This window comes from Lissotriton helveticus, chromosome 1_1 (assembly GCF_964261635.1).
Source record: "Lissotriton helveticus chromosome 1_1, aLisHel1.1, whole genome shotgun sequence".
Taxonomy (NCBI): domain Eukaryota; kingdom Metazoa; phylum Chordata; class Amphibia; order Caudata; family Salamandridae; genus Lissotriton; species Lissotriton helveticus.
The window spans coordinates 1,298,846,254-1,299,049,013 of NC_136057.1; the positions used below are offsets into that span (position 1 = coordinate 1,298,846,254).

Sequence of the window (202,760 nt, forward strand, 5' to 3'; positions counted from 1 at the left end):
TGCGAATACAGCCGGATCCGTCTTTATGTTCTTAAGGGGCTCCAGGGTGTCTTTGCCAGTCAACGCGTGGCCTCGAGAGGTCCGATGCTCCAGGAACCCAAAACAGGAAAGAAAAGAACAGACAGACCAGGGTTACTGGTACGTTCCAGTACGTCTCGCAAGGACCGGGAGTGAGGGAAACCTTGTGCTCAGGTGGCCCCTATAGCTACTAGAAGTGCTCAAGTGCTCGTGAAGGGGGGGGGGTCAGTGAGAACATACGGCTGTACAATATTTACACTAGCGGGCAGGTTTCTAGGCGGCAGGCTAAAAACGCCGTCCCACCCAACCCGCTACTTTGCCCAGTACCTCTGAGAGCCACGCCCCTCCCGTGGGTGCGTGGCTGGGCGGCACGTGGGGTCGATGGCCTCCTGGCTTGCTGGAAACGCCTGGGCTCGCCTCGTCCTCGTCAACGCTGCCCTCCGTAATCCGCTCTCGTACTCTCCTTCTCTGCTCCCACCGTCCTTCTTCCTCCAGGGAAATGCCGTCCGCCGTCTTCCTGGTTCGTCCTTCTTTTGGCTCGGTTGCCCTGATGACGTCGGCGTCGGAGGGCGGAGTCTCGTCAATCCGGAAGGCGCTGTTAACGGCGCCCTGTCCCTGGTCTTCTCCGTACTCCCAGGGGTGTCCGCTGTCCCTCGTGAGCCAATCTTCCTCCAGATAGGTGGGCTCGTGCTGCGAAGAGGTAATAGAAAGGGGAGATAAGGGGACCCCCGACCACCAATCACTTTGTAGGGTGCTTTGTTCATTAGGGGGACGTCCTGCCCCGTCACAGTAATGTATCTACTATTGGAGCAATGTATTGATAATTTTATTTTACCTTTTAGGTTTAGCTGATTAAGCATCGGGTTATTTTTAATTAAATAAATTCTGGATTCTAAAACAAATTCTGTTTGAATTTCAGAAGTCTTTGGGAAGACAGTTAATATATTCCTGATGAAGGCGGCTAAACTTTTACTGTCCGTCGAAACGCGTTGAAACAAGGGAGAAGTACACTATATACTAATCAAGGATTAATCTGACTGTTGCAGAAGGTTAACCTTTATTGTGTACCTTCCCTTTTTGTAGTAATAGGAAGTATTGATGAATATTTGTGTATCATTTGTTCCTTCATTATATTGTCTGTGTTCCCAATTTTAACTATATTTTAACTAGGTTTTCATTTTATTGTTTTTTAATGTAAATGAATAAACTGTGCTAGCTGAAGTTATTGGTTTTTATTATTATTCTTATGCATTGCTTCAATTGATAGATTTTTGTGTGGTCTAATATATGTTTATGTGTTAGATAGAATTATTGTCTCGGAACTAAGGTGCCCAAAGGGAATCTTCTATGACAGAAAGTCAGTTTGGTACCCTATCCCTTTGGTGTTGGGGTCCCTCTCTCTTTTATTAAAGAGCTTGAGATATGAGTACACCTGATAACGGCGTGAAGGGGTGTGTATCCCTCTGACATTCCAGGTGCAAAATTTAGTCATAGACATTTCGTTCAATCTTCCCCACCCTCGATCTCCACCCCCCGCGCCCCACATCACTATCAGTAGCTCTACAAAGCATAAGAACATCATGCGGCACATATTCGGATCCCATCATCACTCCTCCCCACCAGCACACATCGGAGTTAAGAATAGGAGGCACCAGTCCCGTAACTAAAGAAAACAAAAGTACAATGCCAAAAGGTCGACTGCGGAACATGCTGTCGTCCAAACGCTCTAATGAGCTCTAACTATTCCAAAATTCAAGGGGGTTCACTGAGGTATGCGGTTATGTAAACAAAAGGGTCATGCAGTTAGGGTGTGGGCGTGCTCCCTCAACCACAGGTTGTAAGCGTCTCTTAGTCCACTGCTAGCAAAAGTTCCCAACGATGAAGGCAGAGCACCGGAAGGGGTTGAGAGGCAGGGGGCCATCGATCATACTGAACGAGCCATAATCTGGAACTTACCACAGTCCGGGCTCACCTCCGGCAGGTCTGGTCACTGCAGCGTTGGGGAACCCGGCAAACAGACACTCAATGTCCGGGTCATCCCCACAACAAAGTGTCCGCCCATCACTGGCGGAAATTCGCGTTGCACAGCGCTGGTAGTCAACAACTCCGTGGCAACTTCAGTGAATTAGATCAGCCGTCTGTGGCGTAACCTCTGGGAGATCCGCCAATCTCTTGGAATCTGGCAGTCCATATATGTATTCGTCGTCGCTCACTTGACCCTCGGGGCTTGCTCCAGGGGCGGGGAGTTCCGTCAGTGAGCCACTGATCTCCGCCACTTTGCGAATAGCTTCCTGCTGCTCTTCTTGTCGGTGTTGAGGTGGGGGCCCCGCAGTTGTCTCCTGTCGCATCGAGCCGGCCGCCGAGATTTGTCTTCGTCTTCGCGGTCGAGCACCTCCGCCGCGACGCGTCCTTGGGGGCACTCCACCGGTCTCCGTGTCAATTCCCGAGTCGAGCCAGGTCTCCACAGCCTCTGGGGTATTGAAAAAGTGAGTCTTATCCTGAGCCACAACCCGCAGTCGTGCAGGGAACAGCAACGAATATTTGAGAGCTAGGCGGCGGAGCCGCTGTTTCACCTCCAAGAAGGAGTGACGCTGACGCTGTACTTGTATTGTATAGTCTGGAAAGAACATTATGGTGGCATTATCAACCCTGACTTCAGGTAGTTTGCGAACTTCGCGTAGGATAGTGTCACGATCGCGGTAGTTCAGTACGCGAATGAGCATGGGTCTCGGATTTGCACCCTCAAGGGGGGGTCGGGTGGGCACGCGGTGGGCAAGCTCCACCACAAAGTGCTGTGAAAGGGCGCAATCCGGTAGGATGTCTTAGCCAGCGCTCCATATGTTCCGGCGCCTCCCTCGGTTCCCATCTCTCCGGTAGGCCCACTATGCGGATGTTGTTGCGTCTCGCTCTCCCTTCCGCGTCCTCCGCACGATCTTCCAAAAATTCCACCCTATTAAGGAGACTCTGTACGTGTTTGTCCATCTGGGTGATCTTGGGGGACAGCTCAGTTACCGTGGTCTCTAGCGTGGTCGTTCTCTCTGCCAACTTTTTGTGATCCGTTCGGAGATGCGTCATATCTATGGCTACTCTATCAATTTTGATCTCTAAGGAGGTGCGGGTCAGTTGCAGCGACTCCTCCAGCCTTTCCATGGCCGCTAACATCGTGTCTAGTTTAGATGTTGTGTGGTCCACCTCTGGTTGCATCGCCATTTTACCTTTCACTTGGGTGCCCCTAGTCACAGCCCTCGTTTTAGGTCCCACGTACATGGGAGGCGCCGTAGTATCCAGGGATAGGTGTATCTCAGGAGATCTCCCTATGACGTCCGCAGGGCAGGGTTTCTCAGTGGGGCGCTGCAGGGACTACTCCAGGTGTCTAGAGCTACAGGACTTCGGCGATCCTCGCCGTGTTCAGAGTGATGACGAGTGATCCGTATAGGGACAATAAGCACAGTGCTGCAGGCTGCCAGCGCAAGGAGGGGGCAGTAGGTGCAGTGAAACCACAGGCAAGAACAGCTGATGGACAGACGTGGCGTTGTGGGAAGCGCAAGTCAAGCAGGACTGACGCACTTGGCGGTCGTTTACCTCTGGGTCATCATCAGAGGCACCTGGCAATATCCGATGGCCCCCGGTCGTGATCTCTCTTTCCTCAGTCAGGCTGCCTCTCAGTTCGAAGCCGGGTCCTGGATCGAGTACCCAGGTTGCAGCTGTCGTGGCAGCAGGAACGGGCAGGCATTCGAGTGTACTGCGTGGGGGGTCCCCGCCTCACTCCCTCGGTGGCAACCTGGTGAGCCGCGCTGTGAGGCTATGGATTGCAGAGCCCACACTTTATAACTGGCATGCAGCGGGGGGGAAGCCTGTTGCAGAATTCCTCCAGCTCTAGGCACAGGTATTCTAAGGCCGCGTCCCACCAGTGAACAGCATGGGCATCCACCTCTAGGCGCCGGGGGCAGCAGGGTCTCAAGCACGCTCCTCGTGTGGTCTCAATGTCCCACGCGCCCCCCTGCCGCAGCAGGCCTCGTCCCTGGCCTCAGGTGACAGGCTCTGCCTGCCGGAAGCCGCCCCAGCTCAGGGCAGCTCAAGCATAGCTCCGCGGGACCGGGAGGGGGCGAGCCGTCGAGTGTCACTCTCGGCGAAACTGGGGGGGTAGCTCACCTCCGCACCAGCCGCCGTATGCAATTTTGGAGTTACAGCGGTCTCCACAGCCCAACGAGGCGCCGCTCGGGGTCCACGGACCGTTTTCCGCCCTCGTGGCAGGTATCAGAGGGGGGAGGGGGCACCGTCACCCCGGCCCCCACAGGTCCACCACCGGTCTCCGGTCCCAGCAGCAGGGGCAGGCGGGGCTCGTTGGTGTCACAAGGTCCACGCTCACCTCCGCAGGGCCCGTCTGGCTGGCGAAGACCCCGGCCTCAAGTGCCTCTCCTCGCACTCGCACTCGCCGGTCGGGCTCACAGGACCAAACAGCGCCGGGGCGGCGCGCTTGGGGCGATAGTCTCCCAAATTCAGCAGCAAGGTGGCCGGTGTGGCGGGCGCCCTCGGTGGCGATTTCGGGCTGATTCGGGCAACTGTGTCGGAGAAATCTCCTGTGGTTGGGGAGCTTCTCACAGAGCTCTACCCAAGCACGTCCGCCATAGTTGCGTGCTCAGCCACGCCCCTATATCTGTGTTATGTTTGGCCGCAGATCTGCAGTTATGTAGAATATATTTTATGTTGTGTTTTGATGATATGGTAATAAAATCTCAGACAATAGGTACTTTGATTTTGTATTTTAGAGGTCTACTCTCATAAAGTCATTGCCTACCATTATTGTGTTCCACGATCACCAGAATATTATGTGAGTTCAGGTGAGATACTTTAGTGCAGGAGAGCTCATATGAATTGAGGTGGGAATTTATGTCCTCCATGAGATTATTGGCAGCTCTTCTGGGTCTGGTACGTAGGTTGCATATAAGTGTGGTGTGCCTGGGGAGTCAGGTGTGTTCACCTTTCCACTTGAGTTGATAGAGTTTCCAGTTGTTTACTGAGGTTGTATGTTGTGTGATTGAGTCCAAGTTTGTGGCTATTGATTTCACGTCTTTACCTAAATAGTCTAGTTGCCCATTGTGGGGGCAATTGGACTGTATGGGTCTGTGGAGAGGATGGGATGAGTACAGTCCACTGTGTACATTGTGGGTGCATGTAAGTAGTGTGACATGATGTCAGGTCAGAGCTTGTCAGAAGAGAACCTATTCTGAGTTGTAGGACAGCTAGGTGGGGTCTAGGACAGGAGGTGTTGTTGCTGTGGACTCGGGACAAGGGATGGGGATTTGGATTACTGTAGGTCTGTAGCAGACATTAGGAACAGAGGGATGAGAGCATGCGGAGGTTTCTGGAGGGGATAGTACACAGGGTGCTGTCAGGGGGAGACCGTTATAAGAGGTCGATCATGAGGGATACTGAATGAGGATAAGGCCAGGTTACGGCTTTGGCTGGTGGTTAAGTGATTCAACAGAGTACAGTTGTGAAGATTGAAGACTGTGAAGTTGTGGTCCAAGATGTTACCATTTTTATAGATGGAGGCCATGACTTCCACACTGAAACTGAGCAAGGGTGAGATAGGGAGTTTGCGACCGGAGGGAATTTAAGTTGATTGAGGTAGTTACATTGTGGTGATTATTGAGTAGTTCTTTCCAATTCACACTGCTGTGTATGTAGAAAAAGAGATCAATTTTATGGAATCCCTTTTAACGGCTTGGCTGCGGCGCAAATTCACCCGCTGTGCGGGAGTATTCCATGCGTGTGGAAAACGGATGGCCCCAGCCGTCTTCCGCACATGCCCAACGTGACGTCAGATGGCAGGGGGCCGGCCGACGCACCGAAGAGATTATGGGCTGCATTGTGTAGTCCACTGGGTGGGTATTATTTACCATAAAGGGCTTGAAGCCCACCCTTTGCTTACCATTCGTCCTACTTTTATGTCTGGCCTGTCTTGGTTTTTGCTTCTCCATTACTGGTCACTCTTTCATTACAGCGTAAGCTTTTCACAACCAAACTTTATATTTTATGATGGACACTAGATGGAGCTCCAAGACTATTTTTGTGGTAACCCAGTCTTTAGAAAGTTGCATTTTACTTCTTCAGTGACTGTTGTTAAAATTTTTATCCTTTTTAGGTATGACTTGATAGGGGAGCTGTAGCCAGACATAATGTGATCAACCTAAAAAAGGGCCTTAAGAAGCACTACCAGCAGAGGGGCTATGGCTCTACCCACATGTTGGTAACATGGAGTACAAGTTTTGACTGGGCAGAAGTTATGTGCTTCCACAAAAAAGTAGTTGCCCTCCAAGTAGCTGTGATTGCCTGGTCTTTAATTTTCAGGGTCACACATGACATTGTAATACTATTAATGTCTTAGTTAACTTAGATAATTTACATTATTTGTTTTTTCTTTGGTAGCAGCACAGATGGGAGGTGGTCAGTCTTTAGACTTCAGAGTGCAGCTTTGTGCTTGAGAGCCCTGGGCTACATTAATTTACATGTTTATTTAGGTCTGGTTAGGCAGAGCAACTGTTGCTTAACTTTTTGTGATCAACAAGAAGAGCATTCAGGGTCCTACTGAGAGAGTTTATTAGGCTCCACCATGTTGGTTCTCCAGACTACAGGATTTGATTAAGCCGAATTTGTGTGCTTCCACTAAAAAGACTACTTGTGTTATATGTATGTAAGATGAGAATGTTTTATTCTATATTAAAGCCTACAGATAGCCACTTTGTTACATTGAATCACACAAACGACCGTAGTGTGCAATGGTTTTGGTATTAGTCACTCACCGTGCCAATCCGTGGACATAGAAGATTTGCTCTGTGAGATGCTTTGTTAAGAGGTCATAGGAGAGATGGTATTTTGCTTAACCAACTATAATTTTATCAACATTTCTATTTTCATGACTATGTGCCTGGTGGTTAGCTTGTGCTCAAAACTGTAGGCCTAGGTTAGTTATGGTGACAAGCTATAGGCCTGATTGGTACTAGGGAATGTTACGTCTAAGGCCATATTTCTGGTCTGCTTATTATGAAATGTTATGATAAAGGCAGTCATCTAGCTTAGTTGTGAAAAGGATTTACTGGTTTACTGGCTTAAATAAATGTTTTTACAATTATTAAGCTAGACTACTGCCGTTCTCATAATGTTTTATAATAAGAATACCAGATCTATGGCATCGGACATAATGTTTCCTAGTGCTCCAATCAGGCCTTTAGCTTGTCCCCATAACCAACTCAGGCCTACAAAATATTGAGCCTAAGCTTCCCCACAAGGCAACCATCAAATACAAAGTAATAAGTGAGAAAGTTGTACAAAACTACAGCTGGTTAACCAAAATATTATCTCTCCTAAGAGGGTCTGACAATGATTCTCACAGAGCAAACCTTCTATATCCACAGTTTGTCACATGGACCAAACAACACCAACATCATTGCCTGCTCCGGAAATCTGAGTTCTATGTAACAAAACATATGTCTGTAGGCTTTAATATAGAGTAATAACAACACATGAATATGCCGATTGACTAAAATAGGCTTTCACAATAAATACATCAGGCCTAGTGCCTTTATTGTAACATTTCATATTATACAGATCAGGCCTATGGTCATGATCATTGGTTTGCCGCCATCACAAATACAGTCAGGCTGTATCATGTATAACCTTTGTCACAAGCCAGAAAATGTAATACAATTTTAGTGGATGTACGCAAATTCAGCCAAATTATATGCTGTTCTCAGGGGAACTTTGACTGTTTTTAAACAGTGCCACAAACTGACCATTGAGTGATATTATTGTGGATACTGTTTGGTATAGCTTGCTTTACTATATATCAAGTGCAAGCCTCCGTGGCTCCAAAGTTATTGCCTGCCTATTTTGTATGTTTTTGCACTATTTTTTTGTTGTCTTTTTCCCTCACTTCCTTCCTTATGTTGGGTACAGGATCGTGCCCACTTATATTTGTCTGTGCTTCTATTCATTTCATTTTATACCCAAAGATTGACTGAAATAAAATTCCTTGTCCGGCTGGGCATTGGAAATATATATATAGAACTCATTGTAGTCTATATTTAATCGTTGTTTACAAAATCCTTGTTAGCACAGGACTATTGTTTCTTGTAATAGTTCTCAGGGGAACCAACATATATGTGGGGCCTATTCCCCTCTCTCAGGGGTACTCTGAAACCTTGTTTTTCTTTGATCACATAAGGTAAAGAAATAGATGCACTGTGAAGCCAGGCTTAAAAATCCACGTAGATTAGTGTAGCGCTGGGCATCTTATACTGCTCTGAAAAACAAAGCTGCACTCTGAAGTCTTAAGTCATGACGGAAAGCAAGGGTACTGGGACTGCAATACATTATAAACCCACAAAGAGGTCTAGTAGGGCTTTCCCCACCCAAAAAAGGAAGTACTGCTCCAATATCAATTCTGACACATACTAAGGGGGTCATTAGGATGGCGGATTTCCCGCATACTCCGGGCCAGCGGAAGCCACCGCCGGCCCGGAGTATGCGGGAAATCCGCCGAGGAGGCCTGAAAGACCCACCGCCAAATCAGGATGGCTGGTGGGTCTCCCAATCCGTCCGCCGCTTTTCCGCCGCGGTCGGAAGGCGACCACGGCGGAAAAGCAATAACATGGCTGGCGGTGTCTATCAGACACCGCCAGCCATATTAGGATGCAGGGTGAGTCATGCTTTTCCGCGGCGGCTTTTCCGCCGTGGAAAAGCATACGGACAGTCACTTTGGGGGCCCGTTGCGGGCCCCCTGGGTGAAGGTTGCGTGGGGGGTGCACATGGGGGGTACCTATGGTACCCCCCTGCCCTTGCGTGCACGAAGCGGCAGGCACCGTGCGGTGCCTGCTGCTTTGTGCATGCAAATGCACACCTTTCGTTTTTTGCATTGCGGCGGATGCTGCTTCAAGCAGCATCCGCCGCAATGTAAAACATACAGGATGTGACCGCCAGGGTGGCGGTCACATCCTAATTGCTATGGAGGGACCGCCGCTGCCCATGCGGACGGTCCCTCCAACTCAGGGGTGGCGGACGGACGCAAGTCCGTCCGCCATCCTAATCGGCCCCTATGTACGTAGGTGGATGTGGAAAAAAGGATCAGACAAAACAAACAGAGAGCACTGCGCTGTTAGGACGAGAACCCTCACTCACCCGAAGGTGGCATGCTACAACATTGGGTTCCCTCCTCACACTGGGACGGCAAGGGATCCCAGTGTGGGCTACAACTCTCCAAAGAAAGCAAAGGGGAGGAGCAGAGGTGTTTTGTTGTAAGGATGAGCAATGTCGATGTATAGGAGTGAGGGGCAGAGTGCACGGCTAGTGCAAAAAGCGTGAATAAAATATCGCATGGTGGGCAAAAATTGGCCTTTATTCTGTTGCACCCATTGGATAAAGTTAAAAACTGAGTGGATTGGGGTTACTTTAATTGCCCTATGTTATGTCTTACGTGGTCAACATGTTTCTGCCAAGGAAGCCTAAAAAAAGTTCAAAGGCATTCATCAGGACCAGAAGATGTATGTTACTCTGCTATTGTTTTAAAAAAAGAAATACTAGCCATACATTCAACTTGGTGGCTATTCTTGTGACCACGTCAAAGCAATCAGAGAGGAAGAGAAGAGAGCGGAGAGGAGAGGAGAGGAGAGGGAGAATAGGTGGATGGAAAAAAGAGATTATGTGAGGAGACTACTGAGCTGATTTGAGCATTTTTGCAATGCCTGCTTTGATTCCCCAGTGTGGCCCTGAATGTGATTGTAAAGTGTCACCGACTGAAACCCACATGGAGAACTAAACTCATGCCCAACTTTTGCCTGGAGCACTAGAGGCAGGCACCAATTCTTTGAACTTGTTTCTTCTGCGATTCTTCATGAACTCTATGATGAATTTAAAAGTGTCTGGATTTTTAAACAGGTCATTAAGTATATGCATTGGGACTGGGGCCAAAGGGTGTGAGTTCCCACTATGCCCCAGTGAGTGTGTGATCAAACCAAGGGATGGTGGCCCAATTCTGTATGTTCCATGGCACCTTTACTATGCCACTGTCACCAATGCATGCTGGACAAGTTAAATTAAAATGTCAACTGTGAGGCCCCAACCACAATGCCCTCTTTTATTTGCCATGCCGGAGTCTGATTAAGGTCTCGCAGCCAGAGCTCATGGCAGAGGACTTGGCCATACCACAAAACGATGATACAGGGTCCTGTGCTACCCATGACTCCTGCTGGCCCTGCAATTCCACTCAAGCACATCCCCTGGCCAATGAGTAATCCAATCTCGGCTGAAACTCTGCAAATTTGGTGACAGTCAGTATTGCGTTCGCTAACCATAATGTGAGACAAAAAAGCACTGGTGGAGGTGCCACTGAGTCATTTAGGTTTTCAAAGCTCAGCTTGCAGGACGCAGACTGTCAATCTGCAGCTGGGATCAGCCTACGTCCAGCACTTAAAACAGCAGCAAGGAGCTCTCTGGCCACAGACTGGGCCACTGGATGATAAGGAAACACTCCCCATTGAACTGTAGTCACTCACCTGCACTGGGTAGCTTAAATTGTTGTTTTAACTTCCAACATGAGAAAGTAGTATTACTGCCAGCATCTCTCCGAGTGTCTTAACTTTGTTGACAAAACACAGACCTTAACCGTGTTATGTCTTCAAAGCCAATGTCACCTTGAGTGTTTGTCCACAAAAGACAGAGAGCAACTTCAGGGCAGGTCTCAGCTGTTCAGAAGTGTAGAACCCTCTCCCTACTGAAGCTAAGTTCACTCAAAACAGTAAATGCACTAACAAAAACATAATATATGTAATTATGTTTTAAGAGAGCACCATGATCTAATACGGCTCGTCACATTACAAAGTAAGTCACTTACAAAACAACCCTGTAACTAATAAGCCAGCTTTTTTATTGTAGCTCTGCTATATTCATGTTCCCCTGGTGCTGGCATAAGCAGCTCATCAAGTTTGATTTTTTATTTTGCAATATCTGATTTGTAGCTCTGTTGATCAAACTGTAAAATCAGGCGTTCAAATACATGAATGCAGAGAAAAAGCTAGATTGGATGAACTATTTAAGCATGGAACTGGGGGAAACCTGAAACACTTGTAAAAAAAATGTTTATAATATTAATATTAACCTATTTAGTTAGCTTTTCCTTCATGCCATAGTTTTTAGGTCTCACCTGAGACAGAGCATGCGCTGTCGCTTGCAAGACATTTTGTTTACACAGGGGGCTTAGGGGCTGCCCATTGCTTGCCATTGGTTGGCTTCAATGTCACTCTCATTTGCTTGCTTTTCATAATTTGGCACTTGCAGAATTCACTTCCACTTCTCGTGTTTGTCCGTCCCTTGGAGCATGGCCCAAGAACTTTGTTGTTCCACTGCTCCCTTAATTGGGAGCCACTTCTTTTCTTTTTGTTTAAGCACTCGACCAGAGTGTGCATCTTCTCCAGCATTCTCTCTTGTGTACTCATCCTCCATTTGCTTTGGGCCCCCACACCCCTGTCCTGCATGTTGATTCGCCTCTGTGTTAGCGCTCTCCCTCCCACCTCACCCACTGTCCATGTTGTTGCGTGCCCTCTCCTGCTATCCACGCTGATGCTTGCCCTCACTCGCTATGCGTGTTGTTACTCTTCCGCCTACCTCCTCCTGCTGTTGTGTTGTTGCTCCCCCTCCTGCTACCCGTGTTAGTGGTCTGCCACCCCATTTCACCTACCGTCCCTCCTTATTTTTTCCTGTCCCTACCCTGAAATAAACCAGATATGACTTGGCCAGCGCTGGCTGTGTCATAGCACTTCATTCCCGATGCCCTCCAAACCGGTTGCCCCTATACGTCCTCCCTCCTTGTTGCACCAACTCCCCCATGCAGTAAGAAAAAAAGCATTAAGATGTGGCCAGAGATGCCCATATCATATGCAGTGTTTTTTGTTTTACTTAGTGTTTTTAGCCATGCTCTAAAGCAGAAAGGCTGCTGTGCAGCATGGCTGAAAGCAAAAAACGCTATGACACAGCCAGATCTGGGTGCCATTTAGTGTGTTTTTTTTACTTTCGTGGACAAGAAATATTGGCTTTTTTAAGCCATGCTGCACTGCAGCGGTGCACAGTACAACATGGCTGAACATTTACAAAGCCACTACCTCTTGCCTCGTCGGTGAACTATTGACTTTGTCAGAGCACTGTTAAACAGGTGCTACCTGTTACCACGTGAATAGTACTCATGTTATATATCTGCCTTCTATGGATAAAAGGCCCTCCTGTGTACAGGGCAGTTTTTAGAACTCTGTGTAGGTTAGTCAGTATTATTAGGTCTCATCTAGGGTGTGCTTGCACTGTCTCTTCAAGACTTGTTGTATTCAGCATGTGGGCTTTAAGCTCCACCCATGTTTTTTAATTGACCCAGTTGACGGCCTTTCCAAATGGTTTTGTTTCTTTGGTTAATAACTTTACTAGTCCCTCTTTAGTGCCACCTTTTCACCTGTTGTATCCTCCCATGAGGACTGCCCCTCTTACATGTGTTATTACTCAGAATCTGCTATTTACAGTTTGTGAGTTATGTAACAATGGGGTAACCTGAAATACCACTGGACTTGGGTAAAGTACAGTACAGTAGAAAATGGTCACAGTGGAGTTAAATTATACATGATACGAAATTAAATCATTTAAACATCACCATGACAAATCAGATAAATGCAATTTTATTCTCTAATCCTTGCATGTTTATAGAGGACAGCATGATTGTCTGTACATTTGGTAAAAATGGTGCTCGAAGAAGGGGGGATCGAGTACTCAGGACGGATTGGGTGCTTGTGAGGGTTGTAGAAAAGGAAAGGCAATGTGGAATACATAAATCAAAATTAGCTGACTTTTCAGTTTCAACAGGAAAAAAGCAGGAGCAGATTTGTTTGCATTACTTTTGAAAAGGGTTCCAACTGAATCAATTACTCACAAGGAGATTAGTGACAACCCTTTTCGGGCTTGTGGGAATCTAGACCCACCAATCCCCGTGGAGTTTTGAGGCTTCAACGCCCATTCACTGCTGAAGATTATTCATGACCAATCCTCACACCTTTGAGAGCCTACGGGCCTATTGTCTCATAATCACTAGCCTGATTGTGCACACTATCAATCTGTGTTTTCCCCCTTCTCTTGTCCTGATGAAGACCCCTGGCTAACCAATTCCCTTTTCTGCACATAGGGGTCGAAACGTCGGCAGTCCTTCTCTGTTTCTCAAGCACAGACGACAGAGATTAAGTATCTGTGCCTACATTTATGCTATGTTTATTTTGTATTAATTTGCCTTAACTAGGCTGGATGGGTTTCAGTTAATTTTAATGTATATATTGCACTTTGCCTTTCCTTTCCTACAACCCTCACAAGCACACATTCCGTCCTGAGCACTCTATCACCCCCCTTTGAGCACCATTTTTACCAAATGTACAGACAAGCATGCTGTCCTCTATAATCATGCGACAATTAGAGAATAAAATTGCATTTATTTGATTTGTCATGGTGATGTTTAAATGATTTAATTTCGTATCACGTTAGATTTACAGTTTGTGAGCACTATTTTTCTAATTACTTTATTGGCGCAAAGGAGTGCATCATGCTGCGCTTCACCTTGAACAATGGTGGCCGAGCATTCTTAGTTTTCTTATGCGCGGCTCACCAAACTTTTGTAAGCAGACTGGCATGCGTGTTTGATCTTGAACAATGGCGGCCGCGCACATTTCTTATAGCGCGGTTCACCAAAATCCTTTTTCATTTAATTATAATATTTAATGGAGTGCGGCCACTTGATCTTTATGGTGGCTATGCATCTTTCTTTTATTTTGCCCGCCTTGCCGAACTGTTTTTTTATTATTCATTTTGCGAAGCAAGGGCGGCACGGATCCAGTAACAGCAACATGCTCACTTCAGGGACGCCGTGCTTGATACTTCACACATAAATGCACACCAAAGCTGCGTGAGCACTCGCCATCGCTTGAAAACAAGCCACTAAAACATTCAATTAAGAAATGTCCCTGTGCTACCCCTCAGCATGCCACTGCCTGTTATTTTCAGTTATTTCATATCCTGTGCCGTGAGCTCTCCACTCATTAATGTCTCTTCCACAATTCCCTCTTGCAGCGCCTACACAGCTTCTCTCTTCCCCATGACTCCTTTAAGGGACCCAACGAAAAAATAAACATGCACATACGTTTTCCAAACCAACATTATTCTCTTTATTTCAGTCTCTCCCGCTGTAACCCCCCTCCACTCCCACGGATCAGCTTGGGTGTCACTGCCAGAGATGTCTTACTGCAGCTCCCGACATGTGCAAAGTTGAAAGACCCCGAGGAACATGAACAGCTAAGGGCCCTAAAGACCCTTGGACCACACGAACCCACAGAACCCCTTACGCAGCAAGCATCCACCTGAGGTTCTGGTTTCCACTGCTCCTCCCAGGCCTTTTCCATGCATCTCTTTGAGAATCTGCTCCTGCTCTAGAAGGAAGGCTTGCAGTCTCTCGCTTGCACCATCTGTGTTTCCCTCCCGGGATCTGGTTGGCTTTACAGCCCTCTCCCTGCCTCATCCTTGCCAGCCCTCTAGCCTGTCTCTCATCCCCACCCTCTCTGCTGACGCCTCTCATTGTGCTGATGTCTCTATCTTCTGTAGGAGGGCTCTGTCTTAGTCTGTGACCCTGTCATCTCTCCCTCCCTATTTACTGGGCTCTTTCTATGTATCTACCCTAGCTCCGTATCTTCTCCTGCGCTCACCCTATACCCGATTCCGTCTCTCTTGCCATAAACAGGTTTGTATTCCTTAGTCTTACTTCCTCACTTTCTCTTCTCACCCATCAAGCCTCTTCCTGTTCCTCCCAATTTGTCCTCTCCCTCTCTCTGCTGGTACTGCCTGCTGTCTTATCCCCCCTCTCTCTGCTTCTGCTGGCTGCGGGATGAGAGTCACTGCAAGAGAAGTCTTACTGCAGCTTCAGACATGCACCGACTGCCTACCCAAGCTCTTCCAGCTCTCGACTCTCACACCCTCCCCCACTCATTCCTCCGCTGCCCCCTCGATCTGTCTGTAGTCGCCACTCCCCCCCCCAAACACCAGAGATCAGCTTGCTGTAGGAGTGTGTGTCACTTACAGATATCTCACTACAGCTCCTTGCATGGCCTTGATGTCTCCCTATCCTGTCCCTGTTGTCTCTTCTCCAGCCCTCTCTATCTCTCTCTCTCTCTCTGTTCGGCTGTCTCACCTATCCCTGCAGTCACCAAGACGTGGTTTGTGGCGGGGCACTTTCACATTTGTGCTATCTCTCCTTTTTAGGTCACGCGCCTAACGTTGCAGTGTGCAGCACTGTCCATGCAGCGCGAGACCTCATGTAGGGGGTTTTGAAAGCTGACCACACGCTTGTGCGTATGGTTTTGCTTTCGCCAGCAGGCATTGGCTTTAGCGTGTTGTTTTGTTTTTTAAAAAGGCACGCAATTGGGCTAAGGCGGGCGCAATTCCCGCTTTTGCAATTCCCATTCCCATCCGTGTCTAGCACACGCAGCAGCACGCGTTTGCCTCGCTGCCACGCTCCCTCGCCCCACTCCTCTGTGGTGCGCAAGCACCACTAGTTTCGATTCCCAGCCCTGCTCCTCTGTGGTGCGCGCGCACCACTGGTTTGTTTGGTTATTTTTTTTTTATGTACGCTTTATAGAATTTGCGAACACACGCATAACTTCTCTCAGGCGCCGTGCTCCATGTTTCAGCACAGTGCCTGCTTTTATTGTATATGTGCGCCTGCTTGTCTATAATGCTTGCATTTGATTTTGGGCATGCATAACTTTTCTTGTGAGCCGCGCTCCATGTTTCAACACAGAGCCCGCTCCGTCGTCAGCTTTATGTGACTCCATCAATTAACTGCTGATAAGAAGGCTTGTCGTTTCTTTAGCTTCCGTTCCCCACCCTCTCATTCTCTATGTTGCTTTCAATGCCGCTTCCTCCTCAGGTCACATTTTTGCTTGCAGGGTGGCAAAGAACTGGCCAGCCGATCTCACGAAATCCACTCTTTCAGGCCAGCGCACCTTCCGACCTCCTAGCAGCATGCTTCATACAAGCCATACCACCCCCTACTGCCTGCGTCTCACTAGCTGAGCCACTCTTTATTATATCTCTTTCGCCGTGCACAAGTCAGACCTGTCACTACTGGAGCATGAATCTCTTCATCGCTGAGCAAGAATCAAAGCTCTGCCTGAAAAATATGTTCTTTATAAAAAAGCCCACTGGTCTGTAGAGCTGTCCAAAGTATGTCGGAGAACCCACGTCTGGTTTCTTCTTTCAGCGCTATGCTATTTTATACAGCCTCATCCGAGTAACAATAAAAATGTGAGTGATTTTGTAATCCTGGTTTAGTAATATTAAATTATATGCATCCCAATCTTTAATACCTGCATTATAGGATTTCAACTGTATGTGCCATTGAGTATGGGTAGCAACTCTTTCCATTACTAACGATATTGCCACACCTCCCTCTTTCCAACAGTCTCGCCACATGATGTCTCCCTGCCCTCCGACTCCCAATCATCATCTCTCCACGCCTGAAGCTCTCTCAACATCTACCCCCTCCTTTCCCTCTGTGCACGGGTTTGTTCCCCTCTCTTCCTGCCCATTCTGCCTCCTCACTAGGATTTGTTTTCCTCTCGTTTAGGTTGCCCATTTGCTCGAGCAAAAAGGCCGGCAAGGGCAAAAAACCTCAGTAAACGTACACCATTTATTTCTTGCATATTCTCTAATATAATTACCAGACACTTAAAATATCATCTTAACTCCGTTGCTGCACATTGTATTTATGCATAAAATACTCTCCAAGTTCTGCATTAAATCTCTCCTTTGCAATGCTACAAAGAGCACATGATTACTTATTCCACCAGCAGTGACCACTGTTGTAGGAAGCAACAGGGAGAAGCTCAGTCCTACTACTTCCAGCATTCACACTGCATTCGGCCATTGCTTAACTCCTTCACCCCTGCACACAAACTAATACAATAGGAAACAAGCACAAAGTGAAGTTAAATACAACATATTTTGTTGTGAATTCACCAATTTGTTCATTCCTTTTTTACAAAAAATACTGAACGGTCGACAGTGCTAAATAAGCATTTGCAATGCTAAAGGTCTCGCATTTGTGAGAGTTTAAGCTATTCGCATATAAATGACAATGCCAGGTATTTATGTTTTAAAAACCAACACGTACATAAAAGGCATTGTCATTTATAATGTCAATAGCTAAAACTCTCGCAAATGCTAGACCTATTGCATTGCAAATGCTTGTTATTTCAATATCTCCCTTCCTCTCATCTCATGCTGTAACCCCACCCTACTGCCAGGGATCAGCTTGGGTGTCACTGCCAGAGATGTGTTACTGCAGCCCCAGACATATGCATAGTGTCTCCTGCACTGCTCCTCCTCTTTGCTATGTCTCTCCTTGGTTTTCTGTCGCCTTTCTCCCTCTCTGATCCCCCAACTTCTTGCAGGGGATCAGCTCGCCCTTGTAATGGTTGTCATTTGCAGAGATGTCTTACTGCATCTGCTGACATTTGCAGTGTGTCTCACCTCCTCCTGGCTCGGTCTCTCCCTGATTTTCTGTTGCCTCTCTCTCTCCCCCGCTTTCTCTCTTCTCTCCCCCACTGCATTACACAAGGTCAGATCCTGTGCATCTTTTATATGTATTTATTGATTTATTTACGCTGGAAAGGGATCATTAAACACTTTTACGGTGCCCAACTCCACTTCACTGCATAAAACACATTGTCATTTACAAAGCCAATACCTCTATCTGTCGTAAATGCGAGACCTATTCCATTGCAAATGCTTGTTTTTATTAGGTAGAGCCAGGGCAGCGCATGTGCTGTTCTGCGAGGCATGCTGTATTCGAGCTTGAACATGAAGTCCCGCTCACTCTCCTCCTATATTTGCCATTGGCTTGTGTCATTGTCTTTCGTAAATGCTGGCTTCTGATTTGATAATAGGCTTGTTAGTCCCTCCTTATTACCACCTTGTCTTCATTTGTTAACACAAGGAGATGATGGATGGAGCACTGAAACTTTTCAGACACTTACCCCCAGTCACAGATCTGGGTTGAATCCATCATCGTTCTTTAGCTCACTTCACCACCCCAGGTCAGACCCAGCTATGTGCAAATCAGTCTTGACCCTGTTCCTTATGGGAATAGTCCAGCCAAACTGCCAAGCCAGGTCTTCCCTGGACCGGAAACGAGCACCCGGGGACCGGTTTTGTGGTAACACCCTTCATCAGCCAGGCTAACTGGAATCCAGTGTCAAAGTGAGCAAGGGACCCACGTCTGGGCATACCCTGCCAACTTAGGGTGAACAAAGCAACCACAAGGAGATGATGGATGAAGCGCTGAAACTTTTCAGACTCCCACCCCCAGTCACAGATCTGGGTTGAATCCATAATCTTTCTTTAGCTCACCCCATATCTGTGACTGGGGGTGAGTGTGTGAAATATTTCAGTGCTCCGTCCCTCATCTACTTGTGGTTGCTTTGTCTTCATTTGTAACAATCCATGAAGACTGGCCCTTTTTAGGTTTTGCCTAGCAAAATGCGTACGAAGTACGCATGCGCTAGGAAAACCTTATGTCTTACAGTGGGGAACAGGGACTCGCCCCCTGCTCCCATTGGCTAGCTCCATAAATGGAGGCTAGCCATTGGCAGACATTGCTGTCCGTCACTCTTTGCCCGTCTGGGCGCGAATCGGGGGCGTTCCCGTGCCTTTTTTAAAGTCCCGCCCCCTTCTTTCGTCAGCCGCCCCTTTTTTCGTCACGGCTTTTGTCGCCCGCCCTCCGCCCCTTTTTTCGTCACTGCATTTGTTTGTCGCCCCTCTGCTTTTTGATTACCCTTTCCCGCCCCCCGCTCCCGCTGTTCGTTCCTTTCCCGCCCCCCCCCCTCCCGCTGTTCGTTCCTTTCCCGCCCCCCCCTCCCGCTCTCGTGTGCTCGTAGGTGCTTGTTCTCATTTGCTTGCAGGAGTATCGCTCGCAGATGGGAGGGAGCGCGTGGAGTGAGCGCTGCAGCAGTGCGAGGGAGGCTTCGAGGCGGCGCTTGTGTCTTCATAGCGTCTGCGCTCCCAGGGCTCCTGCCCACAGCTCATCCGGAGGGTCCTCTCCCTGTGAGGTGCCACCGCCTCTACCCTCGCAGATCTGCCCGCAGGAGGGTCACCGGCGTCGCTGCGTCTCCTGCCCGCCGGAGGACTTGAACCCGCGCCTCGGATCCGGGCCGCTCTCTGGTAGCTGCTGCCGGCTCAGGGATCACCATGGGGGACGTAATTTCCACTCACCTGGACGAGGGCAGGCGGCAGTACATCTCCGGTAAGAACCAGTGCCACGTGCCGCTGCCCCCACTGGGAGGGGGCTGTGAGGAATGGGGGTGAACGCACTACAGACCATGCACGCATGTTCATTAATGTATCCGCTGTGCTGGGCCCGCCCAAGGAACGTGGCCGGTTTCTACTCCAGACATACGGGCAGGGCACCTTCAGTTCTCCAGGCTGTGCAGGGAGTCCGGTCGCTGAGAGACGGCCACTCTGAGTGCAGCATTGTAAGATTGCATAGTCTCCGAAACGTACTCAGACCGGCCCCTGAGATGTAATCACTGTGATCATGTTTAAAGGTACTCTGTGTGCAGTGAGCGTTATTCACACTGTACAGTGGGGGGAGTAACACCGCTGTTGCTCACTATGAGAGGTGTCGGGGTGCGCCAAGAGTAAGTGGCCACGGAGGGTTACTCGCAGTGAGACTGTTCATAGGCATGAAGGGTGCGCTCTGACAGCGTCATTGAGGATTACTAGGATGCGCAATCGTACTGAGAATTTCCCTGGCTGGTCACTTCGAGTTCTTTAGACTAGTCACTGGGGGTTATTTATTCAGAATAGCCGCTGACATGTCCCCAGGATGGGATCTCCAGACAAATTGAAACTGGTCACCGAATGTTGCCCAGAATTCTCACAGGGATTTATGCAGCATGGCCAGTAAACAGCTCGCAGTGGTCACTGAGAGCTGCAGAGTGGTCACTGAGCTGAGGCTCCCTCCCACTATTTTACTGCTGCTGCTGGGCTTGGAAGGTAGGACACAACCCGAGTAATATTTGCTGTGCTTTTATAGTGCCCAGTATGAGCTGAATTGTATCTTTGCGCTAGTTGGAGAGCTTAGTGGGTTAATGGATATTTCAACTTGCTACCTGGTGGGTCCCTCAGATTTGCTTACAGCAGTTTAGTTAATTTTTTCTGTTGACTTCTGCACTCAAAGTGCCTGTAAAAGCGCCTTGAACCCTCAGCGACCGAGTTGCGCTATCTCAACGATAGACTACTGTTTTAAATATGTGCGTCCTCGTTTATAGATACTACATAAGGTGAAATGTGTGCTTAGCGTTATTAACCCTGCTTTAGCCTTCTCCCACGTGACTGGTGAATGAAAAGCAGGAATCATAAACAATGCAAGTTTCCGCATTTATGCGTGGAGTATTTCATTTTACCGCCACTTTCTGTTGCTGGTAACGCTGACATTTTTGCGACGTGATGAGGTAATTGATAACGTGCGTTACCACCACGATTACCGCATGTTTAGCGCATTTTCGTGCTAATCTACAGTGAGAAGATTGTTGTAACAAGCGAGGTGACATGTCTCGGTCTCATGTTGTGTGAGTTGGGGGTGGGGGGTGCACATGTCCTGCTTCACATCCAGCATGGACCACTGGAAAACAGTAGGCACTAGTGATACATTCACAAATTCGACGTTTTTACTTCACAAAGCGTGTATTTGTAGAGCGCTAAGTTGACCCCAATGTATCCCCCTAGCGCTATTGACACATTATAGATGTTTAGTGTTTCCTACCTCAAGGGTAGGCATGTTATCGACCTGTTAAGGATAAAATCCTGAGTGGGCTCTTTGAATTCGAAACTGTGGCCATGCATTTGGCCTCATTTCCAGCCAGCACTGAACACTGGACAGCAAAAGGGTCAGTTTCTAATTGTGAATTCACACATTTTGAAATGTATTTGCTTCGCATAATGTGTATTTGTAGAGCGCTGTATTGACCCCAGTTAGGCCTCTTAGCGCTATTGACACCTGGAAGCTGTTTGTTGTTTCCTAACTTAAAGCTGTGCGGTTTATCAACTTCGTAAGGATGAAAGGCTGAGTATCTGTGTATGTGGGAAGCTTTGTGTGGCTGTGTGTGTGGGTGTGTGTGGGGGGGCTCTGTGTGGGTGTGTGTGTGGGGGGGGCTCTGCGTGTGTCATTTGCGAGAGATAAAGCTAGTGGCATTGTAAATGACAATGCCATTTATTTATGTTAAAAAAACATAAATAAAAATGTCAAGAGCAATGCCAATAGCTCTAACTTTAACAAAGGCAAAACCATTGCATTGTAAATGCTTGTTCTTTGGTTGTTACACGTCTTATTTAGTCTGTAAACACTATTTTTTTTAATGAGTTTCACCTAATGCAGAAACGCCATGCTTTCCTGCAAAGCGCTTTCATTTTCCAAGCAGCCCAGGACAATGGCAGCCACTTCCTTGAAATGAAATAGGTCTCGCATTTACAAGAGTTTGAGCTATTGGAATCGTAAATGGCAATACCTTTATTTATGTGTTAATTATCAAAACAGATAAATAAAAGGCATTGTCATTTACAGGGCTCGAGTCGGGGGACCACGCAGGTGGACGGCGTCCCCCCACTTATTTCACCGGGTGGATGCTGTCCCCCCTGCCAAACAATATTTACAAAGATAATAGTGTAAAGACGTGCAAGTGTTTATACGTTCGCAATAGCATCACTGAAAGGCTCATATAAAAGATCATAGATAAACAACGCATAAACACAGTAAAAAAAACAAACACAGTGCTGACATGTTAAAGTCACACATATAGCGTCCATAGCACCTCTTGTTTTGCTGTCTCTTGCTGGTCTGTCTTCATGGGCTAGCTAGTTTCTCCTTTATGTTCTTTGGACCATTTGTTCATCTCTCCTACTTCTTGGGGACACAGGCCTGTCAAGTATCACGCAACGGACGTGACTCTAACGCATTTCAGTGTGGTGTTCCGCATCACCGCATTGAAATGCATTGTCACGCATTTTTAAAAGGCACTGTCTCTCTGCTGTACCAGTCGCGCTACCCAGACTGCTAGCGCAGCACCGGTGTGCCGTCATTTTCCACTTCCCATCTGTATGCCCTCCCCCCTCGCTTTTGCGCATGTGTGTCATCATACGCACGCCTATGGAATTTAAGCTCCCCTTGTATTTTCCGTTTTAGTGCGAATGCGCGTACGCATGCGTACTAAGCAATTAATCATGATTACCGAGGCGAGATCACGTCAAGGAGTCGTCGATGACCACCTCAACCTAGCCTGGGCAAATAAAGGCGGGCCGGGTTGGCGGTAACTATGTGCCGTTTGAGATTGCCGCAAGTGATGGAGCCCAGAGCTAAGTTCACATGACCAGCCGCCAGAATCAATGACCGGGCATTTCCATTCAGTGTCATCGGCCGGCCGGCGGGTCTAGAGGGCCTCACCGAATTGCTCTTCTCGTCTCACCCGGCGGTGCTGAGAAGTAAGTGCCTCCGGTGTGAGAATGAATGACTTTATTTTAATAACACTAAGTTGCTGCTTGTGCTATAAATAAATTTGCCCCCATTACTAGAGTTGAGCAGAGATGCCCCAGCCAACAGCTCTGTGAGCGAGTGGCAGGCAGCTGGAGGCACCGTGCGCGCGGCTTGTGTTATCATCTGGTGCTTGCGGCCAGGTCTGTGTGACTGGCTGGCTGCCTGAGCAGTGCAGCCGTGAGCTGTAAACATTAAACAACTTTGGTGTTTTTTAAATGCAGCCAGCCTGAGGTTGCCTGTCTGTGACCTTTAATGTGACTGATGAGTAGATCAGCCTTTCTTATAATCGTCAACACTGACTCTCCGATACTTAATGTCCGGTGTCGTCTGTGGCACCAGGCAACTCGAGTGCGTCCGCTGATTTAGTGTGACTCTCTAGGCAGCAGCTGATGATGAGATCCGACCATGTTTGGGGCATTTCACATCCTCTTGGAAACTCAAGTGGCAGCCTGCCCCCCTTGCCCGGGCCCTACGTGAGTGTAATGTGTGCCACAACTCTCTGGAGCACTGAGCAGATGACAGTATGATCATCTTAGAAAGGGGAGGAGGTTAGTCAACTTCTTTTTCAGGTATTTTGTAGCAGTTTCAGTATCTTTTTAGAGCGTCTCATTGTTCGTAAGTGTGTAATTTCTGATATTTATTTCACTGAATGCACTCATTGCTTGGTTTGACTTGCGAAAAAGTGGCAATCTAAGTGTCACACTTGTCATTGAATTCCAGTTCTAAGCACACAGAAATCATAAAATGTGATACATAAGAAGTCTGAAAACTTGCAGTTATGTGTAAGTACCTGCGTGATGGTATAATCTCCTAGTTGTTCTTACTATGTACTTGCTATGCTATAAAATTTGCTTTTTTAGGCTAGCGCACAGTCATGAATCATCAGATTATTTAGTTCATCTTCAGACCAGCTGCAGTGCCTGCCTACCCTCTTTAAGTGGAGTCCTGGTTAGTACCCTTCCATTTCTTGTGCATTTCAGTGGTGTCAAGATCTTAGAGTTTTTTGTTGCTGAAATGGGTGTAATTTCTGCTACTTATATGTTACCCTCGTCTTCATTGCTTGATATTGCTCGCGAGAAAGTGTCACTCATAGTCGGTGAAATGTCACTCATATTTACTCTGAAATTATGAAAATGTCACACATGGCAATTTGGAACCTTGGCAGCTATGGGGACATTTGCTTCGTTTTATATCCAATACTTGCCCTCGTTTCTACTTTCTAGTTTTCATTCTGCCTTGCATGTTTCACTATACTAATTCAACACTAATCCTCTATGGGTCCTGGAGAAGCGTGCTACCCGCCGAAAAAGCGCTTCGACGGCTCGTCAGGGGTAGTAGGCACTATATATATACAATTACAATACCTTTCCCCTGCTTCGTTTACTCTCCCGGTGCCCCACTTCCGTGTTGGTCTACGCCACACTTCCCGTGCGATCCTTGCCCCACTTCCGGCCTCTCCGCGTGCCACACTTCCTGTCCTTTTCTTGTCCTTACCTCATCCTCTCGTCCTACTTCCGGCCACGCCTGCACCCGACTTCCGGACCCGCCCCTGCTCCCGCCCCGCTGCTGCCCGCCGCATCCCAGCCAGGAGTCCAGCCATGCCGGGCTCGGGGCGCGCGCAGGTGTCGGTCTACCCGTCGGGCCCGGAGCTGGGCGCCTCGCTGGCGGCGCTGGTGTGGCAGGAGGCGGGCCGGGGCTCGGGGCCAGGCGGGCGCTTCTCGCTCGGCCTCTCGGGGGGCAGCCTGGTGCAGATGCTGAGCCGCGAGCTGCCGCGGACCCCCCAGCCCTGCTCCCACTGGCTGCTGGCTTACTGCGACGAGCGACGGGTGCCCTTCGAGGACCCCGAGAGCACGCACGGGCAGTACCGGGTGAGCGGGCACTGCCAGGGCAGGGGTAGGGGTGAGGGAACAAAGCACCTGGTGGGCGAGGGATGCAGGGGGCATGCTAGGATGAAAACAGGGCACACACACTGAGGATGCAGTACAAGAACAGGGTGGAACGGGTAAGGGGTGTGTTTAGGTCATAAAAAATCAAGTTTGCAGTCGGCTGTCACCAACTCTTTTTTAGCATAAATGCAGGCGCCGTTTACTTGCGGATGTGGGTGCATTTCGTTTGCGAGGAACCTTTAGGTGCACCGTATGGACTGCATATATAATTCTGCACATAAACTGTTCCAGTATGAGGGCAACCCATGTCAAAACCTGGTTATATAATAACAATATCAGCTGCAAGAGTGAACAATACATCAGCAGTCATTTGTTGCGAAGAAGTCTCCAAGACATTATTGAGGCTCGCTCGCGACACTGCGTTATGACATTGTTGGTTATTAGGAGATTATGGTCCTGTAATGTCCTCCTATTTGACCTGTGGCTGTGAAGTCTCTTCCCTTGCGAGCTCGTGCTAACCACAAACCCACTCGAGTGGGAGGGTAGAATGGGTTACGCACCGTCCTTTCATGTATGTCGGCTCAGTTTGCACTTTTCACTGCTATTCAAAATTTCGTTTCTGGCGAAATGCAGTTGTGCCGAGTTATAGCTATGGTGATGTCTGGTGGCTTAGTGGTCTAATGCGTCCACTGTGTGGTCCTGTGTTCGACCTGATTGTCACAGGTTCAAATCCTAGCGAGTCCACTCAGCCTTTTATCCTTCTGAGGTAGATAGAATGAGTACCATTGAGATGGGCAACAACAAACATATATTATTATTCGGCGCCAAGATACCCTTGGGTGAGCCTGCGCTTTATAAATACACGTTATTATTATGTATGACTTGGACAGAGCCTGCTGTCGTCGACCTGTCTCAGGATGTTATTTTGTGCCCCGCAGGATGATAGTGCCCTGTTTCTAGTACAGCAGATCCTATTAGTGATGTTTGGTTGCTCCAGCAGAAAGGATTCTATTTCAGGTTATTCTCCTGGGTCACTCCTCGCAGCAGATGATGTTTTGGGTTCTTTAGAGAGTAGTTTATTTTTGTACGTGCGTTTGTGTCGATCTCAGGTGGGGTGTTCTGCTGCTGCCGCAAAACTGGCTCCCTGGTGGTACTTTCTTGTGTGCTGATGGAACAGGTGTACGCTAGGATGCTGTTGAGCTAGGCCTGCGGCGTGCTCTGGCTTCTCAGATACTTTTCCCTATGAACTAATGTTCAGTATTGGCTGCATAACGTCATCCATCGTTAATATTTAATTTCAGCGCTGCACTATTTCCGTACCGCTGTGGTTCCTTTTGATGCTGTTTCCGCACATATTGTAGTGGCTGCAAACCGTGATCTCACGTTGGCCATGCTACGATTTAACTGATGGAATGAGCTCACATTGGACCATTGCTGTACATTCAGACCTCACGTTAAACGCTCTCGTCAGGCCAAGTCTCTAGATATAAGCGGTTTTACTGACAAGAGAGCGCCTTTATGCTCAAAGTACAATTTATACTGGTTTTGTGAAAAATAGTTTTCATTTCAGAAGGAAGTAATTGCAGGGGAGGAAGCTTTTTACTTTAAATTAAGTGTGGTTGTAATTTAAGTGGCATGTTACCTTAAAAGACGCAAAGATCAGGTTGCAGCCCTCATTGCTTGTATTTTTCTAGCATGAAAATGCTGCGGTATATGATGTGAACATTTACATGACCATGCATGTTAGTGCAGTAGAACTTTCCCAGTGTATCTATTGTGCTCTGTGTTTTTAGGTCTGGCTTAAGCTTTTCTCTTGCCTCATGTAATTAAAACAAAATCATCATAAGTAACAGACTCACATAGGTGGTGCTGTAGGTCAGATCTCTTCGTCCATGGGCCAGTTCGTGTCATCCACATTTTACTTCCTCCCACCACACTAAACAGCATGACGAAACAGGGTTAAGTCACTTAAGCAATTGCACAATGATTAACAGCTTTTTGCCCATATCATGTGTATCCGTCTGCCTTAAAAAGAGGCATTTTAGTGCCACAATAGGTAGGACAATACTTAGCCAGTTAGTCGATTCTTTGTATTTAACGTCACCCATGTGTGTTAAACCTATGCTTTCAGGTTACTGTAACTCGGAACCAGTATTAGTTTTTTTGTTATCAAGAATCACATTTGTCCATGAGTTGCATTAAAATGGTTTTGACGCCTTTTGTAAGCTCAAAACCTGTTAGGTAGCACCGGTACTGTTCTGTAAAACTTACATGCAATGTTTGCATTTTTAATTTAAACTTTTATTGCAGGCATGTGGCTGCCACGTTTACATAGCTCTGTTGTTTCTTTTAATTTTTTATGTGACATATGCTTATCTCCAACTTGTCGTGGCTAGATTTATACACGTGGTCAATGCTTGCTTACATTTTTTTGTGTCAGTTTGGTTTTGGGTCGGTCACACACCTTACCCTAGACTTCTGAGATTATCTAGTTGTGCTTACCCATCCGTGTTCTATTGTCACTGCATCTTCTGTTACGGCGACACCCTCATGCGTTTTGTCCTAGCCTCACTTGTGGCTGTTTCCAATCATGCCATGTGATTCCTGATTTGGTCACGTGACAGTAGTTTGGACTTTTTTTCTTACCTGTGTTGCATGTTGACTTAAATTCAATTATTTTAGTCAATGTATAGTTTTTGATTGTTGTCCATTTTTTCAGACTCATCTCCTGCCCAAAATCTCCATCCCTGAAAAGCAGGTGCTAACGATTAACCCCTCGCTGCCAGTAGAAGAGGCTGCCTCTGATTACAGCAAGAAGCTAAAAGAGGTAATAACAATCAGGTTACTGGGTGGTTGGGCTATCTCCTGCCCTTTCTTACAACTAATCTCTAAGTTTTTTTCCATTTGTACTGCTTCTCTCATTGCACTTTCATTGAACAAGCAAGGTTTGGCCTGTGCCTTGAAAACCAGAGCGTGGCTCCCACTCCCATCTAAGTTTCTCTCTTTGTGCTCTTGTTTTGTAGGAGTTCCCTGGCCAAGACATTCCTGTCTTTGATCTCCTAATTTTGGGTATGGGACCAGATGGACATACTGCCTCCCTTTTTCCAGATCACCCACTTTTGCAGGTAGGAAGTACTGCCACTGTGATTTACCTAAATGCGTCTTGTGGGCCTTTAAAATGTAATAATAGTTTTTCATCGAGGAGTATGTTTCAAGTTCATCAAATTACCCAGTAGGTCAACAGAATGTATCCTCTCAGTTCGGTGCAATCCGAAATCTTGACTGGCAGATACAGGAGTGGCCTATATGAACCTATAAAGGTAACTGCTACAGGTCTGAGCTGAGTGAGCCATCTCAACCGCCATAGGCAATCACAGGCCCTGACAATGTGAGTTGTAGTTCACCTCAGATCCTCACTGTGATAGCGTCCAGGTTTCTGCAGATACTCGCACATCCTTTCCGCCTCTGCAGGTGGACAGAGACCTTGAGGCAGAACCCTGGATCTTCCACAGTGGGGTGTCCGTGTGTCTGCAAATAGACAAAGGTCCTCGTCGAGTGAGCAGCTAGTGTGGCTAGCCGCATATCCCTGTTAGCTACCAGTTCCTTTAGTGGTTACAAGTTCTCATGGGGTGATCTGGGGGTGCCTCCTAAGATTACTGGTTCTTTTTGATCCTTTTAGAATAAACAAACAGCATCTATAAGTCTTCATACTCTCTATATACGGTGTATACTCTCAGACTTTGCATGTCTTGGTGTAACACTATAGATGGCAAATTGTCTCCCCTTCCCTCGTGCTCCCCAGACATGAACAGAATGCAGCCTTTCATTCTGTTTGTCTTCCGTCCCCACAGGCCCAACTTTTTGACATTTGAAAGTTTCCATTAGTGATCTTCACTAACCGCTTGGCATGTGTGAACTTTAAGACCCGCAAGTATTCTTCTGTAACAAGTGTTTGACAATCCGCAACATTTGTTGCTTTTTTGACTTGCCCAAATTAAATTGTAAAGAGTATTGCATGTAGATTGGGGCGTCCATGAGGACCGCATCAATTCAGGGTTTCTCTGTAACCATTACGTAAGTGACTTCCATAACTTCATAGTAGGTACATTTCTCTTGTATGCCCATCCTGTAAATGAAACATAGACCGCCCTTCCTTAGCATATAAGGAACACCTGCTGTGGAAACTTTACACACTTTTTAAAGGTGAACAGAATATGACCACAAAATCGGCAGCCTGTCTTGCCAACTTTTAAAGAACCAGTATTCCTCAGTTGGCCTGTCAACCCGTAGAATCATTGGTGTGCTGATATTGAACAGGCACTCAACCCTAATTTTGCAATTCCACAGGAGACACAGAAAATAGTTGCTGCTATCAGTGATTCACCAAAGCCACCGCCGGAGCGGATAACAATGACTTTACCAGTTCTCAATGCAGCACACACTGTGGTATTTGTGGCAGTCGGCGAGAGCAAAGCCTCCATTGTCAAGGTAGTGTTTCTTGTTAATGCTTTTGATAAGAGCGTTTACACTTGTTTACCTTTGATAAACATAAATATTGCCCCTTGAGAGCTACCTGTAAATGTTCCACCTCCCCATCACTGTCTGTACCCTTTGGCTGCCAAGTTATCTCTGAATTCTAGCGCCAGGACACCTACAGGTAACAGTGCGCTCTATAAATGCTATAACATAACAATTCGCAAGCCCCCCCCTCCTCCTGCCATCTTTGTTGTTCTCCCTCCTGTTCACTTTGTTTCACCTCATGTCCCCTTTCTTCTTCCCCTCTCCGCACCCCTTTGTTGCCATCTCGCCTACCCGTTTGCATCCCCCACTGCGCCTGCTCTTTGGTGGCACTTCCTGTACACTTTGTGCCCCTGCCTCCTTTGTCGACCCCTCCCCTTCAGCTCCTTCCCCATGGATGGCACCCCCCCCACCCACATGTCTAGACCCTCTACCCCCCCCACCTGTCCCCTGTGTCGCCACCACACACATTCCCCCGTCCTCCCCAGCCCCTCCATTTGCCCTCTGCTGCTGCCCCTTTTGTTAAACAGTATTGTTTTTACTCCTCCTACTTTTCATTATTTGCCCCTTGGTTCTTTCCCGCCTCTCTATTCTTTCCCTCCTATGTTTATCTTCTTCCCGCTCCTGTATCATCTTGTTCTTTCCCGCTCTTCTGCCCCTTTTTTCTCTCACGCTCTTCTTCGCCCTTGTTCTTTTACGATTCTATCCCTTTTTGCTCCCTCTTGTACCTTCTTTTCCTTCCCCCTCCAGTCTCAGAAGTTTTTTCCCACTCACTTGTTCCCCGCATTATTGCATTGTTCCTCCTCCTCCCCATTGTTCTTTCTTCCTTCTTTACCCTCATTCTTTCCTTTTCAGCTGATATTTCATGCTAACAGCCACGTTCAGCTGCTGGTGTTAATGTTTCCTATACTAGTTCTGGCTTTTATATTTTTCTCCGATTCGGCCTTATGCCCCTCCATCCTCTAGTCTGTTCTCCCCACTTCCTGCTTGTCGCCATACCTTGGATGTCCTCTTTTGTTGTCTTACCACCACTGCATTGTTTTCCTTCTTTGCGCTCATTGTCTGTACCTATCTGCCTCATTGGACCTTACTACACCCCGTCCCCCATCTCCTATGGCGTTGCTGCAAATCTAACCCCATCCACCTCCACCACCATTTCCCCCGGCGCTGTCTCCCTTGAATCCTGTTGGTCTCACGTTTCTACTCCGGCCCTGCTCGCTTTCTTCTCCTTTCTTGCTCCTCTTTCTGCTGTGCTATTCCCTGAGTCCCTGACTCCCTTTGCTCTTTTCCACTAAAGTCCTACCTCTGTGTCTTGTACCTGCTCATACGTTTGATCCGTATGCAATCCACCACGTCCTAACATAACTGTATTTTGTTGGGTAGCGAATCCTAGAGACAGAGGAAGAGAACCCTTTGCCAGCGGCACGAGTCCAGCCAGTGCATGGGAAGCTGTTCTGGTTCCTGGACGAAGCTGCTGCTAAGGAGCTGACTGGGCCAGTGGAGAAGCACTCAGTCCTGTAGAACCAGTGACTGCATCCAGCAGGGGACGGGCAAACCAGAAGCACTTCCCGCCGAACCGGCGCACCACTTGCTGCGGAACGTATCGGATCCAGGGGACCAGAGCAGAAGGCCCACAAGAGGCACTAACCTAGCACTTGTCATTCCGATGTTTGTATGTGTGTATTTTTTACGGATCAGAGGGTAGCACTTTGTGGGGGTCACTTTCTGTGTGTGATGCGTAGGATCAGGTGGAGGGAGGGTGGTTGTGTGATTAGGCGCATAGTCCGTCTCCGGCTCAGTAGTAACGAGGGAGGCTGCTGTGAAGGTCTGCAGCCATTATGTGTGTAACTGTTACCGTGATGTAAAGTGAACGCCAAAAATAAAGTGCACATAGAACGTCTGAGTTTTCTTTAAGGGTGGTTTTTGCTCTTTCTATCACTGAGCTTAATGAGTCGCTTGTATGCACTACCACACATCATCTGACATGTTGTCCTCCTCCACATCTCTGAATATTAGTTGCTTCTGTTGCTCTTATTCCTCTTAGACTCGAGAAGAATCTTAGTGCCTCTGCAGCTGGGGAGTCCAATGTTTGCTTTACTGTTTTTTTTTCCTACATCACAGGGTTATTTTCACTGGTTTTTGCCCAAAGCTTACTGGAAAATGCAGGCAGAATTTCTCTTTGCTAGGTATCCTTTGTGCAATAATCACACGCCATACCACCATTTAGCGTAAAAGGCCATTTATTTGGACAGCATTGCAAAAGCAGGTAATAAACCATAACACAACATTAGCAAACATCAAAACCTCTTTAATACTTTATTCCCTTCTTCTCCAAACACTTCTAACATCTCACCAAACTTTCACCCCAATGCCCCATACCTTGCTTCATTCTTTCACTCTCTGAACTCCTTCCATTCCCCAGTCACCTTCACTTTCACTCCTCCAATGAAAGCTCTATGACTTGTAAGAAGAATCCTGTGCACCGTCTTCCATCGCCTGTGCTCCCTTGACCACCCCCCCGGGTGATATTCACGCAGGTGACTCTCCACCCCACAAAATACCCCCTACACACCAGTGCAACCTGTCCTATTCTGGCAAACGCTGTGCCAAGGAATCCTCTCCCCACTCTCTAACATGTGTAGGGTGGGTGGTCCTTTAAAAATATTCCCCCACCCCTGTGGTACTTAGGAGTCAGGAAGGGCCGGCTCTCCTAACTCCTTTATACCTACTCTTCCATTCACCCCTTCACCCTAAATCTACTGGTCCCCCTGCTGGCCCTGTTCTCGAACAAATTACCCTGGAGGAAGACTAGTCTGTGACTCACTTCCCCCAGGGCCCTTCATCATGCAATAATCACACACAATAACACCACTTTGCATAAAAAGCTATTTATTAGGACAGGGTTGTAAAAACAGTTAAAACTTAATACATTTAACAAACTTCAAAACATCTTTAATGCATCATATTCTTGTCACATCTTACCAAACATTCACCCTAATGCCCCATACCGTGCTTCACTTTTTCCCCTTTCACTCATTAACCTCCTTCCATTCCCCAATCTCTCATTCGCTTCCACTACCAAACAAACTCCAGTGAAAGCTCGTTGACCTGGATGGAGAATCCTGCACACCGTCTTCCTTCGCCAGGGCTCCCTTCACACCCCACCCCCAAACAGGGTGTATACGTCGGCTTGTGACTCTCTCTCCCCCCCCACCCCCAAAAGACCGTAGTCAAGGAAAACCCTGTAGGGCGTTTCACTGCCCCCGCCCTGTTAAAAAGAGACACCACTATTCCACTTTTATGCCCACATGGGCTATCACCTTGATGTCTCTAGCCATGCGCAACACTGCAAATGCACTATTGAGCTCCCTCCGTGCCTTGTCAGTTGCTCCCTCCATTGTAGATGTGGCACAAACTCTGTCCATACCAAACATGACCCAGACAAGCTTTTTGATCGCCTCCAAGTCCTGCTTTATGTGCAGCAGCAGTGTCAACCCTGACAGCTGGACGAAATCCTTCTCCCCCAGGTTCACCAGGAACATATCTGGGCAACCAATTTGGAGGACCAGCTTCACCAACCCTAGCAAAAATTGCCCAAGCTCACGTTGCGCCCCCCCCCCCGTCCAATACTCCGACCATATGGACTGCCCTTGCTTGCAGCTGGGCAGTCCATAAATCTGCTCCTCTATATACTCTGCTTCCCAGTGCATTAAAGTGTCCAACTATCCAGGTCCCCAGCGTGTTCCCGGGACCCCTCATGCATCCTGCTGCAAAAAAGGAGTTAGCGTTGACCACACTCCAAGCCGACCCCCCTCCCTTCATTTACGCACATAGCGCTCACAACATCGCTACCGTCACCAGCCTATTTGTCTTATCGGTCTCCAGTCCCACCCCAAACATGGCGGTGCAGTCTGCCCCATCCTAATGGGCTTGTGTCCCGAAACTGGCCAGATTCCTCCCTAGCTTCCGCTACACAATGCGCAACACTGCCAGTAACTGAAAAGCAGTAATCCTTTCTCCTCTTGCATGGCAAAGTATAGCCTGCACCCATGCCAAGGCAGAAACCAGCACCTCACATTCACCAGGTACGCCTCAAGACTGCCTCCTCCATGCAACCAGACCCACTTGCCCCTCCCTGCCTGATCCATCTTGGTTTGTCTCAGCCAAATTCCCATCTGTCCCCACTTCAACGTAGCACCTCTGCGTCCCAGGCTGACCCCAGCAATTCAAACAATTGAAAAACATTAAAAAATCATACATAACCGGAACACAGCCACTTCAAAAACATCATAACAATTTGGCACCGCCATAAGAACACCCTGTAACAAACCAAACGTAATAGCATTCCGTAACGCACCCCCGTGCCCCACTTCTTGCCCCACCCCTTCCTCCAAAATCCACCCCTTTAATCTCAATGTGATCCTGTAACATTGCATTTTGAGGCCCTCCCTCAAACTCGTTCAATGCCAAACGCAGCTCCTTCTGGTAGAGATAGCCAAAGACCTCTCTCACTCCCCCCCCCCCCCCCCCCCCTTCAAATGTTGGCAGACAATAGTGTCTTGTGCTCCTGGTGCCAATCCATGGAAATGGTGCCACTGCAAAGAAGATCATGATTTCGCTATAGCATTGTTTACACCCAGCACATGTTTAGCCCTGAAAACAATGTTCCTGCGCAAATAAATTAGTATTAACTAACTTGGCAGTCCGAGAACTCAAACCTCCCTGTGTCTGTCCACCAAGTCAACTACCGTCCTGTTTGCCAATTCCCTCCCCACACTGTCAGGGCCACCAGTAACGGAAAAAAATCCAGAAAGGCGTCACCATCCTGTTCATCAATTCCCTATGCCACACTGTCAGAGCCACCAGTAACAGGAAATATTCCAGAGAGGCGATGCTCCACCCCTGCTGCAGCCAGTGTGGCAGCAACTTCTCCACACACAACCGTGCATCCTAAAACTGTCCAAAACCATGTGCCCCTGCCAAATCCGAAAAAAATCTGTGCCTGACAAACTGAGATCCCCTCCAGAAACATCATAGACACTCCATTGAAATCATCCAAAATGGTCTCCACCCTCACTGCCAAAGAAATCTGTGGTGTGGCAACACAGCGCCTGACCTCGCCAACTCAATCCTCTGTTCACTGATCACCTCAGTCAAAAATGGTTGAATCTCCTGCGCCTTTGCCTGAGGGAACCGTGCCACCAACAGGTCTGTGTCCAGCTCAGTACCCAAAAATGTCAAAACTTCACTGGAACCTTCTGTTTCTCTGGAGGCTGCGGAACTCACAGGTTCCCCTCCAATGTCTCAAATTGTCTCTGAGCCCTGACGCAATAACCCTACCCACAAACGAAAAGACACTCAAATAAAGGGGACACCTTCCAATGTCCACTCTTCTTAGTGAAAACCCACTGCAAAAATGTGCTTAAAGCCTCAAACAGTGCACACGGAATGGCACACCCCATGGGCAATACCCTGTCCACGTAAATGGACACACTGCCTCACCAAACAAATTGCGTCCGCAACTGGCGCATATACCATTTTAGCATCTTACCCTGCGATTAAATCAGTGACTGAAACTCCTTCCAGCTAAGACTAGTGGTGTATCATTCTGAACTCCCCATCTCCCTTCTTCGGTACCCCCCCAAGCAGAGATATAATCAAATCTGCCAGCTGCCGATCAAAAACTGGCCTGCAATCCTCCCTTCCACTTCTTTCTTTAATTTTCCTGCCACCTCTTCAGGGGCTTTTATTTGCTGTTCGTACATTGTCCGCCCACCTACGTACTCTAGGGCCCTGGTAACCCACACGAAAACCCTCCTTTAAGCCCCATTCCAACTTCAAAGCCGCCTTCCTGTCTGGGTAGACAGCGAGCCTTGGGATTAGTACCTCCACCTTAATGGGCGCAGGAGCCCTTTGGCACAGCTGGGCCCTGTTATCCTTTCCCTCTGGCCGCCATTGTTTGTTATCCTTGCGAAGTCTGCCTGAGCCATTTTTTCAGCAGTGTTTCCCTTGTCCACGCTTGTCCTCTGAAAGACACCAACTGCATTTTTTATTGCCTCACCTCTTCCTTTCATTTGCATCCCCGGCACCCCCACGTCGCATTTATCACTCGGCTCACCTTTCCACTCATCGCTGCCTTCTTCATAGTCCAACCTCAACACATCTTTCCTGCACCCTCCTCACAGATTGCTCGACACCCCTCCGCCACTCTTTCTCGCAAGCATGTCACTCCAACATAAGCTGACGCTCTTGTCTTGTATCACATGACTGAGCCCTCGGCGTAAAGAGCCTCGCCACAGACCCCCTACGTCTTCGGGCCAACGTCCAGGGGCTGCCATGCACCCCATTAGCATCGCCAACTGCTTGCCAGCCTCACATGCTGGTGATGTTGCTCCGTCACCTGTCAGGGTGTCACTCCACCACCAGGCCTTCGAGCCGCACCAGCTCCCACGTTCCTTGACCATCCTGCACCCATAGCCATCTCCCTCTCATGCTGTAGCCTGGCTCCATCGCCTTTGTGGCTTGAGCCTCACCCCAATGTTGGCTCTGGCCAAGTGCAGCCTCTCTGGCCCTACACTTGCGATCCCACCTGGCTTCCGTCTCTTGGATGAGGTGGCATTGTTCCTGTATGCTGACCTGCAAATCCACACCCTGCCACCTGGACACTGTCGCTGGGCCCAACCCACCTGGCCCCTGCCTCACCATATCATTATCTGCCTGGACCTGCACACTCCCAGACACCCCCACCCCCAATCCTATGTGTATCTACATCATCTACCTCCCCTTCTTAGTTTTCTTAAGGGCTGGGCCGAGTGCCGCATTGCTCCCTGCCCCAGGGGACATACTAGCTGCCAGGCCTAGAGGCATATCATACCCCTCCCTCCCCCAGGGTCCCAGCCCGCCTATTTTGAGGTCCTTGTGTGTGCTGGAGCTACACGGCCCCCGCTACTTCTGAAAGTACCTGTCCTGCCGCCGAGTCAAGTTGAGTGGGAAGGCTCGTCGCCTCACCGGGGGTCTTGCTCGTGGCGCGCCTCTCCGCTTCACCCTCCTCTGCTTGGCTTTTTCCTTCCCCCTGGGTAGAACACGGATAGCTGCTGTCCCACACACATCACGGCTCTAACCTACCCAGGTGTGGTCCAAGATACCAAGCCCGAGCAGGTCCGCCCGCCCTGCTGCGCCCAGGGTACTGTATCGTTTTGGGTCTCTGCTTCAGTCTCCTGGTCTGTTTCTTCCTTCCTTCCAAAATGTTCCCCCATCCCAGTGGTGCTTAGGGGTCAGAAAGAGGCTGGACCCAACTTTTCAGACTCCTTTATAACTACTCTTTCACCAGCCCCATCCCCCTAAATCTACCTATCCCCTGCCTGCCCCTGTTTTAGCACAAATTAACCTGGGAAGACTAGTCTGCGACTGTCACTTCCCCTGGGGCCCTTCATTGGAGAGCTTTACTGTGCAGAATGGCATTGAGTAGAAGAAAACTTTCCTGCGAAGTACATCTTATGTTGAGCGACTTTGTTTTTTTGTAAACATGGATACGTTGAAGACAAATTGTAAAAATAGTAATTTTTCACGTATACTTGGGAAAGTTCAATATTTTGCAGCCTTCACAATGCCCCAAAATTTACCATTGGGAGTTATGAGGGTCCTATAGATATTCGCATGGGCTTCATATCACAAACCTCCACAGTTTACCTTGGATATTCGTCAGGGTTTCAAGAATGCAGTCTTCATCAGCCCATGCAGCGGGACCTTTGTACGCTACTGGTATTTTTTTGTGCACATGTGCCATTGGCATGGCCTTTTGGCGCTGCTGATTATCATGAATGGTTCCACAGGACTGTGAATGTGGGTGCAGACCGGAGTCCGGTTTATGTAGGTTTGTTTCACCTGTTGTGTTCGGAGTTGTTTGTCGGTGAGTGTGCGCATACCGAGTCAAGAACTCTTCTCGTGTGTTTTGACGTTCGCAAGCCCGTTTTGCGGTGTGTATTGAGTGAAAGATTTATTTGGGGGGGCTGCAAAGGGGTCTTAACAGACAAACTTTGAATGTGCGTGTGTGTTATGTGAAAGGGTATTTGAGTGCGTGTAGAGCTGCAGAAATGGGTGTCTGGTGTTTGTGTACCTTTGGAGAAAGGCATTCATCCGTTACTAATCGGAGTGTGTATAGGGGGAAACATGGTTAACTGTTGCATACACCTGTGTAAAGTGGCAGATGGGGTGATTGATGGGAGTTCTTGTGGGGTGCTCTATATTACAGCAGTTAGTCTCTGAAGCTGCGCAGAAGTGATTGGTGCACATAGAGAGTCACAGGTTGTGTGTGAAGCTGCACATATGGGTGCCCGTGGTGGCACAGATGTTGGTAACTGTGTACAGCTTTAGATGTTGGTGACTGCGGATAGTCAAATATTGGGATTTAGTCCTGCATCTTTATTACTGGTGTCTAAATCGCTGGCTCTTGGGGGCTTGGATTGGTCTTGGGCCAAGGTGTCTCCATATGTTTGAGCTGCAGAGCATCCTACGGTTGTGTAGAAGGGGTTCAGCATCGTCTTCAGGTCTGTTGCTATTTTATGGTTTATTGATGCAGAATATGGTATTGGAACACTTTGAAGGCCAGTTTCCGAAGGCCGGATGTGTGTGCGGTTCGATGTTGCATAACATCCCACACAATGCAGCTGAAGCGTTGTTCTAAATGACAACAGGAAGATGAACCAAAGAGAGAGAATGCTCGGCGTTGGCTGCCCTTTCAACATGCTGGAATGGCTGGACACCCGCCAAGGTTTTACAGAAGGCCTCATCGTTTTGGTGTTTGGACTCCGGAACATGGAGACATGAATTCTAATCCGGCATTTATGCATGACCGAACTACGGAGGCCTGACTAGGCCAAAACCAGTCTGGGGTTGCCATCTGGAGGGAGGTTAGAGTGGCATGTGGGTGAAAAACGAAGCACCTGCATGAGTCCCTAAGCAATCAGCAGTGGCTGAGATTAATTCAGGCATTCCTTCCTTCACTTTGTTCGACCTTGGTTTAGTTATCGGGAAATGTAAAGAAGACCTCAGGATGTATTGGTTAGCTTGCCTCTTTGCTGTTCCAGTTCACTTATTTGCCTACTGTCTGAGTGGCACCTTTTTTTTAACTACAGCAGGTAACTTCGAGGCCACTGATTGGTCACCAGTATTAAACTAAATATAGCAAAAAAAAGGTTTGAGGTCTGTTTCAATGTGTAAAGGCGTTAAGAGGAACCGAGAGCAAGGCCAGGTGCAGAGCGGGGGGAACAGTGCCCTAAAGCTCGCATCTGATGGCTCTTTTCGCATGTTTGGTTTTGTCACAATCAGACCCGTCCATGTGGTGCCAATGCGCATCCTCCCATGGTGAGAGAGCTGGTATCCTGCGTCTAGCAGAAAGACTGCAGTGGGGGCAACCAGCATTGGTGACCAATAGCCCAATATCACCCGTACCCCACCACCGCCTCCCAATGTGCTAAGGGGCAAACATGTTGGGGGTTTTCAGGAACTTTAATGACCTTCTGAGGCGAGGGGCAAGGCAAACGAATCTGTTTACTAGGGGCGTCTAGCGAACGTCTTTTCCATCCATGGCGCCCCTTGGGTAACTGGTGCTGATCCGGGTGGGTATCCCCGGGAATGGGGAGATGCTGGGAGGGCTCACAGCGATGACCTTCAACTGTGGAGGTTTCTTCTAAGGCTGACAGAGACGGGGGGAGGGCGGCCGAAGGACAGGGCAGATCCAGATATGATTTAGTGCCGCACTTTGAGGCTAGGGGTCCTTGTCTGTGGGTGCGAGCACCGGCCGTGGGGTGGGACCCTGGCTGTGGGTCAGCGGGGTTCCTTCTCGTCGTGTTGTGCCAGCTGCCTCCAGCCTCCCTCTATTAGGAGTGGGCACGCTGGCACGCTAAGCTGGTGTTGTGCACACTGCAGCTGGCCCCTCCTTGGCTGTTTTCTGCTCCGCGTGGGGGCCAGAGAGTCTGTTTTGAATATTCATAGCTCCCCAGCAGGGAGGTGTCTGACGGAGGCACCCTGTCCACTCACTGCCCGGGACTGCCACAGCAGGACGGCTCTGCCCACCAAGGGAGCCTGCGAGCCCCGGGCCTCGGAGAGGGGCCCATGCAAGACCCCAGTATATGAAGCCGGACGATGGGGGGCGGACACTCCCAGCAGCCGGATGTGGCGCAGCGGCGCTACCTGCGAGGTACCTCTGTGCATGTATCACTGCGGGTGGCAGGGGCGTCTGGGCACCGGGCTCACCACGTGCACTCCGCGGGAGACACTTTGTCTGACAAGAGAACTTCGCTGATTGTTGGCTCTGCTCGGGAGCTAGAGGCGGGTGGCAGCATTGGCAGGTAGGCTTTGCCCAGGGCGGAGTACTGGCAATGTATTCGCATTGCAATGCAGGTGGCTGAGGAGGAACTTCAGAGCAGCCTCATAGGTGGGCATCGTTATGTGGTATAGGGACTCGAAGGGATACATTGCTGGACATAACACAGGTGAAGAGAGGCTGCAGCTGGGGTGGTAGAATACCACCGACATGCTGACACGGCTCGGTTAAATTCCTTCAGGCTTCACTCCAGGCGCTACAGAGGGGCTTTGCCGTGCTGGCTGCGGCTGTAGCCCATATAGCAATGCCTTGAGGCCAACTTTAGTGTCACAATTGGTACATGGGCATTGCTGGAATAGCGGCACTGCAGAGCAGGCGGGCATTGCCCGGTGAAGAGTGATGGGAGGAAGTTGCTGCTTCTGGTCGTAGTGCTAGCCTGGCAGCTCCATTGGCATTCTATAAAAGGCTGCAATTATTGAATTGGAGGCATTGCTTAAAGCTCCTGTTGTTTTTGGCTAAGCTGAGCAGGGCAGTAAGCGCTTTATTGAGGTGATTTATGTAGCACCTAGTCCTGCTTTCAGGCGCTGTCTGAACACCTCTAGTCACTGTAAAATGCAATCGAATGGAAATGGATATCGGAATATAATTGATGCACCTGTTTGCTATTCGTTTTGAAATAATATTCCACCCTGCCATCAGTACTTATCAACCTGGGCATTTAAATAGAGCGGTCAAGAAAATGAATTGCCTCTCGGCGCTTCAACCACGGGCGTGTTCCTGTTATTTAACCCCTTCGCTGCTAGGCCTTTTCCCCCTCCTGTGCTAAGGCTTTTTTTGGTGTTTTGGGGTAGTGCGCGCTTAGGCCCTTGTAACTTTTTGACCACATAAGGGATCCGCGCCAAATTTGCGTCCTTTTCTTCCAACATCATGGGGATTCTAAAGGCGCCCAGGGTTTGTGGATTCCCTTGGAGGGGTCCCAGAAATTAACCAAAATATAGTGTTTTTTTTGTTTTTTTCAGAAAAATGGGAAAAACGGGCTGCAAATGAAAGCCTCTGGCTTTTTCCCTGAATATGGTATCAAAAAAGGGTTTGTGGGGCTGAATTCTCCATTTTCTCAGCTTTTAGGGAATGACAGTGTTTTGTCAGAGAACCGAAATTTTTCACTCAGTTTTGGCATTTTTCTGGGACATAGCCTATTTTTGCTATTTTTAGAGCTTTCCACCTCCTTCCAGTTAATGGTAGAAATGAGTTTGAAAGCAATAATGGATCCTGGAAAGCTTTACATTTCCGAAAAATAGACAAAATTCTGAATTCAGAAAGGGGTCATTTGTCTAAATCCATGAAGGGTTCGTTATAGAAACTAACAGTTAGATATTGGAATATTTGAAAATTTGTTGAAAACAACGGCCTTTTGTCTCAACGTTTTCACCTATAACTTTCTCTAATTTTGACAGCTCTTGGAAAGCAATATACCGTTACATCCGTTAGACCTTCCTGGTTGTGGGGATATATGGGACTTGTAGTTTCACCAAGAACCCGACGAACCCAGATCCAAAAACTGAGCAGCAACTTGCAATGGTATTTTTTCATTTACTGGGTATAGTGCACTTTGTCTTGGAAAATGTACACATGGAATAATCTGCATGAAAGACACCTATGTATGTATGAATTGGGTACAAATTATAGAGTTCAGAAACAGTATATAATTGCACATTTTCAAAGTTGGGAATACTCATACTAGCATGAGAATTATTGGTCATTTTTCATAAAGTTTTTTTTTCTACACAATATCTTTCATTCAAAGGGAGAAATGCAAGAAAGCTCAATTGGTAATAACAGTTGATTTACAAATCTGAATTACCCCAAGTGTCCCGATAAAAACGGTACCTCACTTGTGTGGGTCGGCCTTGTGCCTGCGACAGGAAACGGCGCAAAATGCAACGTGGTCACACCTAAATTTTGCAGTTACAAATTGACCCTTTTTTGGCAAAGTGCCTACCTGTAGTTTTTGCACCCTAGTTCTTCCGGCACCTAGGGAAACCTAGCAAACCTATACATTTTTGAAAAGTAGACACCCAGGGGAATTCAGGATGGGATGACTCGACTGCCTACCACCAGGTTTTGTTACCCAGAATCCCTTGCAAAGCTCAGATTTTGAAAAAAAAAACACATTTTCCTCACATTTCTGTGGTGGAAAGTTCTGGAATCTGCGTGGATCAACAAATTTCCACCCACCCAGCGTGCCCCCAGGTCTCCCGAAAAAAATGGTACCTCACTTGTGTGGGTCGGCCTTGTGCCTACCACGGGAAACGGCACAAAATGCAACGTGGTCGCTCCTCAATTTCCCAGTGAAATCTTAAGCTCTTTGGACAAAGAGACTACCTTTTGTTTTTGAGCCGTAGCTCAACCAGCACCTAGGGAAACCTAGCAAACCTATACATTTTTGAAAACTAGACACCCAGGGCAATTCAGGATGGGGTGACTCGTCTGCCTACCCCCAGGTTTTGTTACCCAGAATCCCTTGCAAACATAAATATTTGACCAAAAAAACACATTTTCCTCACATTTCTGTGGTGGAAAGTTCTGGAATCTGCGTGGATCAACAAATTTGCACCCACCCAGCGTGCCCCTAGGTCTCCCGAAAAAAATGGTACCTCACTTGCGTGGGTAGGCATAGTGGCTGCGACATGAAACCGCGCAAAACGCAGCATGGTCGCATCTCAATTTCCCAGTGAAATTTAGCACGATTCGGACAAAAAGACTACCTTTTGTTTTTGCGCCGTAGCTCTGCCAGCACCTAGGGAAACCTAGCAACCCTATACATTTTTGAAAACTAGACAACCAGGGCAACTCAGGATGGGGTGACTCGTCTGCCTACCCCCAGGTTTTGTTACCCAGAATCCCTTTCAAACAAAAAAATTTGACCAAAAAAACACATTTTCCTCACATTTCTGTGGGGGAAAGTTCTGGAATCTGCGTGGATCAACAAATTTCTACCCACCCAGCGTGCCCCCAGGTCTCCCGAAAAAAATGGTACCCCACTTGCGTGGGTAGGCATAGTGGCTGCGACATGAAACAGCGCAAAACGCAGCATGGTCGCACCTCAATTTCCCAGTGAAATTTAGCACGATTCAGACAAAAAGACTACCTTTTGTTTTTGCGCCGTAGCTCTGCCAGCACCTAGGGAAACCTAGCAAACCTATACATTTCTGAAAACTAGACACCCAGGGCAATTCAGGATGGGGTGACTCGTCTGCCTACCCCCAGGTTTTGTTACCCAGAATCCCTTTCAAACAAAACAATTTAACCAAAAAAACACATTTTCCTCACATTTCTGTGGTGGAAAGTTCTGGAATCTGCGTGGATCAACAAATTTCCATCCACCCAGTGTGCCCCCAGGTCTCCCGAAAAAAATGGTACCTCACTTGCGTGGGTAGGCATAGTGGCTGCGACATGAAACAGCGCAAAACGCAGCATGGTCGCACCTCAATTTCCCAGTGAAATTTTGCACGATTCGGACAAAAAGACTACCTTTTGTTTTTGCGCCGTAGCTCTGCCAGCACCTAGGGAAACCTAGCAAACCTATACATTTCTGAAAACTAGACACCCAGGGCAATTCAGGATGGGGTGACTCGTCTGCCTACCCCCAGGTTTTGTTACCCAGAATCCCTTTCAAACAAAAAAATTTGACCAAAAAAACACATTTTCCTCACATTTCTGTGGGGGAAAGTTCTGGAATCTGCGTGGATCAACAAATTTCCATCCACCCAGTGTGCCCCCAGGTCTCCCGAAAAAAATGGTACCTCACTTGCGTGGGTAGGCATAGTGGCTGCGACATGAAACAGCGCAAAACGCAGCATGGTCGCACCTCAATTTCCCAGTGAAATTTTGCACGATTCGGACAAAAAGACTACCTTTTGTTTTTGCGCCGTAGCTCTGCCAGCACCTAGGGAAACCTAGCAAACCTATACATTTCTGAAAACTAGACACCCAGGGCAATTCAGGATGGGGTGACTCGTCTGCCTACCCCCAGGTTTTGTTACCCAGAATCCCTTTCAAACAAAAAAATTTGACCAAAAAAACACATTTTCCTCACATTTCTGTGGTGGAAAGTTCTGGAATCTGCGTGGATCATCAAATTTCCATGCACCCAGTGTGCCCCCAGGTCTCCCGAAAAAAATGGTACCTCACTTGCGTGGGTAGGCATAGTGGCTGCGACATGAAACAGCGCAAAACGCAGCATGGTCGCACCTCAATTTCCCAGTGAAATTTAGCACGATTCGGACAAAAAGACTACCTTTTGTTTTTACGCCGTAGCTCTGCCAGCACCTAGGGAAACCTAGCAAACCTATACATTTCTGAAAACTAGACACCCAGGGCAATTCAGGATGGGGTGACTCGTCTGCCTACCCCCAGGTTTTGTTACCCAGAATCCCTTTCAAACAAAAAAATTTGACCAAAAAAACACATTTTCCTCACATTTCTGTGGTGGAAAGTTCTGGAATCTGCGTGGATCAACAAATTTCCATCCACCCAGTGTGCCCCCAGGTCTCCCGAAAAAAATGGTACCTCACTTGCGTGGGTAGGCATAGTGGCTGCGACATGAAACCGCGCAAAACGCAGCATGGTCGCACCTCAATTTCCCAGTGAAATTTAGCACGATTCGGACAAAAAGACTACCTTTTGTTTTTACGCCATAGCTCTGCCAGCACCTAGGGAAAACTAGCAAACCTATACATTTCTGAAAACTAGACACCCAGGGCAATTCAGGATGGGGTGACTCGTCTGCCTACCCCCAGGTTTTGTTACCCAGAATCCCTTACAAACATAAAAATTTGACCAAAAAAACACATTTTCCTCACATTTCTGTGGTGGAAAGTTCTGGAATCTGCGTGGATCAACAAATTTCCACCCACCCAGCGTGCCCCCAGGTCTCCCGAAAAAAATGATACCTCACTTGCGTGGGTAGGCATAGTGGCTGCGACATGAAACAGCGCAAAACGCAGCATGGTCGCACCTCAATTTCCCAGTGAAATTTTGCACAATTCTGACAAAAAGACTACCTTTTGTTTTTGCGCCGTAGCTCTGCCAGCACCTAGGGAAAACTAGCAAACCTATACATTTCTGAAAACTAGACACCCAGGGCAATTCAGGATGGGGTGACTCGTCTGCCTACCCCCAGGTTTTGTTACCCAGAATCCCTTGAAAACATAAATATTTGTCCAAAAAAACACATTTTCCTCACATTTCTGTGGTGGAAAGTTCTGGAATCTGCGTGGATCAACAAATTTCCACTCACCCAGCGTGCCCCCAGGTCTCCCGAAAAAAATGGTACCTCACTTGCGTGGGTAGGCATAGTGGCTGCGACATAAAACAGCGCAAAACGCAGCATGGTCGCACCTCAATTTCCCAGTGAAATTTAGCACGATTCGGACAAAAAGACTACCTTTTGTTTTTGCGCCGTAGCTCTGCCAGCACCTAGGGAAAACTAGCAAACCTATACATTTCTGAAAACTAGACACCCAGGGCAATTTAGGATGGGGTGACTCGTCTGCCTACCCCCAGGTTTTGTTACCCAGAATCCCTTACAAACATAAAAATGTGACCAAAAAAACACATTTTCCTCACATTTCTGTGGTGGAAAGTTCTGGAATCTGCGTGGATCAACAAATTTCCACCCACCCAGCGTGCCCCCAGGTCTCCCGAAAAAAATGGTACCTCACTTGCGTGGGTAGGCATAGTGGCTGCGACATGAAACAGCGCAAAACGCAGCATGGTCGCACCTCAATTTCCCAGTGAAATTTTGCACGATTCGGACAAAAAGACTACCTTTTGTTTTTGCGCCGTAGCTCTGCCAGCACCTAAGGAAACCTAGCAAACCTATACATTTTTGAAAACTAGACACCCAGGGGAATTCAGGATGGGGTGACTCGTCTGCCTACCCCCAGGTTTTGTTACCCAGAATCCCTTGAAAACATAAATATTTGACCAAAAAAACACATTTTCCTCACATTTCTGTGGTGGAAAGTTCTGGAATCTGCGTGGATCAACAAATTTCCACTCACCCAGCGTGCCCCCAGGTCTCCCGAAAAAAACGGTACCTCACTTGCGTGGGTAGACATAGTGGCTGAAACAGGAAACGGTTCAAATCGTACGGTGGTGAATTTACATTACCTTATTGCAAAACTACCTTGATTTTGGGGGGGGGGATCTGAATTTGTGGCCCGGGGCTCGGTGGTATTCTTTGCAAAGTAGCAAACCTAAACAGTTCTGAAAACTAGACACCCGGGGGAGTCCAGGGAGGTATGGCATGCATGGGTCCCCCAATGTTTTCCTACCCAGAACTCTCTGCAAACCTTAAAATTAGGTAAAAATGGCACTTTTCCAAACTTTTTGGCGTGGGATCGCCGTGCCGGCAAAAAAGTCGTACCACCCTGTGTTCCCCTTGTTCTCCCGAGTAAAAGGATACCTCACTTGTGTGGGTGCCCCAAAGCAGAACACCCCAAAAATGAATTTTGAAAAAAGTAGTTTTTACTCATATTTACGTTTCACAAATTAAGCACCCCAGCCTAAGTCACTTGCCTTTGGCCCACCCACACAAGTGAGGTATCATTTTACTCGGGAGAACAAGGGAAACGCTGGGTGGTAGGACATTTGTTCCGGCAGCGAGATCCCACCCAAAAAAGTATGGAAAAGTTGGTTTTTGGACCAAAATTTCAGGTTTGCAGGGGTTTCTGGGTAGGAAAACATTGGGGGACCCACGCATGCCATACCACCCTGGACTCCCCCGGGTGTCTAGTTCTCAGAACTGTTTGGGTTTGGTAGTTTCCAAAGATGCCTGCCAAGCCCCGGGCCAAAAGCTCAGGTGACCCCCTCAAAAAATAAGATTATTTGGCTAAAGGTAATGTTTTCGTCTCCACAGTATGAATTGGGCCTTTTCCTAAAGCAGCCGCTATGCCTACCCACGCAAGTGAGGTACCATTTTTATCGGGAGACCTTGGGGAACGCTGGGTGGGAGGTAATTTGTGTGAGCCCAGTGATGCCACGCTTTCCCACACTAAAACGTGTGAAAAAAAAAGATTTTTTCCAAGCAAAAAATGAGGTTTGCAAGGGATTCTGGGTAAAGGAACGTTGGAGGATCCACGCAAGCCATACCTCCTTGGAAGCCCCCGGCTGTCTACTTTTCAGAAATGTGTGGGTTTGGTAGGTTTCCCTAGATGGCTGTCTCGCACGGGGCCAAAAACCCGGGTAACCCCTCTTGCAAAAGCTGGTGGACATGAATTCTCCAGCTTTTGCAAGAGGGGTTACCTGGGTTTCTGGCCCCGTGCGAGACAGCCATCTAGGGAAACCTACCAAACCCACACATTTCTGAAAAGTAGACACCCGGGGGAGTCCAGGGAGGTATGGCATGCGTGGGTCCCCCAATGTTTTCCTACCCAGAACTCCTTGAAAACATAAAAATGTGACCAAAAAAACACATTTTCCTCACATTTCTGTGGTGGAAAGTTCTGGAATCTGCGTGGATCAACAAATTTCCACCCACCCAGCTTGCCCCCAGCCCCCAGGTCTCCCGAAAAAAACGGTACCTCACTTGCGTGGGTAGACATAGTGGCTGCAACAGGAAACGGTTCAAATCGTACGGTGGTGAATTTACATTACCACCTTGCAAAACTACCTTGATTTTGGGGGGGGGGGGGATCTGAATTTGTGGCCCGGGGCTCGGTGGTATTCTTTGCAAAGTAGCAAACCCAAACAGTTCTGAAAACTAGACACCCGGGGGAGTCCAGGGAGGTATGGCATGCATGGGTCCCCCAATGTTTTCGTACCCAGAACTCTCTGCAAACCTTAAAATTAGGTAAAAATTGCACTTTTCCAAACTTTTTGGCGTGGGATCGCCGTGCCGGCAAAAAAGTCGTACCACCCTGCGTTCCCCTTGTTCTCCCGAGTAAAAGGATACCTCACTTGTGTGGGTGCCCCAAAGTAGAACACCCCAAAAATGAATTTTGAAAAAGGTAGTTTTTACTCATATTTACGTTTTACAAATTAAGCACCCCAGCCTAAGTCACTTGCCTTTGGCCCACCCACACAAGTGAGGTATCATTTTACTCGGGAGAACAAGGGAAACGCTGGGTGGTAGGACATTTGTTCCGGCAGCGAGATCCCACCCAAAAAAGTATGGAAAAGTTGGTTTTTGGACCAAAATTTCAGGTTTGCAGGGGTTTCTGGGTAGGAAAACATTGGGGGACCCACGCATGCCATACCACCCTGGACTCCCCCGGGTGTCTAGTTCTCAGAACTGTTTGGGTTTGGTAGTTTCCAAAGATGCCTGCCAAGCCCCGGGCCAAAAGCTCAGGTGACCCCCTCAAAAAATAAGATTATTTGGCTAAAGGTAATGTTTTTGTCTCCACAGTATGAATTGGGCCTTTTCCTAAAGCAGCCGCTATGCCTACCCACGCAAGTGAGGTACCATTTTTATCGGGAGACCTTGGGGAACGCTGGGTGGGAGGTAATTTGTGTGAGCCCAGTGATGCCACGCTTTCCCACACTAAAACGTGTGAAAAAAAATGATTATTTCCAAGCAAAAAATGAGGTTTGCAAGGGATTCTGGGTAAAGGAACGTTGGAGGATCCACGCAAGCCATACCTCCTTGGAAGCCCCCGGGTGTCTACTTTTCAGAAATGTGTGGGTTTGGTAGGTTTCCCTAGATGGCTGTCTCGCACGGGGCCAAAAACCCGGGTAACCCCTCTTGCAAAAGCTGGTGGACATGAATTCTCCAGCTTTTGCAAGAGGGGTTACCTGGGTTTCTGGCCCCGTGCGAGACAGCCATCTAGGGAAACCTACCAAACCCACACATTTCTGAAAAGTAGACACCCGGGGGAGTCCAGGGAGGTATGGCATGCGTGGGTCCCCCAATGTTTTCCTACCCAGAACTCCTTGCAAACCTTAATTAGGTAAAAATAGCACTTTTACAAAAATTTTGCCGTGGGATCGCCGTGCCGGCAAAAATGTCCTACCACCCAGCGTTCCCCTTGTTCTCCCGAGTAAAAGGGTACCTCACCTTAACAGAGTTACTCAAAAGACAAACATTCAAGCACGGCTATCTATTCCTCAAAGACACACACATACAGGTTGGATTTGGCACGAGGGCGAGTGATGGTTCAGTATATAAAATTTTATTAACAAGATATTTCAAAAAAATGAAATGCTCTGTCAATAAATAAATGCATAAAAACCGAACTAGTGACTCGCAACTCGTGAGCTGTAAAGCCACGACAAGGCACCAACCGTTTTACAGGCCATTCACGCACCTTTCATACCTGATACAAACAAGACCACTGACACCATCTGGAATAAAAGCAACACATTACAACAATCACAATAAGGGACAAGGTACACCCTAATGCAGAAAGAGAAAAAAAACAATTATTACTGCACACCCATCTAATCCGCAAGCACACACACATACTGGTTGGATTTGGCACGAGGGTGAGTGATGATTCAGTACATACAATTGTATACACAAGTAATTTCACAAAAATGAAATACACTGTGTATAATTGCAAGTATGATAAACTGAACCACTGACTCACAGCTCGTGAGCTGTAAAGCCACGTCAAGGCACCAACCTCTTTACAGGCCATTCATACACCTTTCGTACGTGTGACACATTCAAAACATTCACACCGCCAGCCGCGGACCCATCACATTTCAACACTCACACCAGCAAACAGCGCCATTCAAGGGCCCATCACTTTCACACGCCCACATTTCTGACACTGGAACTACACAAATTGATGGACTGCGTGGAGTGTCACTCAACAAGCAGTGTGTGCAGTGACCAACAGAAAGTAACTACTCACACACCGCCAGCCGAGCGCCAGTCCACCCACACCACCAGCCAAGCACCAGACCATGCACACCGCCAGCCAAACACTCAGCGCACACCACCAGCCAAGCGCCTCTCCACGCACACCGCCAGCCAAGCACCACTCCGTGCACAGACAGCTAAACACCGCTCCACGCACACCCTCCAGCCAAGTACCACTCCGCAAACACCACCAGCCAAGCGCCACTCCACACACACTGCCAGCCAAGCACCATTCCACACACACTGCCAGCCAAGCAGCACTCCACACACACCGCCAGCCAAGCACCACTCCACACACACCGCCAGCCAAGCACCACTCCACACACACCGCCAGCCAAGCACCACTCCACACACACCGCCAGCCAAGCACCACTCCACACACACCGCCAGCCAAGCACCAGTCCACACACACCGCCAGCCAAGCACCACTCCACACACACCATCAGCCAAACACCACTCCATGCACAGACAGCCAAGTACCACTCCACGAACACCACCAGCCAAGCGCCACTCCACACACACCGCCAGCAAAGCACCACTCCGTGCACAGACAGCCAAGCGCAACTCCACACACACCGCCAGCCAAGCACCAGCCGGCGCACACCACAAACACATTTAGAATTCTTTTTTTGAAAATGACACTAAACAAATGGAAATACCTACAAATCAGGTAACACAAATTCTTAAAATAAAAACTTTGCACTAATGCCAATCCTTGAAACAAACTAAAAATGTTTTACAGAATGCAGACCAAGCAATTCACTTTACAGCTCAATCAAACTCCCAATAGTTCTTTTGCGTGTGGTACGATTTAAAACAAGCTGACATACACAATGCAGGCTTAGAAGGACAGTCAGGACAGTATATACGAGACTCCTTCCGCACGCCTCTTCGCCAACAGACTCTGCATCTTCTAGTCGGAAAGTCTCTAGCAGTAGTGGAAGGAATAGATTCAGGAAAGTGGCGATCTTGCAATCTAGCCACTTCCTCCACCACTCCAAATCTAGGAACACTTGCCTGCTGCACAAGTACAAGGCTGCCTATTATAGACTCCTGAAACTTAAGAAAAGTCATCTTCGTCCCAGGACAAGACTTCTGGTACACAACGAAAGCATTAAATGATGCCAAGTGGAACAGATGGATAGCCAACTTCTTGTACCAAACGTAAGCCTTTCGAAGAGCAGCATAAGGTTCCAACCTCTGATCTACTCTGTCAACACCACCCATGAACTTATTGTAAGCTACAATGCACACAGGTTTGCGCACTTCAGCACCCTGACCCCAAACAGGCACAGGTACAGTACTTTCATCGTGGATAGTAGTCAGCATGTACACATCTCTCTTGTCTGAATACTTCACAGCTAAAAGCTCCCCACATCGCAATGCCGTAGACTGTCCCCGCACAAGCCTTTTGCAAACAAGTTCCTTTGGGAAACCTTTACGGTTACTGCGCATTGTGCCACAAGCAACAGTGCCCACTTTGGCCAACTCCTTGAACAACTGCACACCAGTGTAGAAGTTATCTACATATAAATGATGGCCTTTGTTAAATAATCCTCTACCTAGTTCCCACACAATTTTCTCAGTTACTCCAAAAGTAGAAGGACAACCGGGAGGGTTAATGCGGGACTCCTTACCAGTGTACACCCTGAAATTGTAGACATATCCAGTCTCACTGTCACACAGCATATACAGTTTGATTCCATAGCGTGACCTCTTACTAGGAATGTATTGCCTAAAAACCAAGCGGCCCTTGAACAACACCAAAGACTCATCCACTGCAATTTCTTTACCAGGGACAAAAATCTCAGAAAAACGATCAACAAAGTGATCAAGGACAGGCCGAATTTTAAACAAACGGTCACAATCAGGGTGATCGCGTGACAACGCTAAACTATTATCAGCAAAATGCATCATCCGAAGAAGAAGCGTATACCGATCACGACTTATGACTGCTGGAAATACAGCTGTTACCATCAAGGGACTAGTGGACCAATATGAAGTAATTGATGACTTCCTTATCAAGCCCATCAAAAAAGTTAATCCCAGAAACTTCTTCATCTCTTCAACATTGGTGGGAGTCCACCGGATTGCTCTACAATAGGGCTTAAGGCTGGCACTGTTGGCCCTCAAATATTGTTCTGCATATAAATTGGTTTGCTCAACAATCTTTTGCAAAAACACATCGTCAAAAAACAACTGAAAAAAATTAATTGGCAGAAAATTCTCTGTATTCACTCTACACCCAGGAACACCAGTGAACTCTGGCAATGCCGGCTGCACCAAGCCAGGGGGAACCCAGAGGCCATCCCTATCAACGGGGGGAGCAGCCACCCCAGCCTGCAGCACCGAAACATCTTGCTGCTGTTCTCCAACGGGAAGCCTAACAGCCACAGATACTTCTGGCTGCACAACACCAACAGAAGACGTAGCATCCCCAGAGGGCTCTTCCTGCACTACACCAACGGGAAGCCCAGCAGCCTGAGATGCTTCTTGCTGCACTACACCACCGGGAAACCCAGCAGGCCCAGATGCCTCTTGCCGCTCTACACCAATGGGAAGCCTAACAGCCCCAGATGCCTCTTGCTGCACTACACGAGCAGGAAGACGAAAAGCACCAGATGCCCCTTTGCGCACCACAGCAATGTGAAGCCTTTTGGGTGCAGGCTCCAGCCCACATGCCTCTTGCCGACGTAAAAAGAAAGGAAACCTTGCGGCCCTAGGCAGCAGCACAGGTGCCTCTTGGCCCACTACCGGCAACACAATGTCCTCCTGTACCATAGGCCCTTCATCAGCACTAGAAGAAGAGTCATCATCCGATTATGATGATTCCATGCGAAGAGAAAACTCACTGCCTGAATCTTCTGCCACTTCCTGGGAGTCCGAATCGGACTCAGACTCTGAACCATGGTCCGAGGAAGACTCAAAAAGCAAACCAAGAACCTGCTGAGCAGTAATCCTGCGACTAGCCATTATCCTTACAAAGCAAGAAGACTGCACACACAAGTGAACAACAACCTACACTGTGCAAAGTAAGAAGTAAACAAGGTAAGGCTTTCACTAAAAGATAAATACAATCCAAAACAATTTCACTCTTACAAAATATAGCTACACTCACCAGCACCTACTCTGTTGAGACACAGCGAAAAGAAATGAAATCCCACTAGAAAGAAAAAAAGAAATGACATTAGAAAACAAAGTGCACATCAAACACTAATCCTGAAAAAAAAAACACAGAGCCACACAAACTGCTAGAGGTACAACCTTTTTCAAAAAGACAAACATCAAGGAGAAGTAGTACAAAATACATTCACTTACCAAGCACAAGCAACTACACAAGCTGCAAACAGACACGCAACCTACAACAATCCAAACAGCAAAAGCCTGGAACAAGACAAAAATAGAGAAGAAAAAAAAATTACTACCACATTTCACAAACAATATAACAATTAAAAAAACAACACACAAATTTGCCCCCCAAATTAAAATTCGGCCAGATGGGCCATCAATTAGGGCTTAGACCAAATGAGATTAGATGAGTTTTAACATCAAGACACTGGATAATTTTTTGAATTTTTGTAAAGTGCCTGACCACTTTGGTGCCAGTCAGTCTTTTGCTACTACCAGTACCCATATCACACAGGGGCAGTAAGGACATTCATACACCTTTTGTACGTGTGACACATACAAAACATTCACACCGCCAGCCGCCCATCACTTTCACACGCCCACATATCTGACATAGCAACTACAGAAAATGATGGACTGCGTAGAGTGTCACTCAACTAGCAGTGTGTGTAGTGACCAACAGAAAGTAACTACTCACACACCGCCAGCAGAGTTCCAGTCCACCCACACCACCATCCAAGCACCAGACCATGCACACCGCCAGCCAAACCCCACTCAGCGCACACCGACAGCCAAGTACCACTCCACGCACACCATCCAGCCAAGTACCACTCCCCACACACCGCCAGCCAAACACCACTCCCCACACACCGCCAGCCAAACACCACTCCACACACACCGCCAGCCAAGCAGCACTCCGTGCACAGACAGCAAAGTAGCACTCCAGCACACCACCAGCCAAGCGCCACTCCACACACACCGCCAGCCAAGCAGCACTCCGTGCACAGACAGCAAAGTAGCACTCCACGCACACCACCAGCCAAGCGCCACTCCACACACACCGCCAGCCAAGCAGCACTCCGTGCACAGACAGCAAAGTAGCACTCCACGCACGCCACCAGCCAAGCGCCACTCAACACACACCTCCAGCCAAGCAGCACTCCACGCACACCACCAGCCAAGCGCCACTCAACACACACCTCCAGCCAAGCAGCACTCCGTGCACAGACAGCAAAGTAGCACTCCACGCACACCACCAGCCAAGCGCCACTCCACACACACCGCCAGCCAAGCAGCACTCCGTGCACAGACAGCAAAGTAGCACTCCACGCACACCACCAGCCAAGCGCCACTCCACACACACCGCCAGCCAAGCAGCACTCCACACACACCGCCAGCCAAGCAGCACTCCGTGCAGACAGCAAAGTAGCACTCCACGCACACCACCAGCCAAGCGCCACTCCACACACACCGCCAGCCAAGCAGCACTCCGTGCACAGACAGCAAAGTAGCACTCCACGCACACCACCAGCCAAGCGCCACTCCACACACACCGCCAGCCAAGCAGCACTCCGTGCACAGACAGCAAAGTAGCACTCCACGCACACCACCAGCCAAGCGCCACTCCACACACACCGCCAGCCAAGCAGCACTCCGTGCACAGACAGCAAAGTAGCACTCCACGCACACTAACAGCCAAGCGCCACTCCACACACACCGCCAGCCAAGCACCACTCCGTGCACAGACAGCAAAGTAGCACTCCACGCACACCACCTGCCAGGCGCCACTCCACAAGCACCACCAGCCAAGCACCACTCACCGCCAGCCAAGCACCATCCAGCCAAGCGCCACTCCACACACACCGCCAGCCAAGCAGCACTCCGTGCACAGACAGCAAAGTAGCACTCCACGCACACCACCAGCCAAGCGCCACTCCACACACACCGCCAGCCAAGCAGCACTCCGTGCACAGACAGCAAAGTAGCACTCCACGCACACCACCAGCCAAGCGCCACTCCACACACACCGCCAGCCAAGCAGCACTCCGTGCACAGACAGCAAAGTAGCACTCCACGCACACCACCTGCCAAGCGCCACTCCACAAGCACCACCAGCCAAGCACCACTCACCGCCAGCCAAGCACCATCCAGCCAAGCGCCACTCCACACACACCGCCAGCCAAGCGCCACTCCACACACACCGCCAGCCAAGCAGCACTCCGTGCACAGACAGCAAAGTAGCACTCCACGCACACCACCAGCCAAGCGCCACTCCACACACACCGCCAGCCAAGCAGCACTCCGTGCACAGACAGCAAAGTAGCACTCCACGCACACCACCAGCCAAGCGCCACTCCACACACACCGCCAGCCAAGCAGCACTCCGTGCACAGACAGCAAAGTAGCACTCCACGCACAACACCAGCCAAGCGCCACTCCACACACACCACCAGCCAAGCAGCACTCCGTGCACAGACAGCAAAGTAGCACTCCACGCACACCACCAGCCAAGCGCCACTCCACACACACCACCAGCCAAGCAGCACTCCGTGCACAGACAGCAAAGTAGCACTCCACGCACACCACCAGCCAAGCGCCACTCCACACACACCGCCAGCCAAGCACCACTCCGTGCACAGACAGCCAAGTACCACTCTACACACACCACCAGCCAAGCGCCACTCCACACACACCGCCAGCCAAGCACCACTCTGTGCATAGATAGCCAAGTACCCCTCCACGCACACCGCCAGCCAAACACCACTCAGCGCACACCGACAGCCAAGTACCACTCCACACACACCGCCAGCCAAGCACCGCTCCACGCACACCATCCAGCCAAGTACCACTCCCCACACACACCACCAGCAAACATGCCCAAGGGGTCGCTTCCTAAAAACTTTGTGTTAGTGGGCATTTTCCGCCCCCCCTGGGGGCAAAACGGCAAAAAAAACAGGCCGATTTGCCCCCAGGGTGGACAGAAAAACAAAAACACAATCATGTCCACCTGGAAGCGACCCTTACCCAAGGGGTCGCTTCCCAAAACAAACACATTGCCCCAACAAAAATCCCTGGTTCTAGTGGGTAATTTCTGCCCCCCCTGGGGGCAAAACGGCCGAAAAACAGGCCGATTTCCCCCCAGGGGGGGCAGAAAAACGAAAACATACTCAGACCCCACCTGGAAGCGACCCTTGCCCAAGGGGTCGCTTCCTAAAAACTAAAATTACATCCCTGGTGTCTAGTGGGCATTTTCTGTCCCCCCTGGGGGCAAAACGGCAAAAAAAAACGGGCCGATTTGCCCCCAGGGGGGACAGAAAAACGTAAACAAAATAAATGGCCGCCATCTTTGTACAAATCTATATCCCTGGTGCTAGTGGGGAATTTCTGCCCCCCCTGGGGGCAAAACGGCCGAAAAAACGGGCCGATTTCCCCCCAGGGGGGGCAGAAAAACGAAAACATATTGCCAGCCAGCCTGGAAGTGACCCTTGCCCAAGGGGTCACTTCCTAAAAACTAAAAGTATATCCCTGGTGTCTAGTGGGGGCATTTCCGCCGCACAATCGCGACGCTGTGCGCGATCGTGAGGCAGAAATGCCCTGCAAAGAGACATCAGGGGAAAGGAAAATCTCTTTCCTCTCCCCTGATGCCTCTTCGCTGCCCCAAACCCCCGCCGGAGTCCCAAAACCTACCTTCTTCTGAAGCGCGCAGGAAGCAAATGGCTTCCCGAGCGCTGGGAATCCCTGATGATGTCAGCGCGCGCTGTGCGCGCTGACGTCATCAGGGATTACCATGGGGGGGGGCGGGGGCGGCAGCGGAAGCTCTTCCACTGCCGCCCCCAGCAAAACAATGACGATCTGAGAGCCTCGGGGGGAACGCCAGCGCTTCCCCCGAGGGTGGGGCTGATGACGAGCTGGCCTTGTCATCCGCGCAGGACAGGTAAGCGCGATGACGAGCCCAGCTCGTCATTAGCCCCGAAGGGGTTAAGCCAATCGCGCACCTTTTGGGGTACGCTAATAAGAGAAGGGATGGACTGTCCTGACCAAGTTCTAATTTGTGATCTACATATAACACAAGGGCTCCTGAGCCCGACTGACTCCACGTTCTTATTCTGTCCCCGTGTCAGTGCTTAATTTGAACCAGTGGTTTCCGGTGCGCGGCACCGACATTTATGACAGGCAATCATATAGTGGTGCTGTTTGTGTGCTTTAGAGATAAGCACAGCAGTTGTTTACTAATTAACTATACATTACAAATGACTAATAACTTTCTCCCGAGCTATTCTTATGGCTTTGGGGACCTGAATAGTCTGAATTGTCACACTTATAGGAGAGTATCACTTAGTTGTTATGTTGGTACTACCATTTGGAGTACTTGCAGGGGCAATGGGTGGTGCAAGCTGTAGTGGACTCCAGGACTCCTGACGAGGGTCCTGGAACTTACATTTGTACAAATTAAGCTCTGCCCCTTTTGAGCGGCCTGGTTCGTCCACAATGGGTCCCTCTGCCTGTCTGTTTTATAACCCGCTGCTCTCTTCCCCAACCTCGGAGGGTTTATGCCAAAATATAATTCTTCATGATTTGCCCCTGACGTGGGCGTTGTTTTGTGTAAACTGCTGGTCTGATAGTAGTAATTAGTGTTGTGCTTCTTTTTAACCCTGGTGCCTCGTTTTTATAGAACGATGTATTAACTTATTAAATTATTTAATTTTATTATTAACTGTTCCGCGATTCATGAATGTTAATCTTACTATGAGGTACTGTTGCTGATAGCGATTCCTCCTTAACTATAATTTTCCTCGGGCGGTCAAATATTGTTAAATATTGTACTAGAGTATGTAAGAAATGTAATGTATTATTTTAAACTGTTTCTTTTAAGGTTGTTAACCGAAATAAAGAATAAATGAATGATAAACTGCTGGAGCCGGTGCGTCCCTTGGGGCTTTGAGGGGGTGGGCGGTGCCATGAAGCCCTTCTTTTGCATTCCCTCGGCACAGGTGCTGCAGACAAAATGAAACCAAGACACGGGCCTCGTGGGACCCCCGGGGACAACTGAACATAGCAAATGCTAGTTAAATTAACGAATTAGTGGCGCAGGTTCTCAGCGACAAGATGTGCGCCCTGGCAGAAGGCTGGACAGATAGAGCGGCCAAGTAACAATTGATGCTGCGGTGACCACGACTCCCTGGGGCTTGAGGCTCCAGAGGCCTGAAAACGGGGAGTACATTGTCTCATCAGGGGCCTCTTGTACAATGCAGTCCCGCACGGTTTGGGCTGCGAGTGGGGGGAATTGTGGGTCCAGCGCGGGCTATGCAGGCATAGCGTGCTGTGTAGTTTGTCTCATGGAACACCCCTGTGCCCTCCCCCCTTCTACCAGATGGTACTTCCTTCCAGGTGTCCCCTGGTGCCCCTCATTGATGAGCCCGAACTAACACAAACCCTGGTGTCTGCACAGAGACGTTTTAAGGCATGGGCAAAGTGGGCTGTGACCCAGGGCCCCAGCCTTTCAGGGGCCCCAGTGATACAGCAGAGCCTTGCCCTGATGAGCTTGAATAATTGTAACACAGAACGTTTTAAATAACGTTTTTCTTTAATTTATATTTAATTTATTTAGGTGATGCGTGGAAGTCTACAAGATACATCTTGCAGAGAAATTTGTATCTTTACAACGTTTCTTTTAGATAAAAACAATACCTCAGGTATGAAAAATGGGCCACATACATTATTTCAATAATATGAGTGAGCTGCTGTTGTATTATAATATTGAAAACACACGTCACTGCCCCTAAATATTAGATGTAAAGACCTTTAGAATGTGGACCAGTGTGTCAGTGCAGTGACAGTGACCTGGCCTAAGAGGGCATGAAAGAGATTAAATTGGATCATAAATTCAAACCTGCTCCGAACAGGGGGCCCCAAATTACTTTTGGCCCAGGGCCTCTGAAATCCTTAAGATGTCCCTCAGTCTGCAGAGTGCACACCCACAGTCCTTCAGTCTTGCAGTATGCCCAACCACATTCCAGAGGTCCCATTATCTTCCAATTTGTGTGGTGGGGCTGCACTGATGCTGCACACGGTAGGCTTTCATCATACGATGTGTATCACCCATGTGTACTGCCACAGCCCAAGGCAGCTGACGTAGGCCTCAGGCCTGTGGTCCGTTGCTGTCCCCCCTCTGCCGGAGCCTGTAGCTCTTGTCTGCAGCCCTCAGGCCTGAAATGTTCTCAAAGCCTCTCTCCACCTGACCCAATGGCTTTTGTTTCAAGCTCTTCTAAGGAGTCAGACTTTTCAAATTGTGGAACTAGCTCAATCTTTGTGGGTAAGGCCCGAGTAGGTCTCAGCCAGGCCTGTGTTGTCTCTTGGGCCTATGGCTCTGGTAGGGGTCGGTGATAAATTCTGTTCCGCTGGCAGAGTTTGCAGAGTTTTGCAACTCCACATTATGCTTGTAACATGGAGTTCCAGCCAAACTCCGCCAACTGCTGCGTAGTGGAGTTTTTCCTTGTGCGCAGCTCGCCAATGGTAAGTTGGCAAGTGAGAATTGGCGTCCCCTAGCTCAATTATCTGGCTCTAGGAGGACACCCAGTAAGATTTTCTAAACATGGGCGGTCACAACCATCGCAGTGGGAAAGCTGCTACTCGAGTAATAAGTCTACGCAAATGGCAGCAAAGAAGAGGTGCCCTCTGGCGCATTGCATAGTGCAGTTCACGCTGATTTTACAGCACAGAGCAAGCTCCCAGCACTAAAAATCAGCGTAAGCAACGCATTGTGCTGATTTCTGCCCTCTCACAGAATCTCATTGTTCTTTCATGTAACTACATGGAATTCAATGGAGTGAAACTCTGCTAGCTCCACCCACCCCTACTCTTGGGTAATGCAAACCCCACCAGTCTATGCCTTTCACTTGCTATGCCCTTTTTTGGGGAAGCTCAGCTATTCCCCCCTAGGGTTCCGTCTCCATATCTGTGAACATGGGCACTGGCTCATAGGACTCTTCAAGTTATCACTTTCAGGAAAACTGCACAGTACAGCCCGAGTCTCCCCTCTTGTTGATAGTAGCGGCTGCAAGCATTGTGAAGTGGTGAGGCAGAGAAGAGGGACTACAATCAAGAAGACATAAGTAAAAATAAAAACAATTGTTCTTACCTGCCACTGCGGTCGCTTTCGCCTCCTAATTCCTCTCTCCCGATCCTCAACTCCGGCAGCTGTTGCACACTGCGTGGCCTCTCAGATGCCAATCCCAGCTCTTCTCTCATGCTGGGAATGCTATTCTCAACACGAGAGAAGAGCTGGGATTGGTCTGAGCGCCCTGGTTTGGTGCTCAGACAGGGACTGGGAGCCTTTGTAAGTTCTCCACCTATCTGTACAACACAACCCGGTGGCGAATTGCTAAGCGTGTAACATGTTTGGCCGGCCCAAGACGGCGGGCCTAACCGTTATGCGCACTTATGGTGCCCACCAATACTTGTCCTCCCTGCTCCGACATCACATAGCCCAGCCCCGCCCTAACCTGGCTCCATAATAAAAATAAAATGACAATAATGGAATGTTTTTAACGTTGTGTTATCATTTCATTCTTCGTTTGTCCTGCTCAGAGAGCAGTGGGTCGATGCTCCTCCACCTTAGCGGAGGAGCTGTGGCTGCTCCCTACTCACCCGCCTCTGACGCTCACTGTAGCCCCGGCCCCTGCTCAGATCGCACCCTGGGCGTAAGTACATTTGCCTTCCTCACTGCTGCTGGTGACCAAAATGAGGCAGCAGGGAGTCCTTTCCACAGTCCCTGGCTGTGTCCCTCAATGATTTGCCTCAGAACACAAACATCTCCTCCCTCTCCCACTTTACCTGAATCACCCCCAGCCTAGCTCCATCATCCTAGTGCCAAGGTGTTTGTTGGGGTAGGGACGGAGTGTTACTGTGTGGTGGCAGAGGGAGAAGGGAGGGCAAAGAAAGGGGTTGATAAGGTATTTAAAGTAGTGGCTGTGGCACGTTGTAAATGATTACACGCGATTTAAACTGAATCACTGGAGCCACTCTCCACCCAATACCCTGCACCCCCTCCTTTTGTTCTTTCTGACTTCTCGATTCTCCCTGTCCTCTTCTCTCCTTTACCGTGGAGAAGTGTGGCTCAATGGTTAGAGCGGCAGACCCTGATGCAGAGGTCTAGCCCGGGACCAGGGTTCAATTCCCCGCCTTGGCAGGTCTTGGGCTCAAATATTCCACTGACCTGATAATTCTCGCCTCGGTGCCTATTCCAATCATGGAGTCCCACTCTGCAACTCTGGGCAATAGCTTGCTTAATCTCCACAACGGCCCCCACAACGCTAAGGATGCCTGGCCTCCACCTTGGGGGTGCCCAGGAGCGGACACCTCACAGGGAAAGCCAGGATGGGTTCCACAACGGTATTTGTACAAGCGCCTTGAGACCCTTGCGGGTGAGTAGTGCACTATACAAGTATCAATTTTTACCATCTCTCCCGCGCCCTCAGTGAAGGACTGTGTCCTCACGTGTGGCACCATTTTCAATCCCAAATCCCTTATTCTCTGATATCCCCATCTCCTCATGAGACTTGTAATTCTTACTGCCATTCTGGTTCTCTCCGTCCTTACGCCCTGCTTTGACGACCCTGCCACAGCGAAGGGCTGCCAGCTTACCAATGCTTCCATTTTCGGGCCTCTGTCACTTGTTCCTGGCTCTCCACGCGCCAGCATTCCAGACGTGTGCGCCCCCTGTCCACGCACAGAATGTCAGAGGGCGAACTGGGCCCTCACACTGGACGCATATTGTCCAACTGCACCGGGGGCCTGGACGTCTCCACAATCCCACAATTGTCCCAGCCGTCTATTTCTGTGCACAAGACTTTTCCGAGGCATGGAAGGAAAATGTGAGCACCAGGGAAAGGGGACCAAAAAGAGGGAGTGGGAGGCGCCCCGGGGGGACCCTGGGCCGAAGATTGACATTGAGTCTAGAGGCAACTTCCTGTTTATAGACGGACAGCAATGAATGTAACACTAGGCACCAAACATGTGTAGGCCCTCACCTCCACCTCGGCAGCTTAGACCACTCATGGTAATGCAGTCACCACCTCGATGGTATCCTCAGGTGGATGATGGACCCCCTTGCTCCCACAATCCTTTGCTTCTCTGTTCCCTCTGTTGGTGAACATAGCTGGCTTCCTGTGTCCCTAACGGCAACATTTGCTGAAGACCCATCATTTTTAGATATGTTTATTTATTATTGTGATATTTATATAGCGCAGGCCTCGCCGCGTTGTTAAAGGAGCCCTTCACATAAGACAACATGTTGCAAAGAACTCGCTCCTAATAGAAGTATTATCATTGTAGGTGTAACACAGCAACTGAAAGCAAGCTACGACAAGCATACGAGTTAACATATGCAACAACAGCAAAGAAAAGGGCCACTAATGCTCCGATGCATGCCCAGTGCTTACACTGTTAAAAGAAGCATTGGCAAAGCAAATAGGTCTCGTCTTTTGGACACATTGTCTTTGACAATGCTATGCAGCGTCAGTAAAAATACAAAAAACAAAGGCTCTGTACCTACCATTTCATTCTGTAGACACATGCATGCATCAACAGGCGCAAGTTTCATTCTTTCTTTTTTTAAATCTACAGTAGTACATGAGAGCAAGAGAACAACATTGAGTGCACAGGGGCAGGTGTTTGAGCGAGGGAAGCAGCATAAGCAGGAGAGAGACGGAAAAAAATACACTCTTATAACGGTGAAAGGAAAAGAGAAACATAGTTCCCTAAAAGTGAGGAGTTTCACAACCACACAACTTGCTTATAGAAAGTGAGAGAAAAAAAGTAATACATGCAGGTGGCTAAAGTTTACAAATACGGAGGTTGCAGATTAGCACGGCTGCCTAGTTTTAATTCCACATCATGACTCTTTGTTCCACCACTCTACATTTCAGTTTTATTTTATTTTTTGTTTGTGGGTCTTTTTTATCTCTGCTTCCTCCCTTTGTCACAGTGTTGCTCTCTTTATCCTACATTAGCTTTCTCCTACTTCAACCTTTCTCTCTCTTGCTCCGGGGCATAGTCTGATGATGAAAAGCAAGTCCAGTTCTGCAAAACTGAATGCCAGTGCCCACCACCTGCACGTTAAGCACTGTGCATGCACAAATAACCCTCCAAAACTTTACATGAGAGCCACCACTGATGGATGATGATAACCACCTTTTGCTTTTCCGTTCATGAAAATATTGTGTGCCAACAAATCCTGACCAACCTCATTTTCATCCTCCTAGCCTGGTCAGTTTCTCCAAAATCTTACCCTGCTGGTGATTGGCATCTCTATTGATAGCCTCCTGGACCTCTGATACAATTAGTCGAAGTTGGTATAATTTTGTAGATGCAAGGCTAATTCGCTGGACGTCTGAGTTACTTAGCCAACAAAATCAAGCAACTTAATAAGGGTATATCTTATCGGTGACAGAGTCCAGTCTTTCTCCCAATGCGTTTGTCATAGATCGAACGCTGACCATGCTAGTACTCCATTCATTTGGTCAAAGCATACCGCATTCCTCCCAATGTGTTCACCAGAGATCTTAAGGGGGCAATGCAGCTGTTCCATCAGGTTGGCACTAGCACCATTTGTTTTCCCCAAAGCACATGTATAGAGCCAATCATGACCAAGCTAGCATTTAACATGGGAGCCAAGGCCTTACGCTGCCTTTTGCCTGTATCTGCCTCCCACTCGCAGGTCGCACAGAGGCCGTGGTGAAAACCTTCATCCCCTACTATCATCGACAAGTGGCGGCGGCCATCCTAAGAAGGCTGTGGAGTGAGGGGGAGCCACAGGGCCGACACAGCCAGCAACTCATGCAGTGTCAGGTGAGTAGCATGCCCTGAATTCCCCCTCCACCAACAAGGCTGAGCGAGTTTATCCATAATCTGTATATACCATATATGATGGAAGGAAGGAGGGTCTTCCTGAGGGTTGAGCATGGGAAGTCTGGTCATTTAGTTCCATACTCTCCTATGCCAGTAGACATGAAGAGACTGGAACTATATTACACATGTACTGTGACTGTGATCTGTTGTAGAAGATGGAGAAGCACACACAAATACCAAGGGAGTATGGATTGTATGGCATGAAAACATGATCAGTATCACAGAAGAAAAGATTGTTGAAAAAGACAGTACAGAATTTTGTATGAAAGTGCTCTCCCAGTGTCACAAATGAATGACACACCTTCAGGGTAAAATTGGACACAATATACATTTTATGGAGCATGTTAGACACCTGTTATCAAAAACAAACAATTGCCAGTTAGCTTCTTGCCAAATTAGTTCCATTTGTGTTCTAAAGAAGGTTGTGTTTTCATGCAAAGCTCACTTTTTACTCTTTTTGGGCGCTATACCTGTAGCTTAGAGCTCCTCCGTAACTCCTTTCTTGAATTTCTTGTGCCAATATCTATGGGTGTAAAGCATCACACCAGCTTTTACTTTCTTAAATGGTAGATATAAGAGTGCTTTTCTATAAAATCTGTATGTAGACTCACAATCTTTAGTGGGGCACCTCAAAAATTCTGAGCTGAGAAAGAATAAGAATGCATCCAGCCTCAATTTTCACCCACTCAGCATGGCCAGTTTTATGCAGATGGTAGCCTGTATTAATGTATCAACATATTTGTCTCTCAATTTTGCTAAAGCTAAGTTGACATATATTTGGTTTCTTATCCTCAATATGTTAGCAGTAGACAAGTGGAGGATATATAACGGTTGCAGAGGGACCGTAGCCCTCTGTTGCAATGGTGCCATAAACCATGAGGCGGCACACTGAGTGGGTTGTAAATATCACCAGAAACCCCAAGATGGCAATATAGCGACATATTACCGGTTGTATATTTTTATGTATTAGATGCTAATTTATGTGCAGTTCCAAACAGGGAAATGTTTGTTGAAAACAGTATATGAAAAAAACATGAACTGGACAGGTTCATTGTCTGTTAAAAAGAGAAACGATTCCCATTATGTAGTTAGGAATGCACACTTTTATAGCTAACAGACTTTGCTAAAAAGCACATTATGTCTGTGAATTCAGAGATTTTTTGAAGTGGTTGCCAGCAAGGTAGAACTACCAATGAGCTCTGATTTTAAATAAACTTTTTAAGCATTTCATGAATAGACTTCTGATTAAAAAACAGAAAATGGATAAGCTCAAATCTTGTAAGCCTTTCCCAGCACTGTTGTGCTAACAGCAAAGGTCCCCGACGTAATAAGAATATTAGGGCTGCTTAGTATTCATGACGAGGTAGCCAATTGAACAATAGGCAATACTGAACCTTTATATTGTGCTTTGGGCTATCATCTAAATACATTGCCATGCTTAGAGGCCATTTACCTGGAGGGTATGAAATGAGATAGAAATTGACCTCCCATTGGATGGAATCCGCATTCACAGGGTTTTGTGAAATAACACCTTCTGCCTATAAAATATGACTTATAGCAGAACTGCATTTTATACAAAACAGCACCCAAACATAAACCAGAGAGTCAATAACAAAGATGTTGGGTAGATAGTTAAGATGCTTAGTCCACTTAAGGAATGTATTTAAATAAAAATACTGGTACAGTAACACCTGTATAGCTATGGTACAATGCATTGTCCATTAAGAAAAGAAAATGTGTTTAATGCGTAACTTTGGACTTTTTAAAAACAAAGTTCATCAAGTTTTGACTAGTTTCTTGGAAATGTGTGGCTCACACTTATCTAAAAAGTGAACATTGGTCAGGGTTGTAAGTTCTGAGGTCACGAAAATAGCACTTTGCATGGGTTCTTAGAGAACATAAACAATTAAGATGGCTCAAACGTGTTCACACCAAATTTCACCAAATTAATAGTGTTTAGAAGCAACTGGGCGCTACCAAAATTGTGGTAATTATTACGACGAGAAAAAAGAAGAGTAAGCAATATCTGGAATTATGGACAGTTTGGGCATGCGCAGAACAAACAAAGTCCCATTGGATGGATGTCTGGAAAGCATGTTAGGTACTCACAGAGCTATTGCAAATAGACATGCCTGTGTGGCCGGACAGAGCGTCATGTGCACTAGTTTAAAGTGCTATTATGAAGGACGCCTGTTTAGTAATTGTTTGAAACACTTGGAACTGAGCCCAAACCAATGTTCATTTGATCCAAGGAAAGCACAAGTAAGTGATATGTTGGCGTCATTAGCGTGTTTTTTTAAAATTCACTAGAATCCCTAAACTGTATTCTGATATTTCACCTGGCGCACCACACCTAGCAAGGCTTATATAACAAAGCTGCTTCTCTTAATAAACTGGAAGGGGCAGCAGCTGTTTTCCTTCCTTGTGTGTGTTTTATTTTTTAAGTTGAAGGTGACATTTAATGTTTGAAATGGAAATAGGGAGGGTGAGCCACTTTACATTTGAAAGCGTTTGTTGCCAGAAAATAATCTGGCTGTTGATGGCTAGAGATAAAAATCACTTCTACGTCAGTCAAAATATTTGCAGTGCTAGTTCCATTCCAGTGATATCACACACAAAACAAACTGCATTATATATCATTTTTGCATGTGCTCAGAGTAGTTTTATACCACGTTCTATGCGGTTAGTATGGCCTCGCAGCACTATATTCTAAATTTGTAAGAAAAAGAGTAATTTTTTCTCCCGAAATTATGCGTAAATTAAATGAAGCGCACTTTGTGGTAAATTGGAAAATTGAACCCAAGGTCATACCTCATATTCAATAGTGACTCAAAATACTGGCAAGGGAACTGGTTCACAGAGAAAATGTCTCCAATGTACCTGTTTTACCGCCACAGAATGCTGAGAGGAGAAACTTTTTGCCTGGTTGAGGAACTCCTTTGCGGAGGTTGGCTTGAAAAGTGAGTTGTGAGGCCTATGAATGGTGGTGGATGGGGCTTGGGAGTTGGGAGGGGACTGCAAGTAGATTTCCTAGGATTTTTTAGTTAATGTTCTTTGCTAAAACCAGTAAATCCTACCGAAACTGAAATCTTATGACTTTTGGGCAATATGTGGAAAAGGCTATTGAAAGCACGTGGCTTTGTTAACTGGTATATAAGGTTGGGTAAAATGGGGTACATCCTTTACGACGCGGATGTTACCCCGCACTACAGTTACGACGCGTCTTTTACAACGCAAGTCGTAACCACGACTTGCGCTGGAGGGCACTCAAGGACAAGGAATAGTAGATTTACTATTCCAACACCTTCCCTACTGTACGTAGGCTGGTGTTGGAACAGTAAATGTAACTATTCTTAGTCCAGCACCCCTACAGCGCAAGTCGTGGTAACGACTTGCGTTGTAAAAAACGCGTTGTAACGGTACGCGTGGTAATACCACGCATTGTACCATCGTACATCTGTCCAAAATGAGTGGAGTCACTGAGCCCCATCAACCCTTCCTCTTGGACAGGGCTCGAATCGGGGGTACATGCAGGTACACGGTGTTCCTCCACTCTTTTAACAGGGTGGACGCCGTTCCCCCTGACAAGAAGACACCGGGACATGTTCAGAATGTGACGTCATGAGGTAAAGTCCCCCCACTTCTTTTTATAGGACTTGTGCCCTGCTCTTAGAATGGAATATGTGGCATTCTGCGTGCTTCTGTCCCGCCCAAAAAACATGGCCTCCGTACTTCCAGGCTAATCCGATTGTCCGAAATACTGGTCAACTCCAGGGAACTTTGTTGCGTTCTGCACCCATTAAACCACAAGTTACTATGTAGCACACAGGTTACTCATGAGCTAGTGGTAGCTCTCGACCTACTTGTAAGTAGCTCTCCTGCGTACAGCCCAGCCTACTAAAATTAGGAGATTTTGCTTGGTTGAATTAATATACGTTGACCAAAAATCAATGGTGTGCATTGTAGTCAAAAATATTTATTTTCAGACCTCATAATTTCCAAAATATATTTAAAGCTGATATTTGAGTGGTAAATAAGATGGCGCTTGGGAGACATTACTAATAATATGAACTTAACTTGGTGTCAGTGGCATTGCTGCTATGGCAGTTATGTATTATCCAGAGTAGAGGCATTTCAAATTTATAACACCATTTTTATATCAGTACTGGCAACCCTGCCTGATGCTTTGAGGTGATCACTGCTAGTCGTCTTGCATATGGTGACCACTAATGTAATCTAGTCTGATATGGCCGCTATTACAACCCTAATGGTATTAGTAGCTCGGATGATTTTCATTGAACATAAGTAGCTCTTATTACTGAAAAGGTTGGAGAGCGCTGCTGTATCATATCATTTTTCTGCAACAGTGTTCAGGGGCCATCTTGGATCTGGAAACTTGACCAACCACGTACAGAGTATGACTTGTGTTTTCAAAGTTCAGACTCGGGAGAAGCCTCAATGGCAGTGATATAAGTGTACCAGTGCCTCACCCACCTGTAAACCCTCCCTCATTCACCCAACCTTCTTTTCATCCGCGCCTCGACTGAAACACACACCTTCAGCTATCCTGAGCTGGTCTTTGTTCAGCCTTAACCGCAGTGACTAATGAAAGGACAAACGGACACTCCTCGTTTAACCCAATCCCGGCTTGACATCTTTTGTGCGCGTGTTTTGTGCTTTGTAAGTTCTTGTTCCAACAGGTAAAAGTTGGCACTGCACCTTAATGTCTGTAGAAACCGATTGTGTTTTTTACGTGAACAAGATGTAATTAATGTGCTTTTTTTCATTAAATATAAGTGTATTTTGTTTATTACAACGACCTAAAAAGACAAATGAAGGATATATATTCACTTCCCATCTTATACATTCTTACAACATAAAGGAAACCCCATTGTTAATGTTAAAAAATTACAATTTTCATGAATGCATTACTTATATGTGCGTAAGAAATTCATTATTACATTCGGTGTATGCTTTTTACATGAATTCATTTGGTTCACAAGGAAAACCGCTGGAAAAACTGGAAGAGGGGCTCTTATCTGTTGCCTCTGTGGGTCTGCACAACTGGAATGTGTCACAGCAGCCAGGCCAGCCATTGAAGCAGACATACACATTTGTAGAGGGCCTTGTGGGTAATAGGATAATGAGCCCTAGTGCTTGACCTCCCAGAGAGTACATCAACCATTGGAAAGGCTCAACCTCCCACTCCTCCTACAGAGAGGTAACCAGAGTAGACAGGAAACTTCACCCCATTGTGTATGTTTGCACTTAATATGAGGGGCTCTGGTGCGCACGGGAAGAGACAGGGGTGACACCAAAGTTCATATCCGGGTCATCTGCTACTGCAGAAGAATCAGTGTGTGTGAAGAGGGGCATTGAAGGCGAAGGGTCTTTGTGATCACTACCATCATCGGCGTAAACACAGAGCATTCGAACTTGTGAATTCACGAGGTCTTCGGAAACCTGTGCAGGTTGCAATCTTCTCAGTAAGTTTCACACCTGGGTCTCATTTGAATTAATCTCTGCCTTTATATTGTCGAAATATGTGGCATAATTTGACGGCAATGCTAAATATGGGAAACATGTTCCTATCAATTGTGATGTTCGACAATTATAGTTGGATTCCTGTACACTTCACTCATATGATGCCATCTGCACCTCTCATCCATCTCTGGCACTTCATGCACATGAAGCCATGTCTGACTCTCATCCATCTCTGGTACTCCGTATACATGATGCCATGTCTAACCCTCATCCATCTCTGGCACTTCATGCACATGAAGCCATGTCTGACTCTCATCCATCTCTGGTACTCCGTATACATGATGCCATCTGCACCTCTCATCCATCTCTGGCACTTCATGCACATGAAGCCATGTCTGACTCTCATCCATCTCTGGTACTCCGTATACATGATGCCATCTGCACCTCTCATCCATCTCTGGCACTTCACTCACATGATGCCATCTGCACCTCTCATCCATCTCTGGCACTTCATGCACATGAAGCCATGTCTGACTCTCATCCATCTCTGGTACTCCGTATACATGATGCCATGTCTAACCCTCATCCATCTCTGGCACTTCATACACACAGTGTCTTTCCTGACTCTCATCCGTCTCTGGCACTTCATGCACACAGTGTCTTTCCAGACTCTCATCCATCTCTGGCACTTCATGCACATGAAGCCATGTCTGACTCTCATCCATCTCTGGTACTCCGTATACATGATGCCATCTGCACCTCTCATCCATCTCTGGCACTTCACTCACATGATGCCATCTGCACCTCTCATCCATCTCTGGCACTTCATGCACATGAAGCCATGTCTGACTCTCATCCATCTCTGGTACTCCGTATACATGATGCCATGTCTAACCCTCATCCATCTCTGGCACTTCATACACACAGTGTCTTTCCTGACTCTCATCCGTCTCTGGCACTTCATGCACACAGTGTCTTTCCAGACTCTCATCTATCTCTGGCACTTCATGCACACGGAGTCTTTCCTGACTCTCATCCATCTCTGGCACTTCATGCACATGGTGGCTTTCCTGACTCTCATCCATCTCTGGCACTCATGAAACCAATGCCATGTCTGACTCTCATCTATCTCTGGTACTTCATACACATGGTGTCTTTCCTGACTCTCATCTATCTCATGCACTTCATGCACACAGAGTCTTTCCTGACTCTCATCCATCCCTGGCACTTCATGCACATTGTGTCTTTCCTGACTCTCATCCATCTCTGGCACTTCATGAAACCAATGCCATGTCCGACTCTCATCGTCTCTGGTACTTCATACACACAGTGTCTTTCCTGACTCTCATCCGTCTCTGACACTTCATGCACACAGTGTCTTTCCTGACTCATCCCGCTCTTGCACTTCATACACACGGTGTCTTTCCTGCCTCTCATCCATCTCTGGCACTTCATACACACGGTGTCTTTCCCTACTCTCAGCCATCTCTGGCACTTTATGCATACAGTATCTTTCCTGCCTCTCATCCATCTCTGGCACTTCAGGCGCATTACTTTCCTGGCTCTCATTCATCTCTGGAACTTCATGCGCATGATGCCATGTCTGACTCTCATCCATCTCTGGCACTTCATGCATACAGTATCTTTCCTGGCTCTCATTCATCTCTGGAACTTCATGCACATGATGCCATGTCTGACTCTTATCCATCTCTGGCACTTTTCGCACATGATGCCATGTCTGACTCTCATCCATCTCTGGCACTTCATGCACATGATGCCATGTCTGACTCTCATCCATCTCTGGCACTTCATGCACATGATGCCATGTCTGACTCTCATCCATCTCTGGCACTTCATACACACATTGTCTTTCCTGACTCTCATCCGTCTCTGGCACTTCATAGACACGGTGTCTTTCCTGGCTCTAATCAGTTGCTGGCACTTCCTGCTCACAGTGTCTTTCCTGACTCTCATCCATCTCTGGCACTTCATACACACAGTGTCTTTCCTGCCTCTCATTTGTCTCTGGCACCCCATGCTCACAATGTCTTTCCTGCCTCTCATTCGTCTCTGGCACCCCATGCTCACAATGTCTTTCCTGCCTCTCATTCATCTCTGGCACTTCACACACATGATTCCATGTCTGACTCTCATCCATCTCTGTCACTGCATGCATACGGTATCTTTCCTGCCTCTAATTCATCTCTTGCACTTCAGGCGCATTACTTTCCTGACTCTCATCCACCTCTGGAACTTTCATGCATATGATGCCATGTCTGACTCTCATCCATCTCTGGCACTTCACTCACTAGGTGTCTTTCCTGACTCTCATCCATCTCTGGCACTTCATACACACAGTGTCTTTCATGACTCTCATCCATCTGTGGCACTTCACACACACAATGCCATGTCTGATTCTCATTCATCTCTGGCACTTCACGCACTAGGTGTCTTTCTTGACTCTCATCCGTCTCTGGCACTTCATACACACGGTGTCTTTCCTTGCCCTCATCAGTTGCTGGCACTACCTGCTCATGGTGTCTTTCCTGACTCTCATCCATCTCTGGCACTTCATACACACAGTGTCTTTCCTGACTCTCATCCATCTCTGGAACTTCATGCACATGATGCCATGTCTGACTCTCATCCATCTCTGGCACTTTTCCCACATGCTGCCATGTCTAACCCTCATCCATCTCTGGCACTTCATACACACAGTGTCTTTCCTGACTGTCATCCATGTCTGGCGCTTCACGCACATAATGCCATGTCTGACTCTCATCCATCTCTGGCACTGCATGCATACGGTATCTTTCCTGCCTCACATTCATCTCTGGCACTTCAGGCGCATTACTTTTCTCACTGTCATCCATCTCTGGAACTTTCATGCATAAGATGCCATGTCTGACTCTCATCCATCTCTGGCACTTTTCGCACATGATGCAATGTCTGACTCTCATCCATCTCTGGCACTTCGGCGCATTACTTTCCTGACTCTCATCCATCTCAGGAACTTCATGCACATGATGCCATGTCTGACTCTCATCCATCTCTGGCACTTCACGCACTAGTTGCCTTTCCTGACTCTCATCCATCTCTGGCACTTCATACACACATTGTGGAGAAGCGTGGCTCAGTGGTTAGAGTCGGCAGACCCGGAAGCTGAGATCAGCCGTGGACCAGGGTTCGATTCCCCGCCTTGGCGGGTCTCGGGCAAAAAAATTCCACGGACTCGACAATTCTCGCTCCGGTGCCTACTCGACTCACGGGGTCACACTCTGCGACTCTGGGCAATAGCTTGCTTAATCTCCACTACGGCCCCTCGCGGCGGGATGCCTGGCTTTCACCTTGTGGATACCCTGCCGGGGTATCTCACAGGGGAATACCAGGACGGGTTCCCTAAGCAAGCGCCTTGATACCTTCGGGTGATACGTGCGCTATATAAGTCGCAATACATACATACATTGTCTTTCCTAACTCTCAGCCATCTCTGGCACTTCATACACACATTGTCTTTCCTAACTCTCATCCATCTCTGGCACTTCACACACATGAGTCCATGTCTGACTCTCATCCATCTCTGGCACTGCATGCATACGGTATCTTTCCTGCCTCTCATTCATCTCTTCATGGTGCAATGAGCTAAAAAACGGTGTTGGATCTAGCCCAGATCTCTTGACTGGGTGAGAGTATTCTGCTTAATTCAGAGACTCTGTCCCTCACCACCCCTTGTTGTAAATATTTTTGTCCACCCTAAGCGTGGAAGGGTACACTCAGACATGAGTCCCTTGCTCATTGCACCATCAGGATTCAAGCAAGCCGGGCCGAAGACGGCTGTAATGCCAGAAACCGGTCCCCAGAAGCTTGTTTCCTTCCCAGTGTAAGAATTGGCTTTTGTAGTCTGGTCTGCCCTGTTCCCATGATGCACTGGGCCAGGGACAGACTAATTTGCATACAGCCAGGTTCTGAAACTGGGATGGTGCAATGAGCTAAAAAACGGTGTTGGATCTAGCCCAGATCTCTTGACTGGGTGAGAGTATTCTGCTTAATTCAGAGACTCTGTCCCTCACCACCCCTTGTTGTAAGTATTTTTGTCCACCCTAAGCGTGGAAGGGTATACTCAGACATGAGTCCCTTGCTCATTGCACCATCAGGATTCAAGCAAGCCGGGCCGAAGACGGCTGTAATGCCAGAAACCGGTCCCCGGAAGCTTGTTTCCATCCCAGTGTAAGAATTGGCTTTTGTGGTCTGGTCTGCCCTGTTCCCATGATGCACTGGGCCAGGGACAGACTAATTTGCATACAGCCAGGTTCTGAAACTGGGATGGTGCAATGAGCTAAAAAACGGTGTTGGATCTAGCCCAGATCTCTTGACTGGGTGAGAGTATTCTGCTTAATTCAGAGACTCTGTCCTTCACCACCCCTTGTTGTAAATATTTTTGTCCACCCTAAGCGTGGAAGGGTATACTCAGACATGAGTCCCTTGCTCATTGCACCATCAGGATTCAAGCAAGCCGGGCCGAAGACGGCTGTAATGCCAGAAACCGGTCCCCAGAAGCTTGTTTCCTTCCCAGTGTAAGAATTGGCTTTTGTAGTCTGGTCTGCCCTGTTCCCATGATGCACTGGGCCAGGGACAGACTAATTTGCATACAGCCAGGTTCTGAAACTGGGATGGTGCAATGAGCTAAAAAACGGTGTTGGATCTAGCCCAGATCTCTTGACTGGGTGAGAGTATTCTGCTTAATTCAGAGACTCTGTCCCTCACCACCCCTTGTTGTAAATATTTTTGTCCACCCTAAGCGTGGAAGGGTATACTCAGACATGAGTCCCTTGCTCATTGCACCATCAGGATTCAAGCAAGCCGGGCCGAAGACGGCTGTAATGCCAGAAACCGGTCCCCGGAAGCTTGTTTCCTTCCCAGTGTAAGAATTGGCTTTTGTAGTCTGGTCTGCCCTGTTCCCATGATGCACTGGGCCAGGGACAGACTAATTTGCATACAGCCAGGTTCTGAAACTGGGATGGTGCAATGAGCTAAAAAACGGTGTTGGATCTAGCCCAGATCTCTTGACTGGGTGAGAGTATTCTGCTTAATTCAGAGACTCTGTCCCTCACCACCCCTTGTTGTAAATATCTCATTCATCTCTGGCACTTCAGGCGTATTACTTTCTTGACTCTCATCCGTCTCTGGAACTTTCATGCACATGGTGCCATGTCTGACTCTCATCCATCTCTGGCACTTTTCGCACATGATGCCATGTCTGACTCTCATCCATCTCTGGCACTTTCCGCACAGGATGCCATGTCTGACTCTCATCCATATTTGGCGCGTAATGCACAGGATGCCATGTCTGGCTCTCATCCATCTCTGGCACTTCATGCACATGATGCCATGTCTGACTCTCATCCATCTCTGGCACGTAATGCACAGGATGCCATGTCTGACTCTCATCTGTCTCTGGCACTTCACACACAGGATTCCATGTCTGACTTTCATCCATCTCTGGCACTTCATGCATACAGTATCTTTCCTGCCTCTCATTCATCTCTGGCACTTCATGCACATGATGCCATGTCTGACTCTAATCCATCTCTGGCACTTCACGCACACGATTCCATGTCTGACTCTCATTCATTTCTGGCACTTCATGCATATGATGCCATGTCTGACTCTCATCCATCTTTGGCACTTCACACACATGCTGCCTTGTCTGATTCTCATCCATCTCTGGTACTTCATGCACATGATGCCATGTCTGACTCTCATCCATCTCTGGCACTTCATGCATATAGTATCTTTCCTGCCTCTCATTTATCTCTTTTTCTTAATGTAACAAGGGAACCCAAACAGTTGGCTGAGGACCGTGGGGAATTATGCTTTGAAAGACAAGGGTCCTAAGCTTATCATAATAAAGAAAGTAAATGAAATATAGGCCATAATAGGAAGCTATATTTGTCCTCTGTCCAGCCGGACAGGGTATTTATTTTAAACAGAATCAGAAACACTTATATGAATAATTAAAGGCACAGTCCTGTACCTTACTCAAGAAGGACAAACAACACATGGGAAAAGGTTTCCACAGGCAAAGAAGAGCAATACTGGCCACTTTTACATCAGTGTTAAATTAAAGTTTTTGCCAGTCAGTACTCAACACAACTAAGGTACAGCACAATGGCTAGGTTGCGGAAGTACTGCTTATAGTCGACGTTTCGAACCCTTTACGCTCTAATTAAATGGGATCATCATCAGGACAACATTTGAAAAACATTTGCCTGTTTGTATTTACAATGCGACCGCCTGTTGAGGAGGAAGAAGGGAAGAAAAGAGAAATAAAATCATAGCCGAGGGCTAAGTTAGATAATGTGCCTTCAACAAGTCAAACAGTCCATCTACTTTGTACATCTCACAATTATTCGGAATCGGCTTAACGTGTTTATAGTTGGTGTGTTTAAAAATAATGTGACGGTTTCAGGGGCTTCCATAACCGAGTGCGTCAGTGAATGGTGTCAATTGCATTCGATCTTCAACGGAAAACGTTACTCTATCTTTTTATTTCAGGTCCATGGAGTTAATACAACACTACCTGCGGTACAAATTCGCGAACAGGCACCCGTGTACAATCATATCGTGTCCGCGGGGGGGGGGGGTTATGGAAGCCCCTGAAACCGTCATATTATTTATACAAACAGGCAAATGTTTTTCAAATGTTGTCCTGACGATGATCCCATTTAATTAGAGCGTAAAGGGATCAAAACGTCGACTATAAGCAGTACTTCCGCAACCTAGCCATTGTGCTGTACCTTAGTTGTGTTGAGTACTGACTGGCAAAAACTTTAATTTAACACTGATGTAAAAGTGGCCAGTATTGCTCTTCTTTGCCTGTGGAAACCTTTTCCCATGTGTTGTTTGTCCTTCTTGAGTAAGGTACAGGACTGTGCCTTTAATTATTCATATAAGTGTTTCTGATTCTGTTTAAAATAAATACCCTGTCCGGCTGGACAGAGGACAAATATAGCTTCCTATTATGGCCTATATTTCATTTACTTTCTTTATTATGATAAGCTTAGGACCCTTGTCTTTCAAAGTCTCATTTATCTCTGGCACTTCAGGCACATTACTTTCCTGACTCTCATCCACCTCTGGAACTTTCATGCACATGAAGCCATGTCAGACTCTCATCCATCTCTGGCACTTCATGCACATGGTGTCTTTTTTGACTGTCACCCTCATGTGTGGCACTTCATACACATGGTGTCATATTTGTCTGTCATCTATATGTGACACGTCATACACATGGTGTGTTTCCTGGATCTCTTTAGTCAGTGACTCTTTGAATATATTATGTGTTCACTGCTGCTCCTTAACTTGTGTCACTTCATGCACATCATTCTAGGAGGTGCACTTTATGCACACAGTTTCTTTTCTCATTGCTCTTCATGTGAGGGACTTCAACCACATGTATCTTATATGACTCTCTTCCACCGATTACACTTTTCTCTTGTGTTGTCTTGTCACTTGTTCCCCTCAGTGCCTGGATGCCCTTACGAGGGTATCAGTGTGCCCTATCATTTTATACAGATTGTTGGGCATGTGTTAAAGGAGATAAAGCCACCAGAACATCACTTATTTTTACGTTCTAGTGGTGTTAACTCTTTCGCCTTATTTACAAGGCGCTGTTAAGTTACTTTTTGTGGCTTTGCGCCACCTTGTAAATAATGCTCCTATTCACGCAGCACTTAGCGTGAAAGGGGCATGCAATGGGTGTTGCAGGGGGCCGTTCCGCAGCAACACCCATTGCTTTTTGACGCTGCCCCTTATTTACAAAATAAGACCAGGCCAATCCTGGTCTTAAACAGGCAATACGAGGAGAAATGTTTTATTTCTCCCCGTATCTTGCTTTTTCCACGTGTGCTGCATTCTGCAGCACACATAGAATCAGCAAATCGTTTTTCAAGATTGTTTAAGTTCAAGATGGTGTCCCTTCCTGCACATAAACAATTGCCCTTGCAGCACAGGCACTCTAGCAAAAAGGCGCTAAGGGTGCCTGCGTTGGTGCTAGGCAGCTTTTTTAGCGCCAACTTACTGGGAAACACAGTGCTGCACTGTGTTTTTGTAAATACAGTTTATCCCTGCATTTTAAAACTCTCGGAGTGCAGCGTTACCAATTTTGGAGTAACACAGTGCTCTGCCAGGTTATTGTAAATATGCCCCTGTGTGTCTTACAACGCTCACACTTTATGCACATTATGCTCCCACCTCTGCTTCCTAATGCAGATGGCATTGGCCCCTGGCAGGAGGGCTTTAATTCTCACTACATTCCACCCTTTGAGGCCTGCATGTGCTAAATACAACTTGTTGAGACGGCGGAGGTGTGTTGCATTGTTAGAGTAGAGGGCACATAACAGAGATTAAACGCCTTTTGTCCATCCATGGGCTGTAACGGGGCTCCCAACACCCTCCGCGCGTGCTAGAAGTCTGTGCACAACAAACACATCATGGAGCAGTAATGTCCTGCTGACCAGCAGAGCAGAAGGGCTCCTGGGTGCTTTCGGTCGCATGGGCAGGTCACCCCTAAAAAAACTTCAGCGATTAAACAATAGCCTTTCTTGATAAAAAATAATATTATTAATAATTTCTGTATAATGCTTCATATGGCAGTTTTGTCGTCTCTGAGCTATGCACGTAACAGGCTTCCTAATCACCCAACTTGCCACGTTTTCCTGAGTGCCGAGGGTGAGCGAGTAAGCAGTGAGCAGCGAGACGCTTGAGGCCGCAGCAGCCGAGCTCACGGCCGGGCTTTGCTCTGCTCTGCTTCTGCCGGGGTCTCGAGGTCTCCCCAGCAGCGGCACAGTCTGCAGCTGCTCCCAACCACAAAGAGACCTCCGTAGCGGCGGGTAAAATTCGAGAATGGCCCGGTAGCGGCGGGAGCCGCGGGGACCATTGTGGTAACCCGGGAAAAGCCAGGTGGTGTCGGGGACCCAGCAGCGGCACCAACAGCTGGCAGAACCCACGGAAAGACTCCCCCAGAGGCGGCAGGAGCCACAAGACTAACACGGAGCCTGGGAGCTAGCGAGCAGCAGAGGGATCGTAACAAGGTTCACCAAAAACTATTGATCCTTAAACTTGATGTGTGTTGCTGCCAGAGGCCACTAGAGCGCAGCAGGGAGCAAAAAACTGTGAAAACAGTAGCAGAGTCTGCATCAGAGAAAAAAAAAAGCCATCAGTAACAAGCATTTACAATGCAACGGTTTCGCCTTACAGAAAGTTAGACACGCTTTCAGTTTTAGTAGAGGAGACCCCTTGCCTCCCACTGCAGCTGAAGCATTTCAGCGCTGTGAATTAACCCCCTCCTGGGAGAGTTAGCTCTACTTTTTCAGAGAACTTTTAAGGCATCTGCAAAGTGGACTCTGGCCCAGGGCCCCAGCCTTTCAAAGGGGGTGGGAGTGAAGGGGAGGTGTGGTGTGAAAGAGCCAGCTCTGTTCTACAGATTTTTGCGCTCATCACTTAGATTAATTTTTAAAGACAATCTTGGAAATAGTTTATTTTTTTATTTATTTTTAATGTATATTACAGACATTTTGCAGACAAAATGTGTTATACAAGGAAGCCATAGCTGGATGGATTAGTGAAAGTATGAATGGATGAGTGAAGGGGTGAATGGAATGATGAGGGAAAGGATGGATAGATGAGTGAATGCAATGGGGGGCTGAGCAGAGAGTGCATCAGTGAAGGGACGGTGCAAGGAGAGGCTGAGGAGAGTGCAGCAGTGAAGGGACAGTGCAGGGACAGTGCAGGGAGAGGCTGAGGAGAGAGTGCATCAGTAAAGGGACAGTGCAGGGAGAGGCTGAGCAGAGAGTGCAGCAGTGAAGGGACGGTGCAGGGAGAAGCTGAGGAGAGTGCAGCAGTAAAAGGACGGTGCAGTGGGGGGCTGAGCAGAGAGTGCAGCAGTAAAAGGACGGAGCAGTGGGGGGCTGAGCATAGAGTGCAGCAGTGAAGGGACGGTGCAGTGGGACTGAGGAGAGAGTGTAGCAGTGAAGGGATAATGCAGTGAGAGGCTGAGGAGAGTGCAGCAGTGAAGGGACGGTGCAGTGGGGAGGAGGAGTGAGTGCAGCAGTGAAGTGACGGTGCAGTGAGAGGCTGAGGAGAGTGCAGCAGCGAAGGGACGGTGCAAGGAGAGGCTAAGGAGAGAGTGCAGCAATAAAGGGACGGTGCAGGGAGAGGCTGAGGAGAGAGTGCATCAGTGAAGGGACGGTGCAGGGAGAGGCTGAGGAGAGAGTGCAGCAGTGAAGGGATGGTGCAGTGAGAGACTGAGGAGAGTGCACCAGTGAAGGGACGGTGCAGGGAGAGGCTGAAGAGAGTGCAGCAGTGAAGGGACGATGCAATTGGAGGCTGAGCAGAGAGTGCATCAGTTAATGGACGGTGCAGGGAGAGGCTGAGGAGAGAGTGCAGCAGTGAAGGGATGGTGCAGTGAGAGACTGAAGAGAGTGCAGCAGTGAAGGGATGGTGCAGTGAGAGGCTGAGGAGAGTGCAGCAGTGAAGGGACAGTACCGTGAGAGGCTGAGAGAGAGTGCAGCAGTGAGTGATGGTGCAGTGGAGGAGTGAGGGCTGCAGCCTGGATGGTGGGGCTGAGCAGAGAGTGAAGCGATGGCGCAGGGAGAGGCTGAGGAGAGAGTGCTGCAGTGAAGCGATGGTGCAGTGAGAGGCTGAGGAAAGTGCAGCAGTGAAGGGACGATGCAATGGGGGGTTGAACAGAGAGTGCATCAGTGAAGGGACGGTGCAGGGAGAGGCTGAGGAGAGTGAAGGGACGATGCAATGGGGAGCTGAGCAGAGAGTGCATCAGTGAAGGGACGGTGCAGGGAGAGGCTGAGGAGAGTGCATCAGTGAAGGGACAGTGCAGGGAGAGGCTGAGGAGAGAGTGCAGCAGTGAAAGGATGGTGCAGTGAGAGACTGAGGAGAGTGCAGCATTAAAAGGACGGTGCAGTGGGGGGCTGAGCAGAGAGTGCAGCAGTGAAGGGACTGTAACAGGGAAGAGACGGTATAGTGGAGCTGAGGAGAGAGTGAAGGGATGGTGCAGTAAGAGGCTGAGGAGAGTGCATCAGTGAAGCGATGGTACCGTGAGAGGCTGAGGAGAGAGTGCAGCAGTGAGTGATGTTGCAGTGGAGGAGTGAGGGCTGCAGCCTGGATGGGGGGGGGGCTGAGCAGAGAGTACAGCAGTGAAGCGATGGCGCAGGGAGAGGCTGAGGAGAGAGTGCAGCAGTAAAAGGACAGTGCAGTGTAAAAATAAAAATATGCCTTACCTCTAACATAAACTAAAATCAACATACATACCTGTCTGAACAACTCCGTGCACAGCGGTGCACATCGCTGAAGGGAATCGCCACGGGCCATGTTGAACCTAGAAAAGAGAGAATAAACATAAGATTAGCAAACAAAAAACAAAATGCTTACCTCTGAACGAAAACAGAGACAGAGAGTGAGGTAGTGAAAGAGAGTGAAAGTGACTTAGTGATATAGAAATAGAGAGAGTGAGGTAGTGAGACAGAGAGAGTGAGGTAGTGAAAGAGTGAGTTAGTGATGGAGAGTGATTTTGGTGGTAGTGAGATAGAAACAATGAGTGATGTTGTGACATAGTGAGATAGAGAAGGACTGAGGTAGTTTAAGAGAGAGTGAAAGTGACTTAGTGAGATAGAGAGAGAGTGAGTTAGTGAGATAGAGAGTGACGTAGTGAGTTGGAGAGAGAGAGTGAGCTAGTGAGATAGAGAGTGAGTCAGCGAGAGAGTGTTGTAGTTATTTTTTGAGTGAGTGACTTGTGTTATAGTTGAGAGTGATATGGAAAAAGATAGAGTGATGTTATGGAGAGAGTTAGTGAGAGAGAGAGTGAGATAGTGTTATAGATATAATTTGAGTAGTGATGTAGTTATTTTTGTTTTGTGGGAGAGTGAAGTAGATATAGAGTGAGGTAGTGAGAGAGAGTGAGGTAGTGAAAGAATGAGGTAGTGAGGGTGAGAGTTGTGCTGTATTGAGATAGAAACAGAGAGATGTTGTGAAGTAGTGAGCTAGAGAGAGAGTGAGGTAGTGTATGAGAGAGTGAAAGTGAGTTAGTGTATTTGAGAGAGAGAGAGAGAGAGAGAGAGAGAGAGAGAGAGAGAGAGAGAGAGAGAGAGCGGTAGTGAGATAGAGAGAGAGTGAAGTAGTGAGTGAGAGTGAAGTAGTGAGTTAGTCTCATGCGCTGTGGCTGTGTCTGATGGCACTCAAACACTCAACCCAACCCAACCCAACTTGGAACAGCCCACCTGGCAGTCAGGGTCCAGCAGCAGGTAGGCAAGTACCAGATCAGGTTTCTTAACGTATTTGTCACCCTAGAGAATCTGAAGTTTCCCTTAACCCTGGAGGCCACATTGTTCCAAAGGTTACCTAAATAACTTGGCCTGTGGCCATTTGAAGATACCTCGGTATTCCTAACACAATACACAAATTCCCCATAATCCCAACAGAGACAAAACATGTGGCTACGATTAGCCAGTCCTAAAATGCATGCAGAGCCACTAAATTATGTGATTCTATAGCGTGGACGCAGCGCTTTCAACATAATTATAGATTTGCCTCTTTTGCCACATATTCCATCATCTTCTGCATAATTTACAGATTTGCCAAAAGAAATAATTATTCTAGCTCAAACAGATCATAAATTAACAAAAATGTGGGGGCGCGAGTTGCCACGCAGAGGAAGGCCCTACCTGCGAAGTTCCACTGATCACATTTCGATTGCTTATTGCTGCATGTGAGTGATAAACTGTTACTAATAATTCGGAACCTTTGCCCATATAGTGTTAGCATGAAGCAAAAAGACAAAATAATGCAAGAATACTGTCACAAGATGCGCTTCATTACGCCAGATAATCTGTCTTTTCTTGCTATATAATTTAGTTAACACTGAGCATAATTTGACCCCCGCCACTAAATTGCTGGTGCCCATGATACAGGATGATGAAAAAAGTTGCTCACGTAACCCGGAGCCCTGAAAACAAACCTTAACAGAACTGGCCACTTGCGACCTATTGGTTTATTTATCCACTTGGTAATCCCAATCGGGAACTGCAAGCCTTGTAGGCCCCTCAGCACCGTCGAACAGTTACAAAATATGCACACAAAAAATCCAAAGCCCTTTTAAACAAACAAGCAACTTTCAAAATAGGTTTATTTGACTTTTACTAGACTTATGGCTCAAAACATCACAGAAACATCTGAACCAATTGAGGTGCCACGAATGCCTAGTTTTGATGCGCCTGTCTTGTGCACTGAGACACATTCTATTCTTTGACTGACTCTCAAAGTCATTCTCAGAGTGATTCTCAAACACCTGAGCGGTTCTCAGTGACCGGAGGAACCAATAGTTTAATGTTAGTATTGTTTTATAATAACTGCTCATCTATCAATAAATAATAATAAAGTACCACTGGACTGCACTAGTAACATATTAGGGTGCAATGGGCCTCAATTCAAGCAAGAGAAATTACTCCTCCAGCCTCCGCATGTGGAGTGAAAGAGAGACATGGTGGTGGTTCAGTGGACCCATCATACACCTGTGCGCAGGTGCCGCTGCACCTGTTGCACTAATAGCAACTGCTGGACTTAGGTAGCTGCGTCTCTGCACAGTGCCAAGGATGGACGTCCGACATTTTGTTGTATGCAACATGATTCGTCTAGTTTTCAGTTTTTCACTTTAACTAGTCTAGATTTTTTACTATATATAATCGACGCATTCTTTTGCTGGCGAATTCCCAAGGCTGTACTTTCGCCATTGCTGTGACAACGTATGTTTGAATATGTAGTGTAAAGTATATTCGTAACCAACGCTCACGCCATCGCCTCGCAGTAGGCCCTGGCTGCTCGGCTACTGCTAACCCCGGGGTGTGAGGGGGCTACCAATGGAAACTAATGGAGGTGTCGTGGATAACCTTCCCAAGTGGTAGTACCCGGTCACCGGGGCGAGCGGTGAGAAAGGACCGTTGTATTACAACCTGATAAGTGCTCCCCTTTAAACCCCCATGCTTATATATAAAACCTGACTCTTCTCCGCAACCCCCAACCCCGGTGTCATCAAATAACCGAATCACCGCCCTCCTCACCACCGCTCCCCTCACGCCACTACCTAAAAATCGCCCTCCTTTGCCCTAGCCACTTTCCATCTCTTTATCCTATCTCCAGCAAATCACCTCCCTGTTTTCACACAACCATCTCACTGCACCAAATCAGTCTCTCTCCTTCGCCCACCCCCTCATAGTACCGCACTTTCTCACTCCTAAACCACGTCCCTTCCTCTTCCCTACTCTCCCTGACCACCATGCACCCTACCACACCACCAAACCAGACCCATCGCCCAAAACTGACAAAACATCACTACTACGGCCTCAGTTCGCCCCCCCCTCCTCCACCTCCCCTGTATATCTGTCCCTTTTCCCTCAGTACTCCCTCAGTACTCCCAATAGCTCTTCTTCACCACTCCTTTCAACTGTCTCTTTCATCTCCCCAAACAAGTCTTCCTTTGCTCTCTCAAACCTATTCACCACTTCTCCCTTCATCCTTCCTTCTCCCCGCAGCCCCACACATCCCATTTCCTGCAACTTGCTCGAGACACCCACTACTCCTTCTACAACATCTTACATCACTTTCACGCCACCCCTCTCCTCCTCTACCACTCACCGCGCTGATTTACTACCACCAACATCCTTCCGCCATACTCCCATAAACTACCCCTCCATCCACCCCACTGCTCCAAGTCCAGGTGAGCCTGCCCTTCTGCCCCCACCCCGGATATATCAGGCATTCCCCATACTCACCGCTCCATGGGGGCGCCGCTGCCTTCACACGAGAAGAAGGGTGGAAACTGCCGCATGTAATCCACAGTGCGCCTAGAGACGCGCTTCTCTGCGCCCCAGTGTCTAAGCCGCCAGTGCCCGCCTCTCTAGCTTCGGTGGCTGGGGCGGGAATGTGCGCGCGCCCACCTGTGGACCGCAGCAAGGCCCCCCGGGGTACGTTCAGGTCCTCCGCACACCTGGCTCCCTCCTCTCCGGATCGCCTCGCGCTCACTCCACCGTTTCCCAGTCAACTGCTGCAGAGATAGCGGGGAGGCAGCCGCGCGCGAGGGTGGGGGCAGTGGGAGAAGACAGGAGCGCGAGAGGGTAGAAGGAGAGAGCAGCACGCGAGGGGGCGCCGCGCGCAGGAGGGGGCAACAGAAAAAGCTGCAAGGAAAGAGGCGGGAACGGCGGGGATTGTGAAGGAGAGGTCCTGAGAGGCGGGAAAGAAAGGGACAGATGGAGAGGTGACTGCACGAGAGAAAGAGAGAAATGTGAAGGCAACAGTATGGGAAAGAAGCGCACAACAGAGAGTGAGAAGAGACGGGCGGTAAATAAAAACAAGTCAGGTCCCGGGCCGCGCTGTGATTGGCTGACGTCACGGGGGTGTCCCGGCCGGCAGCCAATCACAGCGCAGCCCTGGAATGACGTCACGGGGGTGTCCCGGGCCGGCAGCCAATGGCAGCGCGGCCCGGGACAAAGGGGCGGGGCTTAAAAAAAGCACCAGAAACGCCCCCGAATCGCGTTTTCGAGAGAAAACGCGATTGACAGCCTCTGCATCCCAATGGCTAGCCTCCATTTATGGAGCTAGCCAATTGGAAACAGAGGCTGTCCTAACCTCACTATTAAAAACAACAGATTTCGATCTGGGAGGGGCTTCGCCCCTCGCCAGGTTACGAAACCTAAAAACGAAAAGTCTTGGCAGACCAGACCTGCCTCACTACCTCACAGCCTTGCTGCCTGACACGCTCTGCACGCCCTACTCTTCCTGCTCACCCGCCTGGTAGAAAAGGAGGCAAGGCGAGACCAAGACCAAGGCAAGGCAACTGACCGAGCAACACGCTCATACAGCATGCAGTAACCTGGAGGGGGGGAGAGACGCGAGCGCGGCAGCCGATAGAGGCGGTCGCGAAGCAAGAGCCCCGGGGCTGGGGCCCTCCCGGCGCGCTCCGCTCGCAAGCGAACCAGGAACCCCCCAGCGACATCTCCGCAATCTACAGCCCTTCAACTGATCCACCCGACCCCCCTTTGACCCCGTGGAAGACTCTCCCTTGCACAAACAACAGCTCGAGGGGGTGCAGATAACAGGGGCGCAGAAATAGGGGTAAGGCCCCCGTTCTCGAACTGTTCCATTATTGTCCAATCACCTAACCATCACCAATCGTCACCGATCATTCCATCACCTAAGCAAGTGCGGGGAGCCGCGGTGAGAGTCTAAGAGAGTAGAGCGGAATGAGGTCTGGAAAGATCAGGGGCTCACCGGAGTCAATTCCAAGCAAAAAAGCAAAGACGAAAAAGGGGGTCAAGAAAACAGACACCGACGGCGCAACATCCCCCAGAATGGAGCAGAATCTTCTCTCCTTAACCGAGCCACCATCGGGTCTGGCCAACACTACAGCAAAACAAGGGCACCCAACGGTCCTGCTCCAAGTGTCACCAGCTACTGAGCCACTTACAAGGAAAAAGCTTCACCAACCCAAAATTTACACAAAGTTTGAGTTCCTAAAGGATGCAGGCTCAGCCTTTTTCTCGAGCAACAAGCATCTCCCGGGATTGCAATCCCCGCTGTCACCTTTACCGCTGCTGGGAAAATGTGTACCACTGCGCGACACTATCACAAGCACCAAAAGCACCTTGGTCCAGGGAACATCCGCGGCCAGGGTAGATCCTCATCAAAGTGGCACCCCAAAGCACAGGTCCACAAGTGCAAGCGCATCACTCGAGCCCCTAGTGTACTCATCGGTACTAGGAAAGTCCCCTGACTCGATCTGCAAACAGCAGCCACCACCTGCTCACTTAGCCAGCTGCACTCCAAGACCGCTACCGGAAGAGATCACAATTAGCCCAAAACCCACTTCGGAGACGAAAGAAGTAGACAAACTCAACAACCCGGACCCCCAAGACAGTTGTTCAAGTACGGGGGAAGCAGGGGCTGGTCTACAGCCTCCACCAACGACTAAGATACAAACCTCGGCCACTCCCAAGGATATCCAACCAGACTAGGGTGGACACATTAGGAGCCCCAACCATAGCACTCCCATTAAAGCCCACACGGCTGGCACAGGTGCCTCATCACTCACAAGAACTGGGCAACCATGCCTCAGCACCAAGTTTCTTGCACAGCGCGGCATTTAGCGCGGCATTCTGCCAACACAATTCCAGTCAACACAATTCGAGCCGGGAAGCTGAATGTAGGGCTACACCGCTTCACCCGAATGCTCAAGGGCGAGAGGACAGGTTAACAACCAACAATCTAGACCACAAAGACCCGTTTTTCCTCAACTCCCCTTTGGCTGACAACAACATCACCAATACTGTCCCAACTGCAAATTCCCAATCTGCAAATGAGAGAGAGCAGGGAAAAGATCACAACACCGGAGCCTGGATCTCCCTTTTAAACACAATTCAGCTAGCCGTAGAAGCCCTACAATATCAATCGGACAAAATGGATCTTCAACTCAACCTCCTTAACACACTGGCAGTCTTCACTGCGGGGATTGACGACAAGCTAGGTAATTTGAACACTCTGATACAAAGAGCACAAACAAATACCTACTTAAGCTGCAATTGCAATCAGGCAGTAGACAAATTAGCTACACTGCCTTCAATGCTAACCGACTTAATAGGGGACATTAAGTCACTGCACAGAGGCAAAGCCCCCAAAGAAATGGGCCCTACTAACTTTGCAGAAGGTAAAATCAGCAGCAAACCGTCTGACACAAGCTCAATTGGCCAGGAATCCCCTGCAAATGAGGAAACCACCCGGAAGAGATCGGAGTCCCCAAAAAAACTTAATGCAAAACAACGACGACAACAAAAAAGAAAAGGGCGCAAGCAAAATCTGTCGACAACTACAACAAAACTCTTTCCTATCTTCTCTGGCACTATTGGAAAACGCATGCAGACCACAAACACGGCCAACCCCTCAGAAGGGGAAATCCCAGCAGTTACCAGCCCAACCCAGACGCAAAATACAATCAGCAGCCCGCTGCATCAGGAAGGTCAAGGGTCCCAAGTCCAACCGGCTGCTAACTCTTTTGCACTTTTAGACACACATACAACTATGGCGACAAGTACTAGCCAGCACACACAGTCCGCTGAGTCCTTCGCAAAGCAGGAGCTGGTTACTGAACGCGAAGTGGCAGCCCTGATATCGTCAAACAGGGAAGCCTCTTACCGAACGGCCACTCCCGCCGAGCGCACTAACCAGGCCCATCTAACCTCAGCAGCAATCAAAAAACCCATCCCACCGATCAGCAAGGAGGGGGCAAGGGAAACACCCACAGGTCACATGTCAAGTCAATCGCAAGACGACCAAACTAGGGCCACACTTATGACAACTGTAACTATTCCCTCTGCCCACAGCCAATCTGAGCACTCAAAGACAATCTGGCCACGAGAGACGCAAACAACATTTAAGCAACCAACGCCAACCAAAGCACCAACCCACAGTTCCAACACGCCAGGTGAAGGCAGAAATCCAGCAATGCACAAACCTCCGCCCGATCTTGGCGCAGCAGCCTACGTCCATGCTGCAAATGCAAAACGGAAGGCAGACGGTAGTAGAACACAACTAACTGAGACTCTTGTCTTCCACCCGGAATACACATCGAAAGGGCAGCAGGACGTGCTGAATAGAGGCAACATTCTCAAAGTGATGAAATGCGCCCCTACCTTAGGGGGCATAAACTCCAATGATCTACTTTCGGTTGAATTTCTGCCCGCTGCGAACTCAAACAGTCAGGAGGTGACTAGGACGATTTAGTCCTCCAGTGACGTTGTTGACCTAATTATGTCAGAAGCAGCTCAATTCAAGAACTGGGGTATTGAGCTCGTTCCTCTACAAAGACCAGCCTACCCCTCGCCACTCGGTTCTGAACCAGCGAGGCAACAGGCTAACCCCTGCAGTGTCCTAAGGGGTGCGTTGGGAAGATCACCGACAAAAAGGGAGAACAGCATCTGGCAGCAACCATTGGATAGGCTGTCAATGACAACTGGCTAGGAACCAGTGCTCACAACAGGGAGGCGCAACTCAGCCCCAAGGAACCAGCAGCCTCGCACACTTACCACTGCCAACTTCGAGCGAGACAGCCTGCTAAACAAGTACTTACGCACCACGGGAGAATGGGTAGAAGTAAGTATATCTCCCAATTCGATATTGTAATCCTGCAGGAAACCTGGCTCTCAAGCACAAAACACATCCCGGGTTTCACCTGCTTCTCAACAGCCAGAACCAATAAATGTAGTCATCAGTCAGGCGGTTTGGCGACATATGTTTCCACCACCTCAATATCCTCGGCGGCCCAACTGGTCCCACCAACATCCCCAACCCTATCCGTAAAGATTAAGCTATAGCTGGGCACCAAAGAGGAAGAAGTCTGCTTTGTAAACGCATATGTTCAACCCAAAAACAGAGCCAAAGACTCAAGGAACATCTTGAACCAACTGGCGGAGCACGTCACCCAACTGGAGAACCCACTCCTCTTCTTGTCGGGGGACTTCAACCAAAACTTATTTGGCTCGTCATTAGAAGACGAAGCTCTGGGTCTTAATAAAATCTACAGTATACCAGCACAAAGTACTCCTCCAAATTGGAGAAAGCGCCAAAATAACGCTTTTCTCCAAGACTTAGAACATCAAAATCTTTGGGCACTAAACGGCAGATTTCTGACTGACTCCCCTCCAGTAGCTTCTTTCTACTCTCATAGAGCCAGCTCCATCTTGGATTACACTTTCGCCAGCCTGGCATTATTTCCATACATCCGGGAATTTAGAATGGGGGACCAGGGGGAAAGTGACCACCGCCCTCAGGAAAGCCAGCTGACAGCAAAAACGCCAATGGTAATCAGGCCAGACAACACACTGGGGGAGATTTATACAATCAACCAAAGGAAAATCAAATGCTCGCCAACCAACACAACCACCTTGGCTGAAGCTGCCATCCAAATGTACAACATACACACATCAGATGCGGCTGGGCTCATTTCTCACTGGGAGCAATACACAGATTCACTGGTAAACAAACTGGCAAGAAAGACTGCTCCTAAAGGCAACCATAATAAAGAGCATAGCAGTATCAGCCTAAAGAAAGGACAAAGAACACAACTACGCTCACAAAAAAGAGCTGCAAACCTATCCCTACGGAGGCTAAGAGCAGCGTCCCAAAACGAACAATTACGAGCCACACTGAAAAAACAAAGGGCTGAGCTCAAACACACAAAATGAGTAATAAAAAAAGACGCAGAAAATGAAGGTTGGGCAAAACGTTTATACGACTCCAAAAGCAACAACAGTGCCCGTTTTTGGCAAACAGTAAACAAGATCCTACGCCCAGACCACAAGGACCTCGGTTCACACATTGGGGAAGATCAGTGGCTTAACTACCTCGGCAGTCATTTCAACGAACCCTTGGGACAGACAGGGGCACAAAGAAGTACCAACGCAGAGCAAGCACCCGCAACGACCATGTCAACGCCGACAATCCCGGGAGATCAATTTCAACCTAGCGTTACCCCGGCACCATCAGCAGCCCAGCAAATAGCCCTAATAAAAAAACAGATGTGTAAGGGCAGGAAAGAAGGCGCTCCAGGTCCTAATGGCAACCCGCCAGCCCTGTTCAAGGAGAAAGACACAGAATGGGCCACCATACTACAATCTTTATTCACAGAAGTCAGACTCCTAAATAGAATCCCAGATTCCTGGAGAGGGTCAACGATTGTCCCCATACACAAAAAGGGAGACAAAACGGTCCCCGACAACTACCGTCTAATAGCCCTCCTTGATAACGAGGCCAAATACTTCGCTGGAATAATCTTAGAGGAGACTGTGACATGGGCGGACTCAAAGCAGATTATACCATGGAACTAGATGGGTTTCCGGAAAAAAACCGGAACAACAACCAACATCCTGGCTATCTCGCTGCTAATTGACGGAGCTAAAACAAAAAAACTGCCGCTGTACTTGTGCTATATCGATTTCAGCGCGGCCTTCGATAACATCGAGAGAGGCATGCTGTGGCGGAAACTTGCACAATGGGGCATACCTCAACCGCTTTTAAATATGCTGAAGTTACTTCACTATGACACCTGGGTGCAGGTGAAGCTGGGAAGTGGGACCCATCTGTCTTCCAAAGTCTGCATGACAAAAGGGCTAAAACAAGGGTGCGTGCTGGCCCCGACTCTGTTTAACCTGTTTATGGCAGACTTATCAGGCCGACTCGACACATGCAACTCCCATTCTCCGAGGCTGGGAGGAAAAACCCTAAGTAATCTATTATACGCGGATGACGTGGTACTTCTTAGTCACACACATATTGGCCTTCTGAATTTGCTGATCGAAATGCACAGCTACGCAATGGAAAACAACTTAAAAATCAATCCAAGTAAAACGCGCACGATGTCGATCAATACCAGGAACAAACACCAGAAGTCCTGGACTCTGGGCGGCCAAAAAATAGAGTCTTCACGCGAATATAAATACTTGGGACTTATCTTTGACACCGACGGTTCATTTGTTAGGCAGATGCAGGAAACCAAAAGAAGAGGGGCCTTGATCGCCATCACACTGAAAAATCTAGCAAACCAACTATCGGGGCCAACCCTGACACCATACTTAAAAGTCATTCAGGCTAAACTGCTCCCCTCAATTTCCTACGGCAGCGAGGCACTACGAGGAAGAGACTCCAGGAACCTAGATACCATCCAGGTAAAAGCATATAGAACTCTGTTCTCACTCCCGTCTTACACGTCGCCTGCCCAAATACGGCTGGAGTTCGGCCTAAAAAAACAAGACCTTGCAAGACAAGGAGCCTACATTATCTGCTGCCACAAACTCCGCTCTGCCTCCAATGACACCTTAAACGCGGTGCTGTGGCAAGATATACAAAGCAGGGATGTATCTCAGGCACGCTCCTACTTGAAGGCAGCATTGGGGGCTGTCAAGGCATCCGCACTTTGGGACATGCAACTGGGGCACAACCTGTGATTTGGAAGAACGTAAAAACTCTTTCCCTAACAGAGGACAAGGCCGCTTTTGCTAAAAGAAACCATACGTGGATGACTTTAAATACGTATAAATCCCTGACACCACAACTTTAGTTCAGCCAGGGCAACCCAAAAATCACTAAACTGAAGTTTTTGAAATATAGATTAGGGCCAGCAGAGAGCACCAACCACCATGGCTCAGGAGCAATGGCCATGAAGCCTGTCATCTCTGCAACCTAGCAACAGGAGACATACTCCACCTGACCTGTCTCTGCGAAGAGCTCCGACAAGCCCGCCGACAGCTACTAAGGGACCAGCTCAAGTAGATAGGGACCAGCACGCGAAGGCAGGCTGTGCTTGCATGCTTGAACCCTGCGAACACAAAAGTGAATTGTAGATACGTCAAGTTTCTGACTACTATAGAGCAAAGACTACCAAATCTACAACTTGCAGCAACCACTGGTTCTGGAACCTAACGGACGAACTTTGGGCTACAAATGCCTAGCCCGCCCCGGCTCAGGGAACACTGCTAGATAACTACCCTCGGTCTCTCACCGTATGGTCTTCGGTAAGGACGATTACACAGACTACCTTTTTACCACATTTTAATTAATTGTTTTAAATGTAACGATTGTACTGGTTTTAATTAACTATACATATAAAACGTACTTACTTACTTACTAATCACCCAACTTAAAAGCGCACAGGTGATCGACCTCGGTATCATGATAGCCTGCGCCTTCCCTACAGGTATGAAAGCATGTGACATGCGGCTAAGGATCAGTTCTCGGCAGAGGGCTCTCCCCCACTTATGTTTCCGCACCCTCCCTGTGTATGTTTCTGTCTCGCTGAGCCTGTAGGCGTTTCTTGCTCTCGATCACATTGTCCTGTTTTACGATCTGTCACGGGTTGTCTGTCCCCTAGGTCTGGAGGTCACCGGAGGCGCGTCTCCACCAGGGTGCGCTGTTGTACTTTAAAGCGAAATCCCGCAAGTGGAAAGAGAGCTGCCTGGCCGTGCGGGGAGATTACACGCTGGAGTGGGACGAAGAGAAACCGGTAAGGAGGAGGCTAGGAGCTGCCCTCTGATGTTTGAAACCTCTGTGCTATTGGAAGCAAGCTCTGTCTCCAGCTCTCTAGTATTGAGATACTGCAACTGAATGCATGATTACGCCATGAATGTCAATTCACCGAAATGTCATGGGTAGGTAGCAGATGTCACATCACATGTCCTTTGACCCCAATGCCATCGCAGGATGTGACGTCATATGACCTTTGACCCGTTGTCTGTTTCTCAGTTGTCTGTATTTTTTTTACACCGTGCTCCACAGTCTTTGTCACTTCCTGCTTTCTCTTAATCACCCTCCCTGTCCCCTGTTCTATGTCATCGTTGACTTCCTCACTGTTTTACTTATATTCTAATGTTTCTCCTCTCTCACTTGCTTCTCTCACCTGATTTTCTCACCAGTTCTGTCTTATGTCACCTTTCTTTCCCTGTCGCACACTTCTTACTCCCTTGTCTGTCCCTTTCCTACCTGTCTCTGCCTCGATGTCCGCAACACTTCTATATCTCTCACCTTTCCTCCTCCCCACCTGCCTCTCAGCTGTTTTTCCAACCTGCCTCTGTGTCTCTCTCTAAATTCTATAACCACCCTGTCTCCCATTCAGCTGTATCCCTTCATCACTACTCTTTTAATTGTCTCCCTTTTTTCAGCTGTCACTTTCTCACTTCTCCAGCTCCCCCTTCTCTTGCTGTCCATCTAGCTGTGTCGTGACTCTCTCACACCCATCCCCCCATCTCTCTAAGCTGTCTCTCTTACCTTTGTCTTCATTACTTCTCTTTGCTGTCCCTGGCCTCTTCTTCTCTCTCAGCAGACTCTTTTTCGTAATCTCTCACCTGTCTCCCCCACTCTCTCAGCTGCATCTGCAATACTCACCTTACATGGGCATCTCTGACCAGTACCTTTCTTACAAGTCTCACCTCCCCCTCTGCCACTCAGTTATCTATCACCAGCTGCCCCTCTATTACTTTTCTCATACCTTTTTGTCTTTCATCTCTCTGTCTATACACGTCTCGTAATGTTACCCAGTTTCACCTGTCTTTGCCTCTCTCTGACTCTCAGCTGTCACTTTGTCTCCTATGTGTTTATCAGTTATCGTTTTCTCTTGCCTCACTCTTTTCACATCTGTCTGTATCTCCCACACCTGTCACCCCATGTCTTTAATTCCTCTGTCTCTCTCACATATACAACCTGCTCTTGTCTCTCGATCGATGACATGTCTCATTGCAGTGACCTCTTCCTTTTATTATTATCTCTTACTTCCCCTCAAAGTCTTCCCCCACCCCCCCACCCCCCCTCTCTCTCTCTCTCTCTCTCTCTCTCTCTCTCTTTCTCACTCTTTCTCACTCTCTCTCACTCTCTATCCTCTCCTCTCCTGCCCTTCATGCTGCCCTACGTGCTCTGGGGCAGCAGGGGACATAGAGATGGCCTTTGCGTCTGCTCCACTTGCAACAATAAATAATTGTTTTGCAAGTTTGTTACTTACCTCTGTGGGAGGGTTCACAAGCACAGTGCTAGGGATCTCAGGATACAAGACAGGGGTCGCCCTGGTGACTCCTAAATGGGGAACTAGGGCTACACTGTTGGGAACAGGATCTCAGTACAAGCTGTGAATTTACCTGCACACAGGCTCTAAATGCAGGCTCTGTACTATTGAAACAAATCCGCTCACAGGCTCTAAACGCAGGCTCTGTACTATTTAAACAGGGAAACATCACTTACAACGCAACTTTTACCACGCAGTGCCTTTACATCGCAACCATTACAACGCAAACCATTACAACGCATTTCGCTGGGGGGTGCTCTAGGATAGGGAATAGGTTAATTTACTATCCAATAACCTTCCCTAGTGTCCACGGGGACTGGAGTTGGAATAGTAAATTAAACTATTCACTATCCAGCGCCCAAAAGCACTATGCATTGTAATGGTATGCGTTGTAAAAACCGCGTTGTAAAAGCATGCGATGTAAAAGCATGCGTTGTAATGTCGTACATCCATTTAAACACATCCGCTCACAGGCTGTAAATGCAGGCTCTGTACTAGTGAAACGCATCCCCTCACAGGCTCTAAATGCAGGCTCTGTACTATTGAAACACATCCACTCACATGCTCTAAATGCAGGCTCTGTACTATTGAAAAGCAACCCTTCACAGGCTCTAAATGCAGGCTCTGTACTATTGAAACGCATCCCCTCACAGGCTCTAAATGCAGGCTCTGTACTATTGAAACACATCCCTTCACAGGCTTTAAATGCAGGCTCTGTACTACTGAAATGCATCCCTTCACAGGCTCTAAATGCAGGCTCTGTACTATTGAAACGCATCCCTTTACAGGCTCTAAATGCAGGCTCTGTACTACTGAAATGCATCCCTTCACAGGCTCTAAATGCAGGCTCAGTACTATTGAAACGCATCCCTTTACAGGCTCTAAATGCAGGCTCTGTACTACTGAAATGCATCCCTTCACAGGCTCTAAATGCAGGCTCTGTACTATTGAAACGCATCCCTTTACAGGCTCCAAATGCAGGCTCTGTACTGTTGCATCCTGCTCAACATCCGCTCCATCCACAGACACGCCATCGAACTCTGGAACCTGCTCGACACAACTTCACCAGACGTCGCCTTCCTCACGGAAACCTGGATGAACGCCTCCTCTGCACCCGACATCACCATCGCCATCCCAGACGCATACAAGATCACCCGGAGGGACCGCATCAACCAGACCGGAGGAGGCATCGCCATCATACACAAGAACACCATCCGCATCACGACCGACTCCAACGACACCTTCTCCGCCGCAGAGCACCTCCACCTCCAGATCCACGCTGACCCAAAGACGACGCTCAGAGGCACCCTCGTCTACAGACCCCCGGGACCACGCACACAATTCAGCGACGACATCACGGACTTCATCAGCACGCACGCCCTCCCCTCCACTGACTACATCCTCCTAGGGGACCTCAACTTCCACCTGGAGAACAACAAGGACCGCAACACCGCCGCCCTGCTGGACAACCTCGCCAACCTCGGACTCAAGCAACTGGTCAACACCCCCACCCACTACGCCGGCCACACGCTTGATCCCGTCTTCTCTTCCAGCAAGCACATCACCTTCAGCCACGCCACCGGACTCCACTGGACCGACCACAGCTGCGTCCACTTCAGCTTCAGAAGAACCACGACCCACCACCACCCGCAACAGGTTCCTCACAGGAGCTGGAGCAAGATCACTGCCGAGCAGCTCACCACCTCCCTCAGCCAGAACCCACCCGCCAGCACAACGGACCCCAACGAAGCAGTCCGCAACTTCACGCAGTGGCTGACCGGCTGCGCCGACGACCTCGCGCCACTAAAGAAACCTCCCAGCAGACCCAGAAGCAAGAAGGCCTCCTGGTTCACCGACGAACTCAAGGACTCCAAGAAGAACTGCCGCACCCTCGAGAAAGCCTGGCTCCGCGACCAGACCACAGACAACATGACCGCCCTCAAACACGCCACCCGCAAGCACCACCAGCTTATCCGCACCACCAAGAAGAAATCTCTGAAGGAACGACTGGACAACAACTCCCACGACAGCAAGGAACTCTTCAACATCGTCAAGGAGTTCTCCAACCCCAGCACCGGCAACAACGACATCACTCCTTCACAAGATCTCTGCGACTCTCTCGCCTCGTTCTTCCACCGCAAGATCGCCGACATCCACAACAGCTTCGACGCACCATCCACGCACCCTACCGTCGAACCAACGCCTCCCACCGCCACCCTCCGCACCTGGACCACGGTGACCACCGAAGACACAGCCCGCACGATGAGCGCCATCCACTCCGGATCTCCAACTGACCCCTGCCCCCACCACGTCTTCAACAAGGCCGAATCCACCATCGCACCCCAACTCCGGAACATCATCAACACCTCCTTCAACACCGCCACCTTCCCGGAGAGCTGGAAGCATGCCGAGCTCAGCACCCTACTGAAGAAACCAACAGTGGACCCCACCGACCTCAAGAACTTCAGCCCCATCTCGCTCCTCCCTTTTCCTGCCAAAGTCATCGAGAAGACCGTCAACAGACAGCTTGCCGCCTTTCTCGAGACGAACGGATCCCTCGACCCCTCGCAGTCCGGTTTCAGAGCCAACCACAGCACCGAGACCGCCCTCATCGCAGCCACCGACGACATCCGAGCCCTGCTCGACAACGGGGAAACAGCGGCACTCATCCTCCTGGACCTCTCTGCAGCGTTCGACACTGTCTGCCACCGCACCCTAGTTCAACGCCTAAGCAACATCGATATCCAAGAGAAGGCGCTGGAGTGGATCACCTCGTTCCTCGCCGGAAGAACACAGAGAGTCCGCCTCCCCCCGTTTTGATCCGAGGCCACCGAAGTCATCTGCGGCGTCCCGCAAGGATCATCACTCAGCCCCACCCTCTTCAACGTCTACATGAGACCTCTTGCAGCCATCGCACGCCAGCACAACCTCAACATCATCTCGTACGCCGACGACACACAGCTGCTCCTCTCCCTCACCAGAGACCCCGTCACCGCCAGAACTAGCCTACACGAAGGGATGAAAGACGTCGCCGAATGGATGAAGAAAAGCCGCCTCAAACTGAACTCAGACAAGACGGAAGTTCTCATCCTGGGACCATCGCCCTCCGCCTGGGACTGCTCCTGGTGGCCCCCCGCCCTGGGCACCACTCCCAAGCCAACAGACCACGCACGCAACCTGGGCTTCATCCTGGACTCCTCCCTCTCGATGACCTGACAAGTCAACGCCGTCTCCTCATCGTGCTTCAACACCCTACGCACGCTCCGCAAGATCTTCCGCTGGATCCCGACCGTAACCAGGAAGACGGTCTCCCAGGCACTCGTCACCAGCCGACTGGACTACGGAAACACCCTCTATGCCGGAACCACAGCCAAGCTACAGAAAAGACTCCAACGCATCCAGAACGCCTCCGCCCGACTCATCCTGGACATCCCCCGATGCAGCCACATCTCCGGCCACCTGAGGGACCTGCACTGGCTCCCCGTCAGCAAGAGGATCACGTTCAGGCTCCTCACCCACGCACACAAGTCTCTCCACGACCTGGGCCCCAAGTACCTCAACGACCGCCTGACTTTCTTCACGCCCACCCGTCAGCTACGTTCTACTAGACTCGCCCTCGCCGCCGTACCACACATCCGAAGAGCCAACGCCGGAGGCAGATCCTTCTCCTACCTGGCGGCCAAGACATGGAACTCCCTCCCCATCCACCTTCGGCTGACCCAGGACCATCTCGCCTTCAGGAGACAACTCAAGACCTGGCTGTTCGAGCAATAGCAGACCCCTTCCCCCAAGCGCCTTGAGACCCTTCCGGGTGAGTAGTGCGCTATACAAATGGTATGATTGATTGATTGATTGATTGATTGATTGATTGATTGTTGAAACACATCCGCTCACAGGCTCTATTGGGAAAAGGCTACACACCCTATCAGATTCCAAGCTCTGAAGTAAAGGGAAACAACTAAACACTGACCCCGAATCTGAGTTCTGTACCACAGGGATACATTTGCACACAGGCTCTCACTGCATGCACTACTCTAAAGCAAAGCAGCTACACTAGCTGGGACTGCAAGCTCTAAACTAAACGGAAACAGTTGCACACTGGCTCCTTCTGCGAGCTCTACACCAAAAGGAAACACCCACGCTTAGATGCGGACTGTGCGCTCTGTAGTAGAGGGATCCGGCTACCCGCTCGGTTGTGAAGCGAAACAGCTACTCACCACTTCTGTGAGCTCTTTAGTAAAGGAGAGAGCTACACCCTGGATCTGACTACAAGCTCTGCACTAAACTGAAGCAGCTACACATAGGCTCTGACGGTGAGCTCTATAGTAAAGGGAAGGAGCTGTACATTGCAGTAGCGGCTGCTCAGGATCTGCAGCCGTCGAGTAGTGAGGGGGGGAGGATACAAAAATAAGGATACTTACCTGCCCCTGCGGTCGCCACATGCTCCTCTCTCGCTCCTCAACTCCAGGGCTGGTCCACGCTGCGCAGGCTCCCAGATCGCAATCCTGACGCTGTTCTCATGCTGGGAATACTATTGGTCTGAGCAGCCAGGCTTGCCACTCAGACAGTGCCTGGAAGCCGGTGGCTTTTCTTCACCCAGCTGTACCACAGAGACGGGTGGAGAAATGCTAAGTGCACATGAAGGCTTGGCCGGCCAAACCATCCTGCATACTTAGTAGTGCCCATCACCACTCCTCCCCACTGTTGCACACAGGGTGCATGGCCCCACACTCGCTGGCAGGCTGCAGGTAAGAATAGAAATAAAATAATCATAAAATTGGTTTATTATCATTTTATTTTTCATCTGTTTAAATCTGCTGCCACCTAGTGGGCGACGCTCCTCCGCCATAGAAAGAGAACTTTTCCCTGAAGGGAGAGCGCTTCACAGTCACTCTGACCACGAGCTCTGTAGTAAATGGAGACAACATATCAGAAAAGGTACCCGCTAACAATGCTTTTAGGTCCAAGAGTGAGGGGGGAAACAACAGTAACTATAAGAGTACTCTTGCCAGACCTATATTGTTTTTCTAGTGGCCTAACGAGGCTCTTTACCTGGGCAATTCCACACCATAGAATCCTTCGCACAAGAATGAATGAATGCACTCTATAAATGGATAAATCAAATCAAATGATGCAAAATGTATTACTTTTTGTTCAAAGGTTTTTTTATGTGCAGCTACACACTGGATCTGACTCTAACCTATATACTATTTGGTAAAAGCTATATATTGGGTAAGACTGCGGCTCTACACTCACTGCAACAACTACACATTGACTCTGACTGCAAGCTCTGTACTAAAAGGAAAAAGTTAAATACAAGATGCTAACTTTGAGCGCTGTACTAAACGTAAAGAGCTAAAACACTGTATCTGACTGTAGCAGCTCTTAATTTGAGCCGCTGGTTTCCGGTGCTCAGCTCTAGCACTACATTGCTGACACCGGCGCTTGTGACAGACTGACATTAGGTGGCACTGTCTGGGTAATTTAGAGATGACCACAACAACAGTTAGTTATTAATTCAATGTACATTAAAAATGACTATTACCTGCCCTCCAAGCCATTGTTATAGCTTTAGGGGCCTGGAGTAGTCCAAACTGGCACACCTGTAAGAGTGTGATGGTTAGTAGGTATATTGTCACTTTCATTGGCAGTTTAGCGGGAGCAATGTGTGGTGCAAGCTGCAGTGGCCTCCTGACGAGAGCCCTGGCACTTATTTTTTTTTACATATTAAGCACCTGACTGTAGTGAAGGGAAACAGCTGGACATAGGCTCTAAATACAAGCTGTTTCTATTGATTACCAGTAAATTGTGTCCAAAGATGGCACTACTCTCAACTCCCCTTTATTCTCTCTTTCCTCTCCTACTTCAGTTTCAATATGACTTTTTTTCTCCTCTCTTCCAAATTCTCTTTTTGTTCATGTATACCTTGCTTGAAGGGCTTGGATCTGCTTATCTGCTGCTTCTTGAAATGCATCAAAGATTACTTCAAGGATTTTCTGTTTAATGGCAATCCCACAGCGATGCAGGGCTTTGATTGCGTGTTTTGTATCTACAGGTCCAGGCTAAATGCGGTCGATCTAAAGCATGTTCGAGTCTCTCCGGGTACAAGCTGGCCACCTCTCTCCAGGAGTATGCGCAGCTTGTGAGCGCCTTTTCTCGGGTCCTGACAGGTAAGACCAGCTCATCATGGGGCGCGTTGGGGCCAACAGCTGGGTCCTCTTCTGTGAGGTTTCCAGCATATGAGGGCACGAGAGTAGGTGGGCTGACTGAAAATAGTGACAGGTGAGGAAAGAAACCCCTTAGAGCAGGTCATCACATTTAGAGCCCAAGAGAAGGTTATACAACATACAGAGCCCAACAGAAGACCATAAAACACACAAAACACAAGAGAAAGCCCTAAAGAAATCAAAGTCCAAGAGCAAGCTGCATTAATGCTGCAAACCCAATACCAGTGGGAGACTTCCGATTTTGTTAGCCCAAAACAGCTTTGCTTCAGCTGTCTCCTGATTAAAATTGCCTCTGCTTCCATGTAAGTTAATGGAGAAAATAAATTCTCCCTCTTTGCAGTCTGAAAATGGTGGCATGTATGAAGCTGTGAAAAACACAGAGCAGGGGAGAAAACTGTAAAGCACACAGACCACGAGAGAAAGACATAAAACACACAGCACCTATGAGAGCACTGTTGAACACACAGCCAGTGAGAATTCATAAAACACACAGATCCCAACAGAAAGCCACAAAATGCATACAAGAGAAAGCAGCAAATCACACAGAGTACAACAGAAAGCTGTAAAACACACCATAAGGTCATTTTGGAGTGGTACACACAGGGCTGGACCCTGTGTTTTTCCTGAAAAAGAGCATTGGGGAAGCTCGAAACATGTTGACGTCTACTAGGGACCCCTAACTTATTATAGCTAGGCCCACTAGAGACCCACCTCCTTTTTAATATGCTAACTAGGAGCCAGAATAAAGGTTTTATCGCCGACTAGTTAGGTTCTTTTAAACTCACCCCACTCCACAACACCACTGCTCTTCACATAGCTCCTCACTATATAGTGCTCCTACGTCTCATTGCAAGTCGTAGCACGCCTCAACCCGCAGCAGGTTGAGATGGCCCCAATGATGAAGCATGTCACCGTGGGGAAACCCTGGTGAGTGAGGGGACTCAAGAAAGGAAATCTTTCCTTTCTGATCGATTTTCCAACTCAGAGTGAGTGATAATCCTTTTTACAACTGTGGAGAGGTGTGGCTCACTGGTTAGAGGCAGCAGACCTGTAAGCAGAGAACGGCCCGGGACCAGGGTTCAATTCCCGACGCGGCAGGGTCTTGTACCAGGGTCAACGGACTCGATAATTCTCGCCTCAGTGCCTACTCTAACCAGGGAACACACTCGGTAACTCTGGGCATTAAGCTTGCCTCATCTCTACAACGGCCCCCCACAGACGCCGGGGATGCCTGGTTTCACCCTGGAGATACCCAGAAAGGGAGCATCTCACAGGGAAAACCAGGACGGGTTCCCCAGCGGTCTACAGCGCCAGGACACTCGGGTAGAGTAACAGTGCGCTTTACAAGTATCCCACATTTACATTTACATTTATACAACTAGGTCCCTATCCGATATCTCGGATTTTGTAGGTCTCCAAAAATACCCATACATTCTATGTGTGGTGAATCGCATAGCACATATCCAGTACATGGGATCCTTGTTAGTTTGTCTAGGATTAAAAAGGTATTGATAGAGTATGCGTCCAGTAAAAATCCTATGGCTGACAGCGCTCATGCACCTCTGCACCATAGATCAAGGCTGTGCATTGCTCTGTGCATCCTGTTTGTGTCAGTGGCATAACAAACCTTGAGGGGGCCCCCCTGCAGGGTACGTGAAGGGGCCCCCTTTGGACTCAATCTAGAGCTCCCCAGCAGAAGTGTGGTGCTGACGGGGCCCCCTGGAGGGTGAGGGCCCCCCCTTGCACTGCGGGGGCTGCAGGGGCCTGTGTTACGCCCCTGGTTTGTGTGTTGTGGGGGGGGGGCAGAATCACACCAGCAGCAGGCTGATCTTGGTAGACACAGATCTGTGCTGTGCTCACCCCATTGTGAAATGTAGCAGAGCAAATTTGGTTGCTGCACTGCATTGTATGAAAACTTATGAAATCTTCCCATAGAGCTCAAGAGACAGCTGTTAAAAACACATAGTTAATGGGGAGGCTGTAAAATGCACAGACCACGAGGGAAGCATACAAAATGTAAACGGTAATATAATAATAATAAATAATTCCAGATTTATAAAGCGCAACTTATCACCCCTAAGGGTATCCAGGTGCTGGGGGCTGTTGGGGAGATTAAGCGAGCTATCGCCCAGAGTCACATGATGCTGAGCTGAGCTGCCGTTGGGGATCAAACTACAAGCCCCGCGCTCTGGAGTCAGCCACTCTGGCCGCTGCGCCACACCTCTCCCCAGTACAGTACAGTAGGTGGTCAACCCTTGAGCTGAAGGGCAAGTAAAGTTGCCTGATACACATTCCCTTGGGAGAGTGGTATATTGTATAAGTACAAAGAAAAGGCACTGGTGAAGCCTATCCGACTAGACACTAATAATGTTATTTAAACGTGCACACAACACATAGGTGCCTGGTACTGGACACAGGGAGGAGTGTTCTCTGCACAGGGTGCTCCCTCAGTGCACTCGAACCCCAGGATTGTGTTGCTGTATTCGCATTGTGTTTCTTTCAGTTGGGAGCTCTGCAGACCGGTGGCCTTTCCTCCCTACAGACTTTCCTCTCTTCCTCTACCACCCCTTCTGCCGGCACTACTTCTTCTGTTGCAGCTCGGCGGAGTCACACCACGCCTGGAAGTGCGCCCTTCGTGAAGGGATCCGTCATCACAACACAGGTATGTCAGCAGGGCTGGAACCAGGGCACCCTGACTGGAAGCAAGAATCCCCTTGTCTGAAGGGTGTCTGACAGGATCCACCTCCATAGAGGCCTCGGGTGGACGGGGCATAAATACACTGCCATGCAGATTCAGTCCTGTAATTCTCTAAGAAAGAACACCCATCCAGTTGCATTCCTCTTGCACTTACGGTGCACACCAAGAGGCGTGTTTACAAGCCCCTTGTGCCGCCAGTGCGTCACTTTTAATGTGGAAAAAAGTGGCATACAAGAGGCTTGTAAATAAGCCCCCAATTCTGTAGCTGGTTGTGCATTTCCAACCTCTTGCTTCATCATCTCCACCTGTTGATGTGTGTGTTTATCCCACCTGCTTCTATGCTGTGCATACCTTTTGTTGTTGGTGTCTAAACCCACCCAATCCTGTGGCTGTCTATGCGATCCCTTAGTGCTGTTCTCATACACATCGTGTGCCTCTCTATGTCAATGTTTTCCTCTTTATGCACAGCCCATTCTTTGGTCTCTGTGCTCTCTCCATGTCGCTCTCCATGCATACCCAGCCCCTGATATTCAGCAAGGTTCACTGTTCCTTGCAAGTGACCTTCCGCCTCTGTCTTCCATCAGTTCTGCAGAGAGGAGACTCGTCCCACGTGGAGGCCTTCTTGGAGTCAGTGCGCTTCTTCCGGCAGGAGAAGGGACGCTACGGTGCATGGGACCACCTGCTGGGCACCGAGCCAGAGGTTTGTGAGTCCCCCTTGTTTGTGCTTGGCTAGGCCGGAATCATTTGCCCCCCTTGACCAGAGCCCATTGACGCACATTCTTAACCTTTGGACTTCTGTGGACCCCTACTTAATTATTGCTGGAATCAGAGGTGATCATTATTGGATTCCGGGGACCCTGGCCTAAGCAGTTTTGATGAAATGAACTTCAGAGCAATACACACAATTTTGGAAACACACATTCGTCAAACAAATCTCAAATGATGAAATATTTTATTTAATTCATAAAGAAATATAAAAAATCATAATTTTAATTTAATGAGAAATTTGGAGCTTTTCTAAATTCAATTGAGGCCACTCATCATCCATACTACATGTCAGGGCTCAGTCCGGGACACTGGCAAGTGTCAGGGACTCTGGCAAGGACTAGTGGCAGGGAAGACAAAGTATGCCGAATACTGGGTATAGAGCTGCCCCAGGCCACACAATGAGACAACGGAGAAAGGGAATCCAAAGAGGAAGCTCTGTATAAGAGAATAAGATGGCTAAGGTTCAGAAAGGGCTGGCATTCAAAAGGCAATTTAGCATTTTGTATACCTAATACCCAGGATTGATGGGCAAGCCATATATAGAAAACAACATTAACAACAAAGGGAATGTGGGGTAAAGCACTTGGGAGCTCCACACGGTAAGACTGAAGCTCGGTAAGTTCCTCACCTACAATTGCTGTTACAGATACTGACTGCAAATACCCACATATAGGGATACATGCAAAGGCAAGGTCTGTGGAGTTGATACCTATAGTGATGTTATAAACGTAACTCAAAGACAATACTCACAGTGAACAAGAAACACCACTGAGGTTATCAGCTTTACCCATGGGTCCTGGCGATCAAACAGGAACCCGCAAGGCAGTAACAGCAAGGGTGTAGAACTAAACACAAGCATGATAGACAAGGAGCTAGCAAGGAGGAGTGCTTAACAGGAAAGGAAGAAAACCACCGGGCACACTTGGCAGAAAGCAAGTAACAGACACACAAGGAAACTAGAAGCAAGACAGTGGGAATAGAAAGCCCGCAAACTAGGAACTGGAACAAAGGAAATGGGAAGAAAGGCAAGGACTGCAAAAGGATAAACAGAAAGAGAGGCTGCTACAAAGATATTTTAGAATAGTGCTGGTTAGGGAATCAAGGGAACAAAGTTGCACTGAAGGCGGTGCTGGTTATGGAACACGAATTTAGCTAAAGCACAGGAGTCAAGGTAGCCCTGCAGGCAGTGCTAGTTCAGGAACAAGGAAAAACTATAGCTCAGAAACAGGAACAAGGAATGCCAGGGCTCGGGAGTCAAGGTAGCACTGCAGGCAGTCTAATTCAGGAACAAGGAAAATAGCTACAGCTCACGAACAAGTAATAGCTATAGTGCAGAATCTCTGGAAACAAGGATATCAAACGCTCAGGAAACAAGGGTCGGTATCACTGGTACACAGCTACAATGACCAACGCTGGACTTAAGGGAGCTGGGGCTTAAAAGAGCTCATAGTAATCATGTGCATCAGGTATAAGTAGGCTAGCAGCAGCCAGCCACAGGTGAACTGAATTCCTCCACCCATCCTTGGCCTGCAGGGGTTGAGATTAAGCAGTGAGCAGGGGATTATGCGAAATGGAGTTTCCAGCATGAGCAGACTGGCTTCCACAAAACCCGGCATGGATTGGGAATGGATGTCAATTCCCAAACAGTGTCCAAATGGCTGAAGGGCAGGATATGCATGCATGGGAGTGTCTTGAAGCTTACTAGAACACAGGAAAGTCACACTACGCAGCACCCTGGTTGTGGGCATGAGAGCGCAGGACGCGGATTGTTTCAGCACATTCTGTTTGATTCATTTGCACTGCTCCTACAAATAAATCTGAGGATACCAACCTATTTTTTAGCCTCCAATTTCAGATTCCTTCACATTTACAAGACAATTTAAGATTTTCAGTTTTACATTTTGCTTCTTTATCTATTAGTATTATTTTATTTTCTAAGTAGTTGCAGACTTCCAGAGTAGGTGTTGCAGACCCCCAGGGGTCTCTGACCAGAGGATAGGAAACATTGCCTTAGAACGCACTCCGTGGCTAATAGGCATGACCACTGGAATTATGCGGCAGGAGGGGGCCAATTTATGTGGTAGGATTGAGTAAATTATGCAGCATAAGGTGCTACACTTTGTAATAGTATTACTTAATTATTTTGTCATTTCTATACTTGGTAACACTGTCTGGACATTGGTTGCACCTCATCAGTACCAGTTTCATACCCAAATATAGAAATAAACATCGAAAAGGTGATCAGTCCAGCTTTGCAAAGGGCCTCCCACTGCGCAGCAGCACGTCGCTGTATGTTTATAATAATTTTACCCATTCCAGTTAGAAACAAAAATGTTTTTGTTAAAATCTGCAGATTATGCAGCAGTTGATGGATTATGTACAAATGTATAATTATGCAAAACTCGCCACTGTTGCAAAATCACATAATTCCATTGGCCCTGCTTATAGGCCATGTTTATTGGTAACAGAGTTCCACTGAAGGCAAGTTAAGGATCTGGCTTCATCTAGTGAGAATAATTAATGGACAGGATTCTGAACAATGTTAAGCACTCACTGCCAGTACAGAGATCTGGGCCTAAATCCATAGTTCTTTTGCTCACCACACCACCCTAGTTGGGACCTAGCCAAATGCAATTCAGTCTTCACCCTGCTCCCCATGGGAACAGTCCAGCCCTAACTGCCAGTCCAGGTCCTCTCTGGACCAGAAACAAGCATCTTAGGACCGGTTTCGTGGTATCACCACTTATCAGCCAGGATAGCCTGAATCCAGTGGCATGGCAAGCACGGAACCAACATCTGACCCTCCCTGTCCCACTTGGGGTGACAAATGCAAAAAGAACAATTGATGGACGAAATGCTGAACAAGGTCAAACAATCACCCCCAGCACAGAGATCTGGGCCTAAATCTATTGTTTTTTTGCTTACAACACCACCCCAGTTTTATTCTTTCTATGTGTGCTACATCCTGTAGCACACATGGAAGGAACACAACACTGGTAATGAGTGTTTTTGTGCAGGAAAGTGCCCCAACCTGCACAAACACAATCATGTAGGCAACGCAGGCACCCTTGCACCCTGGTGCAAGGGTGCCTGCATTGGCGCACAGCTGCTGTCTGTGCGTCGGCACAGGGGTGTGCCATATTCTTGTAAATATGGTGAAATCCCTGCATTTTAAAAATTAAGGAGCCTGGCGCAGCAAAATAGCTTGCAGCGCTGCGTTGCACAATTTCATTGCAAATATGCCCCCAGTGCCATAAATTAGGTGATAGTAAAGTCTGATATTTATAGCAAAAGTATACTACGTAGTGGTATATAAAATGTTGTTATTACTACATGCCCTTCTTCCCTGGTTCTACACTTTATTGAAATACTTCTATTTTTTTTTCTATTTTGCGCTCACAGATCCTTAGTAACCTTGTGATGGAAGATTTGCTCCCTGTCCTGGAGTCAAGCGCTGCACCACTCAGAAGAGGGGCTGAATTACGGCAACAGAGTGCCTGGTTCCAGGTGGGTCCCTCCAGCCTGAGCCTTCAACAACCCCTCGCTAAGACTCTCAACGATCACTCACCCAACGCCCTGACGTGCCTTAATACTTAAAGTACATGTTCCTCTGAGACCCCAGTGTTGGTTTTTACATTGCATTCCGGTACTTGTTCTGCATTCCTAACACTGACTACTGGCATCGAAAGAAGCAGTTTGTGTGACTGTGAAATCTGCATTTTCCAAATTAGCATGTTTATTTTGAGATAGCCACTAATGTTCTTGCATGAAGTGCGTTCATGCTGGTTCCGATAGGAAGCGAGCAGTGGTTAATTTGAGCTGGTGGTTTCCGGTGCTCAGCACCGGCACTTATGACAGTCTGCCAGATGGTGGTGCTGTTTGTCTAATTTAGAGAGAAGAGCAACAACAGTTTTTTATTAATTCAATATACATTAAAAACGACTAAAACATGCTGCCAAAGCCATTCTTATAGATTTGGGGGCCTGGAACAGTCGGAACTGGCCCACTTGTAGTAGTGTGATAGTCAGTAGTTAAAATCTTACTGTAATTGGCAGCGCTGACAGAGGCAATGGGTGGTGCAAATGGAAGTGGCCTCCTGACAAGGGCCCCGGCACTTATTGTTTTACAAATTGAGCACCTGAAGCGTGGTCCTGCGGAAGCGACCCTAAGCGACCCGAAGTTAAGGTTCCAAGTCTTTCTACGGCTCGCTTCATTCTTACGTTCCTTCAAGATATTAACTCCCTGCTGTTTTTCTCGGTTACTGCAGAACGGGTGTTGTGTACTCCATGTAGTTCCTGCATTAGGTGCACTAACTGCTGTTTCTCTGAATTCATGCAAGCGCTGCGCAAACCGCTGTTTCATTCAGTACCGGCATGACATGTAGGCCCTGCTGTTCCTCTCAGTTCCTGAAGGACTGGGGGCCTCTGCAGTTCCCGTCTGTTTCCATCACTTCCTGCAGGTGTTGTACTCTCTGCTGTTTCTCTCAGTTCCTGCAGTGGTGGTACTCTTTGCTGCCTCCATCACTTCCTGCAGGTGTTGTATTCTCTGCTGTTTCTTGCAGTTCCTGCAGGAAGTGTACTCTCTGTTGCTTCCATTACTTCCTACATCAGCAGTGCTATCCTATGTATCCATCACTTCCTGCATGTGTTGTACTCTCTGCTGTTTCCATCAGTTCTCACAGGTGTAGTACTCTCTTCTGCTCCAATCACTTCCTGCAAGTGTTGTAGTCTCTTCTGTTTCCATCACTTCCTGCAGGTGTTGAACTCTCTGCTGTTTCCATCAGTTCCTGCAGGCATTGAACTCTCTGCGGTTTCTCTCAGTTCCTGCACGTGTTGAACTCTCTGCTGTTTCTCTCAGTTCCTGCAGGTGTTGAACTCTCTGCTGATTCTCTCAGTTCCTGCAGGTGTTGAACTCTCTGCTGATTCTCTTAGTTCCTGCAGGTATTCTACTCTCTGCTGTTTCTCTCAGTTCCTGCAGGTGTTGAACTCTCTGCTGTTTCTCTCAGTTCCTGCAGATGTTAAACTCTCTGCTGGTTCTCTCAGTTCCTGTAGGTGTTGAACTCTCTGCTGTTTTTTCTCAGTACCTGCAGGTGTTGAACTCTCTGCTGTTTCTCTCAGTTCCAGAAGGTGTTGTGCTCTCTGCTGATTCTCTCAGTTCCTGCAGGTGTTGAACTCTCTGCTGTTTCTCTCAGTTCCTGCAGGTGGTATATTGTCCTCTGTTTCCATCAGTCTCTGCAGGTGTTGTACTCTCTGTTATTTCTCTCTGTCCCCTGAGGTGCTGTTTCTCTCAGTTCCTGCAGGTGTTGAACTCTCAGCTGATCCTCTCAGTTCCTGTAGGTGTTGAACTCTCTGCTGATCCTCTCAGTTCCTGTAGGCGTTGAACTCTCTGCTGTTTCTCTCAGTTCCTGTAGGTGTTGAACTCTCTGCTGTTTCTCTCAGTTCCTGCAGATGTTGAACTCTCTGCTGTTTCTCTTAGTTCCTGCAGGTGTTGTACTCTCTGCTGTTTCTCTCAGTTCCTGCAGGTGTGGTACTCTCTCCTGTTTCTCTTAGTTCCTGCAGGTGTTGAAGTCTCTGCTATTTCTCTCAGTTCCTACAGGTGTTAAACTCTCTGCTGGTTCTCTCAGTTCATGTAGGTTTTGAACTCTCTGATGTTTCTCTTAGTTCCTGCAGGTGTTGAACTCCCTGCTGATCCTCTCAGTTCCTGTAAGTGTTGAACTCTCTGCTGTTTCTCTCAGTTCCTGCAGGTGTTGTACTCTCTGCTGTTTCTCTCAGTTCCTGCAGGTGGTGTACGCCCAGCTGTTTCTATCAGTTCCTGTAAGTGTTGTACTATCTGCTGATTCTCTCAGTTCCTGCAGGTGTTGAACTCTCTGCTGTTGCTCTCAGTTCCTGCAGGTGGTGTACTCCCAGCTGTTTCTATCAGTCTCTGCAGGTGTTGTACTCTCTGTTATTTCTCTCTGTTCCCTGAGGTGCTGTTTCTCTCAGTCGCTGCAAGTGTTGAACTCTCTGCTGTTTCTCTTAGTTCCTGCAGGTGGTGTACTCTCTGCTGTTCCCATCAGTCCCTGCAGGTGTTGTACTCTCTGTTATTTTTCTCAGTTCCTACAGGAGGTATACTCTCTGCTGATTCTGTTAGTTCCTGCAGGTGTTGAACTCTCTGCTGGTTCTCTCGGTTCCTGCAGGTGGTGTACTCCTCTGTTTCCATCGGTCTCTGCAGGTGTTGTACTCTCTGTTATTTCTCTCTGTTCCCTGGGGTGCTGTTTCTCTCAGTTCCTGCAGGTGTTTAACTCTCTGCTGTTTCTCTCAGTTCCTGCAGGTGGTGTACTCTCCTCTGTGTCCATTAGTCTCTGCAGGTGTTGTACTCTCTGTTATTTCCCTCTGTTCCCTGGGGTGCTGTTTCTCTCAGTTCCTGCAGCTGTTGAACTCTCTGCTGTTTCTCTCAGTTCCTGCAGGTGTTGAACTCTCTGCTATTTCTCTCAGTTCCTGCAGGTGTGGAACTCTCTGCTGTTTCTCTCAGTTCCTGTAGGTGGTGTACTCTCTGCTGATTCTCTCAGTTCCTGCAGGTGTTGAACTCTCTGCTGTTTCTCTCAGTTCCTGTAGGTGTTGTACTCTCTGCTGATTCTCTCAGTTCCTGCAGGTGTTGAACTCTCTGCTGTTTCTCTCAGTTCCTGCAGGTGTTGAACTCTCTGCTGTTTCTCTCAGTTCCTGCAGGTGTTGAACTCTCTGCTGATTCTCTCAGTTCCTGCAGGTGTTGAACTCTCTGCTGTTTCTCTCAGTGCCTGCAGGTGTTGAACTCTCTGCTGTTTCTCTCAGTTCCTGCAGGTGTTGAACTCTCTACTGTTTCTCTCAGTTCCTGCAGGTGTTGAACTCTCTGCTGTTTCTCTCAGTTCCTGTAAGTGTTGTACTCTCTGCTGATTCTCTCAGTTCCCGCAGGTGTTGAACTCTCAGCTGTTTCTCTCAGTTCCTGCAGGTGTTGAACTCTCTGCTGTTTCACTCAGTTCCTGCAGGTGTTGAACTCTCTGCTGTTTCTCTCAGTTCCTGCAGGTGTTGAACTCTCTGCTGTTTCTCTCAGTTCCTGCAGGTGTTAAACTCTCTGCTGGTTCTCTCAGTTCCTGTAGGCGTTGAACTCTCTGCTGTTTCTCTCAGTTCCTGCAGGTGGTGTACTCTCCTCTGTGTCCATCAGTCTCTGCAGATGGTGTGCTCTCTGTTATTTCTCTCTGTTCCCTGAGGTGCTGTTTCTCTCAGTTCCTACAGGAGGTGTACTCCCTGATCCTCACCCAAGTCTCCAAAGAGCTCGAGGGTTTTAAGGAGGAGAAAGAGACCCTGCACAGAACATTGGAGAAGAAAATCCGCCCAGATTTGGATCAGCTGCGGGCCCTGAAAGACCAAATTTCAGAAAAACTGGAAGGTGATGTGAATTTTGGCTGATTTTGTTAGGGTTTCCTGTGACTGTCTACTGCTTTCATGTGACTAAAGCACCAGATTAAAAGATGGACCAGCCTCAACTGGGAATCTGGAAAGTTTTTCATGGGTTGGTACTTCTGGAGGTGATAGAGCTGGGGAGGAGTCAGTCATCTGCCAGGCTGATCCTTCCCACCCCTGCCAGCCTTAAATCGTTGTATGAAATATCTGAGTATTCCCGTAGCGCCCCCTGCCTTGTGTGAGGTCCTAACCACTGTCACATTACAGTCACTACATGCACATCTGTGATAAATATCACACTCAGCAGCAGATTCACTAAGATTTTACACCGTTTACATCGTATTTGGCGCAAAACTTTTGGTCCGATTTTCTTAAGTAACGTGAAGCAGCACATAGCGCTGCTTTGCATTAGTTAGCGCCAAGGGTGCGTACCAATAGTGGTGCATGAGCATTCTCATGCAACCACCCAAGCCATGCACCACCCAAGGTTTCTGACACTAAACCCAATTTACTAAATAAAGTAGATTGGGTTTAGTGTCAGAAAATAGTGCACCCTTCAATCAAGTGCTATTAACACCTTCCATGCGGGGCTAATTCCCCCGCGGCGTGGGGGGAGGGGAGCTGCGAACAGCGCCGCGGTGCTCGTGACGAGCCCAGCTCGTCATGCTGCACACTGGAGCTGTGCTCATGATGAGCTGAGCTCGTCACGACTCCGCCCACTCCCATGGAACGCCCGCACAGGAGGGGAATTAGCCCCACTGTGCCTTGTGACGAGCTGAGCTCGTCATAAGCGCCAAACGGGTTAAGGAGAAATGCATTTTTTCTCCTTTATTTTCTGACTACATATTTATGCTGAACTGTACAGCGCACACATGCAAACTGGGAATTTATAAAAAAATTAGTCTAAGCATAGTATTTTGTTCTGGAAGGGTATGCTTCCAGTACAAAACCTATGCTTGTCTCACGGAGACACCCTTGCACTATGGCGCATAGAGTCTCCTTTCAGCGCCCGCGCTAGGGAGAGGGGAGGAGAGTGCCATATTTCTTTAAATTTGGTGCTCTCCTGCACAGCCATACTGGGAACGCAACCCGGCCCCAGCAATTGAGTCTGATCGTCCCCCGGGGAGGGAGTGGGCATGTGGAAAACACTGCAGCAGCTTTTGTTAAAGGGGGCCGATAAAACTGCCCTCCGGAAATAAAAACAGCCACTCAGGGGTCCAAAACCAGCCCCCACCCTGGAAACGGCCAGTGCCCACTAAGGCCAGTCCGGCCCTGCTCTCCTGCTCTCTCCTTCTTACTCAGCGCAACGCAGAATTTGCTGCTGCACTACGCCATATGAGAAATTGGTAAATCTGTCCCTTAGTATGAAGGCCACAGACTTTCCTTCATCGGCGCTCCCAGCCATGAGCACCGAGAGTCTCTCAAAGAGCCTCTCTCATGCCTCCTTCACCACCTTTAGCCGCTGCTTGGGTCATCATCTAAGTAGCTCTCCTATCTCCGACCAGCAGGTGTCGCTCTACCACTTCCTCTTTAAGCACAAACCAGTAGGTGTCAGCATGAGACCCACAGTGCCAGCTCATGAAGACCTATTATCCCTGTCACAGCCACCAGGTGGTGAAATAACATTTACATCCAAAGCTTCAAACACGCTATTATTACACTGTAGGACAACCCTCAGTGTAAACCTACACTCTAGGTACTGGCTAGCAGCTCTACAACTACTGTCAGCGTAAGACATGCATCTTTTTAAATTACACACAGTTGGCTATTGGGTGTTTAGTGCATAATTTTGCTGCCTATGTGGTACTTCAGAGAGCCTATTGTACATCCCAAAAGTACTCTCAATCATCACACATTTTTTTTTTCTCATGGATGTAAACGCATACAGAAAGCAATCATTTTGTTTTATTATTCAATTATTCAATGTACAAGTTTTCTTTCAATCTGTTTTAGTCAGGACTTCAAATGCAAGCCAGGCTGATAGGCTTTGCCAATGTTTGTTTAATACAGTGTTTTGAGGTGCACTTCTACTATTTCCAAGTACTGTAAATTGCAGAAGATACTGTTACTCAATTTATGGTAGTCGGAAGGATAAGTCTGCTGTGCTGGAATACAAATGGACAATTGTCAGCGACAGCTGTTCCGCTCGCTGAGCCATACTCTGGGCTACATAACTCAGGAAAAATGATTGACTTTTATTTATTTTGGGATTTAGGATTTCTGTACAAATACCATCTTACACAAAGGTGCCAGAGTGATTTACACTTAACATGAACTTTTATATTAAAATACAAAATGTATATAATAATATATTCATATAGCAAAAGAGAGATGTGTATACCTTATACATTTTTATACACACTATTTACATAAATAATCAAATAATTTGATATAAATACACACATAAAAATGTAATTAAATATATATTAAACTTTGGAGACGTGAGACACTTGACATCTCAATCACACAAAACAAAAAAATGATCTGCAAATTCCTATATTCAAAATCTCAGAAATGCAGTATTTTTTTTAAAGTTTTATATAGCGCGAATTAGACAGACCCCCCCCCCCCCCAGGATATAGCGGCATGGATTAGCAAATTTAGCGGCACAAATATGGAAATTTAGCGGCATTTTTCCGACACTTTATTTAACTCATAATTAAGGCTCCCTGGTTTCCGTTTTTACTGATTTTTACAGATACAGACAGAAAACTATTTATTTTCCTGGATGTATTTATCTATAAATGTGGATAAAAACGGAAATTAGTCTATTTTTTTGAGTGATTTAAATACTGTCATTCATGACTGTCAGTCCAATAGTTGTGCAGATTTACAGGTAAGCGGTTAAATAAATTATTGTTAAGAGGCTTTAATTCCAGTATATATGCAAAAGGTTGAAACTGAAATGTTCATATTTCATATATGTGCATTGATTTATCATCTGTCGGACTTCATACTATTGAAATCGGTCATACATTCAGATAAGGAGTATACATTTATTGTTTAAATAAATGTGGAAATGTACTAATTTTGCCTCATTTGTCTTGCAAACCCCGAAATAAAAATGGATAAATACAGATAAAATTTGCAAAAAATAAATATGGATAAATACAGACGGAAAGGTCAAGAAAATAAACACCATAAAACCGGGAGCCCAACTCATAATCATTTATTTTCAGCTTTAAAACAATGGAAACTCTTTTAGCAGAGTATTCCACTTTGAAATAGGCCCTGATGTGATGTAATTTCCTTTGATGTCCCTTCCACTACCCCTAGCATTTTTGTGAATTGACGTCCATGCTCTAGTTGACCATGTTACCCCCTCACCTTTAATGTCCAATGTGCCTGTATTTAAAATATATCTTGATGCGTTGAGACAACCCATACTTTCATATATTAATGCAACTTCTGAATTAGAAAGGTTTATTCTGTCCTACACGGAGAAACAGGCGGCTAAGCTTAGGGTCGCCTTACTGGATGTGGCCGAAATAGGATTACTGAAATGACAGTAAAACCATGTATCTTGTTTTTAATTACACAACAAACAGCCGCCTTTTGACTCAGGTTGGCGGACTTACTCCCTCTGACAAGGCAGCTGTTGAAAATTCACCTTATGAAGGATTAACCAGCAGGGCACAGGAGGGTTGTCCACCAAAGTTGCAGGATCCACCATGGGAAGGAATACTTTGGTGGGTTTTGGCCTTAATGTTTTATCACCAAAGTGGCTCCTCCCATGGGGGGTGCAGATACTCTGTTGAGTAAGATCCTACGCTGAGAAGATTCCACCAGTAACATAGCATAAGTATTTGTAAAGCAAACGTTCACCCAAGGGCACCTTGACGCTGAATAACAGATGTTTGTTACCCAACTCCATGGTTTAATTTTATTGACCTCAGAAAGATGAAAGGCTGAGTGGACCCACCGGATTTGAACCTGTGACTATGAGGACCCGGCTTAACCATGGCCACTGGGAAGGTAACACAAAGTGGAAATAAAAGGTATGCACCAAATATCAGCCTGGATTTGGCACAGATTTGGGGTGCCATGACTACCTTTCCATGAAGGCCCACCACTTACTCCCTGCTGTTCTTGCACAGAACTAACTCCACTGGCCCAATACTGGACCAGCCACAGCAGACTGGTCAGGGGTTCTGCACCTATGTGGTTAGTGACAACTAGACATTAGTGGCCTCAAAGGCAGTGCGGGAGACGTCTACACCGGCTTAGTCCCCCCTTGAGTACACTACACAGGGTGCTATCATGGGTGAGCTATCCCTTGCCACCATCCTCATCATCCACCAACCAGAAAGATGTGGCCATCTAAGCATTATTTTATGCAGGCCAAATTTTTTTAAAGGTGACTTTGGCTTTCTGTTGGAACAATAATGTACTCTTAAAAATAATACACAGCTGTGTACCCCATATGTTAATCCATTCTGTCAAATATATCATTATTTTATTATGTTTAAGAACAGTCACATAGCTTGCTTTCTCATGGAAGCCATTAAACTTACACATTCACAGTGCGACATGCGGGAAGATGTAAAGAGCTTTATGTCCTGTGAGTATCCAGATCAGGGCCCTCCTGCTAGTAATGGTGTTAACTGAGGTGCTGTGTATACTTAACTTCTTTATGCAAACAAAAGTGTTGGTGTTGATATTATCACATTCAGTTACCGGGCACCCAGAGCTCACTGCCAGGCTCATGAGCGTGATGGAGGAAATATGTCATCCCTGCACAAATAGGAGCCAACATTTATCAGAGGATAGTGTGCAGGAAAAATCTGGTACATGCGAAGTTCAATGTCCCATCACTAACCCATAATAGGAGATATTTATCACAACCAGTTAATACCTCGCCCAGGAGTGACATTATTTACCGGGTGCAGTAAATTCTTCAGTATTCCCTGCCCACTTCATATTCAGGGTCCAGGAAGAAAGCGTTACCCCTAAAAGTGATTCAATATGATGCCCAACCAGTTGTGGTTTTTACAAGTATTAATTTAAATGATTGAAACTTTTACCTTGGGTTGCTATCACTGTTTAGAATCTCCCCTTTCAACCTTTAGCAAGTACAGTTTTCCGCATGAATGTTCTTTAAAAATTGGCTGTTGGGAATCCACTGATGTGTACAGATTCACACTGACCTTTATGTAAATAGCATACACTATCCTATAAGATGAAGAAACAGCAGGGGATTGCCACATGAGTCACGTCGCCAAAATTCCTGAGTGTGTACAGCATGGCAGAGTTCCTCATCACTGGAGGCCATGAGACCTGATTGGTTGTAAAATACACTCTACTAGGATGCATTACAAATGCAGGTACAGGAAGATATATCTGATCACTCTGGTCACCACACACAATGTCATGCAATCACATTACATTGAACACCCTCTGCATCATCTGGAAGGTAACTCAAAGATCCCCCAAAATACCTCATAGAGTTAGTTACTCAGGCCAAGTCTGGATGAAAGCTACACTCTAACAAAGACACTAACCTTTTCATCCCCGAATGGAGGAGGTAAATACTTGGAGGGAAAATAAACTTGCAACGAAGTGTACTGAACTCTGGAACGGTCTCTCACATGAAACAAGCATTTGCAATGCAATAGGTCTCGCATTAATTAAGTTTGAGCTATTGGCATTGCTAAATATTGCAACACCAATTGCAACAAAAGTCTATAAACTGCAGGCCAAAAAATGTGTATTTATTTTTGTAGCACTGGTGGCATGCTGCGCTTTAGATGAATATGTTTGAAAGTAAAGTGTGCCATACTGCGATTGCTACAATAGTTAATTGTGGATGCGTTAACAATTGATGTGTGCACTGATGGCTGGTGGTGTGTGTGCCTGTAGAAATTGTGCACTGATGGCTGGTGGTGTGTGTGCCTGGTGGAAGTATGCACTGACAGCTGGTGGTGTGTGTGCCTGGTGGAAGCGTGCACTGACGGCTGGTGGTGTGTGCCTGATGAAAGCGTGCACTGATGGCTGGTGGTCTGTGTGTGCCTGGTGAAAGCGTGCACTGACGGCTGGTGGTGTGTGCGTGCCTGATGAAAGCGTGCACTGATGGCTGGTGGTGTGTGTGTGCCTGGTGAAAGCATGCACTGATGGCTGGTGGTGTTTGTGCCTGGTGAAAGCGTGCACTGACGGCTGGTGGTGTTTGTGCCCAGTGAAAGCGTGCACTGACGGCTGGTGGTGATTGTGCCCGGTGAAAGTGAGCACTGACGACTGATGGTGTCTGTGCCTGGTGAAAGTGTGCACTGACGGTGTGGTTGTGTGTGTGGTTGTGTGTGTGTGGTTGTGTGTGTGGTTGTGTGTGTGGTTGTGTGTGTGGTTCTGTGTGTGGGTGGTTGTGTGTGGTTGTGTGTGTGGTTGTGGTTGTGTGTGACTGTGTGTGTGTGTGTGGTTGTGTGTGTGTAGGTGTGTGTGTGTGTTTGTGTGTGGTTGTGTGGGTGTGTGGTTGTGTGGTTGTATGTGTGTGGTTGTGTGTGTGTGGTTGTGTGTGTGTGGGTGTGTGGGTGGTTGTGTGTGTGTGGTTGTGTGTGTGGTTGTGTGTGTGTTGTGTGTGTGTGGTTATGTGTGTGGTTATGTGTGTGGTTGTGTGTGTTCTTGTGTGTGCTTGTGTGTGTGTGTGTGGTTGTGTGTGTGTGTGGTTGTGTGTGTGTGGTTTTGTGTGTGTGGTTGTGTGTGGTTGTATGTGTGGTTGTGTGTGGTTGTGTGTGTAGATGTGTGCTGTTTTGTGTGTGGTTGTGTGTGGTTGTGTGTGTGGTTGTGTGTGTGGTTGCATGTATGTGTGGTTGTGGTTGTGTGTGTGTGGTTGTCTGGTTGTGTGTGTGTGGTTGTATGTGTGGTTATGTGTGTGGTTGTGTGTGTGGTTGTGTGTGTGGTTGTGTGTGTGGTTGTATGTGTGTGGTTGTGGTTGTGTGTGTGGTTGGTGTGTGTGGTTGTGTGTGTGGTTGTGTGTGTGTGTGTGGTTGTGTGTGTTTTTTTTATTATTTTTTATTTTTTGTATGTCCTCATACGCCAAAAGATAATCTCAGAGTACCAAATCCATACCATCTGCTACGCAGCAGATGGGCCCCTCCTTAAATAAATTGTAACTCTGAAGATCTTAAAGGATGCACTTTCTGCTGATACCCACAGGATACCAAAAAGAGGTAGTCAATTCAGTCAGTCTATCTTCCCAGGCCCTAGAACTGATCCTGGGGTGATGATTCACACTGCAAAAAGGCATAATCATTGGACAACAACAGTTACATCCTATTCAACCAATGAATGCAGGGAATCCAGAAATGCTTCCTTCTCTTCCAATCTGCCCTGTCTAAGTTCAATGTGTGTTTGATTGCGTTTATCCAATCTAGGTATGAAGGTGCAGTATCTTTAACCCCAAGTTTTCATATTTCTCTGCAAGCCAGAATAATTAAATATAAAGACAACTTATTTATATCTTGAGGAAGTGACTCATAATTACTAAAAATACCCAAAAATATAAGTGATATACAGACCTGTATATCAAAGTTAAACAAATTCTTCATACCTTCCGATACAGTAGACCGAAAATTGCGTAGAACAGGACAAGTTAAAAACATATGAAGGTCGTCCGCTTTTTCCTGCTTACACTTTGGGCAACAGGGAATCGGGCCTTTAGAAAATTTGGTAAGCCTAGCAGGAGACCAATATACTCTGTGAAGAGAATAAAGATGGTTGCGTTTTAAATTGGCGGGAGAGACTGTGGTATGTAGGAAATCAAAGGATACTTGCCATGACTCCTCCAACTCCGCATCCGGAACATGCTCTCCCCATAGTTGAACTGGCAAGGTAAAATCGGCATCATCTGCTTCCAGAATGGTCCAATACAGAATTGATGTCTTGATCTTCCTGCTCTTCCCCTGAAGAAGTTCCTCCAACACAGTCTTAACTCCAATTTCCAATCCAGTCGCCTGATTCCAGCTCTTAATTTGAAGATATTTGAACTTAGATAAATGATTCTCTGTCAGGATGCAGATCTCATTATTATTATTATTATTATTATTAAAACTTATATAGCGCGCAGCTACCCTGGGGCATCCCGGCGCTCTGAACAATGCATCAACCGTGGGATCAAGGAATAATAATAGCGACTCACAAGGGGAACAGATGTGTTTTCACCCCTCTGCGAAAGCGCAGGGTACAAGTCTCAACACGGAGTTTTAGGGGGAGGGAGTTCCAGAGCATTGCTGTCTGCACAGAGAATCGTCTCCCGCCCGTGCGTGATCTTTTTACTCTCGGGACCTGGAGGAGACACCTCTGGTCCGACCTCAGTGCTCTGTTCGCTTTATAAGGCACTACCAAGCTCCTTAAAAGAGGAGGCCCACCGCCCTGGAGTGTTTTATGGGCGATGGACAGTGCCTTAAACTGTACTCTCTCCCGCACTGGTAACCAGTGGAGTGCTTTGAGAGCGGGTCTAGCGGATTCTGTTCGGGGGATACCCATAAGGAGTCTAGCTGCCGCGTTTTGCACCTGCTGCAGCTTATTAAAAGTCGATTCAGGGGCGCCTAAGAACAGACTGTTGCTGTAATCAAGGCGAGATGTTATCAAACCCTGAATCAGCAACTTCCTTGATGGAAGAGGAAGAAGCGGGAAAATTTTCCGCGCAGCCCGCAGCAGGGCAAAACAAACTCCCGCAGTTCTTTTGGCGTGGGTTCTGAGGGAAAGATCTTGCTCCAGCCAGACTCCCAGGCTCTTAATCTCCTCTTTCATGGTTGGAAAGTCACCCATACAGCTTGGCCAACATGCCGGTGACAATAGCGGCGCTTTGTTTCCAAGCAGCATAATCTCTGTTTTAGAGCCATTCAGCTTCAAAGCCGAACTGCTCATCCAGGTGTGGACGTCCGCCAGACATGAGGACAACAAGTCAGGGTTCTCCACCAGTTGAGGAAGGGCGACCACCAGCTGAGTATCATCAGCATAGCTGATGATTTTGATGTTATACGGGGTCACCACATCCTCCAGGGGGGCCATATAAACATTAAATAATGTGGGGCTCAGAGACGAGCCCTGCGGCACCCCCCACTGGAGAGAAATAGATGGAGACTTGTTGCTTCCTTCCCAGACCTGATAGGAGCGATCTTCCAGAAATGAACTAAGCCATTTCAGGGCGACACCCGCCACACCCACCTTTGATAGCCGTTGGGTCAGCACCTGATGGTCAACGGTGTCGAATGCCGCACTCAGATCCAGGAGGATCACTGCCACTGATCCCCCTGAATCTAAGATACGCCTCGATTCCTCAACGACCGCCAGGAGGGCCGTGTCGGTACCCTGGCCGGGACGGAAGCCGGTCTGCGAGTCTCGGAGCAGACCATTCGACTCAAGAAAGTTGGACAGTCGATGGTTGGCAAGTTTCTCGGCAATTTTGCTGAGACCTGGCAACAGAGAGATGGGCCTAAAATTGGCCAGCTCAGGCGTGTCGAGGTTAGATTTTTTTAGAAGAGCCTTGACCACAGCTTTTTTCCAGGTGGGTGGCACCAAACCACGAGAAAAGGAGGCATTAATCAGGTTCGTGATGGGCCCTACCACAGCGACTGCCGCTTGTTTTAGAATTTTAAAAGGGACAGAGTCCGTGGGAGAACCGCTTTTTATAGAAACTATAGCTTTCAATGTTTCCCTTTCGGAGACTGGGCCAAACGTGTCAAGGGAGAAAGGACACTCTCTTATTCTCGTGGGGAGGGGTTCTTCTTGTATCCCATGAGGAGTAACACTCTGGGGTAGAGAGTCGAGTATTTTTACAATTTTGGTGTGGAAAAAATTAGCCAGCTCCTTACACCTCTCAGGGTCATGGGTGACTGCTGGCTCAGGAACTTTTAGCAGTTCTTGCACCACCTTAAAGGTCTCCCTGGAGGAGTTTGAGGCAAGTTGTATTCGCTCCTCAAAAAATTGTGCTTTTGCCAGGCGGAGGGCCGCTTTATAGGCTCTCATCGCTGTCCAATAGTCCTTACGCCTGGCCGCATCAAATTTCTTCCTCCAGGCCCTTTCCAGTCTCTTGCATCCTTTCTTAAGCCGGCGGAGCTCAGCTGTGAACCAAGGGGCGGAGCCCACTCGTTTCTCCCTCTTCTGTAGGGTTTTCACCGGTATGAAGCCATCAAGCGAGGCAACCAACCATCGGTTGAGGTCAGCATCTCCTTTAATCGGGTCTGCCTCAAATACGGGTTGCGAGTTTGCCAGGGCCTGAGTCCAGTCACCAATCGGTAGTCTGGACCATATACGGTCCAGCACCACCTCTTGAGATGTCGGTTTTGGGGGCAGATTGATTTGCCATTCCATCGGCACTAAGGAGTGATCTGACCATGGAAGCGGAAGAGCTGGTCTGGCCCTCAACCGAGGGATGTTCGAAAAAACCGGATCCAGCAAGTGGCCCTTCACATGGGTGGCTCCTGTGTTGACTAACCGGAGCTCACAAGCAGATAGATCTCCTTTGAGGTCTGCCGCGATCATATCCGCAGTATCCTCAAAGTGCAGGTTCAGGTCCCCTAGCACGATAAAGGAAGATGTGGAGGTTGCCAAGAGTGTTACCGTTTCCATCACCGAGCCTACAAAATTACCGACCTTACCAGGGGGTCGGTAAATCAACAGGCCCGCCAATGTGATCGTTGGTGATACCTGTATGGAAAAGTGGCAACTCTCACAATCTGCCACCAAACCCCTCCAGACCCTACACTTAAGGTTATCACGGTAGATAACCGCAAGTCCGCCCCCTCGTCCCTCAGATCTATCCAAATGACCAATAAGGTAACTTGGAGGGAGGGCAAGTACCATGTCTGCATCAGAACTGGGAGTAATCCACGTCTCCGTCAGAAACAAGATGTCCAGCTCATGCTCTTGAATAAGCAAGTTAATTTCTACGGCATGACGTGGAAGTGACCTGCAATTAAGCAGGCCCCATAGTAAGGTACTTGTGTCTAGAAGAGGGTGAAGCACAGCGTCCGATCCTCGTCGAGGAGGTATCCGCACACCCAAGTTGCCGACAGGGTAATTTTCCGGGGAATTAATGCGTAATGCAAGTAGCTCATCTCGTGAATAGATGATACGCGGTGATAGGCATCCCATCTTAACAACAACCCTTCAGGCAACAGCTGACCCCAACATTTTAGATTAACATCCAACAAGGGTGTAACCAAAGAATCTTTAGTCCACTCTGGAGAACCCGGCGACTCCCAAATAGGAGCCATAGCTGAGTAATATGGAATGCTCAACGATCTCCTTATTCTGGCCCAAATATAGGCCATATCTCTCAACTTCTTCAGACGAACTTTCTTGAAGAAACGCGGATCTCCGAACTTCAGCAAGAAACCATGAGACCCTCCTTGAATTCCTGATAGCATTATCTCAAACATTATACCTGTTTCAGTACTATCTGGATTATCAAATAACATTATCGCTGCCTTCAATAACAACGTCCAGGCATAAAGTTTCAAATCTGGAGCACACAGGCCTCCTTTACTTTTCTTTCTTCGCAGCTTTTTCCATGCAATCCTTATTCCCTTGTGTTGGACCCGGCCTCGTGGCATGGTCCCACTCCTCCCGCAGGGCGGGCCCCGGACTACATCGACCCTTGTCCTCCAGCATGAAGCTACCCCCTCCGACCTTCATGAGAGCCGCCACCCCTGGCGACCCCCGGCTCTCCCCCTCCGGAACACGGCGACCCCTGCTCGCCCCACTCTGCTGGGCCGACCCTTATCCCGGGCCACCCTCTCAGGCCCCGACGCCATCTTGGGCCTTCCACGTCCGGACCTCGTGGCCTCAGCCCGACCTCAGGCCCGGCCCCAGCGAAACCCCGACATCGAGGCACCAAGATCCAACCAGGTGGTAAAACGGCCACTTGACGGATCAATGGGGAAAGGAGTTTCGATGGCCCTCCAGCCGTCCCCTGACGCCTTGTTTCGATCGCCCTCCGGCCTCCCTGGGCGCTAGCTCCACCCCCCTGCTGGGTGTCTGGACACTCTCATCCCGGCCCCTCCGACCTCCAGGTGCGAGGGTCCGGACATCAAAGGACTCCAGACCTATATCTGGGGCAGCTCTGGAATGGGCCGGCAGTTGTATCCTGGAGTCGAGAGCCCTGCTGATGCTGTCGCGGCTGACCCTGAGACAAACTCACTACGGAACCCTGAACCATCTTTGGAGCCTGCTGGCGCTGCCGCGGCCTAACCTCGCTGAACCATCTTTAGAGCCTGCTGGCGCTGCCGCGGCCTAACCTCGCTGAACCATCCTTGGAGCCTGCTGGCGCTGCCGCGGCCTAACCTCGCTGAACCATCTTAGAGCCTGCTGGCGCTGCCGCGGCCTATCCTCGCTGAACCATCTTAGAGCCTGCTGGCGCTGCCGCGGCCTAACCTCGCTGAACCATCTTGGAGCCTGCTGGCGCTGCCGCGGCCTAACCTCGCTGAACCATCTTTAGAGCCTGCTGGCGCTGCCGTGGCCCGACCCCGAGGAACCCCCCGGCTCGAGGATTGAGAGCTGAGCGCAGGGTATTCCTGTACCAGGCTGGTACCAAGACTGTCCCGCTACCCCCTTCCCACCATTACCGAGACTCTAAGAATCCCTAGATCCCGTTGTACCTCTATATTGCTGAGATAACCTGCTTGATCCTTGATAAAGATTTCATGAATCTACTCCTGTGTGGTGTCCCTTTGTAGTGGTGTGATTACTCATCTGTACGATCATAGGAGAGGAACCTCACCGGAGGTCTCTCGACGGTGCTCGGCCAGCTCTAAACATAGGGGCGGACCCCGGGGTGGTCGGCTAGACAAACTCTGCCTCCCCCCTAGGATCGCCTTTCTAACATTGGTGGCAGCGGTGGGATCCGAGCCAACGCAAATCTTATAGAGAGTGACTCACCCACTACCGACCATGACTACCAAAGAAACAAGACCGACCGCAGAGTTCCAGAAGGAACGATTGGAAGACTATAACCACAAAGAATTAAAACAATTCTGCAAGGACCTGGGCATAGCTACCACTGGACTAAGCACCAAGGACGATTTTAAACAGGCCCTACAAACATGGGTGGAGGCAGGATCGACGCCACCCCAGAACGAAGATAACTCGGTCCCAGACACGCAACCCGAAACAAGCACAACCCTCACAGAGGGAGGAAATGCCAACACGGGCCTCTCCCATGAAGACGCCCTAGAACGAGAAAGGAGCCGACTCCACGAATTGGAGCTCGTCCGACTCCGCCTAGACGGAGAACTACAGCTGGCCGAGAAAAAAATAGCCCTTGAGCAACTACGGCTACAAGGAGACCTGGAGGAAAAACGAAGGCAAAGGGACTTGGAGGAAAAGAGGCTCACGTTCGAGCATGAGCGTGGCTTAAAAGAACTAGAGATCAAGGCCAAGAATGGGGAGACCAGCGCCTCCGGAAACCGGGGCCCTCCTCCTCCTGCGGACACAAAGGTCCACATCCCCAAAGATGTCGTCAAAGAATACTACAAAACGACGACATCCAACAATGGTTTAAGGCCTACAAGGTAGCCATGACCTCTCATCGGGTACCCCAAAAAGACTGGGGTGCCGGCCTGTGGGGGAAGTTCGTCAGGTAAGGGAGGGACGCTCTGCTGGAGCTCCCCGACACCAAGATGACCTCGTACGAACATATGAAAGCCGCCCTCCTTACTCGCTATGGACTCACCCCCGAGATGTACCGGCAGCGATTTCGAGACTGTAAGAAAATCCCCGGTACTACATGGGTGGAATATGTGAACTTCTATAGTCGAGCCCTAGACGGGTGGATCAAGGGCAGCCAGGTCACCACCTACGAGCAGCTGTTCAACCTCATTGTATGGGAACACCTCTCCAACAACTGCTTTGTCGAACTCCGGCAGCATCTCCTCGACAGCAAGCTGACCGAGCTGCGTAAACTCGCCATCGAGGCCGATCGATGGGTGAGCAACCGGGTCCACCGGAACTCGGTGGGGGACTCCGGCCGTGCCCCCCAAGGATTCCACCATCCCCGAGGCGGCGGGGGACACCAGACCCGGGGCCGAGACTTTCCAGCAGCATCTCCCCCAACCAACACATCGCCATCCCTGGCCAGACGGGGGACCCCTCCCGCACGGCCGGGGCCCCGCCCTAATGTTACCTGCCACAGATGCCTGCGGCCCGGTCACTATCCCAATGACCCCAACTGCCCGATGAACCAGCGGCCCGGCCCCACCGGCCCGCCAAACCGCCAGATAGCAGCCGCCTCCCTGGGAGAGGAGAGGGGCGAAGAAGAGACCTATGATGAGGACACCACCGAGTGGGAGCCCGCCGCCATGTCCCTGGTATGCCTGGGAGAACGAGACATGGTCCCCCGGGCCCCGATCCCGGGCAACACTCAGAAGTACCGCCAGTGGGTCACTATTAATGGACACCGGGCCGAAGCCCTCCGCGACACGGGAGCCAGCGTGACGGCCGTCCGTTGCCACCTGGTGACCCCGGACCAAATCCTGCCCAATGTACTATGCCCCGTACGGTCAGCGGACAATTCCGAGAACCTGTGCCAGATGGCCCGAATCCCCTTTGAGTGGGGGGGAGTGTCGGGCCTACTGAAAGTGACCGTCCGGGACGATGCCCCCGTGGACTGCCTCCTGGGGAACGACCTGGAAAGTTCCCCCTGGGCCGACGTCGAGCGAAGAGAGCATCTGGGGATGCTAGGCCTCCCCGAATGGGTCTGTGCGACCACCCGATCCATGACCGCCCGGACCACCACCCCCACCGAAGAACCAGAGTGGCCAGAGCCTCCGCCACCAGCCGTCTACGAAGGCTCCGACTCTGAGTCCAGTCCACCGGAACCCATCCAGGAAGAAATTGCCCCGCTCAGCGACCTCCCGGAACTGGCCCAATGGCGCCAAGAAGGTCGCCCCACGCGAGAACAGTTCCGCCAAGAACAGAAAACGTATCCCTCCCTCGAGGGGATCCGACATCAAGCCGCTGCTCAAACCGCCGGAGACCCCTCAGGGTCCCAATGGGTCTATTGGGAAAACGATCTCCTGTACAGCGAACAAAAGATTGCAGAGCTGGGGGCCAGCCGAGTGCTGGTGGTCCCCCTCCGGTTCAGAGACTTCCTCCTGAATCTGGCACACAACGTGCCCCTCGCCGGGCACCTGGGGAAGGACAAGACATACAGCCGCCTGGTGACCCATTTCGCCTGGCCCAAGATGAAGAATGATGTAAACAACCACTGCCGGACTTGCCCTACATGCCAAGCCAGCGGAAAGAGCGGCGGGAAGCACAAGGTCCCCCTGCAGCCATTTCCAGTCGTCAACACCCCATTCGTACGAGTGGGGATCGATTTTGTGGGGCCCCCGGAGCTCCGAACCTCTCAAGGTCACCGCTTCATCCTCGTCCTGGTGGACCATGCCACCCGATATCCCGAAGCTATCCCTCTCCGGACCGTGACGGCTCCCGTGGTGGGCCGGGCCCTGATGGGCATCTTCTCCCGAGTGGGCTTCCCCCGAGAGGTCGTCAGTGACCGGGGTACGAACTTCATCTCCCGCTACATGAAGTCCCTGTGGCAACAGTGCGGGGTCACGTACAAATTTACGACCCCCTACCATCCCCAAGGGAACGGGCTGGTCGAACATTTCAATCGAACCCTCAAAGGGATGATCATGGGCCTGGAGGAGCCCTTGCGACGCCAGTGGGACGTGTTGCTGCCCTGCCTCCTCTTCGCCTATCGGGAGGTCCCTCAGAAGTCCCTGGGATTCAGCCCCTTCGAACTATTGTACGGGCACCCCGTCCGGGGTTCCCTAAGCCTGGTCAAAGAAGGGTGGGAGGTGACCGCTCAAAGTGCTCCCCCCGACGTATACCGGTACCTCCTAACCCTCCGGAACCAGACTTGGCGGTTCCGAGAACTTGCAAAAGAAAACCTTGAGGCCAGCCAAGAGGAGATGAAACGCTGGTATGATCAAAACGCCTCTTCCATTGAGTTCGAGCCGGGCCAACAAATCTGGGTCATGTCCCCGGTCGAACCATGTGCCCTCCAGGACAAATGGACAGGCCCCTTCAAAGTGGTAGAGCGCAAGAGCCCTGTCACCTACCTGGTGGACATGGAGTCCCCCAGGAACCCCCTCCGGGTCCTCCACGCCAACAGGCTCAAACCCCACTTTGTCCGGACGGAACTTAGCCTCCTGATGGCTATGGACGGCGGAGCCGAGGCCGACTCCGACCCTCTACCGGACCTCCTGAACGCCTCCGAGAAAGATGGCTCCGTGGAGGGAGTCAACCTCTCCTCCGCCCTGACTCCAGAACAACGCCGAGACTGCCAAAAGCTGTTGGGACAATTTGCAGACTTGTTTTCGCTCATCCCCGGAGTCACCCCGTGGTGCGTCCACGATGTCGACACAGGGGACAGCCCGCCTGTACGACACCGGGCCTACCGGGTCCCCGACCGAGTCCGGACCTGCATTCAGTCAGAAGTTTCCAAGATGCTGGCTCTGGGGGTGGTCGAACCCTCGGACAGCCAGTGGGCCAACCCGGTTGTCCTGGTCCCCAAAACTGCCGCCCCTGGTGCTCCTCCCGAACTAAGGTTTTGTGTCGACTACCGGGGATTGAACGCCGTCACCCGGACCGATGCCCACCCCATTCCCCGGGCTGATGAACTGATTGACCGCCTAGGGGCGGCCCGCTACCTGAGCACATTCGACCTAACCTCCGGCTACTGGCAGATCGGACTCACACCAGGCGCCCAGGAGCGCTCTGCCTTCTCGACCCCCGATGGCCACTACCACTTCCGAGTGATGCCCTTCGGGATGAAAAACGCCCCCGCCACGTTCCAGAGACTGGTGAATAAGGTGCTGGCAGGGCTAGAAGAGTTCAGCGCCGCCTATCTGGACGATATCGCGGTGTACAGCCTCCCCTGGGCCGAACACCTCCAGCACCTCCGGGAGGTCTTGACAGCCCTCCGTCAAGCAGGATTGACCATCAAAGCCAGCAAATGCCAGATCGGCCAAAGTTCCGTGACCTATCTGGGACACCAAGTGGGGAGCGGCCAGGTGGCCCCCTCCAACCCAAGATCGACGCCATCATGGCCTGGGAGCCTCCGGTCACCCAGACAGCGGTCCGAGCCTTCCTGGGGCTCACTGGGTATTACCGGCGATTCGTGAAGGATTATGGCAGCATTGTGGGCCCCCTCACTGAACTCACTTCTAAAAAGCAGCCACAGAAGATATACTGGACACCCGAGTGTCAGGCCTCGTTTGAGACCCTAAAGACTGCAATGTGTACCGCCCCCGTGCTCCAGGCCCCCGACTACAGCCGGGAATTCATAGTCCAGACGGATGCCTCCGAGCACGGAATCGGGGCAGTCCTGTCCCAAATCAACGCCGAAGGAGTTGACCAGCCGGTGGCCTTCATCAGCCGGCGTCTGCTGGCCCGAGAGCAAAGATGGAGCACCATTGAACGAGAGGCCTTCGCCGTGGTGTGGGCCTTCAAGAAACTCTGGCCCTACCTCTTCAGCACCCACTTCCGGGTGCAAACTGACCACCGACCCCTGAGGTGGTTAATGCAGATGCGAGGGGAGAACCCGAAGTTACTACGCTGGTCCATCTCCCTGCAAGGGATGGACTTCACTGTGGAACATCGCCCGGGCAGCGACCACGCCAACGCTGACGGCCTGTCCCGCTTCTTCCGCCTCGGCGAGGAGAACCCCCAAGAAGATGGGTGACTCTCCCTGCCTTCAGCTGGGGGGACGTGTGTTGGACCCGGCCTCGTGGCGTGGTCCCACTCCTCCCGCAGGGCGGGCCCCGGACGACATCGACCCTTGTCCTCCGGCATGAAGCTACCCCCTCCGACCTTCACGAGAGCTGCCACCCCTGGCGACCCCCGGCTCTCCCCCTCCGGAACACGGCGACCCCTGCTCGGCTCCACTCTGCTGGGCCGAACCTTATCCCGGGCCACCCTCTCAGGCCCCGATGCCATCTTGGGCCTTCCACGTCCGGACCTCGTGGCCTCGGCCCGACCTTGGGCCCAGCCCCAGCGAAACGCCGACATCGAGGCACCAAGATCCAACCAGGTGGTAAAACGGCCACTTGACGGATCAATGGGGAAAGGAGTTTCGATGGCCCTCCAGCCGTCCCCTGACGCCTGGTTTTGATCGCCCTCCGGCCTCCCTGGGTGCTGGCTCCACCCCCCTGCTGGGTGTCTGGACACTCTCATCCCGGCCCCTCCGACCTCCAGGTGCGAGGGTCCGGACATCAAAGGACTCCAGACCTATATCTGGGGCAGCTCTGGAATGGGCCGGCAGTTGTATCCTGGAGTCGAGAGCCCTGCTGACGCTGTCGCAGCTGACCCTGAGACGAACTCACTACGGAACCCTGAACCATCTTTGGAGCCTGCTGGCGCTGCTGCGGCCTAACCTCGCTGAACCATCTTTAGAGCCTGCTGCCGCGGCCTAACCTCGCTGAACCATCTTAGAGCCTGCTGGCGCTGCCGCGGCCTATCCTCGCTGAACCATCTTAGAGCCTGCTGGCGCTGCCGCGGCCTAACCTCGCTGAACCATCTTAGAGCCTGCTGGCGCTGCCGCGGCCTAACCTCGCTGAACCATCTTGGAGCCTGCTGGCGCTGCCGCGGCCTAACCTCGCGGAACCATCTTTAGAGCCTGCTGGCGCTGCCGCGGCCCGACCCCGAGGAACCCCCCGGCTCGAGGATTGAGAGCTGAGCGCAGGGTATTCCTGTACCAGGCTGGTACCAAGACTGTCCCGCTACCCCCTTCCCACCATTACCGAGACTCTAAGAATACCTAGATCCCGTTGTACTTCTATATTGCTGAGATAACCTGCTTGATCCTTGATAAAGACTTCATGAATCTACTCCTGTGTGGTGTCCCTTTGTAGTGGTGTGATTACTCATCTGTACGATCATAGGAGAGGAACCTCACCGGAGGTCTCTCGACGGTGCTCGGCCAGCTCTAAACAGAGGGGCGGACCCCGGGGTGGTCGGCTAGACAAACTCTGCCTTCCCCCTAGGATCGCCTTTCTAACACCTTTGAGGCCCATACAAAAGAGTTCCATTTAGCTTGGATTTTCCTTAACTTAATGTCCTTGAAGGCTAACGGGATGTTCTGAAATAAGAATATTAATTTGGGCAGCAGCATCATCTTAATAATATTGATTCGTCCAATTAAAGTAAGAGGAAGAAATGACCAGCTCTTCAAGGATTCAGCAGATTCTCTCTCGATTTTAGCCAAATTTCTGTCTGTTAGTTGTTGTATATCCTGCGTGATTTGTACCCCCAGGTATCTTATCTCGTGTTTCAGGATCGAAATTGAGGTTGTTAGGTTCCAGGCCATACATTCAGACTTGGACTGATTGATCTGGTAACCTGATATTTGACAAAACTGGGCAGCAGCACTATAGATTAGGGGAATTGCTTGTATTGGATCTGAGGTATATATCATCATATCGTCAGCATAAAGAGACACTTTTTTCTCCCAGTTCTTATATTTAAAAGGGAGAATATTCTGATCCTGCCTGATTTTTTTCAGCCAGCGGCTCTATATATAAATCAAAAAGCATGGGTGAGAGGGGGCACCCCTGTCTTGTGCCTCTGTTCATTTTTATGGGTGCTGTGTGTGGTTGTGTGTGTGTTGTGGTTGTGTGTGTGCTTGTGTGTTGTGGTTGTGTGTGTGGTTGTGTGTGTGGTTGTGTGTGTGGTTTTGTGTGTGGTTGTGTTTGTGTTTGTGTGTGTGTGGTTGTGTGTGTGTGTGTGGTTGTGTGTGTGGTGGTTGTGTGTGTGTGTGGTTGTGTGTGTGGTTGTGTGTGTTTGTGTGTGTGTGTGTGGTTGTGTGCGTGGTTGTGTGTGTGGTTGTGTGGTTGTGTGGTTGGGTGTGGTTGTGTGTGTGTGTGTGTGGTTGTCGGTGTGGTTGTGTGTGTGTGTGATTGTGTATGTGGTTGTGTGTGGTTATGTGTGTGGTTGTGTGTGTGATTGTGTCTGTGGATGTGTGTGTGTGCTGTTGTGTGTGTGGTTGTGTGTGTGGTTGCGTGTGTGTGTGGTTGTGTGTGTGTGGTTGTGTGTGTGGTTGCGTGTGTGTGTGGTTGGTGTGGTTGTGTGTGTGTGTGGTTGTATGTGTGGTTGTGTGTGTGGTTGTGTGTAAGTGAGTGTGTGTGGTTGTGTGTGTGTGCTTGTATGTGTGGTTGTGTGTATGGTTGTGTGTGTGGTTGTATGTGGTTGTGTGTGTGTGTGGTTGTGGTTGTGTGTGTGTGGTTGTGTGTGTGTGTGGTTGTGTGTGTGGTTGTGTATGTGGTTGTGTGTGTGGTTGTGTGTGTGGTTGTGTGTGTGGTTGTGTGTGTGGTTGTGTGTGGCTGTGTGTGTGGCTGTGTGTGTGGTTGTGTGTGTGTGGTTGTGTGTGTGTGGTTGTGTGTGTGGTTGTGTGTGGTTGTATGTGTGGCTGTGTGTGTTTGTGTGTGTGGTTGTGTGGCTGGGTGTGGTTGTGTGTGTTTGATTGTGGATGTGGTTATGTGTGTGTGATTGTGTGTGTGGTTGTGTGTGTGGTTGGGATGTTGTGTGTGTGGTTGTGTGTCTGTGGTTGTGTGTCTGTGGATGTGTGTCTGTGGATGTGTGTGTGGTTATGTTGTGTGATTGTGTGTGGTTGTGTGTGGTTGTGGTTGTGTTTGTGGTTGTGTGTGTGGTTGTGTGTGGTTGTGTGTGGTTGCGTGTGATTGTGTGTGTGGTTGTGTGTGTGGTTGTGTGTGTTTGTGTGTGTGTGTGTGTGTGTGTGTGTGGTTGTGTGGTTGGGTTTGGTTGTGTGTGTGGTTGTGGGTGTGGTTGTGTGTGTGTGATTGTGTGTGTGGTTGTGTGTGTGGTTGTGTGTGTGGTTGTGTGTGTGTGGTTGTGTGTGTGGTTGTGTGTGGTTGTGTGTGTGGTTGTGTGTGTGGCTGTGTGTGTGCTTGTGTGTCTGTGCTTGTGTTTGTGGTTGTGTGTGTGGTTGTGTGTGTGTGGATGTGTGTTTGTGGTTATGTGTGTGTGATTGTATGTGGTTGTGGTTGTGTGTGTTGTTTGTGGTTGTGTGTGTGTGGTTGTGTGTGTGGTTGTGTTTGTGTGTCTGTGGTTGTGTGTGTGTGTGGATGTGTGTGTGGTTATGTGTGTGTGATTGTGTGTGTTTGTGGTTGTGTGTGTGGTTGTGCGTGGTTGTGGTTGTGTGTGTGGATGTGTGTGGTTGTGGTTGTGTGTGGTTGTGTGTGTGGCTGTGTGTGTGTGTGTTGTGTATGTGATTGTGTGGTTGTGTGTGGTTGTGTGTGTGTGGTTGTAGGTGTGGGTGTGGTTGTGTGTGTGTGAATGTGTGTGTGGTTGTGTGTGTGTGGTTGTGTGTGGTTGTGTGTGTGGTTGGGTGGTTGTGTGTGGGTGGTTGGGTGGTTGTGTGTGGTTGTGTGTGGTAGTGTGGTTGTGTGTGTAGTTGTGTGGTTGTGCGTGTGGTTGTGGTTGCGCGTGTTGTGTGTGTGGTTGTGTGTATGTGCTTGTGTGTGTGGTTGGATGTGTGGTTGTGTGTATGTGGTTGTGTATGTGTAGGTGTATGGTTGTTGTGTGTGTGTGGCTGCGGGTGTGGTTGTGTGTGTGGTTGTGTGTGGATGTGTGTGGTTGTGTGTGTATGTGTGGTTGTGGTTGTGTGTGTGGCTGCGGGTGTGGTTGTGTTTGTGCATGTGTGGTTGTGTGTGTGGTTGTGGTTGTGTGTGTGACAGTAATACTAAAAGCATCTCAAAATAAAGGAACACAAACATCGAGTTTGTGGAAAGAGAAAGCACGTTGTAAGTCAAACGGGCAGGAGCAAAGCATTAACCCAACATGTTCTTTGATGTTCTTTGAATGAGAACATCAAAGGGGCATCGCGAAAGTGATCGCGGACGAAAGTGAAAGTGATCGCGGGCGCTCAATGAGCATGACGAGGTTTGCCATATGGCGCCTCTGCTCCTAAGCGCGCGCACATGCACTGTAGCTCTAGGCTGGCCATGGTAGCATTTTTTGAGCCCTCACTAAAAGTCTCGCCATATCAGCACATGCGCTGGGTCAGGCGAGACCTAAAAAAGACCCATCTCTGTGGCCTTTCAAACCCAACCTGAAAAAGCTTCAGATGACCTGACTATCTCTTGCCTGCTTAATGACCTCCTTATCTGCATGTATTGTCCCCTCTTGCAATTCTGTTCTCTCCTCACATGACATTCCTTCCTCCCTCCCCTTCTCCTCTCCCCAAACTTCACTCCCCACCTCCTTCATTTTCGCGGGCACTTATGTAAAAATCGTGGCATTTTTACCAAAAGTGCTGATTTCGCAGCAAACCGCGAAATCGCGAAATCCTGGAGACATCGGTACATGAGCACCAGTTTTGTTACAGATGGACACATTTATTTTTGTTAGGCATGGGGAGATTAAGCGATTTGCCCGGAATCACAGGATGATGAGGGCCCCTGTTGGGACTCGAACCCGGTTCTGCAGCTCCGAGATCGACCGCTCTAGCGTTAAGGCTACATCATCTTTAAGAGAAAAAAAATCCTGCATGTTCTTTTGATTCTCTACATTACCTCCATAGAAACTAAACTCGCTCTGCAAAATAAAAGGCTCAGGTTTGTCAGTTATCAGCTGATCCAACTTCCAAGGCATAAGGAAAATTGATAGGAATGGCAAAACACAATGTTAATCTTGCAAAAAAAAACAAAAAAAAACACAACAGTAATCACTACAAATTGTTTTCCCAAATCTAATAATATTTTGTACTGTCTCCGTCCATGTATATCGAAATCCCTGTGTGACTACCTCCAAATCGGAGTTCCGTCATGTTGGCAAAGCTGCTGCACTTCCATTAATTTCTAGCAGAAGGCAGCTTTGCACCTGGATTTACATCTAAAATATTAATATCATAAAGGTGCTTAATACTGAATATAATTGTATTGATACTATTAACGTGTTAACACTGCCAATGGTGATATTCTTTTAATAATACCATTTTGTATATTTATTACAGTCATTGTGAATGCTATTGGCGTTATTGTTTTGCTCAATATTGATAATATATATATATATAATGACAGTTATGAGAACTCGCAATGATTGTTAAAACTCTGACTCTAGGCGCTATGGGCAGTGCTGTGCGAGCGTGTTTCAGGGAAAGTGTGCACCCTCACCTGGAGCAGGTACTCGACGAGCTGGTGGGTCCTGTGACGATGGGCCTGGAGGACGCGCGATCAGCGTTCGATAATCGAATAATCGAAATGATGGAGGACACCGAGGGCAGCTCGCCTCTCGCCCTGCAGAAAGAGGTGAGGAGGCCCGAGTGATGACGCGAGTGAAGGGTGGCACGGGGTATCCCCGGGGGCCGGGGTAGCATTCTTGAGAAGGACAGGTAGATAAAAGGAGGTACAGTGAGAGGAAAGGAGGTGTAGGGGAGATTGAAGATTGTGTGGCCTTTGCTCCATGGCCTAGTCGATCAGTGGGCACAGAGGACACGGGTAAATGGGCACAGAAGAGCAGGGCTGACGCTAGGCGTGGGCAACGTGGGCAGCTGCCCAGGGCCTCGCACTCAGCCCACCAGCATGGGGCCTGCACCGATTGTGTGACCTGTTGTTTCCCTGTCTCCTTGCAATTAGGGTCCATGGGAGGGGCCCCCTCTCCGGGCCTCTCAGGGATGGTGTTGGGGGGCCTAGGTGAGGGAGACTTCCTCTTGTCTCAATTTCAAGTAGACCCTTCAGAGACACCTCGGGACGCCCATTGTCCAGCATTTTAGCGCCCCCACAGTTTTAACTTTCAGCCCACAAGCAATTCTCACACCTTCAGCCTGATAGGTGTGAGAATTGCTTGTGGGCTAAAAGTTAAAACTGTGGGGGCGCCAAAATGCTGGACAATGGGCCTCCCACAGTGTCTCTGAAGGGTCTCCTTTCAAGGGGTCACTTAGAGGGGCCTCGCACATTCCCTTTTGGCCCAGGGCCCGGCAAATCCTAGAACCGGCCCTGCAGAAGAGAGTGTAGTTGTAGTAAAGTTTACGGAGGAGGGGTTAGAAGAGGTATAGAAGGCACGGAGGCCAAAGAAATTGGGCCTACAAAGTGGGTTATAGGTATACCAAAGGGTGCAGCCAGGTATTCATGCTGGAAAACGAGAAAAACCCCACGTGGTGTGCGTGGGCTGTATGAAACGACGTCACTCTCAATAATATCGACCTACAATTATATTAAATCCAGGGGCTCACCTACCACGAATATATGACGTTACAACGAATTCCGTTGCAACGCATGCCTTTACCACGCATGCGTTACAACGGAATTCGTTTTCCACGCATTACATTTACCACAATTACTAGCGTGGTGACGTCATACGTCGTTAAGAGAAAGCGGAAGTTTATTTTCCGTTTTCTCTTAAACGACGCTGATACCCGACGTGACTTCAGGTGAGTTTCTTTTTGGGGGGGGGAGACCCCCCCAAGCCCCTCTTTTTTTACTTTTTACCTTTACCACATATACCTTTACTACAAACCTCGTAGTAAAGGTATGCGTGGTAAAGGCTTTCGTGTTAACCACGCATGCGTTGTACTGCATGCGTGGTTAACGATTTCGTTGTAAAGGCTTCGTTGTAATGGCCGTTTCCCACCTACCACTAGGTCAGATAACTAACCACATGAAGTACTGCATTTATCTATTATCCTTAACTATTATACTTACCTTGCAGTGTTGGTTTACGTCCATGTAGAGCGTGCGATATGTGTCATGCGATATCATGCATATCATATAGTAGGGCTCGTGGTGCTGGAGTGGTGAGGGGGAGCTGGCCTCGTGACCAGTGAAAGCAGGCATGGAAGTGGAAGGGGATGCGGCACTGGAATGAGGTGGGGGAGGGGTTTCTGGAGGTAGAGGAGGTACGACAGAGGTCCTTGGAACCCCGCCCATTATTCTACCTGATTTCTCTGCTCTTCCTAAATCTAGACCGCAGCCGCAGGGGACAGCCCTAGGCTTGCTTATATTTATTTTATTTGTTGAGTTTTATATAGCGGGAACTTGACCCGAAGGCATCAGAATGCTTCACAGAGTATGTATAATAGTAACTCTGTGGGTTACATATTGGGGAGGGTATAAAGACATAATGGCGGTACCTAAACGAAATTTAGCAAAGGTATTAGGAGCAGTAACTGATACAGTTTTGCGGTAGAAACAGTATATATATATATATATATATATATATATATATATATATATATATATATATATATATATATATATATAACATTTAACAACGCATAGTAGCAGGTGCATAGGATTAAATGAGGAATAAGTAAAAATACATTGTAACCATAGTATAACAGAGTTACAGCGTGCAGTAAAATGGCTGGGCGCTATAGTTCAGTGGTAGCCAAGGAGGGGGCTCATTCTACCGTAATTCCTCTGTGTTGTGCTGTGTCTGCATTTGGGGAGCATGTCCTGGCGCTCTGTACTGACCGCTCCCACTGATTTCTCAAGTATGTTTGCTACCGGTGCATACATACCTTGCAACTCTCTCATTCTCACCCCTGCTGTCACTGCTGGATATACTCTGAGAGTTCATGCCCTGGACTCTGTCACCTAACTCTGCCCCGCTCCCTCTCTTCTGCCCCAGGTGTACGCCCTGTCCGACATGCCCTGGGACTCGGTGCTCCTGCGGCGCTGCTATGAGAGGGTCTTTCCCTTGCAGGAGGGTCTGAGAGGTCTGGGGGACCGGTTCGACCTCCGCGCCGTGGACTGGCTGCTGTTCCGGGCACAGAACCTCATGCAGCAGGTAAGCTGAGGTCAAGGGTCAAGAGGTCAAGGCATGCCACAGTTAATGAGGTGAGCGGGCCAACATCTGTGAGAGAATCTGTTCACACCTGACAGCAATCATCTCCTGGGGCCTGGAGCAAAGCGGCTGCACACCGGGCTAAAGGGGGGAATTTACCTTTTAGGTCTCACCAATCAGCTGTCTTCTTGCAAAAGACCTATTGTGAACTTACAGTGGGCTTACAGCCAGCTCACTGCTTCCCATAGGTTGTCTTTAATGTCATTTGCTTGCTTCTCATTGGGTGGGTTGCCCTCCTCATTTCGTGTTTGTCCCTCCCCAGGAGCATCGCCTCTTTACTATTCCTTTGATTTACTAACTAGCACTACTCACATTTAGGGAAGTACTTTTGATTTAGCACTGTATGAGGATGCATGTCTTTTCTAGTTCTCCCCCTCATGTGCAGCTTTCCCCCATCAAAAACCCACCTGAGTTGAGTTGATCCCCATGCTTCCCAGGTGGTCTGTAAAAGGACAGAAACAGGGATATTTTTCCTGTCATATAGCAGAAGCACAAACTCTAAGGGTTGTTTTTATCTCCTGCATTCCATATCTTTCATGAAAGCAAAGCTTCGGCATATAAAGGCTTTTAAGGCACTGGGAGAAGGGCCACTCGTGTACTCACTCGCTGTCATCTGAGGCAGAAGGTGTACTTACCATTACACTTCTCATGCAGGATCATAAATCTGCTCCTTGAACTACCTCAGTGGGACAAATAGCTGAATGCTATGAAATATAAATATGGCCTTAGCAGGAGTTGCCATTGCGTTCTGCCTCCTTATTTTAAAAAAAAATTCTGTTCAGAGTTTTATGAATGAAAATTATTTGAAAAATAAATCATACCATTTATCAAAATTTAAAACACTGACTTCAATGTACAGTTTAGATATATGCTTGCTTTTTGTTCATTATTTTTCAATGTTTTTTCTTTTAATTTTTCTAAACCAATACTGACAAACAATGGCAAAGTCAACCGCTCAGCGCTCACATTATAAAGGCGAGATCTATTGGCTTTGCCAATGATTTTTAAAAGGGTGTGACTGCTTTGAGATATTTTTTGGGTCACCTAGTAAGGCCTATTCAGCACTAGCCCTGGGTGGAAAAGCTGAACTTACAGGGGCAAGCTGGACCTAGGTTGGAGACGTGTGGTGTGAATCGAGGGCCAGTACTATAATATTGCTCAACGGTTAGAGGATATTTAGATATTATTCCCAGGGTAGGATAGCTGTGAAGTACAATCCCCAATATTGGAGAACTGTGTTAAAACAGGCCTCTGGGCCAGGGCAGTGAGACAGAGGGATACATGTGACGTCTGTGGGATACATGAGGCTGCTGTGAGGTACAGGGAGGTATAACACAATGGGGTAACCCAGTAACCCTCAGAGCCCGGGTGAGTATATAACAAACTACAGTGGCTCTGTCGGGGAGGTACAGGGAGTCCAGACCCGCTAAGGAATGCTGTGACCTAAAGGGACACTGCAGGCCCAGCAGCTAAGACCTCTGATGTACAGGAACATCCCCAGGCACAGCAAGGGGGGCCTTTGATCAGAAGGAACAGACAGGCTCAGGATGGGACGGCTACGAGGCATTGGAGCACCCTAGGCCTAGCTCAGAAGGGATGTGAGCCACATCTCCCCGGCAAAGGGACACGAAGGGCCCAGTACACAAGGGCTGTAGGGTGCAGGGACACCACCAAGCACAGCAAGGGAGGGTTGGGAAGTACAGAAATGTATATACAAGTCAATTTTGAGAGGGCTGTGAAAAAAAGGACCTGCTCAGAAAAACTGTCAGCAACAGAAATGCCCCCTGCCCTAGCACCGGTGGGCCTTGACATACAGACTCTTGAAGGCCCCGCATCAGAACCCCATGATAATCAACAGCGTGGGACTGTTCGGAACTAGTTACTGCTTTTACTTATGAAGCCTTCTCTGTAGTTCTTGCAGAACACAGTCTACACCTTCCAGCAGCTCCTGGGTCCTCATCTGACCGCCTCCGCTGACATCACCAGGCTCGTGCAGACTTTGGGAAAGGTAAAAGGACGGGTGCTAAAGGTGAGACCCACTTGTCTGTTTTACCTGTTGAGCATCATGAGGCACCCTATACCTCAACTGGTATAGGGCCTGTAGGTTACACAACCACACTCTGCTCTGCTGTGACCTGTACTTTACACTGGTGGCACTCCGGTGACACATGATTACCCAGGCACGGCCAGCACAGGTAAGAGCAGTGGGGCGGGGAAGGGTGGAGGGGGGAGTCAACAGGTGACCTGATAGGTAAAATAATTTAATAAATAAATAAAAACACTTACCGTGCACTTGTAGCATCGCTAACTCAGCGATGAGGTGATAGCAAGGTAAGTGGTTTTATTTATTTATTTAATTTTACCTTTTCCATCGTCTGTCAACTCCCCCCCACACACACGCCCTGCACCACTGCTCTTATCTGTGCCACTCCAATTTGTGCACCAATGGTCAAAAGGCACTTATCCCTAGGTATGCCTACTAAAGTTGCAGTCCAAGCTAAAGTGCGAATCAAGGCGAATGTCCAAAAGACGATAACCATGCAGATGGTATATTCAAATGGAGAAGTGTGGCTCACTGGTTAGAGCAGGCAGACCCTGAAGCAGAGAACGGCCTGGGACCAGGGTTCAATTCCCGACGCGGCAGGGTCGTGGACCAGGGTCAGCGGACTCGATAATTCTCACTTTGGTGCCTACTCGAGTCACGGGTTCACACTCTGCAACTCTGGGCATTAAGCTTGCTTAATCTCCACAACGGCCCCCCGCGGCGGGATGCCTGGCTTTCACCTTGGGGATACCCAGTACGGGTTATCTCACGGGGAAAAGCCAGGACGGGTTCCCAAGGCAAGCGCCGAGATGCCTCACGGTGATTCGAGCGCTATATAAGTAGCCTAAACAAAAAAACAAAAAATGAATAATTAGAGATTGATGTACGAATCACAATTGGCATACCTACTGATAAGTGCCTTTTGACCATTGGTGCACAAATTGGATTGGTACAGTCTATTTACATATGTTCTGCCCTGATGAAGTCCAATGTTTAATGGACGAAACGTGTTGGCTGATGGCTTTATAGATGGAATACACAACAATAAAGGAAGAGAAAGATATATGGGGCATATAGAGACTGTTATTTACAAATAAGTGTCATATTTGATTGTGAAATCTTAACGTTCTTTTCATTTATTTGTTTGCTTTTTTATGGTGTAACAATGATAAGTAACCAGAAAGCCCAGGACTGGATCACTTTAAAAAAACAAACTATTTTCTCACCCTACTATTCAGTTCCCTCGCAGTACAGCTCACCCCAAAACTTGTATTAAGTTTCACCCATGGGTCTATTATCACTGACCCCTTCGCTGAATAAAACCCTGCTACATGGATAACTATTAACAAATGTAAACATTTGCTGTACCTCTGTTACCTACTGAGGCACCCTGTGGTCCTTACTGTTGTCTGCATGGAGAAAACCACTAATTAGAGATCATGTCAAAATGTAATCTGATACAATTCTTCTTCATTTTATGGCTGTATCTGAATTTTTCTGAATAGTGATATATCCTGCAGAAGGCTATTGGCACCCAGGGAAAGTTGAAACATTTCCATTTTGGGAAATTTAATAAAAGACATGTACATTATCTGTTCTATTATTCACACTGTTAGCTAATTGTTATAAATTGGCACTGCCTACTTGCATGACAAGCTGTGTGGTCTAAATGAAATTAATTGTGTTTGTGTATGATACACTGAAAAGTCAAAGGGCTATCCCTGGAAGAGTTAGCCGAACGGATTGCTATCTCATTCACTCATAATCTAGTCTAGTTACTACTCAAATCACTGGTCACAAACTAATTCATAACGTTCACAGTCTTTTTATTAAGAAACATATTGGTTAAAATTTCAGTGAAGAGTCAATTGAATTCTACTGAAAACATAAAAACATCTCCTATTGTACAACAAATTAAAAAAGAAACTAAAACATTTGAGCATTTATACAACATATAAAAAAAGAAGAAAATACAATTTCTAGATTATCCACATAGTCCTACCACCAATCACAAGACAATGTTTTGAAGCAAACAATAAGAGAAAACCCCTGAAATAAAGCACTTCTTGTTACTACAGATTGTCAGATTCAACAGCCTTTACATCAATAAAGGAGCTGACCCACCTCGTTAATGTGGAAAATTTAAAAGAGGTAGCAACTAATAATGCCACGGTTAAATTAGATACAGAGCAATTTGATTGTCTGATTGGCATTATGGAGGCGAAAATCACCAAGTTAATAAAACCTTTAATGGCCAAAATTGTCACTCTGTCTGCAGAAATTGTGAAATTAGGCAGTCTCCTGGGACCTCGTATCGATAAAGCTGATAAAACTGTTGAAAAGGACCTAAGGGTTATTAAAGAGTCAACAAAGCCCACAAATGAGGGATCCTGTTCGGTAGAAAATGCAGCCCCTATACCCCTGGAAACTGCATGCAAAACTATACCACCTGCAACATGTTTAGGGAGCAAAAGAGGGACGGCAGAAGGAAAGACTGGTCGCACTGTTAACGCACAGCAAGACCTACCCCCTGAATGTGCCCCGTTTGTTGCAGTGTTGACAAATGTACCACCCTTTACAGAGGCTGGTCACCTAAATAAGCAAGAATCCCACGATTCTCTGAAGAATAAAACTGTTTCGTGGCTAAACAGAGAGTGTGGGTTTCCAGGAGCTTTATCACATGAGATTTTAACCACCAGGAGAGTCGCATGGATAGGACGATCCCAAAAGAACATCAGGGGCGATTGTGTCATCATAAATTTCAGTAATCCACTCCTTGTTAACAATGCATTGTTAAGAGCTTCCTCGCTGCCACAGTCTGAACAGGGCATTACACTTCGCTCACTGGGGTTCTTTTATAGACACTTAATTCAGCAGCCCGTTAACAATCTATGTAGGGGCAGAGAAATTGGCACCGAAGGGTTTACCAGCCGTGGGGTTCCCACATTCAATCGATACCAGCCCCTGAGTGATCTAGATTCAAATGATTGACTTGAACACGGCCGGGACCATTCCATACCTGTTGTTGAAGCTACTCCTTTGGCTGTGGAGGAGGAATGTGGGTTAAATGGAATTCCAGCAAGTATTTGTGGGGATGGAAACCTCAATGTTATGAATACTGTAGGGGTCGCTCAAGCTGGTTGTTTTGATGGTACGGTGGTAGAGAGGGCCCCACGTCTAGGAACGAGGGTCCTCAGCTGGAACATCGCCGGGTTGAAGAGCAAAGAAAATGACGCAAAGTGGAGGGAGTGTTTGACTGACTGTGATATCATTGGGCTCCAGGAAACTTGGGACACAAGGAACACCTTTTTCTTGGATGGATATGTGGCCTTCTGGTCGGCAGCAGTCCCCTCCCCTATGGGGAGGGCGAAGGGGGGTCTCTTAACCCTTATTTCACTTAAACTTGAGGGGACTTACACTAAAGTGGAGGCAGGCAAACCACACTGCCTAGCTGTGGAAATTCTTACTGAATCCTCTGGGAATTGGCTTATTGTCAACTTTTATAACTCATTTGAAAAGTGTATTTTAAATGAACATTTAGTCAGTCTATACGATTTTTTGGAGCTGTAAAATGTTAACTGTACCATTTGTTATTCGGTTATTGTGCTTGGAGATTTTAATGTTCACCGTTGTAATGGTAACTGTTTTGTATGGGATAGTCTAGGTCCAGAGAACCAAGATCATACTCATTTTTTACACACCCCGCAGGGTTTGTACTTGGAAGATTTGGTGGCAAGTAATGATTTGATTTACCCTACCAAGTCTATAGGAGACATCCCAACTTATAAAGAAAGAGGTTCCGGTTCAACAATTGATTATTATTTTTGTGAATATAGCAAGCAGGGTCAGCCAGTATAAAGTGAGCTGGTCTACCTATGGTGATCATAACCCTGTCAGGGTGTTTCTGACAGACGATCTAAAGAAAAAAGTCAAATCCAACCAGACAGCTGGAATTCATGATATAAGACCTATCGACCAAGCTCGACGACTGAAATGGTGCCGAGTGGTGCCGTTAGATTTCAGGGAAAATTTGATGGGAAAGGTTGGGGAAGATATGACCACCTGTTTGAAAGATGATGCCATAGGGGATGAGGTCCTATTGGCCTATAGCAGAATATGCACTCAGGTTGATAGTGACCTCAAAAAAACAGTAAAGGGGCAACCCAGGATCGGGGAAAAATGGTTTGATCACAACTGTTCAATAGCCCATCGGAAGTTGATGGTAGCACTGAAAGCCGTTCCGCCTGACAAAGCGGAAATTGCTGCCCTTAGGAACACTTATAAAAAAGTACAAAAAAAGCGAAGAAATTAAATTAGGGAGGAAGCCTGGAATGAGCTTTTATCAATAGACGTAATCAAAAACAGTGCCAAATTCTGGTCTGTGGTGAATAAGCCCTTTTTTCAGGATAAAAGCAATAGTGAGCTTGATTGCGGTATCCAGGAAAAAGAATGGCACAGTCATTTTAAACAAGTTTATGATGGAAATGGGATGCTGGAAGGCCCAGTTTTAAATATGGAGAAATATTCTTTGTCCTTTACAGAGTTAGAGGTAACACAGGCCATTATGCAAATGACGAGTAACAAGGCCCCAGGGCCGGATGGAGTCCCGGCAGATCTTTTTAAATCTGATGTAAAAACCTGGTCGAAGATTTTATATAATGTCTTTGTAAATGCCTGTCAGTTGGGCTTGCCCTCTACATGGGCAAGATCTGTCATCATACCCATATATAAGAAGGGAAATAGAAGCGACCCGAGCTGTTACCTTCCGATATCCCTAATTGATTCCTCGGTGAAAGTGCTTGGTAGGGTGGTCCTTGGCCAACTGACTGGTTGGCTGGAGGAATCTGGAACGTTGTCTGCGACCCAGTATGGCTTCAGAAAAGGGATGGGCACGACGGATCAATGTTTAAATTTGCAACTACTAATAGGCAAATATACGGTGGCAAAGAAAGGCCCACTATTAGTAGCCTTTATGGACCTCTCCTCGACCTTCGACCGAGTAAATAGGTCGAAGCTGTGGTCCATGCTCCTAATCTGTGGAGTAGACAAAAACATTGTCTATTTCCTAGCTGACCTGCACAGGGATTTATCTGCAACGGTGAGGTATGACCAACAGGGTAACTGTACGGAAGACATACCCATATCTAATGGAGTTAGGCAGGGGTGCATTTTGGCGCCACTGCTTTTTACATTATATATCAATAACCTAGACACGGCCCTAATTGCCTCCTATAAAGATATTCCTCGTGCAGGGAAACGCTTGATTCCCGCACTTTTATATGCGGATGATGCCGCCCTCCTAGCAAGGACGGCAGTGGGACTTCAGTTAATGTTAGACTCTTTCTCTGTTTTTATGAAATCATTAGATTTGAGTGTACATTTCTCAAAATCACATATAATGGTTATTGGGCAGAAATCCTCAAAGGTTAAAACGTTTTATTGCGAGGGACACATATTAACCAGGGTGACGTCATTCCCCTATCTGGGTGTACTATTTGATGACCAAGGATCCTGGGTAACCCAAATCACAGCGAAAAAAATCGTATTGATAAGGGCTACCCTGGCTGTACTGGGTTTTGCCAGAAAGTTAGGAGCCAGACCAATGCAGGCCCTCATCCAAATATACAGAGCCAAGTGCATTTCACTAGCTATTTATGGGGCCGAGTTGTGGGGCATTAAAAACCACAAAGAACATACAGACGGTTGAAGAAAGGTTTTTAAAGAACCTTTTATCTGTCCCCAAGACAACAGCTAATTACATTGTCCATCAGGAGCTTGGAATTGGCTTTGTTGAAGACGCCATTGCTGTGGTTCCTCTACTGAAATGGATAGCCACCTGGTTAAACCCTGATTTAGTGCTTAACCACATTATTCTGAAATACTGTATGTCACTCGACCGCGGACTGAGTATGCCCTGGCTCAAATATATTCAGAAGCTTGCAGGTAAACTGGGTCGACCAGAACTATATCACTCCCCAGAAACTTTAGTGAAGGGAGACATAAAATGGTCTAAGGAAATGTACTTGCGCATAGCCACCATGGATAGGGAACAGAGAGAGCTGGTAATGGTGACAGTAAGGGCCAACCAGCTATGTAAAACAACACTATCCATGGAACCGTATCTCGGCTATGTCACAAGCAATAATCATCGTTTCTTATTGACTAGATTTAGATTCAACCAATTTCATTTTCTCTCTGGTAATCAGAAAGGTTGGAAGAGGGCTGACGACCTTGGCCCTTGTACTTGCGATAATTTCTCGCAACAAGACATTATACATTTCCTCTTTTTCTGTGAACACCTTATTGTCATTAGGAAACGTTTTATTCTCCCAATTCTAAGTAACAAGGGCTTCGTGCAAGTGAGACCAGCCCTTCTTCACTTGCAAATGTTGACTGATGTCTGGGAAACTTTTAACATCGCTAATTTTTTATCAGCAGCTGTAAGAATCTTGAGAAAATCAACTTAAACACTATATCATGTACATTCCCTTTTTAATATCATGTCTAAAATGAAATAGTTTTTAATGGTTTTTAATGATTGATTTTATACGTATTTATGAGTCTTGATTATGTTTAATGGATTATGTATTTACAACTGTTCATATATACTGTTTTTCTTGCTTTTATGGTTTGCTCATAAACCGAATAAAGACATTTGACTGACTGTTCACATTTAATGTTTTACTTACTCTTGCATTCATTAAGAGTATATGCTTTTTCAGGTCGGTGTGTCTCTGTAGTTTTTCATGCAACATATTGCTCATTGGTAGTGCATAGTGTGGAAAGAGTCGCTCCTATGTGGCTGTGTGAGTTCAGGCTTTGTGTAGGTCACGATCAAAAGCTGTGGATTTCAGATCAAATGCAGTGGTAATTTCTCACACCGCCTGTCAGAGTCATAAAGTGGTTCAAGAGTGCGTGACAACATTTTTTTTGCAATTTGTGATTTCTTATTTGGACTGCACTAAAATGGATTGGGTAATAGTGGTTGCAATGTGTGCACTGATTTCTACTGAATGCATTGGTATGTTGTGAACCCACCTATGTATTAAAAGGTCGATTCTCAAAATACCGAATCCTAGTGGATCGCAATTTACCCTGCCTTATTTATATGCATGAAGTAGGTCGCAAATTCCTGGCCTCTATGATTGGCCAAAACCGCAGGAATTGTGAATTTCTAAGGTCAGCAGACCACCAAGTCCGTGAGTGCTTTTAAATAAAGCACATTTTTTTATGTAGCCAGCATTTCTTAAATGAAAATGCAATGCTTTTTGAAAAAAATTTAAAGTTACACAAACCTTTTGCTGGAGTAGACAGTGGTGCATTAAAAAAAAATTGTCAACATTCACAAAAGGGAAGGGCTCCCCTTTCCGTTTGTGAATGGCTTACCACCTATTTTGAGTTGATTGTAAAATATGAATGTTTTTCGATCTGATTTTTGTTGGAAAACAATAATACTTACCAACAGGAAACGTATTTGGAAGGGACGCCCTAAAGACGCCCCTTTCAAGTACCAATTCATTATTGTTTCAAAAACCCATTTAACAATTCAGACAACCTTTCAGAATCATGAATTGGGTATAGTGAATTTCAGAAAGTGTATTAGCGGTCAGAAACCCCCAGATTTACCAAATGTCTGCAACTGTTAAAAAACTTTGTACATGAGGCCCCAACGTGAGCAGGAATGCTGGGTGGGGTATTACGTGTGATATGTTTTCATACATCATCACAAACAGTATTTTAAAAGTGGATTTGTTTGACCATTAACTGGTACCCATTGCTGCAAACTTTTTTAATTTGCAGAAATTTGACTCAGACAGCAGCCGCGCCAGGAGGCGGTTTGCTCGAGACACCTTGGTTGATATCTTTCTTCCATTCCTGCTGAAGCGCCTGGAGCCCCATTGCAAGCGGGTGAGTTTGGAATGTATATATGAATTCCTTCAATCTAGCTCTGAGGGTTAAGCGCCTGCTGCAGAGATCAGTGCATCTAGAAGTTCACAGATTTAAAGCCCAGTCAGACACACACATCCTTTATCATTGCAAAGTCGATAGACCAAATACCAATGAGTTTGTTCAATGATAGCTAGGGTGATCAACCGTCTGTTAATTTTACGGATCGCCTGTAATTTGGACTTCACTTCCATTGTCTGTGAGGATCCCTTTTACGGATGCCTTTTGTCCATAATTTTGTGCCTTGCAGGGAGTAGGACTGTTCTCCTGCGAGAGGCCTCAGCTCCCTGATGGGGCCGCCTCACACTCATCCTCCTGGAGCACAAGAGAGAGCCCCACCCCGCCCATTGTCATTCTGTATGCAGCCTGATTGTCACATACAGAATGCCAATGGGCCAGTTTGAGCTGTTACAGCATGTGGAGATCTGCTCCTGCCCCTGTCTAGGGCAGGGCATTTTGTTAGGGTTAGGTGGAATAAATGTACAAAACAAATGTACAAAAACGCCCATGCTGCTATGGGAGTTTTTGTACACACTGCGGGGGCAAGCACTGGGGACACTCTCACCTCCTGTGGCTTGGTGACCTAGGCTCGATCCTCCCTCTTACCCGCCCCGGTCCGACGCAGTAACCAGTACCGTTGCGCGGAGGGCGGGGTAGGGAGAGCCAGGCACTTCCGGTAGACCGGTTAGCGGTCTAGTTGCAGGGGAGTAGGCAGGCATAAAGGTGTGTGATGCAGCGGGCACGTTTGCGGTGAGTGGGGCTGTGGCAGGGCCCATGACTGCTTTAACGCTACTTGCTGAACTATTTCTTTTAAGAACTCACAAATTGCGCTCTATTAATTTTAACTTTCTGGCATTTTAATTGACACACTGCGGGGGCAAGCACTGGGGACACTCTCACCTCCTGTGGCTTGGTGACCTAGGCTCGATCCTCACTCCTACCCGCCCCGGTCCAATGCGGTAATCAGTACAGTTGCGCAGAGGGCGGGGTAGGGAGAGCCAGGCACTTCCGGTAGACCAGTTAGCAGTCTAGTTGCGGGGGAGTAGGTAGCTATTAATTCAGATGATCCAGCGACCGCATAGCGGACGCGCGCAGCGGGCGCCGCTGATGCGCCGCTGGTGTGCCAAAGGCAAGTCCGTCTACGCCCATCCACAGCCAGTCGGGGCCCGGGGCCAAAGCCCCTGGTTGTGCCGCAGTAAAGCATCAGTACAGCTCCCGGAAACTGCTTGATCTGTGCCCGCCTATGGCGGATCTGTGCAGGCACAGCCTGGCGGGAGGTGGGAAGAGTGGGGTTTGTAGTCATTGTTCGTTCAAATTCAGTGCGGGGAGTGAGGGGGATGAGATAAACCCTCTCTTGAACTGCTGTTTGCTGAATTGCCGGTCACTTAGGAAACATAGACTGGAGGTCTACGACCAGCTGGTAGATGGTCAGGTAGATGTATTGTTTCTTTCTGAGACGTGGCTGGACTAAGAGTCGGCCCCAGGAATTGGTGAGGCACTACCCAGTGGCTATGCGATTACCAGAATAGATAGAGCTTCTGGCAGAGGCGGCGGAGTGGCGATCATCTTTAGGCATTTTAATTCAGTGCACTCTCAAGCCTATCGCTATTGCCGATAGTGAGGCAGGGATCTTCACTATTAAGGCGGATTCGAACTATATGTGAAAGGGCTCCTGATCTATACACCTCCTGGCCCGGCCAACAACTTTTCTTCTAGTTTGATGGATCACCTTACCCAACCGGCACTATGGTATGATAAGTTTCTAGTGCTGGGTGATTTTAATCTACATTTTGATGATGGGTGCTGCACGGTGGCGGGTGAACTTTGTCAGGAAATTGCTACACTACAACTTAGCCTAATGTCTGACTCCCCTACCCACCTCAAGGGTCACATGTTGGACCCCCTTTTTGCAAATTGGAGTTATATTGCTGTGTACCCCCTAGCCCTGTTCTATGGACGGATCGTTTTTTGGAGCCTTTTGCTATGAGACTATTGGGGCCAAAGATACGGTAAAAAGCAGAAAGGGGTTTAAGGTGTCGGAAATGGCCAGGTTTCTCACAGGAGAAGTTTAGCAGCGCCCTCTTGTTGGGGGCCCACCTGGCGGCTTAGATGCTGAAGGGGCAGGAAATAACTTAGATAGGCGGATTACGGAAGCCCTGGATTGCGGATCACTGACACAACATCGACAGACAAAATATCGAGAGGACAAAATATAGAAGTAAAAATATCGACTGCAAAAATATCAACTTCCTATCTTCAAACAGGCAAGTACAAAAATATCGACTCCAAAATATCGAGTGTAAAAAATATAGACTGTCAAAATATCGATTTTTTAAAATGTCTTAAAAAGTAATTTAAAAGTAATATAATAATAAATTAAATTAATTTAAACATATTTAAAATACTTAAATAAACGTAAAATTGAGAAATAATTAATATAACTAAAAAATATATATTTTAAATACATATATATATATATAGTAAAGCAATGGCGGTTCACTCTGGAGCGCTCTGTAGCGGGTGCGTGCGAGGGACCAACCACAGGTCCAAGAAATCTTTTTACCCAAAATGAAAACGCCGCACTCTGGAATTATAATTAACTCTCCTTTATTCGGCAAACTCCATCATCAGTCTGTCACGCGGCGTTTTCATTTTGGGTAAAAAAAAAAAATATATATATATATACATATTATTTACAAAACATATACAATATTTTTACCGTAGGATAGCGTAGGGGTAAAAATTACTATTCCCACTCCAAAGAGTGCAACAGTAGGGAAATCGTTGGATAGCGTAGGGGTAAAAATTACTCTTCCAACTCCAGCGAGTGCAACAGTAGGGAAAGCGTTGGATAGCGTAGGGGTAAAAATTACTATTCCAACTCCAGTGAGTGCAACAGTAGGAAAAGCGTTGGATAGCGTAGGGGTAAAAATTACTATTCCCACTCCAGCAAGTGCAACAGTAGGGAAAGCGTTGGATAGCATATGGGTAAAAATTACTATTCCCACTCCAAAGAGTGCAACAGTAGGGAAAGCGTTGGATAGTGTAGGGGTAAAAATTACTATTCCCACTCCAAAGAGTGCAACAGTAGGGAAAGCGTTGGATACCGTAGGGGTAAAAATTACTATTCCAACTCCAGCGAGTGCAACAGTAGGGAAAGCGTTGGATAGCGTAGGGATACAAATTACTATTCCAACTCCAGAGAGTGCAACAGTAGGGAAAGCGTTGGATAGCATATGGGTAAAAATTACTATTCCCACTCCAGAGAGTGCAACAGTAGGGAAAGCGTTAGATAGCGTAGGGGTAAAAATTACTATTCCCACTCCAGCGAGTGCAACAGTAGGGAAAGCGTTGGATAGCGTAGGGGTAAAAATTGCTATTCCCACTCCAAAGAGTGCAACAGTAGGGAAAGCGTTGGATAGCGTAGTGGTAAAAATTACCATTCCCACTCCAGCGAGTGCAACAGTAGTGAAAGCATTGGATCCCGTGGGGGTAAAAATCACTATTCCAACTCCAGCAAGTGCAACAGTAGGGAAAGTGTTGGATAGCGTAGGGGTAAAAATTACTATTCCCACTCCAGCGAATGCAACAGTAGGGAAAGCGTTGGATAGCGTAGGGGTAAAATTTACTATTCCCACTCCAAAGAGTGCAACAGTAGGGAAAGCGTTGGATAGCGTAGGGGTAAAAATTACTATTGCCACTCCAGCGAGTGCAACAGTAGGGAAAGCGTTGGATAGCGTAGGGGTAAAAATTACTATTCCCACTCCAGAGAGTGCAACAGTAGGGAAAGCGTTGGATAGCGTAGGGGTAAAAATTACTATTCCCACTCCAGAGAGTGCAACAGTAGGGAAAGCGTTGGATAGCGTAGGGATAAAAATTACTATTCCCACTCCAGCGAATGCAACAGTAGGGAAAGCGTTGGATAGCGTAAGTGTAGAAATTACTATTCCCACTCCAGTGAGTGCAACAGTAGGGAAAGCGTTGGATAGCGTAGGGGTAAAAATTACTATTCCCACTCCAGAGAGTGCAACAGTAGGGAAAGCGTTGGATAGCATAGGGATAAATTTTAATATCCCCACTCTAGTGAAAATAAATTAATATAAATCACATAATTATAAATTAAACAATTAATACATTTTAATTACCACTTAATAATTAATTAATTACCAATTAAAAATTAATTAACAATTTATTTAAAATAAATACCAATTAATTAATTATCTTGTTTAATTAATTATATTAAATTACTTCCCACCCTATTCCCCTATAAACCCATAACCCGCTACTAAAAATAAAATAATATTATTCACATAATTATCAATTAATCAAATAATAAAATGTAATTATCAATTAACAATTAATTAATTACCAATTAAAAATAATTGACAATTTATTCAAAATTAATACCAATCAATTAATTAATTAACATATTTAATTAATTATAATTGAATTACTTCCCACCCTATTCCCCTATAAACCCACAACCCACTAAAGAAAATAAAATATTCACATAATTGTTAATTAAACAATTAATTAACAATTAATTAGCAATTAACAATTAATTAATTATCAATTAAAAATTAATTCAAAATAAATACCAATTAATTAATTAACATATTTAACAATTAATCAATTAAAATTAATTACCAATTACATTTTAATTAATTACCAATTAATAATGAATTAACAATTAATTCTAAATAAATAAAATAACATATTTAATTAATTATAATTAAATTACTTCCCACTCTATTCCCCTATAAACCCACAACCCACTACAGAATTATATTACTCAAAAAATAAAAATTAATATTAACTTACCCAAAATTCGATATTTTTGTTGTCTATATTATGTCTAGTCGATATTATGTCCATTCTATATTTTTGATTCGATATTATGTCCATTCTATTCGATATTAACATTTTCTAGTCGATATTTTGGTAGTCTATATTATGTCTAGTCGATATTATGTCCATTCTATATTTTTTACTCGATATTATGTCTAGTAGAAATTAAAAACTCGATATTTTGACTCTACACCCTGGATTGCACCGCCCCCTGGTCATATAAATTACCGGGCAGAGCACAGAAATCGGCTCCGTGGTACTCTGACGCCTTAAGAACGGCGAAAACAGATTGTAAACGCCTGGAAAGGCGGTGGAGGAAAGATTTCCCGGACCAGGGGAGGAGGGAGTATAAAGAGGCATTGAAGAGCTACCATGGGATCATTAGGAAAGCTAAAGCAGGATACTATTTGGAGAGAATTGGATCGGCGGGCAACTCTACATGGGAACTGTTCAGGGTCTATAAGGATATAACCTCCTTGTCTGCGTCAGTGGCTCCGACTGTGGGATCAGAAGAGCTATGTAACTGTGTGGCAGATTTTTTCTCGGACAAAGTGGAGGAAATATACGCCACTTTCCCTGACTCCGCCCGTGTAGGAGAGGAGGTGATGGAGGAGACAGAGTATGTCTGTGAGGGCGAAGGGTTGAAGAGCTTCGTCATGCCCCACCCAGTAGAGCTAATTCAAATCTGTGCTAATATAAAATCGGGCTCTCCCAGAGATCCGGCACCCCTAAGGTACTGAGAGGGAGCCTGGATACCCTGGAGCCATATATTAGATACTTGGTGGAGACTTCTTTTAGGACCTGCACAGTACCTGGTTGCTGGAAGAAATCTTTGGTACTACTGCTCCCTAAAAAACCTCATATAGGCCCAGACCAACTGGAGAATCTTCACCCCATCTCCCTCTTGCCATATTTTGCCAAGGTCGCAGAGAAAGTGGTAACTATGCAGCTGACAGCGCATAATGGGAGATTGAATCTCCTGCACCCCACTCAGTCCAGATTCCGTGCCCGCTATTCTACAGAATACACCCTGCTCTTTGCCACTGAGACCATTAGACAATATGTGGACGCAGGCCAGACGCAGGCCTTGATCCTGTTGGACCTAAGTGCCGCCTTCGACACTGTTGCCCATCATACTCTGGTGCAGTGTTTGAAGAAAGGAGGTGTGTCGGACAGTGCCCTGAGTTGGCTGAAATCTTTCCTCTTGGGGCGCAGTTTCCAGGTGAGGCAGGGATAACATTACTCAAAAGTAATCGAGTTAAGACAGGGGGTACCGCAGGGATCGACCCTGAGCCCAACCCTATTCAATCTATAAGTGGCTCCTTTAGCGGAGATCGCTGATGGATTTGGGATCAGGGTCGTGTCCTACGCCAATGACACACAGCTGGTGGTCTCCCTCACACAGGCACTGGATACGGCAGCCTTCAACTTCGTAGCGTGTCTGCAAGAACTGGCCGCATGAATGGCTAACAACTGCCTGAAGTTGAATGGTAATAAGACCGAGGTGCTTGTGGTGGGGCGAGCTCCGTCGGTTTGGTCATCTGCCTGGTGGCCTCAGAGCTTGGGGACTACGCCTGTTCCCTGTGCGCAGGCTAAGAATCTGGGGGTGTGATTGGACACAAGGCTCTCTTTTGAGTACCAAACCAGGCAGGTGGCAGGCGCCTGTTTTGGAGTCCTGAAGGTCCTCCGCAAAACCCTGGATATGCTACCGACGGCTGCCAGGAAGACAATGGTCCATGCCCTAGTAACATCGCGCCTGGATTATGGTAACATTCTTTATCTGGGGGCCACGACAAAGTGTATGCTCCGTCTTCAGGGGGTGCAGAATGCAGCAGCATGGCTGGTTCTTATGCGCCCGAGGAAGGCTTCAGCGAAGGCTGCGCGGGCTGCACTCCCCTGGCTATCGATAAGGGAGAGAGTCCTGTTTAAGGCAATGTATGTTTGTCACCGCATTCTGCAGGGGACTATTTGTCGGAGCTACTTACCCCATATGCTCTTACCCGCCAATTAAGATCATGTGGGATGGGTTAGGTGTGCGTTCTTGCGACCAAGAGAGCTAGGATGGGTGGACGCTCGTTCCGCCTGTTGGCTGCCCAATACTTGAATAAACTTCCCGTGCACCTCCGGTTGGAGGATCGAGAGAGCTGTGTCAGGAAAGATTTGAAGACTTATCTTTTCCCTAGGGATAATTAGGAAAGAGGCGGTCGGGTGGATTTCTTGCAGTGACACCGCAGTGGGGGGACACACTGGCCGAGTGTAAACATGCGCTTTATAAATGTGCTTATTATTATTATTATTATGGGCCAGTTCATGAAACGAGGCTGGTGAAAGAAGTTAAAAAGAAGAGATTATAGTTCTTAAACAATCTAATCGTTTCAGAGCTGAACCATTTTTAATATTGTAAACAACGAAGCCATAGTTGCTGCTTTTTTATTTATTTTATGCAACTAGCATCCATTGACAAAGCCAACAGTCATGGCTTGTTGTAGGTCTAATGTTACTGGATGCAATAATAGGAACCGCAAAATACCAGTCGGGTGGCACATTATGCTCAGCACATATTTTTATCTTAGGTGTTTTAAAACACACCCTTAATTACATCAGACATGCCTCCAGTTTGTTCATCCCACTTAAAGCCCTGGAAACAACACCATGTCACAGTCACCTCACGTCCTGGCACTGTGCATCATGCATGACTCATGACTTCCAAGTTTTCAGATTGCCTATGAGCAGGGGCATCCTGAACCCTCCCCCACCCCTTGCTTTAGGAACTACAGCGAGGGTGAAGTTCTTTATGGGCCTCTTTTGTCTGCAACTCAGTAGACAAAGGCTCAGCTCATAATCAATGTGAAAAGGTGGATTAGTGAATAAGTGAAGGAATTGGTAAATGGCTGGATGGATTAGTGAAAGGATGAATGGATGAGTGAAAGGGTGAATGGATAGACGATGCGTGAAAAGATGGATGGATGCATGAGTGGAAGGATGGATGAGGGTAAATAGATGGATGTGTGGGTGGAACGGTAGATGGATGGGCAAAAGAGGGGATGGATCAGTAAAAGGATGGATGGATGTGTGAAAGGGTGGATGATGGGCAAGTGAATGGGTGGATGGTTGAGAGAAATGATGAATGGGTTGATGAATTGATAAGTAAAAGGGTGAATGAATGGTTGGATGGATGAGTTAAAGGGTGGATGTAAGGATGGACGAGTGAGTGAAAGGGAGGGTAGATGGACAAAAGGATGGATAGATGAGTGAAGGGGTGGATGAGTGAGTGAAAGGATGGGTGAGTCATAGGGTCAATGGATAAAGCAAAGAATCATCCTAAAAAGCTATGCGATCTAATCAAATCCCAATCTAAAGGTGTCTCGCACCGCCCCAAGCTAACGCAGACAATCAATCAATCAATCAATCAAACAATTTGTATAGCGCGCTACTCACCCGGAAGGGTCTCAAGGCGCTGGGAGGGAGGTGTCCGTTACTGCCCGAAAAGCCAGGTTTGAGTTGCTTCCTGAAGGCGAGATGGTTGTGGGTCAGCCGTAGGTGGATGGGGAGGGAGTTCCATGTCTTGGCCGCCAGGTAGGAGAAGGATCTTCCTCCGGTGGTGGCTCTGCGAATGCGTGGTACTGTGGCGAGGTAGAGGCTGGTCGATCGCAGCTGGCGGGTGGGCGTGTAGAAAGTGAGGCGGTTGTTGAGGTACTTGGGGCCCAGGCACACTTGGGGGCACATTACCCAATTGCGAGGAATTTGCCTCCTACTTCACTAGGAAGACTGTAAACATAAAGACAGAACTACGCAATGACCTATTAGCCCATACAGATATTCACATGGTCACTCTCTTATGCTCCACAAAGTTCCACCTCAAAAACAATGCCTGCTGGTCCTCCTTCAATACCTACAGAGAAGAAACTATATTGAAAATGCTCACAGCCCTGAATCCCTCCAACCATTACTCAGACCCTCTTCCCGCAAACTACTTAAGAGACTACATTCCTATGATATTGCCCCTATGGACCAAGATTATAAACACCTCTCCCCCTTCAAGGAACAATCCCTGAAATCCTCAGAACAGGAAAAGTATGCCCAATCCTAAAGAAGCTGTCGGCGGACCCTTCAGACTTTTTTTTTTTAATAAAGTTTTATATGGCGCGAACATGACCCAAGAGGGTATCAGAGCGCTTTACATTTAGGATCGTTGCGTTACAAGTTACATCAAATACAGGAGCATAGTACGGTACAGTGCACATAAACAATGTTTCAATAATTCGTAGGAGGGAGGGGAGGGAGGAGTAAAGTGGGGAGACAAGGAGGAACTATGCCCAATGTCCGGCTGGGTAGGTGACGGTCAAGGGGGAAACCAGGGCCAATCTCCTCATTAGCTGTCAAGCAGCTCCATCGGTCATCAGCCATGTTGCTCAGGTCTCAGAGTTCAGGAAAAAACAGTTTTTAGTTTATTTGATTTGCGACGGTTATATAGCGCTATCTAGACCCGGAGGTATCAGAGCGCTTAACCAGGGGAACGTTGCATTAGAAGGTACATCAAAAGGATTATAAAGCGCTGGCTAGACCATAGGTATCAGAGCGCTATAACAGAGGAACATTGCGTTACAAATTACATCAGTTGCAATAACGTAATAATGTACAGTAAACAAACAACGAGGTTGAGAGAATTCATAGGAAAGTAGGGGAGGAAGGAGCCATAGCAGTGAGATGAGGAAGAACTGTGTCCAATGTCCGTCTGGGTAGGTGACGGTCGAGGGGGAAACCAGGGCCAATCGCATCATTAGTTGTCTAGCAACTCCATCAGCCATGTTGCTCAGGTCTCAACATTCGGGAAAACAGTTTAGAATAGATGTATAGGCTACGAGGATAGAAGTAAAAGAAGAAGGTGGAGGGAGGGCATAGAAACAAGCCAGAGAGAGAGCTGAAGACACAGCGGGGAGACAAGGTGAACTATGCCCAATGTCCTGCTGGGTAGGTGATGGTCAAGGGGGTGAAGCCGGGGCCAATCTCCTCTACAACTATCTAACAGCTCCACCGGGCATCCGCCATGTTGCTCAGGTCTCAGCGGTCGGGAAAAACAAGAATAATCAATTTAGAGTAGGTATATTAGCTACAGTTGCATAGTCAAACATAGAATACCAAGTCCCCAATAGAGGATAGAGAAGAGGCCACCCTGCTGGGACTCCAAGCACAGGGAAACATCCCCGCTGAATGGCGTTGCTGCTGAAATCCACGTGTAGGCGGAGATGGCGACGCTTGGTGTAGTCCAGCTCGGTATCTGAGAAGGAACTGGGGTCTGTCATAGTTGCTGCCGGAGAAACAAAGGCAGCGGAGGCCGCCATTTTAAAGTCAGGCATGTCAGGACCGGGCCTATGTAAATCCCTGTGTAGGCGTAGATGAGGTAGATAAGTCTCCACCACGATGAAGCCCTGCTCGTGAGAGACCAAAGACGGCCGGGATGCCAAGCTGGTGCCGAGAAGCGTGGGGCAGAAGCAGTGGAACTCAATCTTTATCTGCGAAAGCACCACTGAATTATGTCCAAAGGAAGGGGGCACAGGACACCGGAGCCCCCCCGCCCACACTGGTCACCAGGGGTCCCAGGGTCACCGCCTGTTATCCCTCGGTGAGTGAAAGCAATGGCGGTCAGGCGGTCACCACGTGCAGCCAGCGCTGTGTCCTCACTTCAAGGAGCGCATCCAGGAAGAACAAGGCCTGGTGAGTTTCCTTCATCACGTTCTGGTAAAATTCCTTCTGCCACTTACGTTACACAAGAACACATTCGTATTTTTAGTGTGGGCACGGGGAGATTAAGTGACTTGCCCAGAATCACTGGATGTGGAAATCGACCCCAGGACTCGAACCTTGGCTTCCCCGCTCCAAAGTCGGCAGTCTAGCTGTGAGACCACATCCTCTCCAAGTTTGTTACTTGTGGGTCTGCTGCACCTGGCTCTGAGGTTAGGGTGGAGACTGTTGATTATTAAGACATAATACAGAGGTCTTCAAACTATTTTGGTCTGAGCCCCCCTTGCCAAAATGTTTTGAAGTTGGGCCCCCCTCCAAAACTATATGGCAAGGATTTGGGGAGTGGGAGGAATGATCACAGGGGGCAGAGATCATGAGACCATTTCAGATGTTCTTTTCTGTAGCTCGTAATCCACACATAGGGGCAGATTTACAAGTCCTGGATGCCATATTTGCACCGCCTTTGCGTCATTTTTGTGATGCAGCGGCACCGTAAAGCCAGCGCCATGCTGCCGGGTATTTATAACGTGACGCATCTGGGAGATGCGTCACGTTGTAAAGCCCTGCACGACATGTGGGCGTCCGACGCGGGGGGGCGTTCCGGAGCAGGAACGCCTCCTAAAAGTGGCTGAGTGAAATCTACAAGATTTCACTTAGTCACTTTGAAGGCCATGTTGCGTCAAAACCCTGCACCTGCTTGAAGCAGGCGTAAGGATTGACGCAGCATGTTAGGCATAGAGGCACCCCGAGCCTTGCTGGAGCTGCGTCGCGCTTGCAACGCAACTCCAGCAATGCGTCACCTTTACGGCAGCAGATGCGTCATGCATCTGTCTCTTCTTGCCCCATGGTAAATGTGGCGCATCCATGGTGGCGCAGGAGGTGTCTGCCGTTATGCAGGGATGGGCCAGTTATTGTAAATCTGCCCCTAAATATGCAGCACCAAGCAAGAACAGAATAGATGCCCCTATCTGCAAAACCTCAAAGTCCTTTTCCAATCGTCACTGTGGTGCAGTAATTGAGTGCAGGACAAGTCACCATCATGTCTGTTAATGCCCCAACGATAATGTTAGGTGATGAATGCCATCCATGCACCACTCTCCTGCATGTAATCTCCACACTTGAAAACAAAATCGAAAACATTGCGAGCAGTTTATTCTCACCAGCTCCAAAATACAAAAATGCAGCAGTATGTTCTGTGAGGTTGTAGTTGGGCAATTATTTTTCACTAAAAAAGAAAAATCCCTTGTTTGTTGTGCCTCCCAAAAAGTAGTTCTTAAGTACATTTCTATGTGATAAATTTCAATGACCACTGGCAGTTTGGAGGGAAACTCTGTTTATATCACCCACCGCACCTTTCCGAGTTGCTTAAACACTTTCGTAGTTTAATGTGCGTTTCTATATGTAGTTATTCCAAGGTGAACAGAAAACAATAGAATGCAATTTTTCCCTTCTTTTTAGCCTGGACTTTGACCCTAACATCACACTTGCTAGCCTCCCCAGTGCCACTAACTAATACGTCCTTTCACTTTTTTTGTGGCGTTTAATTGCTGCATGTAAATGAAGACAGCCTAGACCGGCGCCTTTCGCGCTTAAAGGCTATCTTCATTTGCATGTAATTGCAGACCATTTGGCGCCCCCCTGGCAGCACATCCATGCCCCCCCCCACGGGGGCGCGTCCCACGGTTTGAAGACCTCTGACATAATAGGTTTGAAGTCACCTGCTGCAGAGTTCGAGTTTCTCGTTGCTCAAACGAATGCGATTTCTGATATTTGTCTGTTTCCAAGGACATAATTGCATGATTTTGGATGCAAAAAAGTTTCACTCATAGTCGTTGAATGTCACTCATATGTGCATTGAAACTATGAAAATATCACACATAAGCAATCTGAAACCTTGGCAGCTATGCACTTGTGGTTATGTCGTTGCCAGACTCGATCCAAAAGCAGAGTCATATGAAGCTCTAACAGGGGAATGGCTTGATGCAACTGCACATTACCTTAACCCTCTCCAGACTGCCCCCTCCAGCAACACCAGTAGCCTGCGGTGAGAGGCTCCTGCTCCCCCGGGGAGTCAGCGTTGTTTCCAAGGTTCCACACCCCGCTTTTCATCATCCTCATCTTGCTCGATCAATTCCAATCGGGATTTCGGCCAGGACACAGCACTGAATCAGCCATGACCCACATAATAGAAGAAGCATTAAAACTCCTGGACCAAAACGAAGTATGTCTGTTAATCTTACTAGACCTATCTTCGGCCTTCTACACCGTCAAACACGACAACTTCCTTTATCTCCTGAAGCACAGAATGGGTCTGTCCATTTCTGTTCTTAATTGGTTCTCCTCCTTCCTTCGAGATAGAACACAAAGATTCAAGGTCAATCAATCATTATTCAAGCCCACTCCAGTCACCCTGGGAGTACCACAAGGATTATCCCTCTCACCTACACTTTTCAACCTTTTTATGAACCACTCACCGAACTTTTCAGGTCCTCTAACATCCATTATCACATGTATGCAGCTAACACATAACTTTACATAAAGATCCACTCACTTGAAGGCATCAAGTCTCTCAATGCAACGCTCCAACAAACACAGATCTGGATGGCCAAAAACCATCTGAAACTAAACACCCTCAAAACCGAACTCCTCTTCATAGCCCCCCCAACCAATCGACCATTATCCTCGAGTGGTTGAAACACCTAACTGCGCTCAACGGTCAACCCCTCATTATCGGCTCAGCGAAATCGTAGAGAATAATTCTAGACAAAAAGCTAAACATGCAGAAACACATCAGCGCCTACACAAAAGGAGCACATTTTCAGATGAACATGCTGAGAAAACTCAAACCCTTCCTGCCCGCAAATGACTTCAAACAGGCAGTTCAAGCGCCAGTAATCCCTAGTGTGGACTACGGGACTGCCACTCTCTGCAGCATTCCAAGAGCTATGACGGCCCCTCTAAGAGCTTCAATCAACTCAGCTGCTAGACTCATCACAGGCTCCAAACGAAACTATTGCATCTCCTCTGACTTGCGTGCCCTCAACTGGCTACCTTTCGAGGCGGTTATCCACTTGAAGATCACCTGTTTGAAACACAAGGCACTACATCACAAAACACCTAGTTACCTAGCTGACAAACTGGTGCTTTCTTGTGGTATCAGATCCAACAGGAGCTCAAACAACCTACTATTGAAACCACAACGATTTGCTAAGAAGACAACTTACAATCTGACCTTCTCAGGAATGGCTCCCAGGATTTGGAATGCCATGCCCCCAGAAACGAGATGGAACCCTTCCACGGCATCATTAAAAAAAGAAGGGAAATCTATTCTTATGGCCAAATTCACCTGAACTAATGGTGTATCCGTGCTTTTATTTAGTAATTTTATTTGTTAATTTGTACTTGTTTACTATATCTGTTTTAATCAAATCTATATTTTTGCTTTTCCTGTCTTGTGTACTCACAATTCCCTGTAAAGCGCTCTGATATCCGCAAGGGTCTTGTTCGCACTGTATAAAACCTTCAAAATAAAAAAAATAAGGGATGGATTCATGAGTGGGTGGATGGGTGAATGGTGGTTAGAAGGATGAGTGGCTAAGTGAAAAGGGAATGGAGAGAGAAAGGGAAAATGGATGGATGTAAGGATGAGTGAAAGCATGGATGAATGATTGGCAGAATGGATGGGCGAATGGGTGCATGGATCAGTGAAAAGAAGAATGTAAAGGTTGGATGAGTGAAAGAATGCATACATGAGTGAAAGGGAGGGTGGAGAGCTGGAAGAAAGGATGGATGAGTGAAAGGTTGAAAGGGTGGACAGATGAGTAACTGGGTGGGTGGAGGAGTAAGTGAATGGATGGCTGGATGTGTGAACGGGTAAATGGTTGGATGGATGAGTAAATGGGTGGAAGAGTGGATGGATGAGTGAGTGAAAGGGAGGGTAGATGAACAAAAGGATGGATAGATGAGTGAAAGGATGGATGGATGAGAGAAAGGATGGATGGATGAGTGAAAGGATGGATGAGTAATAGGTTCAATGGTAGATTCATGAGTGAGTGGATGAGGAGTAAATGGATGAGTGGGTGGATAGGTGAAGAGTGGATGGAAGGATGGGTGGCTAAGTGAAAGGAGAGATAAAGGGAGGATGAATGAATGAATGAATGGATGGATGAATGATTAGCAGAATGGATGGGCGAATGGGTGCCTGGATGAGTGAAAAGAAGAATGTAAAGATGGATGAGTGAAAGAATGCATACATGAGTGAAAGGGAGGGTGGAGAGCTGGAAGAAAAGATGGATGGATGATTGAGTGAAGAATTGTGTGGGTGGAGAGATGAGTGAATGGGTGGATAGATGAGTAAGTGAAAGGATGGCTGGATGTGTGATAGGGTAAATGGTTGAATTGATGAGTGAATGGATGGAAGAGTGGACGGATGAGTGAAATGATGGTTTGGGTGAAAGGGTAAATGGTTGGATGGATAAATGAATGGATGGATGGGTGGAAGAGTGGATGGATGAGTGAAAGTGTGGATTGGCTGAAAGGGTGGATGGATGATGGATGGATAAATGAAACGGTGGATGGAGGGATGAATGAGTGAAATGATGGCTGGAAGGATAGATGATGGATAGGTTTACAAATGGTTGAAAAGGTTTGAATATGGATGGGCACACAGATGGAAGGACAGAATGAATGGTGAAAGACTGAATGCTGGATGAAATAATTAATAGATGACAGAATGTCAATTTGAAAGGGTGGATATCAGGGGTTTGATGGAAGGGTGACTGACTAGATCCTTGGACTAGAGACCTCTTCTGGGGAGGGTTGTGATGACTTACTTTGCTTTCTTGGTGCCATAAGAGCTTTAGTTCACAGTGGGAGGCATTTACATGTTCTGTCTACTCCCCTGCCCATGTGTTACTATTCTGTATTTGCTGTGTGCTTATGTGTGGGATCCATGCATCATGCATATGACATTTTGAGTGACACCCAACTGCTTCTTGAATGGTACACTAGTAATTGTAAATGGCTGTATGGTTTGTTTTAGGGTAAGATTTTAGGAAGAGCCTCATAGTGCCATGAGCTGTGCTTGAGATGTATATTGTGTTTGCAGCAATAGGCAAGGAGTCAAAAATAAACTATGTAATAGTGTATCAACAGTACCTTCTTTATGAAAACTGCAGGGAAAAGCACCTTGCGACTTCCGTCAGCTAGTGCAACTCTCTGCGAAGCTCCCATAAGCAAAGTCAGATTCCATATTTTAAGTTCCACTTGCTGAAACAACCATAATGTGTTCCCTATGGTAGGTTCATTACAGAAATCCGCCCTTTAGTTCACCAATGGGTGCCTCTTAACCTCTCACAATGGCACTCAGATATGAGATGCTAGTACAAAGTTTATACGAGCAGCTCTTCAAGCATTTCCTACTTACAAATGGCTTTTAATTTCTCATAAGTGATTTATTATATGAAAATAATAATACACAACATTGCATTTAGACTATCAACTTAAAATATAGAGATGCCACATCAATTGTGTGCCGTGCTTGCTTTAATTTAAGATGCTTACATTTATTCTGGTAAATTGAAAAGCACGACTGCAGCTCCGTTGAGTTTATATTTTTTAGAACATGTACTCTTAAGCCCCACTGAAATTCTTCAGCGTGTTTGCAGTGTCCAACGTTTTATGGAATAAAGTTGGGTGGATGATGAAATTACTTTACGCAAGAGGTGTGCCATGACTTTGGGAAAATGGGAACAGTTCAGCTGGGGATTCAGAGTGGAAGGAGTGACCTAGGACCTGATCCAGGAGAGGAGAAGGCATGCCAAGTTTCTAGGCTAACCATTGAATATGCAAATAAGTTGTGTTTAGATGCATGTGTGAAAATTTTCCTCCTTAAAATCTGGCATTGTACCACCACTGGCATCACTGGCTTAGGTGCCCTGCTGAGCGGGGTTACTCCTAGAGGGGAAAGATGCCCTTGAGACTCACAAACTAGAGAAGAAAGCACAAACGCAGTCTGAGGGCAAGCACAAACTAGGCAGCTGTATGGGGCGCCATCAGCAAGGGGCTCCAGATTGCCACTACTCAACCAGTAAGGATGCCCACATATCAGCTGTGGAGTGGCACACTGCCACAAAGTCTGTGCCCTGGTCATAAACAGTGTGAAGCCAAATAGAGAGATAACAATCTTAGATATTTGTCCATGGTGACTTGTAGCCCTTGGAGAAACCATTCATCAGCCAGCAAAGGTGCAGCTTTGAAAAACAGTATTGAGGTGAAACCTGGGCTTGAAAAGTTGCATGGGTTCACATGCCAAGTATGTACTTGAGAAGGTTAATGTTAGTAGGAGCTTGGTTCTGACATTGGCGGTGAAGCAGCTTACCAGGCCATGGTGAGGTGTACACTGGTCTTCACACATTCCCTCATAAAACCTGGGCAAGGGCAGCAGCTCTGCTTTGCTGGGCTGCAGACTTTGCCACTGGGCTAGATTGCCTGCCAATCTACCCCATGTATTAATGGGGCATGCTGGGACTTGTAGTTTCAAATTGTTGAACTTGTGGGAGGAGTTGTATGGATTGCACTGCTATTACTTGACATGTTCTGGCGTATATAATGTGGATTTTTGCCCCTTTAGGAGCTTCCTAAATATGACTGTTATGTGTTTGCGGACTACAGTGCCATCTTACACGTGGAAAACATTTACGAGGACATTGTTCGTGGAGTTTTGTTGGAGGCAGTAGATGAAGGTAGAAGATTTCACGTCACTTACTCACAGCTCAAGTCACCCACAGGACGAAATGCATGTTTTCTGTTCTGTTCTGATGCCTGGTGTCCCTCTCACTCCCTCGTACATCCCTATTTACTAACCAGCCATATGAATATTTAGGCCCTACTTATTTCCTGCCTTGATGGATGTTGTCCACCACTTCCTGTTATGTCCTGTCCACATCCTGTTGTAATGGATGTCTCCATTTAAATGTAATTACCTTTATTCAGCCCTGTACACTTCCTCTCAAGATTAGTGCATCAAATTTCTCACAACTTCATTTGTTAGACCCTACACACTTCCTATTTCAATGGATTCCTATAGATATGTGCCACTTTTTATATGGGGCCCTGCCTACTTTCTGGTCTGATGGATGCCACCAGTTATATACTACGTTCTCTCTTGAACTCTTACCCTAATGCAGAGGTCTTCAAACTTTTGTAGGGGCGTGCCCCACAGATTGAAGAACACTGCCCTAATGGATGATACCCATCTTTTCCTCTGTTGGGCTTCTGCCACTGCCTTCCTCGATGGCTTCTGCCCATCATTTCCTACATATATCTTCCTCCGACAACTTCCAAATGTTTTCCATTGTCGCAGGGATTCTGCTTGGAAACAGTACTGAGCCTTGGGATAACTGGACAACAGACAGAAATTTCTGGACTCGATCGCCACGCGCACATTCCGGGCATATTCAGCGAATAACATTCAATACAATACGTTTTTTATGGTTGTTGCATGAAGCTAACATTTCTCTACAAATAGTAATAGACTCCCTCACATCAATTACATTAAAAAGAAATTAAACAAAACGGTATTTACAAGAATTTGTTTAGGAATTATTCCAGTCCGTCAGGGAAAAATCAGAACTGTCTCTATCAAGGGGCCCCTGGAAGGCTGGATTGCAGTGCATTTAGATGTCTCCTTTTGTAATTTAGGATGAAAACCTTAATGGGGCACGACATGCCCATACTTGTGTACAGGGGTGAGTGAGGCGACCATATGAATTTGGGTGCGCATGTTAGTGCAGAGTGGGGCGAATGAATGCATGGTTAGTGGTGGGCTTATTCGAGTGAGATTGCAGATTTAACAGTGAGGGGGACAGGTGAGTGAAGTGTCACGAGTGCAGGTTGAGTAGTGTGCTCATGTGACTGCAGGGTGAGGTACAGGGTGAACAGCGCAAGTGCATTGTGAGTGCAGAGTGATCCCTGTGAGTGGAGGGTAAGTGGGTGAACGGTGTGAAAACATGATCAGTGTGAGTGCAAGGTGAGAAGGTGAGTGGGTGAATAGTGTGAGTGCAAAGTGATCAGTGTGCGCGCATTGTGATCACTGTGAGTGCATCGGGGTCAGTGTGAGTGCTGGGTGAGAGTGAAAGTGAAGGGCGAGAATGAGGAGTGAGTGGTCTGAATGCAGGGTGCATTCCCAGATACTTAAAGTAACTGAGCATGTTATTGACGGCAGCGTAGGGTTTCAAATGTGTTAAACTATTGTTATTATGGCAGTAACCAGGGATCAGGGTGGAGCAAATAAATAATGTGCTGATCCCTCAACTAACTTCCAGTCTTATGATTAGGGTTGCCAGCCCATTATTTTGATGTCACAGATGGTATAAAAATAATCAGTCACCTAAAGATGTATTTTCAGCACTTGTCTGTGCATACTTTGAACAGCAAACATAAATAGAAAGAACTTTTGTTTTCTAGAGCTGCATGAATGATCCATGACTGATAACAAAAGGGAACAAATATAGAAAAGCCACTTTACAAATGAATCAACAAAAAGAAGGGGGACCGGGAGCTCGTTAACATTACAAATGAATACATACTTCCTATTTATAACCATATTTAGCAACTTGCAAGCTGTTTAAACAACACATTGCTGACTGGTAATTTGTGTGCCTGTCTGTGTAATTAAATAAAAACTTTCAGGGACGTTTTAAGGATTTTGGGGCCTGTGGGCCAAATGTATTTTTGGGGCCCCTGTTCGACCAGCTTTGATTTTATGATCCAGTCTCAGCTCTTTCATGCCTTCTTTGGTCAAATACTAAATGTGTGTATATTGGATATTCAGGGATAGTGATGTGTGTTTTCACTATGTAACACAACAGCAGTTCACTAATATTACTGCAAATAATCTGTCACACCCTTCTATTTCTCATATGTGAGGTAAAGTATTGATCCAAAATAAACTTTTTATATGGATGTCGCATGACGCATAAACACAAGTTGTCTGCAAAATGTCTGTAATAGACTTTTACACATAAAAAATGAATAATTGAAAAACGCTATTTACAACATTGTGTTTAAAAATGATTCAAGGTCATGAGGGCAAGACTGTAGAACAGAGCTGGCTCTTTCAAACCCCCCCTCCCTCACACCCCCTATGAAAGGCTGGGGCCCATGCCGTAAACTTCTCTGAAAACTTTGTCTCCATTCTGCGAAGAGCTAACTCTCCCAGGAGGGGGTTAATTCATAGATTTGAAATGCTTCAGCTGCAGTGGGAGGCAAGGGGTCTCCTCTGCTAAAACTAAAAGCGTGTCTGTTTGTTTTCTTTCGGTTTTAGCAGAAGAGACTCCTTGCCTCCCACTGCAGCTCGAGCTTGTCACCTACAAATTAACCCCCTCCTTGGAGACTTAACAACACAAAAGATGCCATCGATCTCCCCTCCCTCCCCCTTTCAAATACCGGAGTCCTCCAAGAAGACAGAGAACGCATGGAACAAAGGTCAGCTTGGAGTGCGCGCCCCCCCCCTGGGAAGGTGTCGCTCCCCCCCAGGGGGGCGCGCCCCACAGATTGAAGAACACTGCCCTAATGGATGATACCCATCTTTTCCTCTGTTGGGCTTTGCCACTTCCTTCCTCGATGGCTTCTGCCCATCATTTCCTACATATATCTTCCTCCGACAACTTCCAAATGTTTTCCATTGTCGCAGGGATTCTGCTTGGAAACAGTACTGAGCCTTGGGATAACTGGACAACTTAATGTAGGGACTGAGTATCTCTACCACATCAGTACCTGAGGCCTAACTACGATCAGCTCACAGTGCCATACCTGAACTCCTAACCTTCCCAGAGTAACAGGTGATTTGGCAACCTAGAACATGACCCTCTAGTCCCCAGGGGAACCGTGGAAACAGATCATCACCTTTCATTTCTCGCGCATGCATGCCCACAATAAAACAAAAGAAAGACAAGAGGAAAGTTTACAATATTTATTGAAACTATCGTAGTCTATTAGGAAGCAGTTGTGCTGCGATTAGAAAACATATACAACTAAGCAGAGAAGTCAAAATTACTAGCAAACTGTATCCAATGAACAGCCCTATCATGGCAAATGATATATCCGCCAAAGCCTGCCCTACCTATGCGAGCACAGGGATATACAAGTGATCTCTGGGATTAGCACCGGGCCCCATACCTGGTATTTGGAGTTAGGTGGTCCGCATCATAAGTGAATACTCAGTTTAAACAGGACTGGAGCGCTCATTCAAAGACTTGTCCTAATACTGGAATTATCCTCTCGATTTTCCAAGAGGGCGAGTCACTTGTTTATATAATAAGCACCACTGTGTTGGAAAGCAGCAGCTGCGCCACCGTGTTTTGTCTAAAACGTTAGGAGTTGTTGCTGACTAGGCACAAGAAAAAAGTACACCATCTTGTTCGACCTTGTACGAAATGTTCAGACTGAATCCTGAGAAGAAGAACTAAATAACAAATAACATGTGCAGCGTATTTCTAAAATAATATCATGGCACAAAATAAATGTGTTATGTGTGGCTGTGCAAAGCTAAGGCAGCCTAAAGCGCGTAATGCGCACACCTAAGGGAGAACCAAAGTGGTTCCAATAAGGAACTTACTACACCATGGCTCCTATTTTCAATGAGGCCACAATATAACTCCATCTGTTGAGGCCCCAGTGGCTTTGTGTTGCTTGCTTTACATGGCTTCCTTGTTTAGGCCCATTCAGCTTCCTGCTCGTTGTCAGTCACTTCCTCTGTGGTGTTGTGTCCACTGGTCGAGCCTGCACTGGCTTCTTCACAATCCTATTCATCTCAGCAGTAAAACTACAATAATACACTGTATATGTATATTCAATGCTAACATCGTGGTTAGTTAGACTGTGCTATTGAGACTTTCACTATGGTGCCTCCTGAGTTGTGAGACTACAACTTGGGATATCTTGTGTAGTGAAACTCAGGCCTGCTTGGTAAAGCAGAGTGGCTTTCCCAAGAGTTTACCTATTTCTTATTCCACGCTATTGCACGCATTCTGCAAGGCATGCAATGGCATGGCTTAGAGGGTAAGGGGGCCCCCTCCAAAATAAGAAACCCTACCCCCACACCACCGGGGGCCTCCGGTATGCCCCTGGTTCTATGAGACTTGACATTTAAAGCCAGTTTTACTGTTGTCTCAAAATGTGCTGTTAATAAACAGGCACTAAGAATCTGGGCAGAGATCCCAACATGAAGGCGTTTCCTGAGAGAGCAGTCCTGTGGCCTAGGGTTCAAAATCTCCATCCCCGCAGTGAGGGTGGTGTAATAGCAAGTTGGAAACTGTCCAATTATGAAACTTGGTGTTCAATCTTGTCCTCCCCATGTGTGCACTTTTGGAATACACTCCTCTGCTCACATTTTTTTCTCCAAAGATTAGAAGTACTTGAAATTCAGCAAAACGCAGGCAACAAGTGTGTGATACAAAAACTAGAACACAATACACATTGAACATCACTATTGGGGTACACAACACCACCTGTTATTACAATCTACTTTCTAAAATGCTTTTTGGTGGGAAAGTTATGATCTTTGAAACAAACATTCCTGCACTGAAATCTTAGTGGCATATTTACGAGGAAGTGGCGGAGCGCAAACACAGGGCGGCGCCATATTTACAAGGATATGGTGCAGCCCGGTGTTTCCCCATGCGCTGGCGCTAATTTAGCCACCTAGTGCCAATGCAGACACCCTTGCACCATAGTTGCAAGTGAAGATTGTTTATGTGCAAGAAGGTGTGCCTTCCTGCACATAAACAATCTGAAATGGCATTTTGTAACTTCTATAGTTGCAAAACGTAATTTTTTTAATGATTGTTTATGTGCAGGAAGAAACACTTTCTTGGACATAAACAATCAATGACCTTTTGCTGTTTTTATGTGTGCTGCACAACACAGCACACATGAAAAAAGCAAAAATGAGGAGAAATTAAACATTCCTCCTCATTACGGCAGCGCCAGGGTAAGACCAGGTTTTCCCTGGTCTTCATTTTGGCGCTGCCCCATATTTACGCCACCCGTGTAAATATGGGGGAGCGTCAAAATGAATGGGTGTTTCTGTGGAACGCCCACCACAACACCCGTTGCCCACACCTTTCAAGCTAAGTATAGCATGAATTGGTGCCTTATTTACAAGGCCGCGTTAAGCCACATTAAGTGGCTTAACACTGCCTTGTAAATAAAGCAAAGCCCCAATCGCCACCACAAAGTCCGTAAAGTGACGTTGTGGTGGCGATAGGGGCGTGTATATGCCCCTTGGGTCTTCTACTTGACCACTTTGTCTGATCTTGGGCAAATTACATACTTCCTATACTTTTGTCCCAAAATCTGCTATAATTCTAAGAATACAGGTTAAACACAAAAAAGAGCACCAAGAGCATATTCCCGGGCAATTTCCCAGCACCGCTCTCATTCATACAGGATTATGATTTTATCAAAGTTTAATTAAATTGTGGATTGTTGCTCACATCTCCAGTGCCTGTCTTTTCTGTTACAAAATATTTGTTCTCTCTGCTCTTGTGGTTGCTTACTGCTAGTTCACTAGGATAGTTAGCTACCTACTTATTATCCAGTACCATCTGTGCTGGTATGAACTGTTTGTTCCTTGCTTTCCTGGTGCCAACAGGTTGTTTTATGATATTTGTTGACCAGAACTTACTTCCTGCTTCCTTGTAAATTGCCTTTGGGCCAAGTCTGCACTATATAAAAACAGCAATAAATAAAAAAATGAAAACTCATATTTTGATTGCTAAAGTTGGGATTGTCGGCAAGCAATGACCAACTGGACATCCAATGTCCCTGGTTATCGAAAGTTAAAGTGGTGTCTTAAGTTATAGACAGCAATACAAAAGTAATTAGGTATCCAAGAGTGGTGAAAAATAAATTCCAGAGATTCATGAAGTCGCAAAGTTGCATTTTCCTTTTTACAACTGGGAAAGTTGCTCAAACACTCTGCTTAATGAGGGGTTTCAGGATATTTCGCCACTCACTGGTCATTAACACAATCTGGCTAATTTAAAGTCTTTAGATTTGCGTCTGCTTCTGTGCATGTGTAGAGCCACTTCCCTCTGGATCACATTCCTCCTGATGAGCACCTCAGAAGGCACGTCTGATACTGACGCAAGATGTGCGGTACACTGCCATGGTGCACGCCCCCCTCCCAGTTACCATTCCAACAAATGCTGATCTGCACAGCGCGTGCTCAGTGGAAGTGCAAGACATCCTGCCGGGTCATCTGCGGCTTGTAGCAGCGGGTTTATTGAATATACTCCTGGACGTTGAGCATGAACGTCAGTTCACCAACAGGCCAGGGTAGCAGAAGTGATATTACCCTAATAGTGAATAGTATTATTCACTTGTAGGGTAATAAAAAAATTGACAAACAAATAGGAGATTTTAGTCCCACCAATGTGCATAAGGACGAGCGCCCCTGTCTTCCTGACCCTGAATTTGCCACCTGAGACCAGGGTTCTCAAATGCAGTGCCAGGGGTTGCAAGGAGAAAGCCAGGGGTCTCAGCTGAGACTCAGACATACACAAATAACCCGACAGTAAAAGGGATTGCACTTGAGGGAGCACATATAACGTAACTGGCACTAGAGGCGGGCAAGCCACTGAAGAGGGTCAGCATAGCTCTAAGAGCACAAGCAAGAGTCAAGTTGACAAACCCAAGTCTTCTCAATCCTGAAAGCCGGTGCTGGCGATGGTTGAGACACCAAATGAAGGGCTGGCTTGTTACACACTCTTTCTGTTTCCCTCTGTGCTGAGGACCTGCCTGTTCCTTTAGGTAAAACTACATTTTCCTGCTGAGGCTCACTTGTAAAGTGCTCGCTGGACACGCCTGCTGGATGTTGATGGAAGGAGGAATCATGGGGAGGTGGGGTGATGGGAGAACAGAGTTTAGCTTAGGAGATGTTCAAAATGTAAAACTCCTACAGGGCTATGCTGACCAGCGTCTCTTATCCAAGTGGAAAGCTGGTGTTGTAAAAAACAAAAAAATTGAATTCTCCAGTAAAAGATAAATGTTCTTCTTTACCTGCTCGGCTTGGACTTGTTTACTCTTGCACGCTGCTGCCAACTTTCCATTATCAATTTGTAGGACATGAACCGCATGAAGAGGCACACTGCCCGCATGGTGACACTTTGCGTGTGCATGGAAATCCATTTCTTGGGGAGCAGGGGGGACTATGAGTGGCGTGGATAATTTCTGAGATTTAATTCTAAGCCTCTCCCTGCAAGTCAGGCCATCTTAAAAGATTTAACTCAATCCATAATTGAGTTTATCAATTATGAATACTACTTATACTGTATTTGAATTCCTATCCCTTTACCACCTCCTGAAGTAAGCTTTGGCTGCTCACATATGCAACTCTTGAGACCAGTTTAGAAAAGGACCAACTCAGATATCCATGTAAAATGAAATTGTCTGAATCTTAGAAAACACCAATGGGAAGTATCAGTATACATCACGCATACATCCACACGACAAAAGAGACGGGTGTGAATGCCATAACAAACCTTGACAGGACCACTAACAAGGTGCCATGTCACCGGGAAGGTCATATCACAGACACAGATATCTTCCAGTGGACCATGAAACTAAGAAACCTGACATTTAATCTCAGCTTTGCCATTTCACTTAAATATCGTTTAAATAAGCACTGTATTCCAAAGCTGGGCAGGACCAGCAACAAACACAACATGCCCTGGAAAAGGCAGTCCCTTGGCATTTCCATTAAAATTAATTGCCACAGTAGTCGTGGTCTAGTGGACTAGCTGCAAATTGTGGAACCAGGAGACATAGTTTCTAATGTCGGCATCCATGTTGGCTAAATTGTGTGCTCTTGAGCAATCACTATTTGTCACTGTTTCCTTTGCTCCCTTTTGGCAAGAGTGTGAGTATTTAGATGCAATGTAAAAGTTGCTAGTACGTATGCTTAAAAATAGCCAATAACTGAAGTGGGTCGACCCATTTCCCCATGGTGTATGCTGTAGCAGGCAGATGAAAAATGTGAATGACGCAATAACAGACCTATGGATAAAGAGTGCTGGCTGAAAGCCCCTATACATATATTACATATACATACTCTTAATAAAAATCAAAATTTCTTGCTCAATGCCATAATGCAAGACATAAAAACTTTTAATCCTGGGAAAATCATACTATTCCTGTGATCTTACAATATGTGAACACTTTGAAACAGGATTAATGGAAGAACTAAACACCAAGGCCATGTTCCCAGACAGGTCCCCAGCATGGTTTTCAGTCACACATTCAGGGCTGTTTGACAGCCAGCTGCTTTATTTGCATCTGTAAAGCTGAAGGTGCTCCTGAAGCTGTTCCTTCCAGCCACCTAAATGCAACTCTTTTACAGCTCAAGAGTAAAAGTTTCTTGTGCTTTGAGACGATTATCAATGGCGGGGAGCCAAAATGTGGACGATTGGTGTTCTGCAGTACTTGTGTGTGGGCAACAGGACAGGAGCCACAATTGCAGGATAAACCTGTAAAATGTGGGATGGTTGACCACCCTACCCCTGGATGTTATTTGAAGGCTCGCATTTGATGTGAAGCATTTTTTAACCAGCCAGTGGTGTATACTGTGACATTGGGCCACATGTACAAAGTCCTTATGCTGTTGCAGATCCTGTGTTTCTCAAAATCATAGTGTTTGTGAACAGAAAATGTACTAAACCCATTTGCAAGTTGGAAAAGCCTTTCTGACTCACAAAATGGGGTTTGCAACCCATTCTGAATCGCAATTAGGGAGCATCAATTGAACATTCCCTCCTAATTGTGATTCACAATTGTATGTATCAATGGTTTGCGACTGCTATATCGTTCACAAACCATTGATCAGTTAGTGACTCTTAAAAGGAGATGGCCACTGACTTGCAAAGGGAAAGGTGCATCCTTTAGTCACCTTCCTCACTGTGAATTGTGTCAGTGGTCTTAAGAAAGGGGTTCAGGGTCCAGGGGACCACTACCTGCTCTCCGCCGCCCCTCCTTGATGATTAGTGTATAGATCGATTCACAAACAGGTTGCACCACAAAATCAGGGAATGGTCACAAAAAGTTGGTGCACAATTTGCGACCAATTTTTGCCACTAAAAAGGCAATTGCCTAGTACATCGGGCACTAAGTCATGAACCTTTAATTTCAGATCAGGATGAATATTCCAGTGCACCTACAGCAATATATAAATAGGTGAGATAATAAACAGAGTTAATGAATAGCCCAGGCTTCTCCAAAGAGTAGCTCGTGAGCTACTGGTAGTTTTCCAATTATCTTTAAGTAGCTCTCCTCTGTGCAGACCAGTCTACTAAAGTAAAAGCTTTTGTTGTTTGAATTATATGTGTATCAAATTTGAAAAGTGTGTGTTTGAGATGAAAATGTGTGCATCTTTGGAACTACTATGCTGATGCTTCGAATTTTTTTATTTTTTATTTCCCAAAAATATTTTATATAAATCTAATATTTGGGTGATAAATAATTTGGTGCTGAGGAGATGTATTACGAATATTACATTGGTGCCACGGGGCGTTGCGGCTATGATTTTTAGGTATTACCCACGCAAAGGCATAAAAAATCCTTTTTTACGTTACTGCTGGCAACCCTGCCTGGTGTGCAAAGGTGATCACTGGTGCTAACCTTGCATAGGGCTGGCACTAAAGTGATCTTGCCTGATGTGAGAACTATTACACAATACAATACTACTAATATTAGTAGCTCGGATGATTTTTAATGAACATAAGTAACTCTTGCTAGAGAAAGGGTTCAAGACTCATGGAATAAACATACCAGATTTAAGTGCGCATTAGGTTGATAATGTGCACCCTCAAACTCTCTTTTTGACAGTGGGGTTTTTTGGGTTCAAATTCTGTCACTTGCTGTTCAGATTCCATTAACAACTTCAGAAATCGATTGAAAGGCATCCTATGTCTGCAGTTTTTTTTTAAGTGTTATTACTGACACTTGTACAAAGGCTATAAAGTGCTGCAAAGCGAGACAACCTTGTCTGCACAAAGCACTTCATAAAAATGTTAAACAATAACTGTGGGGGACAGAAGCCATCCTGGCCGTCATCTGTACCTCTAGCAGAGGACTGCAGTGCTCGGATGCAGTGGCACTGTGCCTAGTGCCCGCTTCAACCCGCTGTATTTAATCCTTTATTGTGGAGCAGAGGGGTTGCACTGATACAACAGGGTCCCTGGTTTCAATTCTTGCAACCCTCAGCGGAACAGATTCTGCAGGTGGTTAAGCACCAGATCAGGCGGTCCGATGGACCCTTGCCCACCAAAGGTGATGCAGCTATTCCTCGAATTGCTAAACGAATAACTGGAAAAGCTGTTCATACAAATATTAAAGTCAGGCATCTTCCCTGATGCATGGAAAACCACCTCAGTGATGCCACTACTAAAAAAATCTAATCTAGACTCCGAAGAACCTGGTAACTATAGACCTATTGCAAGGATACCCTTCGCTGCAAAAGTGTTGGAGAAACTATTGAATAAACAGCTAGCCCAATTCCTCTCGGATGGAAACGCATTAGACCACTCACAGTTTGGTTTCCGAGAGGGACATGGAACATAAACAGCGCTGCTTATGGCAGTGGAGGAACCCAGGAGTGTTCTTGATGCCAGGGGAAAGGCCGCCTTGGTTCTTTTGGACGTCTCGGCGGCCTTCGATACGGTCAACCATGAGACACTCCTGACTCGTCTGGCTGAAGCCAGAGTTCACACCTCAGCACGTACGCTACTGGCATCTTATCTGTCTAACAGAACTTTTACAGTGGAGCTGGGGAGGCAAAATCGAAACCATTCAGCTCACCATGTGGTGTTCCTCAGGGGTCCTCCTTAAGCCCTACCATTTTCAACCTGTATGTAGCACCTTTAGCGGTAATTATAAGGAACTGTGGTTTCCTTCCAGTTTCATATGCCGATGACACCCAAATAGTGAGGTCCATTGCCAAGGATGCTAAAGAGACGGCTGATAAATTCAGGTTCTGCATGACGTAAGTTAAGCATTGGATGCAGAGCAACTGATTGAAATTGAATGGAGACAAAAGTGAAGTAATGTTACTAGGGTCAGATCCGAACATATGGTCTCCGGAGTGGTGGCCAGACAGTCTGGGCAACTGCCCATCTCCAGTAAACAAAGTGAATGACTTGGGTATGACTCTGGACAACAAACTTTGATTTGATGCCCAGTCTAGCAAACTGGCATCATTAGTTTGGTAAATACTGAAAATGATAAGGAAGCTCCTGCCATATATCCCGTTTGATGCCCGAAAACGGTGGTAACAGCCCTCGCCTTGTCAAGGCTAGATTATGGTAACGCCTTGTATGCCGGAGCTCAGGTCCAAATCCTAGCAAAACTTCAACGCTTGCAGAATGCAGCAGCGAGGCTGGTGCTGGACGTCCCCAAGTATGAGCCAATCGCCCACAGACTAAAGTCCCTCCACTGGCTTCCTATCGTCAAAAGAGTGAGGTTCAAATCTGTCTGCCTGGCCTGTAAGGCACTTTACAGATCTGGCTCGCAGTTTTTGAAAACCCATCTCAAACTGTACGAGCCTTCCAGGACTCTTAGAAGCCAAACTGCTTCAGGTCCCTAAACACAGATTGGCCAGGTGGGGAGGGAGAAGCTTCCTGTTGCATACAGCTAAGGCCTGGAACCTTCTACCAATTTCCATCAAAAACAGTCCATCCTTGCTCTCCTTTAGAAAAGAAGTGAAAACATGGCTTTTCACTGCCAGTTAGATTTAGTCCAGTTGGATCCCGTGTCTTTTTTAATCTACACAGCGCCAAGACGCCCATGGGCAATCGCGCGCTCTACAAATTCCCAAATCAAATCAATCAAGCTGGAAAATCTGCAACAGGTCATAGCCTCCAAGCCAGTGGTGCTGAAAAGAGTCCCTCGAAAGGCCTTCCAAACCCAGACTCAGTGCTTGAAATGGTAAAATAAAAGTGCTGGTACTCTGTACCAGTGTACCTGCTTGTTTATGAGAAGTGCCGGTACTTTCCAATTAAAAGTATTACGTTTGCTTAAGAAATGCAGCTACTCTCCCTTCCAAAATAAAAAAGTGCCTCTACTCAGCCAATTTAAAGCGCTGCCCAGACCTATAACCACGTGGTGCAGGCTCTGTACACACCTCTCCCACGCCATACACCCACCACGGCTTCGTGGCATGCAGTGAGCCATCTTAGCAAGCAGGCAAGTGAGAGGGAGGACAGTTGGGCAACTTTCAGCGGAAATTGACAAACAACTGTCAAAGTCTGCAAAAAAAAAACTAAAGGGACAGAGCCAAAGCCGTGACTGAGAACTGCAAAGTTCTGGGGTCACAGGGGACAGCGACGGTACAGATGGAGAATGCACGTGCCCTGCGCGCCAGAAAGAGGCAGGAAGTGCAGAACATGATAGGCTCAGGCTCTGTCTGGTGGGCGAGACACTGAAAGCACGAGCCAACCTCGAGCCAGGTGCCTGGCTCTAGGTCCTCTCGGACTTCAAACACAAAACGAGAAGAGCTTTAATGTGGCTTCGGTGCCACCCGTGCTCTGACCTATGGCGCAAAGAATTAAAAAAAAATCTTTGATGGAAAACAGGAAAGGTAATAGATACCAATGTAGTGGCTCAATGGGACAATGTGAAACGAGAAACCTAGATTTTTTCCGGGCTCATCCAAACCGTGTGATCTTAATGCAAAATACTTTAATTCCCCGTGATTCCTTTTTTCCCTCTGATTTAAAGACTATTGTTTTTTTCCTTGCAAGAATTTAGGCCGCGTGCAGGGGGCACATGACAACTGACTTGCCTCTAAATCTACGAATGACAGTGCTGTCATGGTGGGGGGGTGGGAGACATGAATATTCTTAAATTCGTGTTTCAAAGCGGTGCCTTTTAATAAATGCCTCTCAATCAAGTTATATAATCTCATGTACTGAGTTGCAACACTTCCGCATGTTAAAGTAAAATACTTGTTTTTTAGTTTTGAAGAATCGTTATCATATTTGTGTATGGTGTTATTTTTTTGCCAGTCTTGGGCAGCTGACTTGAGCCAGGTTGGAGCGTTCAGCCCCCCTCCCCCTCTAGTTTGTGCTCGACTGAGTGTGTATACACGTGCCTGTGGGACTGTAATTAAAAAGTGCCAGTACAATCACAATGCCCTATACATTGTTCATGCACGCACACGTGTCCACACCTAATCCACCGTGAATGTCTTTTTCCTTCATGTTGTCTTTTTATCTTCCAGCCTTGAAAGATGCCTCGCGGCAGCAGAAGCATCGCCTCGGCAGCGAGAGTCTGGCCTCCATCCTGGAGAGCGCAGAAAACCTGCTGGGACTCGACCAGGCCCCAAGGGATCATGGGAGAGGAGGCCGGGAGACTCCCGAGAGAGGGACGGCCCCGGGCTCGACGAGCCTCGCCACTGATGCTGAAGTAAACCTGCCTCGACAAGGCGCTGTGAAGGAATACATTGCCAGCAGGTTATCTGACGACACTGCGGTATCAACAATCTCTTATCACACTTTGCAGGAATCCCCCCACCCCAGGCCCAACCAAAACCAAACCAGGTCAAGGGACAACACAAAAAGCCCAGGAAATGCACAGCAAGGGACAAGGGAAGCCGGAGGCGGCCATATTGCGAATTTCAACGGGGTTCCAATTGGGAGTGCCTCTCCCCAGACGCTGAAAGATGGCACCTCAACTTCTGCACACCTTCTCCAACTGGGACTGCCAAACGGGACCAGTACTAGAGTCCTATCAGATGTGGAGTCAAAGGGAAGCCAATGTCACTCGCTGTTCCCAACTCAAAATGGAGGTATCGTCCATGCCAATGGCAACGTGCTTATGGAGACCGCCCATGTTATATATGGAAACCTTTTGGCCTACACGTCGCATGACCGATCCCTCCCAGATGGCAAGGATTCACAATCAGATGAGAGAGACAAGGACCCGGAGTTCTGTCAGCAGAACTTGGCACTTGATGTCACAAAAAGCAGTTCAATGCTTGAGGATCTGTCGCTAGAACTTGAAAAGACCATTTCTCAGATAGATCAAGATCTGCTAGAAATTGATCAGACAGACAACACCAAGGCTTAGATTTACTAAGTGTTCCTTAGGTACCTGCTTGATGCTGAACAATTTTGTATCGTGCCCACAGGCATTTATAATGGTATATAAATCAACCCAATGCTTTGCATCGTTTTGCGGCCCTTGAACATCTGCATTAAACCGGAGTAAATATTCCTCTAACATGATATCTAATTATTGGCAAATTCAACGCAGAGTAGCCACTTGGAAAACCGAGGGCACTAATAGTAGGACTAAAGACAAGACTATATAACTCAATATATGTACATGGGGTTGGGAAGGGATTCAGTGGTACAGTACGGACCAGGAGGTGGAATCAATGCCTGTGCGAACACTGGACCCTCGACACAGCGCGGCCAATGAATCAAAGTCCAGATTTGCAACGGTTACTAGATTACTAGGTCACCCAATTCCGTTTGGTAATGCACGTCAACCCTGCCTTGTAGCACCCTTTGTGCTTTTGAAGAACTCCCAGTCATTACCAGTCCACCTCACTCCTGACATGCTTGCCTCCTTTTTTGCTATCAGTCCTTAGAATCACAGTTTACAAATGTATGCTTAACACACAGAACAGTACGCATGGGAAAAAATGTGACGGCCATCTTGATTCAGTGCATACACTAGTCAAGATTGACTGAAAATAGTGGTTAACAAGGGAGAAAAGTGCACTAGTACTGTAATAGAACCAACCTCACCCCACCATGTTTTATGCAGACTATGCTGATCAGAACTAGTGGCAAAACTACACTGCACACCTAATGCGTTACACGCTTAGAGTGAGACTTACATCTTGGAATTTATAGTAACTCCTGGCCCTTAACAATGGCCCCATAGACTTTAATGGAACACTAGGCTACCATCAATTTTGCACGCTTGTGGACGATTTGGACCGGACAAGTCTATTGTTCTGGACTCTCACTTAAGCTTCACTGTGCTAAATTGCACCTCTCTCCTTCGTTCCCATCAGGAATATTTGCAAAGCTGCTAAGTCAACCTTGGGATTTTGTGCTATCTTCAGCCTGTCCAGGGCAACCCTGCATTGCATTACAGGACTTGTAGATTCACGTCTAATATTATAATTATAGTGGGGAAATAATCACAGCATGCACGTGCTGCTTTCTAACAAAACTGGACCCGCTGCAGGTCTCACAGATGCAATAAGGCGCTTGGGAGTTATGCCCTATAACTGTTTGTATTGCTGTTTGGACATTATGTATCATTATTCTCCATAATACATGTGCTGTTTAGCACACCCTCGACATATAGCTAATCCTTCTAGTTCCTAAAACGTGCATGTCACATATTCAGACAGTTTTTGCTGTGTAAGCTGACAGCAATTTGCATTCTGGGACATGTAGTTTTGCTTTTCCCATTATGTGTGGGCCTACGAGAGGCACAGCATGCTAAGTGCAGATGACAAAATAAATAGGACTGGCAGAATGTGTCGCAAATTATGTTGAGCTAAGTGTTATAAATTCCCAAAATTTTGCAAGTGCTAATTGCCAAATACACCGAGACTTCTGCATATATGCCACATTAGCTGCAAGCCGATGACATTTTGCCACAGATGACAAACCAAACTTGTTTCAACTCTGTATTGTGAAATTCAGAAACAATTTTTTTCAGAGAAGCAGCCGTAATGCACTTATTATATTCAATCCCTTTGAACGGCAATGGAGAGAAACCGCAGAATAGTTGGTTTATTTATGCTATTCCATAACAATCAATCAATTCAAAATACGTTTGCGCATGTTGCTGGAATTAAAAAGCAATTGAACTTGCAATCCCCACACAACAAAGAGTTTCCAACTAGCCCCATATAATCAAAAGCACTTTTGTCCAGTCAGCAGTCAGCACCCAGCACCACCCTGCACCACCCTGCACCATGGGACTTGTAGTCTTGCCTTTTCCCATTACAAATGTAGGCCTAAAAGTTCAAGAATGAAAATAGCTCCTGGCTAAAAAAAATACAGGACTGCATAGAGCTGCATCTGTTATGATAGGGCCCATGGGCAACTCTGAGTCTGATAGTGGAGGATGTCTGAAAAAGGGGGGACCTGGTGAAGGCAAGCACTGTACACTGACATGGACCCTCTATGGTAAGTCAGGCCACAAATGTCCATTTCAGAAATTCCAGAAGGACTCAGATGCAGAGTGATCCAGTACTTAATTTGAGCTGGTGGTTGTAGCTGGAGCCCACCAACACTCGTTTTTGGGGACCAGCATTTACCTTTCCTCATCAGACTGTGAGCCAGAGTTAGACAGAGAAAAACACGAAAGGAGGCAGACAAGAAAGACGGGAAAACAGGGACAAAAGGAGGAAGTAGGGATGAAAAAGAACCCGCAAAAGTGAAGTATAGAGGCAAATAGTGTCTGGTGGTGGAAAAGAGAAATGAGATGGAATTACGCCTATGCAGCCTTAGTATTCAGCAACCCTAGCATTCAGTAGCACAGGCTGCTGGCTTCAGAGAAAAACGTTATGAACCAGTACTTATTATTTTACAAATTTGGGGGCATGTTATCAAGAACGGCGTTAAAATTATCGCCACTTTAGTGCCAGGAAACTGACGCTAAAGCGGCGATAATGGGCTTGATAATAGACCCTTGAGAATTCCCATAGAAGCCTATGTTCACACCAGAACATGGGCTTCTATGGGAATTCACAAGGTCATATTATCAAGCCCATTATCACCTCTTTAGCGGCAGTTTCCTGCCGCTAAAGTGGCGATAAGTTTAACGCCGTTTCTTGATAATATGCCCTTAGTACTTCAGTGATCCATATGGCCAGGACACAATGCAGTTACAAGTTCCCTGTGCCACGATCACAAAGCCTTTCTGGATCTCGTGTAAACCACCAAAACTCTCCCTATACAGGTCCCACTATAATGTATACGTACAACAAAGGATGTAGTTGGTTAGACATCCACCCAGAAGGGCCTTAACAGGGATATGTGGGCTATGCAAGTGATGTAATAGAGTGCAATACAAGGCAATGGACAAGTCTTAAGCGTTCCTTCTACAAACCACTGTAACGTCAAAAGTAGTCAAAAAGGTTTGGGTGATGTCTAAGAAGATGTTCACTTCGAGAATGTTTATTGAAAGCAAGTTACAGACACATTTTGTCCTAGGTGGTATGTCAACCCAATACATCAAATTGTCATTGAAGCAATCAAGGTGGCAGAAGAAAGGGTAAACGCTCACCTTCATCTGTTCTGTCCAGGTTTGTGAACAGAATGTTGTTTCCATAGGCAATGTGATATTTTTGCTCCCATCCTTTCAAGTCGGAAAATATGGTGCCCACTGCCCTCCTGAGGCTAGAGTCACTTGATGGCTGCATGTTACCGAGACACTGTGGGTTTCCATTTTCCAAATTCCTGCTAACTCCTGGTTTGATAGTCAAATATATTCAATGAAAGAGAGCCAAGACTACAACTCCCAAAATGCACTTTTTCCTAATGAAAGCCTAGGACTCTAAAAGGGATGTCCATTAACAATAAACTGGTCTTGGGTAGCCCTAGAATAGCCCTGATTCTGTACCAAAGAGTAGTGTAATTTGTATCTCCAAGAAGATGCCTTCTAGTTAATTCCTGCCCATTGTTCCAAGCAATCACTATGGTGGTGTTACTACAATTTTCATTTGGCCTGGCTCACTTTGAAGCATTTTCTTTCTTCGTCTGGTATGAGTTATGCCTAGCACACATGGGAACACAAATGCTTCTTGGAGTTTTTTCTAAAGAGTGTTTGCGATTGAAAATAAATGTTGTTGTTAGCAAGTATTTGCGAAGGGGTTCTTTCACTACCTTCCCTTGGCATTCTGGTGTTCAATATTGTTGGCATTTATGTTATCATAGTGGTCTCCACTTAAGCCTCTTGCTTTCCTTTCATGCCCACTATTTCTGCCAAGTCTGGGCTGTTTCACTACCTACCGTTTTCACCAAGTCTGTAGTCTATACACTGACCAACAATCTCAGTGAGTTACAGGTTCAGGCGCTCAGGATTTGTGTGGTGCAGCATACTCATTGAAAACACCTACAAGCACTGGTTTGAAAATATACTTTAGTTGCACCTACCACGTGCTTCTATTTTGATCGTGTGAAAGAGGGACAGTAAACTTAAAAGAACTAGCGGCAGCCGTCAAACATAAACATCAGCAGCATCTACCTTAAGCCACTGATTATACATGAACAGTACAGCAAGACAAGGAACTGAAAGTTGGAATATGTGTGAACGTTCAAGCAGATGTAAACAATGGAGCTCAGATCAAGATCGCATCAATGTGACTCAAGTGCTTCCAAGTGGCACACATTGTGAAGGGGATAAGAAAGGAGAGTAAAAGCATATCTATTGGGAGGACGTGAAGGCAGAGACTATAAGATACTAGGGCATATTACCAAGGGTGGCGATAGGCAATTATCGCCGCTTTAGCGGCTGTTTTCGGCCGCTAAGCGGCGAATATTCTATCGCTCCATTAGCAAGCTGTCGCTACCAGCAGTTAGCGACAGCTTTTAGGCGATAGCGAGCGGTTTGGGGCCCGCTTTGCATGTCCGCGATATTTATCGCTAATGACATGCAAAGTGGGCGTACCCAACCTGTTAGAGACTGAAACCAGTCGCTAACGTCGCTATCGCCTATTAGCAAGGCAGGCATAGCGATGGAAATTTTCGCGCTAAGCGCGAATATCTCCATAAACTAGCGCCTGCGCAGACCAGTTCTTAGCCATGTTATCCAATGGGAGGTGGATAACATGGCTAAGAGCATTTCGTCGCTAATGCGTGAATATCGCTGTATTCTCAGCGATATTCACTCTATCGCCGGAAAATGTATCGCTTTGGAGATAAACGTTGCTAATAGTATGTTATCTCAGCGATAATTTCCGGCAATGCTTAGCGATAAAAAAATTATTGCTAACCCTAGTTAGCGATAAATATCGCTACTCGTTGGTAATATGCCCCACTGTCTTGCAGTCATTGGAGAGTGAAAGTAGGCAACAGAAAGAACGAGCATTTGCAATGCAATAGGTCTCGCATTAGTTAAAGTTAGAGCTCTTGGCATAAAGAAACGTAACAAAAAATGAGCAGTTCTTTTTAAATGCAGCTCGGTTTCCTGCAAGGAAAACGTGCTGCATCAAAAAAAGCTTCCTTAATTTAAATATGATTACAGACATAGTGATCTGGTGACCCCAGTAGGCTACCCTCCAGGGGCGGCTCCTTTCAGGGGCTGCAGGGCATAGAACTGCCACCTGTGAGTCCAAGCAGCCACTTCAAAATGTAATTATTACACCTGTAATTATTAAATTTAGCAGTGTTCAAGCAAACACAACGTTCATCTTCTCATAAACTCTGCAGTGTGCTGATCAGCCCTCTCTGCATCTCCACCGAGCTCCTGATGACAGGAGAAGGAGGAGGGGTTAAGGGGGCTGAGCGACAATCCAGCTAAAGGGTGTTGTTTAACAACACAGCACTCTGTACATGGATGTCTGAATTGTGCACGCGAGGAGCATAATTCAACTATGATCCCCTAACACAGGCACAATCATTTTTATTTAGCAAACATACTGAGCATGCCTCAAGCAACACCGTATATTTGCTAAAATGGGGCTGTCAGGGCAGACATTGGTGCATCCCTGTGGCCGTTGAGGAGCCACATAGAGCAGCAGTGGCATGACCCCCATCTTCTGATAGGAGTGTGTTTCCACTCCGATCAAGAAGCAGGGAGAGGGGTTGAGGTGGGTCTTCCCACCTCAACCCCTTCTGCTGCTATGTCTTGCTCCTCGTTAGGAATTAAGGCCTGCTGGTTCCTATGCCCAGAACTGGATTCCTGCTCTGCTGGTGCTACAGAACCTTTGAGTAGCCAGCAAAGGAAGAAAGGTAACTACAAAAGTGAGTGTTGTTTCTATGTGTGAGTTAAAGTGTGTCCGTGAGTGACTGAGGGACAACGAGATTGAGTAAGAGTGTGGTTTGTTTAGTTTAATGAGTTAGAGTGTCAATGGGAATGAAAGAAGGAGAATCAATGAGTGAGTGAGTGAGAGTCAGTATAATGGAAAGTGAGTGAGTGAGTGAGTGAGTAAAGAAGTGTGAGTGAGTTAGAAGTGGTGAGTGAAACAAAGATTAGGAGAGGGAGTGGGAGTGAGTCAGGAATGTCTATATGAATAGTGGAACAGGTGCAGATGTATCAGGGCACAGAGTTCCTCCTGCAACTGCAACTGCTGCAGTATTAAAGCAGAACTCCTGTACTCCATGAATCCATGACTTCAAATAAGAGCCCCTGTACACCAGTAGTTATGAGTGAAGGTAAGTGATTGTGAAAGTGTGAGTGTGTGTAAGAGTGCTGGTGAGTGAGGAACAGTCAGTGTGTGTGCATGGGTAAATTTGCATTTAAGGGCTGCCAAGGCAAATTTTGAAAACAATGAGGTAAACCGCTGGCAAATATTACGCCTCACTACTTTCAGGGATCACCAGCCGCCAATGCCATCTTCCCAGTGATATAAAAGGGGGTGGTGATGGACGGACCATCCAAACCAATCAAACACCCACACCCAGTCAAAAGATCTGGGTTTAATCCATCACCGTTCTTTAGCCCACTCTGCCACCCCAGTTCAGACATGGCCATATGCAAATCAGTCTGACCCTGTGCCTCATGGGAACAGTCCAGCCCGAACTGCCAAGCCATGCCTTCTCTGGACCGGAAACAAGCTTCCTGGGACCGGTTTCTGGCATTTCAGCTGTCTTCACCCAAGCTTGCTAGAATCCAGTGGCAAAGTGAGCAAGGGACTCACGTCTGAGCATACCCTGCCAACTTATGGCGTACAAAGCGGTACAAAAGGGTGTGGTGATGGACGGAGCATCCAGACCAATCAAACACTCACGCCCTGTCAAAAGATCTGGATTAAATCCATCACCGTTCTTTAGCTCACTCCGCCAACCCAGTTCAGACATGGCCATATGCAAATCAGTCTGACTCTGTGCCTCATGGGAACAGTCCAACCCGAACTTCCAAGACCTTATTATGCCTCAGCACTTTCAGGGATCACCAGCCTCCACTGTCATCTTCCCAGTGATGACATCCAATTGTAGTGATCCCAATTTGCAACCTGCCTCATGAATTTTGATGTGGTAAGGCGGATTGTGACCCACTGCGATTTAGGAATTTTGTGAACGAACCTTTTTGTATATAGGCTGGGTCTCAAAATTCTTTTTTTTTTCTCGCAAAAAGTAATGACACATTTTTTTGCAACCACATTTTGTGAATGGAAATTTCATACATCAGGCTGCAAATAGAAGTACAAACAACAAAAGAGAAAGTGTTGATAAAAGATTCCACATTGGAAGAGGCTATACAAATTGTGAGGGGGTTGGAACACACAGCTGTTGGTTAAGGAAATTGATTCACATGAGTAAATTGTACAGAGGATAATAAACGAAGAAAGGGTAGTAGGAAAAGACATAGAGGAGGTGAAGCACTATTGGTAAGATACATTTAACAAGGGTAGAACTGTTGTGAACCCCTCCAAATTGAGGGGCACCCCCGGAAAAATGTACTTAGCCTCATGGGCATTTTGCTTATTGCACCAGTTTCGGAGAAACAGAAAACAGACAGGCGCTGTTCATTCTTCCCTGTAATGAGTTAGGCTCATATAGATCTGTGAGTCAGACAATCATCCCAGAGAAGCCCTTTCAGCAGATGTTGTCTGTAGTTGTATGGACCCTCACCCTGATCCCTGAAAGCCATACACACACACCAGTTGGTATTTATAATGACTGCATAGTTGTTATGTATAATCAGCACACAAACCTTGTGCATCAGAATGATGAACATTATTATTATCTAGACAAGATTAATTTTAATAAACAAGATGAATTTTAGAAAAAAACAAAGCATCTTATATTGCACAGCCCTACTATCTGTAACGAGAAGTCCAATCTCTACCTAACATTTATATCTATCTCATCAGCCGTCTAATTATGGAACTGGCTTAATAATTAGCACCTTCCCTCACTACTTTATGCCGAGCCATATATTATCCCTAAGAATGTCTCAGGCCTGCAATCATATATCATCTACCCAGCATTCTCTCCAAGTAAGAAGCATTCATGTCTGCCCCTTCCACATTCTAAGGTCTCTTTATGTCTTCCTCCCGAATGATTCCCTATGGAGAGGGAAGGGATAGTCTCTGTGCAGATTCTTGCATCTGCATTACTGTGGGAACACTGCCTAGTTTATAGACATATACTAAAGGCATGCAATTCTATCAAATCACGCATCTTTCCACCATGCTAGCCAGGTGACCTTGCAATGTTGCTTGCTATGCATAGATCTCAGAATAGAAGTTTTCCTGTTTGGTGCATTTCCCTTACTTTTGTTAACCCCTTGGGCGCGGCCGCGATTCTGCGCCTGTGCGGCGTTTTTCAAAGTGGGTGGGTTCATGACGGCCCCGAGACGTCATCAGCACACGCCCACCGCGGTGCACGACGGACGGGGGCCGTCATCAGCACCGAAGGGGTTAAAGCAACAAATGTCAGCCTGTTTATAAGTTGATATGGCGATCTTGCACACTCTGTTTGCTATTATCAGAATAAATATTCATTTTCTAGGCCCTAAGCCATTCACATACCCAGTCTAAAGTATTAGCGTTGTCATGTTCATCATACATTTAGGCTTGATTTCTACGTAACATGCAGATATTAACCAAATGAGTTCTTGATAGAGAGATAAGTGCATTATTGATTCGGTCTACTGAGTTTATTTTTTCATCATCAAGATCGCAGACAATCCAATTGCACCCACCATCAATATCGGAGCCAATTCTTTGAAAAAGTATGATAAAATATACCCTAGTGCATGCGAAGCTGACTCTAATGTTTCTTTGAATAATCCGAAGATATTTGTCCCTGCTTTTTTATTTGTGTTATTGTGCCTGTCGTGTTAAACACATGAAATATAGCTCCCAACCCTTCAATAAATTAGCATGGATACATTGTTTCTCATAACTGTTATTTTATTTGCACTATATGCAACCTGAGAGTCATAATAATCACTTATTAATTCCAACACTAAATCATGTTTTGGTAACAATGTAATTATACTTGTCAGGTTATTTAGATTTGCAGACAAGAGTTTGCGAGTATTTGGCCAACAGAGTGTAGTCACTTCTTATGCTTCCAAATGTGGTGTATAACAACAACATTCAACTGTCTCATTCACACTCACTAAATATGTAATTTCTTTAGTAAGTGAGCAACAATTTTCTCTGAAACTAACTATGTAAGAATCATTTTCATTGTTTCTAAAATATCTGAGATTTTTTTTAGGTGATACCTTAAATTTTTACTTTTTTTATTGTAGTTGTGTTGTATTCAGCATAAAAGATTCGTTTACATATAAGTGAAGTTTCTACCAGACATAAACAGCCTTTTACATGTAAAAATACAGATTGTTCTTCATGTCCTCTAACGACGGAAGCTCGGCTTGTGTTGCTCCCACCTCAGGGTACAGTGTTGTTCCTCGATTCTGGGACGCATCACACTCGAGGTGTAAGGTGAGGTTTTGTGATCCTTTGATGTATATCCTCTTCGTCTTCTACCTGGAGGCTGTTTCCCTTTGCTGCGCCCTCTTGGAGTCTTCCGTCCGGTGTGCTACCTCCCTTATGTGGCTCCTCCATCCCCATTCTCATTGTCTTTTTGTGGTGAAGACCACCCATGTGTCCTTGTCTCCCGATCCATATCCCACAACCCTTTGTACGCCTTGTTTCCCCTGCGGACTGGACGTGCCATCTTATCAATATAAATTATAAACCCTGATCACTATCCTGACAGCGGAGTCCGAGCAATTTGGCTGATGCCCGGTGGAGCTGCATCGACAGTTATAGAGTAGATCAGCCCTGGTTTACCCCCTCTTCTATCACCTACCCAGCCTGTCATTGGACACAGTTTCCCCACGTCTCCCTGTTTATGTCTCCCCCCTCACCTACGAACTACTGTTCATTGCTTTTCTGTCCTGTTTAATCTATGCTCTTGTAACAGATGCAACTTGTAACTTGTAACTCCCCGTTTCTCATGTAAAGCGCTCTGATACCTCTGGGTCTAGCCAGCGCTATATAAAACTCAAATAAATAAAATATATATATATATATATATATTTAAAAAAAAATCCTAGTTGTGCGTTCCATCCAGCATCTTTTTTCACGAAACATATTTCTAGCGGCATTACATTAATATAGCCTTATAGCCCGCCGTAGCGGGCTATACCGGCTATTAAAGGCCCGCTGAATCGTTAAAGGCCCGAGCCGAAGGCGAGGGACTTTAACGAGACAGCGGGACTTTAATTGCCGGTATAGCCCTGCTACGAAGGGCTATAAGGCTATTAGAACATTCTGCCACTAGAGGGCAGAATGTTCTAACAAATTAAACAAAGGGTTCTCGAAGCTCGAGGGGATAAAAATCCCCTCGAGCTTCGAGAAGCCTTTGTAGAACATTGGAATGTTGGTCTGCGGGCCTTTACCGGCCCGTAGAAGCAGGGAACACTCCATTGTCTGCAATGGAGCTCCCAACATTCCAATGTTCTAATATGTAATAAATCCATGTATTACCCATGTAATAGTTCATTTTTCAGACGGAAATTTGAAGTATTTATTCAAACTCTTACACTGAAGCTAAACTGTTCATTGAGTCTCTCTTGCTCAACATTTTCTGATGATCACTTAAATTATACATATGAAATATTTACATTTCTTTTATGAAGTTCCATGGAACTCTATGTGATCTTGGTTTTTGTAAGCAAGTATGTAAAGTCAACATAGCCTTAAACTGTTCCGGTCTATAATTTGCAATATGTTTTTCACTGCATCAAAACCAATTGCAGTCATTTCTGAAATTGAATGTATCGTCTTTACAATCATCTTTAAATCGTTAACTATTACATAAAATGCTCCTTTCATATTTTGTCCGCCTATACCTATTACTCCCATTTTGGAGAGCTTCTGCTATATGTATTTATATATATATAAACCAAGCACCGACGCAACCGCAGGAGATGCGAGAGAAGGAAACTGAGTAAATCTAAAAGCAAACAACAGAAAGAGAGGCAATTGTAGACGCAAATTCACATGGACACAAAAACATAATCAATCTCACTGATCTCAACCTCATGGCAGCTGAAAATCAACTCCTCTACCTTGGTTTGACCTTTTGCACTGAAAGCAGCTACAATTACAGCTACACTCGAATTGACGTTTAAATTTATCAGGAAATTGAACCTCTTCACATTTTTCAAGCTCAGGCATACAAACAATTCCAATCAACCATCCTCAACCACAACGGTGCCAACTAGCAGCAATCTGTTGGTTTCTGATATCCCCACCATCCGCACGCTGGCTGAGTTAGAATCTATGACAGAGACTGTCTCCACACAACAAATACTACGCAATGAGGGTATTGAGAACTTGGCCACCGTTGTCAGCCCATTCAAGCCACAATCCACATTCAGCCCCATGATGCCATGGGAAGCCATTGACATCTTCAACAACGTTATCATTGATGAACTCAAAGATTTACATCCACAAAAGACTCGTACACAACACAGGCGCAACTACCGCCACAAACAATATTTAGACCTTACGAATAAACTTCAAAAAAACAACAAAGTTATAATCAATAAATCAGACAAATGTGGGAATATCGTACTTTGGCCCAGGAACATGTACCCTGAGGAAGCTCACAGGCATCTCAATTACACCACTTGCTACAAAACATCCAGTCACAAGGAGGTGGCCTCTAGTGGCAAGGAGCTCAAAAAGAGATTGAACACCTACACATCTCTTGGCATTCTCAGTAAAGATGAATTTCTATTTTTGAACAATGATTTTCCTGTGCTCCCTGTGTTTTATTTCCACCCGAAGGTACACAAAGGTTTGTCACCAGTACCAGACCGTACTATTATCTCGGCCCGTAAAAGCATGTGTGAAAAAATATCCAAATATGTAGACTTTTTTCTACAGAAACTGGTGACCAATTTGCCAACTTACCTAAAAGACACAAGTGATTTCCTGCTTAAAGTTAAAGACATCCCATGGTCTGACGAATATATCCTGATAGCCTTAGATATCACTTCAAGGTATACCAGTATTCGTCCCTGTGATGGTTTATTGGCGTGTCACCATTTTTTTGAGAAAAAAAAACATCCACTGTTATAACTACAATGACTTGATTCTGTTCTTAATTGAATGGTGTTTGCGTAACAATTTCTTCATGTTCGATAAAACAGTTTACCAACAGCTCAGGGGTGTTGCCATGGGAGCCTAATTTTCCCCATAGCTATGCATGTTTACATGTGGGTTGGTGGGAGGAGCAGGTTCTCATGGCCAGACACTCTGACGCATGGAACAATCAAATTGTGACGTGTCTAAGATACATCGATGATGTTTTTGTAATTTGGAGAGGTGATATTGAAAGCGCCAAATCATTCATTTCTGAGATTAATGTTAATGATTTAAATCTTGAGTTCAATGCTAACATGAGTTCTGTCTCTGTAGAATTCCTTGATGTCATGTTATATGTTTCCAATGGCACACTGCACTCCAAACTACCTAGAAAACCCACTGCAGGCAACTCCACTCTGCATGCTTTCACCCCAGACATCTGATTGCCAGCATTCCATATGGTGAAATTCTCCACTTATGCAGAACTTGCAGCTCCACTAGCGACTTCACTACCTGTCAGAGGGAGGCACACCAGAGATTCGTGGCATGTGGTTATTCCGAAAAAAAAACATGATCATGGCTACTAATAGGGCAAACTCAATACCTAGGGAAGAACTTTTGATTGGGAAACTTAACATTAATCCCAACAATACTGACACTCCTTTTGAGGCAGTCAGCCCAGGCACAGTTAACACCCATCTTATTATCACTTACAACACGGAGGAGCGTGCAATCTGACCCATTGTTAACAAACACTGGAAGATTATTAAATCTGACCCAACCCTGAGGCCACTTGTAGCACAACGCCCTGACATTACTCACAGGCGTGCATTTTCCATCCACGATGCTTTGGTCAAAAGCAGCCCTGAAATCGCCACCAATTCCAACTGGTCATCTGACATTAAGGTTTTATTCTAATGTAGTAGCTGCAGAGCAGGAAAATTTGGGACCAACACTAGCCAAATCAATGCCACCTTTCTGAAAGAACCACTGACCATCAAAAGCAGACTCACTTGCAGAACAGAGTACGCAGTATATGTACTTGAGTGTAAATTTGGTCTAAGGTACGTGGGCAGTACCAAACTACATGCCCATTTTCACATCCTCCAACTCCTGAGGGCGATTGTCAACAGCGACCCTACTTACCCGGTAGCCAGGCATTTCAGGAATGTGCACAACAACAATCTAGACCATTTCAAATACTTTGTTGTGGATTGTGTACCCCCCTAGACATAGGGGAAACCGTGAGAAGCAACTCCGATGGTTTAAAACTCGGTACATCCTTGAACTTAACACCAAAGCTCCTGTGGGTCTTAATATTAGCGAAGATCTACACAAATTTTTAGAGAACCCCAATAGCGTTGTTTGATCCAGCATACCGTTACAGTACCACATACTACTCAGATGATGGCTGTCGAGATGTTTCTCCTATATCAACACTCAGTTTATTTATTTTGTTGTTTTAGTGCTTGCCCTATGTGGTATTTATGTTCCATGAACTGTGGTCCACAAATATGATCTACAATGGTGTTGTATTGCTACTGTCCTAGCCACACTGTCATTATACTATGTAACCCCTGATATCATGGGGGTTAATTTAGACTAGGACACACACGAACACTGATTTTGTCCATTTACCCCGCTCATCTCTGCCCTGTTTTGTGTTGCTTCCATTTGAATTATGGTATCCTCTATTGTGATAGATACCTGTGTTTCAAGCATTCCGGCTGGAACCTCGATATAGGTATCTCCTTGTTGCAATAACCGCTTGCCTTGGTTATTTGGTCAATGTCGTCTGGTTAATTCAGTTGTTTTTAAACCACTATGGCACATTTCCACACCTGAGCACTAAATTAGGAGTTGTTCTCCACAACCCCTACATATTCCTCTGGCACTTTTACAGCACACTAATTCAGCACTTTCCTGTTCCTAGCTTCCATTTTTTATCCCTCGAATATTGACACTGTAGTGCTTCACACATACGCACCATCATTCGTTCCAGGCGGTTCCCACTTAGGCTCTATTCTGGCTTTCGTGCTGACACGCTTCTCATGCATTTGTGAATTTTAGACTTTAACACTCCCCCTGCGACGTATTGCGACTTTACTTTGCAGCACAGTTCTCTGTAGCCACTAGGAGTCAATCCCTCTGATCCTGGATATAAGCCCTCATCATGGTGACCACATCGATATTAGCAACGGGAGACACTCATATCCGTGACACATGAATCGTAAACTCAAGTCTTTTTACTCTTGTGATCACTGAGCTTCCCAGACATCATTTCTTTATTTTTAAACATAGTTGATTTGTTTATTTAAATTCATCCACCAAAATACTAATGTCTCAAAGCTAATGTTTCTATTGCTCAGAATTACTATTTTGTATTTATTTCCTGTAAAGCTAGCTAGTCTGTCATTTATGTCATTTATTTGCTAGCATCGTCTCAGTAACACAGTCATTTACATATGACTTACCGTAAGCCGAGTTTAACTTACGATGACTACATCGGAGAGAAGGCGTAAAACATGTACCTTCAGTATACTATGTGTGAACATAGTAAAAAAACTACTGTGCCTATATATTCTGTCACTCACCTGCAGCACACCGTGTGATGAAGGCCGCAGTCTGGCAGTCGAAACGTCTCATTTGGACTTGATGTTGCAATAAAAAATCTTGTTTTGCATTTTCACTGGAGTCTGTGCCCAGTGTGGTCTAACCTTGGGATATATATATATGGCAAGCGACCAATAGAACTGTTTGAGCATAATAAGATGTTGCTCGCCATGATTAGTTTTTGTTTGCATCACAATTACTTTATGTTTCTGAATCGCTATTACCAACAAATCAGAGGGGTTGCCATGGGGGCCTGTTTCTCTCCTAGTTATGCCTGTTTGCATATGGGGTACTGGGAGAGACAGGTCCTCAACGGCATTCACCACGACATCTGTAGCCGCCATATCATTCGATGGTACAGATACATCGATGACATTTTAATGATATGGAGAGGTACCTATGATCAAGCTGTTAGTTTCATTGATGTTCTGAACAATAATGCATATAACTTGTCCTTCACATCGCATATCAGCCAGAAAACAGCAGATTTTCTTGATGTTACTCTTGAGGTCAGTCAGGGCAAACTGGAAACCAGGCTTTACAGAAAGCCCACTGCGGGCAATACCATTTTGCACGCTGACAGTCACCATCCTCCGCATTTAATTCGCAGCATCCCCTATGGGGAGATGCTTAGAATTAGGCGAGTCTGCAGTACAGATTCCCATTGTAAGGAGGCACAAGCAGCAAGCAAATTAAGGTTTCTAGCCAGGGGCTACAAAGAACATCTTATTGATATAGCTATTAGGAAAGCTAATGCCCTATCCCGAAGTGAAGCTCTGACCCACAGAAAACATCAGAAAAGCCCTGTAGCCAGTAGTGAACCTCCTGTCAGACTCATTTGGACCTATAACAGTCAGCATGGGGCGTTGAGAAAAATCATTAATCAACACTGGAATCTTATTAAATTAGATCCGGTGATTGGTGAACACATGCCGAATAGACCTGCGATCACTTTTAAGAAGGCGTTTTCGCTGCAAGACGCACTGGTTAAATCCAGTCCGGAGGTGATCCCACCTAAAAATTGGCTAGCAGCGAGCCGTGGTTTCAGGAAGTGTTCTAGCTGTAAAGCTTGCTCTCAAGGGCTTAATAAATCTGAGTTCTTGACAGCTTTTTCTTCAGTGCCCCGTAAAATTACTAAGCAGTTAACTTGTAAATCTGAGTATGTGGTGTATGTCCTGGAGTGCCCATGTGGCCTGCAATATATTGGTAGTACCAAATTGCAGGTCCACAAGAGGGTGCTCCAGCACATACGGGCTATCAATACGAACGATGCCACATATCCTGTAGCCAGGCATTTTAAGGAGTTCCATAATAATAACAGTGGGCTCCTTAGATACTATGCCATAGATGCCATTGGCCCACTCAGGAGGGGAGGTAACAGAGAAGGGATCTTGAGGGCTCTTGAGACCAGATATATTCTGGAGATGGACAGTAAAAGTCCCAATGGTCTTAATTCCACGGAGGACTTCTATACATGTTTATAGTACAAATTTCTGTCTGTCTTCCCAGTTTTTACTTATACCCCCCATCAGCTAAACTGCTTTGTGCTTGCCTGTTTTTTGCCTTTTGTGTCTGAATTATAGGCCAGGAAGTCTGATCATTCTTATATGTCTAGTCATGCCTTTTTACTGTAAAAATAATCCTCACTAGGTATATAGCTGCATTTTACAAACATCAATACTAGGAAGACTTGTGTTCTTCCCTTTTTTTAAATATTCACTTGTTTACTATAGTAGCAGTAACAACGATATTGGGCATTAAGGGCATCATTGATCTAAGATAAGTGCCACTGTGGTTTTTTCTTTTTTGGGTCGTTTGTTATCCGGTGTACATTTACAGACAACTGTCCAAGTTTTGGCAATAATTTGTAAGATACTTATTGTATATAGATGTATATAGATGAAATTTGTGTATATATTTTACAATTAAGTTAGAGGGCCGTCTTAGTGTTAACTAGGGGCTAGTGCATTAGGTGTGGTTGTAATTTTGATTGAATTGTATTATACATGAAATTTCGAACAGCAACACGCATTGTAATGAATGAACATGCACTGTGGGAATTCCCATTTAACCCTCTTTTTCAAAAATCTTAAATCCAGCATCTTACATATGTACCCGGATTTTTAGTACTATATTCAAACAGACATATATTTTTTAAGACCTTACTTAAGATAGCCTTGGTTGCCCGCCAATGTACCTTTAAGTGATTAATTTAACAGCTGTGTTGCATATTCCAATGGTTTCAGGAGCAACCAATCAATGAGGTTGTTGTTACTGCACTAGCACTTTAAATTCACGCAACTCTTTCGGTGCACCATGTGACCAAGCCCTCTGTGTAGGGCGAAACGTTATCCTGCCATGGTGTGCTGTTAATAAAAAACTCACCAGCACTCTGGGTCTTCCGTGTTCTTGTTGTTTGCCAGCCGAGGATTGATGGCGCGGCGTCTATGCAGGAGTACAAGTGCGGAAATATATATATATATATATATATATATATATATATATATATATATATATATATATATATATATATATATATATATACATATATATATATATATATATACATACATACATACATACATACATACATACATACATATATATATATACTACTATTATAAAGAGAGAACTGGAAACCTTTGAGGCGGGTAAACTCAAGAAGTACAGCACCAATCATAACATCCAATACACCATTGTAAAGGGTAGTTTCAGCAGATGGACATAGGCTATACATCTGGCCACCATATACATTAGAAAGGTAAAAAAACATAGGGGGTAAAGTAGTCCCTTCTGGGCGCTGTTCTGCTCTCAGTGATGGACGGGTGAAAGAGTGGGCAGTGTTCTGGACTCAGTGAGTAGCGTGGGCGTGTCAAAATAAACATGTGGGCGTCGACATTGTAAGGGGGGCATGGCCCAAAAAGGACCATAATCACTATGTTACATGGGCAGCGACTTCACTGTGCAAGCGGTTCAGGATTACAAATCAACTTCAAAACAAATCGGCGCTACATTCGCGGCTTGGCGTCTTGAACAGATAATACACGTTAATTGTCACAGGGCCAAGCCTTAAAGAAAGGGGTGTGGCTAAAGAGGCGCGGCTTTCGGTTAATGGCATCGACGCACACTTCAATAGGCGTTTGTTCACACAGAGGGCAGGCTTCGCTAGGCGTTCGTTCACACAGGGGTCAGGCTTCAAGAAAGGGGCGCACTTTTCACAATCGTCCAATCACGCTACGGTAAATACAAATAAACCTCTCAGCATTGGTCAAACATGCGCGTTGTCATAGGGGGCTGGCATGACAAAAAGAGGCACGCCATTCTGAAGGTAAGACTTCACTCGACAGTAATAGAAAGGGGCACAGCTTTCACAATCATCCAATCATGCTAGGGTAAATACAACAAACCTCTCAGCATTGGTCAAACACGCGCATTGTCATAGGGGTCTGACAGGAGGAAAAGAGGCGCGACATTCTGAAGGTAAGAGTTTACTCTGCAGTAATATTAACAATAATTTACTCTCAGCAGTCACATGACTTACTTTGCATAATGCAGCCATCATTTGTGGCCAAACACCTTCTCACAAAGAAAGTGCCGCGGCTAAAGGGGCGCGGCTTTCAAACAAATACATCACCGACCACTTCACTACGCGTTCCTTTGCACACGGCCCAGGCTTCGAGAAAGGGGCGCGGCTTTCCGAAATGCCCAATCTTGCTACATTACTCATAAGTGTCACACGACTTGCGGCCATAACTCTAACAAAGCTTTCGGCATTTGTTGTATACCGTGAAATATTACATTAATGTTTTTTTCTTCTTTACAAACATTGAACCTATTACTTTGCTTCCCCGGACAACGTCTGGACGGGCTGCTAGTATATATATATATATATATATATATATATATATATATATATATACACACACACATATATATATATATATTTTCACTGAAAAAAACAAAGGTTATAGGGACGTTATAGTTAGGTTCACGTTTTACTCACACAAAACCATAGACATTCACCAGCTATAGTTATACTTTTGGTTATACTAATGTTAAGAAACGAAAACTTGTGGCCAAAAGTTACTTAATGCAAAAAAAACAGATGATGGACAGAATGCTGAATTAATCAAACATTTACCCCAGTCACAGATCTGGTTTAAATCCATCAGGTTTTTTTGCATGCCATGCCATTCCAGTTTAGACCCAGTGATATGCAAATCAGTCTTGACAGCCAAATTAAAGCAAATATGACTTTAAAAATGGGAGTCTCCTGCCCGAATTGTGTATCTTGACATGTATACTGTAGTGTCGTGCTCTAGTCGTTACCCGAGAGCGTAATGACGTAGAGCGCGGTCGCCATTTTGGAGGCGCATCGAGCGCCGATATCGGAGTGGTCCGGACGCTTTTCCCGGCGCTCTTCTGTAATTAATAATAAATCTTCCTGTAACCCTTACAGTGTTTAGTACCTCATTTAGGGACAAACACACAACTGTACAGTGGCGACGAGACTGGGACCTGAAGAGAAGGCACACTAGGGCCCACGGGAGAGCACAGTAAGGGAGACCACGAGGAACATTGGCATGGGGAAGTTTATACAGCAGTAGAGCCTGGCAGAGGACAGTGCCACAGCAGCCAAGCACCCACAGAGAAGGTACTCACAACCAGTGGGACATAAACAGCCCATAATAAAGGTGGAAGGGTACACCCAAACCCCACGACGAGAGCATAATCAGAGCTTCATGGGGGGCCCAAAACTGGCACAACCAAGAACTAAAGAAGCGCAAAAAGAAAATAAAGGGGAAGCAATCCACAGAGAGCTACTACCCACACCGTGGGAAAGTAGAGAAGCAGAGGGAAAGAACGTCTCACTAGGCGCAGCGTCACCAGCTAGAGGCACCAACTGGATATCCAGGGCCCTGGTGGAACAAGCGCAGCACAGTGAAGAGGGTGCCTTTGAGCCCCAGCAGGACCAAACACACCACAGAAGCACAAGTGCACTGGTCAGTCCCAGAGGGGAAGAAGCAATACCAGAAAGACACGCCGAAATGTGTGTGCAACCTGGAAACAAATAGGGTTGGCTCTAATCAGTAAGGCTGAGCCGTAATCACTAAATACCAAAAGGAGAAATGCCAATACTGATAATCTATTTATCTTCTTATCCCCAAAGCAAAGACATCTTATCAAAGCTCGGTCATGCTATTCAATAGCTTTTTTTATTTTAACATTATTTTAACAAAATCATTTGATTTTGTTAAAATAAAAAAAGCTATTGAATAGCATGACCGAGCTTTGATAAGATGTCTTTGCTTTGGGGATAAGAAGATAAATAGATTATCAGTATTGGCATTTCTCCTTTTGGTATTTAGAAATGTGTGTGCAAGCGTCCTCACTTACGACACCAATCCCATTCCTACCTAAACCGGGCGATCCCTTGATGAAATGGGAGGATTGGAGAGAATATTTCATGAACTACTTAGAAGCCCTAGAAGATGAAAGTGGAGAAGCATTCCCCAGCAAGAGGGGGAAGAGAATATTACTCCACAACTTAGGCCCGGAAGGAATCAGGGTCTTCCAGAATCTGGTCCCCACACAACGATAGTCCGCTGATGATGACATGTTCCGACATGCGATGGAGGACCTGAACAACCATTATAGACCGGCAGTGTGCCCGTCCATAGACAGTTACAACTTCCAACAGAGGAAACAAGCAGTGGGTGAGTCCATAGAAAACTACTATTAGCGATCACATGCAAATTTGGTGCCTTGCATGACGAATTTATCAAAGACCAAATAGTCATGCACACGACAAACACAGCGATCCAAGACAAACTATGGGTAAACGGGGATGCTACCCTGAAGGAAGGCATAGCCATGGTGAAAAAGGCGGAACTATCCAAAAGATGCGCTGATGCAGCAAAGAGAAAAACTACCGCGAGGCCCATGGTCAACAGAGTCACCAAAGCAGAACCGCCAGAGAGGGGCAAAACAACGGCGGCGGAAGGGAAGGTGCAAACCAAATGGACTCGACAACCAACACAGGCAAAGAAACCGAATAAAGAGGGCACAAATACGTGCTAGAGGTGCGGCATCCCATGCGGCATATGATAAACGTTGCCCTGCCTTCCGGGCCAAATGCATGTACTGTGGAATCGTAGGGCACTTTGAAAAGGTGTGTCACTGCAAGGAGAAGAGGCCAATGGTCAAGTACGTAGCACAAGATACGGGAGTTGAAGAAGAAGGAGGAGAAGATGAAGAAGACAATGTACTGTGCATCGAAGAACAAGTACTGGGCATAGACTGCAGACGCTCCAAGAAACCACAATGTGACATGGTAGTGGAAGGAGTTCCAATCAAGATGGTGGCAGACTCTCGATCTCCATATACCATCATACAACAGACAGTGTGGAACGAAAACTTCAAACCCAGCCTGGGATCACATCTCCAACCTCCGGACATACGTCGGGTCACGTGCACGGGAGAACCCATCCCAATGGTCAGATATCGAGTCCTGAAGTTCGAATTTAAGGATTGCAGTGCAGAGTGCAAATTCTATGTGGCTAAAAAGGGTCCCTCTGTTCTAGGATGGATGGACCAAGGTGACTTGGGCATACAATTAAACCCAGGAGGGGACACGCAAGTCCTGATGACCAGCATAGAACATCAGCCAAACTTCACAAAAATGAAAGGCGGATTCCCCACAGTGTTTGGAGGAAGAGTGGGAAAACTAACAAAATTCACACACAGAATCGACCTTAAGGAGAATGTCAAACCAGTGTGCCACAAGGTGAGTAATATACCACTAGCAATCAGAGACAAAGTACAACAAGACCTGCAGAGATTGGAAGACAATGGGATCATCAAACCGATAAACAGTTCAGAATGGCTGACTCCGTTGGTGGTGGCGATGAAACCCAATGGAAAAGTTTGTTTGTGCGTTGATCTACGAGAACTGAACAAGTGCATAATAGTGGAGAAATTCCCATTACAGAGGATAGATGAAATGCTAGCAAAAACAAAGGGGATAAAATGGTTTTCCACCATTGATCTTGCCTCAGCCTACCATCAGATAGCCCTGCATCACACGAGTCGTAAACTGACATCCTTCATAACGCCCTTTGGATGCTACCAGTTCCGCCGGATGCCATTCGGCCTGGCGTCTGCAGCTGCAGTATTCCAAAAACTGATGCACAAACTGTTCAAAGATATAGAGGAAGTACAATACTTCCAGGACGACATCTTGGTGATGGGCAAGAATCAAACCGACCATGACAAAAAGCTGGCAAGAGTGTTACAAGTCTTGGAAAGAAACGGCCTGACGGCGGAATGGGAAAAGTGCAGATTCGGAATGGCGTCAGTCACATATTTGGGTCATGAGATCAGTGATCAAGGAATCAGGCCCAAACATCACCTGCGACTACTCATACGAGAGAAAACAGCCTTCGGGTGGACAGAAGAGGCACAAGGAGAGTTCCAGAGAATCAAAGAGAACATCAGCGAAGCAGTTCCTCTACAAGGATATGATCCGCAAGGAGAATCCATATTGACCACTGATGCGAGCGAAAAAGGACTAGGGGCAGTCCTTATGCAGGAAAGGAAGAATGGAGAGATGGCGACTATCAGCTTTGCGTCCAGGTCACTGTCACCAACAGAACAGAAATTCAGTGTGATAGAAAAAGAGATGCTGGCTGTGGTATGGGCCATGGAGAAATTCCGCAAATTTATATGGGGCACGAGATTCCAACTTAAGACAGACCACAAACCCCTGGTCAAAGTACTCACATCCTGTGGTCACGCGAGCGCTACACCTCGCATTACCAAAATGACTCTGAAATGATTAGACTACAGATATGATGTTGAGTACATCCTGGGAGCGAAGAATAAGGTTACAGATTGTCTCAGCCGAGCTTCAGCTATGTAGGAAGCCCCAACAGGTGCGGACGAGGACGAAGTCCGGGTGGCATTCACGGAAGATCATGAGAAAGTGATAAGTGGCCAGGAATGGAAACAAGCCTATGAAGATGACCCAGACATCAAAGAAGTCAAGACCTTCATACTGCAAGGATGGCCAGAAAAAAGCACCTGAAAGCAGACCACAGGAAATTCTTCGAAGTGCGTGAGGAGTTATCCATAGGAGACCAGGGGACATTCCTATTTAGAGGGGATAACGTAGTCCCTCCAGCGTCGTTAATACCACACTTGCTAGCGGTGTTGCATGAAGGACACTTGGGTATCGTGAAAACAAAGATGAGAACCAGGCAGATGTACTGGTGGCCGGCAATGGACAATCAGATTGAGAGACATGTTCGGGAATGTGACCAGTGTCAGAGGGCGGATAAATCAAAAACCTTACTACGCCCGTCATTGGGAAAGTTCGCCAACCCGTGGGAGTAATTGTCAATAGACATTCTTGGTCCAGTGCTGGACGCACAGGGAACCCAGAAATATGTAGTAGTTCTCATAGATTGGTATTCAAAGTGGCCAGAATTAGACATACAGGAGGAGATGGACACGGAGACAGTTCTCAGATTTCTTACTGCCACCTTCCTCAGAGAAGGCATTCCCCGCTCCATTCTGAGTGACAATGGACCCCAATTCACATCGGAAAAGTGGAACAATTACATGGAACGAAATGGCATCAAAGTTAAACACACATCTGTCTACCACCCGGTGGGCAATGGTCTAGCCGAAAGGTTTAACTGTGTCATAATGAGTTCCTTACAATCAGCTATAGGAGTGGGGAAGGACTGGGAAAAAGGAAGTGAGGAGTAAGCTGCGGGCCTACCGAATTACACCCACTGGCACCGGATACAGCCTGTTCCAAATCCTAAGAGGACGTGATCCTTTCACCAAGGACAATCTGGCGTGGAAGGAAAAGACAGTCACGAGTAAATGGTCCCCGGCAGTAGTTCACCACAACTTGGAGAGAGCCCAGAGAATATACACAGAGCACTACAATAAGAGACGCAACGTGAAGGAGACATCGTTGGAAAGAGGAGAGTGGGTCAGAGTCAAACTTGCCCAGTTAAGAAGGAATGGAGACTGCAAATACAGCTTGCCTATGCAAGTGAAAGAGGTGTATGACAGAACAGCATTGCTTAGTGACGGAAACGTCTGGTCGCAGGATCGCATGTCCAAGTGCAATAAGATACTGCAATGGGCCAGAGAGGAAAGATCAAGGACACAACAGGACCAAAGTTCACGTACAGACAGTGTATTTCCACGTGAAAGAGAGAGAGACTTAGGGGAAGAAGGAAGAGGAGTTGAGCAGGAAGAGGAAGAAGGAAGAGGAGTTGAGCAGGAAGAGGAAGACAATCCCATTGCAGATGAACATCAGGAGAATACTGGCAAGACTCCCGAGAGAGAGAGCCCTAAGGGAACTGGAAAGAGACAGGCAAGCATGGCGGAGGACAGTGCGGAGAGTCCCACCTCTACTCCGGTAAGACGTACACGTGCAGGGAGAACAGTGGTAAGGCCTGCCAAATACAGAGACTATGAACTGGGAGAAGTGAAGTAACTTGCTGCCTAAGAGACTCAGAGACTTTCATATATGTTGTTGTTGTTTATATAAAGAAGGGAGATATGTAGTGTCGCGCTCTAGTCGTTACGCGAGAGCGTAATGACGTAGAGCGCGGCCGCCATTTTGGAGGAGCATCGAGCGCCGATATCGGAGCGGTCCGGACGCTTTTCCCGGTGCTCTTCTGTAATTAATTATAAAACTTCCTGTAACCCTTAACCACATCGCTGCGGCGGCTATTCCGCCGCATCGCTAAGGGGGCGGGGCGGCCACGCGGCAGCCGCATGCAGGTGACGGAACGGCTCCGTCATCAGCCGCGGTTGGGCTGTGCTCATGACGGAGCGGTTTTGTCATGGCCCCGCCCACTCAATAGAACGCCCAGCGCAG

The 202,760-nt window shown here is 47.1% G+C and overlaps 2 protein-coding genes across 5 annotated transcripts; both read left to right on the forward strand.

The window, feature by feature from the left end:
* The first annotated feature begins 24,187 nt into the window (after window positions 1-24,187).
* PGLS (6-phosphogluconolactonase) lies at window positions 24,188-30,976 on the forward strand. Its single transcript, XM_078681211.1, has 5 exons — window positions 24,188-24,540; window positions 27,278-27,385; window positions 27,582-27,683; window positions 28,906-29,046; window positions 30,460-30,976. Exons 1-5 carry the CDS (start codon window positions 24,271-24,273, stop codon window positions 30,595-30,597), a joined length of 759 nt encoding a protein of 252 aa, XP_078537337.1. The 5' UTR covers window positions 24,188-24,270; the 3' UTR covers window positions 30,598-30,976.
* An 8,017-nt stretch (window positions 30,977-38,993) lies between these two features.
* Window positions 38,994-182,350, forward strand: NIBAN3 (niban apoptosis regulator 3). Of its 4 annotated transcripts, none has more exons than XM_078681223.1 (14): window positions 38,994-39,274; window positions 63,115-63,245; window positions 91,768-91,899; window positions 99,503-99,617; window positions 102,178-102,336; window positions 102,957-103,072; window positions 106,543-106,647; window positions 110,379-110,541; window positions 133,632-133,819; window positions 136,140-136,298; window positions 138,268-138,384; window positions 146,200-146,307; window positions 163,568-163,679; window positions 177,212-182,350. In XM_078681223.1, the coding sequence occupies exons 1-14, from the start codon at window positions 39,220-39,222 to the stop codon at window positions 178,057-178,059; spliced, it is 2,508 nt and encodes an 835-aa protein (XP_078537349.1). In that variant the 5' UTR covers window positions 38,994-39,219; the 3' UTR covers window positions 178,060-182,350. The 4 variants fall into 4 exon arrangements, with proteins under 4 accessions (XP_078537349.1, XP_078537355.1, XP_078537364.1 ...); XM_078681229.1 differs by having other exon boundaries at window positions 110,388-110,541; XM_078681238.1 differs by lacking the exon at window positions 38,994-39,274 and adding an exon at window positions 39,307-39,425.
* The last annotated feature ends 20,410 nt before the right edge of the window (window positions 182,351-202,760 follow it).

What these genes read in the sequence shown, in the direction of transcription:
- NIBAN3 (XM_078681223.1), top strand. Translation starts at nt 39,220, where the DNA reads ATGGGGGGCGGACACTCCCAGCAGCCGGATGTGGCGCAGCGGCGCTAC. An exon ending in GCAGCGGCGCTACCTGCGAG is followed by an intron (nt 39,275 to 63,114) that starts GTACCTCTGTGC and finishes TCCCACTCGCAG; the next exon opens with GTCGCACAGAGGCCGTGGTG. An exon ending in AGCAACTCATGCAGTGTCAG is followed by an intron (nt 63,246 to 91,767) that starts GTGAGTAGCATG and finishes TCTGTCCCCTAG; the next exon opens with GTCTGGAGGTCACCGGAGGC.
- PGLS (XM_078681211.1), top strand. Translation starts at nt 24,271, where the DNA reads ATGCCGGGCTCGGGGCGCGCGCAGGTGTCGGTCTACCCGTCGGGCCCG. An exon ending in ACAGCAAGAAGCTAAAAGAG is followed by an intron (nt 27,386 to 27,581) that starts GTAATAACAATC and finishes CTTGTTTTGTAG; the next exon opens with GAGTTCCCTGGCCAAGACAT. An exon ending in CAGATCACCCACTTTTGCAG is followed by an intron (nt 27,684 to 28,905) that starts GTAGGAAGTACT and finishes GCAATTCCACAG; the next exon opens with GAGACACAGAAAATAGTTGC.